Source organism: Oreochromis aureus, linkage group 15, assembly GCF_013358895.1.
Source record: "Oreochromis aureus strain Israel breed Guangdong linkage group 15, ZZ_aureus, whole genome shotgun sequence".
Lineage (NCBI taxonomy): Eukaryota > Metazoa > Chordata > Actinopteri > Cichliformes > Cichlidae > Oreochromis > Oreochromis aureus.
In genome coordinates this window covers 17,290,478-17,575,998 of record NC_052956.1, presented here as the reverse complement: position 1 = coordinate 17,575,998, position 285,521 = coordinate 17,290,478, and the positions used below count along the sequence as shown (strand labels likewise).

Sequence of the window (285,521 nt, the reverse complement as noted above, 5' to 3'; positions counted from 1 at the left end):
TAATTTCTCCCCATGCAGTGCGTGAGGTGAGCAGAGCAGAGGAGGCGAGAAGCAGGTGGTCGCTAAAAGGACAGTCCAGGAGAAACAGACCAGTATATAGTCTTGTCCAGCCTGGTCGAAATTCACTCTAGATTGCATGTATCTGCCTTAACAGCGATTTAAACAAATGTAATAGATAATAAAATACATCCACACCCTGTCAAGTGCATATATCATAATTATTATCGCCCCAGGGTGACACCCTCAAACTTACCCCACCCACTCACACACACAGAGCCGCAGGACATTTGGGCTACTTTAAGGACACTACAGTTCTTCGGAAAATCCAAACGCAGAAATAACGTGAGTTCTTCTGCCTACCTGTCATATAGCGATGTAAGCACGGTTTGTGTTGCCAGTTTGCGTGTTTAATTATTGTACTTTGTGACCGTAATTACTCCTGAAGTCAAATTAGAAGTTCAATTCAGGTCAGACACGTGTCAGCTGCTGCGAAAAACTAAAGAAAAGGCCAATCTGCTGCCAACGGACAGTCACTCACCAACATATTGGATAAATATAATCCTCAGACTTTTCTATTGCAATAATAATTAGAAGGGATAACGGGCCGTTTTGTCTGCTGTGGCTAAAATCGAAAAGTGTCGATTTTTCTTTTGATTTGTGGATTCTTTTATGACTTTTTGTTTTTCAAAGTGACACACACACACGCACACACACACACGCACACACACACACAAGCAACTTAACTTGCAAGCGGTTAATGTTGGTCTGTTAAAGCGTCGGTTGAAGGATTCTTTTTTTCCGGCCATCAATTAATGGTCTTATACGGTGAATGATTAACTGTATTTTTAATAAACGATCTCAGCTATCACCCGTGTATAACCGAAGCTGTAAAATTGATCTCTCAAACTTAACTTCACCAGCTGTTGGATTAGTAAGCTTGGTGTATACGTGTATGTGTGTGTGTGTGTTTCTGTGTGTGTTTCAGTGCGCGTCGATCGATGTTCATTAACTTCTCTTTTCAAGAGTTTTCTGAAGTGCTCCTGAAGATCACACGAAAGCTAAAAGTCTTTTCCCATCCATTTTTTTTTTTTGTAATTCACGGATGGGAGGAAGGAGCAAAATGTACTTTCAGATTTTCATCATCTCTTCTTCCTCCTGTTCCTCTGTTTTTTCTTTTCTTTTAAGATCCTGCAGCGCTTGAGATGCAACAGGCAAAGAAAAAAAAATCAGACTTTTATGACTTTAAATTAGTAAATGAATCAATTTGTTTTGATAGATGATGCATCTCAATTGTGTCTGCTGGGTTTCAGATTTACTCAACTACACGCCAGTGTTAAAAAGTAGAATAATGGTAATAAGCATGTGCGGTTATTACTTTAGATATGGCTCGAGGCTCCAACAGAAGCTTTCTTCTGCATGGTGAGTTCAATGCCAAGAGTCAAGTGGGTCTTTGACCTTTTAACTTTATTTTCACTGCAATCATTTTCAGTTGATGTCAAACTGAACAACCATCAGCTGCTACAGCTTGTTGAATTTGGCAGTGGATGCAGTTTCTTGCTTGTTGTGGATCCAAAGTGTTGTTTCAAAAATGATTTGAGGAAAATCATCAGCTGGCAGATGAGATAAAAATGCCACATAAATGCACCAAACACAGATCATAGGTCTGCCTTTTTATTCCTATAGCTTGCATGCAGATGTAGGTTTTCAGCCCTTTTGATTATTGTATTTAATGTTGAGATTTCTGCAGTTGTTTTCCTTTATGCTACCTACTGAATTCATATCATATCAAGAAATTCCTTTTGTCGTTTTCTAAGGCATAAATGATTGACCTTTCTGTCCATTCAGCACTTAAAACAATGGGATGTTTACACCTGGTTAAATGTACTGGTTCTGAATAGATTAACCAAATCCTCATTTCTTTGTTTTATTTGTTAATTTTTAAGCCTGAAGAACAAAAATCACCATAATTAACATATTTTCCTGTTACTGCAATTACCCTAACCCCTATTATCCTTAACCAAAGTAGTATGGTGTGCATTTACTTTTTAAAATATATATCTATACTGCCTTGCCTGCTTCTGTTCTAGTATTGTTCAATCTTTAGTTATTTCCAATACTTTATTTCTCAGTCCCCATAACCTTTAAACTCAATGTGCTTTTCCGACTCACAAGAACTGACTGTAAGCCAAGATCCTGTTCCTGTTGGCAGATCTTACCAGAAACCGTGCTGAAAACAGCCCATCATTGGTGCTTTTGGGGCAGTTGGGCAACAAAATATTCACTGAGAGTGAATCAGCTGACCAGAATTTGTTTACAGCCAGTCTGTGCCATGCATTTTAACAATAATCCCAGGCGTGATGTCAAAGCACGCGTTTTCACAAAGTGTTTTTGTTTTTGTTATTGTGCAACAAGAAGCATGGACGTGTTTCCCTTTTGGCTGTTCATGTCCCAGCCAGCAGAGTGCGCTGCTTTGGCAGTGCAGCCTGAGGGGAGATTAACCTGCAGGACTCTGAGAAAAGAGAGGGCACACACACTCGCTCGCTCTTACACACTGATTCATACCCTCACTCATTTTCAAAGCTACTATAAGTGTACACATGCAAGGAGGGGGGCGATGCAGGTTCAATTACTTTGATCGTGTAATTCCTGTGTAATCTCTGTAATCTTTTTAAAGCAGAGCTGTTTGAATATATGCTGTGTGTGTGTGTGTGTGTGTGTTTGTGTGAATGTGTGAGAGACGACATGCTCAATGTACATTGAATTAACAGGATGAAGTGGAGGCCGTGGCTACTTCTAAAAGAAAATCTTTAAGAATCAAATGATCTGGCCACTCACCCTTTCAGTTTTTCCAATCCAGTGCAGTTTGACAGACAAATACAGGGTGGAGATATATATTTAGTTTTATTCTGTATGTGAATCTGTGAGAAATGAGCAACAGGACAGCTATTTCATGAGCAGATACATGAAATCTGAAGAACTCCACTCGAGGTATTTAAAAGTTCACGGTCAACTGGAGGACAGTGTTTACTGTAAAGTACTGTAAAGGTTTTTGAGCAGCATACTTTGATTGTTGATGTGTTGTATTGTTTATTATTTGACTCATGTTTCACAGCTGGTCACTGTTCCTTGTAATTACTGCAAATTAAAACCAATATATTCTGTATAGGATACACCCAAATAAAGTCTAATCATAAGAACTTCCGCTCTTATTTCATGTGTTGTCTTTCTCTTTGTTTTGGGGGAATTTGCATACATCGGGAGCTCAAGCAAGCCCGAACCTGTTGATTCAGGTTGTTATTTCCAGTAAGAAGTAAAGGTAATGCTATAGGTAAACCTCTAAGATCTGAACCCTTTTCCAGACCAAGAAGTGGCAGCTACAACTTATTTAGGTGTAAACAAGGTAATGATTGCATAGATTTTTGTGTATGTGACACTTGTTGTTGTTGGGAGATTTGGTCCTGTATGAGACATGGTTGCATCAGATTTGATTACAAAAACACTAATTAAAATCTGACTCCTTTGCCTCCTTTTAAGTGTAAAGTAAAAGCAAGAGGAACACAAGGGCAAAGGGAAAGGGGCTCTTGATTTATTTGGTCACTTTTTACGACTTGTGATTGTAACAATGGGATACAAGACTCCAGCAAAGTTGGACTGCAGATAATTCAGAGGGTTTTTTTGTTCATGTTTATTTCAACAAACTCCATCACAGGAGAAAAAACCGAAAAGGTGGTTAGTCACGCAAGAAAATGGGCAGAGAAAAGCAATAAGGATGCAATCGAATCTTCACAAACTAACACATGAACAAAAATAATAATAGAAAAAAATAACGTTAAATAAATATATTTGGGAACTGAGAAGTTTTAAGTTGACATTTTGATAATTAGACAAAAAATAGATTTTAGTTAAAGATGACAAAATACAACTGTCACTGTATTTTGTCAAATTCAAACCATAAACTATATTCATATGTATTACATATACAATTTAAAGACATATTTTCTTTGTTTGACAGTTAACGATGATATTTCGAAGCAACAGGGAAAAAAAGGTGGACATAAGAACAATTACAATAAATGTCCTAAAGCAAGAAATCTATCATAACTATGGTTATATAGCAGGGCTACCAAAGTGTCCATGAACTGTACATTTTAGAGAAATAGCTCAGCGTTTTTTGGTTGTGTTTGTTATTTTCTTCCCAGAAAGATGGATTAGAGTGGAAAAAAGTAAATTTTCAAGTCTGTACAGCAAATAAGAACCTTTTTTCTTTGACTATAAGAAAATCCAGCTTCAAGCAACCAAATGTCACCATTGCAAAAATAAATAAATAAATAAAATAACAGTGTAAACTGTCATTTTGTTGCTTGTGGAATATCTGCTGGACTATATTTGGTAGTGGGCAGCAGTCTTTACAGTCACAGGATGGAAAATTATTGTAAGCATTAACATTCTCAGTTATCTACTGCTCCACTGTAAGAAATAGTCCTGCACATACCTCTCTTTTAAAATGCAGATGAACATTTTTACAGTTCAGCCTTGATTCAGATTAAAAACGTGTCATTTATACCAGTTTTCACCAAAATCTGTGCATATACATTGTTTTCAGTGGGACGTTTTGTTTGTTTGTTTGTTTGTTAAGCCACTTAAGACTGGCCTATGAAGCAATCAAGCATAAAAGACATCAAACTCAAATGATGAACTGGTGTTTTCTGCACATAACCTACAACTTAGCAAAGAATCAATCTTAAATTGTATCATTACAAACAGCCTGTCACAAAACATGGAATTTTCTTGCATTTCTTTAGTTGAATATTTTAAAAATGGCAAATGCAACACAGTTTAACGGGCATAAAATAGTATTTCACACCAACAAAGTGATTCCCAAACAGCTACACACCCTTGGCATACTTTATCAAGGTATGCACTGTATCCTTAAAAAATGATGAAACTGGACAACCTGCAGACCTGAAAACTATCTGCAGCAGATTAGCAGTATCTGAAAGTCATGTCCTTAATAAGTAAGAAAAAACATCAAGAAAAGACGCCACACAGGACCTGAGAAATGCACCTAGCCCTTTGGGCGAAAGCCTTATTAGAAATGGTGAAATATTTGTTTTAATTCATCATCAATATGTACAGAGAAGGTTACAACAACGAGTGTTTACAGCTCTGTCATGATTTGTGGCTGCATTTCAGTCAGTGGTGTCTGGGATCTTGTCAACATTAATGGAATTATAAATGCAGAAAAAATAGATTGAAAGTGTCTGATTGGAACTGCCTTCCCTTTCAGCCTAAGAATGATCCCAAACATGCTGCTAATGCACTAAATAAATACCTGGATAGAAAAACACACAGTGGAGCACTCTCAGTCATGGATTGTCTTCCCCAGAGCCCAGACTTCAACATTATTGAAGAGATGTGGGATCATCCTGACAGAGAACATAACACAAGACAGTCAACATCCAATGAAGAACTTTGAATACCCTCCAAGAAGTCTGCAGAACTTTTCCTGGAGAATACTTAAATAAATTACCAGAAAGTTGACTAAGAGAGTTCAGGCTAAAGGTAGTTGTACCAAATATTGACTTTCAAGCTTGTTAGAATTGTACAAACATTCATTTTGCTTTATATACTGTAATTACATGAATGTTTCCACATATTTCAATAAATCACTGTAATGTAGTGCTGTGAAAAAACAATGTATATACTTACTGATTTCTTATTCTTTGCACATTTACATTTTTAAGATTATCAAACACATATTTAATAGATAACAAAGATAATCTGAGTAAATAGAAAATTCAGGTTTTAAATGATTTCATTTATTAAAGGAAAAAAGCAATCCGAACCTACCTGGCCCTATGTGAAAAAGTAATTGCCACCTAAACCTACTAACTGGTTGTATCACCTTGGGCACCGCAGAATCTTATTTTTTATTAGCCATTCAGAGGTGGACTTGCTGGTGTGTTTTGGGTCATTGCCCTGTTGCATGACCTTGAGCTTCATGGTACAAACTGATGGATGGAAATTCTCCTTCAAGAGTTTTTGCTATAAAGCAGTATTCATGCTTCCATCCATTACGGCAAGGCATCTTGGTCCTAAAGCAGCAAATCAGCCCCAGATAATGACACTACCATGTTATGCAAAGCTATGTTAGTTTTACACCAGATGTAACAGCATTCAAACCTTCCAAAAAGTTCAACTTTTGTCTCATCGGTCCACAAAATATTTTCCCAACAGTCTTCGGTATTTTTAAGATGTTTTTTGTCAAAGTCTTTGTGTGGTTTTTGGTCATCAGTGGTTTTCACCTTGGAACTCTCCAAAGAGACTTTTTGCCCACTTTCTTTCGTATTGTTGAATCATGAACCCCGACCTTAACTGAGGCAAATGGGGCCTGCACTTCTTTAGATATTATTCTGGGTTCTTGTTATGACCTCCTGGAAGAGTCATCAGTGCAGTCTGGGTAGGCTGGTGACTTCTGGGAAGGTTTAACACTGTTCTAAGTTTGCTCCATTTATGAATAATAACTCTCACTGTGGTTCACTGGAGTCCCAAAGCCTGGTTTGGTAACCCATTCAATACTGACAATTATTGTAGGGTTACTACAAAAGCCCTATTGTTGTGATTTGGTGCTGTGTAAATAAAATTGAACTGATACATTTCAGTGACTCTGCTGTTTCTTCATATTATGGCATAATCTGCTTTTGAGATCTTTCAGCCTACTTCACTTAGTCAAACAGGTGCTATTTGAGTGATTTCTTGATTCAACAGGTGTAATAGTAATCAGGCTGGCTGTAGTTGGTGAAAGTGAACTCAGCTTTCCAAAAAATGTATAAAAATGAGACTGAGATTACCTTAAACAGATCATTCATGCTCAAAACAAATAAAACCCTCAAACGTGGCAAATTAAATTTAGATGCAATTCCCGTTTCACATAGGGCCAGGAAGGTTTGGATAGCTTTTTCCCCCAAATAAATGAAACCATCACTTAAAAACTATATTTCTTGCATACAAAAAATAAGGAAGAGGACAAATACTTTTTCATAGCAGGTTTTTACCATTTTCCAAACAAAATACAGTACGCTAGCCTTTTCCAGTAGCAATAATTTCCATATGTAAGTGGGTTTTTTTGTCCAGTGCAAAGTGAGTTGCATGTAGGCTCTCATCTCCAGTTATTGTTGTTGCTATTATTATTATTACTGTTTTTTTTTTTTTTATCCAGGTGTAAAGTTTCATTTGGTTTTGAGATTTAAATCTTATTTCAAATCTCATTTCCATGAGACACCTGGCCAGCTTATATGTAGAGGTGAGTATATATAACTCTGTGTTAAGCGTTTCCAACTTTCCTTCATGGTGACCAAATCTGAAAAAAAAAACAAACAAACAAAAAAATTATAATTTCTAGTTTTCACACTTTCACTGCAGTCACATCCTACACATCCTAGTGTAAAAAACAAACAAACTTTACACGAAATAGTAAAGCAACAAGATTAGTCAATTTTGTGACAAAAATAAACACAATTTAGAGTTTTATGTCTAATAAGAACCTCCTTTCTTGCAACATGACCAACCGCCTTTAGTGATATTGATTCCTTCCCCCCAGTGTCAAATTCAGCTGCTTCTCAGTGTTGTCTTTTTTGGCCTGTGATGTTTTTGTTTATCCTTAAATGTAACAGAAGCCGATTTGGAACAAAAAACAAAACAAAAAAATGGAATAGACAAAACAGTACCAGAAGTAAGCAGAGAGGACTGAGAGAGATGATGCAAAACTTGAAAGCAGAGGTGGTCAATTATAAGACTCTGCCGGCTTTGAGCCTTTGGTCGGCCATAAGCTTTTACGCTGTTTTCTTAAGTCGTCGGCTGCCAGGGAAATCCTGTTTACTGTGTAACAACCAGCGTGGATGTCAACCGCAGCATATACAAATGCACCTGAGATCACAGACAAACACCCACATTACACACTCACATGGCACAATACACAAGAAACACACCACAACAACTCGGATAGGAGCCTATAAGGGGGAACGAATGTGTGTGCATTTTACTTGACTGCTTCTGTATAATTATCAGGGAAGTCTCCTGATGTGGAACCTTTGCTGTTCTCACAATGAACCCATTTACTGCTGCAAACCATCAAACACCTGCCACACACACACACACACACACACACACACACACACACAGGCTGATGGTTTACATATACCAGCACACATACACATACACAAAGAGCTAGAGAAACTTATATATACACACACACACAAACCATTTCAAACGAATGCAGGGAAATAAACAGAGACGAGAGCACACAACCCCTTCACCCCTCTGGGAATTTTACTATTCCGCACTTCTCTGTTTCTCTCATCCCTCTCTCTCTTTCTCTCACACACCATCTCTCTCTCTCTCTATTTCTCTCTCTCTCTCTCTCTCTCTCTTCGTCTCTTCCTCTGCTCCTTTGTCTCCCTGATTATGCAGTCGATCCCAGGGTGCTCTACTCACTGAGATCATCCACCTGTCAATCTGGAGCACACACACTTTTGCACACACCATTCCACCAGTGATATTGATACAGAGGAAATATTAATGACTTCACTCACCTGCAATACACTGTTGTATCTTGCACTTCCAACACCGGGCCATGCAATTCATCAAGACGTAGTTCTGGAAACTTCCACTCAAAAAAAAGGAAGACTCAGAGAGAGAGAGAGAGAGATGTGGTGAAATAACACTGAATGCTTTGTCCCCGAACACACACACACACACACACACACACACACACACACACACACACACACACACACACACACACACACACACACACACACACACACACACACACACACACACACACAAACGTACGTACTCATGTCAAAAAGTGTCACATCAAGTGGTAAAAAATGCAAGATGGCGTGTAATTTTAGCATATCTTTAACACATGTCATACTGATTTTGAGCACTTTGACAAATATATATATTTTTATTCGATTTTAGGATGGTGAAATCTCAAATGTGCTGTATGCTTGTGCTCAGGAGGAGGAATTACAGTAAAGTCTACACATGCAATGAAATACAAAGGTGAAGTGTAGCTGAATGGGGATGTGGTTAAACATAATGTATAAATATGCAATGGAAATGTGTTTTTAGTCACTGCAATGGATGATCCCATGCATATTTAAACACATTGTTTATTGTAGCATGTCTGCACTTAACATGTTGCTTCCTGCCCCACATATAAATTCCTGTGCAATGTCAGTACAAGAGGTATCAGTAATACACTGAGTCCTTACTGAATAAAATGTGTAAAAAATGGTGACAGTAGAACAGTATGTTTTTTGTTTCATCCATATTTAAACAATGTTTAAAATTAAATATTTTTAAAATACTGAGTTTAGTAGATTAATGGTGTAACGATGCAACTGCCAGCAATTCCCATCATGGCTCTTATGTGTGTTTGTTCCTACTAAAGGTGAATAAACAGGTGCTTAATGTTTAACGCTTTTTATGGATAAATCTTTTATTTTAAGGGGACCTGTGACGTTTTTTTTGTTTTATTTTATACACATACTGTTACAATGGTGGATGTGCATACACAGTATGGCTAAAATGTCAAATATGTAGGTCAGTTTATATGAATGAGCCAAAAGCTCAGCCTTACCATTGCTCTAAACTCTCAGTTCACACAGTTTTTTCTGTTCTTGGGTCTTTATGATGTCAGCAAAAACAACCATATTTAAAATACTCACAACTCTGGCTCTTAGAACAGAAACTATACTAAACCGCTCTTTGAATATTTTACTTCCAAAGGGCAGTCAGTGAGAAGAAAGTTGGCTTTGAAGCAGCATGGACTCAAAAAAAAAGAGGAGCTGAAAAGGTTTGTTTTAGGTAGATGGGCACACCTGGACCTTAAGATGGCTAAGAGTGATCTTAAATTTTGAATAATCTAAATCTACTTAAGTAAAATCCAAGAATAAGAAAGGAGATCTGGAAATGAGTGTAATATGTCTCCTTTAAGGCCCACTCTGTGTCTCAGTACAGATCCTTGTATTTCAGTGCAGCAGACTGTGTACATTGTGTATTGGCCCAGTGTGCAAATTTCAACGGGGCAGTTAAAGCAAGATGTGGCCTTGATAGAATCGATGACCGCAAAAATTTATGCTAGCTGTAACAATTTGCAAACATTACAACTTGTCAAGCTTCTGACGACTCATCCATAATAAATCCTTTACTCAAGATTAAAAACAAACAAAAAACATTAACACCAGCTAGCAACAATATTCAATTCAATTTAGTTTTATTTATATTGCACCAAATCACAACAACAGTTGCCTCAAGGCAGTTTTTACTGTAAGGTAAATATGCTACTATAATAGAGAGAAAACCCCAACAATCATATGACCCCCTAGCAGCAAGCAGTTGGTGACAGTGGGAAGGAAAAACTCCCTTTTAACAGAAATAAACCTTCGGCACAAACAGGCTCACAGAAGAGCAACCATCCACCACAGTGTGTTGGGGGGAGGGGCTAAAAAAGAATAAATAAAACGTATAAGTCCTGCAATGATAGCTGTGGGGAAAAAAATGAAGTTGTTATTGTAATGCAGTAAGTCTTTACTAAATAAACTGTTTAACCTTGAGAACAAAATGTCAAATTAAGGAGGACAGAGTAAAAATACTCAGGGGGCAGATGTGACTAAGTCTAAAACATCTTCTATTTTCATGTGTGATGACAGTTTACCACGTATTCTTCAGTTTCAGCCCCAACATGATTCTGTATTATGTACACTTTCTGCTGTGGCCCTAAAACAACCAGTATTTCAGCAAATATTGCTCAAACAGGAGTAAATTCTCCACTTTCAAAGTTTTGGGCCAACAGCAGAAACACATGACACTAAAAAAAGAAGCTCTGTGAACTGGGGACATGGAACCTACAGATCTGAAGGATATCACATCCTTCAGATCTGTAGATATTTACTATTATATGCTTTATTTTGCTCAAGAGGTAACCTCATGCCCTCCAGAGTTAAAAAAAAATGAAGCCAAAAAAATTGTAGGTCCTCAAAAAGCCACTTGAGACTGGTTCCAAAAGTAAGTCAGTCCCAACAGGCTTCTAGTTAAAATGCCCAACTTTAAAGCAGAAAGAAATGCGTTTAAGGCCCTGAACCAAATATATATATATATCTTGGTCTCTGTGGCCAATTTCTCCCTGAATGGCAACTGAACAGACGATTAACATTTTAAACCCATCCATTTAAGTTTTATTAAGCCTTAAAATGAGCCATAAGGGCCATTAGGGGTTTGGTTGTTGTGAATGACATGTGAATACCAACTAGGCTGGTAGCTATCAGTTAGGTTTCACCTCAGCTAATCTGAGTTACCAATTCAGTCTATAGATACCATCTGCCAGAAAGGCATAATTGTCCATTCCACTCCCCTTCTCATTCAAATATGGTCACTTCTGTCTCCAGAAAGATGGCTAAGATGCCACGCTGCTAAAAATTGATCAAAAAGCTAGTCCATAACTAAAGAGGTAACGTCAAAGTCCATGATTTGGACACAGTCTATGGTTTTAACATGACCTCAAACGCCAGCATCAACATATATAGATCGCCAGAGTACCGATGATCTCCAATGAATGTCAGAGAAATGAAGCTGTTGGCAGCTTCGTAATGCAGCCTGGGGTGGGAAGCAGTGAAGGCTCTTTCTTCACCCTCACGCTGGGCTGTTTTCTTTTTGGTAAGGTCAAAAAGAAACCTTCATTAAAGGCAAAGGGCTGCATTGACTGCCTGAAAAAGGCGAATGATGTTTGTGTATACATGATAAAACAGGTATGGATCCTTCCTCATCCTCTCCACGTACAGTCTGTCTCTATTTTAGAGCAACACAGTACACCATGAGAGAGACAGACAGATGCACAGACAGACACATAGCTCATTTCATTTCTCAGTCTCACTCCATCACTCTCTCTGAGATCCCAGGCCTTAGCCTCCTGTGTTCTGATGGTAGAGGTTACCATGGCAACGGAGTGGTCTTGTGGCCCTGGATGTACACACACACGCTCATTTCACACACAGGCAGACGTTCGCTCTTTCTCCCGCCATCCCTTCATGCATACATATTTGGAGCTACAGGTGCCCCCAAAGTATCACCCTTCCTGATTTTGATTGACACGCTCGAGGGGCGGTGGATCACAATTAGTGATGCGGCTAATTTCCCACAATGCCCTGCAGCCACTGGGCACCCACTGCGCCCGCAGTCAGGCCATCAATATTCATGAGCCATCTGATGAATATGTAAATAGTAAAAGCGACAGTGTCCAGGTGAACAACCAGAGCTCACCAGTCGGAGATGCGTGCACTCGATGTCCAGGGGTGGCAGACTGGCATCTCATGGCATCAAAGGGAACTCGTCATGATTATGAATGCAATTAATGCGTACAATCATAAAAACTGACATCTAGATGAAGACTAATCTTTACATCACAATTTACACCACTTCCTTGGCTTGACCTTAAAGATTTAAACTATCTGGCAAATCTCATATCAGCATTCTTCATATTTAAGTCGGCTATTTAGTTTAGTTAATCTAATCCCATCAACAGGTGAAAAACAGACATCAAACCATGGATTATAAATAAAAGTTTGACATTAAAACTTCCTACAGGCTTATAAAACTACATTTAAACTTAATAACAGACTGGTGATGAATCATACAATTATGATTACAATAACAATTATAACAACAAACAAACAATGTGCTTTTTTCTTAATCTGGATTCTTAATCTGCACTTCTCTTGGAGCACAGCCTTAACTTTGCTGCGTGTGCTGCTGTGTAATGGGATCCTGTTTTTTACCTTTGACTAAGACAACCAATGCATAAAGTGAAAGCTTGAAAACATGCATGTATTTTAACAAATCTACCTTCAAAACACTGCTATCCTTTATTTACAGATTTTGAACTTTGTTTCAAGACATTAAAGTTTAGATGGCCACCTGTCAGTCAGTAAGAGGCTTGGCCTGTTTAAAGATAGATCAGCACTGGTTTAGATTCCACCGTTTGGGTGTCTGATTGATGAAAAGCTATATTACACTGCAGCACGATAACAATCCCAACATCCGCTGTTAAAGAGTCTTACAGTATTTAGAAGCATGAAGAACAAGGTGTCCTCCATCAGACACTACGGCCCTCACAAAGCCCTGATCTCAAACTCACCGAGTCCATGTGGGATTATATTAAGAGACAGAAGACACTTTGCATTCATTTGAAGTTAAACAATAAGTAAAAAGGTATTTGTGGCATTATTTTGTTAAGAATTCTCATTTAAATATTAAAACATTTGAACACTAAAGCGTTTCCCTTGGTAAGTAACCTAAAAATCTCCCCCAAAAACCTCTGTGAAGCATTAGCGACACTTTAAACATGGCTTTCAAATACTGGGCCTTCAGTTTGACTGTTAGCAAATTGGACCTTGCTAAGAAGACTATTTGCAACCAGGATTATAAAATAATTTTTGATCAAAAAAATTGTTATTCATGGCACAGTGAACTACATTTGATGGTCTGTGTTCTAGGGTTTCCACTCTTAGACAATAAACTATGAAACTAACAGAGATTTTAAGTCCTAAGGGGTTGTTTACAGAGTGAAGAAATCAAACTGACTCTAATGAACTGCAGTGACAAAGATGACAGCTGTGGGCATAATATTTATACAGCATTAACTTCAGCCTCTTGTTGGTTTTAACCCTCCTTACATTAATGGAGGATGCGTTAACAGATATTTATGAGTAGATGTCTAACCCTGCAATATCGCGCCTTGCTATTACACTATGATATAAAAGTGTTTTTAGTGTTTTGAATAGTTCAAACACATAATCACACACACACAGAGCCACACTGGGAGATGCTCATGCTGCAGATGTGGGAGAAAAACCAAAGCGGGCAGATCAGAGCGATGATATAATGAATCCTGAGTTCTGAGGAAAAAGCATTCCACGCCTTCCTTCCGTCCTTCCTTTACCTCCTCTCATCTCCATACTATCTTTTACCACCACTGTGCTCTCTTCCATCCTCTGTGTGGAGCTTCACACAGCGGCTGGTGAGGCTGGCACAAACAGACCCGGTTCAAGGTTTGAATAGACAAGCCGGCAGCGGGTGGTGCTCGGGACCCACAGCACAAACTTGGAGATGGGGCTCACGTTGAGGCAGCGCTCCAGTGCAGAGTTCAGCTAAACCAGAAGGTTTATTGCTACGTGAGTGAGTGCGTGCGTGTGTGTGTGTGTGTGTGTGTGTGTGTGTGTGTGTGTGTGTGTGTGTGTGTGTGTGTGTGTGTGTGTGTGTGGAGGTGTTATTGAGAAGCATGGCTTTCCCTTGAGAGATCCTCCATTAATTGTGAAGTGAAGGAGCCTGAGGGCGACACCAGGGACCTCCATTAAACACAGACAGGCAACTGACAACCTCTCTCTTTCTCCCTCTCTCTCCCCACTTTCTTTTTCTCTCACCCCTCATCCCCTCCCTCATTTATCCTCTAAAATTCAAATTCACATTCAAATTTAAACAAGGTTCATTGCCATGAAAGGAGCAACCTAATGTCGGCAAAGCAATAACAACACACAAAAGAAAATAGTTTTGTTGATTCTGGGAAGTTGCAAACAAGGAATGCATCACCTAAATGTAGCTTGCATGCATAAAATATTTGATTTTTGCAAATTTCAAGCAGCAATTACCCTTGTTAAACAGCTTTTGTTGTGGAGGAATCTTTCTCTGTTTTTGTCTGATTCCATCAGTTGAGGTCGACTCAGGTTTTGAATTTCCTCTGCCATGCACGCCTCAGACACTTATAATTCCAAATGACCCAATTATACTTTTAAAACATCTCGCTATTCTTTAACTGACTTTTTATTTCTCATATTTGACTCATTCCAGACTCCAACGCTGCAGTCAGAGGAGATAAACTTCGTCTCCTCAGAAGTGAGTTGAAACTTGCTAATGGGGTTGGTTCTGTCCTTGGAGCCTCCCCTTACTATGGGTGCCTTTTGTAGCTGGGCTGCAAGTCCCTTATGAACTTATTTCCAGGGCAGGGTAATTATGGAAGGTACAGCGCCTCAGGACGAGGACCTGATTCCCAACAGGATCTGTCTGGACTCCTGAATAAGCCCATCCCGAGATCTTCTCCAAACTGGCAGTCAGTGGCTATATCTCCTTTAGTTATCATCGTCACTACTCCGTCTAAGTATGTGTTTGTGTGTGTTTTAAACTGTCACCAATTACCCATCACTATTTTCATTTTTGTCCTCTTTTAGCTCTTTTTTTGCCTTTGTGTGTCAGTTCCCTTGTATGTGTATTTTGTGTGTGTGTGTGAGCAGTAAGGGTCACAGTCCACTAGAGGGAGCAGCAGTAGTGTGGAAAACACTCACACATGTCAGTCCTCACTCACTCACTCCTTGACTTTGTCCATTTCACCCACAGCCGCATGCATAGTGTACAGTATATGTGCATACAGCTGTAGGAAAACAACACTGAACTTAATGGAGTCCACCTTAACTCTGATTATCAATGAATTTGCCAAGTGAAATACTGATGTGCATTTTATGTGCACAAACACACATATGCACAGACAGACATACACACACACATACACATACGCTATAGCAGATGTTAAGGATTAGTGTGTGTGTATGGGTGTGTGCGTGGATAGCCTCAGGCACTGTTCAACAATGCATTATTCCTGAGTGCACCAGTTAAGAGGGGCACTCCGTCTCCATGGTAACCACCCCGGCTCTCATGTAAACATGGGGGTAGTTGAATGCCAGCCCCAATAAAGTGGAAGATTTGGCCCCCAGATAACAGACAACAAAAAATAAAAATAACACGTGGAAGTGTAAAAATGTCACAGTGTCTTTTTGAGAAGTGTGAGAATCCTTCATGTGGCAGTTTGGGTAAAATGCAGGTCAAGTGGGTGTTTTTGTTGTTGTTTCGAGACATTTCTGTATTGATCCAATCACAAGTGAATATGTCTCCTCATTTTCATTCTAACACAAAGCTCTCTGGACACAGATGCCTCAAAATAAATGTGAGGACAATTTTGGATAAAATTTCAGGCCAAATAAACTTCTGCTGAACGATAAACAGAAAAAAAAAATATTCCCTCTGTTTTCAATTTGAACTTGGTTAATTGGGGAGTTTGCAAATATCATCCTGTCAGTCCTAATCTTTAATCTCAGATGCAAAAACCCCAACAAAGCCACTTACTTCCTGGTTAACATCTGAGGGAAACCCTGCTTTGTTATACTATATAGAAGCCTGCCAACTTTCAGCAGCCTGTGGAGAGAATGATGGATTTCTGGAGAGATTAGTATAATTACTGAGGTCCCAGTGGGGCTAAATATAGGTCGACCAGAAGCAGAAAATTTAAGCTAAAAGAGCAGTAGAGCCTGGTGGCAGGAACAACATTAGTGCCCACCTTGCAAATGTGCAAATGTGAATAATATGTTGCTTTTCATAATACAGTAGTTCTCTTCGTTAGCCACCACTGCTCAACACTAACCATATTTGTCCAATATTGTTGCTGGGGAAAGCTGTTAGTACACTTAGCTTATTGCAGTGGTTTACTGCTCTTTGAACAAAACAAATAAGAAATTTTCTCTTCTGGAGAAATAAGGTGAAAAACTATATATGAAAACATGTGAAAGGTGAAAACATATGTAGCATATGCTACATTGCAATCTATTCCTATTTGATTACTATGAATGGGCAGCTACCTATAGAATGGTTTTCTAGGCACTCCACCTGCACATAGTTTTCTTGCACAATGATAACACACACACAAAATATGTGTGTATATATATATATATATATATGCATACATATGTACATATATATGTATATATATATATATATATATATATATATATATATATATATATATATATATATATATATATATATATATATATATATATATATATATATATATATATATATATATATATATATATATATATATATATATATATATATATATATGAGCCTGGGAACAGCTACTCTTTTTTCACATTACCTTTATGATTGTATCACATCTCATTGCACTGCATTCTATCATCATACAGTATCAAAGCCAGAGCCGGGTAGTAGTTAACTGCTGAACTCTGTGAAAGGTAATTGCTTTATTAATTAACATAATCAAAATCCTAAAAATAATAAAAAACAAATAGATAAGACTAATTTCTCCACCATTCATCATATTGCAACATAATGACATTGCACAGAAATACCTTGCATTTACTTTGATTATCAGTTGATGTTCAGTGATGACTTGTCCCACATTAAACACAGTACGACAGGAATTCATAACAGGTTACGATGAGATCATTTAAAAAAAAAAAAAAAAACTTGGTCAGTGGTTCCCAAGGAAACAAACAGAAGAATGTAGAATGAAACCAACCAAACCCAGGAAGTCATGTCCACCACCTCATCCAGGCAGACCCATTATTGTCGGAAAGCCACACAAGCAGAAAAGTAGGGTTGACGGGGGTTATAATGCTCATGAGTGTGTTTATAAGTGTATGTGGATCTTAAACTCTGTCTCCATTGGAATGGGTTCTAGTGTGTACATGTGTATTTCCGTGTGTGTGTGTGCGTATGTATGTGTGTATCTGACAGCTCAGATGAGGACTGGCTGCAGGCAGCTGCTTTGCTCGAGGCCACATTCATTTCCGTCGCGCTGCATTAGTCCCCAACCAACCTGTCACCCCTAGCAAGAGAGTGATAGCACGCAGCACACACACATACGCCTAAACACATCTACACACATTCATCAGCAGTTTCCCATGTGTTTGTAGGTGCAGAGTGGTACATAACACACTGACACATGCAAAGCAAATGCATTGCAAAGCTCTTGGCTACTTTATTTTGCACTCAATGTACACAGTAGTATAGTCTGCTCTCTGCACACAGATCTGTTTATCAGTTAGGAGACAAGTGTTAATCAGAGCAACTATAGCTGAAATGCTGTGTGTGTGTGTGTATTTATATGTGTGTGCAGTCCGTCAGTGCTGATATGCTAGTGAGGGGGACTAACCGGAGTTGAGTGGAGTCTTTTGTAGCGCAGGCGAGGCCCTCAGGCACAGCCCCAGACCTAGACCCCCCCACCACCACCACCGTTCACCCACATCTCACACACACACACACACACCACATGCATATGCCCACGGCCGTCGTGCTGTAGATCTGATGTGACAACTACAGTGGGGCAGACTTTCCCACCAACACCCTGCATTTCGACGGGATGTGACCGCGAATGCTTGTGCGTTATGAGAGTGAGTGTGCGTGTCAGTGTGTCTCTGTGTGTGTCTGCACAGAAACGCTGGGGTGGGGTTAGTTGAGGGGTGTCATAATGAGGCTTGGTTTGGTGGGACAGATGTTGGGACTCGGAGGGCATCGGCTGAGACATGGAAGTGATGGTTCATTAGAAAGAGAATCTCTCCCTCTCTCCCTCTCTCTTTCAGCCTGTCTGCTTCATTGTGTTTTTCTATCTCTATCACTGCCTTTCTCTCTCTCTTTCTCTTTCTCTGGTATGATTTCCTGTGCCTGGAGCCACTGACAGAGGCAATTCTTCCCCACTCTGCAATGGTGCATCTCTGATTAACTTTTAATGACTTCACTACAGCAGCCAGACACACATGGAGGCCAACACTGGCTGGAGATGTAGGCTAGTGATGACACGAATCAACCAAGAAGTTTGCGCTTTGGTTCAGCTGGGCTAATAGCCTGTAATGGAAGAGATACACTGGAGCAATCAGACAGGATGGAGAGTTACAGCCTGGTGAACTGCCCTCAGTTGAGTGGAGGGTTGTTTGGCAACAGTGCTCTCTGAGTTGCCTCAATATAAATGCTGCATTCATAAATAGACATTCGTAAATGTCTAATCTCTAAAAGACTGTTAAGCCTCAATTTATTGTCCATTTCTTGTATTATAGACCAAAATGTTACAATTTAGCAGAGCAAAAGACTTCAAACACAAGACACTGACTCAAATAAGAAAGGAGTGCATTGTTGTTGATATGTTAAAGTACTGCTCCCCATGCTGTGCAAGAAAGCAAATTATTTGTTATCTTTTGTGAATGCAGCTTTATAAAGCCAGAAAAAGGCCATTTCATCGGCATGAAGTGTCTGGGATGCAGTTTAGAGGTAGCACACCTTCAACAAAAATCCAAACTGGCAGTATAGAGAGTTTGACAGAGCTGGATGTTTAAAACAGACTGTATATAGAAGATCACCACTGTGTTGTCACCCATTACTTTGTTAACTATGAAGTCTGAAACCTCCAGTTTAGGTTAGATGGATTCAGCATTTTGATTGCGAGATGAAAGGATGAAATACTAAGATGTCAGGTAATATTAACAAGCCCGGTTAGCAAGCTGTATCCAGAAACTGTACATAACATATAGCAGCAATAGAAAATACATAGAATTAAAATGCAAACAAAACAGGCCACTAGAATTTCAACAAAATTAGAGCACAAAACTCTTGGTACTCTCGTGGTACTCTCTATAGCACACAGCAAGCTATATTGCTACCCATATAGTTCAGTTAAAATACTCCAAAAAGGCAGCAGGTACAGTCAAATAAAGGAATTACGAAAAACCTTCTAAATTACAATCTGTGTTTTTTCTCTTTGTTGTTGATCGTTTCCTTTTTTTATTTTAAAATTCCTGCTCTGATCTCAGAGTTTCTTTATTTCACCTGCTCTCGTCTACTCTTTCTGTCTAATATTCAGAAAGACATCTGTAAAAAACAAATTAATATGTAAAATTTATCTTAAAACAATACAGCGTTCCGTATTTTTATGGAACATCTACACAGTCTTACTGCTGCCTTTGTTTCATTGTAATTACATGATTAGTTTTCAAGTCTTTGCTTTTTGTGTTTAATTTGGTCTGATCTACCAGTATTTAAGTCCCTTTTGTTAGTTGGTTAGTTGTATTTGAGCAGTTACTTCTGTATTGACTTGCCTATCTGTTTGAGTTTTGTTCTGTTCTCTTTTAAGGACCCAGAACTATATATTTTTTTAATTTTGTAAAATAAGACTCATTTGGCTGGAAAACTGATTCCCAACCAGCTCGGTCCTTCACACCTGACAGACAAATGACTCAGACTTGAATTAGTCTTGCAGTCATCACGTTAAATTTTGCTGCAGCTTGTTTTTGACCGAATATTTCTGACATGGGCTCAGACTTGAATGTGTTTTGAATGACAGGAAACTGGACTTGGACTTGCCCCAGAAGACTTGGAACCAGCTCTAAGCAAATTTGTAAATTCCTTTGCCAAGTGATCACAGTGCACAAATTATGATAACAGTAACTTTGATTACTCCTAACATCCTATAACGGAACGTTTAAAAGAAATACCTTTAAGAAAGGCCATAATATACAAAACAACAGCTGAATGAATTGAAGGGAAGAAATTTCCCTTCCACAAAGTGGAAAAAAGACATCTGTCTATCAAAATCTCACTGCTGAATTCCACACGTTTCATTCAAAATGTTAATCAACAGACAGCTTTGTCTAAAATATAAATACTTAATCGTCTCAAAGAATAAAACACTGAAAATTTTGCTCATCCATGGTAATTATATGAGCTTGCTTTGTATCTGCTCTGGTCTGTTAGTACTTTCTCGGGCTTTCACATGTAGAGAATTCACATCTGTGAAAAGCTTTTTCATTTGTTGTGTTTTCTCCTTAGGGCAGAACATAAAAATATCGTAATCATAAATCCCACATAAAAGAATAAAACAATGCAAATAAAACAAATACAACAATATTGCATGGACTGCCATTAAAACAGATGTCTTTATGAAGTTTGGCATTTCTGCCTCCTTTCCCTGAGTATACCTGCTGAATAGGCAGGCGAGTGTTGTCAGTGTATTGATGAGTTCAGCCATTTTGTTTTTTCTCCAGGCAAAACTCTCTCTTTCATGTTTCTGATCAGAAAGAAGGAAAACATTTATGAATTAAACATGCAGGCATAATACCTCTGCCAGATCCATACCTTACTGCAAGAATCTGCGGGTGTGTACACTGATCGTTTCCAACAATGCTTTTTGAAGTCAGAGTTTTTATGATTCTCCCATCCGCCTCATTTGGATACTCTTTAGACCGCTCTGTCTGCCTCAATAACTTCCCTCTTCTTTTCTACAATTCATCAACCGCTACGACTAACAGGTTGTATAAATATATTAGGCTTGTTTCATGTAACAGGTTGTTTTTTAATCCAGCTCTGCTGTGGGACCTGCCTTTTGAAAACATAGCTGGACTCAGGTTATTTGCATTTTTTGGCCATGAATAACAATTTCAGAAACACTGTTTGAAACATCAAGACCCCTGAAAAGTTTCATAATCAAGTAGTTTGATGAAGTTTTCTATGTTTGGCCAAATCCTACTTGCTTGATTATTAACCCTGTTTTCTTTGCAGTGATGTGATTTGTCGTGGTCTGTAGTTTTAAACTAAAACATTTCATCAGGATGATAGGAAGAATGAGGCATGACTACTAAAAGATGATGTAGGAATGGGGAGAAGAAAGAGGAAAAGGGGATTGTAGCAGCTGTGGCATTGTGCTACTCATCATCCACTGTTTCCTTCTTGAATGATGTCTGGGATTAGCAGATTAACATTTTCTTTAAAAAAAAAGTTATACTATGTTTGACTGTAAAGAAAAGCACCCTATAGGAAAATATCTGAATCTTTTGTGCATGGTTCTTTATCTACATACATGGACGGCCAAGAGTCATCGATGCATCTGGGGATTAAAGGCTGACGTGAGTGGTCCAATCCAATAGATGAGGTACTCTAGTTCGAAATTGCCGAAAATGCTGGTTCTGATAGAACGGTTTCAGAATATACAGCGCATCGCATTTTGTTGTGTATGGGGCTGAACAGCCACAGACCAGTCAGGGTGCCCATGCTGTGCACTGCAGAAAGGGGGTGTTCATAATATCATGCCAGATCAGTTCAAGTCAAGCCATAAACAAGGCAGATTATTTATCTTTTCACAAGTGGATATGTAATGGTGATTTGGCATTATTAGCAAGAGAGACAAAGACACACCAAGCAGGGAAATGCATGTAAGACAGTATGACATGCAAGCTGACAACTATTTTCTTTATTTTTGCACTAAGTCTGGTCTTCTGTTGCTGTAACCCATCTGCATCAAAGTTCAGTGAGTTTTGCATGCACAGATGCTCTTCTGCAAATCTTGGCTGTAAACAGTAGTTAACTGACTTATTGTTGCCTTCTTATCACCTCGAAGCAGTCTACCCATTCCCCTCTGGTATCGACAGGACATTTTCATTCAGAGGACTGCCACTCACTGAATATTTTCTCTTTTTCCAGACAGTTTTCTTTAAACCCTAGAAATGGTTGTGTGAGAAAATCCCAGCAAACCAGCAGATTCTGAAATGTTCAGACCAGCAACCTTGGCACTTTCAAAGTCACTTAAATTACAGTTTTTTCCCCATTCTGATGCTTGGTTTGAACTTCATCAGATCATCTTGAGCATGCCTAAATGCATCGTGTTGCTGCCATGTGATTGGCTGATTAGATACTGGATTATTGGCATGATGAGATGACCTATGCTGGGAAATGGTGCTTTAAAAATAAGTAAAGGAACATACATAGGCAGTGAGCTGCATAGCACTAGAGAATCCTCAGTTTTTTGTTCTTTTTTTGGATTATGTGTTGTTTTAGTAATTTTCATTCAAGTTAGTGGATCCCATCACTGAATTCTGTATCCAGTGAGTCTGTATCCAGTGCAGCTGTGGCTGAAGTGACACAGAAACTTTACTGAGTAAGACTGCCCCCTTGACTTTTAGGAAAAAGTGACTGACATGTTCAATTAGGATCAGACTAATGGAAAGGAGTGCATGCAAATTTTATTTTGTGCATTTTCCAAACTTATTAAAACTGACGATTTCTGAAACATATTCACATCTTGTCAGAGCATGTTTCTACATTCTTAACACATGCTGTGGATCTTCATTATTATAAAAGGACATTATATTCAATAGGTCTCTAGTGTAAAGTGTCGTACTGCATATATTGCTTTTCCTTGTCAGATAAGTCAATCCGTCATTATTCTGTTTTTTGCCGTCACCGCTTTACTAATAAGGATCTCACTTACACACACTCGCCATCTTCCAAGGCCATATTGGGTTAAGAGTGTGTTTTTCAGTGTGAGAAGCTACAAATGAAATTGAAGGATACTAAAACCCAACAGAGATACAAGCCTAGCCCTGCTGAGAAAGTGCATGCTTTCAGTGAAGATGTTTATTGTTAAATGATGTCTTGACAGCTGCTTCACAATATATTTTCCTTATTCTTTATGGGGGGAAAGAATTAGAGTTTGACACAAAATTCTGCAAATTTATTAAAGACACATTAAAGATTTGACTTCATTCTTTTCATAAAGCCAACCTCAGCATATAGAAGTATGTTTATGACACCTAAAGCACAGATTACCAGTGTTGGCACTTAATAATTCAACATTACATGATAGCACAATGGAAACAATGTTGAAGTAAATTCGTCCAAGTTGAAATTTTTTAAGTAGGTCTGTTGGTAATGGTGATGCCTCAAGTTGAAGACAAAATTCAAAGTTTGAATCTGCTGCTGGAATATTATTTTTAGATGATTTTTGTAGCGGTTGGTTAGGTTTGGCCCCCAAAAGTATTTTGTTGGGTAAGTAAAGTTGATAAGTGCTTGTAAAATATCAGACCTGAGGTTACCGTAAGAAATTATGTGCTTTAACCACAGAAGGCAGTGCTGAGAAGTTATGGTCATTTCACAGATTCCTTCTTGTGAGACCAGGCCAGATTAAACAGAGAAATGAAAAAGCTTTTATAATGTTGAAAAAGCTTCATCAAGTCCTTCATTTCTTTGCATGTGTTTTGTCCGTACTTCAGTGTTGTGTCCAAGTGTTTTTTTGTGTGTGTGTTTGAGTGCTATGCTGTGTTGCATCTCCCCGTGGTGGAGATGGGAGGCGACATGGCGGGCTGCTCTCTGTCAAAGGAAGGCGAGTGTTAATATTTAACCGAGGGAGGCTCTATTTAGAGCCCGCCGCCTCTCCTTCTCCCTGGTGGACAGCACAACGCAGATGACGACCGGTGCCGTTATGGAGGAAAGCTGTAGGAAGCAGCCGCACGTCACTAAGTCTCCCTGACAGAATCAGTTTGCAGATGAGCTTTAAAACGCGTTGCGCTGTTTTCCATGCCTACATGTTTGTGTGTGCCAGTGTGTGTCTCAACAATCTCTAATTTAAGAGTTTCTCCTGAGAGAGACTAGCATAGCATCCCAGCATGCTTTGCACCTGAACTCACAGGCCCATTGAAGGGCATTCAGGTGCAGCAGTGCCCCCCAAAAGTGAAAAACACCACAGGTTCTGTTTTTTTATTCCTCCCCACATTTGATGTTTCATTCTCACTTACTGGGAATGTATGCTTCAGCAGGAAGTCTACGCAATGTCTGCCTTTAACCACAAACCCCTACAAAACCCGATGTAGTCTATGGCATAAACTGGCGTACACCTTCCTGGAATTGTAACTACATGTGGCATCGACATACCCTGCAAGTGCTGTGATTGGCCTGTTTAGCACCACTGATTACACTTGTACCTTTGCAGATACTTTTTCACTGTAGCTTGTATCTTACATTTTTATCTTACAATAATAATGAACTATAAATATTACTAAAACCTGATTAAGATTACCCAAATAGGGAATTTGGTTAATCTTATCCATATCTATAACAATTTAAATAAAAATGATTATCAAAATATACATCCTACAAAACATGGGTAAAGTATGAGAAAAGTAACGACTACCTCTAGTCTCCTATAGCTGTGGTGTTTAAATGACGCACAATTAGTACTAAGGCACCCAAGATGCTCCAAAAAATATCCCCAAGGCATTACAGCACCACCAGTGGTGGTGTATAAATGTGACTGAATAAATAACAACATTTTAACTTTATAATGACACCCAGTTTGTGCAATGATGTTCCAGTCCTAATCTGTCATGTCAGATCGACAATGTTTATGTATTAACCCATAATATAAAAAGGGGGTTAGCATAATTAACCATTTTATAGAAATGACATGAAATAAAATGTAACCACAGAACAAAAAGCTACAATATCCACGGGCGACCGTGGTTCAGGGGGGTTGGGAAGCTCATCCTGTAACCGGAAGGTTGCCGGTTCGATCCCCAGCACTGTCTGTCTTGGTCGTTGTGTCCTTCCGCCTACTGGTGATGGCCAGAGGGATCGATGGTGCAATATGGCAGCCTCGCTTCTGTCAGTCTGCCACAGGGCAGCTGTGGTTACAACTGTAGCTTGCCTCCACCAGTGTGTGAATGAATTGTAAAGCGCTTTGAGGGTCTCGAAACCCGTTTTATAAATGCAATCAGTTATTATTATTATTATTATTATAAACACAAATCTTGAACTGCCTCATGTATATTTGTTATTATGCAAACGTGTAACTCATGTGCATCCAAAGTCTCAATGAAGGAAAACAGACTTGGCTGCTTGTATTTGTTATTTTAGTATTTTGGCATTCATGTAGCTTGTGCAATCTGAAATTGATTGCCTTAACTTGGTATTTTTTGCAGCTAAGGTTTATTTCACTGGGTGACAGTTTTGCAGCAAAGCCCATCCTTATTGTTAGTCCGGTGGTTGTTGTGCTCCTGATTATTGTTAACTAGAACTGTCAGGCAGAATAGCCAGCTGTGCCTGATTTTAAAACTGTAGGGTGTAAAGTAGCACATGCTAGCATGCCCTTAAAGCTACACTCTAAAAACTCTCTTTCTAAAGTACATTGTTCTGAACTTTTAATGTGCATAGAAGAGGCATAGACAACAAATGTATTAATTGATTAACATATATCTACACACTGAATAAATATGAGTTGCTATTTTGTATATTTTTGTTTTATAACACAACCAGGCAAATTGGATCCATTACAATTTATATAATTAAACATTTTGGGTATTTTAAGTATTTTTGCACACATTATTTAAAGTTTTTGTTTGTTTATTTCATCGTTCCCATTATAAGTCTGTAAGTATTATATCAAGTTGCTATTAGTAGTAGTAGTAGTGGCCTTGGCTCAGATGTTTAGGCTCATATGGTTCGTAAATCAGAGAACAAAGGCCAGTTTTAAATTGTTTAGTCACAGAAGGGATGAGATAAAACTCTTCACTATCAAATCAAGTGTGACAAGCCATGCTGTCACACTTGATTTGGTAGTGTGAGTTTTGTAATGTTTTGGGCAGTTTCCATTCTTTCATTGACCAAAATTCCTTTAACTATACAAAGAACATTTTTATTCACATTAACCCAGGTACTGCACATCTTTCATACTTGGGTGTAATGGCTGGAATTGTCTGTGGTAAAACTCCTCTACATTTAGTAATCACATTACAATTACTAATCAAGTTCTTCCGTTGTCTGAATGACGGCCAGAAAGGAAAAAAAGACCCAATGTGCCTTTTGATGTGCAAGTGAGCAAGTTTATGGTGTTTTTTTAATTATAAAATGTTATACATTCATCTGAAGTTTGTTGGAAACACTTTTTCTTTAAACCCAGAAACCTTCTAAGCATATAAGTCTTCAGCTAAAGTTCCATAATGAAAATCACCAGGTTTGGTAATCAGAAGGTTCTCAACAGATCAGCATGTTTTGATATTTTCTCCTTCACATTAATTAATGTCAGGGACTTTTTTTTAATTTATTTATTTTACTTTAAGCAATTTTTATTCGCAGAAAAATGAAATTACAGTTTTACTACGTGTTAATGGAAATAGACGTGGGGAGGATGAATCTTTTATTGCTTGAACTGATCTTCCTGGAGGAATGTCTACAAATCTGTGAAAAAACAAGGAAGTTGGAGGCGGGTTGGACATGGCACCCCTTAACCTTTGACCTGAAATTGAGTCTTTTCAAGTGCTCAATAAAGTGAGACCCTTTGTTAAAAGCACTTGTGTATGCATGAATGCATGGCTCTAAGATGTCAGCATATGTGCACTTTTTAAACATTTAATTTAAAGTTTCTTTGAGAAAATATCTTTAGACTCCATAACTGCCCAGTTTTTACAGATGACTTGTGTAAAGGGTCAAATATATCTCAGATAATAGACAGTAATAGCCCACATGTCTGAACAAAGCAGCCTGTGAAAATTAGAGTGGATTTAAAAAAAATCCTCAGCAGGTAACATGTATTTTTAAATTTTCATTTCATAATAACTCCTTGAAGGATTTTTTTGGAATCAATAGTTATTAAACAGAGTTTAATAACTATTGATTAGTTTTTAGAAAGGGTTCTTGAAACAAAAACCTTAATCAAAGTAAGTATTTACTCATAATTCAAGTCAATTCCAATTTATGGTTCTGAATTTGTTGTTTCGTTATTGTGTTTTATTCAGCCCGTTGTACCACTACATCCTATTTGCATCCAGATTGTCTAAAGCCTCAAAGCACAGCCCAAAGAATGAGCAGGATTTCCTCTTCAACGCGCGTCACGCGCGATGGATTTTTCTTGGACACGCGTTGAGGTGCGAATGTGCACACGTCAAATTAGGGGCGTTTGGGGCATTTTCGCTCACGTCTATCGCGTTCGGTGTGAACACACCGTTAGACCACTTGAATTTCAATAAATTTTATTGGGCACTCAGAGTCTTTTGGAGGATGCGATGCAACTTTTGTTTTTAACTTTTGCACTTTTTCATTGTTATAATACAATTCAGTTTCCCTTACATGGTTACTTACCTTGTAAATAGTTAAAGGTTTAGCTCTAGATCTGTAGCCATGAACTGCATTAACTTGTATGTTACATACAAGTAAGAGCAAGAAAATGATTAGCAATCTATCTGGTCTTTAAGTCTGGCTGTTTCTGTTTAATGAAAGATCAGTGTGGCTGCTCTACCAGGTGTAACAATTAAGTTTAACATTCAGGCATCCATGAAAACAGAGTTTGAAGTTAGCAGGGAGTTACCTCGCTAATTACCATCTAAAGATGATATACCACGCTCTGACTGAGGGATTTCTTGAAAATTAAAACGTACAGCTCTGCTATCACTTCCGACATAAACGAAGACAGAAAACTAAACAGTAGTGACGTTTGAAGTTGGACTAGCTGGTGTATAATGATGTGCTGCTATGTGGTGGCTAGCGACACAGCTATGGTTAGCATAACATAAACACAGTGAAGCTGGAGGATGAACGCTAACTTTTTTCCATTCTATAAAAGTTCACATGAGGGTTCCCGATGGTTAGGGACAAATGCAATTGCATGGCAGGATGCTGTAAACCAGGGGTGCCCAATCCCAGTCCTCAAGAGCTACTGTCCTGCAGCTTTTAGATGCATCCCTACTCCAACACAGCCGAATCAAATGGTTTGATTACCTCTTCCAAGTTTGGCAAAGGCCTGATAACAAGCCATTCATTTGATTCAGGTGTGTCTGACCAAGGATGCATCTAAAAGCTGTAGGACAGTAGCTCTCGAGGATTGGGATTGGGCAGCCCTGCTGTAAACGGACCAAGCTTCAGTCAGGAGAGCAACTGATATAATCCAGCTACAATACGAGGTTAGTCATTAATATACTGCTGCATGGGCTGGGCCATAGTTACAGCGTAAGGGTTTAAAAACTGACCTTTAAAACGTGCTGCCGATGAATAGCGGTAATAAAAACCGAGAGAGGTTGACAGTGATCACGGACTTTTTTAGTAGCTTGTTCAGATTAAATAGAACAAGATATAAAGCATTAAAACACGCTTAAAACACAACAGCCTTAATTAACACAGTAGTTTGGACCCGAAAGCAGAGTTCATACGTCATCACTTAACAACCGGATACAGGCATACAGTAAAATAGAAACATTACCTTAAAACCTTACTTTCATGGAGTGTTTATAAAATCAGCATTTTAAAACACGGAGCCTGTGATGATTTTAGCCAGCCTCAAGTGGCCAATAGGTGAACTGCAGACACTGGTTCTGCATGGCTTTGTTTTTTTGCCCCTGAGATTGGGTTTTCTTTATTTTATGTATTTTATTTGCTTGTTTGTTTTGGCTGATGCTTGTTAATGATGCTATTAACAAGCATCAGCTGATGCTATGTTAATAAAACAGATAAAAGGGCCTCGCAACTACAAATATGTACATTTTGAAGTTATAAAAAAAACATTAATATTCTCTATACTGAAAGTAACTTCTACATTATGTTTGTGCCAATGTTTACTCTGGTGTGACATTAGGTTGACCTATAAGTTCTCCTGTAGTCTTGTGGATGCTGAGGAAAACCTGCCAGATATTGGAAAAAGCAAATTAAGAATAAACCTTGCTGAACTTCTGTAATATTCAAGGCTAGCTCTGGCAAATTTAATTAGCAGATACAAATAAAGCATTTCAAGTGTGTGTGTCTGTGTCTGTGTGTGTGCGCGCAAGCGAGTGCGTGCGTGATCTGATGGGATCAATAGTCGTTTGGGAGGCCCAGTTGGCAGCTGCTGAGAGCAGGAAACAGGTGCAGACATGGCTGCTTGATGTACAAGGTGACTGAAATGAGATGAAACCATTTGACCCCCAGAAGAACCAATTAATTACACAAAATCTCCCACAACAGTGAAACTAACAGCTCGACTGTGGCAAATCAGCAAGGAATGCCTGGATCCAGCACAACCCCGCCCCCCCCCCCCGAAAGTGTTTCCATGTATCTGATTGAATAAAGAGAAAGATGATAAAGTTCACTGAGAAGCACCAGAAGAGTTGAAATGTTTGCTGCCTGGCAATTAGGCGCATTTTCCAACGACGCATGAAATGTTGCACAAGCACGCAGAGCAAATGAGAGCGAGGAGAAGAGAGGTAGTGGGAGAATGTGTGTGAGACAGAGAGAGTGGGATTGACAGTTACTGGGAGGATTTTCAACAGGGCTCTTCCTGAGAGTATTGTGGAGCAGCAGCTGAGATGTTAGGCATGCTAATGCTATTGCTAATTATGCAACTGTGAAACCAGCCAGCAACACACAAACACACACAGCGGCACCTCAGAGACAACAGACTGGCCAAAGCAAACACAACAGACCATTTCTGCATCATTACCATCTCAAACTCATGTTGGTATATCTTCAGTCGTTTTCTGATACAACACCATGAAAGGTACAGTATTCGTCTGCATGGAGATACCATTTTCTGTTGTATGGTAAGCAGTGCTTTGCAGTGTTTTAAATTATTCTCACTCAGCTTTTTGCTTTTAGTTTTCTAAATTGCAACCTGCTCTCTTAACTTGCTATTTTTGTTTCACTTTAAAGCCTGAACTGGGAAATAATTGCCAGAAAATTCGAATTTTTTGAAAATGGAGTGTTTATCAAACCTTCTGATAAATTAAAAACAATAATAATGCACAATAATAATAATTAAATGTCACACTGATGATAATGGTAATACAGAAAACCCTTTTCCAAGCACAAATCGCAGTATAGGCAAGCAAAACATATTTTACGTATATCTTACACTGCACTGGAAGCATGCAGCCTTTTCATATATGATTTTAAGGCTTTTAGAAGTAGCTGTGGCTCACATGATAGAGACGGTTGTCTATTAAACCAAGTGTTGGCAGTGTCCTCAGGCAAGACACTGAACCCCTACCCTCTGACAGTGTGCAAGTGTGTGTGTGAATGAAAAAGCCACAAAAAGTTAAAAAGCAGATAAAAAAAAGATGGACATTGTCACTGTATGGTTTGTATAGTCCCGTTTAAAGCAGCAAGTTTAGGATTTTGTCCAAAACTGGGTAGTTGCATTTTTTAATTTCAAACATTTTGTGTATTTTATTTTACTTAGATTTTGCTTAGTTTTCAATAATGCTGCTTTTAGTAGTAATTTCACAGGGTTTTTTTTTGTTTGTTTTTTTGTTCCCTTCACCATAGAAAAAACTGATCAGCCATGATGGCTCCTCTTTAATTACATCATTTTAAATGTTTTCATAGCCTGAATTGATTTCTTTTAATTTTACGTGACTTGATCGTCTTACTTTATGGGAAAATAAACCATATACTTTCAAAACTGACCCGTGACTCCTCACTCCTTTCCAGCTTGGTTCCAAATAGTGAATTTTTGTTGTTTTTTCAATAGAAGTGGATTATAAGGTAAGCATGTTGCCCTTTATATTATGAGTGTAAATTTGTATGTCATCTTAATATTGGGTCTCCTGTTGGTTCCATCCTACTGCGTGGCTCCCATGGAAAAATACTGAAGGCTGCTGTGTCATAGTGTCAGCTGTATGATATAAATTCATAAAAAAAAAATATTTCAATACGCTAGTGTATAGATAAATAAATTACATGTCTTACAAGTAAAAATCCCTTCTTTTTCTTGTTTGATCCTTTAATTTCAGCTTTACATCAACGTAAAGCTGAAATTAAGATGGAAAAGCGGTTTGCATACATGAGATGCAGTGTTTGATTTAGCATAAGGTTTAGGTGAGACAGTGATCAGTGCTGAAATGTTCCTGGCTGTCAAACATGTTACAGTGTGATCACGAGCAACATTTCCTTCCAGAACAATTACATGCAAAGTCTTATGAAGTCAAAAGAGACAAATGTGGGGTCAAAATTAAAATATTGCAACTTAATATTGCAAAAAATGTGCTTTTTGCTGTGGTTGGAAATATATAGAGTCACTATAGATTCTCCAGACACCATCAGAAATGGTTAACGAGCTAATAATGAGTGACTTGAGTTCATCATTTGAGCAGTGATGAAACGCTGCTTTTATATAGAGAAAGAATAAAAGGAGAGGCCTAGGAAAAGTATTCCACTCTCACTTTATTACAAATTTGATTACACTTTGGAGGGAAGTAGTTCTCAGAGTTGACTGTTAGATGGAAATTTGGGGAAAATAGTCCAAATTCATGAATTTGGACTATTTGAATATATTCTTATGGATGATATTTGGTCTGAACCTCTGAACCTAAACCTCTTCAAATTTATACTCTTCCCTTTTACGTAGCTTTCACATTAGCCCTTTTCATTAGTCCAGTTGACCTTATATCCCATTTAATCATATGCAAAGCCATCCGTGCTGGTGGATAATTATACTGGATGTAGAAAATCTGTGTGTTTTATTTTTTCTATACATTTTATTCTGTGCAGTCACACAACTGAGTGGATTGGTGATATACTGGACTCATGTGACTGATTGTTTAAAGTGTTTCCCTTTATTTTTTTTTTCTCCAGTCAAACATGTATAATATTTTAGGTGCTTTCTGGAATGTAGTTATTGATGACCCTGATGAATGCCACAGGCCGAAACACAATCAAGTAAGAAAGCTGTTCTTTATATTCCAAGTGTTGCCGGAGCTTTGACCTCGAAGCTACAGCTTGTTAGCCAACAGACCTGTGAGAATGTATTAATTCACTGAGTCTTTTTTTTTTTTTTTTTTTTTTTTTTTTTTTTTTTTTTTAGAAAAAAAGACTTTCTTTTGTGACCTGGGCTTTAACCAACACCTTTTTTTTTTTTTCAGTTAGTACATAATGTTACACATTGCTATTACACCATATTTGATTTCATTAAATAAACACTGATATAGACCACTTTCTGGTATTGCATTGCAACTCTTTTTTTGTCAAAAATGTAATCATCAGTCGTGATCAAACCTTAATATTTATACATATTTTTTTAAACGATCTTTAAGCAAATAACTTTGTCCATGTATTTGAACAAAATGCTTTGCCATTTAGATATATAAAGACAGAGTCTATCCAAAGACTCTGTTTTGAATTTGATTCAGGTAACAGTGTTGAATAAAATGTAAGCACCTCTTTTGTGCTTCCAAATAGTTCAAACACTCCAGCGTCAATCAGCAGTAGGTGCATTTGCTGGGGTTAAGGGGGTGTAGGAGGATGTTTGAGGTGTATAGGTATCAGGTGGCCTTCTCTTCTGAAGCACAGGGCTAAAATTTTGAATGCTGCCCTAATTGAGTGCCCCTCCCTTGGCCAGCATGGTCCTGGTGTCCCCCTCTCGGGGCCCAAGGGGGCTGGTGTGGCAGTCTGGGGGGGCCTGACCCCAAAACCCTGCCTGAGGCACTGACTGCCACCAGCCTGAACCCTCCCTAACCCCCAACTATCTCACTCCTCTCTCTAGCTTTCTGTCTCTGATGCTCTGCTCCTCTCTGTCCAATTGGCTCTGAGCTACAGACTTCTTTTGTCTGTCCTCATTAGAATACTGATACTACACACACACACACACACACACACACACACACACACACACACACACACACACACACACACACTAATTGCATCGTTAGTTCATCTTTTGGGAGACAGATGTTAAAAAATGAATCTCAACATTAAACTGAAAAAGTGTGAATAATTTCACATGTGCTTTTGTTTTTTTTAAAGGGTTCTGTAATTTTGTGTTACTGCACACTTTGTCAGGTTTTTGCCTTCTGTTTGGCAATTCAGTAGTTATTTGTGCTCATTTTACAGTGATTTAAATGCTCCTTTTAAAGCAGACACAGCCTATTCAGTCTGTCGTGCAAGCAAACCCTTTCATGTTTCATGTGTAATGGGTTTTGGTGTTTGGTGAGTTTTGGCAAACAGGAAGAAATTCATTTTGCTGGGCCAGCTTCTCCAGAATAAATAAAAGAAAAACAAGAACACAGAGAGCACTGATGATTACCATGAAAGAACATGTTGTTGTACTGGAAGTGTTTTGCAAACAAAGACAATATAAAACTAATAATTTTGGATATTAGGTTTTTTATTGTATCTTTTTTCAGTTTGTCATGATCAGATATTCTGTATCTGAAGCCTCTTTTAATGCCGTTTACCACCTTTATGTGTGTCTAAGTGTGGTCAGCAGAGAATTATAAACACATTTATTCTTTAACGTTCTGTCTAGCTGCTCTCCAGTCCACCTCCTGATTATCATAATCTCACTCAGTACCTGGTCAAAACTCATCATCTTCTCCCAAACACTGTATATAAAAGATGAGTGATTCCTCTTAGTATTAAAAGTGAATCCAATGTACTCCAAGTGCTTTAAACTTATTTTTAATGACCAGTAGGGGCCAATCATCAGTCTTCAAAAAAGTCAGTGTCTGAAAGATTATCAGCAAGCACATGTTTGGCTTTGGCCTCAGTAAACACTTTCATGTTGATTTTATGACCTCAGTCGCTAGTTTCAAGTCTAATTTTAATACAATGGAGATTATTTGGGAAATTATGGTGCCAATATAGTCAAAATGGTCAATAAAGCTAGATGTGTTTATAAAGTTGCTAGTACAGGGTGGGCCATTTTTATGGATACACCGTAATAAAATGGGAATGGTTGGTGATATTAAAGTCCAGTTTGTGGCACATTAGTATATGTGAGGGGGCAAACTCCTCAAGATGGGTGGCGACCATGGTGGCCATTTAGAAGTCGGCCATCTTGGATACAACTTTTGTTTTTTCAATAGGAAGAGGGCCATGTGACACATCAAACTTATTGTTAATGTCACAAGAAAAACAATGGTGTGCTTGGTTTCAACGTAACTTTATTCTTTCGTGAGTTATTTACAAGTTTCTGACCACTTATAAAATGTGTTCAATGTGCTGCTCATTGTGTTGGATTGTCAGATAGCTATTCAAAGGCTGTTTTCTTGTATTTGTGCCAGTGTTGATGGTATACTTGGTGCACATAAACCACTACACTCACTGGTCGTTTAATGTTACTATAGATGTATGACTTGTTTCATTGTAATTATTGTTATTTAACCCTGTCGTGCATTCATTATGACAACCTCAATCGGGATTTTTATCTTAAGTATTTTCATTCATCTTTTCATGCCTAAAGAAGAATAGAAGTACCTACGACAACTGAGGTTGTCATAATTCATGCATGAAAGGGTTAAACTGATTGACTCCTCACACATCACACAACCAGTTTGTGATTTCGCACACAAACGGTATAACATCAGTGTCATGCCACAACAACATCAAGATCATCAGCACTGCCTGAGGCACTTCTAGAACTTTTGAAATACTGGTAAAACAACTAGGTAAACAGTTTCCATCTTAGGCTAATTGCTATTTCTTAATTGCATGTAAGTGTAGGTCTTTGTGTTAGACCCGTGATGAACCTTTCCTCTGGCACAATGTCAAAGTGGATAGGCTCTTGCCTAACCTTAACCTTGATTTGATAAGAAGTTAAGAAAAAGATTCATCGATCTATCTAGAAGAGAATAACTTTACTAGAAGAGCAATTAGTGAATGGGGGTCATGAAAAAGTACGTGGCATAAGCTTTATGAACAGGCAGACAATGATGGGTGGTTTACTGAACATATTTAATATGATTAAAACATGTTTATGTATTTTTAAGTATTTTGATGATGAAAAACACAATAATGATGCAATCATGGTTTATCATGACACCTGTTAAATATGTGATTGCAGAAGTCATGGTTTCAGAGATCATTGTCTCTTTCAGACAAAAACTCAGAGACAACACTGTGCAATCGAGCCGGTCCTTTCAAACCTCTCTCCTCCATCAACTAACAGCTGTCCATCATTTTGACTGGCAGCTCAGAGGAGGGCTCTGACGGGCAGATGAGAGCAAGAAGCCGATCTCTGCCTCAGAGGCAACAGCGGCAGTCCTGTGTTCTCCTGCCCACCTCCCACCACCTCCTCCTGCTCTCCTGCCCGCCTCCCACTGCCGTCTGCAGGCCCTCCTCACTCTTCTGCCTGCAGCCAATAGAACATGGACATCATCTTATAGAGGAACAGTGTTGTTCACAGGCCCCAGAATGCTCTGTCTCTGTCTGTGCATTGTTAACAGAAGAAGGGAAGAAAGTGCAACATATACTTGTGATAGGAGCAAAAGATGTATTTCAAAATGACATAAATCTGTGTAACTAAAAAACTGCAGACTTCATGACACCTCCAACCCGACTCTTACTTTCCTCCCATCTGCCCGTCAGCTCTTGTTTTCCACTTGCATCATGCTCTCCAGGACTGACCTCCATCTCCAGGACCACCTTCATCATCCTTTTATGGTTCCTCACATCTCTCCTCAGGCTCACTGTGCTCTCCAGGACCACCTTCGGTCTCCTTTTATGGACCTGTACCCGTCTCCACAGTATACCATGCACTGCTCCCCAGGCTCACCTTGTTCTCCAAGCCCACCTTGTTCTCCAGGCCTGCCTCATCCTCTAGACCCAGGCACGTTCTCCTGGCTCCCTGTGGCCACTTGGCTTTCCAGCTGCCTCTGCAGGCCCAAGTTAGTCTCCAGGCTCCTCATGCCCACAGCTAGAGTCTCTTTGATGTTGCCCTCCTGGCTGACAACATAGGGGTTGGTGGACGGATTGTTGTGCGAATGTGTATACGTGTAAGTGTAGAGTGCACTCTTGTGCACACGCCAACACCAAAAAGAAAAAGAAAATTTCACGTGCACAGCAGCTTTAAGAACATGCCTCATTGGTGTGTGTGTGCGTGAGTGTGCCTGAGTGAGTGTCAGAATACACTTTTTTCTTGTACCCACACAAACACAGAAAAAAGGGAAACATGAAAAGGACTGAGTGATGAGCAGCTGACAGCAGCTCATCTGGCTCTTCTTGGTCTGGCCAAGGTGGGCGGAGCTTTGAGTGAAGAATGACACATGTCAAAACCAGTAAGAGTCCAGCACCATAGCTGTCAAACCGCACCCGACTGGTAACCTCTGGGAACATCACAATGACAAAATTTTAAAGAGAGTCAAACGGTTTCAAGTGGATTATGCACAAAGCAATCGGACAGACTCTAGTGCAAATATTTGAAAATCTCCCTGAAAAAAAAAGAAAGTTGATTTCGGTCAAATCCAAAGTCTGTTTCTGAAACATGATTCCATCAACTAGATCAGTAAATAAAAATTTGGGGCCATCCAGGGTATAAAAATTGTACATTTGAGCCCAAAAACTTTAAAATACAAAACCAGAGTTCCTGTGTTGTCTTCATGTTTTATTTTCTAGCTTTATTTAGTCAGATTTAGGCAACAGCGCGCTTTGGTAACGTTTAGAAAAGCTGATTTTATACAGACATTAAAACAGCTAATGCCAATAGGATCGAGACCACCTCTTGCCAATGTGTGTACACTGAGCATCTTGTTTCCTGTGAGTAAGTCACGCTACGTTGCTATAGGTGTCTGTAACAGTTTTATGGCAATTAATAAATACATTATGATAATAAAATTAATGCACGACTGCAGCGCTGAATTAAAATACATTGAAATCTGACCTCCAGCTACAATGTGACAAAAGAACAAACACAGCAGGGAAATCTTTTCAGGAAACTTTGTAATCCCTGATTGCTAAATTAAAGAAGTTTTAGCCTTTCAAAGAAATTTTCAAATGATCTACCTTCTGCATCAACAACACTACCCATTAGAAAAGGGTAACGAAGGTTATCACAGTAAATAAAATGAAGATGTAACAAATGAAATGAACAAATCACCAGTCCCATAGACGATAATATGTTTTTTCAGCTTTTTTTCCCCATAGATTTAGAAATGTGAATCTCTTCAATTAACTTCCTTTCAAGGTATAATGGTGGTTTTCTTAGAATTTCATTAACCTCTGCAAATATTTCTGGAGCACAGAGTGAGGTCAAACAGTAATTTTATCGCTCACCTGAACTACCCAAGTGGATTAGGCTGATAGTGTAAGAACCCGCTGAAACTTTGTAGAACAGTCCTCCTGTGGTGAGATTTCTCTGAGCTAATCTTCTGTACTTCACTGAGAAAATTAGCATTGCAAATGATATTCTGTCCATTATCAGTGGGAAAACTATGGTGGCGGTAAGGTTGCTGGCCATATTTCCTCCCTCTGGTTTTCTCTGTGGTCTCAGCCACCGAATTCGATGATGACTCTCGATGTGATCTCTATATAAATTACAGCCAAAGTCAGAGCAATTATGCGCCGGTATTCCTCCAGTGTCTTGTGAGACACACATCAGCTCTTAAAAGGAACATTTTGCTCCAGTTATTGCTTTTCAAGTGGATTACGCTTTTTGTTGAGCTATAGGAATCCACTTACTTCTCCCTCTAGGGGTACTACTTAAATGTCATTTTTGTCAAGCAGATTATGACAAACTTTAGACTTCTTATTAAATACCACATGTCACAGCCCATCAACTTTGATGCTGAGAGTAACATTAGATGCTCTATAATGATCAAATGTGGTTTTGATTTGAAATGAGACAACAATGAGGCGCCGTCTGAGGAGGATTCACATGCTTTAGCTTGCGGTTGTAGCTGGATGTACGGCCTATGGCTGGCAGGCTGCTGCTAGCGCTCCGCCAGGCAGATGAGAGCCGGGTTAATGTTGGGATTTGTTCCCTAAAGCTCTGACACAGAGGAAATACTGATCAGCTCTGCCGTCAGCCTCAAGACCTGCTAATCGCTAATCAGCACTTACACAGCCTCTGTCTGACTCACATACAGTCTCATAGACATGTACGTAAAGAACTGAATAGTGGCACAATTCACATAATGATATGTGAATTGTGCTCATGACTGAGTACACTGGGATGATTTAAAATTAAATCAAATAAATAGCTTCAATAACTGGTAAAGTGATCTTAAGTAAAACTTAAATTCTTTTGGACCCAACAGCCGGAAACAAAATAAATCCAAATCTAAAGTTCCACCTGCTGATGCCGAAACTTCAAATTATATAAGTGGAATATATATGTCCAATATAGATGGCGTAATCATTTTCTCTCACTGTTCAATGTTTATCTCCATGGTGCCAAATCATAACAGCACTCTTCTAAAGGCATGTTATATGGTAAGATAAAAAGGCTCAGGGAGGTTGTTTCATGTACATTTCTGTGTATTTGCAAAGTTTTGTTTTCTTTTACAGATGTTTCTTCTTTTAAATTAATTATTAATAAGCAGAATTGTCTTATCAAGTTGTGTTGATATGAAGTGCTTTACTTCAGCTGATTAGATGAAAACATCACCATTGTCTTAAAATAACTATATTTCATCTGTCCAGCTTTTTTTGCAAAGGTGCAATAAATGTTTTTTTTTTCTTTTAAATTGTCCCAATTCTGATATTTGTCAAATGAACCTGTGTAATTTTACACTTTTTGTAAACTTGTTGAGTAATTTTTTTTTACAGCAACATTATTTTATAAATAATTTTCAGCATTTTTTTTTTACATATTTACTCATAACAACAGATAAAGAACCCAATAATTAAAATAAATAAATACAAAAAACAACAGAAAATGTTCAGATATCCATGTTTTCATTATTCAAACAAATTATTTAGTGTTTAAGAAAAAGCATTACCTCAAAAATTTAAAAAAAGCTGCCACAGAAACCACCTTCTTACAAAAGACAGTATGTGTCAAAGATATATATTTAAGCATGCATAGGTGGAATTTGATTTAAGCTTTAATTCAGACTGACGTCTTTCCATTGACAACCAGCCAAAAGTAGTATTCATCAGCTGAACAGCTCATATAATGATAATCCAAACTGCATGATATCCATTACCATAGAGACCGGACCACATCCAGCCTCAGTATCAGTCTGTCCATCTGGCAGTTCTCTGTGATTAATTCAACATCTCCATCACATCCAATATCCACAGCTGGTTTCACTTTCCAGCACTCCTCTCCAAATCATTATGATCAAAATCCCACCTCAGCCATCTTAACCTCCTCGACCACGTGCAGGCACTTCCTGTGTCTGTCCCACCAACACCACCACCACCCCCTCCGCTTAGATTGGACCAGTCATATGGAGGGGTAATATGGGTATTGTTCTGGGCTGGGCCGGCCTCTCCACAGGAACATTGGATTCTGTTTGAAGTCGTGATCCGGCACAGCCGACTCACCTGCAAGATCAATACGCTGGGTTCAAAGCTGCCGGCTTCACAGAGAACACACTCTTATTAATTTATAGAAACTTCTAGAAACTTTGTCTGAAGGGAAAAACCTCCAACTCTGTGTGGTGGATAGACAGGGGGAATTATTAATATACCTGGAGAGAGAAACAGGGAGAAAGGGAGAGCTGGAGAGACCGACCAACCGTCTTCTAACACCTTATATGAATATTTAAATGAGGGACTGTTTGATGTGGATTGATCATACTAAAAGTGTGTGTGTGAGTGTGTTTTGTGTGTCGGGAAGAGACAGATGGATAAGGAAGATGGTTAAAAGACTCATTAGATCAAGAACACGTGTGTGTGTGTGTGTGTGTGTGTGTGTAGGCGTGTGTGTGTGCATGTGTGTTTAACTCATTAAGGCAGTCTATTTGAGTTTTCCTTTGTTGTCAGATTTGATGATTTGGGGGAAATTTCCAGCCTTGGATTCAAAGCATTCCTGTTCGACGCTCCGAGCCCGCGGCGTCAGGAATGAAACACTCTGCATTTATATTTAATGATATCAATTTATCAACAGGAACAATCTCAGGATGTTGGCTCAGATTTGATTCCATGTTCCCCTGTTTTTACCTGAGGGACACATGCACACATTTTCTCATCGCTGTGCCATTACCATACTCCTCTCTCTTTTTTCTCACATCTCTGCACTGATAATAACCAACAAGTTCCTGACGGTGCAGTTCAATTTTTGCCAAACGAACTCATTGCACAAACAGAGAGACTGCAGAAAACACAGCAAGTCGAGTGGAGATTTCACAAACTGCAGTCAAGCCATGATAAAACCGAAAACACACGACACCTTAAGACAAAAAAAGCCTGTTTAAACAAAAAGATGCAAATATGAAGCTTATTACAGGAGAACTCATGTTGATATCAAGTAAGACAAAAGGGAGAAAATAAAGTTGCATTCAAAGAAATGTACAAAATACACCTAAGAACAGAAACGAAGGAGTAATTTAAAAGAAAAAAAAGGCTTAAAGAAGCAGAGCAGAGATCATTAACCAATGAGTAATTTGTGATGAAACATGAAGTTAAAACTGCCAAAGATATCAGATTCCTCAATTTATATTACATTTGCAGACTGTCTCAAGTGGCTGGAGCAGGAAACATGAAAGCTTTCTTTTATCTTCGTCCGTAAAGGGCATTAGGGACAGACAGCTGATATGTTTTGTGATCTGATTTTAGTTGTCTTCCAAACTCACTGTACGTACTCTTCTACGTCGGCTTTAAAAGCATCTTTGCAGAAACGTGAAAGAAGTTTGCCGTGAATGGCCTTATGAGTAAAAATTAAATGAGGTGAAAGAGGGTGCCATGTAGATGTTGTGTTTGCTGGTTGTTGTTTTTTTTAACCACACAGTGATATACATAAAATAATAAAGTGCAGAAATATCAGAATTAAACTCTTTCATGCTAGAAAAATCTGAAATTCATTGCAGGTCAAACAGTGGCAGATATATAGCTATATAGTGAGATATAGTCAGTTGTTACTGAGTTGAAATCATTCTAAATGATCTGGTCATTAAGAGTTTGCTGATTTTGCAGCTGATTCCAAACTGAGAGACCATCAAACTTCAGCCTTTTTCCTGAATCAGAACAGGCTGCAGGGAGCGAGAGTGTGAAGACAGTAGCTACGCACACTTGGTCTGAATGGTGCTGAGCTGTAAGTAGAAAGAAAAAAGGTGAAAAGGAACAAATATTTCTTATTTTGTCAGCTGTCTGGATGCAGGAGCTTCTAATTTGCATATTAGCTTTATATTTCATTTCAATATTGTTATTATTATGAGAATATAAAGTATAAACTTGATTTACTTGTACATCACATTTAAAGTAAGTCTCTAGAAGACGTAGCTGCGAGGTTATTGGGTGTTTTTGGACTGAACCAGGACACACAAGTCCAGCATTCAAGTTCAGAGTGTTTATATGACACTCGCTTTACTGTGAACTCCTAAACATAAAGAAACATTTTGACTGTACTTCTCATCTAAAAAGAGAAAAACGTGGAGTCAAAGTGATGCTCTATTAATCACTGAGAGTCTGAGATCTCCTCTTCATCCTCCTCCTTCTGCCGCCTTAATGTGCTGGTCTGTGTCGGCCGAGAACTTCTAGAAGTTTTGTGTGCGTGTGTGTCTAAGCTGCATATAAAGGCTCCTCCATCCTTGCAACCAACTGAACTCACAGAAGCTCAAAGTAACAAAGTTCAAGAGTGCATGGTTCAACTAAAAAGCTGAAAGTGTGTGAGAGAGACGCTTAAGAGGTAGATATTACATGACTGTGTGTGTGTGTGTGTGTGTGTGTGTGTGTGTGTGTGTGTGTGTGTGTGTGTGTGTGTGTGTGTGTGTGTGTGTGTGTGTGTGTGTGTGTGTGTGTGTGTAAAGTCCAGTCTACAGGCCACTGCAGTGAACTCTGGGGAAGGCAGAGTGAATCCTAAGTCAGTCTGCAGAGAGGGAGAGGGTTTTCCCTTTCAACTAGAGCTCCCCTGGACACGGCACACCAAAACACACTTAGACACACAGGCAAGTACATAGATTCAAGCACAAATTGGCTGTACACGAAAAACTACACACAGTCGACAAAAAAATCATTGATGGTTGTATTTATACAAAAGCATGAGCACATATGGGATATTGCTAAACTCATGCATGTGCACACACACACGCACACCCACGCACACACACACTTTCTGTCTTTTTGTGTCTCTCAGTAGTTCCTCAGTGTTTCATCTGACAGCTTATTCCCAGTGAGGTTCCACTCTGTATTCACCCCAGATCCCCTCAGCACAGACACCCTGTGAACGCACACTCCCAGGGTGAGGCGAGGGGAAGGTGACCTCAGCGCACACACACACACACACACACACACACACACACACACACACTGACTTTTCAATCCAAACAAAAACTCACTCACCAAAATCAAATCGCAAAATTCACCACCATGGGGGAGAAAAAAAAGCTGAATTTATGGTACTGTTTTGTAATTTGCATATACTTAAAATGTTTGACATGTCTACAGTGACGGCGTGATGTCTCCGGCGTGTTCAGGATATCTGCAGCTGAAACTCGGTTTCTACTGTAAGATGAGGAATCGGAATGGCTGACTTTGCATGTCAGCGAAACGAACGGTAGAAAACCTGACCTGCAGTCAGTACTGAGAAGGTGAATCAGTGACTCTGCTATATTCTCCCTCTAGTTTATAAGCTATACTAAGTTATAGCTTCATAATAATTGATAATGTATAACATGAAAAAAAAACTTGTTACTTGAAAAGAAATTCCACCTCCTTTTTGCTCTACATGGAGATAGATTAAGTATTAAGTGGATTGTCTGTGGATCTGTGAATAGTACATTGCTTCAGTTTATTGAAGTTTGTTTATGCACAGCTCTTATGAAGTCACACCACAGCATTTTAAATGGTTTGAGGTCTGGAATCTTGCTGGGTCTTTGCATCAACTTCTTTTCTTTTTCAGTAGATTTTCTGGTGTGCGTGGGATCATTGTCACTGTTGCACGCCCCATTTTTGATCAAGCTTTATCTGTCAGATAGACGGCCTCATGTTCGACTACAATACTTTGGTATAGAGAGGAGTTTATAGTTGACTCAGTGACTGCAAGGTGCCCCGGTTGTGTGACTGCAAAACAAGTCCAAATCATCACAGTTCCACCGCCATGCTTGACAGCTGGTCTGAGGTGTTTCGCCAAACGTCGTGCTATGCATTACGACCAAATACAAAGGATACAAATAATAATACAAAGGATATTTGTTCAGATGCAGCTTTGCAAACTTAAGCCAAACCAACTCTCCTGGCAACCCTTCCAAACGGGCCATACTTGTTCAGTCTTTTTATAATTGTGCTGTAATTAACTTTAATGTTGAACATACTAACTGAGGCATGTAGAGGCTGAGATGATTTCTTCTGCAGTTTTTCTGAGCATTGCACGGTTTGACCCTCGGGTGAACTTGACTATTTGACTGCTTTCACCTGTTGTTGATCACATTTACGTGCACTTTGTTCCCTTCCTGTATCTTGCAGTATCGTCATAATAAGAGGTATATAGCTGCAAAACTTTTTTGAGTTTACTGTTTGCTTTTCCTTTTGTTTCTTTTTTCTTTTCCTATAGGTCTTTGGCTCCTTGTGTTCATACTTTAGACTTTGCACTTCTAAAAAAACAGCTATTAAAGCTTGTTTGCAATGCAGTACATTTGTGTACTGCATTTGACATATAGTTAACCTGTAAAATGCCACAACTCAACTAGAACCTTTAATTCATATGTCAAAAGGAAGTTTTTGTGTCAAGGAATCAGTCTACTGCCAAATCGACAACTACAGCCAGTTTAAAATCACCAAATAATCTAACCCCATGTACTCTTTTGGGTAGAAAACAGAGTACCTGGAAAAAATCTCTGCAGAAATGGGGAGAATACGCAAAGCTCCACGCAAAGACTCCCAAGTCTGGATTTGAGTTCAGGACCTTCTTGCTATGTGGCAACAATAACTACTGCACCACCATACCATCCTAAACCAGAGTGAAGTTATAAATTAAAAAAGCAACTTCTAGTTGACTGTGTTACTTAACTCATTAAACCCAGCGTGCATTCTAAGTTACTTCTTTTGTCAAGAATCTTACTAAGGATTTACAGTTCAGTGGGAAATCTATGCCGTAGCCATGTCATGACAGCAAACCCCTCTGAAATTGTATGCTGTAACCTGCTTCCCTACACGCCAGCTCAGCGCAACAACTACTGCGACTGGCCCAACAACCATCCTCACCTTCACACCTTTGCTCCCCACTACACCACAATATATTCACACTGGACCTTCATGTCACACTTCAGGAAAAGAACTAACATCTCTACTTTTACCAGAACTGTTAACATTTATACTTTATATTGTGGAGATGATCAAATCTCGACCAAACCACCAAACCATTCCTCTCTCTCTCTCTCTCTCTCCCTCTCTCTCTCCCTCCTTAGGTTTCCCCTGCAGCACTTTGGGAAGAAACCCAACGTCAGGCAAACCACCTTCGTCCCCCGAGAGTGGGTGACATTCACAACCTCTGTGTGTGTGTGTGTGTGTGTGTGTGTGTGTGTGTGTGTGTGTGTGTGTGTGTGTGTGTGTGTGTGTGTGTGTGTGTGTGTGCGCGCGCATGTTTGAGGAGTATATCTATATAGAGAGAGAGGGAGAGAGCTGTGGCTAGCCCTAAACCATCAGCCTAGCGGCACTACAGTAATAACCATAGGACTCAGTCACCACCACAGGCTATATGTGTGTGTGTGTTTGAAAGTGTGTTCACGAGTGTATTGATCATAGTGAATATGCAAATCCCTGCTTCCTGTGTGTCATATAGTTTCCATTAAAAAAATGCACATTTTTACCGCGCACACACAGAAGTGCATGCATACTATGGATAGAGAGATAGAGAGATAGATAGATGTGCATGTATGTACAGAATGTATCCAGATTTGTGTGTGTGCGAGTGTACAGTATCTCATTTAGAGACCTGTAGTCCAATCACGACTCAATGTTTTTAGCCTTGTCTGTCAATCCAACCTTGACACCGATTGGTCGAAAAGCCCAAAGCCACAGGACAAGGATGGATGGATGGAAAGACAGACAGACAGACAGACAGACAGGCAGGCAGACAGGCAGGCAGGTGACAGGCAGACAGATAGAGTACAAATATGCAGTTCTTCACACATTTGTATACAAAATTATTTGCCACTAAATATATGCAGAGAATTTGAATTATATCATTTTGAAAACAGAGGAATGCTTAAACGAACCTGCCTCTTTTGCCTGTCTTTCTCCCTCTCTGCTTCTTTCTCTTTCTCCCTCTTTCTCTCTCTCTCTCTATCATGATCTCCCTCTCTCTCTTTCTCTCTCTGGTTGCTGCAGGGTTGATTGGAGGTTTTGTCACGCCTGCTTTGACAGGCCGGGCAGAGCTCAGGTCCCAACGGTTTGGCAATTATCCTCTAACCCAGCAGCCTACTACTGCACAAATGCACTCACACACTCTCTCTCCCTCGTTCTCTCACTCTCTCACACACACAGACACACACACACACATACATACATGGCCTGCATGTCAATACGTCAGAGATGGGGAGACAGGCTGTCTGTGTTTTCCATCTCGTTCTCTTTCGCCCCCCTCACATCTCTCTCCCTCTCTCATTAGCTGGGTGCGTTTTAGAGGGGAGGAAGGTGTGAAACTCCGGAGACTCTTAACATTCCACTCTAATATACAGTCCATCTTAAGCCATCCAGGGCCTGAACTCACACACCCTTGCACATGTACACACACCCACACACACAAACACACACACACGAGTGGATCGTAATCCTGGGAGATCAGAAGGGCTCCTCTTCCTCTACTCTAAGTAGCGTTGGACCCATCCATAGACTCACTGACAGTCTCTCCAGCTTAGCAAATGTACAGCAGCTTGTCAAGCACAGGAAGTAGCTTAGACTCTGGAATTAACTTAAACATGGAGTTTAGAAGCATGCTGGAATCTGTAGTGTCCAGCCTCAACACAGTTTGCAACCTTGTAGATCAAAAGAATGGACCATATTTTATATTTTATTCTACTTTGTTCCCAGTTAAATATACAGTAACACAGTAAAACTATAGAATAAACATATTTTTCTGACATCTGATTATTATTATTATCATTATTATTAATAATAAAATTATTATTTATTAATTTAAAAAACCTCTTAGGCTTAATTAATAATGAAGATATCCAATGTAAACCTAATAAGGACACAACAGTGGTGCTCAGCTTGTCTGATATTGCATGTTTACGTACACCCCCATTAGGACCTACATAGCAAAAGTAAATAAAGATCCATAATGCACAAACATAAACAAATGTATATAAAATAGCAACAGATGCAACTCTTTGGACCAGACTGAATCTGTGCTCTAACATGAATATCAGTATTAAACATAAAAAATGCACTAAATCCCTAACACGCCAAAGGATGCTTGTTGATAACGATGACCAATCCTGTTCCCGATGTGGTTATCTAGGTAAGGCTAGCAGCTGTAAAGTCCCAATAAAGGTACGACAACAGAGGAAAGCTGCGACAAATGACACAAAGGGCTGAGCAGCACGGCAGAGCTACTGTAGCTTCAGGTCACATGCCAGATGCTTGCCAGGTTGCTGGATTTTCCTCGTAGCAAGCTTTTGGTGCTAGTTTATCCCACAGAGTTCATCAGACAGTCCATCAAAATGAGTGACAGCTATAGTGGCGGTGACTGAGGGGATGGATTTACAGCTGGGACAGCAGGCAAATGTTATTAGTTGGCTGATAGGACAGAGCAGTAGCAGAAGTGTCAAACCGAGAGGCCAGGACTGATTTACAGAAAAATACAGAGTATGGCTGAATTCTTGCTTAGTTCCATCCTCTATTTTAAAATGTTATGTGTATGTCATGTGTAGCTATATATTGGTTTTTGGTTGTTTCTTATACTGTGTAGCTTGTCTTAGTTTGGTTTAATGGCATTTAGGTATTAAGTACACTACTTTAAAAAGCTATAGATATAAATTATAACTGATAGAAGAGGTTACACAGTTATTTACAGTCATAAGAGGATTTGCATTTTTAAATTGTTCTTTGGGGAATACTTTTTCTCACCTTTTGTGTTCATGTCAAGTTTTAACCTATGCGAACTTGAAACATTTCAAATACAAATTCTTATTTATAGGGAGAGGACTTCAAAAGAGTCATAAAACAACAAAGAAATCAGTGCTTATCAATTAACCCATTTAACTACTGAACAGTAAACACAAACTAAAGTTTCCAGCCATTTCAACTTCCCTCAAGTGTATGGATATTATAATGAATGCCACACAGCTGTGCTAGGGAACAGAAAATCCCTTTGAAGAAGTCCCACAACAGCCCATGTCATATTAAGTGAGTACAGAGCTGGGGATGTGTTTTTCAAATTCCCGATATATTATTTGTCATATAGAGCTGGGGAACATAAGACTCTAGAAACATTCACATACACTATATGGATAAAAATACTGGGCTACCTCCACATAACACTTAGAGGATGGAAACATATGCCAGGAAGCTCCCTGAGCACATTTTTATTTTACCTGGTCTGAGACTTCCTGGTTGAGTTGTTCCTAAACGCTTCCAGTTTGATGGTTGATAAACATGGTTGAGTATCTAGGGGAGAAGACATTTCACAAAGAGATATGCTGCAGCTGTGTCATGCTATTACAGATTTAGTGAGCTGTTTAGAATAACCCCGTCTTTCACAAATCATGGTAAAGGCAGACTTTTTAGATCTGTGGCAATGGGAATGAAAACAACTGAATTCAAAGAATAAGAGGTGTTGACCAAAAACAACACATAATATGTACAATAAGCTGAACGTATTCCTTTTTTAAATCAAGATGTTTGGCTTGTAAGCTTTAAGTGACCTTTAACCCTTTTAAAACTGTGTTCCGGTTACTGTCATCTCTTCAAGTGGAGAATTCAACTCAGCAGGTGAAGATTTCCTTGATAGGACACTCCACACCTTTTAGCTTCTTTAATCAGGTTATTCATGTTCCTCTCCCTTTCCTGGTTTACAGCATGACACTATCGGTGTTTCTTGCTCAGCGCCTTGGGCGGCATGATCGTCAAATCCATCAACACACTCAGCTCACATCAGATCAGCACGGCGCTCTTTGAAGGAGATGGACGTTGTAGCTTTATCAAACAGACAAAGCAGTGATCTTCCCTTCCGGCGTAAAACAACTACATACACCTTACAGCAACAAACGCCTGCGTGTGTGCGTGTGTGGTTATGGAAGCAGAACAAGTAGATGGGTGTAATTTCATAGGTGTGTGTGCTTTTGTACGTGTGTGTGTGTGTAGGCGGACCTTGCCTCAAGCTAAAGTCATTGAACAGTTAAGGAGTTCCTGCTACACTCCAGGCTAAAGCTGAAATGCAACCGTCTGACCACGCGTGAAATTACCGCCCTTTCATGAGTGCAAAGAGCACACACACTCAGGCATAAACAAAATTGTACCTGGACATTTCCACATCCACAGTTGTACTGTCCTCTGCAGTATACACACACCTGTGGTAGACAAGAAAACACGCGTGCACACACACTTGATAAAAGCATGTGCAGAAAGCATGTCATGGCTGTTAGCAGCAACATGGCATGGTGACAAGGAAGTGCCTTAGAAGTGCTAATAGCCCTGCCAGTGACTTTCTCTGTGTGTGTGTGTGTGTGTGTGTGTGTGTGTGTGTGTGTGTGTGTGTGTGTGTGTGTGTGTGTGTGTGTGTGTGTGTGTGTGTGTGTGTGTGTGTGTGTGTGTAGTCACTTCAGCTGTATTAACCACTGGAATATCTTTATTGACAGTGTGGAAAATTGTTCAAAAGGAACATGAACAAGCTGCTTCTTAGCGGGCACCAAAAAAAAAGAGAAAAATTTAAAGTAGATGATAAAAGAACATGAAAACAGTTTCAAAGAATCCAAAATTATCAGACGATAACGTAAAAGATTCCCATAAGAATTATCACCCGGATGAAATGAAAGAATTAAAGATCGGCGATTTTCACAGCAGCAGCCTACAAAACTGTAACTGTACCAATGCTCACAGGGAAACTGGCAGTATGGTGCTGCATCAAACATATTATCAGTAAAAACAAGACAGAATACATGTGTGTGAATGAGAGACGGAGATGGGTGGAGAGGTGAAGATGCAAAGATAGAGATAAATGAGTTTAAATAGCTGCGGTCAACCACCTGAAGCAACAGTGCACAAGAGACATGAACAAGAGAGAGCAGCCAGGGTGGAGTGGGCGGAGACGAGCTTCAGGGGTGATGTGTGACAGAAGGACAGCAGCAAGAGAGAGAGGGAAGGTTTAAAAGGTGGTAGTCAGACCTGCTATGATATGTGTTTTGTTTTTTTTGATAAAAGATTTTCATTGACCAGGATGCTGAATATGGAGGCGGCAGGCAGGAGGAAAACAGGTAGACAACAGGGGAGCTTCATGGATGAATTGAAGGACATTCAGAGGGTTGGAGTAACAGAAGAGAATGCTAAGACTGCTGACCGGTTGGGGGTGATGGGAGGAAGACAGGACAAAAAGCACACTGTGGAAGAGAACCAGCAATTAGTAATAACTAATTATTAAATGTGGTGTATAAGCACATAGTGGGTAAAAAAAAAGTCAGTGAAGAAGAAACACTCATCATGGAAAGCCCCCAGCAGCCTTTGACCTATTGCAGCATATCTAAGGGATTCAGGCTCACGTGATTCAGCCCCAACTATATCTAAAAGGAAAAAGAAGAAATACTATTTTTTGATAAACTTGAGTAAAACTCATTAGAGATTTTCTCCCTAAGTTCACTATTTACTGTTTGTTATTGGCTGAGATCATAGAGATCTTTTTTGATTTAACTTGTGCACACTGAATATAATCAAAATCACTGCATTACCCCAACTGTACAAATCTCCAGCCAGTAAGCTGGGGCTCTGTCTGACTATAGGTTTTCCATTAGTTGAGCTGCTAACTGATTTTGAACGTTCAATAACACTCATGCTGTCAATTGACACTAAAAACTGCTCAGCTTACTTAGACTGAAAACTCGATACAGAAGCCACTCACGGTTTCTGTCCACAACCTGTTTATCTGTCAACCAATCTATCAATCTGTGTTAGGCCTTAAACACACACACACACACATGCAGTACACAGCCCTGGGTGCTGGAGAGTAATACTGTCTCAAGTCTTCCACTAGGCAGCGTGTCACAGTGCATTATCCCAATTTCAGATCACAGCCAGCGTCATTTAGACACACACATACAGTTTGTACACTAACACGCACACACTCACACACATATACGCACACACTGAGCCATCACAGCAGTCGTCAGTTAGATTTGGTTCTTTTGAAGCGAAGCAGAAGTGCGGTAATGTCACAGCCTTGGGCGACAGATTGCTAGCACCCTGACACCCATATTACTCCCCCCTCCTCCTCCTCCACTCTACCAGTTCACTCCACCCTCCCCTCGCCAGCCCGCCCGCCCACTACCGCCATCCTCTTTCTCTTGGTGAACACACTGAAACACACTAGTGCAGTCTGTCACAGCATATCTAGCTCCAAACTCCTACTCAGACTCAGTGTTTTTAATATCTCCATCTGAAATAATGTGTGCTGTTTCTAGAAGAGCCCGTCCTCTCCCGGCCTGAGAGAGAGAAGAGAGAAAGGAAGATAGATTGGGGAGACTCAGATACAGTTTCCATCTACAAAAAAGTAAAATATCCACAATAAATACAGTTTGGAGCTATTATCCCCATATTATATTTGACCTGATGCATCAGTTTTAATATCTTCATCGTGCCGTATTACATTACTCAAAATAACAAGTTTATTGCACAGTATAAACCCCTGTGTTTATTTACATGTGCATATGATGATAAAATGTCAATGTGAAGCCAGTAAAGTTATAGGCAAACTGTGGATTTATAAAGTTTCCCTGGCTCAACTTTGTCCAAAAACATAAGGTAGAATCACAAATTCCTATCACTCTACTCTTAATGACCTTTTTTTTTTTAAATGGTTTAAATTTGATTGATCACTTGTTACGTTTTTCTTTTTTTTTCTTTAATTAACTTTTTAAAGTTAAGTTTGCCACAGACAGTCTGACCCAGAAGAATGAAGTTACGGTGCACCGACTTCGCGCTTCGGCACTTCCGACTCTTCGACTACAAACTGGAATTTGATCTCTGGGTCGCATTTGGAGACACAGCTCTCATCTAAACTTCTTCTCTTCCATATTAAAGTTAGGTCAGTTTGATGCAGAGGTTTATGTTTGAGAAATGACTTTAATAAGGAAAGTGGCCAAATTTAAATTAAGTCTGTTTTTTCTTCTTTTTTTTTGATGTGTAACTTTATGTAACTTATTTTATATTTTCTGTACAGTTACCCAGTTTTACTGAGCATTAATGGGTCACTACAGATATTTAAGGTATCCTCACATTTAACTCCCTGTTTGTAATCAGTCTAAACTGATGGCTTGTTTATGGTTTGTCCGACCGTATGACGTTCATGTTTCTTTCCAAGTTGAAACTTGCTGTTGCAATGTTGCAGTCCTAAATCTTAGACGATAGTTGATCAATTTAAGACACTCAAAGTCATTGGCCCCATTACATGGTTAAGTCACAGCAATCAAGTTTTTGAAGAAGAATACGATAATTCTTTCTTCCGCAAGCACTTCACAATAAATAAATAATATAATAAATAAAATAAACTATCCTTTATAGGAGGAAAAACCAGAAGCAGACTCGCGGTGGGTGGCTGTCTGCCTAGACCGGTTGGGGTGAGAGAAGAGCAGAGAGAGAAAAGATTAATGCTGAGAAGCAACAAACAATGAACTCTGGGCAGCCCGGTGAAGCCAGTAACTGCAGATCAGAAGGTAGCAAAAGATACCTGCAGAAATGTACACAGAGAGAGAATAAAGCACAAGCTACAGGAGAGAAGGCACAAAGTTAATCAGATCCAACAGAGGCATTTAAATGCATATAGTGATAGAAAGAAGTGTATCATGGGAGGTCTCCCAGCAGTTAGTCCCCAGTGGAAGACTCGTTTCATGTTCTCTAGGGTTCCTGATGATAAAAGTCTTGAAATTTAACAATGAATAAACTTTGTTTGGTTTTTTTGGTTGTTGTTTTTCTCCTTTTAGCGTTGTGTCTCAGAGCTTTTGTATTGAAAGTTGGCTCAATATGTGGTTATTATATAATGTTAGCATATTATAGTGAGAGGTGCACGTTAACAGAAATGCAATGAAGCTTAAGTGAGCTCAACATAAGCCAAGTATGGAACGCTAAGCTGCTTTTCACTCGTCTGTTTTCACCTCTACCTCCACAAACGAGGCAATTTGGGAAATGTGATTTTAGCTCTCCGAGAGCCGTCAGAGCAGCAGGAACTGTTGTTGCTCCAAATCTGTGGATGTGACATATCGACTGAGAGATTTATTCACTTCAAACAACCTTGGTGTTTCCAGTGGATTCTCCTCAGGTCTCTGCTCTGTCTAGTCATCGGTCACACTCCAGCTCAAGGACGATGTGTGAAAACATTTGGGAGGAAAAGAAGAAAATAGTTTTTGAAAAATGTGTGTTCCTGTGTGTAAGCGGTTGTTTTTATTTTATGTTTTTTTGTGGGCTAGCGCATCTGCGGTTGTGTTTTGTGGGACTTGGTATGCGTGTGCAGGTGTAAAGACAAACAAGAGGATCAGGAGTTCCTATGGAAGGCTGCTTGGTAAGATTTTTGTGTTCATGTGTGTAACATGGGATAGTATATATACTCGTTGGCTAACAAGTGCAGCTATGTGTGTGCATGTGTGCGAATGTGTGAGATAGACCATGGCCTGGGGTCATATCTGCGTCAGACGGCTGCTAGAGCTCAGTGCCAGAGCATGATCCCCTACGCCTTTAATTAGACACATTAACATACACACACACATAGAGTACGCACCAAATGAAACACACACACACTTCTTCACTATCTCGCTTCAGCCTCTCTCCCTCTCCCTCTCTCTGCCTCCCACAATAGGCCTGTTGCATGACCCGAGGCTATACCGACCACACCACATTAAAACCTGGACTAATCAACCTCATACTCTCATGGACACTTACCCACACACACACACACACACACACACACACACACTCTCACACAAGCCCACCCGCATGTGAGTTGCACTTTAGCTCTCGCACACGCTCTCAGCTTGTTAATTCTCCAAACAGCACATGAACCCAGAGTCACGGCGGTTACAGTCTGATTAAATGTGGTGACTGCGGTGAAGAGCAAATTAAACCTTGAATTCGACCAAATAAACAACAGGACCGACTCGATTTGGGAATAAAGAGGAATGCAGAGATGATTTTTATGTGTCCCCTTAAGCTTTTCAGCTGTGCATCATGCATTTGTCAAGAAAAATAATCTATGGCAGTCACCCACTGCTCTTGATCAAATAGTTAAAATGATCAATAGTTAAAATACTACAGGATGTCAGGCAAGAAACCACTTGTATGTATGCAAATCTTGGAAGGAAGTTAAGTTTAAAGAGGTATTAAAGATCTATTGAAGTTGTAAGTGTTGTAAAGATTTTTCTACATACAAACCACACAAAGAGTTGTGGTAACATCAAGTAATTAAGTAAGTTCATGGTTCAAGTCATTGATTTGGTAGAAATGTGTATTTGAGGGTAGAAAAATGTGAAGTTAGTATTTTCTCCCCATGTCCAGATGGGTTTACTTCAGGTAGTCCGACTTCCTCCCACAGACCAAATACGTTTGTGATTCTAAACCGACTGTAGGTGTGAATGGTCATCTGTCTCTCTGTGTTATCCCTGGTGACCTGTCCTGGTGTTCTGTCTTGCACATGGTCCCTCACCCTGTGACAGCTGCGTCTGCCCCGCCACAACCCTGAACTGTAAAGGATGAAAATCTGCAATGCAGCTGCACAAACCTGACAGTTACTCTGACTATTTAATTTCAGCGTGCTCAAACGAACTATTTTACTATTCTTTCCATGTCTATTTGAATTAAAATAAATGACTTAACAACATCAGCAGCTAGCTTCAGATATGTGACTGCAGACAACCAGTAGCCAATTATTATGTGGGTGATGGAGTACAGTGTGACCTCTGAAATTCACCTCAGAAACACACAAATGAAAAAACAATCAGTAACCCAAAGAAACCTTATTTCAAATCAGCAGAGTTGCCTCAGTTCGTTGAAAATCAGTAGATTTCCACCAGAAAGTTGCTTGAGGTGTGGACGTAACAGTAGCCTCGGGGTGCATAGCCAGAAATCCTTGAAGCTGCCATAAGGAAGCATTGTGAGTAATAGAGGCATATACTGGCAACTAACGTGCAGCTAAATACACTGGGAGGTGCACACACACACACACACACACACACACACTGTATGGTGTTATAGGATCTTTGATCCATAAACGCAGGCATCCGCAGACTCCTGGCAAATCTAGAAATCGACTAAACAATTAAAGAATATCACACTGCACATCACATGCATCTATGATATTTCTTAGAAATAAGTAAAAGTAAGAATACAAACACCTGCTCCACATATATCATCTGTCTTTCACTGTCAGATTATTGACCTTGAACTCTTTTCTCAAACTCTTAGAAAGTAATGCTTTATTTCCTCCCCATGTCGCTCTGCAACACTGACACTCTTTTTCATAGCAGCAAAATCGCTGCTTAAACTGTTTAAAAATCCTGTAGGGGCTTTAATCCTTGTTGAACCTATTCTAAGCATACATAAAGACACTCAACAGCTAAAAGAAAGATTCATATTTTATTTTTTCCTAAAGGGGCAACCACGCAGGAAGTGACTAGCAGTGACACAGTGACCAGAGACCATAGAAAGTCAATTACATTCAGCATCTTCATGTGATGACAGAAGAAATAGCCACCGGTGAGGTGAAGAGGGCAGGTCCCAAGTTAAATTAAAAGCAAAAAGTTAAAAGTGATTAAAGCAACTGGCAACAAGGGTGAAAGACGCCGCTGACTGAGAAATGGCAGGGTGGTAAATTCATTGGAGGGTTACCTTGGAAACTGAAATATCTGCACAACAAGCCAAAGGCTCTTTGCCACTTGAGAGTATCTTTATACAATACCTGTGTGATAATTTTATCCTGGTGATGGCATGCAGTTTTTTATGCAATGGTTCAGCAAAAAAACAGGGAACACCCAAATTTGCTACAATTAAATAAAAATTCAAATGACACTAATGCAACATATACAGGAATTAACATTGTTGATGTCGTAAAAAGAGAATACCTGTTGTTAAAATGGTCACTGAGATGTGAAATAAAATAAAACGTCAAGTTTAAATTACATGATTTTCCCCTTAGAGGCAGTGACTTCAAAAGAAGCTATTATTTTTTGAGAGGACTTAAGAAAACCTGCCGCTGCCACTTGTGCGTTTGAGATGTGTCTTTAAACTTCTTCAACATCATGACTTGACAGTTTTAGGTATGACCTGATTAATGTTGGCTGAATCACTGCATTGTAATTTAAAAAATTGGCAGCAGTAAGCGAGATGGCATGCAGTCGATGCACCTGTCTCTAATTCAGGTGCGCCAGATTTTGTTTCTAGAAGTAAGGTCACGGGGCGCCATGCCTCATGAGTAGGGCGGGTTGTGCCGGCACACAACGGCATGGTGACAAGAACCACTGATTGGGAATTCTTGCCATCAGAGGCCTCAAACATTACAGTAGATCTAAGTGCTGACAGTCTCATCATGAGGTTGAATTTACAGTCCAACAACAGGAAGGAGAAAAAAACTGTAAAAGCTGCAAAGAAAAAAAACACAAGCTGGCTCCGCAACTGAAAATTTCCTTTTGATCTCAGAGTAGAAGCAGAAGACCAGGGTGGAAATTTTCATCATAAATGTTGGGTCAGTTTGACACTGAAGTTGATGTTTGCTCTCTCAAGTAAGTTTGAGGTCCATAGTCAAATTATAGAGAGCAATGCAGAGAACACGCGTAAGAGATCAGAAGAGGACTTCCTTTTGCAGGCGAGAAAAATCAGAACGCATAAACCAATCAGGGTCAATTTGAACGAGTTTAACAGGGGCCAAGCTGATGGAGGCAATGTGTTGCTTTGGGCAATGTTCTGCTGGGAAACCATTCATGCCTTCATTGCAGATATTACTTTGACACGTACTGCCTACCTGAGTATTATTGCAGACCACATACACCCTTTCATGGAAACAGTATTCCCTGATGGCTGTGGCTTCTTTTCAGCAGGATAATGTGCACCTGCCACAAAAATGGTTCAGGAATGGTTTGAGGAGCACAACAACAAGTGTGAGTTTGTGTTGCCTTGGCTTCCAAATTCTCCAGGTCTCAATCGAGCATCTGTGGGATATTATGGATAAACTAGTCCAATCCATGGAGGCCCCACCTCACAACTTACAGGACTTAAAGGATCTATTGCTAACATCTTGGCGCTAGATACCGCAGCACACCATGCCTCAACAGGTCAGGTCAGGCCTGATAGAAGCAAGGGCCATTCTATCAGTCTGTTTTGTATGGAAAAAAAAAATCAAAATCGAGCTATAAAATCTAATTTTACAGGAATGGTCACAAAGCCTGATGAAGAAAATCTGTGTTATACCCACAGAAGACAGTGATACCCACTATTGGAATACTCATAATCTCTGGTTAGTTTTAAAGTTATGTTAAAAAGGCAAATAAAAAATAAAGCATAGGAACATTAGACATGGCTAATATTTGACGTTGTTTTGCAACTCTGTCATTAAGATGATGTTATATATAGTTGTAAAGTCATCCACTGTTTTTCTCTGCTGTAACAATGTTGCACAGATAAAGAAAACAAAAAATATAAATAAATAAGGTGTTGCAAAGGACTTTCACAGGTACCTTATGTGTGTGTGTCCTACACATACACATACATGATGAAGCAGTAGGCAATCTGACATGAAGGCACGAAAAAGCTTGATGGTTCACGCTCTCTGGAGCACCTCTCACCTGGAAAACCAATGATTATCGACTTCCCTCCAGCAAGCGCTGGGGACGTTCGCCTCAGGCCCTTGACCAGCTCCCCCAGCCTCCCCGACAGACACACACACATAAGCTACAGAACTGCAGTTGACACCAGACACATGCAGCCTTAGAGGCACAAGTCATCAGCCATTTAGCATCATTCTAACAGAATCTACACACACACATACTGAGCATAGATGGACAGAGGTTGGCAAGGAGCGGGAGGGTCAGAGGATAGGTAGAGGGAGGTTTGTAGATGTGGGTGTTGTCTGCATCTTTTTCTCTCAAGCAGCAGCAGCAGCAGCTTTGCCTTGGGGACTTCAGCCCTGCCGCTCCCTGCTAGAGGAGAGAGGCTGTCACTATGAGTCTGTGTCACTCTGTGTGTCTCCCAGTGTGTTTATGTGAAAGTGCACTGCATGTGTGTACATATGTGTGTGTTTTCACTCTTCCATTCATGTGTGTTTGTGTGTTTGTGTCACTCCAGCTCTGTGTCAGCTGCTAAAAGCTGCCAAGCCACATTGTGTCCTCCCGCTCATTCTCTCCCTCTGCTAGTATGCTGTACCTCACTCGCAGTTCAGAAGCCATGTTATCATCTATGCTCTACAGTGATACACAGAAAAAGATCTGTGGAATTGTCCAAACCCCGCAATCATCTAGAAAACAGATCATTCTTACATGCGGTTAATGATGTAAAAGGGTTGTTTTTACCCTAAACTAACCGTAAGCACTAAAACTGCTTGGTTTCAACACTAACCAAGCAGGTTTAGTGCAGAAACCTCACTAAGCAACCAAAGAAAAATAAAATAAACAGTGAGCTAAAATAGAAGAAGTCTGATTCATACATCCTAATGTCAGATTATGTGTTCTTTTACGACACAACCCCTCTGCACATTATTTTTGTCCAGCAACGTATAAAAACATCATTAGATGAGTCAATCATAATGTCATTCGACAACTTCAAGTGACTACGGCGAAATAACCACTGGTGATCCAAAGTAGGCAGGCCTCAAGATCAACTCGTCTCTACTTCCAGGCAAGCAACTGAAGCAACTACCATTCAGAGTATAGAATTCCAGTGATATGACCTGGAATGCCAGTTTGTCAGTCATCAGCTTCAAAGCGATGGAGGCAACTAAACTAGTGATATTCAGAACAGGTGTCAATTTATGTCATCACTGAAGGATTAGAAAATCTGTTATGGACCATTTGCCCTGATGAAACTGCTCTTGATCAATGGTACCACTATCAGGAACCTGGTCAAGCAGATGTCTCAATGCAAGTGCATGTATAAAAAAAATTAGAAAAAACAGACTAAGCACACTCTTAAAAAAATCTTGTCAAATAATACTTCCAGTGGAAATATATGTGCTAACCATGGTTTCACCCCAACACATCAGCTGGCACTTCTTATTTATAAAGATTTGTGCTGCATCCCCACTGGGTTTAATGCACTGTGATGAGGAATACATTTATTTTTTAAACTGCATGAAAGTTGTACCTCTTTACCTTATTGACACGATTAAAAAGCTTTAGTAGATCTGTACAGTAATTGAGAGGAACAAATCTAAGCTATGTTTACACATATTGTCTGTCTGCCTCGAGCTACTGCTTTCTTCCCAAGGTCTACAAATGCAAACTTGGTTCATATATTTCAGAAAACTCAGATGCATGATATCAGCTTTTCCTCCCTTTTCCCTGTTGTGCTTGCTGTTTCCTGGTTCTACTGGTCAAGCAGGCATTCCACATCAGAAAGCACAACTGTGTCCTGTCTAGGAGGCCGATCCAGATTTTTGGACCTAATGAGTGTTCTGTGGTTGTCCTTGAAAGTTTCGCTGCCTTACGCTACTGTTTGATGATCTTTATTTAAAATGTTTTTGCAACTCCCCACATGAGGTGTCTTTTTCTGACAAAATAATTTAAAAATGGGTGTGGTCTGAGTATTTATTCTCATTTACCTTGTGTGATCCCACTGCTGGATGTCTCTAATGTTTATCTATTTTTTAAATAATTGCCTTTTTATAAACTCAGATCATCTTGGTGTAAACAGATTTTTTTTCCCTACAGTTCAAAAGACACTACAGAAAGTTTCAGATTTTACTTAAAAAACATGTGATAATACAACTAATATCAAACCATGTACAGCACTGCCATTTAAATATACCATAAATAATAAATGGCTCTTTGGGACACAATAAAATCGCAAATTCAGACTCTTTGGACTCATATGTGTTTATTTGGAGAATTTGTGACTGGAAAACATAAGAGAGCTGCTCCTCCGTTTGGACAGCTTGAATTAAAAATATCACCAGACTGACAGACAATGGCCTGTTTTTATTGTCAGTAAAAGTATCAGATGACTGATGTGAGGTTGCGGTTCTGTGTCTGCTGCCGTCTGTCTGGGATGTCTGGCTGGATTCAGCACGTCAAAGCAGCGCGAGGAGGTTTCCCACAACTGACAGATGTGTTAAAGCCGAAACGGCCCTCGAAACCCAGCCTTGTCACCTCCGACACGCCGCTGTCAGTTTCCCCCTGACAAGCTCTGGAAGTGAAATGTCTCCAAAGGAAGCTTCAGTGTCTTAAGCATTTTTAAATGTTTTTGTTGTTAAAGTAATTAAGAATTTTTGTACTGAAATTTCAAGAGCTCATTTGGTTTTCAGCCAGAAGAATAATATTGGATATGTTGTGTTATCAAAGTGCAAAATCATTTGAGTGATTTAACGATAATGTTAATTACCTCAGATACCCACGATATAATTTTAGATACTTGCAGATTTGACTTGAAGCCTTCATGGATACTTGCAAATACAAACAAGCAAACAAACAAACAAAAAAAACGTCTTCAAGCTTTAAACTCATACATATCACACATCAGGCTGTAAATCATATAGATTATTTAGCGCATACAGTCCAATAAATCAAATTTAATTTAAAAAAAAAAAATTTAAAAAAAAAATTAAAAAAAAATTAAAAAAATTAAAAAAAAAAAAAATTAAAAAAAATTTAATTTTAATGGACTATTACTTTAATGATAAAAGTGACAAGGGGGATACATCATACGTTTCAGACAGGAAAGGCGACTATGTGATGCTTTAAAGAATACTAATGTCTGTCAGTATTGTACGTCACCTCCTGTGCATTTATATTCATGTGCAAACTGTCTAAGTGTTTCCCAGATCTTCACTGCACATGCATGAATGTGAGACATATATATATATGACGATTTTATTCTTGCCTAAAAGATGTTAGATGTTGTACTGGATCGCTGTTACTCTAAATCACTCTTAAGTCTGTTCATCTTGCCACATATTTCTTTAGTGTTTACTTTGAAGTGTTGTGTATGTTTTTGAAGCAGTACAAGCATGTATGCTACACAACCTAAATTACACTCACCCTATGCAGCAGCTGTTCTTCAGGATGTACAGTGGGTTGTCTACTAATCAGAGGTCGATGGTTCGATCCCCAGCTTGTGAAAGTTTTCTTGGGGAATGCAAGTTGCATTTATTGGAATGTGAGTGTACTTGTACTAAAAACTGCTTTGAGTCCCTGATTTAGAGTACGTAAGTGTTTGATCATTTACATTTTGATTTAAATTCAAATGTTAATAATTAATCAAAATGCTGATACTGATATTTGTCATTGCAAATCTCCCAGGGATTTTATTTTCACCAAAATTACCAATTCCACAGGACAAGATCCACTCATGGAGGCAAGTGAAGTATTGAGCTTTTTTTATATTTAGTCACTAGCTGGAGACTTTTTCAGACTTGCTGCACTCGAGAAGCAGAGAAAAGTTCACACCCCGCACCATGCAATTTTTATCAATTATTAACTATAAAAAGGCATGCGTGGTGAATGTTAGTGAAGTAAAGGTCAGAATGAAGCTATCATCCTGACCTTTCTTACAGAACTCCTAGTAATTTAACTAAGGGTTACAATAATTTTCACCTGGTGCCCCCGGTGCTGTGATGCTATGACCCACCCCACAGTTTAAGACCCACTGGTTTAAGGAAAGATCGTGATTTTGATTTAACACAGAAACAGTCCACAGCAACCTGAATCATAAAACACATTTATCAAATGTAGCTACAGAAAAACCACAATCTGCCTCTAAACCTGGAAGCAGTCTCCCCTAAACCACCTCAGTGACTTCCAGGGCACAGGGTCAACGCGAAATCAAAATGTAAAATACATTTCCTGCTAAAATCTAGATGGCCTGCAAAAGATAATAATGGAAGACAAATATTTTACATCATCATATGTATTCTGCTCTTGACTTTGCATCCCCATTACCCTCATCACTGATTTAAAATCAAACCAATGAGCTTATAGCCTGAGAGAGGAAAGGGGGTAAGAATAAAGGGATGTGTGGAAAGACAGGGCAGACTTTTAACTCTTTTAATTCTGCTGGAGGAAGCTGGTTAACCCTAAAGTGTTTTGCCCTGAGGACATCAATGAAAACTTAATCATCCCCACCTGGGACAGGCAACTCCATAACAATGATGCTCATGTGTGTGTATGTGTGTGAAATGTGCATGCATGGAGAGGCTATGAACTGTGGTCAGTGAGGTATGCAGGTCTATGTCTTATTGATGAGCGGCTGGCAGCGGATGGGTGGAGTCTGTGGTTTGGTGGCAGCACCACAGACGGAGAAGAAGAAGAACAGAGCGGTATAGGAGATGAAGGCATCCTGAGGACCATATGCACTTGTTCAGATCGGTTAGCATGCCCAAAGGCATGAGAGCTTTCATCTGAATATGCCAACTTTGTACTTCATGCAAACCCCCACAGTAGCTGCAGGTCAGTGCGGTCTGTTCTGTCTGTGTGTGTTTGTGTGTGTGAGTCCTTAGACAATAATAATCTGAGTACCTGCAGAAATCGATAAATTCTGTGTCCGACGGTCTGCTGCTCATCAATAGCATTGATCACATGGTACCGTATCGATTCTGTATGGTAATGTATTGAAGCTAATTAAATTTTACACATACACACACACACCACACAACCCAGCTCATCCCACCTGAGAGGTAATTTCTTTCTCTTGCTGAGAGGCACCAGAACAAAACATTCATTTATTATTCAGAAATATATTATTCATCTATTCAATTAGCTACTATTCTCCTCATCGAACCTAAAGAATCAATGTGGGCAATGGATATGATATGCACAGTCCGTCGTCTGACACACACACGGGGAGAGGTCAGTTAGACTGTGATCAGAATTCATAATGGAAACTCCAGCCTGGAGAAAAGTAACAGGCAAGCAGCAACAACACAGATGTTCACGCACATACACATACACTCCAGACAAAATGCACACAAGACACACAGGGAGGGGAAAGGTCTGGCCAAAAACAGATAATACAATATAACAATAATCATATTTCAGGGACTTACAGAAGGTGCAATGGTGCCTTATATAGTCCTGCAATTCCAGCAGATTTACACATTGCTAATATTTAACAAATACGTGTAATTTATTTCCCTTTGGGCCTCTAACATGCATGTACACCCCTGAGTACATCACGTTTTCTGATAGAATACATATAGATATAGACGTGTTATTATAAAAAAAACATGGCAAATTCCTTAAGTCAAGTGTCTACTCCTAATCTTAGCCAGTTTGCGTGGTTTGAAATGACTTAAAAATAGGAGAAAAATAGGAAATGTTTAGACATACAAAATGTGACTGATGTGGTCTCCAATTTTGAACTATGTTATTACACATAAATAAGTGCATGACCATAATGTTGGAACGATGATGAGTTAGATTAGGTTTAGCAAACATATACATTTGTGTACATTTTTCTTAACTTTTTCTTAGCATGTTCTGGATTTGTGACATATGCTGAAATTTCTGTTTCAACCCATAAAAATTCCTTCTTGTTTTACTTCTTGGTCAGAAAATTCTTAAAACCACCCTTTCGGTGAAGTTATTTGTTAAGTTGCAGAGCACTGGCAAGGTTTGGGTCCACTTGTCCACTTAGAATCAGGTTGGGCAATTAATTTTCACACATGAGAAATTAGGACTTTTGTGGAGGGCTTCACAACAATCCCGGTTCTTCATATGACCCCTTTGGAAAATTAATTGCCCACCCTTGACTTAGAGGAATGGATCAGTGCAAACCAATTGATGCGAGGGGTCCCTTACAAGACAGCGATGACCCTGTCCATGGGCCAGGAGGTCATGGAGTCTTTTGATGAGGAAGAACAGGATTGAAATCACTTGCTATGATTTTTATAATCACCAGATTTCAACCCAACTAAACACCTGTGGGAATAAATTTCAGAAGAATGGAATTAAACCCTCATTGTGAAGTTTCACTGACTTGACATTGACATTGTTCTGGCACAATGTGTTGAACCAGCATCTAAGTAAGACATGATTTGGCCTTTACTTGTTCAGCTGTCTGTATGGCTGATCAATAAATTGCTCCAAAAAACGATCAAATATTAACTTATAACATTTTTGTATGTCAGAGAACAAACCTAACAACAGAGCAACCGTTTTAAAACTTGCTGCTTTCAATAAAATTCCAAAGTTTATTTTTTTAAATCTCACGTGGCTTTTTAACCAACAACTTTAGAGCAAAAACTGTTTATCAAAGACACGCACAACACTGTGACACTGACCTGTGTGTCAGTGTGTAACAGATGTCAGCCTCCACATCACTTTCGGGATGAAGTCTTGACAAAACAGAGCTGTTTCCAATAGGAATTAGCCAGAGGTTATATCCTCATTCGTCACATTCACAAAAAGTAAAAGACTCATCTATTTAATATTGTGCATTGCTTAGAGCCACCCATCATCAGACTCGATCATGTAGAGAAGATAAAGAAAAAGAGATAGAGAGTGACAGACAGAAAGAAAGCAAATAGAGCTGGTAAGGGAGTAAAGAGACAAAGTAGCGTGTGTGTGAATGCATGTTGGTACGAGAGCTTCAGATAGAGACATTGGGCCATTTTTTTGTCCCTCCTCGGAGGGGATAATTATCTTTTGCATATTCATATATGCAAACGCGACATGAATAATTTCCCTCTCCACCTTCCTCTCCCACTCTCCAAAGGTTAGCTCATTAATTACAGCCCAACAATTAGCAGGAAGTATTTTTATAATTAATTATTTGCTGTTTCTTTGGTGCCAGTGTTCGTGCATAACTTACAGCAGGGTCAGAGCCCAGTACAGCTGTTAGGAGTATTTTCAGCAAACGCCGTGCCGATGCTAATGCAACGCTATACGTTTGTGTTGTGCATGTCTGTGTGAGGATATGGAGTGAAAAGATTTCAAAATAAAAGGGCATCAGGATATGCACCTTCTAGGCAAAACCACACACGCTCACAGAAATACAAGCAAATCAAACGCACATGTCAGGACAAAAACATGCACACAGACTTAACACACTCTCTATCCATTACACACATGCGTGCGCACACACAGACATGCACGCAGTGGTCTCAGTGTTGGTTGTTGCCTGTGGGCCTGTGGTCTTTGAACTGCCTCTCAGACTCCAGTCTGTCCAAATTCACTATGAGAGATCCAGCTCTCTGCCTGCCTAAACTACTGCAACTCAAACACACACACATGCGCGCACAAAAAAGAAACACATGCACACACAGACGGACAGAAAACCACGTGGACGTGTAACACGCACACACAGACACTCAGATGGAAACACTTCAAATCACTGCATCTTAGCTTCTTAGTAGAAGTTCTTGGAAAGTAAGTCTCGGTTTCTACCTGGAGTCAAACTAAAACTTTGGACAGGAAATGATTATGTTGATCATTTATCAGGCAAAAATGTATTCAGGGTAAAAAAAGATTCCACTGTACATCTTGAGAAAGATTTATCTGCAGAATACAGAAATTCTTTTCTAAAACAAAAATAACGACGCCAGTACTAATTTGTTTAAAACCATCCAGCCCTAAACATACAGGCAGAGATATTAAAGCCATAATAATTCTAGCTTTGCATTGTACTCTGTACTTTGTTATTTTTGATACAAAGCGTCTATATTTACAGGATTAACCGCAGTATCTTTTTCCCTAAACAGTTTTGGACAGATGCAGGCAGCTTTTGATCTGTCAAACTGGATAGAAGCAGCACTTTCTTTTTGAAGTCTTTAAAACAAATTTAATCGGAAATTGTGTACGATCGCTTCATAACTTGCAGACCTGTGGGATACTTTGAGGTTGTGCAATGGCTACAACTGGCAGTAGCTACTTTTCTTTGTGGTAAAATAAGATGCTGAGAAGGAGAGAGTTTCAGAGCAGGGTTATATAAACCAGATGGTGCAACATAGTGAATATGTTTATTGCATCCATTTATTTTGTTTGGGGCTCTAATACTCAAGGTTAAAGCAACTTTATTAAGCGAATCTACTCCAGTTTCAATAAATTAGGATGATTTTTTTCTGAGCATTAACATCAAATTTGTACCGTTAAAATGTTTACAGAGATAAAGTCCCTTGATTTGACTTGTTCCTAGCGTCTGACATGAACTTGAACCTGATGTGAAACAGCACAAAGGAGCATTTAAAGGACAACAAGTCTCGTGCAGGAGGCAGACGGATGTTGTAAAGTCCATGCAAATATTTCTTGCATTATTCGTAATGCAGCCATTCACCAATCTTGTAATTTTGCTGGATGAATTTGGGCCATTTATTTTTGCGAATTACGGAGGTTTAAGTGACCGCTAGCAACCTCAGCCAGTAAGTCAGTGGTTGCTAGAGATTGCTTGCTGTTGGTAGGTGAAACTAGTTGCGATTGCTTTGGTTGTGGGCAGATTGCAACAGATGCCCGTTGTTTGTGACTGAGGCCTAAACATAAGTAGTTCCCAAAAAGTAGACAGTAAAGATTAATACAGGGAACATATTAGTCATTCAAAATTCTTTAAACCTCAATCCAACCATGCAAACTACATGCAGACATCTCACATCTTTACTGTAGGTGAGTCAACAGGCACTTAGGATTACAAAAAAACTGCTCCGAGCATGTAATGCAAAGTGAATGATACAAGAAGATTGAAACAGATTCCTTTGGTCAATATACCAAAGGCTTTACTGTCACTGCGTTGTGCTGTAGATAATTTCCCTCCTCTCGCATGAAGGCCTGGCATCTTCTCACTTTGATCCAGACTCTTCCCTCACGCTGTGAAATGAGAGGTGATGTGACTGCATCAGCGTACAGCGCGTGTGTAGTTTGTCTCTGAGCTTTAAAGAAGTGTTTCGGCGCATAGCAACCTGCCCCGTTCACTTTCTCCTGAAAGCTAATTTACCCATGCTGCCTCTCATGTCAGTGCCACTCTAACACCACAGCAAAGGAGCTGTTGACTTCGACGCAGACAGAAAGGTGTGCATATGCACTCATCAGTGAGCGTGTGTATTTGTGCGCGTGTGTTTGAGAGAGAGAGAAACGACGCGTGGGCGTTTGAAGAGTGAAAGGAAACATTCACCCGCTCTCTCCTCCCATTAAACATATTTGTACATTTCATCGCCAATAAAAACAGCAAATCAATCTCATCCAGCACTCTTCCAAGGGCTCTTTGAAGTCTTCTTAGTAAATGACCTCCCACTTTCCCTATCAACTGCAACCCCCCATGCCCTGTGAAAAAAAAAAAAAAGACTAGTGCAATATTTATCTCACTTCACAAAATTTTTAAGTTTTTCCTTTTTTTCTTTTTCCTTTTTTTTTTTTTGGAAAATCCTTGAAATTTTTATCAAAAGCATTCTAATCAGGCACTCCTCAGGTCAGCTAATGAGTTGGCAGGAGTGGAGCCCTCGCCGGGCGGTTCTCTTCAAAGGGCTAGCTCATTAGCGTTAGCGGTTCTGATTATGATACTTTCACATGCTACCCTCACACGCACACACACATCTTGCTTGCTCACTGACGCTGTCTCTCTTTTGCTTTCACACAGACACACGCACATTGAGCTGTCATTAGCCCAGTTAGCATCATTAGCATCATTAGTAGCCAAGGTCAGTGTTTGAAGCTAGAGAGACAGACAAGCGACCTCCATCTTCCTTCAACCAGCTTTTTAACATGTCTCTTGGCTACTTTAACAACTCCAAAGTTACAGCACCACAATTAGACCCGAGGAAAGAGAGACAAGAGCAAAGAAAGAATGAAAATGGATATGAAGGTGAAGACAAAAAAGAAAAGGGTAAAAAAAAAAAGGGCGGGGGGTATAAGAAAAGTGTAAACCAAAAAAAGCTCAGTGAAATTACAAAAAAAGAATAGACTTTGCCCTTTTTGCCCTTTAGCTTTCCAGGTTTTAAGAAGCCAGTATTTCCCACCATCTTTTTGGCTGATAAAGAGAGAAAAGAGTTCACATGTGATTTGCCACCACTCCGCTGAGAATTAATTAAAAAAGATGAAAAAAAAAGATGTCACCCCTTCATGGATTATTCAGCCTCCCATTCACCTCCTGATAACATCACGTCCTCGGTGACTCTTTGTGGGAGTTTTTCATGTTTGCTGACATTCACTGGACCATTATAGTTAAACCAGGGTTAATTATTATTATCATAGCATATTTATGAAATAATTTCTTTTTTTAACAATTAAACACATTCATAATATGGGGTAAATCATTAAAAGCCCCAAATTACCATGGCGTTCATCATGGGTATATGTAAACTTTTGGCCACATCTGTGCTGCTGAGTTGTGTATTAATTTCCATAAAAATAGCAAAACATCTTCAGTATGTTTTAGGCTCTCTATCAACCGTCAGTCTGTCAGCTGTCTCACATTACAGAAATCTCCAATTTAGACCATTTATTGGTAGAAGTTGACACTCTACTGTAGGTAGTAATCAGATTTGGACCAACAGAAGTGATACCTAAAATGTTTCCACACTAATAGGTGCTGCCAAAGGCTCAGTAAAGAAAAAAAGATAGTGGCAATAATGGGAAGCCTTGTAAAGTGGAAGCATCTTTGTAGCTATAATGGTTTAGTTACAGATGTTGGAGAGTTGTCTGATGTTTTCTGTCGGTGAAATAGAACTCCAGGTAGTTCAGAGGAATGAAGAACAAATCTATGCTATGCAATAGCTTTTCAGCCATAAGAGAAGCTATTATTTTAATTAGGGTTTATGGTTTTTATAGTGTTACATCAGAAGGACTCTTTTTTTTTTTTAAAACAGTTTTTTCTGTGTGCATCACAGACGCAAGGGCAGATTTAAATCTGAGTGATAATGCGTTGCCCTTAATTTTAATGACGGCGTTAAACAGTAACAGAAAATATCTTTATCAGATTTTGCAAATAATGTTATATTAGCAATTATGTACAAAGGAATGGTTCTATTTCTTTTCTACACATCAGCAATTCATTTATAGAAAAGAGATAATAAAAAGGGGGCTTTCTTATTAAACTTTGCTGGATAACAATCTTCTCTGGATAATCTATTGCTCTGAATGGTTCTGGGAGGGGAGAGTGGTTCCTCTGTGTGCTTTAACTGGGCATCTCCTTCCCTCCTTTTGTCAGTTCCTACTGTTTTTCCGGTCTTCGTTATTTTTTCAAAATGAGATTCAAGCATGCTATGTACTTATATAGTTTTGCAACAGAACCCATGAACATCAAATAAGCAGATTATCAGTGGTGTGTCTCGAACTGCAACTGAGTCCTAAACTTGTGTATGAGGTGAGGAGCGTGACCAGGAGCAACATTTTTTGTTTTGTTTTGATTTTTGTTACCCTCACACGGTTATGTAGTGAGAATCCTGCAAAAATGCATTCCTCTTCATCCTCTCCATCTTGCTACTCCAGCTGTAAAATTAATGTGTTGGTGGGGGCAGAGGTTATAATATGTTGAAGGCCTTGGTAAACTTGGTGTAACCACAGAAAGAATTAAATACTACGTTCATCCAACACACGTGTCTACATCAGTCGTGTACTTCCAGCATCGTAACACAAACATGGTCTTCATGAAGAACCAACATTTTCTCACTCGTGATATAAACTAACCTGCTGAAGCAGGCCCGAGTGTAGCACAGCAAGACCGTAACGCATCTAATTCCAATTTATTCCAATGTTGCTTAACAATGCCTAAAAGCACCTGACCAGTCATGTGACCTTCCATGTGTCTACATGGACACTATCCAGATAAGTCGTCTTTCAGCTGCTCCCTTTATGAGTTGACACAGTCTCTCATGTTCCTTCATTTCACCCTATCCCTAGCATGCTTCACGGTCACACCAACCTTCAGCATGTCCTCCTTCACTACATCCATGAGTCTTTTCTGTAATTTTCATCATTTACCTTTGACATATTCATTTCTAATCTTGGTCATCCTGGTCGCTCCCCTACGAAAATCTTAGCATCTTCTACTCTTCTTATTAAATCATTTCTGATTCATGCACGGAATCTGCTTTGGGTGCAATGCAAATTTTTGTAAAGGCAGACTGTATAGCTTGGTGTTTGATTTTATACACTTGTGTCCATATAGAGCAGGGGTGGATAATTCATTTTTTGAAGAGGCCACATAAGGAACTGGGACTGTTGTGGAGGGCCTCACCATTAATGTCCACAATAGTCCCAGTTTCCTATGTGACATCTTGGGAAAAATTAATTGCCCAACCAGATATAGAGGAATTAATTGTAGAATGCTCCACAGAAGCTTGAGAAAATTGGAGACATTAAGGACAGAGAACCTATTAAAGATATAAAAGATATTTTTAATGAAAAAAATACAATCCATATATTTACACAAGGTCTAGACAAAGAATATTCTGTGCATGTTCACATGGTGATGATGAGACTTGGAATGTAAACAATGTTTTAAATTGGAAATGGAGTACACTTCGATTTTCCAGGTGTTAGTTATCACTCAGAGTGCTTCATTAGCCACATCCAGCTGCAATTTTTAATTTTTCCCCACAGAACTTTCAATATCACTCAAACAAAGTACAGTTATTTGCATTTGTACTGTAAGCTGTGTGTACTTTTAGCCAAGCATGTTTGTACTACAGGAATACATTTTGTAATGTTGTTATTATGCTGCCAATATGTAAAAAGCAGAATTTAACCAATATGAATTCTTTTTTCACCTGAAAAAAGAAGAAAAAGAAGAACAGAAAGACAAAGTGACATCTGTCATTACTAACTTTCAAAAGCCCAAAGAGGGCGCCACAATTGCAGGTCAAAAACAGTGACGTGGGTAGTCATTTGCCCAGAGGGGGTAGGGCATCCCTCAAGGGAAACCCCTTGATTATTCTTTTCTGTTATCCTGTTTTTTTAAAAATTAATTGAAAAGCAGAAATATAGATGTATTTTTCCAGTGCACATCTCAAAATGAAATGAAACAGCACTTTAGAGTGCTTTTACTCACAGCATCAGCAGTGTTAAACCTATCTCAGCTGCACTAAAACACAGTATCCCCTGGCTTAGTAACATTAAAGATATCACAATGAGGTGATGGCTTGTGTCTAAATAACCTAAAACCAGGCTTTGAACCAAAATTACAGTGACTTGAGGCTTTTCTTTCTCTCCAGCAGCATCCCCGCTGACTAATGGCTGTGGGTGAGATGTCTGTGAGGTGGATCTGCCCCTCTAATTCACTGGCAGTGGACACAGTGGATTTAACCTAGACCGACTGTGACTTTGTTTGAAACGGCTGCTTGTGTGTAAATGTGTTTGAAAGCTGAAGAGAGAGAGAATCGGTGTCGCTGTGTGCACACATACGTGTGTGTGTGTGTGTGTGTGTGTTCCCAGAGAAAGCCCACTGAAAAGCCTCTCTACACTCTATCAGATTAGCTCCATTAGTGGATTAGCCGGATTAGCGGGTTAATTGCAGTCTGCTGCTGCGTTGGTGCGCAGAGGCTAATGACGGCTAACGCTGGTTAATCGCACACACAGCCGTGTTAGCCAGCTACTGCTACGTCTGGCAACATGGCACACACATCAGGGAAACCAGCGTGCACCAGCTTCCCATGAGGATTAGGGGCAAGACATGTTTGGACCACACATCTCTCCCAGCTAAGAACATGTTTCTTTCTATTTGTCATGCACTCTTGTCTTTTCCTGGAATAAGAAATTATTTAAAGCATTTTGGATTAAATCCTCATAACAATGTTTCCACATGTATGGTTATAAGGTGAGTTTAAGACCTTGAATCAGTGCCAACAGGTGAGTGTTTACATATTAAAGAAACGGCAGAACTGAATCCAGGGTGAGGATAATTTACTTCACAAATACACATAGGAAGCTTCTTCTTCTCTCCAGCAGCTATGATATATCTTTCTTTGTACCCAGAACACATACATTAAGAATCAAATCTTATAATAAGTTTATGTGACTCTTTCAGTTCTGTGTGTGTCGGCATAATCTAAGTCTTCATGTTCTCTTAATCCACTTTCACCGAAGCACACTCCAGTTCCATGGCCTAAACAGTAGGGACTGCATGAGTATACAGCAATATTTCAGGAGCATATGCTGAAGCATGCTATTATTATTAAAGCCACAGGCACATTTTTAAATTATTTCCTTAACAAGACAAACACAGGCCCCCATCATCCTGCTGCACACGACCACCTGCTCCTTGTTTATTTTATAATGGAAGACAAATCGAAAGCAAATATGAATGCATGCACAGTATGATGCTAGGGAAAGAGGGAAAATGTATTGAAACCTATTCTCATTCATTAGGAAATATTTTGTTACATTATTATCATTTTAATGTGCATGAAGAATGACAAAAAAATAAAGCTGCTTTCATTCACTGTTGACATGACCGACAATGTTTTCACCACAGATGGTCTTCCTCAGGTGTTCTTTAAAACATATTTCCATGAATACTGGCTAATCCAAGACTATGAGTAACATTTTAATCGTAATTCATTGGAAAAGTACTCCACATGTGCGCTACAGTGCAGCGCTGTGCCCTCGTGAATCAAGACCTGGGGCAGATGTGTAAACAAAACCCGAATCAACCCCAATCACCTCGGCTGCAGAAATGAAAAGAAAGAGACGAGCGGTCAAATTGGTGGTACGTGATGTGATGCCAGTAGGACGTGGTGTTGGGAGCTGAGTGAGTGCAGTGTTATTGATGCGGTAGCCAATGAGGTCTGACACATGGCTTCAGGACAGGAAATGCCAGGGGTTATGGGTAAAATGGGTGTTAGCGAGAGTGTGCAGAAAACTAGAAGCACACCCACACCTATGCGCATCGCTTGCATGCAAAGAAATAAGGAGAAGCAGGGATGCGAGCGGGCATGAATACACACATACTGTACACGCACACCTTCCATATATTCTGTGGGCACCTCGGCCTCATTAAGGGGAAGTGAAGGGCTCCCTGCTCATCTTTTAAAGATAAAACAAAGTGCTGTGATGTCATACCTCATCAGCCTTCGCCAAGGAGACGAGAAGCACTTTAGCAGAAAGAGCAGAGTGTGTGATCGCCTGAACGCACAGACCTCCCTCTGACACTCTCTTTCTCTTGCTTTCTTTCTCACACACACACACACACACACACAAACTCTCAATTGTGGCGGCAGTAGATGGTGGATGAGGGATGCATGTTGGTTTGGGGCTAAACATGATATCTCCCTTCCCCAGGGCCAGCCAATCAGAACAGCCTGCCAGGGAAAAATAGCAAAAGCACTCAAGACCGGCCAGAGGAAAACACACACACACACACATACACATAAACATAGACAAACACTAACAGGCACGTAGAGCTACAAAACACACACTCAGTGTACTTCTGCATGCATTAAAACTCCCTTCAAGCTAGCATCCACTCAGATAAAGAATTGCTTTGGCAGGAGCACACATGAGGAGCTGGTTGAATTCTACAATATAAAGTCACCATAATTATGACATTCATCAATAGCAAAAATATTAGCACCTATTAGCTGTGCAGACATTAGACCAGCTACAAGCAGTCACTACAAAGCCAAAACTCGTCTTTGCCACTGATCTTCTTAGAATTGCACCAGTGCCTGCAGGGGGTGGGACCTTAGGGTGGGAGCTACAGGGTATAGGGCACAGGAAGTAAGCACCTTGGGGGTAGCAGTCAGGGGAAATGCCTAGAGGTCCAGCGCAAAACACATTCACTGCTATCGGCTCCGTTAAAGGGTAAGAATCGGGGCTAAGTGTTTCCAGAGGAAGTGTAAGAGCAGAAGAAATGTTGTTAGGAGGATGAAACCATGGAAATTAGACAGTGAACACAAATCAGTGTAAGAATTACACATTTTTCAAGCCTTTTCTTGTCATCTTGATTCGATGTTTAGGGGCCTTTTTGTCGCCAGGTTAACTAAAACATATCAAATGTGACGTATGTCTGTTATGGAGTCATGGAGCCTTACAAGAGACGATGGTAAAAAGAAAAAATAGGTTAGCTAAATGTTTTATTTATTTTTTTTATTTCAAATTTAATGTTTTACCTTAAAGAAAATATGTGCTTCTTGTTTTAACTAGTTTAAGTTCATTTCCATTGGAAAGAACTTTAAGACAACTTTAAGACATCCACAGTCTAAAACCTAAACGTTCAATAGTTACAACAACAGAGCAGACCTCGATACTTCAGAGGTAAGGAGAACTGAACATTTTTTGTTTTTGCTTTAATAAATCACAATAATACATAATTCATCTATAAAGTTATCACCAAACACTCACTCATCTTATTAAGGTTTTTTTTGCAGGTTTTTTAAGAAAAGCTTAATTCTTTGTCAATAAATCTAATAATTAGTCATTTTCTGTCAGTCAACTGAACTGATTACAATGCTAATAATTTCCTCACTTCGGCATATTTCTGTAACCGTTCCACTCTCGTTATGCCAAAAGTACCAACTGTAGGTACTTGAGAAAAATGGCATGTCTTGCATCTTCATACTTCTTCAATTCGATGTAAATATTGCGCATGAAACGAATTGTTAAGCTGCACAACATTTTTTTAAATTGATTTCTGTGTGACATTTCGAGGCTTACAATGATTTTATGTCCATTGATGAAAACAATTCTGGTCTTCTGGTCAAACAGATATAAAGATACTTCAGCATCAGGTTAGTGATGTAATCAATGTATTGGCGTTGGCTCCTTGTTTGGTTACGAGAGAAAACTGCTACATATCATCTTGTAAGCTGCACTTATTTCGGTCCTACATGCTGATGATGTACATCCCCCCACCTGGTCAGTGTGATGTGATAAATTACTATTAATTCTTCCTCCATGAAAGCAAAGAGTAAAAGCAATAATCAGCATTAGAGCAGACTACGCTTTGCCCTGTTTTTGTTGTGTTGTTTGTTGTCCATGCTGGAACAGCATGAGAAATGGGAATATTTCATTTGACAATATGAGTTTTGTTGTTTTACATAATAAAGACACTAGGGGAAAAAATGATGCAGTAATAAAGTACGTGATCATAAAACACTAACCAGGGGGAATTCTGCTACATCGACACCACATTTACCTGATGCACATGTGTACACCATCTGTTTTCATACATTGCGCAACGCATAGCATCCACAAAAGAAGGCAAGTGATTACAATGGAAGCCCAGCATAAAAAGGTTTAAAGCATATAAAGTTTGATGGTAACAAGTCAAAGCACAAACTTCAGCTTTTTTTCGTGACTTTTATTTGAACCCTGCTGCCTACGTGTAAACTCAAAAACGCCCTCAAAACTGCCCTGTGATGAAACGCCGCCTGTCACACACAGCAGTGAGGAGACTCTTTCTTTCCTATACAGCCTAATTATGCAATGCCGGAGCCTAAACTACAGTATGGAGCTCAAGCTGCTTGCTGGGAAAATTATCAAATTGTAACCGCATCAGTCTGGGAAACTGCAGATTTGTGAATCTATGAGTGCTATCCGAGTCAAATCATCAAACTGCCGCTCAGGTGTATCTCACTGACAGAGGATTAGAGAGAAGAGACTCCCGGGCTTGTTTGAAAAGTCGACTCCATCGCTTTTCGATTTGCCTGTGGGTCTCACTTGGTTGTTGACCCCTTATAGATCCTGACAAGAGTTTTCTCTCACTTTCTATTACATCATGTCAGCGTGCGAAGACGCCAACAAGTAAATAAATAAATTGAAGTTTCAGAGCAGCTCAGAGAAAAAATGTTGGAAAGATTTTTCTGTCTCTCTATGATATATATATATATCTATATATCTATATATATAGATATATAGATATATATATTTATATTCTTTTTTTCCTGCATAGGATATTTTCATGACAATTAATGATAATTAGCTAACGCATCAAAAATAAAATTAATGAAATATGCAGTAACCCGGGAGAACACAGGGATGGGGTGAGGAATAGGGGAGGGAGGTGAGCCAGGGTATTTGGTGATAGCGGGGTCATTATAGGGTGTAGAATAGTGTGGAAGAGGAGGCGTCAGGCCGGTGGGAGGGGGGGACGGCGGGGGGGACGGTTGAGGGGATTTGCATGGGGTGAAGGCTGGGTGTGATGCAAGGGGGGAGGGGGAGGGGAGTGCAGCTTGGAGGCTGGTGTGCGGTGGGGTGGGGAGGGGGGGTATCAGTGGGGAATGGTGTCAGCTGCAGAGGCAGCAGGGAAAGCCGACATCTTAATAAAACAGCCTCAGGCTAAATCCCATTAAAGGCCTCAGAGCCTGTTACCACTGCTGGCCAGGTATCGTGCACACATGTAACACACATAACACACCCCAATCACACACACACACACATCATATATTTGTGCCTGCACACACGCACACACACACACACGAATATATTATATATGGATCCATGTGTCCGTCTCTCTGTCTGTTCCTGTCTGTCCATGTGTGGGGGCTTTTCTTTGTGTTCGTTTTTGTGTGTGGTTTTACCATCTGACCGTCGTGCACTCATACACTCTGAATTGCACAGAGCTCCACATACAAACCAACAAACACACCTTCTACCTCCTATTGTTGTGGAAGATGCACGGTTTGGCCCACAAAACAGACGAATGCCATCGTCGGCTTCGATTTAACCCATCAGTCCACCTCCATTTTTGGCCTCCAAATATCTCCTTTGATTAGAAAGAGCTAGGAAGAGGTGGAACTGTCAGCCCTGAACATTTCGAGTAATAGACATCCTTATCACGGCTGCAGTTAGCTGAGGTTTTCTAGGCTGCGTTCCTGTATAGGTGAAGTTGATATATGTGTTCTGAGAGAGACTGGAAAACAAGAAATGTGGAATTTAACATGACTGGCCTTGGATTTGAGGGACACAAGTTGATATGTTAACACTGTAACACAGTCAGATAGATCTGGTCCTAAGCAGCAGTAGTAGCAGCGGGTAAAGGACCTAGCAAGTATAACACCAGAAAACCTTTTCTTTGAAACTATAGGCTAAAATATAAATTGAATAAAGGCTTTTTTATTACCCCTAATTAACGTCTAAATGTACTTTGGCTGTGGACCATCAAGGGGTCATTCTCTTTTTGTCCTATTTTCCTGTCTCGAAAAGGCTGAGGTCTGTTTACCAGAGTGCTTCCGCTCATCTGTGCCCCGTTCTACAGCAGCCCCTAGTGGCTACAACCAGATCTGTCTGGATTTATGGGACACGGGCAACTTTCTGAAAAGTTTCACAGGGGAAGGCTGCAGATGACCTATCAGTGAAAGAAATAAACTTAGGAACTCTATCCTATAAAAAGTTGCTTCAAGGCATTTACATCACATTTTTTAATCTTTTCTTAATGGAAGATATTATTGGGTAAAATCAGTGAATTAAAAATGATTGTCAGAAGAAAGGAAAGAAAGAGGAGATTGGTTGTTTGTGGAGATAATGTGACTTTACTCTAGTCGAGGCACTTCCAACCTGAGGGCTGGTATCTGCCATGAGTTCACAAGATAAACCTGAAGGGCTGCAAGATGATTAACATGCAGGAATAAAGACAAACTTTTTCAAACTGCTGCACATTACTACAAACAAAGAATGCTATGAGGTGGTAAAAAAAATAAAATAAAACATCTTCAGTTTTATTATCTAAGCTTTTGGTCACAAAGGCCCTCATTAGAGCAAAAAAGAAGAGAGACAAAACATATTTGGTTTACAAAAGAAAATGCATTTGTTCCACACATTACTTTTACAGTGTTTATTTGCCCAACTATGTTTTTTTTTTCTTTGCTGTGAGATGTTGAATACTTTTGGATCACTAATCTCATATTTGACAAGAGGTTAAGAAGTTAGATAAGCTGAAAAGGGTTTGGGAACCACTGCTCTTTTCCACTCCCCTGCATACAGCTACACTACTGGGTATAATACAGGAATGGAAAGTCATATTTTTAAAAGTGAGACAGGAAATATTTGAGAAATCTTCGCCAGTGCAGTTGAGCTCTGGAGGAGATTTGTCAACGATGGCAATTCCTCCCCGGAGCACTACAGACGCTTGTATGATGAACAGTATCTAAACTGTCCTCTGAGTTTTTATCTACACATACACTCTCTGATTCTGGGCTGGGATCCAATGAGACTGGCCCAAATGGAACACACGTTCACAAACACACATACAAATACTCAAACACATGTGCGCACACCCAAAGTGGGGGGAGATCAATATGAAAGAGGAATCTATATGTCCCAAAGTTGAAGTTCAGCCTGTGTCTGACAGAACACACAAGTTCCTGTTGTAGTAAACTATTGTTTTGACAGGATGTCACTTCAGTTCTGCCGAGTGTGTGTGAGAGCGCCGAGCGCCGCGCCTCCTCTTTATCTCAGGCCTAAGGCTACTGTCACTGAGCCGGGGGGAGAGTGGGAGACCGAGGCAGACAGACAGAGGGAGAGAGAGAGAGAGAGAGGCAGCGAGGGAGAGAGAAAAAGGCAGGGAAATAGGGAGGAAAAAGGGAGGGATAATTCACTTGTCAGCTGCCTGATGAAATGCCATTTTAACTGAAGCTGCTAATAGGTAGCTTTACGGGGGTTCAGCAAGCCAGAGACAAGTTGCTGGTAGTGAAGTCTGTGCCAGTGTGTGTGTGTGTGTGTGTGTGTGTGTGTGTGTCTATGTAATGCCAATACGAGCATACGATTTTCTTGCCTTTATATAAGATCTCTTGCTGTGAAACAGCCAACAGATCCTATCTGCCTCCATGCTGACTGGGTCAATGTAGATTCTGGTTTTCCTCCTACACACAAACCTGCAGCATAAGTCAGTGTTATTAATCACTCCACAAGACCCTGACTAGTCTCAGTTTACGTGTAATGAAAGGACAAAGAAACTTTGTAATCCTCGTTAAACTACTAAATGTCGGCATTCAAAATATCGTTGGTAATATTTTACATTCTTAAAGTTTAAAGGCTGGTTTTTAAGCAGGATAACTTTTTTTAAAACTCTTAAAAGTACATTTAACTTCATAGTCATTGCAAACAGTCTAAATATTGCAACAAACCACAGGAAGAAAGGCCACATCAAAATAAGATATTGTACCTTATAGAATGTAAAAAAAAAATGTTTAAAAAATCTAAATAAAGTTGTACAAATGATGCGGAAAAATGATGAAAAAGCCAGCGAGAATCTGAACTGCATGCTGTCAAAATGAGCCAATTTGTAAAGACAAAGATAGAAGTCAATGAGGGTTTTTTTTCTGTATAAAAAAGTAAGTTAAAGATAATTTTATAAGTCACAAAGAGCAATTACAAGACCGTTAGAGTGTTTCCCAAACAGCTGCTTTGCACTAAAGACCGGCACAAATGGAATTGTCGTCAAACACAGCGCAGTGAATGAAGTCCAACAAACTAATTTCAAGTCGAGTGAAAGGAGGATTGATATAGGAAAATTTCACTGGCATTAAACGTAATCGTGAAAACCGAAATGCAGAACGCCGTTACAGGTGAATGTTTTCAAGAAGAGTTGCGGCAGATAATAGAATGTGTATCAGACAGCTGTTAAATACAACCAAACCTAAAAATAAAAAAAATAAAAAACACTCTGACATTTATCAGGAAAGCGTACGGGGATATTTAAAGAATGTTTATTTCATAAAGGTTTGCAGTAGTTCAGAGGAAAACAGTAACATGAGGATGAGACTTACACGCTGTCACCTAAAAAATATTCTTTATTTATCTATATATTTAACATCAGTGAGATTAAACTTTTTATTCTTAAAACTTTACAAAGTTTGCGTTTAGCTGTTAGACTTTATAAATCCAACTCCTTTTGACACTTAGTTCTGGATCCTTTGAGTTTGTAATTTGCTTCAGAAAAAGCGTCTGTCAAGCCGAGAAGAAAAGAGAAAAAAGTTGATGAGTTTAAGCTGAAAGCATCTTGGTGTACTTATAGTTATAGTTTAATGTAAAAAAATGTTTTAGCATAAGTACAAAATGAACATTTATTAACCTTTCTTCTGAGATGAGTTTTAATATTGTTTTACATTAGAAATATATTTCCTTTTCTTGGCTAAATACGTATGAACTGTCAAAACCTTTACAAAAATATTAGATCTTCAGTGTTTTCATGGTGCACCAAGTTTCCTCTGATCTTTTGCCTTAATAGTTTTAATGGTGCATTAGAATTTAATGCACATTCAGTAGATGCTCACATTCAGCATCATCACAGCAGAGAGTTAGACTGTCCACCGGCATTACTCTTTTCAAAGGGACATCTAAGTCACACCCGCACACCGCCACACAACCACACACTCACTCACACAGAGAAAGGGTTAAGAGAGCCCTGAGGCCAAGTGATTTACGCAAGAATGGGCTGAATAGTTTCTGTCTCTTTCTGCATGAGTGTGTGCAAATGCATGTATGTGTGTGTGTGTGCGTGTGAGTGAGTGTGTGTGTGGGCACTCCATTTAAATAGTATACTCCAATACGAAGCTGCAGTGTCCTCTCCCAGCCATAGACAATAACAGATGGATTGATGTCTTCTTGTCCTTTCTTCTTTTATTATTTTATTCTTTATGATACACAAATGACAAAAGCCGCACACATTAAAACCAAGTGAACACTGTCAGCGTCCTGCTTTAACCCATCCTTTGATGCTTATAAATAACAAATCCATTTTACTGTCTGCAATCTACCAGTGTGTTTAGGTGCTTTAAAGAAATTTACCGTTGTTAGTGTTTCTTTATCATATGTAGTGTGACTGCATGTGTGTATTTTTGTGTGGTTGTAATTCCTTTTTTTAATTTTCTGTTGCTGTTTTTTTATTTGCATTGTGTCATTTTTATTTTTTATTTTTCATTATTGACCTTTGTCTTCTTTTAAACTGTAATCCAATTTCCTTTCATTTCCATTGCTTGAAATTCTAGTTGATGATGCTGTGCACTTGATATTTGTAATGCTGTTTGTGACTGCAAGTTAAAATAGCTTTTGTGACTTCTTGCTTATATAGCAGGCACATTCTTTGCTCTGTGTTGTGTGATTGTAGGGCATTACAAACACAATCGTGCACAAAACCTCAAATATTCTTCACACTACTTATTTATTTTGTCCTAATTAGACCTTTCTTTCTGCAACCCACAGCTGAGTGTATCAGACCACGACTGCTGAACAATCAAAATTTACTGCCCGAGACTGAAACCTTAAGGTGGAACCGTCTGAGGTTTGTACACACTGAGGCCACAGCTACATCTGACAAATTTAACCCAGAATCCAAACGAGACAGACAAGCAGAGAAGCTGCTTCAGTCTGTGAAGAGCCTGAATGCCATCTAGTGGCTGAAGCTGGAGGCCATGCTGAAATACTGCTTCAGCAACAGAATCAGAGGTCACAAATGCAGCGACTTTCATGTCAACAGCACCCCCTGCAGGGGGAAAATAACTGTCCTTGTAACACAGAGATTGGATCAGAGCATTATTATCTTTAAAACTGTGTTGGCTTTATCTTTGCAGTGATGACTGACATTTAAACTCATGCACTCTTGTTTGAGGCATACGAGGCTCCACTCAGCTTTACCTCGGTTTAATTTATACTCTTTGTGCGTCAAATGCGAGAGGAGCTATACAACAGCTGAAATGACGCACTGAAGGTCATCAACTAAAATAAGTTCTCTTGCTTAACTAGTTTGATTTAAATATATTTGCTGTTCAACTTACAGCTATTTTAATACCACGTACATTAAAAGAGTTCAGGAAGCAGGTGACCTGCATTATTGCATAGATGTTAGGTAAACACAACTTTAAACACAGAACAAAAACACACCTATTTCTATATTCACACTGTGAATATAGAAATAAGATAAGAAAAGTCTCAAACATTCTGTTAGAAAAAGACTAGATTTTTAAAGGAAAATTGTACAGCAAAACGGCCGTGTGGTTTGCATTTTCTTCTTTCTTGTTTGCCTGATCAGCACTTGTTTACTGTATGTATGGAAAAATACGTGTGTCTACAATCCAGTAAAGAGGAGGGAAACCTCCATGGTTTAAAGGGCTTGGGAAAGATACAGCAAAGTGGCTACCTGTGTATTCTTGTTTGTGCCATTTGTTTGTCTCCACCTTTAATTCCTGACGTTTTTATGTTCCTGTCGCATGAGTTTGGGGATTTTTATTTGCCTGTTCACGCTCTCAAAGCGTTTGCTTCTGCAGACAGGAATCCATTTTTACCTGTTTGCATTCAGAAATAAACAGGAAGCATGAAAGCTGTGAACTAGTGTGTGAACATAGACATTTTTGCACATTTTCCCAAGAAAGGTGCAAATATTTGAATGCAATACCAAAATACAACAAGCCCAAATATATATTGCGATGTGTAGCTCAGCTCACTGTGCAATATAGTTTATTTATAGGTCATACATTGTGATTACAATGGTAGATCCCTTAAATATACAGTATAACAGAGTAATAGATAAAAAAAAATGGCACATAGTGCTGTGTATGCCATGTGCCGCATCTCCCACCATTTTAATGTCCCAGTGGCCATCAGCATTCAGCTGGTGAGAGGAAAACATGGACATTGGATAGGCCCGTGGAGACTGACGTGACAGGCACACTCACACAAAACATACACACAACTGCATGCACCTCGCAAAACTATGAGTTTGTGTGAATGTACGTTCACTCAAGGTGTGCTTGTCTGTCAGTGGGTGCACGCAGATGTGTGTGTATGTGTGTGTGGAGCTGTGGATCTCCTAATTTAGCCTCTAGAGAGCTGAGACGTCGGGGTGTCAATCTCACAGCGCCGCTTTTTTCCTCACTTAACTTTTTAACCGAGTTTCCTCCTCTTTGCAATCCTCTGTATTTATAGCTGCCAAGCCTGGAGCAGCCACGTATGTCTCAGTGTGCGTGAGTGCGTGCGTGCGTGCATGCGTGAATGCGTGTGTGTCTGCGGTATTTACCAACATTAAGCTCTTTGTGTTGCATGTGTGTGTAGATGCACAGCTGTTGATATTGTGGGGTTAGGGGTTTGGTATTTCAGTCAATTTCCACAGAGACAAAGATGAAGCACAACGCGTGAGAGACAGAGGAAGTGTGGAAATCGCTGGAGGAAATAGAGAGAGCATAGGAAGAAAGACAAGGAGGTGAAAGGGATGAGGAGGGAGGAGGGATGGTGGCGCAGGGTTTTAAAGGGGGTAGAGGGATGGATGGAGTGATGAGGCAGAGTTCTGGCCAGGCGAGCTGCTCTGAGACTAATTAAGGTGAGGGCACTGGCAGAGACGAGGTAATGATGAAGAAAAGGATTTACTCCCTCCATCCCTTCATATAAGACACACACCACCGCCTCTCTACTCAGCTCACCCTCACCTCCTCCTCTTCTCCACCTTCATCACTTGTCCATCCCTCGCTCATTCCTCCCGGTGTCTTCCAGTCCTCGTCATACTTCTCTAAACCAGTTGAACGCTCCTCGTCTGCACAGAAACAGAGTAGACATAATTGTGACAAAAGGAAACGTTGGTCAGTGGTTTGATGTAAAAAACTGCAATGTGGGAGTTATTGTCATTGTAGGATTGGCGCAAAAAGATCTGTGTGTGATTTTGAAAGTATTGAAAAATATAGAACATTTCAGTAGTTTCTACCTTTTGTTCAAATGGCTGGTTCCACTAAATATTTTAATTACCTTTTAGATTGTGAAAATAAGTAGTAAGGAGTATCTATTCTTTTTCTACATTATAAGATTACACAATCGTCTGGTCACCTGTAAGAATTAGGACGCATAGTGTGTACTGTAAGTACAAGATCCTGTAAATTAAATGCAGTAGAGCCAAAAAGTCGGAAAACAAATTTCATATCTTCCAAACACCAACATTCATTTTATAAAATAAGAAATCAGTAAATGTATTTGAACCTAATGGCTGGTGAGTTTTGCTAAACAAAGAACTATTTAAATGATGTCTTAGAAGTATTGAGCTTGAAGTGCTTCAAAATAATTTTTCAACGTTGGGGAAAAAGCTAATAAAAACGAATAAAAAGAGTGACAGACAACACCAATCAGTTTTTAGGGTTAATTTAAGGATTTAGTGGGAAAATACCTAAACGCCAAACAACACTAAAATGCATGAACACTAAAGCACTTGTGTTACATTTGTTTCCGTATTTTAGAAAAAGAAAAGAAGTCACCACCGCTGTAGGTTTTATTTACAATATGTCTTTCTTTTGCACCTTTAGGCCTTTCGAGAATTATAATAAAGAGACACCTTCTTGGCATTTACACGTCACAACAGGATTCTTAAGAGATCATTTCCACTATAGCACAGTCACTTTTCAAAGTTTCAATTTCTTTGCTTTGCACAGTTTCTCATTTTTGTCAAAAGTGAATGCAGCAGATAATTGGCGGGCACTCTGAGTGACCTTGCTTATCTGCACTTCTCTTTAAAACAGTGCAAGACTTTATTGAATCACATGTGCATACAGTACACTGAATAATACAAATGAGCAAAAAATTGCAGCTTGTTATTTTGTTATTATTTTTGTAGTGTCTTTACTTTATGATATAAAGTGCCTTGAGGTGAATGTCACTGTGATTACATGACCTCATAATAACATAGTTAATGTTTCATTACTTCATCATGTTATTGTTTAATAGAAATTGTTCCTGTTTAAAATATATCTTTTTATCAAATATGTTGGTTGTTTTTAAATAAAATATTATAAGCTCATGCCAAGTTTTAAATATCCCTATATAGTCACACCACAGCACTCCTTAAATCAATATTCAGACTTTCTGTGCATGTATGTATTAATTAGGATTCATTTACTTTTCAATTCCTTCTCCAACACTAATGTTCCTCTCTTGTTCTCTCTTCTATTCATTGTCAAGCACATGTGTCTGCTCGCTTGCTCCAGCTGTGACTCTTCCACCAGTTTTCTCCACCCTCCGTCTTCCCCCCTCTTGCTCCTCGGGCATCTTTCCGTGGGCCAACAGGAAGCAACAGCAGCTTGTCATCAGGCCTCCTGTTCCAGCCCCGCCAACTGCGTTCCTGTCAACCACCGGCGATACATCCCTTTTCCAAATGTTCACTTCCACCCACACGTATCCTACATCTGCTACTCACTGTGTTTTGGTGTCTTCTTGTTACAAATTTGCATACAGTTTACAGAAACAGACTCATATCCTCTCCTGTTGTCTACGCCTGTCACTGCTTGACTGGAATTATAACGCTGAGGTGAAATGTCTCCTCACTTTAGTTTGAGCAAATGTTTAGCAGAATGCCTCTCATCAGACATTCAAACACAACATTTGGCCCTATGTGTGCAATTTGTGCAATGAGCTGTATTTAAAATGACAAGAAGATAAAATCAAAGGAAGCCTCCTACCACTTTTACACTTTAAGGTCAATTTTTGTGTGATGATCAACAGGTGTTTAATGCCATCTGTGGCTCCTTTTGATATGCTCAAGTCATTTTCTCAACCCTAAATTTGGCTTTTATAATAGAAAAGTTTCATTGTTTACAGTAACTCAGAGTATATTTGGGGGTTTTGCCTTAGACCACCACACTGGATTTTAAATCCAGAAGTTCAAAATGCATTGGAAAATTAACTGACAAGGTCACATGACGTCTGTTCCTCTGTTATTTCATGAGAAATAACACAGACGTGATATCTGAAGTTGATTCAACTAAAGCTGATGATGACAGAATTATTTCCATGGATAAGAAAAACGACCTTTAAACACCTAAAAGAGTGAGGAACACTCTCGAGAAGGCAGGTGTATCATTTTTGCCTTAATGAAAGCAAATGTGGAGGGTTTAAAACAAGTTTAAAACCACTGGTTATACTTATGAACTAGAAGACCAGAAGAGGTGTTTCTACAAAAAATGCAAACAGATAAAATCAAGAGTAACTTGTTCCAGAATGATGGTAGGATAAAGAAATGGAAAAGAAGAGAAACAACTCATCATCTGAAGCACACGCATCTTCTTTCCCCATCACAAAACCAAAGGAAGAAAGACCCAAAAACAAGCAGCAACTGAAGGCAGCTGCAGTAAAGCCTTCGCAGAACATCTCAAGTGCACAAACAGCCTTTGGTGATGTGGCTTCGAGACTTCAGGTAGTCACGGACTGTAAAGTATTTTCACGCAAGTATCAAAAACAATCCTTATTTTCAAAATTATGTTAGTTTTTCCAGTCAGTTGTGAGCCTGTGAAAATCTGAGAATCACATTTGTGCACTGTGTGAGTAAGACATGTTTCTCACTACAGAAAACACTTTGTTTATCTAAGGCGAGAGTGTTTTCTGAGTAAGGCGGTCAGGAGTCAGGACACATGAAGCTCACTTTGCGCTATTTTTGACAAGGGACAGTTGGGCATTATATAGAACTTGTAGTGAAGAGCTGACAGGGTAAAGACTGTTTAAGGTCCAGTCAGGGAGTGTTGGACATTTTTATTCTCCCATAAAACTCCACTGGATAATGTAAAGAATAGTCCAGTGCTGCTGTGAACTGCAGGACCTAAAAAGTTATATTGACTAAGTATAAAAAAGCAGCTTGCAGATCTTGATTAAGGAAGAAGTGCAGAAAGTAAATAGTTGGGGCAAATATGGCAGTGCCAAGCATCATTATCAAACTTTCATACACTTTTCAATAACTTTTTAGTCTTAGGAGCTTAAGAAGAACTGAAGGACACCCGAGTGTGATTACTGTGTTCAAACCTGCATAAAAAAAAACCACACTAATGGGATACGCAGGTGCTGTGAGTCAGGTAATAAACCATCTTTGGTTTTTAAAAACTTTTCACCAACAAGGGGTGAATCTGACTGAGCAGCCATATCCTGGTTTATTATCGATTTCACTCTGAATGGTACCCTAATTTACAAAATGACCATTATGATTGGTAGTAAACTGAAAAAATAAAATGAAATTTTCTAAAGTAACATAATGATCCAGTCAGTCCTTGAGTAAAAACATATAAGACACGCTACTGTACATTTTTACAGTATAATACAATATTACCATGTTGCATGAGGTAATGAATCAAGTGATCTCTTGTGCAACCAGTGCAGTCACCCTAAATTTTAGGTTTGCAAATCATAAAGGAGATTATGACAGTTACATTTTTTTCTCCATTCACTTTTTCTGTTATGATACACCCAGGAAATTAATGACTGGCTTCATTTGCAGCCACAGCATTTTCACATCAGTTTGCAATACCTAAGGTATCTGACGCTCCTTCATTCCTTCAGATAGTCTTTGAATTTATGCCTTTATCTTTTCATTGATTTTCACTTGTAGACTCTTGTGACCGGCAAACATGGACAGACAGTGAAACTGTATCTCAGAGTGTGTATTCCTAAAAAAGGAAAGGAAAAACAAATGTTTCTCCCTTTGTATTTGGATCAGAATAAACAGACCTCTGCCTGAGGTCTTAGAGCAGGTCTTAATTATTACATTACAAATAAGTGTCTTTCTTTGCATGCATGTTTAGTGATGCTGTATTTCTATTTTTGGAAATTTGACTTTTATATCTGGTTCCTGTTTTTACCATTCGTTTCATTTAAGGTGTCACTTTTATTCATTTCTTATCAGCCTTTTCCTTTATGCATGATGACTTAAAGAGCACCAGAACAGGTGTCATGTTGGCTATCAGTGTAGCAGAACAAGAGCGAGGAGCAAGCTGTTGTGCAATAGCTTTAATTCCACCGTCAATTATTAAGATATGTTGTCACACTGTCATTATAACACTGTTAAGATCTCATATTTATATTAGAGCGTCTCTTAGAGTTAGTCACTGTGTAAATATCCTAACCTTAGAAAAAATCGGGAGTGGCAACTTCAGTTTTTAATGAAGCTACAAGGAGAACATATAGAGTAAAAACAGTACAGTCGAAAAACAGCTTACCCTTTATTTGCATTTGTGCCCTTATGCAAATTCTGAAAGATCAATTTTCAAATCTGACGTATCTTTCTGTAATATTACAGCTGAGTACATCTTAATAACATGCTAGAAAGTATAATGTGTTCCCCCACAAAATTGTAGAGCACTGTGTGGAATTCATGCATCACTAATAGTTAGCTTTTAATTCCTCTGGTTTCAATGGAAATACAAGTTCTCTGCTTTGCTGCACGTCATTGTACACTGGCAGCGCTTCTTTAGTTTTTCTTCCAAAGAAAGTCAGTGAAATAACTAGAGAGAGGAGAAATCCTTCTAGAAGTGCACCCTGTGTACTTTCACATGCAATGATGGGAGGAAGCAGCATGAAGATAGCATGTTTGATCACAGCACACATCAGAAAAAAGAAGAAAACCACTTTGCTGGTGGAACTTTGGTGTAGGGTTTTTTAACAGACTCCCTCTGTAAATGACTACACTGCACCACCAAAGCCAGTGTAAATACGTGAAAGAATGCAGAAAATAATTCAGTGTGCTTTGACATAAAAGAAGACAGTGATACTGGGAAACGGTGGCAAGGTTAAATTTCCAGTACTTGAGTGATAAAGAAAAACGGGATATAAAGCCCAACCATGTCTTACTTTAACATAAAGCCGTGCGCTGATGACACAAAAGCATTTAAAAAAATAAATATAGCAGTAATTCCCTTGTGGTGAATGTCGTACCCTTGTTTAGATCATATCAGATGTACAAATAATTAGAAACCATAAAAAGTAGTACTGTTCAATGTTTCAAAGAAGAAATTATTTACAGTAGGATTATTTTTCTTTTTCACTATTTTTCATTTTTTTAGCATCTGGACCAGCAGTAAAGGCCTTACAAAGCAATGTTCAGCCTCTTAGGGCTATGTTTAAAAGCCCATTTGATAGCCCAAGATCTAAAAGAGTTCAGATCTGGAAGGATAATATTAGATACTAATAATAATAATAACAATAATAATAATAATAATAATGATAATGATGATAATAATAATGAAATATTTCCATCTGCATCCTTAAAAACATTGTCTTTAGTCTAAATATCAATTTGTGTTAACAAAGAGTTGATACAGGCCCAAATAGAATATTATTGTAATATTAAAATATGTAATAATAAATAAATAATAATAATATAGGTTAAATATTGGATAAAATCTTTCTAGGTGGTGTGGGGAGATTCTTGTGAACTCTGTTTTCTCTTGTGAGTAACAAAAGTGGAACAAGTCCCTGTTAATGTGTGGCTGTACCAGCTTTTTTCACTTCCACTTGTATGCTGTGCTATGCATGGTGTATACAGGTTTATAGTTGGTTCTAACAGGCTTTATCATATTTAACCAAATTTCAACATGAGGTGGCATACATAGGTGGATGCCTGGTTTAATAGATTTTCATGGTGTAAATTAATAAGTTAATCTGTTAAAGACCTTAAACAGAACTGATTTAATTCATCTAAACTGATACTGACTAACAGTTGTTTTATATTAACTGACCTTACAAACTGCTTCTATATGCCTAGTTTTTAACAAAACCTAATCAAAATGGTCCAAAATGGGAATAAACTGAACCCAACTGGATTGAAAGACTGAACTGGAGAAAGACTAGAGCGTTGAGATCAAAGTTTTACATTCAGCATATATAGAGAGACAAATTACACAGTCAACGAAACCTCAAAGGGAAGTGCCGCTGAAGGGTTCAGCAAAGTGATTTGTAATTTTAACTTCTCACACATGGTACAGCCTAAAGTTCACGGTAATAGTTTGCATAGTAGTGACCAATGAGGTCTAACGCTAAGCCATAAACTGTACATAAAAGATGGAGGTAGATTCCAGTCTGGATTCACCCTAAACATGAGGTTTTTTCGGTGCCGGTTTAGCTCAGTGTGTTGAGTGGGTGACCACATGCCAAATGGCTGAGCTGCGGCCCTTTGCCCCATGTCTTCCCCCTTCTCTCTCTGCCCCCACTTTCCTGTCCTCTCTTCACTGTGTCTATCAAATAAGGGAGCGGTAGAGGATCCGCTCAAACCGGAGGCGGCGGACGAGGGGCGCGAGGGTCTGCGGCGGCCGGAGGAAAAGGAGCCGCGCGAGGGGCTGCTCGAGCCGGGAGTTGTGGCGTTGGCAGCGGTGACGGAGGAGGAGCGCAAGGGGCTGCTGGAGCCGGGAGCAGCGGCGGCCGCGGTGACGGAGGAGCCTCTCCCGCCAGCAGTGGAGGAGCTGCTCCAGCCGGGAGAGGTGGAGAAACTGGGAGGGGAGACGGCCAGGGGAGCCTGCTCGACCTGGGCCCAAGGTCGAGGATCGAGCTACCCCAGAGCGTCAAGTGCTGGCCCAGTTGCCCGGGGTGAGGGGCTCAGTACCGGGCCGGCGGGGTCGTGCTGGCTTGCCAGGTAGCCGGCCTTCGGACCAGTTTCACCGCTGCTGCAGGCGTGGCCGACCCCCGGACCAGCCTCGCCGCCACCGCCACTTGAGGCGTGGGCGGCCTCCGGAAGTGACTTTGCCCTGTTCCTAGGTTGGGAACCGGTGAGGTGGGGGAGTAGGTTCGGCCAGATGACTCCCCGGCCTCAATGGGGCGATGGGGGTGTGTGGTGGGGCGTGGTCTGCGGTGCCGTGCAGGCAGGGCGGACGCACCTGCACGGCATCCGTAATCACGCCCGCCGAGTTAAAACACGGGGACTCAGGTGTGTGGGGGTGGTTTTTGTGGTGAGAAGTGTAAATAAAATGGCTCTGAATGTTGATCCGTGGTCCTGCCGTGCCTTATTCTCACCACAGTATTATTGTAGGGTCTACCTTACCTTACCTTACCTTAAAGCGCCTTGAGGCGACTGTTATTGTGATTTGGCGCTGTGTAAATAAAATTGAATTAATTTGGAAAAGTAGAGACAGTGTTACAACCCAGAGGGTCTATGGGCTGAAGGATTAACATATTTTTTATTAGTGCTGTCAGCGTTAATCTCGTTAAAATGACGTTAATGCCAAAACCGCATTAACATGACAAATCTCCGTTAGCGAGTTAGCGCAGATCGCCCCGTGCGTGGGGCTGCAAGGCGTCAACACTTTAGCGTGGTTAGCTCATTAACGCGTTAGCGCCGTGCAGCCCCATGCACCGGGTGATTCGCGCTAACTCGCTAATGGAGATTTGCCGCGTTGATGCGGTTATGGCGTTAACGTCATTTTAACAAGATTAGCGCTGACAGCACTAGTATATATACTACGAAAAATAACCAGGGTCAAAGAATGAGTCAGAAGGTTAATGTAAACAACAACAAAAAAAACCTTTTTTTTTTTTTTTTTGGAAAAATCTTCAAACTAACTGGAACTCAGAACAACTCATAACAAGTAACAGTGGCACAACTACCACCAAGTCCGGTGCACATTTGTTTGTAAAACCACACTATCTGGGCACACGCCCCAATAGAGTCTCACAAGGATGAGTGGTCCTGCTCTTGCATCCATACACAATGCGCATAATCCTCCATTTTGGAACATGTTATGACCAAGATTTACAAAACAGATTTCATTTTTTATTAATATGACCAAAAACGAGTGACTAAGCCAATATATTTACCATGAAAGTATTAACATAGTTCAAGTTAGAAAATAATTTTCTGCATAGATTTCTATGACACATGACCTTTTTGCAACCATAGCTATCGCCATCTGGTGGCCTTCCTCAACAGGTACATTTTTCTGACCTGGAAGCTGATCATGTTTTACACTGTCTATACATGAATGTCTATTAAAAAAATTACACAAGTTCTCACTCACCTAACATTTTCTTAATAGTAGGAAGCCTTCATACTCAAGCTGCACCATGTCATACACACTTCACTCCTCTCATTATATGCAAAATACACCCTCTCAATGTAATGCTCTATTTAAGCTGTTGAATTTCCCCATCACTCTCATGTCAGCGCTGCTGCCAAACAGAATCGCTGCCTGCTGTTTCAATCCCTCCACCTCCCCAGAATCCACCTGTAACCTCCAGAGGGATGATTACTCACCACTTCTTAAATTTCTGTGTATCATATTTCATCGCAGTCTCATGCGAATTTATGCAGAAGTCACAGCCTTTAATCTACAGATTTACATTTGTGGACGCAACTTTTCAGCATTGTTGTCATGTCCCTGAAAATAACTTCGATCAGTCTTCTCTCATATGTACAGATTCTTCCATGTACACAAAATGAATATGTTCCACTTTAAAAGGCAATTAAAAGAAGGTTGGAGGGACCGGTGGTGGAGTGAATCATTTCACTTCTTACGGTGTGCGTCACAGACTTCTGACTTCATCTGTATATTTTTTAAATATGCTCTTAGTTAACTATATGTGGCTTGGTGAATTTAGGTTAGACATGAAAAACAACTGGGATGGGTTAACGGACTAAAATGGGCTTGAGTAGATTTTGAAAATGATCATGGTTTCACTTAAAGTACAACAGATGCCCACTTCCTCTGAACCGTAATAGATGAGTGCCCTTCAACATGATTGCTTTCATATTTTGCTACAAGACTGGCCTGCATATTTGTGGGGAGTTATATGGGCTTGAAGCCCAGATGCCAAACACCACCCATATTCTGTAATAAACCAATCATTTCCGACCTCAGCTGTGAGGTTAAACTGAGTTCATGTACTTAATTGCTAGATTCAAAGAGTAATTAGTGCAGTTATTATTATTATTGATGATACTGATAGAGTAATAATAGATAATAATGAATGGCACTCTTTAGGGTCTCACTGCCATATGCGTAAGTCGTGTCTGTCCAGTTGGATCGATTCCTTGCACATGATGGTGATGGCCAAACTCAAGGATTTAAAATTGTACTCCATAAACCAGTGGTGATGTCACTACGTCTATGGCTATCTTTTATCTACAGTCTATCTACCAGATTTCTGGTAACTTTTGGTAAATTGCATTATTTCTATCAGTTTGTGTTCTGGTACGGTAGTTTTGTATTACAGTTTGCACAAACTCAAAATGGGATTCTTCATAAAACTGCAAAAACTTTCTCAATTTTTAGAGAACTTTGATTAGTGCATGGTCAGCAATCTGTCACGTCAACACCTTCCCGCCACCATTTTCTGCAGTACTGACTGGAAATGAGTTTTTGAGCAATACAGAGATTTTATTAATTATATTTCGGTACGTTCAGTCTAGTTATAGTGTTTAAATTTCTGCCTAATCAAATTAGCCTAAACCACCAATCCCATTCATTCAAGATTTAAAGGAGGATGAGTAGTAATCTACACATCCCGTGATGACTGGAAACATCTTGAACAACACATTGCACTGATGGCATGAAAAAACTTAAACTGAACCTACAATGAGGTTCTTACAGGAGCTCCAAAAGGGCGCGAGTTAGAGTCCAAACCAAAATAGCTCAACTGGCAAAAAAAAGGATGACAAACTCAAAGAGGAAAATCAGCAGCGTCATCGCTATTTCTGTAATGTCAAAATTGATTTAGCGCAAGGTGAGGCAAAAACCAGCCCTTGACATCCATTACATATCAGTGTTTATTCAGTATTTGTTGTTGTTGTTGTTTTTTCATTTTTTTTTACATCACTTTCAATAAATCCCACAAACAAGCTAAACAGACTTAAAAGAAAAGTCCATGAGTGAGTCAACGGGTTGCGTGTAGTTCATTTATGTCTGTAGGACAAAGAGGAGTAGTCTGTGGAAGTTGTCAGACATCAAAAGAAAATCAGAAGAAAGCTTTGTCATGTTCTATCGACATGTGTGAAGCTACATTGGGATTTTCTAAGTAGCTGGGTTGTTGTGTTTGTAGATTCTTGTTGTAAGCTGTAGATTTTTGTTTCCAGATGAAGTAATCATTATTTATCCTTGTTAAAATGACTAGGATTAATTTTCTTATGATAACTTTTACAGTAGAGGGCAATATGTTGCAGACTATAGAACATAATCCCCAAGAACTCTTTTCATTTGATCATAAATATCTACAAAGATTTGTTTAAGAATAAACAAATAAATGAGAGATTGCACTGAGATGCAAGGTCACGACTTCAGCTCTCAGTTTTTGTCTGCAGAACGGTGGGGGTGATGGCCTTTGACCCCCTTTAGAGTTCAACACCTAAGAGGCGGGGCCCGCAGCACTGTGGGTGCGCTCATTGGGCAAGGTCATTGGACATCTGAGCGCTGCAGGGGGACGTGATTGGACCGTGAGCCCTGTGCAGAGCACAGGATGCAGGTAAAAACAAGAGACACCCACACAGCATGAACAGATATAGAGAGAGGAGCAGGCTGAGACGAGAGAGATGGATGGATGGAGAGAAGGAAGGAGAGATGGGGAGAAAGGTGTTCGCGTGCGTGTGTGTCTGTGTGTGTGCGCAACAGAAAAGCCCAGATAGCAGTGTGTCAAGAGCGCTGTCAGTCACTCATCCATCCAGCTGGCTAATTGGCTCCTTACCCTCTCTCTCCCTCTTGCTCTCACCCTCTCTTTCCCTCACTCTCTCCCTCTACCTGCCTCCCACCATCCTTCCCTCCTTCCCTCGGTTGCCCTCTCTCTCTCCCTCCATCAGGCGTTGCTCCTAACTGCGTGCCGGAGGCCAAAATGCAGATGAGCTCTGCCTCGCGTCAGGGGGAGCTTCTGCTCTGCTTAATTATCCGTGTGTGTGTGTGTTTGTGTGTGTGTGTGTGTGAGAGAGAGAGAGAGAGAGAGAGAGAGAGAGAGAGAGAGAGAGAGAGAGAGATAGCTTATCAGCTTACCGGCCCACACACACAATGTTCATGCTGCTGCTGCTGTTACTGCTATGCTAAACAGCAAGGCATCCTGGGAATTGCAGTGACAGCTCATTTTGGTTTTTTTCATGGTCTATGTATGAAAGCTGCTGAGAGACAGCCCTTCCCTCCCTCCTGCCTCCCAACTTTCCCTCCTCCCTTTACACAAACACATACACACACTCTCACAGTCATATACACACACATACACATTCGCACACAGACACACAAAACCTTCTCTCTTTCCCCGGTGCTCATGGGAACGGGTCCGGGGCCTGTCACTAACCCTCCCCCACTCCCTCTACCCCGTTTCTCCCCACCACCTCACCCTCCCCTCATCGCGGCGGTGACAGGGCTTGTTGACAAACGCCAGCAGTCATCAGGGCACCATGGGAAATCTTCTGCCACCATTTTGTCAGCAGAATGACAGAAGTTGTTAATGTCTTGCCTCTCGCCCTGACACGAGATGCTGGGGCTGACAGACTCCGACATGCACCCCACACACACACACACTCAGACACACACAAAATTCGGAAGCACACTGCAGCGCATAGCCATAGACTAACACAAATGTCATGCTCGCGATACAGACACACATGACCATGCACACTCACACAGGCTGACATGCTGCACACACACCATTCATGTCCACATTTTGTGCCCCCATCCATAACTCTTCCCCATCTCACTCAACAAAACCAGTCTGTGTGTGCGCGCGTGTGTGTGTGTGCTGTCTGACAACTAGATGTGTATGGATGTTTAGTGTGTGTGACTAGGGAGTGTTAATGAGGATATGTCTATGAGTGTGTACGGCTTCTAATGAGTTGTGTGTGTGTGTGTGTGTGTGTGTGTGTGTGAGTGAGAGAGAGAGAGAGAGAGAGAGAGAGAGCGAAAACAGTGTCTCAGCTCTCGTTATGGATGCGGCGTATGCGTCTGATCAATAACATTTACAATCCCGACAGGAGATCGAGCCTGGCGGACAACCCTAACTGACCGTTATGAGAACATGATGAACTCCAGACAGAGCACGCGCACACACACGCACACACAAACACAAACACATACAGATGCGTATGGGCAGCTTCTCTGGACAGCCAATTACCGTTCCTCATAATCCACTTGCTCCACACACAGCCTCTGCCATCCACCTGTGTACAGCTGGTGTGCAACTGACAGACGTCGAGATGTATTTGAGTGTGAGATTGTGTATATGAGGGTGTGGGTTGCTGAAGATGGCAAAGTTCCCACCAGAATCCGCAAAGATACAATGTTTTTAAGCACAACGGGCCCCCGATCAGATCAGCATCACTGGTTTACCTCAGTTCAGTGGGTCTGGCTGCACCTGTTAGGAACTGTACTCTGTTTAATGTCTCAGGGTGTTATTAAATCAAACACTGCAGAATCTGTTGAAGATGGAGAGAAAGGTGCCAGGCTTATATTTTCCATCAAAGTGAGAATTAGGATCCGCTTGGTTGGTGTGACTTGCAAGATTGTGATTTTGTGTCTTGGCAAGTGAACATGTCAGGAGGTTTTTGATCAATGTGGTGAATAAAATGAAGAATTGTAGAACTAAGGGTTGAATTCTCACACATTACTGCAAACAGTCATTGTCTCGTCCGTGTACAATAATGCTCAGCGCTTCATAATTCTTTGAAACAGCAAACTAGATTCCATATGGAGGAAATGCTACTCACTACACATAACACTACAACTTTGAATTACATTAATAAAGGCTACATGGTTATTGTGTAGTTATGCAGTGGGGTTAGCAATTTCAGAAACTGTTTCCAAAGATGGTTTTGTCCATTTATTATTGTGCTTGTCTGGCTTAATGATACAATTGTTCTCCTCCTGCATTCACAGATGCAACTAAATAGTGCAATATACAAACAAAGTCTTTCTTTTAAAGGTTTCATGACTGCAATACAGAGTCAACAATAATGAGTTTATGGACAGCTGCAAATCTTGTATTATTATCGTTATTATTATTATAATTATTATTATGACTTGTCTACAGGGTTTCTAACTAACAGACTAATCAACTGGGCTTCATTTCATCCACCCACCCAGAACATTTCTATCACTGGAGAGGATAATTTTCAGTTTTGTGTTGTAGTTTGATGTTTGGTCAGGTTTTTTGAAATAAAACTATTCAATTAGGTTTAGTAAAACATCATGCTTTAGGTTAAAATACAATGTTTACCACTTGCTTGAATGGGTGAAACGTCCCTCCAGAGTCACTCTGAATTCTGTGATTAAATATTTTCTGTGTCCATGTACACAAATAAAGAGCTTGTATTTCTTTCATGCTTCGTGATTTGCCATGAGACTTGGCTCTACTGTAATTTTAAACCATGACTTCACGCTAAAACTCATGCATTACTGATCAAGATGTTGCTGATCATAATTGCTGATCAACATACTATGAGCACACACACACACACACACACACACACACACAGATGCAGTTTAATCATTAGTCATAAAAGAAACTAATTTTTGTTCTTGTCTTCAAATATATTGTGCATTAGGAAATATATTCTGGCTAGTAGTGAATTAGAGGCAAGAGATCACTGAAGAGATTATAAAATAATGTACATCTTATGAAAGGTCAGATATTATTACACCCAAAATCTTGGAGAGGTGAAGGAGAGGTAGATCCTGATTTAATGGCGCTCACAGCCAGACAGGGACCCTGGAGCATGTTTACACTCTCAGAGTTGTTGTTAAGATGTAGCCAGGAGGCCCGAAGTTTTCTGCCCCGCACTGTGTTTAAGTCATTCTGACATTACACAATGTAATCATTACAAATATCACCTTAACTATATTATGTGCAGTGGTTAGCACTGTTGCCTCACAGAGAGAAGATCTGAGGTTCAAGTCACCTTCAGGTTGGGGACTCTCTGTGGGCTTTTTCTGGGTACACCGGTTTCCTCCCACAGTCCAAAGACACACATGGGCTCGGATTATCTGATGATTTTAAACTTGCCAAAGATATGAATGGGAAAATTGTCATTATCAAAATCAGCTCACATTACTAAAATAATTGACAGATCTTTTAACACGTCAGGCAAAAAAAAACTAGAAACAGTAGCTGACCAAAAAAAATAAATAAATAAAATAAAATAATGGTAATAATAATTTGAAGCTATGGTTTTATGCTTAAAACTTCCAGTCAAATAATTTTCTTATGCTCACTGTACATTTGGAACACTCCATGACTATTTTAACTTCTCATCAGATGATTGTGAAAGAGGAGAGATAAATCTGAAGAGGTCAACTTTGAGTTGTTATGCTTACTATTTACCAGCAGTTGGTGTCCTACTTTCATCATGAATAAGCTTGTTTTTTTTAGCTCAGCTGCTAGCTGAGCTAAAAAAAAATTACACTGGTGGTTTCAGTCTAATTAGTGGATAATACATGTTTTTAATAATAGTTGTTTATTACTCATGGACCAATTGTTTCATATTTAATTGTTTTATGCTTGATGTGTATCTTATGACACATTTGTACAAAAAAAACAAAAACAAAAAACAAATCCACACTTTAATTTATGAGGTTTAGAGGCATTGATTTGAAATGCTCTGTTAAATCTGTCTTTGGACATGTTACTTAATGCAAATGATTTCACATTAGTTGTATAAGAGTGGTAATAATTTTTTCATATAAATCTTGACATTAAAATTTAATGTTTTTTAATTGGCAGTGCGTGCGGGATTGTGATACCCTGCTGTTTTGCTTGTTTAGGTTTGTGGGGGGATGTCAAGGCTTCTCTGCTGTGAGTGGTTATAACACTGTTAGCCATGTCTTATTTCACACTTTCCCAAACACGAGCCCACTGTAGCTGCAAATGACCATCAATTACATTGTAGTTGTTCACTTTCTCATGTGAAGAAGGCCACAAATAACTACCAGTGCAGATGACCCAACAACTAAAGAAAGAAAGAAAAGAAAGCTGTTAGTAGAACCTGTCACAGAGCTGCCTGCCTTATGGCTTCAGATGGACCACAAATGTCAACAGTGCTCATTTAACTGTATGATCTGTTAGAAGTTGGCTATTCTAACAAAGTACCAAACAAACTAAAGAAGCACCTATAAATGAGATATCCTTTTTGAAAGAAACCCGACCTATCAATGGTGGATCTGAACCACTTGTAGTAAGACAGCTTGTTGGAATGACTTCTTATAAAATGGTGGAGTCAAACTATATGCTAGTGAACCATAATGCAAATAAATACACACTTAGATAAATAAGTAAAAAATAATAATATAGGCATGTTTTGAAATCTTGGCTTTTCTTTAAGATTTGTCTTGGAAACAAAATGTCTGATATGACCAGATGTCTTTTTGCATCCAGAGGAGTCGCCCCCTGCTGCCCATTACAATCAGTGCAGGTTTAAAGCACCTCCCACTGGCGAAGCTGCTTTTAACGTTTATATACAGGATATGTTTAAGTACGCACTTTCACCAATATTTAATACTTCTTTAAGATACTGGCTGACAGGCACCAATATTTTTTTATTTCCAAAAAGAAAAGAAAAAAATGTTTTAAAAAAGGGCTACATACTGAACTTTGAAGCTGGAAACAAAGTATCGATCTTATTGCGTTAGTATTGATGAATTTGCGATAAGATCGATATTTGGATCAATCCGTCTATCTGTAGTAGGTAGTGTCATAACAACAGTGGCTGCGGTGACTAGTTTTGCTTTTTTTTTAATGTAAAACTTTAAATTCAACCATGTATTTTAAAATTAACCGCAAGCTTCTATGCCCATGACTTACGAAAAAAGCATTATATATTTAGCATTAAACACAAATACATATTAATTTTTAGTGGCTTTGGTCGTCTCCTGTGGCACAATCACTGCTTCCTTCCCCGGTGCCGTGCTACAGTACAGCGCACTGACACTTGTTTCACAACACACGCGTGCACGCGCACACACTGAGCGCACTGGAGCAGGTGAGTCAAGCGCAGCTTTCAGCAGGTGCCGCCCCGCGTGTGAGCCGGCTAGGACGAGATGAAAGACACCGCTGCAACTCCCAATCTCTCCCCGGTTCCCTCCCCTCCCTGCACCGCGCGAACACGCCGACCCCCCCCTCCCTTCCTCCCCGCACCCTCCATCCATCCATCCACCCATCCCCACACACACCCTCCCCGCTTCCCCGCGCGCTCCGTGAGGTAGATTTGTAGTGACAGCAGCGGGTGCATTCGCCAGTCATTCTCCATAAAAGGTTCCGTCTGATCAAAGCCCCGCTGTGGCAGGGAGGCGGCCCGCTATATCGGTGAGTGTCTGCGTGTCTCCGGTGTCTCGCAGGGTTGAGGCGGTTTTGAAGCTCTATAAACACAAAACCCCTCTCTGTCTGTCTCCCTGCTATTTACATTTGAGCTCCGTTTTGCCTTGGCAATAAAACATTGGTTTTATTCCCTCTGCCTGTAGCCCGTGTGACAGGCTCGGCTGCATTAATCAGCTCCTCCTGCTCAGAGTCAAGGATTCCTTAAACTGGAAGAATTAAATCTTTAAATACATTTTAAACGGAAATGTCTGACTGAAGTTATGTTAACAAGCCCCCAACCTGAGAGGTGTGTGTATTGAGCAGAGTCCCCGGTGAGCGCTGAGGTGATCGCACACACACACACACACACACACAAACAAAAGGCAGAAACGAGGCAATGTGTTGTTATACATTTACCCATCCCGCTGTCAATTAGACAAACACTTAAAGTTCAGCTTTTCCCCACAATTTGAACACCCGAATATCAGGATGATACCACTGCAACCTGAACTTTTTAAGTCACCTGCCAGTCATATTCCCAATTTTCCATATTCATGTTGTTTTAAATCACCAGGAAGCCTGAGCAATCCCTCTTTAGCTCCTCATTAACATCAGTCGTCTCGTCAGAAGCAGACAGCATTATTCACCATCAATTAAGTGCAGCGGCATCCGAAGACAGTCTACTGCTGACACATCTTGGAACAAGGCCGGGATGCAAATGCAAATAAAAAAAAAAGAAAAAGAAAGAAATTTGGCAATGCAAATTTAGGAAGCTGTTAAGACTTTAAGAGTAGACTCTGCACCCCCTCTACCCAAATTCTGTTATCTGCAGCACAAAGCTTTCTATACATTGATCTTTTTTCCCTCCTCACAACAGTTTCACTCCCTGCTGAATAAAACATAGATCATCAACACATTGCTTGAAGTTGTTGTCCGTGCAACGAGGCCTTCTATCAGCAGAAAAAATGCAAATCTCACCAAGAAGGGAGCAAAATCTTAGGAACAAAGACCAATGTTGTTAATATATGAAATTCTACATGATTACTAGATAGACCGTTTCATTTTCTGTTTGCATCTGTACCTATATTGCAAAGTCCAACCCAACTGCTTCTGCAAAATTCTCTGATTTGTCACAAAATATTAAATACTTATATAATGAAAAAGACATTTTTCAGTCACTTTCCCATCCCGAGCATTGAGCTCCCAACCTTAATGCTCAGAACACATAAGCTATATTTGTGTTTAAACAAAAATGCACTTATGGCATCATCTTTTCTCACCACACACATTATAAAAATGCCAGTATCTCTGGACAATCAACCTCTCTGACCTTAAATGGACTTCCTGTTTGATTAAATTCAACCTGAAACTATGAAAGTTGTCAGCATTCTACCAACCAGAGCAGTCGCCCCCTGCTGGCCATTAGAAATTGATCAGATCCACAGTTTTCTATTCTATTACTAGTTACAACTTGTTTCTTACTGCAAGCTAAAATCAGATGTCTTTAGTACAAAAGTTAAGCAGGAACAACTGAAACAGAAATGAGTCCCAGTGTAATTAACGCACCATTTAATTCCAACAGTCAGTAAGAAAAAAAAATTATTACAGCGTATTACAAACATTACATCAGGATCACTGTTGCTCTTCTTAGAGCTAAAACTTTGCTATGTTATGTTGGACTCGCTGATAATGCTCTCGAGACACTGCTCGAGTCCACAAAACAAAGCAAACATTCCTCATTGACAATCTGCTTAAATTCAAAAGCCCCTAAGCAAAGTTACATTTACAAGAGATCCTTCAGAGACACTCATACTGTATCTGACTGTTCTCCCATCGAGGCTAGGTGGTGGCCATATGTACACTCTGTTTTATCAATGTTAGTGTGTGTGTGTGAGAATGTATGTGTTTTTGTCTGTCTCAATGGTTTTTAACTGTGTTACTGGGGGTAAGCCTCAATCACCATGGCATGACCCTGGAAAATAGACAAGAGAAGAAGAAATTATACTACAAAATAGCAACTATGTTAGTCTTAATACAATATATTACTCTGAAGTCTATACATTTTAATCTCTCAGTCACAACAAATCTTATCACCTTGGGAATTCTGAATTTAAAAATGTAAAATCAGAGTGTGTTACCTGTCCTCCAGCAGCACAGGCTGCTATGAGTCCATACTGTCCTCCCTCCTTCCTCAGTCTGTTTGCTACTGTGGTTGCCAGTCTGCAGCCAGTGGCACCGAATGGGTGACCCAAAGACAGAGAACCGCCCCACAGATTGAACTTCTCCATGGCAGGAGTCCCAACCTGCACACACAGCGAGCATCAGGTCATGAGTGGCGTAAACACCAGTGAAAACTCAACAGAGACATCAGCTCAGGTGGATGGATTTCAGCTGAGGATGTCCACTTGATCTCTACAAACTGTTATATGTGAATCTAAAGGCAAGAGTCAAGATTCTAGGTACCGAAAACCTTCTGGTGTGTTGTGTATAGTTTGACTAGCACTGGCCAATCATATGCGAGCGGGCTTTGGTAGTGTGCAGGTAGGCAGTTCATGTTGAGATCGAAACAGGAATACAACTGCTGTAACACAAACTATGAAACACTGGTCTATTATCTGACAACAGTTAAGTAGTTAAGTTGTTCATTACATAAAAAATTGTTGATGCTGTTAACAAAAAATGAAGGCCCAGATATTATCCACATATCCACCAATCAGCAGTCTTTGGGGCTATAAAATAAAGCAAGGGCCACAGTGCCAAAAACTCCAGCTCCTTGAGTGGTTGTTTGAGCTCTGCTTTTAAAATGTTTAAAGGCTGTATTAAGATTGCTATCTTTGGATGCAGTGTGCTAACCAAGCTAGGTAACAGTAGCCCATGACTTAATAATCAGTCTATGACAGCTTGATCAGAAGCCTTGTAACACTGGCAGTTTCCCAAGAAGCTAAATCATCAGGCAGCCCCCTGAACTTTTATATGACCCCAGTGCAGTTAAAGTGAGAAAGGCATTACAATACTTGATGCGATTGTGTAAAAATAATTGTTATCTAAGCATATTGAATTCTTTGTGGCTGTTCATGTTTTGTAGTATGCTGCAAGCATCAAGGTGAGCTGCATGGATCTAGTTTTTGAGAAGAAGCAAACAGATGACCAACAGCCATCTTTACCTTCGATTTCCTGCCCATGTACGTCTGGGCAAACCAATCCGAGTCCATAGCCTTCAGATTTGCCATGATCTGACCCTGAAAAACACACACAAATATATATCCACCGAGTTACCATGGAAACCAGCCTGGAAATTGATCTGTATTGATCCAACTGTGTTGAGTATGAAGCAGACACATCAAATTTTACTCCAGCATGTGGACAACATTTATACTGTACATGACAACATGCTGAAACTCGATTAGAGGCAAACATAGAAATGTTGGTGGAGACGGACAGAATATTGATGGATCACATAGACTCACATACTTTTTTCCCCCCTGAAATATATTGTAATAACTTACTGCGAATGCCTCATGAAACTCAAAGACGTCAATATCACTCATGGACAAGCCGGCACGTTCCAGGACTTTGGGTGTAGCGTACGTTGGCCTGAAAGAATCAAACAGAGAAAGCGTGAAGGTACAATAAGTGTTCTTTTCTTTTTAATAGTCCTCAAGACAATTAAGAAAAAGACCATCTAATCAAATCTACTAAGTAAGAAGTAGTGACTCACCCTAAAAGCAGCTGATCTTTGGGGTCCTGAGACACATAGACAAAGTCTCTGCCAGGATAAAATGTTTAGATAAGCATATTGTGCAAACTAGCATTAATATAGAAGTTATTGTTAATCTACCAAGAAGACAGGGTTTAGATACCTGAGATAGGCTTTAGGCTTGTAACCCATAGCCAAAGCTTTCTCTTCAGACATGATGAGCACAGCAGAGGCACCATCGGTCTGAGGACACACAAACAAGAAGCTCAAGTTCAATATCCGAGGACAGTTTGGGCCACCTAAGTCAAGTATAGGAAACTTTAAAAATCAATTTTGTTCCCCATTTTTTATCAGACAAAATGACAGAGTTGGACAATCCCTTCGCTTTTATTTTGAAGTTTGATCCCTGTTAAGCAATGAGAGCTGCGCCTGCTCATCATCATCATCTGTGCAGTTAGGTCTTTTGTGGCAGTCTCCAGAGTTTCTCCACCATGATGGACTGCAGCTGGTGATGTTAGTCCCCTTTCTGATCTGAGGGTCCAATGTGAGGTGGCGGACCACTCTTATCAGAACTTGCACCAAGTGGAGAACTGGTTCAGGTGTTTGCTAACTGAGATGACAGTCTGCAGAGCATAAGGACTACCATCGCCAGCTGCAGTTTCCGATGGTGGAATTGGTGTTCAACCACAGGATGAGGAACTTGCAGAAGAAGCTGCTTTATGCACACAAAGTATATGTAATGATTTTTTTTTTTATGAATTTCCTGAATAAAGTGTGGGTGCACCTGATTAAAGATTTTTAAGTTATTTCCTAATAAAGAATAAAATATAGTCAAAACCAAACATATCTTTAAACCAGATACACAAAAGAAACCATTAGTGCCTTTTCTGTGTCTTTACCAGGAAAGAAGAGTTTGCAGCAGTGACTGTTCCATGAGGTTTAACGAAGGCGGGCTTTAGTTTGGCCATTTGCTCCATGGATGAAGGCCGTATGCCGTTGTCCTTTGACACAATATCACGACCTGAGGAGACAAGAATGCCACTGTATTGTAAACATTTTTTTTAAAAGAGGAAAGCCTAAAGTCTAGTCCATTCCTGTTAGATTTTGTTAGATAATAACTAATATTTTCAATTTGAACCCTAACTCTACTTTCCAAATTGACTGAAAGCGAATTTTTCAAAAGTGATAGATGTCCAAGCGCAGCCAGATTATTTTAGCTGCTAATTATTAATTATATTTATTTCAGACAGAATTAGTACATATCATGCAAAACGCCACACAAATCACTGGTAGTCAAAAAACATTAAAAAAATCAAAATGTATAATTCAAAATTTCTCAAAGCCAATATGAAGTCTTTATATATTCTAAATGAGTCAATGAGTCAAAATAACATAATCTACAGTAAAGCTGGGTTTACCTGGCACTTTAAAGGAGATGACATCCTGCAGCAGCCCTTCGTCCTGGGCTTTTTTTGCCAGTGTGTGTGATCGCAGTGCAAACTCATCCTGCTCCACTCTGGAGACCCCAAATGCAGCAGCCAGACGATCAGCACTGTGGCCCATTGTTTCTGCTGTGGAGAACTCAGCCACAGCAGGAAGCTAGTATGGCACAATGGACAATTTAAAGGTTAAATACTATATGGTGTGAACAGAAGTAAGCAAATCTGAAATCAAACTAAAACTGAAAGTTGTTAAATTATATATACCTCCGGGGAGAGGTGTGCAAGCCGGATGCTGCCAATCAGACTGAGCCTCTGGCCGAGTGTCTTTGCCTTGTTTAGGGACAACATGGTTTTCCTCATCTTACGGCTGTGACGAATGGGAACGTCTGACATGAATTCCACTCCGCCTGCTACAACAGCATCACACTGACCGGCAGCAATCAGACCAACACCTGGAGAGATGGATAAAGAAGATGAAGATTAAACATTAAAACAACCATTAAAAACCAAAAGTAAAATCTAAGAATTGCATGAAAATAGGTCAAGATCCATAGGCTTTACCTATTTTTCCTAATATAATGAATGTGATTTGGTTTAACACAAGAGGACACATCTGATCAGTATCCCACTCCCCTGTCATTTTTACAGATTTTAATGACTTCACCTCCAACCTGCCAAATATTTAAGCATTATTTTGATGCTTAAATATTAAGACCGGATGCCTTTTTTCATTTAGGATTAAATTTTATTCATTCTGCTCCTTGCCCATAGGAGCTGTAAACAACTAAAAAGTGCATATAGCAGTTTATCACTGTTGAAATGTACACCACGGTTTTGCAACTGCAATGCAGGACTACACTGAATATCAATAATAATAATAATATTTAGAACAAATTATACAGAGTCTCAGTGAAGAGGCTTCTTTTCCAGACATACTTGAGGTCATTGCCTGGTTGGAGGAGATGCAGGCCATGGTGACGGTGTGAGCTGGGATTTTGTCAGAGAAGCCTGCACCCAGTGCTGCCTGAAATCAAAGTAAACATAGAGCCGCATTACACACAAATGTAATTGTATTATGCATTTACAGATAATAAATCCACCACAATTATATTTCAGTACGCAATAACAAAGTTAAAGTTAACATTTACAATATGTGATATGTGTGCATACCTCTCTTGCTACGTTGCTGGTTTTAACCTCTTGAATGACTGTTCCATATATGATGTAGTCTACAGCATCTTTTGGTATACCTGTCCGGTTTAGCAGGCCCCTATATAAAAGCAAAAAAGAAAAAAAGAAAAAAAAAGAAGAAGATATAAACACACACACAGAATAAGTAATTTTATTTATTTATTTATTTTGCTCGACGAGGGACAAAAATAAATATTTGTTCATAAAGACCGTGTACAATGATCTGTCAGATCATTGTTCCGGCCTTCCTCCATCTCTTTCTTGTGTAAACTGATATACTTCATTCATCTCCACTGCACTTTGCCCTCATATTACTTTTAAAGCTTACAATGTTTACTGCTTCATAATGACTAGAAGAGTCTAAGAGATATTTTAACAGATCAGCAGCAGTGCAGAGTGACACAGTACAACATATAAATGAAAAGTTGTTTTTAAAAATCATTCATTTAAATGCCTTGTCTAAAAAGTGTCCAAATATACAATTATTTTTGCAGGGTTTTTTGTGGGGGGTTTTTATAGCACAAGCATTTACCCATTTAAACCTTGCATTCAGTTAGAACAAGTTCAAAACTAGATCTGCAAACTATTATTTAATTTGCAGATAAACATTTGACATTGACTTTGCTGGTCTCAACAGACAGTCAGAAAAACAATGCAACCATAGACTTACTGCAGAGCTGCTCTGGCCAGGTCATGTGGCATTAGGTCAGCATACCTGTAGAGACCAACCAAAACGTTGTTTTTTTTTTATTTTGTTTAGGCCACAAAAATCATTTTCCACCACAAAAATTTCTTGACTGTTTTTTAAGTGTTCAGTACTCTGTATAGCACAATACCATAAACATAAAGTGAGAACACAAAGAAAAGAGCCGAGACATACGTGGTTCCAGACAACAGGAAAGGGGTTCGAACTCCTTCCACCAGCACTATGTTCTTTACACCAGGTCGAGCCAGCGTCTTCTTGCTCTTTGTCTGAACTGAAAGAAAATAATTAAATATAAGATTTACAGCAAGGGCATCTCAGCATCTACTAGGGGAAGTAGGTTTATACACATTATGTCCAGGAAAATAAATCAGTAATTAAAGGCTTTGGTTACCATTCTACTTTTAAAAAAATCTATAATACACATAGCCATAATATGGATAAAAATTATCATTACAGTAAAAACTTACCTTGAGCCTGAAGCTGAGCTGTTGTACTGAGAGATCGTGCACCTTTGACAAAGAAAAATAAAGAAATTATCATTATAAACCTAAAAGTACCAGATTTTAAATGCCAATACTGAACTGGAAGCAGCTGTGTTGCATCTTTAATTTCTGACTCTTAGTCATCTAGTTACTTAATTACTTACGGATATTTGAAATATATTAAACTGTTATGGGAACAAATAACAACTTACCAAATCGCACTGCCCAGGAAGAGCTGACTGAGCAGCTCCGGATTGGGTTCATCAACATGGAAGCCATTCTGTTCTATGTGGCAAGAAATGTTCAATGTTACTGCAAAGTTTATGGAAATGTTTAACATTTCAGATTCAAAACATTTTAAATTAACTTGGATATTTTAGGACTTCTTCATGTTTTTCTTAGAATTTCTTACTTTCTTTGTATGAATTCACAACAATTTAAAAAAAAAAAAAATTCCTGAAACCACACAATCCATGGAGGATATATTTATTACTATTATATTGTAGCCTTATTGCGTGGGCAGGAGTGCTACACAACCACAACCTCTCAGATCATACTCAGCTCTACTTTCATGTCTGAGTCCTGGTTGTGTTTGATTAAAATCACTTTGACATATATCTTAAACAACACCTCTTTAGCATTTGCTCCTATCAATTCTTATTTTTATCTTTTTTAGTATATAGGGATTTTTATATTTTATTATGTGGTTCAATGACAAAACTGAAAAATTACTGAATCACCAAGCATCACCAAAACAGTTTCAATGTGCCTTGACATTGAGTCTGCTAATCTGTGGAAGGTTATAGGAAAGAATGCACACATTCTTCCAAAATATATTTGGCAGAGAGCATTGCTGATCATTTTCACAATTATGAAAACATTCAGTTACCCCCGGAAACTCTATGGATAGGGGCACTGTCATCCTGAAAAGGTAGGTGAATAAAGGTGATCAGTCAGAACTCATGAACTCTTGATATCTGTCACTGTTCCCTCTCAGAGCATAAGTCGATCCAAACTATGCCAAAAAAACAAAACAAAAAAAAAACAAACCAACTAATAAATGCCCCTTATAGCACATAAGAACCACCACTTCCACTAATTTTAGAGTTCAGGAGTTTACTACTTTCCTTTAATTTGTCATACAACAACGGTCACCCTGCCCAACCCCCTCTTCCCCCCGCTTTGACCCTTCACCTAGATTCCTCTCCTGGAGAATGACAGAGCCCTATGTGCAGAATCACAAGACTAATACTGACTGCGCATCGACAAATTATATAAGTCCAAATAAACCAACAAAATATAACCTTATAGTATCGACGAAATCTAAAATAAAAACAGCGATTTAGCTGGAAGCTGCATGCAAGACTAGCTCAACTAGCTAGCTACTTGTGAGCTAAAATTTAATCAGCAAAAATTCTTGCCGCTGTGTTTGAGATGAAAAAACCCGTTTGCAGAACCCCTATAGCAGCTTTTAACTTTCTAACCTCACCAGATACATTTAAGCTCACCTGTTTTATGGTTTATATCCCAGCACACTGCTTCCCTGTCTAATGACCGGCCAGACCCAGCAGGACTACAAAAACTGATTTAAAGGACCCAACCAGTGACTAAGCTGGCCAACGGTGTGCCTGAAGCAAAACAATAAAGCACACATTAATATTACTAAATTAGACTGCTGTTCACGTTCATTATAACCTGCATCACAACTAGGTCCTTCTCTAAAACAAAAAATAATGACTTGAAATATTAATCTTTTAAACTAAGACACTTTTCAAGCCCCACTGGCGGCCTATATTAAACGGTACTCTTGCGCCCTCACCGGTCAGTCATCGTAATAGATTTTGTTGATTGCACTTGTATGTATGTTGCTGTTGACGCTTTATTAAAGCTTCAGGTGGAAATGGCAGTCACTCGTGCAGCAGGTGTTTTCTCCAAGTTTGCAACAGGCAAATACCCTTTATTGTCAGGTATATTTAAAATCACTCATCTTTTGTTGTTTTTGTTGAAGGAAATTTATTTAATTTTTTTGTCGTTTTAATTTACTGTTTGTCGAATTTGTACTCGATGGTAGCATTTGACTTCAAGCTGTTAGCGGATAACTGAAAATATAATAACTCAGAATTTGCTTTTTTTTCTTGAAAAATTACTCAAGTTCTTAACCATCATAAAAACGTTGTAAAGGGAGATCTTTTTCACATGGAACTGTGGGTAAAACATTTTTAATTACATTAATTATTAAAAGCTGGCATATAATTAGATGATCTGCACTGACGTTAGTAACGCCTGTGTTTACTGTCTGTTGCAGTAAAAGGTTTAATGTTAGAGTTTTGAGTTTTTTGGTGATAACAGCATACAGGGCTGCAATACTAAGTTACTGTCTTAATGTCTGTGTTTCTGCTCAGTCACGACTAACTTTAGCAGGGTTGTATTAACTTGTTCTTTTCCTTATGTTAGGGGAAACTGGTTCTAGAGGGAAGTCAAGGGCCTCTCCTTTTTATTCAGGGGCACTCAAAATCTTATTGCCTCTTTCTGCTCGTAGGTCATGCCACACGGGTCCTCTCTGTATCATCACATTTGGCAGGTAAAGGGGGGTTTGATGATGATTGGTGCACCAAATACCCAAGAGTACACTCACATCACAAATTGATGGTTTACTAAAGAACCATCAGTTCTTTAGTAAAGGTTCAGCTGTATTAATTTAGTGTGGTCTGTGTCCCCCCAACATCCAGGTGCTATCGTAAACAAAAGTAATATTCATGTAGTGTTGACTCATTTAGATGAACTGTTTGCATACTTTAGTTCTTGTTAAAGATTAGCAAAACAGGTTTTTGCACAGCTGTTCTGCATACATTTATCTTTAAAATCTGCAATGTTCTTTCTTTCCTATCTTGTTATAGCTTGACTTGTTACTGCTTGTTATAGTTTAAGAGAATAATGTGAAACCATTGGTAACAATGTTGCTCCATTATGTTTCATTAGCATGTGCATGCACAGTACAGGCAAAACAAGGCTGGAGTGTTAAACCAAAGTCTTTCTACAAGCAAGTCCCATTCCTCAGAGGTCATATCAAAGTGGCTCTCAGTAATTATTTGGGCAGTTAATTTAGATAATACTTCAAAATAAATTTTAAATTCAGTGCTTAAGAACATGAAACTGTATTCATGGAATTGCCTAAATCTAATAAAACTGATTAAAAAGTTTAATGACTTGCCTGGAAGTAAAGTTTTATAAAAATGAAACTTAAGCGTTACAAAATTCTCACTTTTTTTGAGTAAAATATCGGCTTAAACAAGAAAATATTACTGTAATCGATCTCATTCTTTAATTGCTGTTTTCTCTATTTTAGCTTATAAACACATCAGCTTCGAGTACAAGGAAGATGTGGCTGTTATACGATTCAATGATCAGACATCAAAGGTGTGTGCGTCTGTTTGTGGATGTGAAACAGTGCACGTCTTAGAGAGAGATTAAGTTTGTAACAGTCCTGGCTACATGTTTCACTGTCGGAATGACATAATTTTGTTGTTTTGTGTGTGCAGGTGAACAAACAGTCTCTGCAGTTGCATGAGTTGGCTGACGTGTTGGGAGACATCTGGCTTTATAGATCTTCAAAAAGTGTCGTCCTCATTTCAGGCAAACCCGGCTGTTTCCTTGCTGGAGCAGATAACAAGTAGGCTTTTGAGGGCTTTCACAATCTCTGATGTGTGTGGTATATTCTGTGTTGCTTTTTGTTTTGTTTGTTTGTTTTGTAAGTGTAAAAGTACAAGTAAACCAGGACGTATTTTACGAAAAAAAGTCAATAAATGGATGAAATATAATATGTACTCTGCTTAATTGAAAAGTGAGTAATTTATCTTGATTTTCTTTCTCTGCTCTCAGTATGCTCCAGTCCTGTACAACAAGTGAGGAGGTCACCAGTCTCTGTGAGGAAGCTCAGAAGTTGTTTAGGAGAATCGAGCAGTCTCGTGTCCCCATTGTCGCCGCTATCCATGGCTCATGCCTGAGTCGAGGCCTTGAGGTACAACAGTTTGTGTCAAAATGCCAATTTGGCTTAAAATATGGGCAGTAACTCTCAGTTTTGTAACTTTTCTGTAGCTTGCAACAGCCTGCCACTACAGAATTGCCACGAAGAGTAAAGAAACAGTCCTGGGGACTCCAGAGGTCATGTTGGGACTGCTGCCTGGAGCAGGTGGCACTCAGAGACTACCTAAAATGGTATAAATGCACACACTCATATTAATCATTTCCTCAGTGAAAGTCTTGAAAGCAGTGCTGCAGTCTTGTGCTAGTGGCTACTGCAGTACACAGGAGTATAATAAGGTCAAGACTCTCACTTGGGCCAATACCAGCTCAGTGTCTTCAATTCTGCTTGTTGCACATGTTTAGGTGGGTCTCCTGGGAGCTTTTGACATGCTGCTGTCAGGCAAGAACATCACAGCAGACGAAGCCAAGAAGATGGGTCTAGTGGACCAGCTTGTGGACCCTCTGGGTATGTTATACGTGTGGCATTTCTTCAATGAATGTACTGTTTTTCTGTTGTAATCTTAAGGGAGAGGGTGGTGGGGAATTAAACTTTTTAGCAGCTCAAGATTGAGCATTCAATTAGTGACATGTTTCGTTTTTCTCTGTGCTTCTTTTATATTTATATTTCAGGTCCTGGTCTGAAGTCTCCAGAGGAACGAACGATGGAATACCTTGAGGAGGTTGCAGTGGGTGTTGCCAATGACTTGGCCAGCAAAAAGATTCCCCTTACTAGGGAAAAAAGCTTTAGACTGAGTGAGTGAACTCTTGTTCAGCCCAGTTGTCTTTATACCGCCAAGGATTTGTTCCATGAAATCGTTTCCAACTGGCTTGTTTTTTTCAGCCCCAGAGGTTGGGGCCAACAACTGCAGTTTCTTGAATGGCCACTTGAGGCCGACTCCAAAAGCAAGTCAATTCCCAAAGACTAAATTTCACAATGTTCGGCCATACAGCAGGAAAAAATGCCCACAGGTAGTATAAAAAATGTCTTTGGTCTCTTCAAAAAAAAAAATTACTAACACATTTCAAACCGGTGATTAACTCTTTCCCTCTTCAGAGGTTTCTGTCATATTTCAGGCCTGAACAAAATGAATGGGTGTGCATCAGAAGGTAGTCATAACCTCCCATGTACCCGTAATGACGAGTACGCTGCCTTACTAGCTCCCTTAGAAAAACCCGGAACCCATTTTAGTGGTTGTCAAACCACTTCTTTATTGATTTTACATTGAGGTGTCAAAAAATGCCATTGAGACTACAGAGGAGGTTGTCAAATTTCAGTTTTTATCATTTAACATTTTAACTGATAAACTGTCTGTTGTATCTTCTAATTGGCAAGTACCAGCTGTACACATTTCCACAACAAACAATGAAACCCTGTCACTGTAAACGTGTGTGTGGCTATGTGTGCAGAGCTGTGGGACGCAGTCATGGGCCTGGGTCCAGTGAGGAAGATGATCTACAGCACTATCACTAAAAGAGTCCAGAAACAAACTAAAAACCTCTACCCTGCTCCGTTCCAGATTATTGAGGTAAAGAGTTCACTTAAGGGTGAAGAACACATTAGCGCATGATGTTGCTGTTGAGTGTCTCATGCTGTCTTATTTTAATATGCAGTGTGTTAAAACTGGCATAGAGCAGGGCAGTGACGCAGGTTATCTGGCAGAAGCGCAGGTGAGTTGGACTAACAGAATTATTTTTTTCTCAGTCAGATGGATTTAAAAAAATCCTCGTGGCCTTTTGGTAGATGTCATACATGTGCTGCATTGTGACCATTGTGACCTTTGTGTTTTGCTGGGTTTTTTTTCTCTGTTTTGTTTTGTTTTTTCACTTTGTAGTTAGTGTTGGGAAAAGAGCAGAGTTTGGGTTTCAACAGGAACCTTCCTCATTCATTAAATGATGAATGTGGAGTGACAGACCCCTCTTACTAATGCCATTAGCATGTGCATAAAGCCCCATCACCAATGGACACCTTAGGCCTAAACAAGTCATGCCAAGAGCTTTGACAAAATGGCATTAATTGATGTCCCGGGAATGAGAATGGCCAGCTTAACAGTTTAAGCTTCTGGGTTTCATTGATGACTCTATAATCAAGTTTTTGGATTTGTTGTTGTTGTTGTTGTTGTTGTTGTTGTTGTTGTTTTTTTGTTGTTTTTTAAAGAGACTAATTGTATTTGTTAAATTCTTGTTTCTTTTAACCTTTACAGAGCTTTGGTAAGCTGGTGATGACTTCTGAATCCAAAGCTCTGATTGGACTTCACAATGGTCGTTTGTTGTGTAAGAAGAACCGATTTGGTCCCCCAGAAAAGGAAGTAAAGTAAGAACTGTAAATGGGTGATTTATGTTGCCATGCACATTTGCTGTGTGTATACATTTGCCTCAGCGATAACAGTAAGACACCTGTACAAAATGTTTGCAACAGAAAGCTGGCCATTCTGGGTGCAGGGCTAATGGGAGCAGGTATAGCACAGGTATCAGTAGATAAAGGCTTCACCACCATCCTAAAGGACACCACAGAGGATGCCATCAGCAAAGGATATGAAAAGGTTTATAAAAGGTAATATACACGCATTCTATTTTATTTATTTATTTTTTGAAAAATAAAAGTGGCTTTACAGTTCGAAGTATTTTTGTTTGTTTGTTTTTTCTCCTCAAAATGTTCTTGCTCTTCAGTTTCGACACCAAGGTGAAGAAGAAAGCCATGATATCATTTGAGCGTGACGCCATTATGTCCAATCTGTCGATTCAGACGGATTACTCTGGTTTTGAGTCTGCTGACATGGTGATAGAGGCTGTGTTTGAAGACCTCAACATTAAACATAAAGTCCTCAAGGAGGTGGAGGCAGTAAGTGCAGTTTTGCTGGAACTACTCTGTCTTTAACTGTTTTAGTTAGAGTTGGTTAAATTGACATTGATGTATTACAACAAATGGGCATCTAAGAACTTCTAAATTACTTTGGGCAAGAACGGGGGCGTTTTAGGATGAAGAACTATCGTGTTTGGAGAAATCTTGCCTTAATTTAGGTTTTAACTTGAGAAAATGCTCAGGCCAACCCAAAGTAACTGTTAAAAAACTTAGTGGGATTGATGTAGATGAAGCTTTCCTGTTCTTGTTTGGAGTTTCAATCACTTTTGAGAAGCTTTTGGTTGCACGCAGGTAGTAGTAGGTTATTATTATGGTAGCATAGCTATATTAGCTGTTTAACAGTTATTTTCTGTCTAAGACTTATTTGCATTAATAAGTAATCAGTGGCATGTGGAACGTGAATTCACTGGCTGACTATGGCTACCTTGGCTGCTACTGCCAACAAAAGTCAAGTCAGCAGGCTGCTTGGTGGTTTCCAGAATAATGTCCAGATAGCTAAAGTTATAAGGAAATGTACTCTTTTGTTTTTTTCCCCCAGGTTACCCCACCACACTTCATATTTGCAACCAACACCTCAGCTCTGCCCATCAGAGACATCGCTGCTGTCAGCAAACGCCCTGAAAAAGTCAGAAATGCTCCAACTTTTACTTTCAATACATCTTCAGTGTGTTACAACAGAACTGAGCACAATATAAATGATCCTGTTTGCTCAGTAATTAAAAAAAAAAATTTAATGTTGATTCATGCTTGCACAGTTGAGTTCTACCTTAATTTTCACTCAACTTTCTTGGTGATTATTATCCTGGCTTTAAAATAATGGCTTCTCAACATATTATTGAGAATCTTTATTTCCTGTGTGACGTTGTTTGACCCATTTGTATATGTGCCTGTCCAGGTGATTGGCATACACTATTTCTCCCCAGTGGACAAGATGCAACTGGTGGAGATTATCACCACAGATAAAACATCTAAGGACACGCTGGCTGCTGCTGTCAGTGTGGCCCTGAAACAGGGAAAGATTGTCATCACTGTCAAGGTGATGGCAACTCTGAAAGTGTTCTTCAACCAGTATTTCAGCCTATGTGAATCTTATTTTCATCTTAGTCATTTTGCTCATTATTCTGTTATATTTTGGTGCTTGTCTCCATCTTGTGCTGCTCTCTTTCTGCCTCGCAACCCACCAAACTACAGGATGGTCCGGGCTTTTACACCACGCGCTGCATGGGTTCCTTGTTTATGGAGTCTCTGAGACTTCTTCAGGTAATCAAAGACTTAAAAAAATAATAGTATTGCCAATTTTTCCCTGCTAAAGAAATGGTTGAGCATCAGGTCCCAGTAATTATTTAAAGCATTTATTTTTATCTTTTTACATTTGCTTTAAAATAACCCACATTTTGTTCCACAGGAAGGTGTGACGGCAACAAAGAGCGATTTCCTGGCAACAAGCTTTGGTTTTAATGTCGGACCTTTCGCAGTCACTGATGAAGTCGGTGTTGACATAGGATTTCATATTTCAGAGGTAATCTTTCGCTTACTGTGTAAGTATGCTTACTGGCAAAGAAACTATTTGGCTAACTCTTGGGGCATTTGCACTTTTTAACACAGCCCATGTTGATTTAGATTTTTGGGACAGATGGGATTTTGTATTCTGTGTTTATTGTTGGATTTAGATGCTGTGCAAAGCGTTCGGTTCCCGTTATGAGGGAGGAAGCCTGGAGATTGTCAAGACCATGGTGGAAAAAGGCCTCAAAGGTTAAAACCTTTTACTGTGAAATAGGGGCCTTATCAGTTGCTACTAATTTGTCATGCACTCATGCCTAGGGATTAGAATTGATGAGAATTTATCGATTCCGATTGCATTAGCGATATTACTTATTTTTACTAATTTGATTCTTTTATGGATTTTCATTCTGTTCTCTATGAGTCCGCTTTGAGAGTCATCACCACCTCAAAGCAGGATATCAAAGACATTAAATTTGTGCAAATGAACTGCATTTTGAGTGGTCAAATGTAAAATCTGTATCTCTCTCTTTATATATTTGTATAGCTTTCTCTCTATATATGCATCTCTATATGTCTCTTCTGGAAACAACCATCATCATCTGTATAATTTCTTTAACGAGATGGATGCTGGAGTGTGTTCCAATGAACAATGACTTCTTGGGCTGGAGCCTATCCCAGCTGTCTTAAGGCAAACTTATTCTTAACCCTTGATATTTTTTTAAAAAAAGGTGAATTTTTCTATAACAGGAATTTGCCTAAAATGGTGACTTAAAATAATCAAAAATGGATTTTTCTTGCTACCTGATTTCTAAAATCTAACCCTGAAAGGGCACAGGTTTCTAAGAGTCTGAGGAACACGTTTGAGGATCAGCTAACCATTCACACTTCCACAATTCCAATGCTTTATTTTTAAATTATAGGTTGTAAATCTGGAAAAGGATTCTTTCTCTATGGAAAGACGAAGAGTGTGAATCCTGAAGTAGAAGAAATTCTCAAGAACCATCAAGTGACTGCTCCCTCTGCAATGTAAGAAAACGGCCTCTCCTCAAATCTACTAATTGCCCTGTTCTGATCTGTCTCTCTGAAGTTATGTGTTTGTTGCAGTTCTTCAGAATACGACATGCAGTACCGGCTGCTGTCTCGCTGCATAAACGAGTCGTTAATGTGTCTCCAGGAGGGAATAATAGCAAGCCCTCTAGAAGGAGACATTGGAGCAGTGTTTGGATATGGGTTTCCTCCCATGCACGGTGGTATGTCTCCGACATTTGTATACTTTTGAACTAGATGTTTATATTAGTTAACTGATGGTTATCTATTGTGTTGGTGCTAATCGACCTTTTGTTATTCCTACATTTATCAGGTCCGTTCAGATTTGTTGACACATTTGGTGCAGATCGCCTTGTGAGCCTCATGAAACGTTTTGAGGATGTTTATGGAAACCAGTTTACACCCTGCCAGCTTCTACTAGACCACGCCAAAGACCCCAGCAAAAAGTTTTACGAATCATCCCCCTCCCTGCTTCAATACTAAAAACAACTTTGGACTAGTAGTCCCCCTTTGGTGTGTCTGAACTGTTAGGGCAGCAAATATGCCAGTTTGTCTGTTCTAAGTTCAAATAAGTGAACGTTAAGGGATTGCACTGATATGTCTTCTAATATCAAACTAAAGTAATCAACCTAAAATAATCCAAGGAAAGCGTTCAGAATAAGGATGCTAACAGAATGCTGTTAAAAAATAATTGTATAACTACTAACAAGATTTCTAGGAGACCAAATGGTCTGTTATAACTATTTACCAGCATTACAGATTTCAGCTTATGTCATTTATATAATCAGAAAATGATACTTTAATGTATTATGTGTTATGGCTCAACTGGCTGTGACCACACAAACTGTGGCTTTTTCTTTTCATCTTTTTGGGGTGTTGTTTTTTTTTTTTTTTTTTTTTAATACAAATTGTGATAATGTGTCCAACCTCACCTGACCTATGCTACATTAGCCATAACCCATGTTAGGCCCGCAACATGACCAAATGAAGCCCAGATGTTCCGGCTATCTGGATTCTATCTGGCACCAGTGTTAACTCAAACTCCCAACAACCAAAAAAAGTGAAGGTTGCATTAAAACATCAGGTGTCATTCGGTTTATTTTTTGATCTCTCCTTTATTTCTTCAGTGGCTTTGTAGTTACAAGATTGCAGAGTAGATCAGTATTACATGAGTGTAGTAGATCAGAGTGAAACTCCTTTTGAAACTTGACTTCAGCTTTTGCCCTGGCTGAAACCCATCAAATCTGGGGATAATAGTAAAAAAATTACAGGTAGTGATTCACAACAACATAAATTGCATTGTCAGTCATCTGGATCATTTGGATGATCTTGCTTTGTGATTGCCCTCAGTGTAGCCAGTTATATTACAATGCTGTCATCAGGATACACCCCTAAAATAGAACATACAGGTAAGAGCAGAGATCTAGTTTGGGGCCGGGGGGCATCTGCCCCTCTCTCAGCAGATTTGTACATTAGCAGATTTCTTCAATGGCTCAGTAACACAAATATCTAATCAACCACATGACAGCAACTTAGTGTATTTATGCATGTAAACATGGCAAAGATGACCTCCTGAACTTCAAATTGAGCATCAGAATGTGGAGGGAAGGTGATTAAAGTGACTCTAAATGTGGCATGACTTTTAGTGCCAGATGGGCTGGTTTGGGTATTTCAGAAACTGCTGATCTATCGGGATTTTTGCCACACAACCATCTCTAGGATTTACAGAGTAGTATTTTTTTTTTTTAAAAAGGGGAAAATACCTACTAAGTAGCAGTTGCCTTGTTTGGTGCCAGAGGTCCAAGAACAACCAGAATGCTGACAGGAAACCAACAGTAACTCACGTAACAACTCATTACAACCAAAGTACGCAGAAGAAAACCCCTGAACGCACAACAAGTTGAACTTCTAAGCAGATAGGCTACAGCAGCTGAAAACCACACTAGGTGTCAGCTAAAATGAAACCGAGGCCACAGTTAATATGGGCTCACCAAAATTGGATAACCAAAGACTGAAAAAACTCTGCCTGAATCTCAGTTTCCGCTGTGACATTCAGATGGCAGGGTCAGAATTTGCATAAACATGAAAGCATGAATCTATCCTGGCTCATAACAACTTCTCAGGCTCCTGCTGGTGGTGTAATGGTGTAGGGGATAACCTTAATATCAACTAAGCATCACTTAAATGCCACAACCGCACAGTAACATTGCTGACCATGTCTATGCCTTTATGGGCACAGTGTATCAATCTGATGGCTAATTCCAACAGGATAGAAATTTCAAACTGTGGTTTTTGAACACACAGTTTGCTGTATTCAGATGGCATTTTTGGGATGTGGTGAGCCAGTGTTTCCAGCAATTTGTTGAATCTATGCTACAAAGAATTAATACTTCTGAATACCAAGGTGTAACTAAGGAAGCAGCCATCAAGTATATGAAAGCCAACCATCGTTAGGCCTCTTAGAAAACATCTCATTTTTAATGCTCTAAGAAGAGAAACTGAAGTGTTGTGTTTATTCTCATTTTTCTGACTCAGTGATTTTAGGTAGAATTTTTTTTGTTTCTTTATTATACATTTTTATGTGAATTTCTTTTTAATTCATTGAACAAGCTTCACAGCTGTTCCGTCCAACACTTAACTAACTTGTGCTTTTTTATGGTATGTAGAAAAGCAAAGAGTAGCTGTGTTAACTTATTAAAAAATTTGACTGCTTTCATTATCAGTGTCTAATGTCTGCTATCTGAAGATGAGGTTTGTGCTGATAACCTCAAGCTCGGCCAGGTGGAGAAAGTTCAATGAAGAATTGTCCCCTGTCTCTCTCTGTTGCTTTTCTGTCTTTATTTTAGGTCATCTGCAGATCTTACAAGAGATTATAATAGAAACAAAGCACTCACAGATGGATCGAAAACAGTGGGTGAAAAAGGCAGCAAAGGTAGTGGCAGAAATATAAGCATTTCAAGATAACTGAGTGGTGACAATTACTGATATTGTAGGACTTTGATCAATCTATGTGGATGAGAAATCTGAGGTACACTTACAACTCCATTTCTGAGTTTTACTATAACACTCATAGTTACCTTTAAAGGGACTTAATAAAAATATCATCCCTCCAGAAGCATAGACTGACCTGTACCCCAAAAAATCAGTACCAAAACCTCAGTAATTTTGTCAATGACTGCTCAGAGGTCTGATATTTTTTATATTTTCCTCATTCTTCTTTTGAAGGTAGTTTTAATTTACAGCTTTGTCTCATCTCCTAACAACCTCCCACTTTATCTGTGCCAATTACATTCCACTGAAACTCAGTGAAACATATCTTTGAAGGATGTTTAAATGACCTGTATAGGGTCAAAACGTTACAATTCCTTATATTACCTTGACCCTAACCCTTGAAATTAATTTAACACTTAGTGATGACTAAATAAAGTGTCTAAAAAGTGCTGAAATTCTGTTCATTCGTCAAATTTCATTTAAGATAAAATGATAGAAATTTCCCCTGCATATCAAATTCTAAGTAGAATGGTGTGAACGCCACACATTGTTTAAATCAGACTTTAAGTTCCAAAGAGGGCACTTTTATCCTGGAGCTCTCTGTTGTAGCCATTTGTTAGTAAACTAGTGCCAGACTGTGATTCAGACAGGAAACATGTCAGTCTGACTTTAAGCATTAGAGCCAGTCAAGTGTCAATTCTACAGTTTGACCACAGTGTGGCGTAGTTTCCTTCAGTTTCATTCATTGGGCTCAGCAGCCAGTTGGTCACAGTGGAAGGCACATTCAGGGAGGCTCAGCAGCCAACAGGCACATTCTCAGGACAGTGTGTATATTAGATTTTGGGCCTCCAGCCCTGTATGAATTGCGTGATCTTGGTCACATGGAGTCGGCTCAGGTGAAAGTCATGTGACAAGATATCTTCAGTCAGCTGCACCAGGAGGCTGCCATCGATTCGCTCCCTTTGGAACACGGACACCGCTGCCTCTGATAGGCCAATAAACCGCAGGCAAGCTGAGACTTCCTCCAATGACAGAGCAGACAGGTCAGCGGGAGGTCGCCAGGTAGGGTCAGGCGGCGGGGACAACCCCTCAGTGACGCCTGTTGATGTCCCACCACCCTCTGCGCCTCTGGAAGAATCTGTTGTGGAATTGGGAGCAGGCTCAGGCGAGGGGCAAGGGGACTGGCGGTTGAAGGGGTTCAACGCCCCAAAGGGAGCAAATCGACTCTGTGGGGGTGGCGGCCTGAGTCGAAGTCCAGAGGAAGTGAAGGAATCCACCCATGGTTCCGCCCAGGTGGCTTGTGCAGGCTGAGGATTTGCTGTGTTGTCTGTAGGGATGCCAGAGACAGGCTCAGGACTAGTAGGGTTAGGGGCAGAGCAGTCACCCCAAGAGCACGGGTAACAGTAGAGGGAGGCATCGGGAGAGGGGGAGCAACTGGGACAAGACAGAGAAAATGGAAATGTGTCATGTAAAAGATTTTGAAAATATTAGCTACATATCATATTTACAAAAGTATTTAAATGACCATATTTCAAGTTCCAGCAGCTACATGCTGAAAAATTCTCCTTAGCTTGCTGTCAATTCATAAAAAATGTATCATTCCTTATATCGTCTATTTATAGAACAAGCAAACAATCAATAGGGAGCTTCATATTGTAAAATGTCATTGCTTTCTGTGCTTCTGTCAGTTTAGATTAGATAACCTTCCCATACTTTCTTTCCATATACAGTATAATCTTCTTTAAAGGGCAAGAACGGGAAATCTGTAAGCAGTAACCTTTCAGAGCTGAAAAATGCAGCCAAAAAAAAAAAGACTTCCCTGCATGTTGGTGACTTATCAGACAAATATTATTGCTTGCTGTCAGGTTGGTTGCACTAAGGAAAAAAAAATCTAAACTTGAGACTTGAAAATAGAAGTCCACAAACTAATGGGTGTCTACATCCATATCTTTTGGACATTTTTCATTGTAATTTGCAATTTATTTGGAAACAGCCATTGCAGTAGCTCTGTTTGAAGCTACAGTATTTGGACTCTTGCAGTAGTTTGGAGCTGGAAGACTTCATTCTCTCCCTGTTCGTGTAATCAATCATGTCAAGCAGTGAAACCAGAAAAGGCTTTCAATCCTCTCAAAAATTATACCAGTATGTCAAAATAAGGATTTACGCATTACGGGTTTTATACTGTACCTGTCCTGTAGTCCAGAGGAGTAAAAGGAGATGTTTGGTCTCGGGGAGGTGGAAGTTTTGGGGAAGCGAGGTGGAACAGGAGGGCTGGGAGTTGGACTGGAGATGGAGCCTCCTTTGGAGCAACGAGGGGGAACTGGAGGGGCGATCAAATAGCGACACTCCTCTCTCACCTACAAGCACAAACCACACACACAGAAACATAAGCATAACAATAACACACACAACAGCCAAATAAAAAAAGGTTAACTCTTAAAAATAGACTTCTCAGGAGGCTTTGTGCAAGTGTGTGCGAGCGTGTGTGTGTGTGCGACACATAGTAAATGTCAAACTTTGTGACCTTTACAATTCAAACAAATTCCTTACACACAGTAGCAGCATCTAGACACACACACACACACACACACACACAGTGTCTTGGCAGGCTAAATATCAGGAGAACGCTATTTGTGACAGGGTATAATCCAGTTGCAGAGGAGACATCAACACCCACACAAACCTTTCTGTTCTGCTGCCCTCACTTTAAAAGGAAAAAAAAGTCCAAAACAAAAGCATGAAAATATGCCCCTTACAAACAACATACACGGTTACACATGGACACCATTGCCTGGGAAGACTCTTAGAAATGTGAAACAGCTCAGTTGGTAAAACAACATCGTTTTCAATATGACACCATTTCCTCTTTAAAAAGACAAGAAAAAAGAGATTATTTAATTTATGGAAGTGCTGGTCGACCCCCAGCTTTAAGGTCAACATTAGAGCTGTACAGAAAATACATTACGATATTAAAAATGAACCTTTTGCAGGGGTCCCCAATCCCAGTCCACGAGGGCCGGTGTCCCTGCAGGTTTTAGATGTGTCTGTGATCCATCACAGCTGATTTAAATGGATAAATTACCTCCTCAACATGTCTTGGAGTTTTCCAGAGGCCTGGTAATGAACTAATCATGTGATTCAGGTGTGTTGACCCAGGGTGAGATCTAAAACCTGCAGGGACACCGGCCCTCGTGGACTGGGATTGGGGACCCCTGCTTTATAGTATACATAAAGCCTGACTTGCACCAATTTGAGTGTTAAAATTCTAGTAAATGTAATTATACATCATGTAATGCACGTTATACATTTCATTATGCACTACAAAAGGAATATTTTAAGGAAAGTGCATTTTTGCTGTACAGCAGCATTTAGGGGAAAACTGGAGGTGATTAATTTGTAATCAGTAGAACAACAGTTAGTTGGTCTCAGCAAAAGCAAAAGTAAAAAATACCACAAATTCACAAAAATGTACAAAGAAAGCTAACATTATGTCACCTGCAATGCTTATTTGCTGAAAAATCTTCCGAGGTATGACCTTCTCAGAGTTTTCTGTAACTCAATGTCACGCCAAACCGTGGGAACTCTCCCATTAAAGTCTCATTGACTTTAATGGGAGATTTCCTGGCTCCAAATGGGAACTTGAAGGGGTGACTATGCATGGAAGTATGATCAGTCCATGTACAGTAAAAGTAATGAGTCTGTCTTACTGTATTAGTCACACATCTTTGAATTTCTCTGTTATTTAAAGACAGAAAATCAATGACACATGCTAGCTTAGGAAGGAGTTATTTTCAGACTTATGATTTTTTCCCATTTTTTTTCTTCTGGTCTCGTCAAGTTAATTCACATAATAATCCAAGTAGTCCTTATAATATTAAAAAACTGAAATGCTCCATATGTTTAAGAAATTATTCCTAGGAGGTGTAGTGCTGATTTATAGCAATCACATTAAAAAGCTCCAGCAGTCTTAATAGCTTTAGCTTTGGGTTCAATTCATTAGAAATAACCAGCCGCAACCTAAAAACCACTAATGAGGGAAGTGAACGACAGCACTGATTCTCTCTGGTTCTGCTTGGAAATCCTGGGTCCTTACATTGATGGAGATAAGTGGACACATACAACCAACCCAGGTCAATAACAGCTCCCATGGCAATGTGGAACTGATGATACTGGTTTCTCCTAAAAGAACAATCCTCCCCGAAACACTGCAAAAACTCCTCGAGAACATGGAAAAAATACAAAGACACTGACTGGTTATCCAGATATGACAGATCCCAATCTGAGCTGTGGAATGTGCCAGAACATTCCCAGAGGATCCACTACCTTTGTTCTAGGACACCTTAAGGGATCCCATGTCTATGGAGAAACAGGTTAGAGCCATTCTGGCAGCACAAATAGGCTTACACAAAACTGTGTATGTGGTTTTTATGTTGTGGCTGACAAGCTTATGTATCTCTATCTATCTATGTATGTCTCTATGTGCTATAAGAGTAAGGGTGGTGTATTGCAGCATTTCCAGTCAGTGTGCATTACAGTCAGTGTGTGCTTGTATTTGCGTTGAGTGTATCAGTGGGGTTTAAAAGCTGTTGTGTATGAATAATTCAAGGCAGCCATCCTGACTTTTAACAGCCGGATGCTACTGTGGACAGATAAGAAGGATGACAGACTGAAGAACGAAAGGATGGATGGGAGGCAAGGACTGCAACTCACAGCATCAGATTTTGGAGGTACAGGTGGCGGGGTAGATACTCTTGTCACCACGGTACCAAGAGAACCGTCCAGCGAGGAAGATGAATGGAAGGATATGAGGTTTGGTTCCTTTCCTAAGCCCTCTGCATTTTGATTGGTCCAGAGTTCCTCATAAGGGATTTCCTCATTGGTCCTCATTTCACCCTCAGTCCACTCAGGAGTCACATACTCCCTCTCCTCACCTGGCCCCTCCCCTAGCCGCTCTCCAAGGGAGTCCCTGCAGCGCTGAGATACGCTGTCTGAGACTCCACCAACATACCCGCACATTGAGAGACGCTGCAGTGCCGGTGCCAATGAGTCCTGGCCCGACACACACATGCGAGAGCGCCGTGGGCTCACACACTCCTCAGTCATACACTCCAATTCTGGCCGAGTTTCTCTAACAGCACGAGAGTAGGCATCTGGGTCAAACGCATGTCGCAGAAGAAGGCTCTCCAATGCTGCTTTGTGCACGGAGGCCTCGGCCACATTAAACCGGGGCATGCAACGCAGCAACAAAAAGTGGGAGGGGGACACTTCCTGATGGCGGAGAACCATGCAGAGCACCACCGTCTTGCTGACTATGTTGAGCAGCTTGTAGCGGTGGCCCTCTCGTACTGCGTGACGGTCGTAGGGGTTTCGTGGTGGCCTCGACGGCACAGACACATTGACGGGGAGGCGGACTCTCTCGATGATGCTGCGCACCGTGTGCTCCCCCCCCAGCATGCCTTGCTCCAGGGGGGAGCGTGTGCAGAAGCGTCCACGGCAGCCAAAGGGCAAACTGACACTTTGATTGGTGCGATGGTTCATGCAGACCAGGCAGGGCGTTTTACCTGAAGAGACAAAGAAGATATTTAGGAGTTTACGGGTGGATCAGTCCTAACAGAACAATAATACAATTTTAACTTTTTTAAAAATTTCTATGTTTGATCCACAAATCCACAGAAAAATCATAATCACATGCACTAATCAGCCACAGTATTCAATGTGAAGTGAATACCTTTGATCTTCTTGTTACAGCACAATGTTCTGCTGGGAAACTTTGGGTTCTGGCTTTCATGTCAATGTTATTTTCACATGCGCCACCAAATACCACCCCCTCCCACCCACCAATAGCAACAGGATATCTTCAACACAAGTGACCTCCACTAGCAGGACAATGTGCCCAGCCACACTGTAAAAAATGCTCGAGAATGGCTCTAGGACCACACAAAGAGTCCAATGTGTTCACTGCCGGGTCTGGACTCCAAAGATCCCAATCCGCAGGACTCATCGAGGCCCTACCTTGCAATCCACAGGACCCATAAGATCTTCTGCCAACGAACAGCCCCAGGGAACCTGTGTCCATGCTGCGACAGGTCAAAGCTGTCTTTTGCGGCATGAAGGACACCTAAACAATATTAGGCAGGAGGCTTAAATGTTGCGGCTGACTGGTATTCTTCAGAAAAAAGGAATGAACTTCAGTCACCTTCAGTTCTGCCAGTGCTTTTGTTTTCCTCGTTCTCGTGTGCATGTGCTATGACCGAAACGGGACTTTATAACTTTACAGCTCGATAGTTCAGCCTGACTTACTTCTGGGAGTCTTTCCTAGTCGTCTAAGGAGCGCGCTCAGTCCCGTCTTTTCCTTTGAGGGAGTGGCACAAAGAAGCTCTGCTTTCCCCATGAGCGACAGCTCATCTCCAGCCTGCAGAGTGAAACTGTAGGGCTCACTGTCTTCACTAAATTCCCCTGAAACAACCTGCAACACAGACATGCATGCATATGTGTATAAGATATTGCATGACTCAGGGATTAATTACTATAAAAATACCTGTTGTGGTTAGTTAACTACCTGTAGTTAAAAGCCACTCCCCATCCATGGACCTTTTTTTTGGACCAAATTCTTGTCAGCCAATCATGGCCTCGAAAAAAGAAGACTATATCTAAATTTGGTTAAACAAAAGTGAAAAGTCCTCTTTTGAGGCTATTGCGGAAAACTTCAATGCAACTAGATTTCACCCACCATTTCATGTTTCACACCTAGTTTTTGTTTCAGTAATACAAACATCCTTGCCTTTGTTTTTTCATTTGTTATAACATATTTGGTTATGAAATGACTGTGATCAGACAGCCACACTTCAAGCATCCACTTCGAGTGCACAGAGTCTGAGGAGGTTGCAGAAATGTTGAGAAGGAAGAGTGTCCTTTCACTTTTCAAACACCTTAAAAGAAGGCTTTTCACCTTTCAGTTTTAACCAAATCTTAATGTTGTTTAGATTTCATTAAAGCTGTCTTTATTGTTTATTCAGTGTCTGTTTGCTTTCTTTTAAACAAGTTTTTCCTGTGGTGGTAAATAGGGCAAAGCTGAACTGGAAATTCATTATAGGCGTGCCTTACTTTGACACTGAAAGTGATCGTCTCCATGACAAAAACTCGGTCTGGAAAGGCACCAGCAACCTCCTCCACACTGGAGAAATACTGGACTGGATCCCTGACGTCCCGGTCTTCATCCAGCAACTTGAATTTGCCTATAGAGAAGATCGGTGTGATACAGGAGGAAAGAAAGGGATGAACAGAGGCGAAGGAAGTGAGAGAGAGGACAGAAGAAGATGATGTTTAGAGATGGGAGAAGAGAAAAAGGGAAAAGAGGTAGGAAGAGAAGAGTGGAAGGGGAGAGCAAGTTAGGAAAAAGCCAGAGGCAGGGAAAAAGTGGGTGAAAAGTTCCTTTTCGGCTGCCTATAGTTTCCCTATAAAAGCACCCATACATCTGCAGCAGAGGAATATAAAGACACCTCGGTGACCTATGACCTGGCACCAGCTCTTTCCCAATCGACAGCCGACTGGGTTGCTATGGTAACCAATAAAGGACCCCCATTCTCACGCAGAGCAGAGACACATCACCATGGAGACACTTACACATACACTGTCACGCACACACACAAACTCATCCCTCTCTCTCTTTGACTCTTTCTGTCCCTCGCTCATCCCCTCGTCTGTAAATCTTTCACCCTCATGAACTCAAGTTTTGTGCTGTTGAAGCTGTAAATATTTTTTTTTTACCTTTTTGCCTCTTTTCAACATTGAAAAGAGTCATTTAACAGCCCGCAAACCAAACCAACATTGTTCAAAGGACATTTTAAATGCTTTACTCCTGTTTGCCAGTTTATCAGACTGCAATTGAACGACTACAGCCTTTCGAGGATCCTCCTTCTTTTCACAGAGTCAAAGAGTTTTTTAATGGACAAGAGAAGTTTTTTTGCTTTGGTTTTTTTTTTTTTTTTTGGTCTGGTAGACAGAGTAGAATACCAAACTCCACCATCACCTACGCCAGAAGCTCTCTCATTCTCTTTTTCTTCCACCCCCCACTTCTCAATTCAAAATGAGCCCCTAGGATAAGGAGCTTCCACCCACCTAACAATACCAGCAAAATCCCACTTTTCAACACAACCCACCACCCCCTCAAAGAGTAGGAGTTGGAAATGAAACAAGGTTTACCACCAACCTAAACAAAGCCCTGCTCAATTCTGGAAATTTATATTTAGTCAAAAGTGAGATTCCAAATGTCGCTGATAGGCAACAGAACAGAGATGTGACATCATATTAAAAAGCTGCTCTTGCTATATGAGAAAAGCGGGCTGGTACTTGTAAAGGCTTCCACATAAGGCTTTTGGCCACTGGGTCCACCTTACGAGGGTGGTTGTAGCCCCAGTTGCTTCCCTTAATCCCATTCATGATAAGTGATCATTCAGCTTTTCTGTCCTCTGTCATCCCAGCCTCTCAGCGATGGGTAGACGAGGATGCAGACAGGCAGGGAGGAGAAGAAGGAGGGAGGCATCCTGTTGTCCATCCCCAGGGGGAAACCTATATTGCACTCATCCTACGCTTATTTAGACTTCCTGTATGAAGTCATCACACAGACATTAGCTCATCACAGACGACGGCCTGTGATTCCAAAACAACTCATCTAACATATTTAAAGGGACACAAAAGTAGTGCTAAAAGGATGCGTTCATATAAATGTGTCTTTTTCGTATCTGTTGGAATGCATCATTAAGTAAAGAGGATGTCAGGCCGATGATTTGCTTCAGGATCACCTATTTGATTTCATCACATAAAAAACACTCTTTGATTACGAACACACTTTTTCACAATTGCAAACTGATTAGACACAAATAAGAAACAACTATATTTATTGCAAACAAACAAACAAAACAAGTAAAGTCAAAGATTACAGCCAGAAAAGGGCACTGAAAGAATTATGGAGCTGCAGCCTTCTATCTTTAAAGCTGGACAGATACTCCTTTTTAATTAAATCTTGGAAGCACACAGCATGTTTTAATCAGCTTTTCTCCATGGCCAGAACTTTTATGTTCGCACTGCACGGATGAGCTGACTGGCCACAACAAGGGCCCTAAACCCACTGAATGTAAGCATGGGACTATTGGTTGAGTTTGTCCATTGTTGCTGTGTTTAGTGTAGTGAAGAAGAGAGAGGGGCAACATTACTTTGTGCAATTCTGGCAAGAGGAAAAGAGAAAAATAGAGGGTCACAGACAGCTGGAAGAAGCAGACAATACAGTCTGTTTGTTGTCTGTTGATTTTTGTCAGAGGTCTGCCTAAGACTACAGTGTAAAGTCAAGTCATATAAAAGACTGTCTGCTGATTATTCAAGCAATTAATTGAGGGCTGTTACCCGCTGGGAGTGTGAACATAAAAGAACAACTCACTTTCCCAGATCCTGAAATACCACTTTTTGAGCTTACAAGAGGCTATACAGATCTTTCCTGTTTATACTGATAATACCCAAAAAGTTCTACATGAAAACAGATATAATCAGAAAAGTTGGAAAAAATAACCAATGCTAATGAACAATGCCATTAAGTTTAAAAAATCTGCATATCTCACACTCTTTTTAAAGGGGACCAATTATGCTAATTTTCATCTGCATAGATTTATTTATTTATATATCTAGGAGTCTACTAGAGCAGCTTTAAACAGTCAGTCCAAAATAATTCCTAATTATCCTTTAATGAGCCTTGCACCTCCTTAGTTATGACTATAGGAAGGATATCCCCTCTCCATGACATCATGCAGAGCCAAGAGTAAAAAGAAAAAGCCTGAGCTGAGTCTGAAGCCGGAGCTCTTTGGCTCACAGGACTTGTACATAAGCTGACCTTATTAATTGAATATTTCACCATCTTTAATAAGCATTCATGAATATAAGAATAAAGTGAAAGCTTTCCTTTATTGTGCTTATTATAATTTATAGCTTTCAATCTAATCTCAACACTAAACCAATAAAATAAGTTTAAAAAAACAGAAACTGAATAAATTAGTGAATCTTTGTTACCTTTATTGGGCATTCTTTATTTACTATTCTACTTGGTAGTATATATATTTGCTATTTTATTACTTCTTGTGTTTTTAATCTCTGGGAAATACTAGCTGTCACGTGTTTCAGATATGAAATGCTGAATGATCTCAACATACTCCCCCCTCCCAGCCAAATGTTCTCTCTCTCTTCCGAAAAGGAGCCTGAGAGGTGGTGGTAGCGTGAGGTGACATCAGCACTCCATCAGTGGAGGAAGCAATGGAGAGGAGGCATTAAGATCCAGTTACACCGAGAATAATGTGACTGGGTTGAGAGTCGGAACAATGGGATGGTGGGGATGAGCTCCGGTGAGGTCATCCTGGCTAGACTCATTCAGCAGGAAGACGCGAGTCAATGGACAACTGGAGTCAGACAAGGTCACATGGTACACGAGTGAATGTGTGAATGAAGGTGGTAGTAGAAGATGCGCTCATCTGCACATTAAGAGTTTAAAGTACGCAACTCCTCCGTAAAGGGATTCTATTATGCTTTTATTCATTTCCTGTCTGTTACAAGGCAGATGATCATATTAAAGATAGGACAAGTTTTATATTGCATAATGAGGGACAAAAGCTAAGGTTTAAGTAAACTCGTTTAGAGTTTTTCTACTTTTGGATCTGTATAATATCAGAGTGCGTGGATGTCCATAATATGGCCACCTCAGGATCAAGGCTCTGAATGTGAAAAGATGACCCCCGACTATCTCTCTTTTAAACATTCTGTTTGTGAGGGGCAACCAATCAGATAAAGAGTTGTCTTGAAAGGGGGAGGAGCTAAAATTCAGGGGAATGTTTGGTGTATTTCAGGTTGTTTTTATTTTTTTGAACAAGAGTGTGAACTGTCCTGAATGAACTGGAGCATCCGCAATTCTATTATTAATTATGTATTACCTCACATTAATAAGGAGTGGTTTTTACTGACATAACACACAAAGAAGGGAAGTCTCCAATCAACCCTGGAGGGAGGAGTTGGGGAGGGTCATTATTAATATAAATTCAATTAGTTTATGACAATTATGTGAAACTTTTTTATTTCTTGATAGATGTAGGAAAAAACTACTGAGCACTGTGCTTGAAGCTGTTCTTAAGTAGAAATACAGCTGCACAATTTATCCCTAGAGCATGCTGACAAACTGTGTTGTGTCAAACACAGGTTGCAGTCATAGTGAGTATTGTGCAAAAGTCTTGAGACACCTGTCTTTTTTTTTAAATACAGGTATGTTTTTACTTGATTGGCAATAATGTGTTTGTAATTACTATCATGCTGAAAAATGAAGCTGTTGCCAATCGGATGCTTTGCAGATGGTATTCGATGGTGGCTCAAAATCTGATTGTGCTTTCCTTCATTCATAATTCCGTCAATTTTGACAAGATGCTGAACAACACTGATTGAAATGCAGCCCAAAACCAGGACAGAGACATCATGTTTTACAGATGGTTGTAGACAATCTTTGTTGCATGCTCCTGACCTCCTCCACTCTCCACAAGTTTGGATTCATCACTCCATAAGATCTGTTGCCACTGATTTTCAGTCCAGTTCTTTTCTTAACCTTTTCTCCCTGTTTCCCTTCTAAGAATGGCTTCTTGACCGCCACCCTTCCACCGAGACCATTTCTGATGAGGCTTCAGCAAACAGTAGACTGTCCAGATGCACATCTCAGGTCCCAAGTCAGGTGTTTGCTAGATTTTTTTCCTATTTCTCATGGACATGACTTTCAGGAGTGGTTCATCTGCTATAATTTTTCCTGGTGTGTGCAGGCATACTGTACACACCATGCTATGATATGCCAAATTTTCAGCTAGCAGTACTTTGATAATAACCTTGTTAGTGCAAAATTGCTATTTTATATCTCTCAAAATCTGCTATCTGTAGAATTTTGCATAGATATAACTGAAGAAACTGTAACAAATAATGCATCTTGGTGACAGGCTTTGCTAAGTTGTCTGTTATGTGTAGACACAACACTGGTCCATTCGTGTTGAGGTGCCTTCTGATGTTTGAATGATTCATAGGTCAGTGATAAGTGGCTTAACAAACAAAAGAATTCTCAGGAAATAGCCAGCTACAAGGAAGAGACTGACAATGAGTGAAAAATAGCCAATTTCCAAAGAAAAGCTTTGAAAAATCTTCAGAAAGCCTGAAGAACTACTGCTCGAGACAACTTTAAAAGATGAGAACAAAGTTAAAATAGGACTTGAGACTCAAGACTTTTGCACAGTACTGTATATTGAACAGCTTAATATACAGTACTGTATATTAAGCTTAATTAAATCTTAACACTTTAATTAAATGGTATTATAAGATTTGAAGGAACAACACAAAGAAAATAACACATTGAACTTTCAGCTTATTGAGCCACAGCTATTTTGTTTGTAGATGCTTTCAGAGAAAAAGAATCATTCTGTAGAAATTCTTGACCTGTTTTTTACTCCTGCAGCAAATGAACATTTTAGGGAAAATCTATATATTTAGGACAAAGGTTTTCTCCCCGCTGATGCATAAAAGCAAAGTGTATGTGCAGATGCATGCTCACCCTGATACTGCAGAGGGATGTCAATTTTGGGACCAATTACATAGTGACCCTCCTCTAAGCTGTGGGCCGTCACTGTGGTCCACTGACGGCAGGAGTGTAAGAGCACCACATCGTCCTCTGACAGACCCTCCACACATTCACCTGCAGCAAACAAACACACACTCAGAAAGGAATAGGCAAATAGTGTGCAAGTCTCAGGTTTCTCAATTCTAAGGTCACACTTAGTAACTCAGCAGTGGAAAACATTAAAACACCCTCGTAAAAAGCACACATAATTACCACAATCAGTGATGGATCACCCCCCGCTAACCTACTCATCAGGACCCTGCTATGCAACTGGCAACCTACAATTACACAGCCCCCATACACATACACACAAACACACAAACAGGGCAATCCGGCTTTCACAAGAGCTGTGTAGCACAGTGGCATTGATTTCTGCTGATAGCACAGCAGTACAATTCAATCACGCAACACAATGTTACTCCCAAGCCTTTGAGTCAAACAATCATGTTGATAGATGGCTGACTATAAACACAGAAAAGGATACTAGGAAGAAATAAAGCACATTATCCACTGAAACAATGTTAGCTTTCTTCAGGAAGTTTTGCTCATTCCAATGCAATGCTTCTCTGTCTCATATCGCTCTTGCCTGAGGATGTAGCAATTCTCTGTTATCTTAACATTTCTCTCTGTTCAAAACCTCCATGTTTGGGCCACTGTTTTGTTTTAAACTTTGATTTTTGCACCTAGGTATTTCTTTAGTTGGGAGGGAGCTTTGAAAGGGTCTGTGATAAATGCCTTTTTGTAGTTTTCTGGAAAGATTTTTTAAACAAAAATTCACATCCTTTCAATTTAGGAGAAGTGTTATATCCATTTATTTTTTTTCTAGGTTCTGAGACAAACCCACAAACACTTCCACTACTAGCCACTCTGATATATTCTAAGGGGGTCAGACAGGTTGAAAATTTTCCTTGTGTAGCCTCAATGCAGTCAGTTGGGCGGCTATTTAATTTGCAGTCTGCAGCGTTCATATTGCAGCCCATCACACTCAATTACATCTTTACCCACTCTTGCCGGAGAACACGCACACACACATATACACACCATATGGATAAACACTGTAGTTGTTTGTTGACGCTGCCCTGAAAAGGAGCTGTCATCATGCCCTGCTGTAAATAACTAACTACCATCTGGGTTGGCTGGATATACAAACGTGGAGGCATCACGAGTGGGGTAACTACAGTGCAGTTAATAAACACCTACGAGAGGTCTCTCTATGCGATGTTCAGGCGCGCTGCCGGGAGTAAGGTGCGTAATTTTTCCGGGACTGTAACACGGCTTCGGGTGCGCGCTTTTGTGCAGCAGGGAAACTTGGAGGCTTTTTTTCTTCTCCAGAGTCACTTCTCGTTAGTATTCACTACATTCGCCGACAGATTACAGCATTTGCATATGAATAGAATTGAGCAGCACTTCAACAGCACAACAGATACTTTGTTGCTTTCCGGGCCTCGCTGGGACTGGAACAACTTTGGCCACGACACCCGTCGCCCGTTTCCAAATTAAAGACACCGAATCTGGTGAAGGTGAACGTGAAGGATCACGCTAGCAGCGAAAAACATGAGAAATTAATAGAAAACTTGACACTAACGTTTGAGCGCATCTTGCTCGGGTCAGTGAACTGGTGCGGCACGGGGACTTGAGGTGCAGCGAGTGTATCAAGGTGGCCAGTCTGAACCAAAATATTAACGGAAATACCATCAGATTGGTTTCAAAGTAAGAGCAAGAACCTGGCACTGGCGACTGGGGTCAACGATAAAACCTATTAACTCTTAATCCCGTATTACCATTGATGTGTGTACTTATTTATTTATTTTTGTGACAGGGACATGAGCTACGTAACAAAGATAGAATATACTGAACATATAAATGAAAGCGTATGTTGAACATGTAATGACAGAAAACATATCCTGTAATTTGTAGTGCCCTAAGTTTAGAGAAGTTTACTGTAATCGCATTTTAATATTATCAGAGCAGTAAAACACATTTTTATTTATCCGGTTTTTATTTAAAAGCCAATGTTTTTCTTTCAATTTCATTTATTTTAATCTGCTCTATTGCACGCATCTATACAAAACATCTGCCTAAATTAAAGAGTAATTCAATTCGTTCTGCTCATAGATTTGTTGGTTTTGCTCAAGTTAGCTGCTTACAGTTTTTTGCATTTCAAGTTTTCCCCCTTTTACTAAACGCGCTGACAAATGTGAACATTTATTTTGAAAGTTGAACCGGAAAAGGTAATTTTTCTGCCGACCTTGATGCCATTAAAGCTCTCCACACGTTCTCCATTAAATTTGGACACTTGTTTAAACCCCAGCGCCCGTTGTACTCTGAAGCTTCCCACAAACACATTTTATTTATATTTTCACCTTTTTCCTCATTTCCCGCTCATACAACCATACTCACCTCGCTAGTGTCACGGTTACGATAATTATAGTGATAAGGAGCGTCAGAGTTAACTAACAACAGTTGGCAAAAGAATTCAACAAGGTGGTAAAAAGTTTCTTATGGTCGTGTCGGAGATAAAATCACCCAGTGAAGCAGGTTTCTGTCTCTTACCGTGGGCCAGGCGGACCAGAGTGGGCAGACGGAACTTGCTGACCACCGCGTCCAGCGGCAGCGCCAACGGGCTCCAAGTGATCTCCGACAGGCTCGCCGACAACTTCTCCATCCTCGCGGGTCATCACGCTACCGGAGATAACGGTGATGATGGTGGCGAAGATGGTGATGGCGTTGGTGGTGATGACAGCGATGGACTGGAGAAAGGTGACGGTGACGGTGGTGGTATAATGGCAAAGAGTTTCGCCATGTTTGAATGTAGGAGAGAGGGAGCGGAGTCACAGTCGGTGCGCTCGAGAGGAGAGAGGGGGAGGGAGGGAGCCCTCTCTCGTTCACTCTCCCCCTCTATCAGCCACTGTTTGTCCACCACCACCCTCAGATATATACAAGTGAATCCGAAACCCAGTCAAACTAGTAGTAGGACTCAAAATGATCAGAAAGAAGGTGAAATGACGCACCGATGTCCCCTCTGACTGTCCTGGTTTGTAACTTGCTCGTGTTTTTCCACTTTATTTATTGCATCACTTTGTCCGCTGAGGTTAAACTGTGTAGGTGGTACATGATGTTAGAAGCAGGGACCTTTGGCATGCATTAGGTCTGGTTTTTGTCAGCTGCAGATTCATTTTCAATACCCAAAAGCCTTTGGCCACAGATAGACCTCATCCACAGCCTGTCATTTACTGTAATGATATACACTCCCTTGGCATCTCGTTGGGCACATCTGTCTTAAAATAATATAGTCTAATTCAGCAGCACTGCAGTAACTACCGCCATCATCAAGGCTGTGGGGTTCAGTATTGTTGTAATAGTCTCCTAGAGTTTGCTTGTATGTTAACTGCAGCACAAACCTCCAAAATGGTCATAGCGTTGAGTCAAAAAAATTTTTTTTAAACACCTGTACGCATTAATTTCATCACCAGCCAAATAGACGCCACACTTCCTCACACAGCACTTAATTTGTGGCTCGAGGCAGAACTCCAGTCAACTCATTCAGTTCACTGAACCAAACTGTATACACAAACCTATTTATTTCCTATTGATTTTTTGTCAACACATCAGTCATGATGCTGTGCAGCTGAATAGATGAGTGTGGACTTCACAAGAATTATGTAACCAATGCTGGATATACAATTCTAAGTTATTAGCTTTATCAAGTGACCTCAGCACATCAAAAACCAAGATTCCTGGTTTCCAAGAATGACTGACCACTCTTAACACCCACTCATCGCCAAATATGGTAGTGCTGCAACTTATTCCCAATTCAGTTAGTTAAAATGCAAACCCAAACTGTGATTCACTGGCTATAAATAGCTCACTTATTCCCAGCTTTTCCCCTCCGCCTAACAAAAGGAAACACTAAAGTGCAAAAGGATACAACTGTCCAAAACAGTACAGGCCTGACTAAGTAATGAAAACCCAAATTGGGATGTGACAGTTCATTTTGAATTTAGAGTCTAACCATAAAGCAATGCAAGCTCAATATAGTTGGTGGACTCGCAATATTTGTATTACAAAGCATCAACAACAATGTGAATAAACTAGTCCAGCTTGTATACTTTTAAGAATGTATTGACCCCAATGTAATCATCAAGAGGCATTTTTATTTAAAAGCAGTGCAGACACTTCAGTCTTCTCATGGTTTTGTTCAGAGAAGAGCTTAAGGATCATTTATATACCCTTGTCTTAAATGCGATCTTATTTTTTTAGGCATTGTGTGTCTACAGTCACCACAGGAAAAAGAAAATCTAGTGGCGTTGCTTTATGAAAAAAGAAGAGAGAGAGAGAGAGAAAAAGCCAACAAATTAACCAAAGTTGAGGAAAACAACTTTATTTGTTCCATATTAACAAAAATTCTAATATGAAGCTGAGCCTCTGGATTGGGGGGTATTATTTCACAACAGGTGGAGGGTTGGTCTGCATGGTGGAAAGCTCAATGGGCGGGCTCTGGGGGGAAAAAAATAAAGAGAGGAAAATGTTTAATCAGTAACAGTCAGTAAATCCTGTCCAACAATGCAAAGCTAGATTACAGTCAATATATTGCAGCAATAAATATCACCAAGAAATAACAAGATTGTCCAAGTAACCAGCCAGTGACATCTGGAGGTAAACACATGCAACAGCACACCATCTAACAGACTGACTTGACTTTTTCCGGAGTAGTACAGATCATGTTCATTGCTGTACCACTCAATCTCAGATCAAGTCAAAATCTTTCATTACATTTACACATCCACAAATATTCCCTCTATTCTAAATATGACAGTGGTCACCAACAGCAACTTTAAGTCATTTTCTTATATACAGCTCATTCTGAGTAGGTCTCTGAATCTGTGTTTTTGCACCACTTTATGGTACAGATGTTCTTGGTTACAGCTATAATTGTGTGCTTTTCACAAACTAACCAGATTAACTAATTTACAGCTTCATTTTAAATATATGTATGGTGGCCTGTAAATGGGAATATTCATTTTAATAACTCATCTTTGTCACAAAGATTTTTCATGATTGTCATGGTATATTTTATGTTGTATTATGTGTCTTAAGATGGAAATATCAAGCTAATCTGGCAATTAAATGGGCCAATACATTTAATATTCTTGTTAAGCATTACTGAATAAAAATAAATGCCACACAGTGCTTACAAAGCTCAGTGGCCATTTGGTATCGCTGTCACCACACTTAGAGTCACATTTCTTGAACTTGAATTATAGTATTGGTAAAATATGTTAGTACTTACTGTCCTTCACAGCCTTCTTCTTGCCTGAAATGACAGAAAACAAAAACGATTTGTTTAACAAATACAATGAAACAACCCATCTAGATTGTCAGTAATACTTTAATGATTTTTTACTAACAGTTTTTCAATAAAGGACCACAACATTAACATAGCAGTCTGTCTGTTTACTAAAAAAAATTACAATACAGGTTCAAAGGGTCATTTTAAGTTTGCATGTCACATTTTATCTGCACTTCTAGCAGATGAACGTCTAATATACTGTTATAAATAATAATAATGAAGTTTTGAACTCACCCCCATAGGAAACTTTGTAGTACAGGTATGTCATGATGCCAACACCGACCCACATCTCTTGGTATGCCTTAGTATAGTAAGGGCTCATCAGGGACCACCAGCTTGCAAACGCACGTCCAGCCATCTGAAGGAGGAAGCAGCAGCAAAGTATGAAATTACAGGTAACCTCCTCTGTTAAAATCCTCAAAAAACAAAACAAAACAAAAAAAATCCCTGCACAATCTGAACATCTAACCCGAAGCTGCATGAACACCAAACTAACATTCAGTCAGCACCAATTTCGACTATAGCTAACCCTTAGAAACCAGTTAATCAGAAATTCATTCACGCAGGATGACACCTTGACCCTCAACACGGAGATCTATCTGATGACTTTTGCCACAAAAGACACAATAATGAAAAGATGCGTTAAATACACAGTTCTCTAAACTTTATAATACTACCGATAAACTGACTTGTTAGGTTGACACTCGTTATTAATGATGCTTAGCTAAGGTTAATGTCCCTGCTGATACCAACCTGCCTGCTAGCAAACTTTTAGTTACCAGTTACGTGTAACAATGAATACAGACATGTCGCTAATACGAGAAAAAAGAGAAAGTTTACACGTAAATAAATAACAGCTTAGCGCGAGAAGCTAACTATTTCATTCAAAAAACGGCCCGTGATGGACAGATTAGCATCTTTTCTGTAGAACTACAAAGAACGCCAACTAGCCTTAGCAAGACGCTAGCTAGCAAGAAACACCTGGAAAGGCAGCATATATGTCCACAGTTAGAGTCGGCAGCTTTATTTTAAATACCTATCGTGATGCACTGAGTGTTGTTATGTTATCGTTAAAGTAACTTTGCTGAACAAAAATGAAATCCACCCTTACATTTTAGTTTGTCACGCTGCAGAAGGAAGGTCAAGACAGCGCTGCTGCTAAACGTCAAAGTCGTGGGGGAAAGCTTCTTCTACTTTCAACGGTGTAGTACTTCCGGTATGTTTTTGCTCCGTAGTGCCACCAAATGGAGGGACCAGTTTGAGACGAACTAAGCTTTGTGACATGGGCAAACTGTGATCATAAAGGGGTTGGACATGTTCAGCATCGATATTCAGGTAGATTGTGATGTGTAAAATATCTATAATATATATCTAGTAATACAGTATTATTTAACTTAATATTTAAAATAAGTGGTATGGACTGCAAAGTGTACTTTTTGCATTGCAATTGCAAACCTAGCCTCATATTGACTGTTTCTTGCATTCACTATTTCCTCTTCAGTCACCTTTCTAACTCACTATGTGTAATTAGACCTCTCTGCACTGAATCATACTTGTTATTAATCTCTAGCTTTCTTCCACAGCACACCTTTTATCCTGTCTTCCTTCTCTCACCCCAACTGGTCACAGCAGATGGCCGCCCCTCCCTGAGCCTGGTTCTGCCAGTGGGTTTCTTCCTGTTAAAAAGGAGTTTTTCCTTCCCACTGTCGCCAAAGTACTTGCTCATGGGGGAGCATATGATTGTTGGGTTTTTCTCTGTATGTATTATTGTAGGGTCTACCTTACAATATAAAGTGCCTTGAGGCTACTATTGTTGTGATGTATAAATAAAACGGAATGGAATTGAACTGAATTGAATTGAATATTCAAATAATCAGTTGTTTATTGCTAAGTAAGCCAGAAGTATGTTGTAAGATAAGATAAGATCAAATGCTAACAGTTGGCCTTGTTTCTTTGCGTTTGAGTTCTTGACAACCCATGCGTTTAAGTAGACAGTAACTTATCAGTGTTAAAAGTCAGCGTACTGAGCTGGAAGAGTAACTTCCTAACTTTAAATTTTAACTCTCAAAGTGTCCCTTGTCTGTGTTTAGCTAAAGAATAGCGGATAAACCTTAAAGCCTGCTCTGCTTTCAAACATTACCTTTTTCTGCCACAGCCATAACAGGTGGGAATTTGAGGTAAGGGTGCAGCTGCCGAGGCACAAAGACTTTCCACTGCTCACCATAGTGAAATAACAAATAAAACACTGGCACCTCTCTCAAGGGTAAAAATGGCATTGTGTATCATGTTCTCCCATTCAAAGCTCCTACCTTCTCTTTAGGTGAGACAAGTAAATAACATGCAATGAGACATTTTAGCTCACGATATGGTGATTATTCTTTTCAGGTCAGAAATTTTGTAACTGTGCTTCTCCCGGTCATCCATGTGTTTTACACTCAATATGAAACCTGATGAGAAAGATTATTCACTGCTCACTGTTGGAATGACACTACTTTCCTAGTGATTCCCAGCTGTCCTATAAAAAGATATTTAAGCAGAAGCACTTTTGATTACTGAAATAAAATGATTTGCTTCAATAACAAGAGCTGAACACTAAAGAAGCTCACTCTACGGTTTTACAGTGTTCGATTGTTTTGTAGCCAAAGGCTGCTGGGTTTGTCTGAGACTCTGTGTAAATGATTTGCTTATGCAGCCAGAGAGGGCGGGACTTTCCGCTCTTTGCTGTTCTCTCCCACCAACAAGCAGAGCACCTTGTTTCATTTATGAGCACTAAAGGCCATATCCTATTTGAAGACACTCAACACTGTTTTGCCATATTCAAAGGACACAGCCCAGGAGATTTATTGTACACTCTTAACTCTCATCTGGGTTCTTCACTGCCATGCCCTGCTGTAGCTGTCTGCAGTGACTACAGCCCTGCTTACAGGTATGTTAAAGATTTGTGACCAGGTCATCTATTTTTGTATGTCCACACTATGGCAATGTGTTGGTAGCTCATTATGGACGCCAGAGTTTTTACTTTTTTCAGCTCAGAGAGTGTGTGCCTGAGCCTGTCTGCCTGCAGAAATGCAAGGGTGTGGATAGGTGTGTTCCTAACATGACTAACCAGTGAGTAGAAAAATGAAAAATGTCTTCTCCCCGAGCAGATGATTTACTAATATTTTTCTCCTAGACTTTCCTGAAGTCAATTCTGGGCTCTACTGTGGAGACTGCATGGCTTCAGGTGAAGCAGAAGAAGGCGATGGAGGGATTCCACTGGACATCGACAACGTGCACATGCTCCTCCAAGGTCAGGCTATTTTTGCACTTAGATGTTGTGACATGTGATGTGCTGTGGCAGGGAGTCACTGTGGTGGTGAGCAACTCTCTGGGATCAGCTACTCATTAAAGACCAATAATTTTGGAGAAACATTACAAACTTGCATAGATAAAAAAATTCTGCTTCACTTTATTTTCCATCACAGTTACTTATGAAGTTAGCATTCCAGTTCTAAACTACAGAACTGGAAGTGTAATGAAAGTGAAAGTGTGAAAAGCAAAACTCCAGCTCGAAGACTGAATGGTGCTTAGAAAGTGTTTAATGTTGTGCTCACGTTTTTCTAGTGTGGGCGTATTTTTTTAAAGCTGTATAATAAAACACACACAGACCACAGCACTTTCACTAACCCAGTTCAGCAGATAATGTGCAGTTAAAAAGAGGGTTTGGCACTTTGTTGCGTCTTAGTCTTTTACTTTGAAGATTCATGACAAATAACCTTTCAATAAAAGCTATCTATCTGCTCGGCTTCATTTCATTCACACCATCAAATCTGCATTAAACTTCATCTTTTATCAAGAGAGCTCCAATTATTACTGACTCTGTTTTAATTTCCCAAATAAATTATGTGTATGTGACTTATGCCTGTTTTAAAAAAGAAGAAACACTATGCTTTTTTTTTAATCTGTTTTGTCTCCATTTATTTGCATCTAGGAATATTTGATATCAGCTATGTACCAAAACACGCATATAGGCAGTATGTGAGCATCATGGCAAATAGTAAATCATAGAGTCACACATCATTTATACTAAAAATATCACCAAAATCTTACACATCATTTACCAAAGGTTGCATGGCCTTGATAGCTGATCTCACAAGGGGCAGAACTGCAGAAAACAGTTCTGTTTTCAAGTAAAATGATAGTTAAAGTTATTCTATGAGTAGACTGGCAACAATTGAAAAACAAGACTCTTCATCAGGGTCTACATCAGGATTGCTTAGAGTTTTGTAATTGTGTCTCAGTTGAAGAAAAAACTAATATGACTCCATTCATTAAACCAATCCAAAGCCAACATCTATAAATAAGCAAGTATTGTTTTCAGATTAGAAGTTTAACTACTGGATACAAGATTTCTCCCATTTTCTATGTATGTGCAATGGAAACCTCAAGTTTCTACATGTGTAAACCGCATATTAGACCAGATTAGTTGTGACGTAATCAGTGCTGCTCGTATGCCCACGCCTTAAACTCAGACTCAGGGTGATTAAAAATATGAAAGCTGCTTTCTAGTATCAAACATACATCTTTCTGCAGAGTAAAGGTCAAACAACTAAGAAAAGTAATAACTGAAACAAATTTTAGTCATGCATTTTTTGTGATTACTTGTAAACATTTGCCTCAATCACTATGATTTGACCTGGAAAAGCATATTTAACTAATGCTCACTCAAAAATGAACTGAGAACAGGAAGTTTTGATTTGGTGAAAGTGAAAACCTCACCGTTGTCTTGTGATAAGAAAATTACATACAGGGGAATTACTGCATTTTAAAATTCTCCCAAGTTTCGCTTTCTGTAGAGTCCAAGGTGGTTCATTTAGGCCTTAGAGTTCCAGAGCTGTAAACAACTAAATTCAGGGATTTAAAAAAGGAAAAAAAATCCAATGAGGGCTTCAGGCGTTAATGTGGTGACGCCTTTATGCCGCGAATGCCAGGTGAGGTGGGTGGAGTTCAGTGTTTCAAATGTTCAGGAGTGGCCTGTTTTGGCAAGCTCTTAAACAAACAGAAGCATTAGTTGCTCAGATTCTTGGTCAAAATTGATACTAGGAAATGAGTCCAAAACAAGTGTCTGTGGGCTTTGCTGTTTCTGTCAGACAAAATATCAAGTTCTTATATATCTTAAAGACTACTGTCAACAGCTTGCTTTTGGGTCTTGTTGACCGTTATGTAACTTATTGTGGTTAGACTTATGATGGAAACCGGCAACTACTCCCTGATATTTTCATGCTTTCCATCATTTTCTGATGTTATGTACAGTAAAAAGTGCAAAGGTTTGGCAGTGGGAGTTTAGGATGTGTTCTTGTGCGCCTCAAGCATCATTTGATCCAAATTATCTCACTCTCTGTGTGCGTGCATGTGTCAGTCTGGGCATTTGTTGTTACCGTGAATGTGCCTGTGTGTTTATTTGCTCTGCGTGTGTGTGTGTGCGCATGCCCCAGTATCTATGACTGTGACTGTCTTGGAAGCTGTCCCATCTGTTAGGGAGATCCTAGCATTTAGCATGTCTTTAGCTTAAAGAAGAAGCCTTTGACACCAGGATTATCCGGTGGCCAAGGCAGAAGCTTTATGTTGTGGACACCTAAAAACATTTTTCATGGGTTTGTTAATTATTCATTATAAGAATGGAGGGTCAAAATTTGTTCTCTTTTTCTGATGTCGGTGAGTAGTTTATGACCTCCTCGTGATTATAACTCACAACAAAGGTCCCTTTGCAGTTATAAACTGCAGCTTTGTTATGGACATTACATCAGCACGATCCAGATATGGACAGTAAAGGAATAATAATAATGGTGCTTTGGGGAATACACTGCAATGTATTTGTTGATATTGTGCATTTAGTGCATTAGGAGTTAAAACTGATGGTTCACACAGACCTAGAGACAAGAACAGAACTAGACACTTTTGAGACTTTTGCTGCGTTTGAGTGAAGCCAGCTTGACTGTGTTTTCATTCCTCTATAGCATAACAGTATCTCTTTTTAGTGACTAATACTTAAGTACTGTTATCATCAAAGAAATCTATAGATTCTATCAACAATTTCTATCTATGTTTCCCTAACAGTGGAGCATGAACAGATTCAAAAAAGGACATTCACCAACTGGATAAATGCTCAGCTTGCTAAGGTATGTTAAGATGTTATATCTGTGTAAGCTGCACAATGAATTTAACTATATTTATTTGTTTGGCAAAGGGAATGGCAAACTGCAGGTAGACTATGCAGCTATAAATTCAAATTTTAGATGTTTCATGCTTGAGGTAGTGCCAAATAACTGACAAATCCTTGCTTTTAAAGTAATTCCTGGTGCTTTATTAACAATTTGGTTGGTAATATGGATGTTTAAAGACTATAGTAGTTGGGAAATTGGTGAAAATGGTATATATACTTCTAGGCATGCCATCTGCATAATATATGTACAAAGAAAACAGCAAATTGCTTTGCTTGTCGTCAATGCACTTTTTTTTGCGACATAAACAGTCAAAAAGTAAATGTTGCAGATGCTTCATCAGCAATACAGATTAACATGACGTCATGCTGTGGTTGAAAGGTTAGCTGCATGTTAGCTGGAGAGTGTAACATGCTGACTCACTGGTGAGAGCAGGGAAGCAGCTCATGGATCTCATGGGAAAGAGACCTTGAGCTGCTGACACCAGTCTGAGGTAAAAATAGTGCTCAGTAGAGCTGAACAACATGTAATATGAACCGAGGCAGCTCATGTCCATATGACTGTGCTCCAAGCCGAAATCAAAACTAACAAACCCGAGGTACTTCCTTTATACGTAGAGGTCAGTGTTTGCCACTGTGAGCAAGAAAATGCTTTTAAATAAACACTTTGCAGCTTCAAAACATTAAAATGTGGATCAGCTTGGCTCGTGCTGCATATTTTGTGTGTAGCATTTAAATGTTCAAGTTACTGTCCAATTAAAAGTGGCATACACACTTTGGACTTTGCCCAACTTCTATTAACCTTTGTGCTTCCTGTCACACTTGATGTCAGTTAAGGTCAGAAATTATATTTTCATCAGCTTCTTTGACACATGGAAGCACTAAAAAATTTCTGTTTTCTATAATTATCATTCAGTTTAACACCCAGTGTGACCAAGAGTTGTTTAGATCAAAGATTTTATTATAATTGCAAAAATATATAAAATAATATACGTAATACCACTTTATTTGTCACTGTCAGCTTAAACTCACTGCGTATTTCTGTGTTTCTAAAAACTGGAAATAGCTTTTACACAAACACACCTGCTTGTTTACTTTGCTATATTGTGGAGATAAAATCAGTAAAACTATATTTTGTGCATTGCTACAGGGAAGCCCGCCCTCATTTGTGTCAGACCTATTTTCTGATCTCAGAGATGGGTCAAAGCTGCTCGACCTGCTGGAGGTGATGAGTGGCCAGATGATGGTGAGTTTTAACATCAGTGAAATGAATAAATTCTAATTTTCTCCTTATGTGAAGACAACTATTGGGAAGATAAAATGTCATAACTGATACTGAGAACTGTCTGCCACTGTCTTTATAGAAAAGACAAAAAGGTCGTGGGGTTTTCCAGCAGAGGGCCAATATTGAGACTGCATTAAAATTTCTCAAGAAAAAAAATGTACGTTTGCACACTGAAAAACATTACCATATAATATATGTGTGTCTGTAGTTTGTTTAATGCTTTTGCCGCTGTTGTTCGGTGTACTTCAGGTCAAACTGGTGAACATTAACATCCCAGATATCATAGATGGGCGGCCATCCATCATCCTAGGCCTTGTATGGACCGTCATACTCCACTGTCATGTGAGTACAGTGGAATGAAGCATTACTCAGATACTAATGGCAGGACATTCTGACGTACTGTGTAAAAAAATTAACAATTATAAAAAAAAAGAAAAAAAACATGTTAAGATTTATCACAGTTGTTTAAAAATCCTTGCACTGATTCTAAGTTTAACTTTATGAAGGTATTGATCAGTTAATGCACAATATGTTTACCATCTCTGTTTGTTTTAGATTGAGGAGCTGGCCAGTGCGCTCTCCTTCAGCTCGCGTCATTCCTCCCTCGACTCTCTCTCCAGCCTGGACTCTTGGTCCAGCAGCCCTGTTCCAGCTAGTCCAGTCCCCGCAGGTCGGACATCGCCGCTCCACAGACGTTTCCGTGTATCTGCCAAGAAGGCCCTGCTCATGTGGGTCAGGGACCAATGCAAAAAGTGAGGTTTTTTTTTACATTGTATAAATTTTAATATTTACAATGTTTATGCTGTAACCATTTTTACACCGGTATCTTGAGTTTTCAATGATTAGTAATATTTTTTTTTGTCATTTTTTAATCTTCTCAGTGCGACCCATCTAAGTGATCAATGCGTTAGTCATCTAAAGGTTGTGGACCTTGTCTTCCTCTTTCTAGAGTTCATTGCTCTGTTAATGTGAAGGACTTTAAGTCAAGCTGGAGAAGTGGAGAGGTCTTCCTGGCCATCCTGTCTTCTCTCAGGCCTCAGTTGGTTGATCTCTCACTGGTCCAATCCAGAAGCAACCAGGAGAACCTGGAAGAAGCATTTCACCTTGCTGAGCAAGAGCTGCATATACCCCGCCTGCTGGAACCTCAGGGTGAGACTGATAAAATGTTAGGGGGCGTTTTACAGTGATATTTGTTGTAACTCTGGATAATAAGATGACCTTTTCCTAGGAATGACTCCAAAAGGTTTAGATTGATTTAAAAAAACACTCCCCCCCAAACTAAGCTTTGATTCTCTAATAGGCAAACCTGAAAACTTGAGTATTATACAAAAAGAAGAAAACAAAAGCAAACTAATGAGAGAATTTTAAATCAAATTTTTCTCATTGCCTTTCACCTCAGATGTTGATGTTAGCAGTCCTGATGAAAAGTCTATCATGACCTATGTTGCCCAGTTTCTGCAATACTCCAGTGACATGCCAGCACCTGATGACCACCTCCAGGTTAGCGATGAGATCACATTTCACATTTTTTCAGCACATCCTGCTGTCTTTTGGTCTTCTACAAGAACCTTCATGAATGTAAGGGTGGTCAACCATCTTTCTGTCCTCCTCCTTTCAATACGGTTTTTCATGGTTTGATCTGGTGGTGGTGCTATAGCTGTTTCCTTTGGCCCAGCCCTCCTTTTGCTCACCTGAGACTCTGCCTGCACACTTTACTCCAGCAATTGCTGTCTCACCAGTACACGAGGTACACAATGAATCCTTTATCACTCTGTCACTTTTGTTATGGAGGTCTTTCTTTTCTCTATTAATTAATGGTACTTATTAAGGTTCATAACTGTCTAACTCTCTTGTAATGGCATGAACTGCTTGATCGCGTGGCCCTAACACACTTTATCTAACACTGGAATGGTCGTTACTGACAGCTTTGGTTATGAAAATTTAGGTTTCTCCAAGTGAACGAGCACAGCAAGTGACACGCTGGCTGGAACAAGCCTATCAGGAACTGTCAGATTCATGGAAGGCTGCAGAGAACTCAAGTTATGCTGAAAAATATCAGGTAATGCAGTATTAAGGATTAAATTACATGTTCAGCGTGTGTAGGTTGTAAGGTTAAAGAGTTATCACGTTTGATTTATCAGGTGCTTCAGAGCCTCGCTGGCTCCTTCACTGAGCAACGGAGACCAGTGATGACCCTCCTGGCTGCCCTAAGACGCCGCCCTGAGCTGAGTCAGCAGCAGTGTTTTCTTAGGACAGCGTGGGATCAACTGGAGGAAGAGGTCAGGAAATGTATTTTTGCATAATAAGCAGCAAGGTCACGTTCAGGGTTTTAGTTATTAACCTTGGTATTTTTTTGTTACGCTGTTGGGGACATTTGTGGGGACATTATTTTAATTATTGTGGTGAGCTGAGGAATCTTTACAACACACCTCCACACAGAGGTTGAGCATGTTATTCTACCCCAAGCAGAAAGGGGCTTTTTATTGAACAGTTTTGCTGTACTACATTGTGCTTCACAGGGTCAATAACCCTGCACATGAACTCACTCATGGTATAACATCTCTTTCCATCAAACAACAACTGTCAGCGATTTTACACTGTAGTATTAACAGGAACAGTTAAGAGTCACGTAACAATAATGCCAATAATGCCACATTATTTTAATATTTATGGAAAGTATAGAAAACTGCTCATTTTAGTGAAGCAGATGGCTCATATCAAGTTGTTTGTATATGTGTGTCATTCTGCAGCTGCAGAGGTGTAAAGCAGACTTGGACCTGAGTCTTCCTCCTCCTCTGGACTCTGTTGTTGCATGGCTGCAGCGTGCAGAGGCAGGGCTTGCAGACGACGCAGGGAAAGTGAAAGACCATTCAGATGCCGCTAAAGAAGCAAGAGCTCAGCAGGATAGCCTAAAGGTTCATTTATTTTGAAGCTACATACAAAGAAAGAAAATGTGATCTTGTGACAAAACTTGATAACAGTGTCCTGAAACTCTGAAGAGCAACATTATTTAGATTAAAGATTAAGAATCTTGTTTGCTGTGTTTTTTCACTTTTCAGAATATAAATAAAGAAATGGGCCATTATGTCAATATTCTTGAGACTTATCAAAACATGGACGACTCAGGGAACATAGTGGTCCCCCTTGAAAAGTTTGATGAGATAAGAAAACGGTATGTGACCCAATTGTTAAAATCCTATAATTACTGAATGTATTATGATTTTTTTTTTTTTATCACTATATGCATTTTTAAAGGCACAAATCTCCAAGTCTTGTGTTTGGAAAAAAAAAAAGATAGCAGTTTGTTTGCACCTTAATTTTCAAACAGTTTAACCAGCATTCGGGTCTCAACCAAGTATCGAGGGATCAAGTTGGAATACCAAGAGTCCCGCCACAGCATCCTGGACCTCCTGAGCAAGATCGGTGCCAAGGTCCAGTCCTGGAAAGCACCCTACAGGTCTCAGGAGACCATATATGTTCTTCTGCAGGACTGGCATGTGAGTGTATATCTGAGAGAGTAATATGTAAAGGCTTGTATTACTAATTCCAATGATGACTAACAGTGGATGGCATATATTCTATTACATGTTACTTCAAGGTCAGGCCCTTACAATATAAATAAGCTACCAGTCCATCCAGTGAGTCATTTGGGATCAAATTCTTCCTGAAAGACAAAAAGAACAGGAAAAAACTGATTATTTTCTATGATTTGTTTTCTAGGAAACAATTGAGCATCAAGACCTGCTTTTCACTCTGACAAGCGCTCTGCACACCCTGAAGGAGAAGGCGAATGTTTATACCAGCAAAGCAGCGCTAAGTATGGAGTAAACATAAAATCATATTGTCATGAACTCAATAGAAATATAATCATGTAATTAGTTTTTTTAAGACAAGATTTGACTTTCACACACTTTTCACACTCCAGGTGAAAATTTCCAGCTTGTTACTCGTCAGGTGAAGGAAGCAGAGAGTGAAGTTGAAATGGTCAAACAGGCTGTGACTGCTACTAGGGGTACCATGGAGAGAGTTTTGTGTGCATGGGAGACGTACAACAAAAACCTTGCTTCTCTACAGGCGTGGCTGGAGCAGGAGAAACGAATTCAGTCCCCAGCTGCATCACAGGTAACTTTACCCTGTTTGTCCTGTAGTAACTGTTGTGTAACTTAAAAATCTCCTTTCTCCTTTCTCCTCCTATCATCATCATTTAAAAAATCATTTCAAAATATCCTCATTGTTGCTGGTTTTTCTTTGCTTTTTAAAATACTTGGATACTGTAGGATATTAGTGAGTGGACTTCACGTCAAGCTCACTTAAATGAGGCAGGGAACTATCTCATAGAAGTGACGGAAACGTCAATCAGTCTCAGTCTGGTCGAACAGTTGAGGAAAGTCAACATTCAGTGGGCTGAATACATGAAGAAGGCTATGTTTGTAAGTATTCATCTATTATCAATATTTTATGCAAGTTCAGTTTTTTTGTCTTTTATTTTGTATTTGACATAAAGAGACATTAAAAATAAAGGAGCATGCATCAGTAAAGATTTTGCCTTTTAGGAGGTATCATCAGAGCCCTGTACTGGTGCATCATGTCCTCAAATGGTGCATTCAGTGACCCAGGAGGCCAGCCTGCTCCTCAGACAGCCCCTTGAGGTGGCCTCAGTGCCACTAAAGGCTATCAGACAGAAATTACAGGTTAGTAAAATTTCAAAAGGCTGAATTGATCAGTAAATATTAAATAAACAAACAAATCTTTTTGTTATCTGAGCTACTGTCTCATACTTTTTAAAATTTCAGTTACTGAGTAAAAAGATGGCAGAAGTGAACGTGTCATCTCTTAGCTCTTCTCCCGACTTTCAAACAAGCTACATTGAAAAAATCCAGAAAACTCTCCCACAGGTAGGATGCTCACTGAGATGCAGGGAAATTCTCTTTGATATTCCTAGAATATTAAATCAGACTATTAAATCTGACTGTGTTTATTTGTACTGTAGATGGTTGTTGAAGCAGAGGGGGCCTGTGGGGAGCTGCAGCAGGCTGCATCCAGGCTGGAAGGTGGTCTGGCTGAGCTGGATCGTTGGAGCACTGATGCGATGGACTGTTACAATCACCTAAAGGAAAAAAGTCACAGAGGACACCCTACAATGGAGCCTACAGCAAAAGTCAGCAAACCAAAGCTTCATGTTGTTTCTAATTAGCCGTTTTATCAGAGAGGGAAAATATAAAGCATATATGAAGCTGTTAAATTCAATACAAGCTTTAACACTTCCAGGGGCTAATCTCTCGAGGCTTCCAGCTGGCAAACCAGGTTAAAACTGAGGAACAGGATCTTCAGGGCCTTGTTGCAATACTACAGAAAACCTCTCCTCTGCAGCACCTCAGCACCTCTAGCTTGAAGGACAGGGTCACAGAAGCAGTCTCCCACTGCCAGGTAAAGTAAAACAATAGATGTAATAACTTTGTTTCGGTCCCATAATAGTCCCTTTTATTCATTTGTATGCTTTGCATTTTTTAGGACATTCTGGGGATGTTTAGTTCTCTTGGGTATAAGCAGGAAGTTGGTGAATTTCCTAAGAATCAACCAGCCGTTGAAACAATCTTTCAGACAAAGAAACAGCCAGAGATTGGGTTATTAGTTGTGGCCAGAAGCAAACATGTAGAGAACATTGGGAACATCATGCTCCAATCTCAGCACTCAAATCAGCTTTCAGCTTCCACTCCTCAACAAAGGACAAGAGATCTCCAGGGAAAATTACATGATGAAAAAGATATTATTACACCCAAAATAGTCACCAGTTACCCACCTGTAACACATATTCAATCTCCTTTTCTTCAATCTGCAAAAGAAGCTGAATCTGAGCTTTTGATCCAGCCCCAGTCATTTTCTAAATCACATGCCCTAGCTTCAAGTTTCAGTGAAAATGATCAGCCACTACCTGCTACGACTCAAACTCCTATCAAGGGAAAGTGTTCAGAGGGTCCAGTTCCTGCTAAATATGGAGGAAGTTCACCTTTACAGTTTCAAACCAAGCACAAGAACACAGGACCTAGCTCTCTACAGAGCAGTAAACCTCCACAGCCACCAGTTATGGTCCACAGTGAAGTCCATTCAAGAGCCCAGTCAATGGCGAGGAGCAGGCTGGAGAAGGCCCGGTTTCGTCTGCAAGGACGCATCCAGCAAGCGATGAAGTTATTTGGTGGCAAAGAGATTTCGGAGTCGGAAGCCAAGAAGAAACAGGTACGGTACCAAACATCACAGAACAAATTAAGAAGGCCGTCACTATCCCTAACAGATGTTTTCAACTGTCACTTCATTTTGACTCAAATCAACAAATGTAATTGAATTACTAGTGATCACACAGCTGATTTGCTAATTATTTTCTGGAGTTCTTACTTTGACAACATTTCAGGGTGAGTTTAAAGGCAGACATCCACCCAGTTGTTACTTATTAAACATTTAAAACAGAGGCTTTAATATAATTTAGATGCTTTCATTGCTGAAACACCAAGGCCTTGAAACTTACCTGAATCTTCTTAATTCAAACACTTTCTTTCAAGGTCTCTGGTATTTTGATTTGTGTTGCTATCAGTATCGTTGTGCATCTGTGTACAGCTATATGTCTTTCTGTGCAGAAAGCTTTAAAAATTCTGCAGCCTGCCATGCTCGAAGAGTTCCTTTGTGCGGTGGAGGGTTTTGGGGCTTTCTGCTCTGGATCCCAGCTCCAGGACTTGATGCTCCTCTCTGACTCAGTGAGAAATCAGTGGGAGGTATGACAGGAACTGCACACATAGTCTGTAATTGACTGACTGATCCAGTCGTTTGACCTGGATACCCTGAACCAAATACCTAAATCATTCACAAGCACATGTAAATCTTTCTTACTTTGCATTATAACCAGTATCACTACCTAAAAGGGGATTATATTTATTCTATTGTTAAAAGAAACAGACCACATCTCAGTTATAATGAAGTCATTCTGTGATATTCTTTTGCTTTTTGGTCATAGGCATGAAACAGTGGATGTTTTTATATAGTGGAAAATAACACGTAATACTAGGTAAACTACGATCCAGTCATACAGGATTTGTTTTGGTCTTTTCAAGAATCTTTTTGTGTGTGAGCGTCTTCACAAATTAATCCGATAAACTTGAATGTTTTTTTTCCTAAAAACTTTGGTTAAAAATGTTGTCTGCTTGCTTTTGTCATGCGCAGGATGTACGCAGAGAAATGGCTGCCTTTATTCCGATCTTGTGGTCAAAGATCAGAGAAAGGAAGCAGTCATTTTCTGTCGTGCAGTGTGAAATGCATGCTAACACTGTCCATGAATCTACTGAGCAGACTGACGATGATTCCTTGCAGCAGCAGCAGGTACTTGTCTCTAACATAGTATTAACATGGGACTGTGCTGTGTTTGTATCTGCCTGGCAGATGGTCAAATTACTGTAGAAAGAAAGATTTGCTTTCAGCTTCTCAGGAGCTCATATTTCTCCCAGGCTGTCACTGAGGGAGCCGCATCTATTGAGGAACGTGTTGAATCCCTCAGAGAGCTGTGCGAAACACTGACGCCAAAGAAATCCTCCTGCCTCGCTACAGAGCAGCTGAGCGAATCAGATGAAGTAGAGGAAACACAACCCAGTGATGCTGCAGTCCCAGCTAACAGGTCTGAAAACGCTAACATTAGGAAAGAAACAGAAATCAGAAATCTGAAATGTTCTTCAATTTGACCTTTTGTTCAATTTTTCTTTCATGGAAACTGTTTTTATCATTGTTGTCAGACTTTTATGTCCTACATCTAGAAATAATTTTCAGTTGATTTTTCAGTTTGATGCTCTGTTTGATTTGAAAACTACAAAGGCGAGGCCCTATTGTGCAGTTTCAAAGAAAGTGGTGCCATCTCTCCAACAATGTTCATGCCTATCGGCTCAGTAGTTTTCATTGTAAGTTTGCTGAAAGTCAGACACGAGCAACACTGATGAAATTCCTCTGGATTTCAAAAAGAAAGCTCAGACTAAAAAGGAAGTTAAAATTGCAGGAAGAAGGTCTAATTTAGATTGTGAAAACTCTATTTGCCTAAATTAGACTGAACTTGATTAGAATCTTGTTGCGTTTGAACTTACCCTTAAATCATTTTTCAAGTTATAGAATTGTGACTTGAATTCAAAGTGATTTACTTGAAGAAGACCGTTTTTTATTTACAATTGTCACTCTGTAATCCTTCCGGTCTATTAATCTTAATCAGATGTCTGTTTGAATGAGCGGTTCGAACTGGCTGCCCCTGACATCCCCCCGATAAACATTTCTTATCTCAGCAGGGGACGGCAGCCTGGGGGAGACGCCCCACTGAGCGCGACTGACGTGTCGGCCAACACACAGCCGAGCAACAGTCTCCCACAGAAACAAAGCGATGACAGCCCACATGAAGACCTCTCGCCCGTTTCTCATGTTGTGTCAGTGCAGCCTCATGGTGATATCCTCAAACTGAAAGTTCAGGAAGTCCCAACAGAGAGTGAGGTCCACCTGACAAAAAACAGAGACGGCAGGTCAGAACAAAATCCAAAGCCTTCACTTCGAGCCAAAGAGCAGCTGCTGAAAGCCCGTCTACTGCACTACGCAGAGAGCAGTCAGCAAATCCAAACTCATACACAGGTATGCTCAGATTACATCACTGATCTTCTTCAGTTTTGTTTTTCTTCAGTTCCTCAATTCTATGTTTTGGTACTTTGCGAGCTCTGAGAATAATATGGAGTTATTGTTTTTTTTTATGCAATCAAGTCAAGATATTTAAATTCAAAAATGAAATCTAGGAACACAAAGATAAATGTTGAAATCAAAATTTGAATTGCAAATAAAATTAGATTTGTTATTAAAATATTTATCTAAAAGTTTTATTTGGAGCGCTAATCAGGCTGGAATCTGAACTGAAAGATGTGAGACATGGTGGCAGGTCTATGGATAAGACAGCAGCAATGAAAAATACTGCAAATCTATGTCCACTTTTTGTGTACAGATATCTTTTGTCATAGCAATAGCAAGACTGTATTTTAAATGATGACTATTTCCTTTTATTTGATCAGCCGCTAGCTTTAAATTGGGATTTTATAACTAATTCTAATATTCTACACGATTTACAACCACAAATCTCCCAAATCTGGGACTCTATTATACAAAGAATTAAAGAAAAAGCCATAGTATATGAACAGCAAGAGAAAAAGGATGGATGGGTATTTCAGTTATTCTGTGCTTTATGGTGATGTGGTGTCCAGTGTATTTGAATGTGAACAGTGCTAGCACTCTTCATCTTTTCTCCATGATTTGTCATAATTTCAAAACACCAAGAAAGAGAATCTTAATGCTATATTTCATAGTGACAAAATGTTTATGCAGCTAATAGTATTGTACTATAAAATCTATTGTATACCAATCCCAGCTCCAGGACTATAAACTTAGATTACATACTTATATTTTACAGTCACAAAATTGCTCTAAATTACAGTAGGCACTATAAATGAACGGTTTCATTCTGGAAGAGCTTGCAGACATTAATAGTGGAATATCTGACAGTGCATAAAAAATGCAGCAGACTACACAGGTAAAACGTTAATAACTCTATTAAATATCATTTACTTTGTTCATTTAAAGAAACCTTCCTAGTCAGAAACCAATTCAGCAGTTTTATTGGCTGTACAAGGAAAAGCACCGGCTGCAGAGTGCTAATCCTTGGTAATTGGATAGGCTCACTGCCCCATCTTTTCCTCTTTTCTTTACTGGACTGTTACTATGCAACTCTCTCACCTCGCAGGCAGTTGTTAGGAGCAACACAGTGGAGACCAAGCAGGAAGCACAGTGGACCATCATCCCAGAGCCAGCTGCTCCATCTCAAGAAGAACATCCCTCTGAACAGGAAGTGCAGGAGAGGTATGAGTCACTACCCCAGTTATACTTTATTTGACATTGCTGTTGTTTTTAGAACTGACAACTTGTAAAATACTAATATGCTAGTAAGATTTACTGGACGTCACTGATTTTGCATCATATTTGCTTCCCAGTCAGTCTCAGAAATTTTAATAATGAAACAATGTGTAAATCTCTCTCTAGTTATAGAAAGCTCTGCTCAGCATTTAAATCTCAGGTTCAGGAGAACAAGCTACTTTTGGAGTCATTTATCCCAGATCCAGTCTCTATCCTTGCCCTGCAGAATCAAAAGAAGCATCTACAGGCAAGTTTGAGCACTTACTTTCACCAGAATTCTCTTTTTCAAGTCCTACTCTTACATATGTGTTAATTATTATGTCTTAACTGTGGTCAACTGCATACTAGAATGTTTTTACAATTGTTAAGCATGAATTTGTTTGTAATCTCTAACTTTTGGCTTAAAATATTATTGCTGTGATTGTTTCGTAAACATGTTTCACCTCAACAGACCTTGAAACAAGAGACAGAAGCACTTTGGTTTGATGTTGAGCTCCAGTATGCCCGGTTTTCCCAGTTTTCCCAGCCGATGACCAGGGAGGAGGGTTGGAGTGAAGTGGAACGAGAGCAGGGACAGCTGACTCAGCAGTGGAGAGAACAACAAGTCTGCCTACAGACCAGGTGCAGCTACTCTCTTAAATAAAATAATTACCAATTTTAATGTGCGTTTCATACAGTTAGTGCTTTTCTTGCAAATATTAGACAATTTTAAATTAAAGTAGCTACTTCCTTGCCCATTTAAAGACTTACTTTAAGTTTATTTTACAGTAACAACACAGAGCATGTGTAGAAATAGGGTGTTTATGTTGAAGCTGAAGATATAAAGCGACTACTACATGAAAACAGATATTATATGCATGTGTTTATATGTGCATGCACTCTACTAGGCTGCATGAACTGACATATGGTCTGTGGGACATATGGTTTGTCTGTGAAAGTATGCAGTTAGTGATAAGTTGCTCAATTTAGTTTAGTTTGTTCAGTGTTTACAGCTTTCTTGTTAAAAGACTGTTAAATACTAGCAGATTTACAGTAGTATTAGCATGTTTGACACAACGTTCTTAAGGTGGACCTAATGGCAAGTTAGTACAAACACAGTGACTATACTACCTAGTACTACAACCACAACTATCACAAATTCATGGGACTATTTCACAAAGGGCAAAAATTTTCCGTTTTGCTTCTGCTTTGTGTTTGGGGCAGGATGGCATCTCTGGAGAACATTGCTGACCTGATGAAGTCTGCAGATGACCAGAAGACACTGATCACACAACAACTGAACCAGATCATTGGACAGCCTGTGGATATCTCTTCTCTGACTTTGGCTGATTCAACAATATTACATGATTTAAAGGTATAGGTTTAAAACCATGTGTTCAAGCAATTAGCACTTATGATATGCAAAGTACAATATTATTTTGAATCCCTGGTCTCTTGAATAGGAGATGGACAACAGGCTGCAGGCTGGAATGAGGATGCTAACAGAAAAAAGCACGAAAGAGGAAAGTCAGGGGCCAGAAGCCACATCCTCCTCATCCCTCTGCAGGGGCCTCCACAATAGCATCCATCATTTCAAGCAGCTCAGACAGCAACTGGAGAAAGTTCAGTCAGCTGTTTGTGCTCTGGATCGCTTCCTGACCACAGTGAGAGAAGTCAAGGCTGAGATCCAAACTGTGCTGGCAAACCAAGACCCGAGCAAGCAGAAACACGAGGCAGATTGGGAGCAGGAGAAACATTCTTTTGATGCAACAATGCAGAGGTTGCAGGCTGCTACTGAGCAATCTGATTCTGTGGACAGTAGTTTAAAGGCAGTGGGGATTAGTCTGACCATGGATGGTGCGCCTGCGACATGTCAGGATGTGGTGAAATGCATCACAGTAAATGTTGTGGAGATGGAAAAACGGGGAGCAAAAGATAGAATTCTCCTAGAAAAACGGAACATACAGGACGATGAGAAATCTAAAACTGTGGAGACATGTCAGACAAAGTCTGGCAATGCTTCCCTACAGCAACAGGACATGCAAGAAGATCCCACTTCAAGTGAGCCAGATGAGGAGTCAGGTTTGGACGCCAAAAGGCTTAAGCTGGAAGGAGACACTCAAGGAGAGGAAGAGCACAAGACTCAAGCATGGAGACCTCGAGAAGATCTCCTAGAAACTAAAGACCAGAGACAAATGGGAAGAACCACCCAGGTTAAGAAAGAGGGAGAAAAAATGGAGAATTTGGTTCAGAGGAGAGCAAACCTGTTAACAACACTGAGGGAGACAAAGATGGCAGCTGAGCAGCTGAGCTTGCAGGAGCCCACTCTGCCTGCTCTACAACACAGGTACAACACCGAGCTGGTACAACAACGTACTTTTATTTTCTATAATTGAACTGGAGTATCAAAAAGTATGAAACATAATCCATACTACCAGAAAAACATCTAAACACTCATCAAAACAAACGTATCATCCTTTAAATCTTGATGGGCTCCCAAAGGTTTCCAATAATCTTAAACTTATAATAATATCAGATTTAATGATACACTAATGGGCAGAATAATATTGACTAACTTTTATCCAAAGGTCAGCTTTTTGCTATTTCTATAAGGAGCTGAAGGCTCCATACATATCCTGTTTTGTTATCTGCAGGACACGTACCTTGACAGAGTTGGAAAGTCGCCTCGCTGACCTCCTCTCTGAAGTGCAATACGTACAAGGTGCATCATCACGGTGGGAAATCCCACAGGAGAGTCAGAACAGAGAGGTGGAGGATCTCTGGGAGGAGGCAACAAAAGCTGTAACTCAAAAGTAAAATCCAGCGTAGTGTTTGGTTATTAACGTTTGTAACTTTGATTGTTTCTGCAGCTCTTCCGTAGTTGTGTTACTCTGCTGAGCTTTGTGTGTTGTGTTATGGGTCACATACAGACTGGAGCAGTGTGGTGTCCTAACAGAGCTGCTGAAGAGGTTTCAGAGCATTCGTGGTAAGCTGAGCGCAACACTGCAGAGAGCAGAAAGCACTGTCAGTGAAAAAACCTCCTACATGGGGAAAGAAAAACTGCAGAGACTACACACTAAGGTAAGTCGCACTGTTAAGCTTGACTAATGAACACAAATGTATCACAACACTGACTTTTCTCTTTGTGCTGAAAACTTATCATTTAGGCATAATCCATATTTTTGTGTGTCTGTGGTTTTAAAGGTCCAGGAAACAAAAGCAGAGCTGAACAGCCTTGGAGATGGTATAGAGGAGGTCCGCAGTGTCTGCAGACAGCTTCACACTCACCTACGGCAGATACCAGAATGCACATGCATCCCATTTGAGAGCGAAGCTGATGCTCTCATGGATCACTGGCTGGATGTAAGCTCATCCACTTTACACTGTTAACTTTGTCTTTTTAAAAAAAACAGATTACGGTTTTACAGATTATTACATTGACATTAACCTTACTACACCCAATTTCCTATTATTTTCGAATGTTGCTGATCGCATATGTGATAGATAAAGATGCATATTATTGTAGGTCTAGGTTGTTAACATTGCTGATATTTAACGTATTTGCAGTTATCAGAAAGAACAGAGTCCTGCCTTGAAAACCTACATCTAGCCTTGACTCTGTGGGACGGGGTCCTTCAGCAGGGGACAGAAGTGGAGCGCTGGACCAGCGATAAAGTAGCAGTGTTTGCTCAGTGCCCGTCCTTTCAGTCTGAGGATGACATCAAGGCACTACAGGTAAAACGGAGCTCTTGTGTATCATTCAGTTATGTTATGATCTCAAAGTTAAACTATAATAATGTTTACCTCACTCGCACTGTTACCAGAATGAGATTGTGCTTCAAGAGGAAAGTATACAGCATTTCCACCGTAGAGCCACTGAGATTCAGACACTGCTTCAGTGCGCAGAGTCCCCTCCGGAGCTTCAGGTAGGCATTGTTCCTTTGGTTTTATTTTCTGTTTAGACAGAAATAAAGACACATACAGTAGTTTTGTTTTTTTGTTTCACTTCCAGAAATATTTGACTGTGTAAAATGTAGACAAAATGCAATAATTTCAATGATTTCAATGATTTTTTTCACACAAAGAAAACACATCAAATGTTTAAATAAGGAACACATCTAAAAAGAAGTTGTGATGGGGGAAAAGAAGGTTGGAAAAGGTAAAAGAAGAGGGGATCCTACACAATGGTGAACATGGCCCTGTCACAACTTTTTTTCAGACGTGGTTTGACGACCATTAGAATAGGACCTGATTTTTCCAAGCGTAGCCTTCGAATGTTGTATAGACAGAGGTAACCCTCACTAATCTCTGATGCACACCCAATCTCTTTGTTGTGGAGACAGGCCTGAAATATGACAGAAAAATTCTCAGTTTGAAAAAGAAAAACAAGGCCTACCCACCCAGTAGGCATCCAGGCAGGAAAGAGTTAAACATTTGATGTGCTTTCTATGTTTTCATATGATTTACTTTGAATAAAATATGAGTCTCAAGTTTTGTTTGAAATTATGAACGTATTTCCTTCTTGAATCTAGTTTAAATTTTCAGTTGTTTAGTCATTTTCACTATTACAAAGGAGTCTTTGCTTTTTGTGACATTAAAACTAATAATTCTTGGATATTTTGGTGCCTGATTCAGATACTTCAAAGCGCCAGATGCATCTCTGAACTGATTAAAAATGTTTTCCATGTCTGTCAGAGACAAACAGTATATTGAGCTTGTCAGTTCTTATGATTAATTTTGTTTTGTCAAGGTGGTAGGAACCCAGATGAGGAAGAAGATAGAGCAGTTGAAGGAGCTCGTTTCTGAAGCTGAGGATGTTTACAAGCAGATGGTGATTACTAAAGGGCAAATCACTGGGAGGATGGAAGAGTGTTTCAACTCCCTGCAGAAGATTCAAAACTCCCTCCTTACTCTTCGTGGTCCTGATGTTGCAGACGTGCTTGCAAAACTTAAGGTAAGGGTTTAAATAAGACATATGAAATAATGAAAACACATAAAACACATTAATAGATACAAGATAATATCAAATTAGCACTGTCTGTCAGACGAGGTAGATATTAATACGGGCTGAAGGGAAAACACAGACACAAATATGATGAAGATTTTTGTATTTCCTAGTCATCATGTATGCCTTCGTATTAATGATGAATCTGGTATTTGAACAGGCCAAATTAAACAAGAAATAGATCACTGGAGTTGTAAAATGGTAATCACACCCAGTCTTTATTTTATCTGTCTGCAGGAGTTGTGTCAGCAGCTCCAGTCCCAGGATGAGCAGGCAGAGAGCCTGTTGGAAGACGTGCATGTCTTGGCCTCTATTACATGTCCAGATAGCTTACAGAGTCTATCCGTGGAAGGGATCCAGCTACAGGAAAAAGTCAGAAACACCCATCAGCTCTTCTCTGAAGTAGAAGAACAGACTGAGAGGAATATTCGTGATCTGGACAGGTAATAGACATCACATACAGAATACATTTCTAGTGTTGCGGTGCATCTGTGTCATGTAATGTGTACAGATACATGCATCTACAATGAAAAGGAAATTTAAGCCACCACTCATTAATGTGGCATGTAAACAAACTTAAGAGAGCTGCTGGGCAGGAATTTTTGTCTAACATGTGCTTGGTGACTTGACAATTTGTCATCATGGGATTGGCATAAAGAAAACAGGAAATAAATTATATTAGGAAGTTTGTTTAAGAGTAATATTGTTGTGCCAAACATTCTGAAAACAGTGCATGCTTGTGCAGTGTTGTGCAATAATCTTGAGTCACTTATAATGTTTTTTGAAGTGTTCAGTTGTTCTCAAGACTTTGATAGTTTTACTTTAGACATTGGCTGCTTTTCAATCCTTGTGCCTGAAAATTTCCAGAGGAATTTTTTTATTGCTGTTGTTATGCCAACAATGACCTATGAGCACAATAAAGGCACCTAATTCAAAGAGTGAATCAGTCTTTTGTCTACATATAACAGACAGTTAAGCTAAGAACCAATTTTAAATTGCACCCTTAGGCACTTTGCAATGTATTGCTACATCTTGTTCTCACTTTCCTAGCAAAATGTAAAGAAAGAAAAGGCTCAGGAATTTTGCACAGTACTGTAAATATTAAAAGCATTTGGCTATAGATGGCAAAAAGGAGACATCTAATTGTCACAGTGTGTCTCACATTCCCCCGTCTGTTGCATTTCTTTTAATTGCAAAAATGTAAAAGTAAAAAAAAAAGGATGGGCTAATGTTCTGTAAGAGGTGGGCACTACAGCTTTTATCAAAGCTATTAACCAAACAGGAGGACTCACCATTATTGAGGACCACTTTGGAAGTTACTGCACATTTTACTGGGTACTGTACGTGGGGTTGAATGCAAATATACTTCAGGTACTATATTTGTTGTAATGAATAAGCATGGTCCTTGTAATGGGGGGAAAGAACAGAAGATGAAATGATCATCATTTGGCCTCGGTTTGTTTTCCTATTGTTACTAAGGTTCGATCTTTTGGGGGATTTAGTGACAAAACAATAAGGACTCATCAGAGTCATCCTTGAAACTTACCATCCAGTCAAATTTGCTCTTACTCTGTATGTAAAACAGCTGTAAGCAGAAAGTCTTACAGAGTCACAGTGCTTAAACCAAAGAGAAGAAAGACATCAAAACAGGTTTGTCTGGTTTCCTGAGTCAGTCATGAATTATGTGGCAGAACCATTTTTCACTGTAATGTCGTTTGAACCTATAGCATATAGCATATAGCATATTAATGTGTTTGTGGTATGGACATGTGATGTATTTATGCTGTTTGTGTGTTTCAGGCTGCAAATAGAGAGGGACCATCTGGAGCAGTGGCTTCATGCTGCTGAGGAAAAAACAGCAAAGGAAGAGGATCTAAGTCTTCTGGAAGAAGAAGCGCTTCAACAAAGGTAAACCTTTCTCCTGAAGATGGTGTGTCACTCTCCATGTAGATTTGCAACAACTTGGATGTGTTCATGGCCCGTGTACTGCCTGATAACATACAATATATGTATACTTTGCAGTATAATTGAAAATATGCTTTAAACATTTACCTGGCTGTTTTATTTTTTATTTACACCAATATATACAAGCAGTATTGATGTTATTGTTGAAGTATTCCAATGTATTTTAAATTCACATATATTTGAATATGTCAGGGGCAAGGTTATTAACGTTAACGAAAACTAACGAAATAACGAAAACTAGAAGTGAAAAAACATTTTCGTTAACGGAAATAAAAATAAAAACAAAAAAAGGAAAACTAACTAAAACTGTAATGAGTGTTCACAAAACTAACTAAAATTAACTGAATTTATAGCAAAAATGCGTTTAGTTTTCGTTGATGTGTGCGTGTCATACAATAGTCAAGGGTGAAAAAGAAGTTTAGTTTCCAGGTTTTTTTCTTGCTGTGTCTCATTATGCCAGCAGGTGGCAGTACGTTAGTCGAGTCGTCTGTGTTGCTGCTCCGTCCACGCGCAGAATCATGTCAGGAAAAGTCTGGAGAAAGCGCCAGAGTCCAGTTTGGGATTACTTTGAATATGACTGTGTTTTGGATAAAGCAAGTGTCTTGTAGTGGAAAGAGACAAATTATGAGGACATTTCTAAAGGGAAAAAAATCCCACAAACCTTAAAGTGCACTTGAAAAGCTCACACAAGAAGGCTAACCTAGCTTACCTTGAGAAGGTAAGGGAGCACACTCAACCCTCATCCCCAGAAACAGAAGCTAACACCAGGCAAGGCAGCGTGATGCATCCCGAGACAACAGGACTGGGATATCTACATAACTGTGTGAGTCAATTGCCTTAACACCCGGTGCTGCAAGAGTTAATAGTCTCATTGGGGCCAAGATATACATTTTATAGTTGCCTGGTATCAATGGTTGTTCATCTGCCCTAATTTATTTATTTATTTATTTAAAGAACCCATAGGTGGGAATGTGAGTTGTCTGTCTCTGCGTGTTAGCCCTGCGACAGACAGGCGACCTGTCCAGGGTGCAGGGTATGGTAGCTGGAATAGCAACATACCCAAGGATAAGCAGAAGAGAATGACTGATATGATGAAACTGGGATTTTGTTACACTTAATTATTGCAAACACAACTAAAACTATAACTGAAACTAATCAAAACTAAACTGAAACTAATGATTTTCAAAAAAATAAAAACTAAACTAAACTAGCAAACAATTGGTAAAAACTAATTAAAACTAATATAAAATTGAAAATCTGAAGTCAAAACGAAATAAAAATAAAAACTAATGAAAATTGCAAAACTATTAAAACCCTGGTCAGGGGTTCCTGATTACAAATAAAGATATGGAGGCTGATGTGTTTACTTTAGACTTTTGAAGGCTGGAAAGTGACAGTGCTGCCAGTGCTACATATCAGATAGAAATGTGAAAACGTGAGAATAGCAGAGTGACAATAAAGACAAACAAACCTGAAAAACATGCAGGTGTTCAGTGCTTTAATTTTGACTAATGCTCACCAAAGTGTCAGGAATCTTAGAAGCTGTGTATTGTTTTGTCAGGTGACTCATTCTTTACTCCATGTGTGTTTTAATTACGCAAAAGTCTGTTATATTGTCGATAAAAAGCACTTGTTTTATATATATTTTTAAATTAGAGCTGGAGTAAATATTTTAATTAAAAAAATCAATCATGTAATGCTGATTAACCAGTGTCACTTTCATTTTGAGACACACCCAGCTTAATATCACACACAGTAGTCCACACAGTAGTAGCTACCACTTCAGTGTGCTTTGACTCTACCATGGAAACATTAGATTTGACCCCATCATTAGCATTAACAGCTTTGATTTCTCTGCAGGGTGAGGACAGAGCTCCTCAGTCAGCTTGTGTCATCTTTACAAAGCAGCAACCTTCAGCAGCTGGCGGTGGTGGAGGACAGTAAAAAGCTGTTGGAACGATACAACAACTCATACATTAAAATACAAGGTGACTCTAAGGAGACGCATTCCTCTCTGAGGGAGGAAATCGGGGTGTTTCAGGCTTTATTCAAGTCCACACAATCATGGATCAGTGATCTGAGACAAGCTGTAGACTCTCCACTTGCTGAAAGCCCCCGGATTCAGACTCCGTTAGAGCAAAAACTTCACTGTGCTCAAGTAAGAAAATGTTGCCTGCACATACTATGTTACTCAGTTTCACTACATGTCATTTAAATCATAAATTTTATTTAGCGCATTTTATAAGAAAGTATGCTCCTTAAGTCTGTATCATACATACATGCGTGTGCTAAGTACCTGTGAGGAGAGGTGACAGAAAGGCTTGATTGCTTGTGGAATATTGAACAACAAATCTTCTTACTCTCATATAAGTGATTGTGACGTGGGTGTGCCTACAGTTGTGTGTAATGTCACATGAGGGTGTGGTGTAGGTGCTTTCTTTTTCTCTACATTTGTTCCAACTTGTTCAAAACTAAGGAGTGTACATTTGCTGTGCAGAGCTGATGTTAGATTCAGGGAACTTTCTGGAATCTATATGTGTGTCTCAAAGCTGACAGTATCTGTCATACAGGCAGAATCCTGGAGATTTTTTATAACCGCTTTTTTGTTTTACTAAGGTTATATACTGACTTGTAAACCCTACAAAATCCATTACAGGCAGTGTTGAGTGGCGAGTCAGAGGGGGAGGCTCGCCTGGAAGAGCTCAGAGTTACCGGAGATGGTCTGTGCCACAGGGTGTTGAATGAAGATGACCTGAAGAGGGAAGTTCAGGACACTGTTCAGAGAGCAGAGGAGCAGTGGCGGGAGACTTTGCAGTCAGTTGAACCGTATTACAGGTGAGTGAGGTAGAGCGGGTCATCTACTGATCGGAAGGTTGGTAGTTCGATCCCCCAATCTGCATGCCAAATATCCTTGGGAAAGATACTAACCCCAAGTTGCTCTCTGATGCATCTATTGGACTATGAATGTTAGCTATAATCACTAAAAGCATAGAAGAAAGTGCTTGTGTGAATGGGTCAATGTGGCATGTTGTATAAAGTGCTTTGAGTGCTGCAGGAGAGTAGAAAAGACTCAGTCCGTTTAAAACAGGTGGACTGTTCCTGAACTTAATAACTAATGAAACTAAGCAGTAAAATTATTACACATTACATAATAACAGCTATAAATCCTGGGATTTAATTAAATAATTTTCATGGTCCAGTTTAAGTCAGAAATGGTTCTAATCTCTTGTTATTATTGTTCTTAAGCGCTCTAAAGGCTGATCCAGAGGTCACTTGTTTTTACCTGGACCAAAGGAGGGAGGTTTGCCACAAAGTGGAAGCGCTGCAGCGCCAAAAAGATCAGCTTCCCACTTTATTTCCCTGTCCTGGCACAGCTGAGCGTAAACGAGGATGCTTTCTTGCCCTTCAGCTCCAGGAGGAAACTGAATCCTTGCAGTTAACGCTTAGCAGCCTGTCTAAGAGGAGAAATGAGCTGATTGAGCAAACCAGAGACAGCATCTGGAAAGATTCTTCCTGGGATGAGCTTTACACCCACTGGTCAGCACTGATGGCAGAACTAAAGGTAAAATTACACTTCTAATATCTAACTGATGTCTATTCAACAATGTCTCTGAGCTAACACTATTTGCACATTGTTAGGTGGTAACGATGTGGTAAGTTCAATAATTTGTTGTCACAGTGTTTGTAGTTTTGCCACTGCAGTGGATTTTAAATAAAAAAAATCAGACAAACAACCAATATAGTGCAGATTTTGAACTTTAAAACCAAAAGTTTAAGAAATAAATTACATTGTTTGGTAGTTGCAGCCATTTTTATATACAGTGCTCCACGGTTTAGAGGCTCAAGAGTAATTAGACAAACAAACAGAAGCGCCTGAAGTCTAGAACTCACCACCATCACCAAAGCTGTTTCCTCCAATAAAATGCTCTTCCTGTTTACTGCTGCCACTTTAAGCTCTTGCTTGTTTGTTTGTTTCTGCCTTCTGTCTTATCTTCAGTAACAGAAAATCTGCTCTACTGGTCTGAGATCAGGTGGCTGACTTGGCCATTGAAGAATATCCCATTCCTTTGCCTTGAGAAACTCTTTTGTTGCTTTTGCTGTATGCTTTGGATCATTGTCTATTTGCGCTGTGAAACTGTGTCTGATCAATTTTGCAGCATTTGTCTGAATCTGAGCAGAGAGTATAGTCCTGTACAGTTCACAATCCATCCTGCTGCTTCTATCAGCAGTCACATCATCAATAAACACTAGTGCCCTGGTTCCACTGCCAGCCCATGCTATAACGCCCCCTTCACCATCAGACCAGAGATAATGTGGTATGCTTCAGATCACGAGCTGTTTCTCTCCTCCATACTTTCCTCTTTGCGTCATTCTAGTACAACTTAATCTTGTGTTCATCTGTCCAAAAAAATTGTTTTCAGAACTGTTCTGTCTCTTTTAGATGATTTCTAGCAAAGTCTAATCTGGTCTTCCTGCTATTGATGTTCTTGAGTGTAATCACTCATTTGCCCTTTGCTGTAAACCCTCTGCATTTCCATTCATGCAGGCAGGTTTTACTGGTTGACAATGATATATCTTTCTACTTGATTGTTTTCTTGACTTGATTTGAAGATGTTGACAGTAATTCTGTCATCATGTACTTTAGTTTTCTTACGTGGTGTTTCAGGACCTTTGGCGTGGCTGAGCTGGTCAGTGCATTCATTCTTTTTAAGAATTTACCAGCTTGCTAATTTGTCCGCTCCTAAAGTTTTTGCTGTCTCTCTAATAGGTTTATTTTGGTTTTTCAGCGTAATAATGACCTCCTTAACTTGTGCTGACATCTCTTTGGAGATAAAAGAAAAGAAAGCTATAAAACTGAAAGTCAATACTTTGAATGTATTTCAGATATTACGTCTGCTGCTACAGCTGAAAGTCTGAATAAAATCTCGACTGTTTGATTAAAAATCCACTGTGGTTGTTCACAGAGGCAAACCTACAAGAACTGTCTTTGTGCAGCAAATTATGGACCTAACTTTATTTCTCAGAGTTCAGAGTTTTATTTGAAAAGAAATGTTTTCTTCTTTTTTCTTTTCTTTTTTTAATTCTATGCTCTCGTAGTATAATATGACATGATCTATGGATAAATTAAATGTACAGTAGCATCATTCATTCATTTCTTATTTTCCTTGTGTGCTAGACACAGTGTTACCAGGGGTTGCTCATTTCCTTTGGGCCAGGACTCTGGCATTAAAGTCACAATACATACAGCAGCAGGTTGTGTTTCATCCACTTTATCATAATGTGATATGAACACTTTTGGAGCATGAAGTGTGGTCAGTTAATGGGTTGTGTTTCAGTCTATTTGTGTGTAAGCCTTCTGAGTGTGGCTTGTTTTACCTGCATCATCCACAGGGAGTGTGTTCCCACCTTGAGGAAGATGCGAGTAACGAGGAACAATTTGGCCACTTGCTGCAGCACTGTTGCCACAAATTGATGTCCCTACAGGAAAGGATGTCAGCCTGTCAAGCCCAGAAAGAAAACTCAGCAGGAACAAACACTTATATAGCAGCTCTGGAGGTGAGATGCATTAAGTAAACTGACTTGATGAGCTGTGTACAAGCTCTTACATTAAAAAAGAACATTGTTTAACAATATTTAAAAAAAATTACATTGAAGAAATGTTGGGTATGCAAAAATGTAACCATCTATAGGGGGTTTCTCCTTATAGTCCCTGTTTTTTTTGTCACTTTTTTAGGTTTTGCTACAAGAAGTAACAGGCACTGAAAAAGATCTTTTTCAGCTTGTAACTCTCAAGGACTCCATTACAGTCAGTTTAACAGCTGAGGCCCGAATAAGTCTGACCCAACAAGTCAGCAACCTTCAAAACCACAAGAGGGCACTAGAGAGTAAAATCGGAGAGACTCTGGCACAGCTTAAAGTGAACAGTGATGAAAGCATTCAGCGAGTTAAAAAAGAAGCCTTGTATGTGCACACAGCTCTTAAAGACCTGGCTGAAGGTGTCGAGAATCTTTCCGATACCCATGAAGCTTTGCCTGATATCAGCCAGCTGAAACAACAGTGGTGTATGATACAGGTAACATGAACATATACTTTGAAATGTTGATATATATCTGAAAAATACAAATGGGAAAAAGACAGCTCACAATATTTACACAGAAGGACTTGTGTGTCTCTCAGAGCTGTGATAGCAGGCTGACAGAGCTGGCAGCAAGAGCTGAAGACCTGCAGAGGACCAGCGAGTCGACCAGCACACAGGAAGCCCTTCCTGCAGATATCATTTTGACCGTCAGTGCCATTTCTGAAGACCTTGGCAGGTGCTTTACCTCATTCTGAAATGGAACAATTAACCATTCCTGTATTTATACATCTTATCAAATGAATATGCAGTGCTAATTGTGAGAAATGGTTTGTTAACTTTGACTTTTAGAAATTTCTGGGGACTTTAAGACTACTCTTAAAGTAAAATGAAGATGAAAATATTAATTTAGTATCAAGAAAACAATTAAAGGGGCTTACCAAAAGATAACAAGAAAAGACTTGTGTGAAACTTGTATAATTTGCAGCAGAATGTAACTTGGGTTGATGGTGAACATGACTTCGTTCATCATCAGTATTGTTGCAGTGAGATATATGAGGGTTTACACATCCTCTGAATATGTGAGGGAATATGAGGGTTATTTTGAAAATGCACTTGTTCTAAATACTGTATGGCTCATTCACTGCTTGTGGTCTGGCTCCAGCCTCAGGTCTGTTTTTTTGCAAAAGAAGCAGGATTTTGCAGAAAACACTGCAAACAGAGTGAGAGAGCTCACCAACCAGATGCAAGAGTGGAGCCAAAGTGTACAAGCTGAACCATCAACGCATAGCCAGGTAAAGCTCAGCATGTTCAGTATGTCTTCTGATACATGGAATTAATTAATTTATGAATTAATAAACAAAAGTTTGAAAACAAATGTAAGCATTGGTTCATATGCACAGTTAAACTTTTTGTTGTCTGTCATTTGTTTTTTAAAATCTGCAAATGAATGCCTGAGTGAATTGCCAAAAGTATTCACTCACCCATCCAAATCATTGAATTCAGGTGTTCCAATCACTTCCATGGCTAAAGGTATATAAAATCATGCACCAAGGCATGCAGATTGCTTCTACAAACATTTGTAAAAGAATGGTTTGCTCTCAGGAGCTCAGTAAATTACACATCACACACAGGTGATGGTAAGCTACATTGTAGCCACAGCCACCCTGGGGCACACTGACAGAGGCGAGGCTGCCGGACACTGGCGCCACCAGGCCCTCTGACCACCACCAGTAGGCAACGGGTGAAGTGTCTTGCCCAAGGACACAACAACCGAGACTGTCCGAGCCGGGGCTCGAACCGGCAACCTTCCGATTATAAGACGAACTGCCAACTCTTGAGCCACGATCGCCCCATTATGCCCCAGGAACTCTTACTACTTCAGAATACCAAGATATTTTGGGCAATTTCATGCTCCCAACTTTGTGGGAACAGTTTGGGGATGGGCCCTTCCTGTTCCAACATGTCTACAAGGTCCATAAAGACATGGATGAGCAAGTTTGAAATGGAAGAACTGGCCTGTACAGAATCATGACTTCAACCCGATAGAACATGTTTGCGATGAATTAGAGCAGAGACGGCAGCCAGGGCTTCTCATCCAACATCAGTGTCTGCCCTTGGTCAAATATGTATATGTATAGAACCTATATGTGTTAACACGCCTTCTTTGCCACATATGTACCCTCTTGTATTTAGAGAGTCATGCATGGTGAAGAATGTGAAAAACACATGAATATTTCTGTATAAATGTTATGTTTGTCTAAACGAACAGTTTTCTGCACTCTCCATTTCAGCAAATCTCCCTGCAGCACAATACTGACACTTTATTACAGCTGTATTATAACAGGATATGGTCGGGCTGTTTGACCACTGTATTGAAGCTGCTGTATTCTCCCTGCTGTGTATTTACAGTGCACTTGTCATAATTGATATTTCATGTCATCTTTCATTTCTCTAGCATCAGTAAAGTGTCTCCTTAAATGATAGTGTATTATAACTGAACTGGATCAATACATATTCTGTCATATGGACTAGGGGATAAGCATACTGGTAAAGTAATTCAGGTGGAAAAAACACCTTGACTTGTCACTTGTTGTTGACACAGAAGCAAAATTTCAGTGAGTGAGATCTCCTGTGGTGAGGTTAAGCAGTCTTAAAAGGCACACTGTGACCTCAAACCGTGTGGTTGACCAAAAACAAAACAATCAGGATCAATAAGAGTTTACAGTTAGATAAGATACGAATCTTGATTAAACCAGATGTTTTTGCAGTGTATGGTTTCTGTTTACCCTGTAAAGTCTTTTTTTTAGCTTGTGTATCTGTCTGTGCTGTCACAGGGAGCTCTGGATGAAGGTTTGCAGCTTCAACGAGCACTTTATAACGTACTCTCAGAGCAAGGTTTTCTTCTTAATTTCCTGGGAACAAATGTGGCACAGGAATTGGAGAAAAATGCTTCAGGTGCACTCACTGAAAGCCAATCTGCACTTGAAACCCAATCTAAACACCTGGTGAGTGCCTCCCTTGTCATAGAAATGTACAGTTTAGTGAATTTATGGCCATAACATTATTGTTGTTTTTAATATTGTTTATTTCAAAGGTCATTCGTGTTCATGGCGATGTGCAACTGGAAAACAAAGATTTGCCAAGCAGAAGTGAACAAGACAGTCTAAGAAATGAAAGTGGAGCACCTCATTCGGCATCAAGTGATAAAACTACAGCAGTGGGTCTTACTGCTTCACCTTTCTCTTGTGCACCACACAGCCAGGAAAACTCTGAAACTAATCAGAATGACAACAAAATTCAAACCAAAGGCACCAAACTTCATACAGAAGCATCAGGAGGTTCAAATGTGGAAGCTGATGCCACAAAACAAGAACAAGCAGGCATGGTAAAAACCGAAGATGATGCCTTAGCTACATGTTCAGAAACTCCCAATGTTTTAAAGACTCAGCTAGAATCTCGCCATTTAACACCACAAGAATTACACTTGAAGTCTTATCTTGGGTCAAAAGATAATAGCGCACTCAGGGCACTTTCTGGAAATGACACAGGGCCATTAGTGCCAGACTCACATCCTACGCTCAACGAAAGCTTAATAGCTCAGGAAGAAAAAACACCATTGCAGAGTGACACCACCTTCACCTCTGTCTCAGAATTCTCAGCTGTAGGTACAGACAACATTAAAGCAATCGATTCAGCACGCTGTGTCACATCCTTGATAGAATTACCACCAACAAAGCCAGACAACCTCCCCATTACTGCCTCTGAACATACTGTGTCTAATCATCTAGAAGCACAATTAGAGACATTCAAGGCAAATACAAATGCTCAGTGGAAACACCGTAAGGACGCTGGTATCGCCACAAAGAAAGTGTTCACTGTTGTATTGGACATGGACCGACAGGACGTGCAGCAAAGGGAAAATTCTGGTTTATGCTCCCAAGAAGCCGGGTTCTCGGATGAAAAAAGCACAGAATACTCAGGGACAGGATTCCCAGAGATGAAAACTGAAGTCTTTATGACATCAAACAGTCAGGAATCAGACAAAGCGTTGCAACAGTGCACATTTGAAGCACAATCAGAGACTTGTAAGGCAGTCGCCGATGTGCAAGAAAAGGAGAATTTCTCTAAATGTGTCAAAAGTAGCCCGGCAAAGGTATTTACCATAGTGTTAGACATTGAGCCGCAGCCATTCGACATGCAGAAACGTGAAAAAGCCAACAGCCCTGATTTACTCGGATATTCACAGGAAACACAGTTTTCTAATGCTAGGCCTGCAGAGGTTTCCAGCAGAGCATTTCCTCAGAATAAGTCAGGGCTCTTTACCACATCAATTAGTGCTGGATCAGATGCGATTGCCTTCCCAAACTCTTGTGCAAGTCCTGAATCAAACCCCTCGGTGTTAGTGAATAGAGTTTTTGAAGAAGCAAACTGTTCAAGTGCCAAATTACCACGCAGAGAAAACCACAAAACCCATGGTTTAAAGCTTAACGAGGTGTCGAAATCCTCTAAATCATGTTGCCCTGTTGCTGAATGTCAGCACGCTGGTGCACAGGCAGCAGAAACAACATTTCCAGATGTCAAATCAGAGGAGACAACAGATTTCTGTGACTCTGGGGAGCAAACAGAGAGCACAGTGGATGATTCTGTGGAAAGTGGGGAGGCCTTAAATGGCACACATATATCTGCTTCTGGCAAGAAACAAGTGACTCCTGATAACACTGTATGTAACACAGAAGCAGCATGTGAGGAGGTGCCAAAAGGAGAAAACACAAAGGAAGCAAATGAATTTGAAAGCACAGAATGCAAAGGTTCAGAATTGCCAGTAAAACGAGGCATTGCTTCGCTGCCAAAAGACAAAAATGAGGGGAAGTTGCCTGCAGCAGTAGAGGACATGGGAGTAACACAGGAACAGGTAGGTGCCATTTGAAAATTTTACTGACTGGATTTTTCCTCACAGTTCTGCTCTTTCAGGACTTAATATGTCTAAGAAGCAATCAACAAAAAAAAAATTCTAACAGACAGGCATTAAAAGCCATTATGTTTTTCTACATTTTTTTCCATTTATCATCATCAGTGGTAATTTGGTTCGATGCTGTAATTCTGGCATAGCAGGTGGTAAACCAGCAGGTGGCAGGAAAGACCCCCTGTTTGTAGTTAAAAGGTGTCAATGACTGCAAATACCTGTAAATAAATTCAGAGCTGCTTAATGCTGTCATCTGTAAGCTGACAGTCTCTGGAACTTTCCATAAAAAGTGTTAATTTGCATTTGAACTTCCTGATGATGAATAACCCAGACTTTCTAGGTGACTCAACTGTACCTTCTTTCTAAAATTACATGAAGCTTGTTTGACATTTAAAAACCATTATTTCCCTATGTTACCTTAAAGCTAGAGAATATGTGTGTGGGAGAGAGAAGCTGTGTTTCTGACATTTTGCAACTGTGAAGTTATCAAAAATTTTGTCCTAAATTTAGTGGGAATTTGTGTTCTTTAAATACATTTTTTCTTTTCACACTTTCCCATTCAGATGCCACCATTTTGCTTAAATCCCTTCATACTTCTTATGGGAAATCCACAGTGAAAAGAATAAACGGACTCTCACACAAACTAATGCAATACAGCATGCAAAAGTACACACATTTGCAAGCCTCCACAAGATTTTGGGGATTTTCTTGTGATATCAGCTGCATGCCTGTGCCCTGCTTGCAGCAGCTCCAAAAGGAGATAAGACATTAGATACGAGAGACAAGAGGGTGAAAAAAGGTGTAAATGAAACTGACACCAGGCTTGGAATAATATTTTCAAGACATCTCGATGTTTTCATTATCTGCATAATTATAGCATTTTTAATAGAACAGTCAGTTACAAAGTTCCCAGATTATTACGCAAGCACACTGACCATCTGACCTTGCCATAACTTTCACAGGACTACAATTCTGTGAAAAACTAAGTACACGCGTAATGTTTTCATATGAATTAAAAGGACAAATAAAACATCCTAGGGCAAGACACTAAATCCAAGTTGTTCTCTGATGCATTCATTGGAGTTTGAATATTAGATAGAGACTTAAGCGTAGAAAAAAGTGCTTGTGTGAATGAGACATGTGCTCAGGTAGAATAGAAAAGCGCTAATTAAGAACCGGTCTATTTACCATGTTAGATTTTTGAAGTTCATCACATAACATTAGAAAAATGACTGAACAAGTATGGCTTGTTTGGAAATGATGCCAGGAGAAATGGCTTGCCTGAAGTTTATAAAGCTGCATCTGAACAAACCACAAGACCTCTGGAACAATGTCCTTTGGACTGATGAGACCAAGAGATGTTTGGCTATAATGCACAGCACCACATACCAGTAGTTATTTGTCAAATAACTCATATCATTTGTCAAGCACAACATTGGAGGGCTGATGATTTGGGTTTGTCTCACAGCCAAAGGACCTGGGCACCTTGCATTCTTTCAGTCAACCATGAAGTCTTTGGTAAATAAAGGTATTCTAGAGCCAAATATGAGGCCATCTGTCTAACAGCTAAAGCCTGGCCACAATTTCTCTATGCAACAGAACAATGATCGCAAGCACAGCAGCCAATCTACAACAAAAAGACCTAAAGAGAGCTGTGCATAAATGAATGACTGGAAACCTCAGGCAGTGCTGTAAAGGAGAGTGGAGTAGAATTCCTCTGAAATGATGCAAGAGACTGATAAAGTCATACAGAAAACATTTACAACCACTCATTGCTGGTTGTGCACCATTTGATTGAAGAACATTAATGTTAATATAAAAATTTGCCTTTCAGGCAAGCTTGTGTTTGAGTGTAAAAAATTCTCTTTTGTTCTAGAAACATAAAACTTGCAGCATGTTTTCATATCATCGTTCAGCTCCACCCTCCTGCCAGCATACACCTTAGTCATGCCCAAGATATTTTAAAAAAGCACCTCCCCGTTTGTAACCTAGCATCCCATGCCTTGTTTTAGTGTTTGTTTTCTTGTCTAGCCAAGCTATAACAAATCATTTATTTCCTAAAAGAAGTTAGAAGGAGAGCATAAAAGGAGCCCTTGTCCCCCAGGGCCGACTGCTTATTTCTCAGGCACATTCTTGTGTTAACTGTACTGACTCGCCGGGCTACCGTCAAACGTAATAATATTTAGCACTGGTGGAGCAGGGAGAGAACAGGAAGTTCTGTCATTATGTGCAGACAAACATGTGGGAAGAAAAAAGCTAAAATGTGACGCCACCCCTGTCTTCTGTGTCTTCAGCGTCAGATCCCAGAGAGCATGGAGCCTGAGAGGACGGCCCCGGGTTCACCAGCTGATCTGGGTTCTACAGAGACACCAGGTGGACCGGCAAACTCCGGCAAAGAAAAGCACACCATGCGGGATATTTTTTCTGATATCCAGAATGTGGTGGAAAGAAGTAACATAATAAATGTGAGTATCAACCAGTTTTAATTATAATAATATACTGCATTACTTGTAAAAGTCAGAACGAAGCATTAGGACTACGGGAATTAAAGTTAAGTGGCTACAACGTAGCTTGCCATCACCAGTGTGTGAATGTGTGTGTGAATGGGTGAATGACTGGATTTGTAAAGCGCTTTGGGGTCCTTAGGGACCATAAAGGCGCTATATAAATACAGGCCATTTACCATTTAAGTGAGCTTTACTGTTTATTGTTTATGTCATAAATCTCATAAATCTGCAGTAGCAAATAATACATAGCAAGATAGTAAAGAAATATAAAATGTATCTATATATTTTTTACTTTTTCTGTTTGATTTTCAGTACAGATGCATGTGTCTAAAAATAGCAAGTGCATGGGACAGTGAGCAGATAAGAAAGGCAGTTTTTTTAATTGATGCCTGTGGGTTCCCTTGATGCTACTGACAGGAAGTATCTATGAGATACAATGATTTCCTGTTTGTAGTTAGGAAGTCTAATTGCACACAATATACAGCTGTTGGATTTTTTTTTTTGGCTCTTCCATCGTCCTAGTTTGAGTGTTTGTTCATGGAAAGCTGAAATAGTTTATAAATTGACAATGATAATTCATCAAAGATCCCTGGTAAAAGTTATAAATGTTATAATAGAGTAAACTAACCAGACTTAACTAGAGCTCTAGGATAATTTATATTGAATGTTTGTATTTGCTGTCTTTACAATATATACACATAGTTAATTGGTTTTCTTGGTTTCACTGCCCTATTTGTTATTACAGCTATGTCCTTTCAGTACATGTTATTTAAACATAATTCTTCAGTCCATTTTTCCTAGCTGTATAATGTGGTAAACAATTCTGGATTACTTAAATGTAGCTATTTTATATTATTTTTTCACTTACATTACTTTCTGTAGCATAATGTTTATGTGATACGATGCTTTAGGACTTGATACTTCAGTAATAAATATTTTACATCAGTTTTTTTGTGTCTTTTAACTCTTGTATTGCTCTGTTTTTTAGAGAACACCACATATAGATTTAAATTGGTATCTGAAGTCTTCTCCTGGTGAACAACAGATTCAGTTGGTACGAACTGTTCAAAAGATTCTCGCATGTCGATATCAACCAGCCCAACTCAGTGTCATAGCTATGGCCAAACAGCTGGAGGAAGCAAAGGTATACACTCTAGTTGTATTTATGTCTTTCTTGCAAGAAGATGCAGATTTGTTAAAATTAAAAAATGCACAAATATCTATGAGTGTCTAATCTGTGTACTGCAGGAGTACCAGCACACTGTGCAGGAACAAGTTGCTACTTTAGAAAACTCAAGTACCTCTAAGGCTTGTGAACCAAGTGCCTTAAACAGTGCTGCAGGCCAATGGAGCGCAGCACTGCTTGATGCTTCTGCCACAGTGCAGGTCAAAGCAGCACAACTGGAGCAGGTCAAACAGTACCACAAACAGATGAAGCTCACCAGAGCTTTTCTGGAGGTTATAGCCGCCGAGAAGGAAAAAACAAGCTTGTGAGTAAACTTGTGAGCTGGATTTTGTGCACTTGACGTTTGATACTGTTAACTAATTGTTGTTTTTTTGTTTTGGATTTTCGTCAGACACTCTTTGGGAAGCAGTGCACTACAGGCTGAAAAGCTCCAGGTGCTCCTGCAAACAATGGAACAAAAGAAAGCTATGATGGAAGGTTTGCTACGCTTAAGTAGCCAGTTGTCAGTGCACTTGAGTGACGCTGAAAGTTCAGGTGCTCTTCTTGGTCAGCTTGGAAATGTTCAGGAAGAATGGCGGCTTCTAAAAGGAAGTATCAAAAGAGCTCTGAGGCATGCCTCCAACTCCACCTGTCAGTCCTCTCTTCTTTTGAAAGAAGCCGAACAGCTAAAAGCCAAACTTGAAGATCTCCAGAAATCCGACTGTCAAAACCTTGACAGCAAAAGTGACAAACAAGTGGAATTTGTTTGTCTGACCACAGACCTAAAACTGTATAACCAGCTTTACCTACATTTACAGTCCCAGTCAGATGCTCTCAACAATTTTTCTCTAGGTCAGAAGGAGAAAGATGAAATCGAGCATAGTCTTCAGGAATTGGCTTCCTTGCTCGGTGTCACCAAAAAGAAACTTGATTCTTTCACACTTAGCTGTGGTGACAGTTCTCAAACTAAGATCAACAAACAGCTACGAGACTTGATTGTATGGGCTAAGCAGGCAGAAAATCATATCTCTATTGGGAAAAAGTTAGCTCTTTTCCCAGAGGAGGCTGGTATTCAGATTGTCGAAATGAGGAAATTTCAGACTGATATTTTGTCTAGACAGTCCAAGTTGAGAGTACAAGTTGACGAGATGAAAGAGTTAGCCTCTAATATGGAAAATGAAGAAAGTGACCAAGTGTTGAGGACAGTAGAAGACCTTTATGAAGCTATTGCTGACAGTTTGGATCTTGTTCTTGACACCATGGGAAAAGATCTTAAACAGAGAGAGAAACTGTTATGCGAGCTTGCTAGCATGGATGCCTGGTTAGCAGAAACACATGCTAAAAGAAACCTCTGCACTCATGTTGAGAATATTTCAAAAGCGGACCTCAAAAAGCTAGAGAACGACCTGAAAAGTCATGAATTAGCCACAGTGGATATAGAGAGCCAGCTAGAACTGGTGGAAGTGATGTCAGAAAGTTGCAGGAAAATAGCCATAGGGTTGAGTCCAGCAGAGAGCCGCTATCTTGTCAACAGACTTTCAGGCCTTTGGACAGAATTAGATGGATTGCTAGCTCATGAGAAAGCCACCAGCTGGGAATTAAAGGAGCTGATTCATGAGCGCACTACTTCAGATGAAGAGTTATCTTCCATTCAGGCTAGTTTAAAGCAAATTTCTGCTGATCTAGAGCAGCTGAAGATTCCTTTGACCCAAGAAACCCTTTCAGTGATTGCGCAATGGAAACACATACTAATGGAGCATCAATGTCAAATCCAGGAGCTTCAGCATTGCCTGGAGGGCAAGCGAAGCTCCTTTCTGTGTTTTATTGGGGAACTGGAAGACCGGTTCAAAGCTCTTAGCATAAATGCCTTTGAACAAGAAAAATATCTGCACCTAAAGACACAAATGGAGGAATCTAAAGATATTGTCAAAGAGCAAATCCAGAATGCCAAAAACAAAGCACTCGGTGTGGATGAGAGGTTTAGACTATGCCAAACAGTCCTCGTTGAGATTCCTTTAGTCAAAACACAAAGTCAAGAAGCAGCGGATCAATTGGAGGTTATAGCTCAGGAGTTGCACCCATCTGTTCTTCATTCAGAGAGGGAAATGATTCATGATATAGTTGATACTTTGGAGTCTTGGGAGACTCTTGTCACAGATGATATCAAAAACCTAGAAGCTCAGCTCCTGCTAGGTTTACAGTTTGACTCAGAGCTTCCTGCTTATATAGAGCTCTTAGAAAGCACAAGAGTTGAGCTGGAAGGAGCCGAACCAGTCAGTCCAGAAGAAACAGCCATAGATATTGCACTACAACGATACTGGGTCATTTGGCGAAATATGGAGTCTGGGATGCGAGTTTTGGAAAATCTGGGACAGAAAGAAAAAACTGACCTGAGGAACTACAAGGAACTATATTCACTTCGAGATTCAGTCATGCAAGAATGTCACTCGCAGATGGTAAGCTTAAATTATTTATATATTTAATATGTATTTCATATTTTGGGTTCATGTTTGGGTGTTTTCAAAAACTCTTCTTTATTGTGTAACGTCTGTTCAACAGGTCATGCTATCACAAGCTAGAGAATCCTTGAAAGATTATCACTGGGCTGCTCAAGGAGCAATAGGCTTCCTACACAATGCTGAGGCAACATTCTTGTCAGCTCCTGGAGGGTTTTTGGATTGTGCTGAGGAGCAAAGACAGACCCAAGAGGCTTTAGAAGCTGTTGAAAAAGGGTTTCACTCTCATATTTGCCACCTTGTTGAACGGGTACCTCATGAACCCTGCCTTTCCTTCCCAAAGACTGAGCAGCTCCACATCAACATCCTCAGCCAGCTAATGGTTGGAAGAGCCATACTGGAGGCCCAGGCGCAGCTCAGGCTTGAGTCTTTGCAAAGGTACTTGGCTGTTCTCAATTTCTAAATGTACATCTCTATACCTTTGAGTCTTATGTATTTTCTTCACATTTCTTGTTCTCATAGGTGTGAACTGAGACAACAAAGTCACAAAAAGTGCCACGAAGACATTTGTCAACATCTTTCACGGTTTGAGGAAAAGCTTTCAGAATGTGCTACAGAACATGTGACATCATATGATAAATGTGTTGCCCAACAAAGAAGAGCTCAGGTAGGTTAGATTCAGCTTTATGTCATTATGTCTACGTATTGGATCTGTTTGAACCTGGCATTTTATCTCTTTGACAGCTTAGAATTGTTAACCGTTTAGCCATGCTTGCAAAAATGCTTTAAGAATGACAGTGCTAGTCTAGCTGACTTTGGCTGCTTAAAATATTTCATTATCTGTTTGACTTTCATGACATTTTAAATTTTAACTTTATGTCATTACATTTTAAAGCTTCTGATGGAAGATCTTCACGGTCTTGCTGGGAGGATAGACGACCTGAGAGCTGTTTGTCCAATGCAGGGTTGTGGGGTTGGAAAGGATAGTGAGGTTGGTGCCCTCTGGAGGCACTGGTTATCATTACGTCGTGATGTTGGCCTCCTGATGGCACGCACAGAACAGAGAGGAGAGGAGTGGAAAGACATTACTACAAGCGTGAGTTTAGATCTTAATAAACCCTTTCTTACATTTAAAAAGAAACAAATAAATGCCAAATGAAAATTGAATTAATATTTTTTACCTCTTTTGAAACTTTTGCTTTTCACTAACCAGAACTTAGTATGTCAAGTGACTTTTACTGTTTTCTGAGATTAAAAAGACAGAGAAAGGTGATCCATAGATATTGATGCTTCAATTCAATTTTCTTTAGATGGAGCAGTGCTGCAGCTTTTTAGCCAGACTTCAGGCAGAGGTTCGAGACCCCACCACTGTGAACTTCACTCGAGAGGATCCACAGGAGCTTCTCGCCCTGGCTGAGATCCATCAGACAGGTTTGGAGCAGGAGCAGCAGGACCTGGCCTCCCTGGAGCATCGACTGGAGCACGCCCTGAGCTTATCAAGTTCCCTGGATTCCATCACCCCAGGGCCTATTGGCAAAACGCTGGTGAAGATCCAAGATAATGTCAGGAGGTGGGATTTCTTTAATATACATTTAAAAAGTGATTATTTATTTATGTCGAGTATGCTGAGAAGATACTTTTTTCCCCACAGCTTAAAAGAACGAAACCTGCTGGTTGTAGCTGCAGCCCAGGCTGAGGAGAGAGAAAGACGACAAGTTCAAGGAGAGATGGGAGAGATTCAGAAACACGTGTTTCTCATTCTTCCGGCACTGGAAACATGTTTGAATCCAAGCGAAAGACAGGTGGGCTTCGTCTTTTAATGTCTTATAACCTTGGAAACTTGGTATTTGAGATTTTATAGAGAGTGATATTAAAAAACAACAATAATATGGCTTCTTATATGCATGTAATAACAAGTAATTACCTTTAAGTGTTTAACATGTCCAACTTTATTATTGCCATTATTCATAAATGATGAAATATTACTTTCTTATGAGTGTTTGATTTGAAGTTGCTCACATTATAGTGAGAAATACAAGCTATATAACAGTCAAGTTGCAAATCGCAGAATTTAAACTGGTTTTTCAAGTACTAATCTGTCCAGCTGGTCTCATTTGTAAAAAATCAGGGGTGCAGTAGAGGGAGTAGAGTATTAAATGTCTGACCCACACTCCCAGTCTCTGTCTGATTCCTGTATTTTTTGTCCTTTCCACACTGACAGGAGCTCAGAAAGGAGTTGTTCTCCCAGAAGACCAAGCTTAAGTGCATCACGGACAGTGTGCAGAGCCAATACACAGAGGTTCCTGTGGATATAGGCAAGCAAATACAGGATCTCCAGATGTCTCTGCAGAGAGCAGAAGAGAAGGTGACAAGAAAATTGATTTCAAACTGTTGAGATCTGTTGCTGACAGATAAATGATCCCAAGCTAAGGTCCGTTGGTGCAAATGTGTTTGTGTATGTGTCACACAGCTCATAGAGAACAGCCTCGTTAAGAAACTGGCTAGCAGAGTGCTGGAGTTGGGTTCTGGCATGGAGAAGGTGAAAGCATTACTGGAGCAGAGAAGTCCAACAGTCAGTGAAGCTCAGAATGTCCTGAAGGTGTGTGTATTCCTTGTTTTCTGTTTGCTTGTGTGTCCACGTATGAAAAATAAATAAACCCACTGTTTAATTATTTCTTGTTAAAAACTTTTTGTGTCCATCTGTCAGTGAGATTATGCAAAAGCTTCTCAGCTGAAATTATTCAAATTAGTGCAGAGGCAAAGAAAGAACAGAAAGTGATCTCGCTCACTTTCATTTATAGTGTTTTTGTAGGTTCACAGTCATCCAGGTCAGTAGTAGTAGTCTGAAACAAAGCCAACCATACTTTTTAAAATTTATAAAGATTCATCACCTCTCACTCACAAAAAGGTGGAGTGTGAAAAAAAAAAAAAAGTGGATCATTACCAATGTTCTCTCTAAGCTGCGCACGTGCGCAATTGCGCACTGCTGGCACGGTCTCTGCGCACAGAAAATCTGTGTTGCGCACAAAAAAAATTAACCTGAATTGAAATTAAAATTAATACTTTAACAATTCTGTTTTGCAGTGTTAGTCAGTGAGTGACTGGCTGCTCCCATATTGTATTAGAACGATGCCACCTTATCCCATAGTCCAGCCAATAATGCGATTCACATTCGTATATACGCAGCTAATCAACGTCGTTGACAGGCTATGACAGCGTCCTTATGTGCCGACACCGGTGTTTTAGCTAGCAAAGCGGCGTGGCTGATGTGGAGTGAAGCCACGTTAATGACAACGTGTACAACCATCGGAGATGTGAGCAGGACAGACGGGACAATTGACGGAAAAAGTGTGGACTTTATACCAGTTTTTAAATTGTGTTGATAGGCCACGTAAAACCAGAGTTGTGATAAAAAAAAATATGCAATGTTTGGTTTTCTTCCTGAATACTATCGTTGTTTATATTTACTGCGGGAATAAACGGTAAAAACGGCGTTTTATAAGAAAAAAGGCTCAAAAGCACTCTCCGCCTGTGAGCAAAAACAAACTCCACCCCCCTCTCCCTTTCCTATTCGTCCAAAAAAGTACCATGTCGACCAATCAAAAAAATGATATGGCAACGTGGCATCTAGTTGTTAAGAAACGGGGGGAAGTTTTAGGAGTGACGGCGGTGCTTTGATATGTGAGAGATTTGCGACGTTTAGCGCAAATCTTGTGTAGTTAGTGTGTAGTTAGTGTGTAGTGTAGTTTTGCTGTGTGTGTCAGAACAATGAGGCGAGTACTGAATGTTACAGGTGTTACAGGAGTGATACATCTCCTGTTGTCAGGCCTGCAGGTATCAGGCTGTTGTTCTCCTTTATCTCATAGGGGACAGAAATTAGTTTTTGGAGTGGCACAAATGATTTGTGTGGCATCAGATTTGATGCAGAACAGCTGATTGTTCTGTAAATAGTTTGAAATGTTTATTTTAAAATGCATTGGCTGCATTTAAAAAAAAAAAAAAGCTGCAAAAATCTTTGTTGTTTGCCAAACTGAGTTACTTTTTTGAAGAAGTAACTATATAATTAATTGCCCAGCATTGGTCATTATATACTGTATTTTGCAGACAGAGAGTTACAGGACTCTCTCCCAGACCACAGACTTATTATACAAGTCAGAGCTTTTTTTAAAAAGAAAGAAAGTTGTGTTTTCAAAATTGGAGTTCAAGTTATTTTTACTTCCAATAGTGTTAACATATTACACAGGTCAATGACTAGATTTTTTTTTACATTTTCATTGTAAGTGGGCTAAAGCAGTTAATTAAAAGTAGTCTAACATAAATGTAAATGCTGTAATTTGATTATTTTAATAAACCATGTAACTTGGATGGATTAGATGCCGGCGCGACCGCAGTGCACACCTCTGATGTCGCCCACAGTGGTCCAAGGGATCGCTCAGGGAGTTTGTGTGTTCGCTCAGACACGTGAAAAATTAGAGGGAACATTGATCATTACCACTGTGAGACCTTCCCCCACCCTTTTTTGTGACCTGTTGTGAGTGGGTGGGGAAGCATCTGGGAAGGGATCTAAGGATTGCATTGCATCTCTGTTCAGTGATAGTCGTTCCTTTACTCCTCTTTCAAACTATCTGTCTTTGGCATCCTCGAAACAGTGACCTTGACCCATTCAGTGCAGTTGTAGAGCTGGGTCTTCTCTTTTTGAAGTGCCTCTTCTGTGTTGTGCCATATATTTGTGCAGTAGCTGTTTTGGTTTCTCCTATATAAAGTTACAGGCGCTCCTCACTGTACTGCACAACATACACTATGTTGTTTAGCTTGCGTTTGGGAGTTTTGTTGTTGCGATGAACCTGATGAACCAGTCTTTTACTGTGAAATTCAACTTTTAATTCACAGCTCTCCAAGTTTCCTTTTAATTTGCCTTTTAAATAATCTTTTACAGAATTTCCCACTGCATTATTTATCTTTACTTATACAGTATGCTATAATTTGAATAACTATTTAACTTCAGATCTCATTTGAAAAGTTGCAAGTTGCATAGCTGACTAAGATAAAGTCAGATTTTCTTCAACTTCCAGCCACTTTGAGTGACCTCCACTAGCTGTTTGTCAATTTGCAGTATGTTTTATTCAAGCCAAATGAAACAGCTACAGATTCCTAAGAATTAATGCTAATCCACATTACTGTCTTGTTCTTCAGCATCTGTGGGATGAGCTGGATGCCTGGCACAGCAGCTTGATGCTCCTGGAGAGCGAGGTGCAGGATCTTGCAGAAGAGCAGCCGGATCAAGCCCAGCTTCTTATTGACCAGCTCACACAACCCCAGCAGCTCTACCAAGATGCAGCACAGATGGTTGAGCAGCGTACAACCTTTCTCAGCAAGGTTTAGTGCCACTACTATTACTGCTCACCAACATAAATATATTAAATATAAATAATTTGTAGGCTACATATGCTTAATTTATTTTAGCTTACCACTCCATTTGACTGAATGCTTCCTCTGTACATTTTCCATATATCGTCCTTTATGTTAGATCCCAAAGTGTCTTCAGGAGTTAGAAGATATTCTGCACAGCGCCACCCGCTGGTTAGGTGAGGCCCAGTCATGGCTCAGTGCTCCCTGCTCATTCACAACAGCAAAAAGCCTCCAGAACCATGCAAAGTCCCTGCAGGTCAGTGAAGAAGCATGCTAACTTCATTCTTTTGTTTATATCTGTTTTATGTAATCTTCATGTCTTTATAGTCTCATTTTTTCCTACTTATATCCACAGATTGTATTGACCTTTAATCTTTAAACTTGCCCTCCAGTAAACCTCTGTATTTAACACCTGTATTAAAATGTATCCCCATTCCATGGTCACAAACAATAATATAGTGTACTATGGTAAAATAATATAGTATATATTTCTTATATGTTATTTCTCAAAATTAACTTTACAAAATGCTTCACAATGGCAATGAAACAGCACATACAAGTCATAAAATATCAGCAGACCAAAATTTAAAAAAGTTAAATCTGTCCGGTGTATAAAATCCAACACAGTCACATAACATTAAAATCAAATAAAAGTAGAAACTTTACAGTCTACTGCCTTTATTAGGTTAAAGGTGTGGGAAACAACTTTAATTTGACTTTGACATTGGATAAACTGAAGTGCTGTACCAAGGTCAAGTTCAGGATAAATAAGGATCATGCAAAGCTACCCTAGTAGAGTCCAAGGATAAACATTTTGATCTAAAAAACAAAACACTACAAACACTAAATTAAAGTTCTGATCTACAGCTGGTCCTGGATGACTCTGAGATGATCAGGGGGAACCTGCAGGATTTCAGGTTGGTGCTGGCTGAAATCTCTGCGGTGTGTGACATCAGTGCTCAGGAGGAGAGGCTGGAGCAAAACGACCAACAAGTCCTCAAAATGCAAGGCAGCATCCTCGGGCCACTGGAGCAGCTCCTGCAGGCTGTTGTAGTAAGAATGTTAACACTTCAGACTTTTGGATTGTTAGTGATCTCAAATGCTCCAGTTTGGGGCACATTGAGCGGAATTTCTGTACTTGCATTGTAGCCAGATTTTTGAAGATTGCAAGCATTTACAGTACAGACAGCAGAAAGTGTCATAAACATTAGTTATACTGGTGGGCATATACAACCGTTTTCATACAAAGCTAAATGTCTAAGACAATTTTCATTTCAGGTGGTGGAGGACATGGAAGCTGAACTTAAGACTGTGGAGAAAAATGTGCTGAAAATCAGAACGATTTTATCCTCCATGGACGACTCCAATATATCCCTGACAGAACATCTGCACAACAGACAGGTACAGCAATGCAATTAGTTAGTGATTTATTTGTTTTTTAAATAGTTTAGTGTGGTAGTAGTAGTACCGGTATAATAATAGTAATATTACTGTTATTACTACAGTGAATGGCACTGAGAGCAATTTACAAGGGAGTAAATTTATTGAAATACAACATAAAAGATGACATCGGCGTAATTAAAACACTTGTATTTACATTGCTCAATGTTCCTGGATCAATTCATTTAAAGGGATGTGTGTCTAATTTAACCATCTTCTGAAAATTGGTTCATTTGTATGAAGCACAGTTAATAAAAGCAGTTTGTCCACTTTTTGCAGTACTCCCATGATTTTTGAAGACCAAATAGACCTACTGCAGTATCTGGTTATAAAAACATGTAGGACAACCAGGAGATTTCTCAATAAGAAGTTTAGAAACAAATACAATGCAGTGCATTTCTTTCAAACTTAACAAGAAACATATAAATATGTATACAGTGAAATATAAAGCAGTTTAAGCTACAAATGTTTGTAAATGTAAAGAAGTGGCAGTGGCATAGATGAATGCTTAAACCTATTCTGCTGTCTCTCTCTCTCTGTCTCTCTCATATATATATGGGGAAAATGTCAGACTAAGAGTTTACACGTGTTTCAGGTGATCCAAGCTAATTTGTGCTCAATGCGGAGGATGTTAGAAGATCTAGAAAAATGCAAAGGAGAGCTTCACATCCCACAAAGAGCAGAAGAAAGCCTTCAAGTCTACTCCAAAGCCAGGCTGCTCCTGCAGTCACTCGAGGAGCTGGAACATCTCACCGAGCAACAAGCCTCTCTGCTTGAGGTACAGCATGTCTGAATCCTAGCACACAGGCAAAGTAAAGATTTTGTTCTGTTATAAAAGAAAAAAATGGTGCGACAAAAGGTGCTTATGATGCTTACTTTGCTGATATACTTTCATGTTGCACTATGAAGCAACACTCATTCTTCTCTCCAACTGGATCCTTGTTCCAACACAGTGGATTTGTTTTTTATGAGCCTCTGTCGCCTCTGCCATTCTTTCTTAAATGTTCTCGTCTCTTTGACTAACCTAGAACAAGATAAGAGAAGAGGAAGAAACAAGTGCGATCCTTGCAATCACAACAGGCTCTCATACTCCTGAACAGATGCAACAGCTGGACACACATCTAGTCCAGGTAACATTTAGCCGACCAGCTAAATAACTAAACCAGCTAAACAAATCAAATAACACTTGTGTGGTCTTTGCTCTTTGCAGTCGTGATTGAAGTAAACCAATTACACACTTCTTCTAATCATTTTGTGCTTGCAGTTCTCAGCAGCTTTTGATCAAATTATTTTGGGAGAGGAAAATCAAATCACAACGTACAAGATTTCTTCTTGCTGCCAAATTTTAAAAGTGTTCTTTGAGCTCAGAAAGCCGGTAGAACTGGTGAATCATTCAAGTGCATTGACTATCCCCCATTCACTCCCTTCACTCTGTTATCTGGGATTAGATGAACCTTGCTGTTAGAGAAAAAAATAATTATACTGAGCTGTTCATCAGGCTCAAGGAAGTCCGAAAATCTTTGTTTTGGGGGGAATTTCACTATTGTACTACAGTATTAAAAAGCTGTATAACGGTGTTTTGAGATTCAATTAAAGAGGTCTAACCTCATCTAAAAAAAAAATTATATTTGAAAAGTTGCAGATAAAACTGGTGACTGCTGCTAATAAAAACTTTAAGTTCAATATTTACTGATATTGTTTTTAGATAAAGAAGAGTGATGAGAGTCGATAGAAAAGCAGGTTTTTCTTCCAGTTTTCCTTTAAATCACAAATTTGATCATATATCCACCCTTATCACCGAAAGCAGGGGGCTTTTGAGGTGTCTAACTCAGAGGAAGAGGAGGATGAGGATGACGAGAGTTGTCACTCGTCATCCTCTGACACACTAACAAGCAGTATTCCAGAGGTAAATCAGATGTAATTACATCACATGAGAGCATGTCTCTGGGTACCTCTGTCTTTTTGGTTTCATTCCACAATTTCACATTCATTATTTAAGCTCACTGACAGAATTTCAAGTAACACACCCACAGCAGTAGAACGTGTAAGACTTAGCAAATATTTTCTAAAAATGCACAGGATTTTATGTGCGTTGGAATGAAACTCTGAATGTCTTGGGCTTCATCTACTCTAATTATTCCTTCTTTATTTGTTCCTTGTGGTCAATCCATCACATCATATCATCAAATTAAAAACAAAAACAAAAAAAACCTGACCATCACAGATTATCCTGAAAAAAATTCCATAATCATTCTTAATTTTTTAATATAACATCCACATCCTTGCTGTACTTTTTTCTCGGAAAAGAAAGTATTTGAAGGGATAAAGGTAAGAAAACTACTTGAGCTAGGTTCAAAATTTTAAAAGATGCTATGGCTATATGAATATTGACCATGAAGGGTGTAGCTACTTACTCCCATATTCTTATGCCTGGTTTGAGGTCATCTTAATCACTTTTACATGCCCATATTCATTAAGTTTCTGCCATGTGAATATCTGATTAGATATTTGTGTTACTGAACTGTGAACAACAGCTCTTTATCTGTAAAAACATTGGCTTTGATTTGGACTCTTTTAAAGGATATTATATGTCTTGTATATTAAAGTGTGGTTTCCACAGGTCTCCACATCTGTTGTCAGAGATCATTCATCTAAATAGTGATTTCAGGCATCCATCCTTCTACATGTAAACCTGAGCTTCACTCCTGCGAGCCATACTGCCAGATTCTTTTAGCCTAAATAAATTGAAGGATGTAGCTCAAGTAGTTTTCTACATAATGGAATTTTAAGATGGACCCTCAGAGATGATGCTAAAAAACATCTAAAAACACTCCCACCATCTCTCTTTGAATTGCTTCATTTTGACAAAATAAATAATGACAGCAGGGACCTGAAATTTTGCAGAATTCCTATTAAAAAGTATATCTTTTCCCTGAAATTTGTTCAGGTGAATCTGAGATGATCAGGTGGTAGGTATTTGGTGAACTGACATGGAATGACCCCTCGATGTAATTCTATTCACAATTTCTAGCTCTAATACTTTTATCTTTTTCCTGTGCTGTGGAAGAAATCAGGAGATTTTTGCATGCTCTTAATGAGCTGTGTGAGGCAGGTCATTGTGTTTGCTGATAACCCCACTCTGTCGCTGTCAGAAGCAGCTGCTCCTCAGAAACCTTTCCTTTCATACACACTCAGGATGAGAATAGCATGCGTAATTTATATGTGTTTGTGCAAGGATTTGGTTCGCATTTGTATATTCATACAACCAATATGTTAGGACCCTGAGGACACGCTCAAGCTTTCAGAAGTGCAAAGGGAGGATATGGCAGAACATAAGCCACCATCACATATGAAGGTAAATAATCAGTTTCATTTTGGATATATATTTAAGAGTAATGCTTTTTCTTTCAATAATATGCTCTGTTTATAAACATTTTCATAAGAATTTTTTTTTAAACTAATCTTAATATACCTACCATAAGTTGTAGTTATTTCTAGTATCATCTTCCATTTGTCTTTCAGGACCTGCTTCATCAGTCTTCTTCTGAATGTGCAGAAAAGCCTGAGTTAGATATCAACTTTGAAGCCAAACAAGCTGAGGCTGGAATAATAACACCTGAGGCTAAAGCTGATTTTGATGAAGCACTTAGTCCTGAATCTGTGACCGCTCAGTCACTAAATACTGCAGCCGTCCCTGCAGCAGAAGGCCAGCTTAAAGCTGCTGCTGTGGACCAGCGTGATTTACCGAAACACGAAGCCTTTGATGCTGACCCTCGCACAAACACCCCTCAGGCAGCAGCTGGAGCGGAAGATACAAGGCTGATTCCTTCAAGACCGATAACTCCATTTGCTGCTGGAAGAGCATCAGATGAGCTGATAGAGGAGGAGAATCTGTCGCTGTCCACAGCTCCCAATTCAGATCTGGTAATTGTCTGAAAATTCAAAGAGATGTCAATCAAAGTTATTTAAGCCTTAGTAAATGGTTTCATGGACATTTAATTTTAATATATACATATAAATATATAAATATATATATATATATCTTAATTGGAGTAATAACTCAAAGTCAACTTTGACATTGGGCGCTAACTCATGTCCCCCAAGATCCATTGTTGTGAAGTTTCGAGACCTTCTATAAAAAATTGTGGATAATAAAAAGTTTTTACTTTTACATTTGGTGCGACTTTGACCAACACACAACATTTGAAAGGATCTCTTGCAAACTGTGGACACTAGACTGCTTACAAATAGACAGGCAAACAAACAAAGGGGGCCGATTACATACTTTCTCCCTTTTGGCAGGGAGGGGAGTGATAACCAAGTTTGCAGAATTAGTATTTAAAGTACCAGATGAATAACTTTTTTTGTTTGTTTGAACAGGATGTTTTTGATAGACTGAGGGAGCAAACTGAAGTCAGCGCCAGATGTTTGTTGGGAGGATCCCAGCAACCCCAGCAGTTTTCTGTTGAGCCAATCAGGTAAAAGTTCCAGTCGTAGTATTTTAGTTTTGGACCTCCTCTTTACACAGCATATCATAGGCTCATAAAATTTTTGTGGTCCCTAGTTTGCCTGGACATGAAAATGTTAACCCCAAGCGCCAAAGGTGGAGTCACCTTCATTCCCAGATTTCTGAAAAAATAACCACTTTAAAAAAAGTTAAGGAGGACCATCAGAGCCAGAACAGAGAAGATGCAGAGAACAGACAAAAGGTAAGAAAACAGGAAAATAATCATGCCGTGCTTGAATCTGTAGTATTCAGTCAGACTGCATGATGTACATGAGGTGTGAGGTGATAGAAGTAAAGTTATTTCTAAAATGTGGATGTCACCAACATAGCCATTACATCTGTTACCAGGGCAACCAGGTTACAAGGTTCGCCAATCCTTTCATCCTGTCCTCTGTGCCGAAGCTCATCTTGTTTTCGTATCTGTGAAGCTGCTTGTCTTCCACAATGAAAAAGGAACCACGACAAGCAAAAGAATATCATTATGAGTGTTCCCTCTCCTACTAAAATACCCGATTTTGTTTTGCTGGAAGCAAAATCATGGATCTGATATTAATGAATATGAAAGGATCAAGCAGGGGACCTAACTCCTGCCCCTGCTCAGTTACACCCTTGTAGCATTCTTTCTTTTTCCTTCACCCGCTGTTAAATCTTAAGTTCAGTTTTCTCTTTGTGTTTAGGTTCCAGATGAGGCGTCGAGGTCAATTGGATCTACTTGTGCAGCTCTTCAGCACACACAGGAGGCCATCACTATGCTAAGAAAAATAGTATGTATAATAGAAAGAGACCTTTTAAGTGCGTTCCTGCTGAAAGTATATTGATCTAGATACACAGGTAGTACACTCTCTCACAAATAACTGACTAACATGGATGACTGAGGCTCAATGAAATAATCAGATGTATTTCTGAAAAGTACTTCAAGCACATCAAGGCACAAAGATGGATTTTTTTTTTAATAGGGCTACAAAATAAGCGAGTACCAAAAGGCTTCACGGGCTATTTCCTTGCAGCTTTGTCTTTATAATCATAAAACACCATTTTTAAGGACAGTTCTTTTCATATAAATGTATTTAAAGTTTTTCATGTCATTCAAGTCAAAATCAAATCAGGTAACATGCTAGACTCAATTTGTCCAGTTTTTCATCTCAGTACGGAATATAAGATCTACTAACTCTGTTTATACATTAGTATCAACAGGTTGTGATGTAGGAATAACATAGTAGTAAACGGTAAACATCACCAAATTAAGAAGAATGAGCCAAAATATTCAGAGAATCTGACCTTTAAAAAACTGTGGTAAGTTAAATTGATGATTGTGCTTTACATTTCCCAGGTGAGCTCCACCGATGGTTCGCATCCAGGTGTGAAGGAGGAGTTTTACGAGGCTATACGGCAGGTCCTCCTCTGCCTCGACTCTTTGACTGACCTTCTGTTGACTTGTGGTGGCACGGGTGAAGATGAACCTCAGCTGAGGCTGCTGCAGCACGAGGTGACTGAGAATAATGTTTCTCATTGCCACTTTATTAGGTACACTTTCCTGGTTAGTTAGTTCCCTTTTGCCATCAGAGCTGCCTTTATTCTTCACATATCTGCTCACATAGCTGCTGCACACGTACTTCACATCCACAATGTATGAACCCACACGGATTCAGAGCTGATGACTGTGACATTTGAGGGTAGCGAACTCATAGTCATGTTCAAGAAACTAGTCTGAGATGATTTGAGCTTTGCGGCATGGCGCGTTATCCCGCTGGTATCTACCATCATAGATCGGTATATTGCAGTCATAAAGGGATGGACATGGTCAGCAGCAAAATCTGCATACCTTGGGTGTAACAAGTGGTTATGTGAGCTACTGTTGCTTTCCTATTCCTATCTATTAAAGCAGTCTAGCCATTCTCCTCTGATGTCTGGCATCAACAAGGTATTTTCATCCACAGAACTGCTGTTCACTGGATATTTTCTTTTTTCCTGAATGTTAAACCCTAAAGATGGTTGTGTGGGGAAAACCCAGTAGATTAGCAGTTTCTGAAATTTTTAAATCAGCCTGTCTGCCACCACAACCATGCCACATTCTTCCCAGTTCTGATTGCCTACATGGCTAAGTGCACTGAACCATTGTTATGTTATTGGCTGATCTGATAATTGCTTTCCTGAGCATTTGAATAGATGTACCAAGTGGCCAATGAATCTATCCATTATGATTATATCTTTTTTTGTCTCTCTGTAAAATTGAATGTCAGGGTTGAATTTTTCCTTTCAGTTTGTCCCCTTTTTGTGTTTTTGTGTGCAGTGTATATCAGCTGAGCTGGGGACCCTCTCTGAACTGATGAGTAAAGTAGCGTCAGAGACCAGGCCTCAAATTTCAAAGGAAGAACCAGATGCTTACAGCTGTTTGACCTGCCTTCAGGATTGTCTTCATACGGCCCAGCTGGTCTTGACCTCCTCCCACAATCAGCTTATTGAAGATCCAGGCCTTAAGGACCCTTGCAAGGTTTGAAATAAATTAGAGCTCATTGTCGACCCTTTCCCATCCTTTCCCAGGACTAGATCAAATATGCAATTTTTTCTTGCAGCGAAGCCCAAATTCTACAGTAACGCTCAGAAACAACAGACTCTGTGAATAGTACATGTTTTACATGTCTGTGGTTGTGCAGAAACTGTGTGTCACTAAAACTGCAGGGCTTTGACGTGTTTTAGTAAGCTCAACACTGTAACTGAATATTCAGAATATTTTCAAGTATTTTTAAATGTCAGTAAAATCACTCCTACTCTAAGTACTATAATCATCATACAGTTTTTGAGGTAGTTTCTATTTTGTGGTGCTTTATGCTTGTAATTTGATTAATTTCCACCATACAGGCTTAGATTTTACACACCAAGCATTCATTACTAACAGCAAGCTTTGAGCGTCAAGCTGTTTGCATGTAAAGTATGTGATGCAGTCATTTTGAGTTGGTGAACAACCTCAGTACTTCTTCCAGCACTTAAGCTAACATATTATTTGTGTCTTTCAATAGAAAATCTCCACCAATCAGCTGTGTCTTCTGGACCAGTTTGAACTTGGACAGAGTCAAGTCTTTCCAAATCTAAAGGATGGTCCCAGTTTGGAGGTAACCACTGCAGCACAGCTTTGCTTTGCATGATTAATAGCACTACTGTTACAATACTAGAGAAGGCCTAATTAAAATGCTATTAATATAACAGCAGTTATTCAGACATATTAATGCTTACTGGGTTTATATGGATGCCATAGTTAACTGATTACATTTCACTGCCTTAGTAGTTGCTACTGATGTAGGATCTGTATTTTAAAAGTTAATGGTATTCTCCTTAAATTCTGCTGCTCATCTGTATCTCTGCAGTGTGTGCTGGGCAGACATCTGAGGGAAAGTCCAGGGGAAAAGGCCAAGATGCAACACAGTTCTAGGTCCTTGCTTCAGGGGATAACTCGGCTCCTGGAACTGGGTGAAGAATGCATAAGAGAGAGAAAGATGAGCCAGGTTCACAGCTGCAGCAAACTTCAAGCTGTTCTCTGCAGACACAAGGTATCTCACTTTCAGGAAGTTCTTCAAAACACAGACAAAGAGCAGATTTAAGTTTGGTACAGTACTTCAAGAATATGAAGCAAACTCCTGGTTTTTAAAGAGTCTCATGTTGCAAGCACAACCTCCACTAATTAATCATTAGACACCCGAGTATTTAGACCTCAATCACATCCAGTTTGTTGCCACATTTATTTAATTGATCATCGCTTTGCTCGTCTCTTGGTGATATAGAATCTCCTGCAGGTCCTCAGGTCCCAGATGGCTTTTGTTCAGTATCTATCCCAACATGAGCCAGAAGCACTCAAGTGTCAAGAGGATGAACGGGTACACCTGGAAGCCAGGGCCAAATCACTGCAGCAACAGGCTCTGGAACAGGAAGTGGCTTCTCAAAGGAGACTTCAGGTATGTAGCCCATATTTGCTGAAGGCCATATGAATTTATACATTCACAAATGTGCACTTTTGTTTCATTTTTCCTGGAAAAACATGCATTCATAGATTCAATTTCAAAGTAGGTGTATGGGTTTATATTTGGCTCTGCTCTAGGAGTGGACCCGTTGGGAGGATAATTGTGGTCGATTGGGGAGAGTGCTGGATGAGTCTGAAGCCTTCATCAGCAGATGGGAGCCAGAGGGAGATGATGATGAGGAGGAGTTAGTGCAGCACAGACTAGATGCCTGCCAGGTACATCCTGTCACACTTCACATAATTTGTTCTCACTTCTCTAAGTCAGAGTTGTTTTGTTACTTTTTTCTTTCTCCTTAGCTTAATCTGTTAAACATCATTTAAACACAGGTCCTCTCAAGTGTGTCAGTAGGAGCTAGTTTTGTCATTTTAGTTTGACAGGTTTATTTTCATTATTCGTACAGAAATCAGTTCATATTAACATAAAAGGTTTCTTTTTTATAATGTTTTAAAGACAGAAAGAGAAGAAAGTGCTTCTTTTAATAAGAATCCTGGGCTCTAGTCTCCTGTATTTTCCAGAAAGCCCCTCAATAAACTACAAAGATGGTTAGCTGAACATTATGTCGAGTTATATTGTTTCATGATTAGGTAAGGCAGCAAGAGGACAGGACTCTCCAGTTTACACTCAGAATTAATTTAAACTAAAAGCTGACAGCAACCATCGATCTATTTAGGATTTTATATCTCAGTTAGTACTGCATATTTCACCACAGACTAATGACTAAAGTGATAGCTTTGTACCGTCAGCTGCCTCTGTGCATCATGACTCGAAATCACTGTGATTAAAATACATCCCCAAATAAATTAAACGTAAACAGAATAATGAGCTTCTTTAGGATTTGTGAGAGCTCTTTTCTTCGCCGCAGTCACATCGTAATGAGTAATGTGTGTATGTGACACAGAGTGAGGAGCCAAGGTACTTGAGTCAATCTGGGATAAAGGAAAGAATGGTGCTAAAATACTGGTGGAAAAATTGGAAAATAGAAGCTAACAGTGACAGTAATGAAGAGTGAACTGAGAAATAAAGAGAGCTGCAACCATAGTGAAGGCTTAGGCGGTATTTTGCTTTGTTGGCACTGAGAATGAGGGATGATCTTTTTTCCTGCATTCTTCTAAGTTTTTTCTTTCCCCCCTTTAGCTTTTTTTGCATCTGCTATTAACTTGTTGATTTTCTGTCCTCCACCTCTTTCACGTATCATTTTTGCACGTCAGACTTTTAAAGTGTCTCTTTGAGCATTAGATCGAGTTTCCAGATATTCTAAGCATAGGCACTGATAAGTCTCCTTGGCACTCAGCAAACATTGGTCCAGCTGGATGACAACAAAGCCACTTTAGGAGTGATTCTGGATCAGGGTAAGGTGCTGCAGGCAGAGGCCCTGCTTGCTGCCTCAACCCATCAGGCAGGCGGCGCTCTGGAGCTGCGATGGAGGAGTGCCTACAGGCGAACAGAGAAAGAGATTCAGCGCTGCAGAGACATCCAGGACACCCAAATCAGGTGATCCAGGCTCACTGCGATCTTTATTATCTACCGGCTAAAGTTTAAATTGTTGCCTGCACAGAATGAAAAATGTTACTGATTTTTTTTCTTCATTTGTTCATTGTTCAAATATCTGCCAAACGTCCTCTTTCTACCCAGCATGAGCTTTTTAAAAAGGTTGTTAAAAAGAACTTTTAGAAAGAACAAGATGTTCTTTCACAACCTTTCAGTCTTACTATGTGAAAAAGTGCCTCCCAACCAGCTGTCTTTAGTCTTCTATTGATTTGTGTGTAAGCTAAAGTACAATGAAGTTTATAGGACTGGTATAACCTGATGGCCTTGTGTAAAATGTTTAGATTAGAGGTATTGTGTGTGTTTCTTTGGCCTTTCCACAGTGAGTCACTGTTCCATCATTTGATTGTGAAGTTAACCACTAATTACTGTTAGTCAATTGTTTGTCAGTGGATTTACAAAAGTTGCCATGGCGATTTTTAATAAAAATATTAAAAGCACTTTAACTAGCAACCTGCCAAAAATGATCTGGAATATATAAACTTTGTAGTATGCTGTATGGGAGCATCCTGAAATCCATGCAGGGTGTGAAACTCTAAAAAGATGAATATCTGAGTGACTTATGTTCTTACCACAGACTGAATAGAACATTTTGTGGATTCATGTTGTTAGGTTTTTTTTTAAATTATGCCCAGAAATGTTGCCTGGGATCTTAGTCAGTAAAAAGTGAAGCACGGACCACACAAAACGTGCCAAATGAAAAACAGACATGTGGGAAGAATTACTACATGAATTCCTACGGCAACAATTCAATAATCTGTTGTACAGAAAGTTCCATAAGTGAAAGTTCCATATTCTCGTTGAATGTATTCTACAGTCCAGACATCAGAAAAAAAACACTCATCTACAAGCCCTATTTATCACTAGTGGACCCAAGCCCAAGTCCTTACCTCACTCTGTATGAAGGTACAGTCATGTTCTGCCCCGCTGGTTGAGCTATGTGCTTTTTCATCCTCCCCACAGATTCCACACCAACTTTGACTTGGTCAGGGAATGGCTGGCTGGTGCCAACAAACACCTGAAGACTTTGTCAGGTCTGGTAGATCTCTCTGACCTGAGTCAGGAGTGTGTTCAAAGCAATCTCATCAAGCTGCTGGTAAGGCTTTTCTGTGTTCTCATCAAATAGCCTTTGACTAAAAAAGAAACATAACAGCCCAGTCAAAGAATCGCTGCAGTCTACCCCTAACATCCTAACATCTATCTTTTTCTTACTAGTTTACTTTTAAATGAAATGATTCCTCATCGTTCTTGTGGTTTAAGTCTTTTTCAAGCACTTCGTAGCATGCATTTGTAAAATGTTACAGAACGCTACAATCTTTGCTATACAAGGTTGATATAAGCTGAAAGTGTACAGGATCCACCATCATTCATCAGATACCATCTTTATTGCATTCTGTGACATGATCATGAAGAAATTAATACAAATTTGCTTCCTTACATGACATAATATTTAAACCTGTCACCAGCTTTACTTAGAAAGGGCAATCACCACCTACAAAAAGTCCAAATAAATTAACACAAATTTGTAATGGATGGACATATGGGTCTAAACTGGCTGCAGGACAATATTGATCTGTTTTCTAATATTAGTTAACCTCAACATGTCCCCAGGACTTCTCCATGGAGGTGGAACGTATGTCTGTACTGAAGATGTCGGCATCCAAGGATGCTGCTCAGCTCCTCCAGCTGAGGGAGGCTGACTGCCCTGGACTGAGAACTCAGCTTAGCCAACTGGAGAACAGCTGGAACCAGCTGACCTCTGACATGTCAAAGACCCAAGACCAGCTGCAACAGGTGCAGAATGTTTTAAAATGACCCTAACTGTTAGATGAATAGCCCCTTTCTAGTGGTTTCTATAGTGGCCCAGTTTCCAATTTATTGTACTGGGTACTGCTGGTTTTCAAAAATAATTGGGCACTGAAAACTCCTCTCCAGTTAGGGGAGTGCAACCTTAAACCCTGTTGAAATCCAAATGAGGGTGAGCGAGGATAGGGAGGACCATGAATCTAGAAGACAGCCACGATTCATTTTCTCCTGAGCATTTATCACCAGAGAGTGGAACCAGATATTTGGCTTTATAATCATTCTGATGTTTAAAAATTTGGCAATCACAGAGAAGATAAAAAAAGATTTAATAATGCGGATGTGCACAAAGGTCAGATAGTAATGGAGCAGATGTTTAAAAATATAATTACATTGTTAGATAAATCATATGAAGTAATCTAAAAACTAACTAAAGTTAGGAATATATGTCATGTAAAGTTAACCTCCCTGCTTTCTTTATTATCTTTTCCCCTTTTAGTGTCTCCTGGCAGCACAGCCATCGATGGAGCTGCTCTCTGATCTGGAGGACTGGCTCAAACAGATGAAGAGCTGCATGAACCAGGAGAAAGAAAAAGTCCTCAAAGCCAGCAGTGCAGCTCAGGTCACTGAAATCCTGCAGAATTTCCAGGTACTTAAACCGCCTCTGTTTTCACTTTTTCCTCTGCATCTATTTCAATTGGTTATATTTGAAAGGTTATTTCAGTGCCAGTCTTTACTTTAAATTGAGGGCAACCCATCCATCAATTTGCTTGACACTCAACAAGCAAGCATCTGAAATTTATACGTTGCTTTTTCCTTGAAAGGGTGCATTTCACTGCTCTCTCCTCGATATGGCTCTTATTTTTTCTGCTGTTATGTCAGTGACATCTATGAATCACATCCTGCAGTAAAAGCACTATAATTTAAACCACTAAAACAGTACTGATTTAATTCTTCAAAGACTGAAAGATATTAAAAATGTAAGTAAAAAAAAAAGTGGCAGAACAGAGGCATCTACATCAAATCACATTTGTTGTATTCAAGCAGGGGAGAATCTAGCATGGTTTTCGGTTCGGTTTGCATAGTTTTATTCATTTTTTATGTTGTTTTTTAGGCATTCAAAGCTGCTGTGAGCAATGGGCAACTCCTCCTTCATTTCCTGTGTCAGCCCAGGCCTCAGATGGCAGACATCCAGGCAGTCCGCTCTGAACGTACAACGTTCGCAGAGGAACTCGGCGCTTCCAGGCTGCAGTGGCTGCACTTTCAGAGAGAGCTGGAGAGTCAGGTCTCTATCTCAGCAATTAATAAAATGGGCAGATTACTACTAATCTGATGCAACTGCAACCTCTGTGTTTATCCATCTATTATACTTTCATTGATGCAAACAGATTTTTTAAATGGACATTGATAAAAGGCTATTATGTAAAAAATATGTGTGAAAATGAAGTTCATAGTGTGCTGCATCAGTGATTTATATCGGCACTGGAACCCCAAAGAGGCCATAAATCTATTTTACTTTACAGCAACAGGAAAAGAAAATATATTTTTTAACACCAACTCGGCTATAAAGATATAACTTTTCATGACTTTTATGCATGTCATGATTCATCCACTGTTTGGCTTTCTCTCATCAGATTTGTGGCGCTGAGCAGATCCATCGCACTTGTGCAGAAAGGGAGAGGCGTTTGCAGTGTCTCCACGGCTGGATAGAGCAGCAGAAGAAGCAGCTGAATCAGTGGAAACAGCCCACCAGCCAAACTCTGGCTCATAAGGCTCTGCTGGAGTGGGAGGTAAAGTAACACGGAGCAAAGAGATGAGGGCCTTTTGTAGAGTATCATCCCCTCTACTCTGGTCTGATCTGAGAATGTGGTTTTTTTTCAGGCTCTTGAGGGTAGAGTGAAGGAGGTGGCTGCAGCTCTACAAGAGTTAAAAACCACACAAGTGTACGATAAAAGGGAACAGGAGCGCCCATGTGATGCTGCCTTTTCTAATGAGGCAGAGGGCGTCAGTCATGCTTGCAGGGATCTTAGTCAACAGGTAAAAGTCAGTCTTACTATAATCAGACTCATAGTTCAGTGCTAGATTACAGCATATTAAAACACAAGCTTTATAAGCTGTAAATCCTGTCCTGAGCAGATGATGAGTATTTCGACCAGAAACACCTTGGACAACATGTAAAGTTATTGTTTCATGCTTGAGTAGCACTTCCATACACAAAGGGGTCACTTATCGTGATAGACCCACAGAGACTCATCACTCAGTTTTGCATTTTCCCTCTGCAAAGTGTTTTCAAGTTTATTGTTTTGGCTTTAAGTCCGTTCACTCTTTCACTTGGTTTATTCTTTTTTCTGTCCCTTTTTCCAGATGTAGCAAACAAAGCTCTGATAAACTCACCCTGATCAGCACCATATGCCAAACATGGTGCTTAGTGTAGTCATATGTCTTAGAAGTTGCTCAAAAACTGCACAGAATGCATGGAGTACTCAAAAAAATCATCCCAAATGTCAGATGAACTGAGCTACAGTATAAATGATCTTTATAAATGGTCTTGTTTCTGGCGGCCTTTCTAGATGAAAGCTCTGAGACCTGCGCTTCAGCAGGTTGTGGAAAAGTGGAGCTGTTTCCACAGAGATCTGAGGGATGTGACTCTGCACACCACCAGGGTGCGCTGTGCCTTTCAGCATCAACAAGCTCCTCTCTTCTCGCTGAAGCAGGCAGAGGGATACGTGGACTTCCTCCAGGTAAGCTGCGTTGGTGACCTTTATATCCAACTGTGTGCATACAAAGACTTTAAAGCTACAAGAAAAATAATCACATGTTGTATTTCATTCTAAAATTTATCATATTAATTAGTTTGACATGTCAGTTTTGAAAGCCTTAAATATTTGCCAGTGTTAAAGCAAAAGTTTAGAAAAACAATGTTTTTGAACAACCAGCTGTAGCTGTATGAAGTTAAAAGCCCCTCATTCTAGTTGTGACAGATTTAGAAAAGACGTAGGCACTCACAGATGTCAAGCCGTCAGTACTTTTCAGTCTCTAAGCTTTAGTTTAGAGTAAGAAATGTGTTTTTCATCATCACACAGCAACTCCAGGAGGAGGCTGGAAAAGGAGAAGCACTTTGGGCAGCTGTGGACAAATCCTGTCAGAGTCTTGTAGGGTCTCTCCATCATGGAGCGGCACAGGCACTACGTGATGAAGTGGAAGGAGAACGAAAACGGTCAGAGGCCTGCGGTTGCAGTGCACGCAGCAATATTTAAATTAACAACAAAAGATGTTACAGTTGCACACATCGTCAACTAAATCAGGCAACTATGGTCTTACTTTGTGCATGTTAGCGCTATACAGCCACAAAGTAATCACACGTTTCATCCTTCTCAGGTGGCAGAACACGGTGCAGGAGATAAAGGATGAAAACATAAAGACAGAAGAGACGCTTTTAGTCTGGCAGGAATACACTCGTCTCTCTTGTAGCTGCTCTGCTCAGCAGAAACACCTGCAGCACGAGTGGGAGGAGCTATCAAGGTCATCACTTTCAGCTGGACACAACACTCAACCCATAGTTTGCTCATTAAAGGTGAGTTTAGGGCTGTTACTAGACTTTGTCTATACAGAACAGCTTGTTAGCAGAAATCAGCTGCCTCATACTCTTATGTAATGCTTCAGTATGCTTGTGTGAAGTTCTAGCAGTAAACCCACTGTGATAGCCACAATGTGATTTATGTGATAATAGAAAACTTCAAGTTATTGGATTTGTTTCATAAGGTTTGAAAGTAGCTTAAGACTGAGTAGATCAAATATCTGAAAGCATGAATACATTTAAGTGGTTGAATTGAAACTATTTCTGGGATTATTAAAGGTTGAGCATGCAAATAAGCTTATTAGGATTTAGTGGATCTTATTTTTCATATTTGCCATTCTCAGTATTTAGAGTCATCAAATTCCCTCTTTGACTCATCCTGTACCTGGCATTGGTTCAGAGAGTACATGTATTACATTCACAATTTAATTAAATGTTTTTCTCAATGACTGATCCTCTATTCTTGGAACTGAACAGGCAGCATGCATTTGCTGAAATATCCAAGGTGCCCTGTTCTGTTTTCATACATCTGATGTCCCCTCTTCGTGCGTAGTCCAGATGCAGTATTACGTGTTGTTTTGAAAATTCTTTCTTTTTCTTTTTCTTTTTTTTAACAAAAGGCGTTTGCGGTGCTATTAATATTGGGGGTTTTTCCTCTTCAAAATACACAGAAAAGTGTATTTTGTTAGAAAAAGAAGCTCTGATGTTCTGCTTTATTTAAAAAATGCCTCAAATAAATTAGATGAAAACAATTTTAAAGGTTAAAAGGTTTTTCTGTTAAAGCTGCTGCTTAAAATTAAACACACTACACGGATGTATATGAATATGAAAAATCTGAATTTTGTGTTTTGTTTTTTGTTTTTTTATCCAGATGTTGCAGGGTGCTGCTGAAGAGCTGCAAAGCATCATGGGAGTTGTCTTGGCATCATCTAAGAGTCTTATTGGCCGGCTAGAACCACTACCTGCAAATTTAATAGAATCAGAAACCAGACTGCTATCGCGTGGCATCCTGTTGCTGAACGAGGCAATCGCAGGGAAAAAGAGGAGTGTTGAGGTGAGGGAGGTTAGGTGAAATATTTTACCTGTGCAGTTTTCTTTCAGTCCAGCTTCCCACTAAATGACAATTTATTATCGTCACATTGAGTGCAGAGGGACTCTTTCTCAAACTCAAACTGGTGTATACTCAGTTACATTTCTTTGTGTGTGCAGGAGGATTTAGAACAACGTAAACTATTTCAAGCCCAACTGGAGGTGCTTGAGAAGCAGATGCAGGACTTTCAGCAGAAACTAAAGGCCGGCACAGATAACACGGACTCTGTAAATGTTCGTCGGACTCACTGTTGTCGACAGCTTCCCTATACACTTGTTTAACAGATGCTCTTAAACTAAAATTGTTTCAAATATTTCCTGGGTTTGCAGCAGGTACTCCAGGAGCTCTGTGGTCTGTTTCCATCATTGCTGGACATCAGAGACATGAGTGGCCACGTGAACCTTAACAGACTGGAGTCAGAGAGACTGCACATACTTATCAGGGAGTGGGTCGAAGTCATGACTCGTTCATCAGACAGGTGAGGAAGTTCAATTCACGAGAAAGCAAAGATAGTAATCCATGTGTAGCTGTCTGGACATTTAACAGTTTTTCAGGCAAATTCAGATATTTATGTATCACATAGCAGTGTACAAATGTCATAAATAGAAAGTATACCCTCTATTCTTAGGATTTACATATTATAACACAGTAAATATAATTAGGTTCTTACCAGTGTACAGGTTAGCTAAATAAAATCTCTTTTGTCTTTTATTAGTGTCTGTTGGGAAGCACTAATGGAGCAATTCATTACATTTTTGTTAAATGAGTAATATATGGTGTATGTCATATATGTTATATGTTATATATTAATTTGAGCTTATAGTTACTTAATTTTAATTTCTGCAGTGGACCAGATTATTTCTATTGTGTCCTGATACATAAAGCCTCATAACTGAAAGTGGGGGTGTTTTTTTTGTAGTGTTGTTGTCTATTCCCAAATTCTTCTGAGCAATAACTCTTTTGTGTCATTTTCTGGAGACAATGGATGCACTGAGTGTTCTTTTTCTGAGCTGTAGTAAAAGAAAGCTTTGCATGTTGATGTGTGTTGCATTTCTTTCCTAGAGAACTGCAGGATGACTGCCAGCGTTCCCTGAGCTTTCAGGAAAAGAGTGGAAGACTGACACAGATCAAGGAGAAACTGGAGCAGGGATCAGTGTGCAGAAAAAATCTGAGTTATCCAAGCCTTCAAGAGATGCTGATTGTCCATCAGGTAGAATATGTTTTAATCATTAACTGTTTAACTTTTAGTTGTAAAAACTATGTAAAAACTGCTCTATTAGCTCATTTTAATCAGCAAAGTTGATAATCATCTTTATACCTCCTATGAGTAACTATTTGAAAAATTTGATAATTCACTTTGAAGCCAAACTAATGACCTCATCGGCCCAGTAATTTAATTTATCGCTGAGACTCAGAGCATTGCAGCGCTGGAGCAAATGTCATGTTATTTTGAAGAAAAGCTGTAATGCTAAAAGAAATGTAATTACAGTTTTATTACACTTTTTATGTTTAATCATAAACAATGTTTATTTAAAAAAGATAAAGAGTGATGTAAGAATCGCATTGTGTCCTCTTTTCTGCTCCCACAGAGACTTCAGGCTGACATAATTGTTGGACATCAGCTTCTGCAGCATCTTCTCTGTGATGCAATCAAATCCATGGAAAAAGAAACAGGAGAGAAAAGGTAAATGATGGATAAGTCAAGAAAAGGCTTAGAAGTAAATACTTTGCATATAATTATTTTACATAAAATGCTTATTTGTTGTTGCTAGTGTAATACAATAACAACTGTATTAGTAGTATTTTCTTTATATATATGAGACATTTAATGGTCAAAGTATAATCATAAAAGAAAATATTTGTAGAGTGCATACCCTTTTGATTTGTGTGGAAAATAATACAGCTGCAAGGACCCATTGCAAAAGACAAATGGGGGTGGTGATTTGACTAATGAGAGGTGGTTGGTATGAGGTCTTAAACTGGCTGAAAATAAATTACTGTGTGTGTGTGCATGGCAGACAACTGCTCTATTTTTCCTCGATGTCCTTGAATCCATCTTTGAATTCTTTGAGAAGCTGGGAACGGTTTCAGAATTTTGAAAGAATCCAGAGGGAATTTTCCCTCGCTGCTGGAACCGCTGCTCACAGCTGGAAGACTTTTTTGAGATCCCACTTATTTTGCAGTTGGTAATTTATAGATTGCAGATGAATCAACTGTGACAGAGATGTCCTTACGCTGCATTAGTTGTAAAATTTTATGCTTTTTGTTTTTATGTGTGTATGTGGACACACTGTAACACCCATGCAGTCCACTCATAATCCTTTTTTTCACCTCCATTTTATTTTATTTGTTTATGTGGTTTTAGTTTTAGTTGATTGTTTTGCACCCAAAGACACAAAAATTGTAACTGTATTTTGTTGGTTTGTACAGATCTGAGCTCATGGCACAAGTGGTCAATTTGAAGAATGGCTGGTTCAGCTCTGTGGCTCTGGCTGGTCAAAGCCGGACCTTAACAAAGGAACAGCTGCACCAATGGAGAATCTACAAGGACGGTTTGAAACATCTGTGGAAGTTGTTGAGGGACGTTGACTCTTTGCTGCCCCCAACTGGACACTTTCTCTGTGCAGTGGATCAGCTGCAGAACTGTGTGGATGATTACCAGGTCAATATAAAAATGTATTTTACAATGCAGCGAACAAATATTTGTTTTTTCTGTATAAAGTTTGACCATAAAGTTTAAGTAATCCACCCATAAAAATGTGGGGGATTTGCTACATTCATGAAGATTTCACAGTTCTCAAACCCACAGACACTGCATCAGGGCAGGAGCGTTACCAGGAGCACGCTCATTGTTTGTTTCATTTTTCATGAGATTGTGCACTAGAAATCCCTCCTATGGCTCCGGGAGTACATCAGTAAAAGACATGTCTGAATGGTAATCCATACCAATGTGTGGCAGCATGCAAAAGTTGTTTGCCTAAACCAACACAATCTTTGCTGACGAACCAGCCGTACTCACCAGACTTAGCTCATTTGTCTATGTGTCCGAAACCAGAATCAGCAGAGACAATTCAATTCAGTTAACCTCAGTGTTATTTTATATAGCTGCCTCAAGGCGCTTTATATTGTAAAGTAAAGACCCTACAATGATACAGAGAAAACCCCAACAATCAAATGACCCCCTATGAGCAAACACTTTGGCAACAGTGGGAAGAAAAAATGATCTTTTAACAGGAAGAAACCTCCAGCAAAACTAGGCTCAGGGAGGGGCGGCCATCTGCTGTGACCAGTTGGGGGTGAGGGGAAGAAGACATCACAAAAGACATGCTGTGGAAGAGAGCCAGAGGTTAAAGAACGAAGGAAAAGGGGACAGAAAGGGACTTTAATCTAAAGCAGCTGAAGTCCCAGAGATGCATGAGAAGAGGGCTTTGAAAGGGAGATTAGTCATATTAACTTAAAGTTTTAGGTTTTTAACGTTTTACTAAACCTCGTAGTTGAGCAATACTGATCTTATATGCCAAATTTAAAGCTGTAATCACCTAAAAATGCTCACCCTAAAGACTATTTCTCCCCACATTTTTTCAAAGTGTATCACAGAGTCTCTGGATCAGCACTCCGCTGTGTACACCCAGACACTGAAGGCTGGAAAACATCTGTGTGAAACAATGAAGGACTCAGAGTGTCACAGTCGACTGCAGTCAGAGCTTCAGGCCATAGAAGAAGCCTGGAAACGAACCACATCACTACTGAGAGAAAGAAGAGACATGCTTTACACCACTGTTAAGGTAACATGCCTGTGTTTATTTTTTAACATTTTTACGCTATATATATCTGAATCATCTGATATTTAAAAGTGTACGAGTAAAATCCATATCCGAATCTCACTTTTTTGATTAATAGTCAAAAGTTTTTATACAGTTCAGTAAGACCCAAGAAACCCAAAGCTGAAAATTCAAAAAACATAATGGTCAATTTGCTATAAATTCCTGGGAATTCACTACAATCAGGGAACTGCAGGAGACAGATTCATGTGTCACTTTTAACCCCCACCCACCTGAAAGGTTTTTATCAGTCATTAACAATAAAGAATAAGTTGAACTTTGGTGAAATAAAGGTCAGCACAGCAAACTCCTTCCCATTGGTTTTCACTGCATGAATCATATTCATTCAGCTTAGTTTTACTCCATAGTTATCCATGCATTCTGCCTCACCAGGAGGGCCCGACCCACAGATTTATAACCGTTGACAGAGCAAGTCGTTCTCATTCACTGGGATCATTTCTTGCTGTTCTGTCAAAGACATTCGCCAAGCTGTTTTATGCACAAGGTGTCCTTTGGCGGCTGAGCTTGATATACTGGATTGTGGCACCCAACATATCATACCCAACATGTTAATACAGCGTGAACTGCTGTATTTGATTTAAACTAATCAAGCCTAAGGCAAAGGAGGAAATGAAAGTATCAGGAAGTAAAAGTAAAAAAAATAAATAACAAACAACAAAAATGAGCGTGTTTTATTACCACACTCCTAACATACACTTGTAGCTCCCTAAAATAGGACAAGTATTGCCTCAACTGTTGTATCGAGGCTCCAACACCAAAGGAAACATTTTGCATAACATGGAAAGATGTAGGTGAGAAAGAAAATCTACACATATAAAAGGCAAGATAACTATTAACCATCCACTCTCCAGCTTAATCCAGAGACAGTATATTAGGTTTTACCTTAAAACTGCATTTATATCACTGCCTGATATATTTTGAGTATTTAGAAAACTGCACCTTCAGGAAAATCAAGAAAAAGAGAGTGTCTGTGCACTAACAAAGGAGTAGGAGGTGTCTGCTTTGCATGACCCACATCTAGGACCTGATCCCGACCAACCCATACATACACACACACACACACACACACACACAAGCTGGTGTGTTGCTCTGGCACTGAGCTCCTGCCAAGAGGGATCAAAGAGCGACTCAAATCTCTCCATGATCCACATCCAGAGACAGCTGGTTACCAGTGTCTGCCCCTTTCATTCCTTCAGTGCTTTACTGTAAGACCTAGACAGACCAGACATCGAACAAAATACCACCCTAATCTTATATTACAAGTAATACCTTTAAAAATACCTTTAAAAATACACATACATGAGCACACCCTTTCATTATTTTTCATCAAGTCCTGCTAAGCGTGCTTGCTGTCTGACTATTAGAATATTCAGACCGTGACATTTGTGCTGGGTGAGCTGTGTTAATTATGACATCTGACTGGTTTCGTGACCAGAGAGAGGTCAGGCAAAGTTGTGTTAACCCCTTTAAGCTCAACAGGATCCAACCCGGACAAGGGAAATCCCTCTGAACAGCGTTTTAAAGGTCAGATCACACATAGATTAATAGAAAAACAGAACTGACTACTGTAGACATCATATAGTATAATATATTACATTTTTAAGGACCCAAACAGTTATGGTTTTGTACCATTTAAATGTTTTGTTTTCACTCAGGATTTATCACAGCATCTGAAGGCTTTACTGTTGGAAAACTAAGAACACTGATGACATTCAGAGTTTTTCCTTTTATGGGGTTCATTAAATTTGTTTTTGGAAGGCACATTTGGTGTCTGATAATTTAACATGTTAAAACTATCCCTGTCTTTGAGGCATTTCATTGATGTGTTTTCAAGCACACTCCAGAGATCTCTGATCGCTCTGTGTCACGCTGCTTGTCTAGATGTGGTCTCAGTGTCAGGAAGGAATCAGCAACATCGTGTCTGAAATGCACACGTTAAAGATGAAACAACAGACGTGTGAAAGACCGGAGGACTCCGCTCTTATCCAGGTGATTTAATATAATATTGTAAAGGCTGTGTTTTCATTTGTTTGTGAATGTATGAAAAGTAGAGGGATATAAGTTGTATAAAACAGCTGTGGGATATTACAGAGCACCACTTTTCTAACAGTGAGGTGAAAATACATTTCATAACATACTGTTTGTGATAATAAAATGAGCTCCAATGCTGTATGATTTCCAGACAGAACAGAACCTTTTGTACTCAGTTGTGCATATGAAATCTACCTCTATCCATCAAAGCAGTTAAAGAGCTTTTAAGCGTTATTATAGTTTTATTGCAGTCAGCCTGCACAAAGTTTCAACAGTAATGCAGCTCCATATATAATAAATGTGCATGTTTGCTACTTTTCTAAAGCATTAAATTATCTAGAAAGCACACAATCTGTCATTTACAAGTGTATTAAGATCAAATATGTAGAAATATGCCCTTTGGTTCTGTCAGTGCAGAGAAAATTAACTCTGTTTAGTTTCGATTTAGATTTTAATGCATGAAAATACATTTAAATTTGTGCTTTAACCCTGGAGAACCCATGGGGTCAGATCCGACCCCATTGGTTTTCTAGGGAAACCATGGGGTCAAATTTGACCCCATGGTTTCTCCAGGGTTAATATATAAATATGAGGAATGATTCATATCAAGGACTCTGCTTTCAGACACTTGCGTTCCTAATAATAGGGTTTTCACATTTTAGTACTGCGGCTTCCTTCGCCAAGAATAGTCATCTTCTCTGCTTCTCTGTCTTTAAAAAACTCGTTGTATTAACAGAGTAGGACCTGGTTCTCTGCAAATTAATTCTCAGAATCAGATCCACATGCTGCAGAAAAACAGGTACTCAGGGTTGCCAGCAGTGGACATTGTGTAATTTACTGAAATAATATACTTACTGAAAAGAAACAGAAGAACAGAAACGTTTTGTCATTGCTGAAACACTGAAAATGTGACATCTCTCTGTGTATGCCATTGGCACCTATATGACAGTAACCTATCATTTAAATCCCAATAAATCATTTGCAGTTTTCTGGACTGGTCTGAAAACTAGCCAGTTTCTGAACACTTCAACTCCATCAGTAGCTACCCCCATCCCACCAGAGAACCTCTGAGTTTACCCCCACCCCTCCTTTATTTAATATCCCCATGCTTTCACTCCCCTCCCCCTTTCTACCCCTCCTACCCTCCCCCTGTCCCGTCCACAGCCTTTTAATCTGGACGGTCAGAGCGAAAAGAGAGAACCGTGTTCACACACAACTTGTACATGGCTATCTGACCGGCTGCTCAAGTGTGCATGCATGTGTGTGTTATGCAGGAGACTGAGCTCTCTCTGCAGCGTTTGGCCATCGGATTGAAGGAACTGGCCAACATGAAGACGGACCTGTCCCAGTATGTCACGGCCAGTGACTCGGCTCTGCTGGAGAAGCAGCTGGAGCAACTCCACAGTCAGTGGGAAGAGCTGTGTATGAAGGTGAGAACTGACAGAAAAGTTTATATGTAAACAGAGAGGGGGGGGGACTGTGTATCTTAGGGACTGCAAATGGAACAGGTAAGAGAGAGAAGGAGAGGTTTGGGAGAGAAGGAGGGAAAAGTTGCTACCAGCGGTGTTTTGGCGGTGACCAGCAGCACAAAGCCCTGCACCACACAGAGACACGCACACAAACACACACAGCCACTTACACTCATTTGTGTGAGAAAAGAGCCAGCATGTGCAGGTTCATGGAGGGAAAACTGCATCTGTCTCCTTTTCAGCAATTTGCCTCCCTGCAAGCCAAATGACTTGTTTGTTAATATTTCCTCTGCAGTTTGGTGAATCTCACAGGTTGTTTTTAAACTGTATCCAGCAGAGCTTGTTCTGCTCGTATCAGCCAAGTACAGAGAAGTCTTTTTAAAGTGAGGGCTTGAAAAAGTCAGGCTACCACAGCAGTCACATGAAGCTGTCTAAAACAACAGGGGGTTAATTCTGTAACTACATTATTGCAGAAAGTAGCTCCGCTGTATACACACAGGCTCAAATTCCTGCAGCTAAGTCTTTCGGCTTAAGCACAAAATCACTCTTTTTTTTTTTTTTGAGAAACACACAGTTATGACAAGCTTTATACATTTTTGTCAGAGATTATGGTTTAATTTATGCTCATGCTAACAGAGTCCCCAATTATAGTCCACCTGCCCCTGTCTTGGCAGGAGTTACTGGGTTTCACGATTATAGCAACAGCAGCCAGGAATGCATTGTGTGTGCAGTACTCTTGTTTTCTGTATGCAAACTGAAGTAGTTAACCTTAACTTTGCACAATACCATCATGTAATTGCCTGAAAGCCATCTGATTTCTTCAAGTAAAGACCACTCACTCACAGTTAGGTCTGCATGGTTTTGTACTGAATCGTTTTTGTCAGTTTGATATAGAGAAGTCTAGATAGTAGTCTTAAAACTAATTTTTGTCACATGGTTAAAGATGTTGAGAAAAAAAAACTAATTTCAGCTGATAGATCACACCGAACATTTTTAATCCGTATTCATCCCTGACATGGCCGGGGGGCGTGGATCTGAGCCACTGCAGTTTCCTCTGCGTAGTTAACAGGTGGTAGGTGGGGGAAGCCACCGGAATGGGTCTGATGAGCAGATGGCTCGGCTGGGCTAAGGGGGATTCAAGGGACTGGATCTATTGTTCCAGGGAAGCACTAAGTCCTCACAGGGTGACCGCGGCTCACAATGCACCCTAAATTCTCCTCCATTCCGATGCCAGTTCATTAAAACCAAAGCGGGGCTCATTTAAAAATAAAAGTGTCACTGAGCAATAAACTATGGCTGATGTAACATGCCCCATGGGCATGCTAAGCCCTTTAGCTTCAAAACGATTATCACCCCCCGCAGCAATGAAATGGGGTGTTTTCATGGTATTAAGCTGTCATTAGGTAAATGGACCTTGTTAATTTTATCAAATATCAAGACTCTCCTGGGGATTTTTCTCAATTCAGCTGATTACTGATTCAGTTGGAGATGAAATGCTATTTAACTGTAGCAAGAGAACATTTCATATTTGGTCAGTTTTACCATGTTTTAATCTTTAATACCATGTAATCACACATTTTTTATGCTTTGGGGATTTTGAAGTGGCCTACAAATTTCATCAGTTATACACCCAGTTGCACCAAGTTCAACCACACAAATGCTTTTTTGTGCACTATATTTGGGTCAGACTGTTTCTTGGATGCATACCAGGGGGAGTCAAAACAATTAACCCTGTTTCAGACTGGACTGACAGTCATAAAGAGGTTCGTCACCACTCTTTTTGTTGTTTCCTGCAAGTCGACTGTAAATTTGCCAAAGAAAATACAAGTTTACAGTTATAGATGATTTTTCTCTCCATGATCTGCTTGTTAATTGTAACAAAACATTCTAAAAGATCTTGGAAAGTTTTAGTTAGAGAATCAGTAGATGTGCTCTGCACCATAGCACTTTGTAACTGCCAGCACTGAAGATTTATTAGAGTGAATTATTTTAGCGGGGCTTTATATTGTAGCAATATACCCAATGTGCAAACACAGCATGGTGATTATCTGAGAACAGGTAGTTCACACTTGTAATCTTCAACTTACAGCACTGCTTAAACACCACTTTTATTGCTTTGACTCTTCCCAGGTGTCATCGCGCAAGCAGGAAATCGCAGATCGTCTCAATGCATGGACCATCTTCAATGACAAAAACAAGGAGTTCTGTGATTGGCTGACTCAGATGGAGAACAAAGTGTGCCACCGGGGAGAGCTGAGCATCAAGGAAATGGTGGAGAAACTAAAGAAGGTACGAAGCGTTGCCCAACACTGGAGTTTCACAGACCATAATCACTCCAATCAACGAAGTCATTGTTTATGGGTATTTTGAGCACAGTTGTAGTTATTTTGACATTACTTTGGGGAAGTGTGTGTTCCAAAAACTAGTTCATGAACTAAGGCATTGAGAGCACTCATATAAGCTCTATTTTAAGTCCATATATGAACAACATGTGTATGTTTATAACAGACAGTGGCCTGGAATTGAAGATCTATAGGCCCTTTGTTTTTTCACAACAGTTGTCCTTCCTGTCTCAACATGAAGTATGATTTCGTTTTTTTTAGAGGTTGTTTTTTTCGCTTGTAGATGAGCGGAGAAAATTGAAGACCCTTGTCGGTACTTTTTATTATGATAGTAGCGAAAGAAAATACTTTCTGGTCAAAACCCAGTGCTTAAAGGAATGGAAATGGGCAGGCTGAATGAATATAACTCATCCATTTCATGCCTTTGCACTGAAAGTTGATAAGGTGTGAACTTTTCCCCCATAAAGAAAAAAAACAGACAGCATTTGGCTAATTGCCCTATATCGTTAATCATGGGTTTTGATGTGGGTTGACAACCACTGGAATAGTTTCCAGATTTTTCCAAGGTTACTTGCTGTTTTAAGGACTAAATGTTCACAAAGGATATAATGTTCATATATCAGCATCGTTTCATGTTTCCACAGGACTGTATGGAGGAAATTAACTTGTTTAGTGAGAATAAAAGCCACCTGAAACAGCTGGGAGAGCAGCTGCTCTTAGCCAGCGACGAGGCCAAGCAGGCACAGGTCCACGAGTCGCTGCAGGAAGTCAACCAGCGCTGGCACAACCTCTTCCACCAAATCGAAGCAAGGTGAGAGCAACCACAGCCGTCACAGAAGCTGCATAGTGTGACCTGCTAACAAAAGTGTTTATTTATGCCAGTTAAACACTTTGCAAAAGGCACTTAAGAAAGTGAATTGTGTATATACAGTGTGGCTCCCCATTCAGGAGGCACCTTTCAAAGACTAAAGGTAAAATTATGGTAAGAATAAAAGTGTGTATTTGTGCATGTGGCCAAAGGTTTATAGAAGATTCAGGTTTACTGTGTACAGCACCAGAAATTCACATCATTATCCCCCCACCGAGCACTTTTCACATCAAACCTGCTCAGCAGTAAAAGGCATAATTAAGGACCAAAAAGGCTGTAATTAAACAGCAGCTCTTCTGGGTATCCATCCACCTGCTGCTGCGTTAGCTATGCTCTGCAGCTGTCAGGAATACATGGCCTCCAATGTTCAGACTGCAGAGGTTAAGTCTCTGTGTTTGTAAACTGTTACTGCCCCCCCGACCCCTTAAAAACAGATGGACAGTCCTGTGGAAGAGCAGGAGATACAGACTCCTCTTTTTGCCCTGCACACGCTGTTTACCCCCTCCACCTCTACCATGAAAAAAATTGGCTGCGCCTAGCCTCAGACAGGAGCATATGTCCACTCTGAAAAAACCCCTCCCTCTCTGTAGCCTGTCACTGGGATAACTATTGAAGGTGGCTGGGTGGGAGGGAGGCATATGTCGGTATGTATTAATTGCTGATTTTCAAATTGAGGCCCTCTCAAAAGACCCAGTGAGCAGATTTAAGCTGGCTTGACCACATGTAGACAAGATGGGAACCAAGAATTCTTGATGGAGGAGAGTTTCTCTGCCATCCTGTAATGCTGCCAATAGATAAACTACACTGTTACTGTTTTTTTTTAACTGTCTGCCTCTGCTAGAAACATGGCATGCACTTTTTAAACCCAGAACAGTCAGCCAACGTTTGGTAGTGAGCTTAACTGAGCAAAGACCTGGAACCTAATTTAATTTAGATGCTTCTAATGGAAAAAAGTGTGAAACTATGAGGTTTCTTTATACACTTCTGTATGTAAATTGCAGAAGTGAAAATTCTGCACGAATGAGGAGCATTCATGCTCCTTATCTATGTTTTATGTTCAAGAACTAGGAGGCATGATTTAAATAGTCATGTTTGTATTGCAGTGTGTAGCTAAATTTTTAATTCAGTGAATAATTATGTGAAAAATATCATACTGGATTAAACAAGTACTGTAAGAACAGTAAATGCCTTTTGGAGGTCAGTGTCTGGCTAACTTTGAGCCCTCCTGTGGTCAGCTGTACTTTGCAGCCATGCATCCTCACTTATCCTCCGGCTCCTTTCTGCTTCATTTTCTCTATCCATTCTCTTCGTGTCCTTTTCCTGAGCGAGTGCCTCTGACTGGGTTTTGTTTCTTTGTTTGGCCTCGGCGTGAAGCTGCTGGCCTTTGTTAGCCTGTCAGAGGTGCAGGAGGAGTGAATGGGAGAAAGAGACTGGTTAGTGGACCGCGTTGGTTGCATCTGCAAAGTGGAAGAATGTTTTTCTGAACAGAATTTATACTGACTGTATTAAGCCACAGTAGTTTCTCATATAAACGATCAAACTATACATTAATATTTTGACTGAAGCTGGGAAAATGTTTGAGTTTGGGTTTTTTTGTTTTTTTTTTTTAATTTTCCATTTTAATCCATTTAGGAAGTGTGTCTATTTAATAATGTGCTTTCTTTTATAAAACAGTAAATTTGACATCACTAATTATATTTTAGCATTGAAAATATTATTTTGATTATAGGGCTTGCTCATACTGATTCATTAACCCTTAGATAAACTAGAGAAAATATAAAGTTATTTTATATTCGCCTTAAACGTTACGTTGGTTGGTCCAATAATATCCATGTGTTCCTCCTCCTCCTTCATTAATTGACCAAACAAACTTGGCACAGAAGTACTAATGAAGGTTCTCACCCATTTCCAATGACAACATCATATTACCTAGCAACCACCTACAATGGGATTCTATGACCCATTTGTAGGTCACTTTAATTTCTACTTTGATGTATTTCTAAATACTTTTTTAAAAAAAACCTGTTTTTCAAAAAAAAAAAGAGACACTTTGTAATGTAAATAAAAACAGAATGCTTTGATTTGGAAACCTAATAATTTGTGGATTGGTGAACCCCTGCTCTTTTTTTACCCAATCGTGTTACTGATCTGTCAGCAATTTAACTAATTAGTTACAAAATTTTCCTCCAGGTGTTTCTTTTTGGCTCCATTTACATTTCCAGCCTTTTGTTGGCCACTTCCCAACTTTTTTGAGGCCTGTTGCTGCCATAACATTCTCCCATCAAATGTTAAAATGTTTTATTGTAATATTTAGGATGTTTTCTATTGTGAATACAATTTGGGTTTGATACGGCATCCCAACTTTTTCTTAACTAGGTTTTCAAAATATCCGGCTCGTTTACAATCTGACTTCGCCATTATCTGTTGGGACCCTTTCATACATTCTTGAGGCAGACAATTACACTTGCAGCTGTTTTTTTAGTGCTTATTATTTTGGTGGAGAGCGTCTCCACTCTCACCCTTGACAGACTCTGCTGGACCTCGACAGCAGAGGAGGAAGGATCAAATGGGTAAATTAACTCAAACTCCCAAATGGGGCACACTTCAGGCTTTTAATGCTCTGAAGAGAGCTTTTATTGTTCCATACGTTGCTATGACACCAGTCACTGTGGCGCTCTATGTGTGAGTGTGTTCTTTCATATGGGTGTTAGTTGCCATGGTTACTTTAGAAGCTCTAGTAAGGATACCTGAGAAGGTTGAAGGCTAGTGAACTCTTTCTTTTTTTTCCTTCCTTCCTTCCTTCCTTCCTTCCTTCCTTCCTTCCTTCCTTCCTTCCTTCCTTCCTTCCTTCCTTCCTTCCTTCTATACACTGTTAATCCTTAACCCTTGAACATCTGCACCATGAAATAATTGCCAGAAAATTCAAATTTTTCAAAATGCGAATGTTGAACCTTCTAATGAAATTTTTAAATAAATAAATTCATAAATTTGCATATATGAATTTTAATTTGTATCATATTTGCAACATCAGGCATTTTTAATGTAATTTATTCCCTAAAATGTATTGTGCAATTTATTTAAGATTTTTGGGGAAAAATAGTCCTGATGATGTAGAAGTCTCAAAAACTCTTTACAACTAAGTGATGCACTTAGCTTTAAAGGGTTAGCAATCATCAGTTTAGTACTTTGACTACTTTATTTTTAACTTTTGTTATTTTTTAATTAGTTTGTTTACTGTGAAGTTTGTTGTATTACATATCATTTTTTCTCCCTCTTTCTCTCATTCACTAGTTTTCTTTACCCTTATTTTTTCGTTCATATCCTTTTTTCTTTCACTATTCTCTGTTCTCTTCTGTGCTTCACATTTTTTACTTTTTTGTATTCCCATCTTTTTATTCAATTTTATTTCTATTGATTTTTGTTTTTTAAACTCAGGTGATTGTTTAGCAGTTTCATCACTTAATTTTAAACCTTAATAAGGGTTTAAACCCCCAGTTTGTTATTTGTTAATATAAAATGAAGGAGTTCAAAGAGATTTTTTATCTTTTTTTTTTTTTACATTGATGTGGTTGTGTCCTTTCAGGGTGAAGAAGCTGAAGGAAACTCTGGTGACGATGCAGCAGTTGGATAAAAACATGAGTAACCTCCGCTCATGGCTTTCTCGCATCGAGGCCGAGCTGTCGAGACCCATCACCTACAGCGTCTGTCACGAACAGGAGATCCAAAGGAGGCTGGCAGAGCAGCAGGTGGACTTATGCACCTTCACAACACATTATGACATTATTATTATTATTATTATTATTATTATTATTAATGTCAAACAAGCAATTTTGCATCACATTATTATTATTGCAGCACATCATCTCCTTTTTAATTTTTTCCCTTTTTTTGTAAACCCTTGTTCTCCACCTTTTTCTCTCTTTTTTGTTTGTTTTAAAGGTTCTTTTTCACTCCTTGCAACTCTTTGTCTGTTTATGATTAATAATTCATATCTGTCCTTTGTTTAATTTGGGGAGAGGTGGTCACATGCAGTGCCTCGCTGTCCTCTGTCTGTGGACTGATGTTTAATAAATGAGGTTTGTAGCGCAGTATGGACCGATGTGATACCTGTCCTTATGTCTGTCCAGGAGCTGCAGAGGGACATTGAGAAGCACACGGAGGGCGTAGCATCCGTGCTCAGTCTGTGCGATGTGTTGCTGCGGGATGAAGATGCTACCGGTGGCACTGAGGCGGAGAGCGACTCCCTGCAGGAGACCAGCCGCAGCCTGGACCAGCGCTGGAGGACCATCTGTGCTATGGCTCTGAATCGAAAGCTCAGGTACTGTAGGAGCTAAAGAACATACTGATGTTTAAACTTCTATGTCTGTTACTATAATTTTCTGTACTGTCACAAATATAATAAATGATATATGACAAAATATTAAACAAACTGGACCCAAATGTCGCTTTGAAGCTCATGATTTTTATCACATGGTCTTCTTTATGTTTCTGTTCAGCTGATGTCATGACACAGTTTCTTTTCTAAATAATAATTCATGTTGATTAAAAGTTTTAGGTTAATGCTTTAGACGTACGCAGAGTCTGAACATTACAGAAACAAATATTCCATCATGATGTCTGCTCGCAGGATTGAGGAGACGTGGACACTCTGGTGTAAGTTTCTCAATGACTACTCCCGATTTGAGGATTGGCTCAAGATGGCTGAGCGAACTGCTGCCAACCCCAACTCAGCTGATGTCCTTTTTACTGTCGCCAAGGAGGAGCTCAAGAAGTTTGAGGTCAGTTGTTGTGAGGTTAGCGTGATGAAGATTTGTTTCTGTTTGATCATCAGTAATCTTTATCAGTTTGAAGTCGGAAGTTGCAACTCATGGGATGAACCAGTGTTGTGTCTATGCATAGTCAATTTTATATTGTATCTTTAGCCAAAAAGCTATTATTAAGGAAGGCAGACAAGGAGAAAAGGCTGAGGTATGCCAAGTTACACAAGAACTGGAGTGGAGAACAGTGGCAACGCATTTGACGGAGTGATGAAGCCAAATTTGAAATTTATAAGTTCAAATCGTCGTGAGTATGAGCGGAGGGAGTCAACACCTTACAGTCAAACCATGACACCAAACCTCTGACATCATGCTTACAGATATATTTCAACTAGTAGTATTGGGGATCTTCTCAAAATGCATGAAATTACAAACACAGAAAACAGCTGTCAGATTTGGCAGGATGGTGCCAGTTAGACACTCGGAAGCATCTGATTAGCAACAGCTTCCTTTTCAGCTTTACAATGATCCCAAACATACTGCCAATGCAGGAAAAGTAGACTTGGATAGAACAGATAATAGAACCTTATCAGTCATAGATTGTCCTTGAGACACTTCAGGAATAGTTCAGGCTGTATAAAACTAAAGGTTGTCATCCCAAATATTGAATTTCAAGGTCATTAGAAGAATATAAACTCTGTCTTTGCCCTATACATTGTATTTCCATTGATGTTTGCACGTGTTTCAATAGATCACTGAACCTATTTTTCATTTTCTTAGAAAAATATATAATAAAGAAATTGAGGATGTTTCAATTCTTCACACTAACAAAATAAAGACACTGGATTGCTCCTCTTCAGGGTTTCCAAAGGCAGGTTCATGAGCGACTGACCCAGCTGGAGCTGGTCAACAATCAGTATCGCCGGCTGGCCAGGGAAAACCGCACCGACCGAGCCAGCCAGCTCAAAGCAATGGTCCATGAAGGCAACCGGCGGTGGGACACACTGCACCGAAGAGTGGCCGCCATCCTCCGCAGGCTCAAGGTACAGAAACTTTTATTTTTGAAATCTCATTTTAGATTTGTTTTCAACTTATTTTAATTTCAGTCAGTTTTCAGAGTACATTTTCAGTTTTAGTTTAATTTTTGGTCGTAATATGGGGGTGGTATTTGTCAGATTCACATAAAGGCCACTGACTCATTGAGTGTATTTTTGTTTTATTCTAATTTAAAATTTTACAGCATGATGCACGCAAGCAATGTTTCTTTCTTTGTTTCACATTTACTTAATAGGCAAATTAGTTTGTGTGTTCTTACTGAAATTATAGTAACGCGACTGCTCAGTTGCAGCATTGTTCAGAACAGTTTGAAATAATAACTGTGTAATCGGTAAAGCTGTAAAAAGGCCCCCTGCTAATGTGTTGATCTATGAAACGGGCTGTTTCTCGTAATAAATGTCATAAATATATTTAATTCTGACACCATGTGATTTCTACTCATTTTAAAAGTCAAATGTTTCCAGTTGTTTTTATGAAATTGTCCTTTATTGCACATTTTATTGTAAATCTCCGGCTTATTATTTTAAATTGACAAGTTGGTATTAATGTCAAGCTTTCACTAGAGGATGTAATGAACTGCTTTGCTTTCTTTCTTACAGTATTTCACCAGTCAGAGGGAGGAATTTGAAGGGACCAGGGAAAGTTTGCTGTTGTGGCTGACCGACCTCGATCTGCAGCTCACCAACGTTGAGCACTTTTCAGAGAGCGATGTCCATCAGAAGATTCAGCAGCTCAATGTGAGGCACAGCTCATGTACTGTACACACACAAAACCATGTCTCCTAGTGATTATAAGAATTGCATGTTAAGATGCTTAAGGTCTCGGCTTTAGCTATGGCAACATTTTGGAAAGAATTATTTGTTGAATGCTTTTACAGATATTATTAGAAGCTGTGTTTTGTTCCTTTGGGTTTAAAGGCTCAGTCTCTGTTCACCCATTCAACCCTTCCTCTTCCCGCAGAGTTTCCAGAAGGAGATCACCCTGAACACTGAGCGCATTGATGGACTGATTGTGTTTGGAGAGAGCCTGATCCAGAAGAGCTCACCGCAGGATGCGGCGAAGCTAGAGGAGGAGCTGGAGGAACTGCACTCCTACTGCCAGGAAGTTTTCAGCAGACTGGTCCGCTTCCATCAGCGCCTCAGCCAACCTCTTGTAAGCCTAAGCGCACACATTTTTCAGATTCCAGCCTAATTCATGCAGATAAAACAAAATGTCTAACATATCATTTTATATATTTTCCTTTTTATGACTTTTCTACATGCATGCAGTTTTTTTTTCCATGTTTTTAAACCTGTTTTAAATATCCTGCACAATATTTTCCAGATATGTTTGTAGTTTCTGGCAGCGATCCATACAAACGTGTTTGATTCTATGCAATTTTTTCAAATTATGCATAACATGTGAGAGTCAGTTCTAAAACTAACAAGGACTTGATGTGTGTTATCAGTGTAAGGACAGGTATGCATCATTCACACTTGGCTGAGCACCAGTTTCTCTGCCCTAGATCACAGAAGAACCAGAGATCCCCTCTACCACCTTTTCCCTGGAATCGAGCTTGGAGCTGATTGGCCGACCGTGGCTTGGGCGTAGCTTTGGAAGCCTTCCAGCCACACCCACTCTCCTGCTGTCCTCGCCCCTGAAGCGTTCAGGGCGGGAGACACCAGATTCACTGCCTTTGGAGTGGGACCACACCGTAGACGTAGGAGGGTCATCATCACATGAGGATGATGAGGAAGAGGAAGAGAACGAGGAAGAGGGAGCTTACTTCAGTGCACTATCAGGTATATTTAAAGTCTACCTGCATTTTAAACCAAGGGTGTGAAACATAAGGCTCGGGGGGCAGAATTGGCCCACCACAGGCTCCAATATGGGCCACTGGGCAGCAGCTGCTCTGATCACTGATAAAGACAGATATAGACAACCATTTATACCAAAGCACCAAAATAAATAAGTAGTAGATAAATAACAGTGTTACAGTGTTATTTCTGCTAATTTAACCCCAAAGAGTTGTGCTGAAAGACTTCTTGGGTCAGCCCAGACCAGTAAAATAAGAGTTAAAAAGGGAGTTAATAAGAGGTACAAAACATACAATGACACGACTAACAAGTAACTCCTGCCATCATTCTGCATAATCACAAAGAGCCAAATCAACTTCTAGAGACTGAGAGCAACTCAGCATTTAACTTGCATCGTTTTTGTGATGAGTCACTGTGTGAAACTTGCTTGACTAACTGCCAGTGAAGACAAAGACGAAAGCCCAGCGCACATTTTTTAAAACAGGGAAAATCTGCAGATGTCCTGAATAAATTAGAGAGGATAAATATGTACTTTTCTGCCTTGACAGTTCAAACTCAGTAGTTTAGGCTGTAAGTTAAAAATCAATAATCAGTATTATTATAAAAATGTGAGGTTGCTGAGATGTAAAGTTTTCAAAAATCCTCTGTTTGGTTGTTTAGTTTTCACACCAGCTGAAAATGAATGTTATTCACAACCAAAAAACAACTGACTCATAAACCACAGCTCAGTCATAAGCACGGAGACAAACGATCCACAGCATCATCCACTGGAGCCCTAAAAAACAGACCAATGTTCAATGTTGCAAAAAAGGAGGCAAACAGACAAAGAAAGAAATCCAAAAGACTAAAAGACTTGGACAAGTTTGAGCCTTTTCCTTTCATTTTTCAGTTTTTAGTTTCTTGGATTCTGGAAGAAAGGATGTCTTATTTTAAAGAGATTTCATAATCCTCCTTACATCTCTAGTCTGACCCCTCTCTCCTCGCAGAGGTGGAGTTGACTGAGACCCAGGAGGAATTTATCGAAGCCTCAGAGGCCCCGCTCGCCTCGTCACTGGGTAGGCTCAAGAGCATCTTCAGCACTCACAGCTCTGCTCTTCATGATGAAATATTTCCGGAGAATAGCTTCCTGCTGCTCATGTATCACTTGGCATCTAATTGCTTGTTGTGCTGTCTCTTCCACTTGGATACTTTACTGGTTTAAGCAAAAAACACCTTCAGTTTCCTTTTCTCGTATATTTGTAATATAAATGCTCAAATTCTCTACACTTCAAAGTCCTGGTCTGCTTATGATTGATTTATTTGAGGTCTTAATATTTTTTTGCACTTTCAGTGGGTTTATTTTTTTCTTCAGGAGATTTTTTTTTATCTCTATCTGAATTTATGTCTTCCCTTTTACTCTTTTACATCTTACTTTCAGTGGTCCAAACTTTGTTGTGTTAATTTCAGCCTCTTTCATTTCACCCTTTCATCCTCTTCCAACATCCTATTTTATCTTTGTCTTTTTTTATATTGCAATTCTCCAACACACTCATATTTGCCCAGCTCACTGTCCTCCACTAATTTCTAGAACTTTACAGTGCATGTAACAATAGGAGGTAGGAAAATGTTGTGCTGTGTCATCCATAACATTAATGTTATTTATCCATTTCCTTTGAAACACCAGTCTAAGCAGGTGTTTTCCAGTTGTGGCCTTGCCTACTTGGCTCTTTGTGCTGTAATCCCTCTTTTTACTGCTGAAACATGTGAAATAAGCACTTAGTAAACACTACCATGCAGATCTTTGATTTGTTGTTTGCAGGGTCATTTGTGTTTGTTTTTGCTCGGGTTGAGTTCCAGATGTACTTAATTTAGTAGATCTGAATGCATCTGATTCACTGTAGTTGATCGTTGAATGTTTGCTTCATCACACCAGACACATTGGCTAAAGAGACAGTAGTAAATGCCAGATGCAGATCTTACAGTGAATCAATCCAAAAACTCCCACAAGGGATAGTTAAGACCAAATGATTTCTTAGCAGAAACCTGGTGTCTTGCAGTTAAAAGGAGACCTAATGCTTATTTCCAGCTCCAATTTTTTTATTCTGCAGTTCCATTAAAACAGCATGTTTCCGCTTTTTTTTATTCCAAAGAGAAGTCTGAAAAACACCTGAGCTTTTTTGCGTGTGCATATTTGCAAATGAGCATCTAAAACTGTGGGCTCATTTAAATATGAACATCCAACACTGACAGTTACAAATATGTCAAAATAGGGAAAAGCATAATGTGATAATATTTAGAATACAGTAAATCAAAATGTAGCATCACTGGAAAATATTCTTTTTGTGTCTCAGCGTCAAGCAGGTCTGTGACTGTGCAAGACTCTCCGAGATGGCGGGCACTGGAAGACAGAGAAACTGAGTTTGACACAGAGGGACACACTGAGGCCACACCCGCTCTGACCAGCACCCCTCTAAAGCCGGGATATGTACGCTTCAAAAACTTCTCTCTAGTATTTAAACTAACAATAGCTGACTCTTGGGAATGCATTTGAGACAACATATGCAGACCGTGTGCTCCTCCAGATGTCATAACTTAAAGTGTGTTTGTTTTGTTTCCAGCTGAGTCTCATGTCTGAGTGCAGCAGGAGCATAGAGAGCATCAACAGAGTGTCGCTGATCCTGGATGACGTGGAGCAGCCGGAGGAGTTCGGTCTCACGGGACTGAGTGCCTCAGACAAACAGTCAGGTGAGCCTCAAAAATGCTGAACGCTATGCAAAAATCACCAACATCAGGTAAACTATAAACTGTATTTAAATGATGGACATAGTAGGACATAGTAATCGTGACATCACACTGTTTTCAAAAGCAGGTTTGCGTTTTTGTTTGTTTTTTTAAACGGGAATAATATTATTAGAACTCTTTGATGGCTGAGGGCTGTGCTAACTACATGTTGTTGTGCCATCCTGGTATCACTTCATGTTACCGGTAGTGCAAAACTTGTGAAAAACAGTCAGAAAAGTTGAGGAAGGAAAAATGTCAGTGGCGTCCACCTGTAAAACCATTCCTGTTTCTGAAGATTGCCTCATTGTTGCCCCTTCAGTGCAACTGAGGGTAATTTCATTAACACCAAAGCAGCGGAAACTGATCAATATCCCAGAAGTTTAATTGATTTGATACTGTTCTCTTATTAAAAAGGGTTACTCTAATTTTTTTGAGCAGTGTCTCTACTACCATTTCTTAAGTGAGTCACCAGTATCTTGTGCTCTCATTTCTTGTCGCTTCAATACTTGCCGCGTATTTTTCTGCTTCTGGTCATCACTTCATTGTCAATTGCTTTCTGTGTAGACGCAGCATCATTAATCAATTGGACTAGAGCCACGCCCTTTATTGTATGCTGCTTCTTCTGCTATTTTATCCAGAGGTGTCCATAATTTATAAATAAGCTTTGTACTGTCTTCAGTAAGACCAAAATAGTGACATCATAAACCAAACACAGAAGCGTTAGCTCATAAATCAAGTGAGCAGAAGGTTCATTTTCTCATGGAATACTATTGCTTCATTTTGAAACTGGATAGGTTGCCCCCTACTGGCCATTAGAAATAGTACTTCTTTTGCACTTCCACATCAGCTTTCCTTTTCAGCTGCATCGATCTTTTTTATATAGTCTCTGACTTGAAGAAATGCCTGAAGGTAGTTTAAAAAGAGAGGAAGGGGTTGGACAAGAGTCACTGTGTGGTGTTTAGTGCTTTAATATCAGTGCATGAACATTAGCTTAGACTGCAGAGCTTGATGAATAAAGATTGTCAGGAAACAATTATAAACATTGCAGCAGTTTAGCCAGTGAAAGCATTTTAAACCCAGACGTGCATCCAGAAATGAGCAATGCAAGTTTGTGTCCTCTGGCCTCTGTTTCCTTTGTTAACTGGCCCCTTTGCTGCTGTTTATTTCTTTGAGCTTGAGCACCTTCAGCATATGTTTACATTCAAAGATGTTCTTGTACCCTTAGGTGTGATTGAACGCTGGGAGTTGCTCAAGGCTCGGTCCAGATGCAGTGAGCATGACGGCTCTGAGGAGCCTCAGCAGCTCAGGTGTGATCTCGACAACATTACTTCCTGGTTAGAAAATGTGATCCCGGAGCTGGACCGCCTTCAGGGGTCCGACCCAGCGGCCAGTATTGAGGAGATGGAGGCCAGAGCTAAAGAATTAAAGGTAAGATTTAATACTGAACATAAAAAACGGCATGACGAATTTGTTTAATCATTTAAAAAAAAGCAAAAAAAATTGGACGATTGCTCTCTTTTATTTGCAGGAGATGCAGAAAATGTTTACTCACTACAAGTCTATCATGCTGTCAGTCAACCTGCGGAGTGAGGAAGCTCCAGAAGCACAGGAGAAACTGACGAGTATGAACAGAGACTGGAGCAGAGCATGTACTGGCCTCCAGCAGTGGGACACCAGCCTGAGGAAGAAGCTCATGCAGTGCCAGGTGAGAGTAAATACCATAGCAGACTATTAAACAAACTCGAGACTTGTTTTAAGACTTGAAAAAAGAAAATTTCACATCTTAAAACCTTCATCAAGGTGCTGGAAACATTCCTCAGAGGTTTTGCTCCATATTGACATGATGGCTTCACACATTTGCTGTAGATTTGTCAGCTTCACATTCCAAAGGTGCTCCTAGATTGAAATCTGGTAACTATGGAGGTCTATTTTGTGCAGTAAACTCATTGACATGTTTACAAAACCAGACTGAGATAATCTGAGCTTTGTGGCATGGTGGGTTATTGTTGAAAGCATACATAAGTGAACATGGTCAGCAACAAAACTGAGGTTTCAAGACTCAAGAAACCAGCCTGTCTGGCACCAACAACCATGCAACATCACCATTCTTCCCCTTTCTGATGCTCTCTTTGAAATTTAGCAGGTCGTCTTGCTGTCATGTGATTGGCTCATTAGATTTTTGCGTTAACAATCAGTTGTACCTAATATAGTGGCTGGTGAAGTCTGAATGGACGTGTACGTAAACTGCAATTTGAGAAGTCGGTGCATGTAAAGCATACAGTGTGCAAAGTATTAAAGAGGAAAAATATTTTTGAAAAGCATTTGGCAAAATGTTTATTTTTTCCTACCATAATTTGGAGGGAAAAAAAATCTAGTTGATGTAAGTAGAAATGAAAATGTCAAAATTTACATGAGCTGAAGTTTCAGCTGAACTGCTCCACTGTAAGAAATGACCTTTAACTTTTTCCCATACAGGACTTTCATGAAAGCCTCCACTCTCTGCTGCTGTGGCTCGCTCACGCAGAGAGCAGACGCTACGCAGTGGACATCGGCCACCCAGACACGACTCTCACAGCACTGCAACAGCACAGCAACACACTCACTGTAAGCAGAGAGGCATGTTGGGTTAACCAACAAATTAAAAAAAGTACTGTCCTCACAGATCAGCAATATCTTTACATTGAGCATGTAAAGTCAAAAAGTTTAATCCAGTCATTTATTCGGCTTGCCGCACCGTTCAGTTCACTAGAAATAGTTACTATTTTTGTTGTTTGTGGTCTGCAGGCTCTGCAAAAGGAGCTGCAGGACAGGCAGGCTCATCAGGCGTCCCTTCAGACTCTGTGGTCTCAGCTCCAGCCTGAAGACGGCGCAGAGGAGAGCAACGAGGCACGGGAGAAACTCCACGTGACGGGGAGCAAGCTGAAGCTGCTCCTGAAGCAGGTGGACAGTGACCTCAGCGACCTGCGGCAACGTCTGGTAAAAGCTCAAAATATTTTCTTTCTGCACATCCAAGAGCTGTCCTGATTTTTTTTTTTTTTTACAGCATATTAATGTAGACATTTTATTTACCTCAGGACTGTGAGTCTGCAAATGCTGCCCAGTGTCAAAGTGTTTCTCAGGAGACTGCAAATTCAAAGAAAGGCTCCTCCACTCAAAGGTAAGTAGCAGCGCAGACAACGGTGTTTGCATTTCATGTCTTCTTGCACTAAACATGATGTGTTTTGCAGAGAGAAGCGGGAATCCTCTCCCCCTCGATCCTTCTTCTACCGGGCCCTGCGTGCTGCCTTCCCTCTTCAGCTCCTGCTGCTGCTCCTCCTTCTCCTGCCCTGCCTGATTCCAATGTCGGAAAGTGACTCCAGCTGCACCCTTACCAACAACTTCGCCCGGTCCTTCTACCCCATGTTGCATTACACCAACGGCCCACCGCCCACTTGATTGTAATATTCATGCGATAATAGAAACTTTCTAAAGGAAACAGATGAACGTATGTCACCATGCTGTCATGTTCAGTTTCCCAAAGTCTGAAAACTGTAAAGATTTGCCAGAAGCTCTTTTGTCTTTCCATCAAGAAAAAACTCACCATGCCAACCCCCCCCAGCTTTGTATCATTTAGTCTAGTAATATAAAGGTTTTAACATCATTGAGGAAATCAATCACTTTAGCCACTCGGAGACCACCTACACAAACTTTAGGAGTCATAGATGAGGTGTTGATAACCGATGATAATCCTCCAACACGAGGATTATCATCAGATGAGGGACGAGTCACCAAATCTATTTCTAGTGAGGTTCAGTACTTATCCTATTAATCAGATAAGAACACGTAAATCACAGCATTAAAAAAAAGAAAAGGTACGTATAATAAATAATGATTCATTTGACAGATGACGAAGCCACAGTGGATTTTCAAACTTGGTCTGAAAAGTGACGCCAGTGCACAAGTGCCTTAAACCTGAGTCCTTTCTAATGGTGGCAAAAAAAGTCAGGTTGTATAGAAGTGCACGACTGGTGATCTCAGTAAACACTTTTCTGAGGAGTTTCAATTGTTAATCTTTTTTAATAGAGCATGATGCTCATTTTGTACAGAAAGGCCCAACTAAAGTACAGATTAGGGCAGTGTCACTGACAAGTGGTTACCATGTGACGATTCATCATCCTCCACTTCAAAACGCCAAGAAAAAGTAAGCAATAGGGTGGCTACAGCCATCATTTACATACAGTTTGATTTTTCACTGACTAAACTGTTTTTTGGGTTTTTTTTTTTTAATCTAGCCAGACACTGAACTCTTGTGTTTTTGACATTTGCATGTTTATATTTCATTTACTTCATGAACTCTCCACATTTCATTTAATGTTTTCCTGCCTGCTCGACTGAACTCTGCAGAACAGCGCTGATTAAATTTGAATGTATTTGATAAAAAGCCAGCTGAAAGTCTTTTTTTTAAAGAAAAAACACATTCTTGTATACTGAGTTTTTCTTTTTAGATGTGATTTTGTCTTGACTAGATTGTGAGTGGACATTTCCACTCCTCCTCTTGCACTGTTGAAACAATGTAGATTCAGCATGATGTTTATGTACAGAATGCAATAATATAATGCTTATTTATAACTTGAAAAGTTGGATTTATAATCATTTTTTTGTTCTTGTAGTAAATGTTGACTGGTTTAAACAGACTGGCTTATCCTTTATTTTTATTTTTTATTTTTTTGAGGTATCCATGTTACCAAACAGGAGAAATGCCAAACCTTGGCTAGAAACACTACAGCAAAAATTACACTACAATTTTTATTTGCAAAAAAAAGTTGTTTTTTTTTTTTTTTATGAGAGCATCTTGTCTGTCAGCTTTTTGCGATCTAAATCAGGATCTGAATGCACTTTTGTGCCAAACATATTTGCTTTTCTAAAACAATCTCTATAGACTCTATAGGCTCCTCTTGGGGTTTTTTTCTTATTTATTCATTTCTATTATTCATGTGTACTATGGCAGTGCCAAAGCTGACAATAAGAGTACGGGAAAAGGAGAAAATGGAGAAAAAGATAAGAATAGAGTGGAAAGAGCACAAGTGGAAGAACACAACAGTGTCTTCAACTACCAAAGCTGTAAGAAAAACCAAATGAACGAACATGGATACACAAACCAACAATCTTGTAACGTTGTCTATCTGTGAGTTTATGTGTGTTTGTGTCACAAACACACATAAACTTTTGTATTGAGGGTGAGAAGCTGCAAACAGGGAGCCAGAGGCAGGCCATCAGAGGTCAAAGTTTTATTAGAATTCATTCAAACCGCCTGCACACTTGCAAATCCTATCTAAAACAAAACATACTTGGCAGAAGTAATACATGGCTCTTTTTCTTTTCTTTTTTTTTTTTTTAAAACACCAGCATCTTAGACGGCCACTTCGCTTATTTTTGTTCGATTTAATATTTTCATCATTGGGCGCATTTCTCTGTCAAGTTCTTACTTCCACATCCTACATCTGAGGCCTCTGCCGGTGTTCAAGCAGTGCTGATCAGATGCTGGATTTAAAGAAGGGTCCCTTCGGTAAAGCCAAGCCCACCGTATTCTGCTGCACTAACAAAAACCTCAGGGATAACATCATTCAATGTCTTAAGTTAATCGCAGTTAGAGATTAGGACTGGAAGTTCTGGAAAGACTACTCGGGGGACCTTTTTTAAAAGATTTTATTTGGTTCAGAGAACACTTGTTAATGTGCTACACATGTCCCGCTCCATCCGAGTGACACCGGCATCTGTTTTCTGTGACTTACACTACCCTTTGTATAGGATTCATTTTGTTCTTCCCAAAATCACCAATCATTTTTGGCTAAAGAAAATGAATTGGTGCTTTTCTTTCTCGAGTTTGTGAATTTTATATATACATTTTTTAAATTTCCAAATTAAAATTTACCTAGTTATAGTATGTGTTTTATAAAAAAAAAATAATTTTGTGGTATAGACTAAAGACAGTGTTCAAAATTAAATAGTCAGTCATTAACATTTACTTCCGCTGATCATTTGCAAGCTGGCCAAACACGGCGTTTGATAAATAACAAATAAGACAAAGACTCCTCTTTCGTATTGTTTTACTGGTTTACACACTCATCAAACATTTTCCCCAGAAATGAACAAAAAGTACCTGTGCACAGTGCTAAAACAGTTTGATGACAAAGGCTGATGAGAGTAAAAGCACAGGCTGTACAGAAGGACCAGAATCCAGAGGGTCCAGAGGCCTCCGTTGGATGAACCTTGCAGTGATCCTGATTGTTGAAGCTGCATCATGTCACAAAGAGCAACTGTAGCAAGTTCAAAAGTACAAAAATAGTAATTTTCTTGAAGTGCTACGTTGGCATAAGAGCAACAGTGGTCATGATGTTTTACAGAAAACAAGTAAGGCATCTTTGACAATAAAGCACAGACAGCTGAGAGCAAGTAAAAGGCACCAGCTCAACACAGCTGGATATTTTTCTTAACTGCATATAATAACAAAAAGCATAAAAAGCAGCATTTAGTTGAGGAATTGTTTTCATGTCTGTTTTCTAAGCTAAAGAAGAAAATCAGAGTGGCCCCATTCACTGCCAATTAGCTTAAGTTCTGCTAGAAATCACCTTCTTAGCTGGAGTTCTCTCGTTAACCTTAACCCAGATAAAACAACTCTGTGAGCAATTCAACAAATACATGAGATGCTAACAAAGTAACTGCTTTGTGCAAATGCTGCCTTTAATGACCATATCACTACTGAAAAAAATAAATGAGGGTAATGCTCAATAATCACAATATAAGTTTACCTGTCAAGTAAACTTCAGGGACATCAATCTGTTCAGTCAGGAAGCAGAAACCATCGTGAATCTATTTCACCTGCTTTGGTGTAAATGGCAACCCTGCAAGAAGGGAATGGTTTTGCAGGCGGTGGCACGAGCTTATCAAGATTCTGACAGTTTGGTCAGGAACATGCTCTCGAATAGTCCAGTGGAGGTCATTTTATAGGGCTCCTCCTGTTCCTCCTCACAATAATAAGCAGACGGTATCAGTTCAGCTGCTGCACTGATACCCTTTTTACTGTCCTGTCCATTTCTCTTTGTGTAATTGCCCATCTCCTAGTATTCATCATCCTCCGTATTCTTGAGACACGGCAAACCTTCCTGTAACAGTGAGTATGAATGTGCCATCCTGGAGGAGTTAGACTGCCTGTGCAGCAGACGCTGCTTTGTGTCACTAGCAGTGACACAAGTGAAAAAAGTGACACCAGCGAAAGATCAGTAAGGAGGCATAAGGAGAGAGAAGTGGTCTAAGGCCACCATGTGCCAAACCAGTCCATGTTGGGGGGTTGCATCATTGCACCAAAAGTGCAACTGGTTGCACCAAAGCAAGTGGATGATGTTCACAATGGCTTATGCTTCTTAACTGGACAGATTGATATCCCAGAAGTTTATCTATCGTGTGTCATAATTTCTTGAATAATAATAAAAAATGCAGTTTGTACCCATGTCTAGACAACCCATGCATGACATTGGTCTTTATTTTTTGGGTTCTGAAAACTATTTCAATAAGTTGATCTATATCTTCAAAATAAATATAAGAATAAAAATCAATGGATTTTTGAAATTCATCGACTAAATAAATTTTCATTTCCAACTGTTGGATGGACAAAACTTAGCAGATGAAGGCGTGACCCTGGTCTGTGGGGAAATCATAAGTGTTTTACTGCATAGACCCAACAATAAACTGATTAAGTAATCAGCAATAATCAGTAACGACAATCTTTTGTTGCAGCCTCGACATTAAAGTCCATGTGTATAGAAAAGCCACTTAAGCATTAAAACATCCACACACACAAGGTCGAAACACAAACTGAGATTTGTTGAAGAAAACACGCCAGTGAGCACTGTAAGTTTCACAGTATGAGATTTCTTTAACTCAGAGTTAAAGTGCGAGTTTTCTGCAGCTGCTTGTTTTTGGGAATCAGTTACACATAAGCTGCTTGTTCCAGCAAACTGTACAGGCTCTGATTAATCAGTTTAAAAAGACATACTGTCACTGGGAGGTGTGATCAAATCAGTTGTGATTTGTTTTTCTGCGTGGGTTTTCATTGGTTGACTGACTGATTTAATGGTCTGGTCACATATCTGAGTACAGCTGAGGGACCAGGTTTGACAGTTTGTTCCTGTTTCTCTTCAGTCTTTTGGCAATATAGTGGCAAAGCAAAGAATCCTGCAAGTGTGATCCGTGCTCCATGTGATTAACTTTGAAGATATTGAAAGTTCACCAGAAACCGTGCACAGCGTGTCAAAGATTCACCAGTGACAGATCAGAGAATCCAGCTCTCATTCCTGTAAAGATACTCATCGTTCCTGTGAACTAGTTTTGTGCAAAGCAGTGAAAATTCTTTCGCATCGGAATTCTGATCTGACTACTGGGATTCACCTCCGGCTCTAGCGCTACTGGGAGTCCAGGTATTTGAAGGTCCGCCTGCAGAGCTGTGCAGCGGAGCAGGAGCCTCACTCTGATCCTTGGAGTCCTGCTGAGGAGGCTGGTGAGGCAGACAAGAGCTGTGCATGATGTGGGCATCCAACATCTCCAGCAACAGGTCATAGAGAGGCACTATGTTCTTCATTTTCATGCAGTGGAGGTGGTCCATGCCTTTGTTACTGCACATTGAAAACAAAGTTGGGCGAGAAGTTAACGTAATGACTTTTGATGGGAAAAATTTGGTCAGACAAACGTGTTTCATAACACTGCAGGGCTTTGAATAAAAGCTGAGCTGTAAAATAAATTCATTTCAAGATCTGTCTCCCTTTTTAAAAAAATATCCAGGTTTTAATCGCATGATGTTGGGTCCTGTTACCTGACATGACGGATATGTGAAAGCAGCATGAGCAGGTGAGCCAGGCGAGTGTACTGCTGCCGGAAGGTGAGGCCGGTTTTGCCGATGGCCAACACCAGAGCGTCCGTCATAGCGTCCAGGAGGTGCAGCAGCTTGGACCGGCTCTGCAGGTCCTCGCTGCCGTCTGAGGAACTGAGGCACATGTCTGGCAAAGCAAATGGGAAGAAATACACTTTAAGTGCGTCTACACAGTAAAGACTATATTACACATATCAATATAGGAGTTTAATGTTGGAAGTTAAAGTAAATAAAACATTCTGAGATCTTTCTTAAAGAAGTAGTTGTAAAGTTGTGAAGAAAGAGTTTATTCATCACAAGTGCATTAACCTTTGTAAACTGTGTAAAAGCATAACTGGATTTTTCATGCAGACATCTTGATTCGGCCACAGCAGGAAAAGGACAGACGACCCAGAGAACCAGGGTGTGCAACACCACCAGTAACATCAGACTGAACCAGCTAAATGGAATTCATCCGCAATTTATTTACAGAGCACATGAATAAAATGCATACAAAGATTTAACACCCCCGAAAAGAACCACTGGCCTTCCCTCAAAGGAGAGTAACCAGGTGTTATAAATACAAATATTTTTCAAGTGGTTTTTTATTTACTTTGGCATAAAATACAAAGGACAGAAGCAAAAGACTTCTGGTAAGGTAACATCGACTCTTTGCTTCAACTATAAATGGATCAAAAGGTGCTTACGCATGTAGTCTGCCCCCAGAGGTGCATTATGAGCCAGGGGGAAAAAACCTGATTTTATTTTGCACCCCTTTTCCTACTGTGAAACTTTCTGGTAGCAGACATCTGAAAAATCCCCATGTTTTGTTCAACACTAAATAAACACTTGTTGTGCTTGCAAATGCAGTTTGAAAAGGGCTTCCACGCTCAAACATTGTAGAAACATCCTGCCAAAGCATCGAACGTACAGTTTGTTCAAATATTTGTAGAGTACAGAACAGTGTCTCACAGATAGTGCCATGTCTGTACACACTGGACTGCCCCACATGCCCTGTCTCCTTCTTTAAGGAGTAGTTTTAATTTTGAGGGTCATTAAATTCTCATCTGAACATTTGCTTGGTTAGAATCTCTCTACTTTGTATCTCTGGCAGTAGAACTTTAAATCTGTTTTTGGAACATTCTGATCTACTTTGGATTTAGTTTTTTCCAGTACTACAAAAAGATTATTTACAAAACATCACCATCGAGTTTTCCTCTTTGAGAGTTAGTAAGTGACACGGGCTCTGGTCCAGGGCTGGTATTGAATTAGCAGATGTCAGAGGGACTGGCTTTAAAATGACTAAAAAAAATTAGTATGATCTTCAACTCCATGTATTTGTTGATCATATCCTCTGTGTGTGTGTGTGTGTGTGTGTGTGTGTGTTCTGAGTGGGGTAGCTTGTACAGTGCAAAGATCTGGATGACACACCTCAGTTTTACTGCATACAAAAAATGCGACGATACCCACAGGTGTTTCTTAGTGGTGGGGTGGGTGGTTTTAGTTGGTTTAACTGGTTGCTCTCCCAAACCACTGACTAATCAAGTAAACTCCTTTTCTTTTCTTTTTAAACTATGCCAGACGTTGAACTTTTTAATAAAAACTTAACATAATGCCTTTACTCTAGTGTCCAAACACCTACTCATTCCTTTTACAAAACAAATGTTGAGCTGCAAAAGCAGCGTGCTCTTGTAGGGATGCACAACTGTCAAAAAAACAAACAAATAAAATGAATGAAAAATGAAACATGCAGCTTCCTTTCTTGTCATCCTGCCTAATCACATTTTATGCATAGTGCTGGTGAGTGGACACATACATAGCATGCCTTATAAGTTAATTTTAAAGGTCACAAATAGCTCTTTTTAAACTACATGTGAACACTAAACATTTAAATACATTTTTCATTATTTTTTTCTTATTATGTCTCCTCCTCCATTCTGCTGTCTCTCCTCAGTCATTTCCACCTAATCCTCTTCCTACTCACCACAAGCCTCATTCTCCTGAACTAAAGTCAGAGTGCTAAAACACAAAAACGTGCATAAACATGCTCTTTTATTCCCGATATTGTCACAATTACTTACAGTCAACAGATTAGACATGCAACCATCGTGACAACAAGCCAGCTAAACAACAGCAGCTGGTTAAAGGCTAACATTATGCCAGCTAACGTGAGGCTTGAGTGCCCTAAAAATCACACTTTCCCACTGATTACATTCTCATATTGCATGAGTGTGCTTTTTGCTTAGTGTCCAAGTCCAAGAATGTTAGATCTTAAGAGTACTTCTTAGACAAAAACACTCCATGCCTCACATTTAGTTTATTGGTATCTGATCATCTTAAATGCATTTAGGGTGACTAGATCCCAAAAGTAATCATGTGGTTTTCTTCTATGTGACAGTACATGCTGTTACTTGAATCTAAACCATATTCCGTAGTCTTGGCCATCTCTTGGACAACGCAGTGACAATATGAGTGAGACATCCTAACTGGCACTGTAGTCTAAAAACAACATTTTAGTCAGCTCTGACTCTCTCTGTAAAAAAAAAAAAGAAAGAAACTTATTATAACATTCGTTTTTGATTTTTTATATTCTAGGGCTGAAGGTGAAACGGCTCTGTAGTCGACAAAGTCAGACAAGAGTCTGACTTCGCTTGTGGAGGCAATTAAAAAGAAAACATTAATGATCTCACCAGAGAGGCCTTGACCGTGTTCATCTTCACTTATGTACCACCTGCTACTCTAGCTACTTTAGCAGAACCTCTGAGTCCTCATAGCACAGACTCAAACTACACAGTGTTCCCAACAGGGGTTTTCACTGCTAGTTATTGGGTTTATGGACATGCTTACCATGTGCAGGCTCACAAGATTACATGCTGAGATACCAATCTAACACCCCATTGTGGGTTCATGTTCTGGAGACAAACAAACAGTCTCAGTCGCACTTATGCACATGCAGCACACCACACTGAGAGAGGACCTCATGTCCGCCCACACAAACATGCTCACTCACTGGAGTTGAGGAGGATCATGGCCTTGAGGCAGACGTACTCCTCCCTCTGCAGCTTGAGCTCTCTCACCCTGGTTGTGGCAGCTATCAGCATGTCAAAGATCTCCACAAAGCCCTGGACGCAGCTTCCTTCTTCTCTAAAAAGACACAAATGTTATTTAATTGCATCGCACTCTTGATTTCTACCTACACAAATTAGCCAGACATAACACAGATGCAACTCCCACCAAGAAGTAAAAGATGATCTGCTCTTTTAACTCTGAAGAAGAGCAAGAAAGCACTTTACACCAGAGGAAGGAGAGTAGCATTAGTGATGTCTCTCAGCTGGCAGAAAAGATCACCAAAAAAACAGGTGTTTTAGGTTCTTAAATGCTAAAAACGGGTTGTTGTAGCCTATTGCTAGGTGGTTGCCAGGCAACATGATGCCATCGTAATATCCGATGTAGCTGTGAAACTTTAAGAGCCTGAGGAGCCAGATTTGGTTGCTGATGGTCTAGGAGGAGTTGACAGATACAGAAACAAACATGCAGACAGAGGTTTGGTGTATTATCATAAGATATTGTGTGTAAGTACACTGGGAACCACTAATAACTCTTTTTAGAACAAGCGCCTCTAATCATGCTAGTAAAACAAGGTTTAGGAGGTGGTACCTGCTCAGGCTGAGGTCAGGGCAGAAGATGAGTTTTCCTGGATGGTCCACTGACCTCCACATCAGTCCAATCATCAACACCTCCAGCCAGCAGCACTCCAACAGATGGACCTGGTCTACGAGACTAAGCTCCACAAACCCTGAGAAAAGGATGTAATCATAAAGTGCATAGCTGTGAGCAGATGAAGCATATCACAGAAACCTGAATTGTGGTCATGCAAAATATCATTCTTTAACAAGTCTAATGAGCAACTGAGCAGCAGTGTAACAGTAATGATAAAAAAATTGCTTTAATGATAACAGTATATCTGTTATCATTAAAGCAATTTTTACTGACGTTGTAGAAAGATTTTTGTATAACCTCAAACTAATTGTATTTCTCAACTCAAGCAAACATGGAAACTAAACTAGACATAATAACAGCTATTTCAGGACCATTCAGAGGTTTTGTCACTTTGAAATGCCCTTGTTTTATATAGAAACGTTTTCATCTAATACAAGATTCAACTAATCAAAATGTTGTAAATGAGAACTAAGGATTAATGATTTTTTGGTAACGGTGCTATATGCTCACCAGCTATTTTGTCAAGTACAAATATTGACTCTTATCAGCTTTCAAATGGTAGCAACTCAGTGCTTTTAAGAACGTATAGAAGTCTTGCTAGAGGTCAAACCAAAAATCAGAATGGGTAAAAAAAAGTTTATGTAAGTGATTGAACATGGTATGGTTGTTAGTGCCAGACTAGTCTAGTCTAAATAGTCTGAAAGAGAGAAAATACATCCAGTAGATGGCAAGATGGCAGCAGCAATTCAAATAACCACTCGTTACAATCAAGATATGCAAAAGAGGATCTCTGAATCCGCAATATGTCCCTGAAGCAGATGGACTACAGCAGCTCACCGTGTTCCACTCTTGTCAGCTAAAAACAGGAGGCCAAGATTAAAGTTCACACAAGGTAATGGACAAGAAAAGACTGGGAAAACTTTTCCTGGTCAAAACTTTAGATGGCAGAGTCAGAATTTAGTGTAAACATGAACGTACGGATCCATCCTGCCTTCTAGCAAAGGTTCAGGTTGGGGTAATGGTACAAGTTTGGGCCTCTTAGTACCAACTGAGCACTGTTTAAATGCCACCACCTACCCGAGTCTTGCAGCTGATCATTTATATTCCTTCATAACCAAAACTATAATGTACTAACTACAACATCATCTCATGGCTGCTTGCAGCAGGTGAACACACCACATCCCAAAGCTCAAATCATCTCAAACTGGATTCTTGATCATGACGATGACCTCACTGTACTCATATGGCCTCCTCAGTCACCAGATCTTAAACCAACAGAACATCTTTGGGATTAGGTTGAATAGGAGACTCACAATCAATCACACTGATGTCCCCTAAAAATTACAAAAAGAAGTGTATGTTTTCTTCATCAGTGTATACTATACTTGATTTATTCATGACATGAATTGCTCTGGTGGTGAAACACTTATTTGTGTCAGCACTCTGGCTCGTATTGCCACCTTGCTGTGTAACTTTGCACATGCACAGTCGGAAAAAATCTGCAGGTAAAGTGATATTTGAATCCTATTTTTGGACCCGTTTTGTTTTTTTAGATTTGAATGGGGACACTGCACATGCATTTTCCTCTGACTGACCAATGAAACTGGAAGTTCTGATTCTCCACATTCATTTAGATTTTTTATTGACCTGAATAACCTGAAGAAGATAACTATTTTTTTAAATTATATAAATTCATCTAATTTTATTTAAAAATATCACAAAAACAAACACCTGGAATCTTCTTGGCCCAGCTAATCATGTGAACCAGCTCCTTATCTGCCAGGTTGGTGAGTAACATCATGACGCTTGCTTCGGTCAGCGGCCTTTTCTCGTCCTTCATGAGGTAGATCTCTGGCGGCTCCGCCTCCAATATCCGCTCAATTAGCTGCTCTGGGGTCAGTGCAGGTTTTTCGGGCTTATTTAATGAACCCTCAGCTGGTCCAGTTATGCCCTTTGGTTCAGCTGTTTTGCCCTGTGAGGATAGACGGGTTAGCCGCCTTGCCTGCGAGTTCCTGTAGTTTCCACGCTCCTTTCGAATACCTGTGAGTAACAAGGCAAGCATTAAATTATGGCCAATTTTTACTCATGTTCCAGACTGTCCATATCTGTTCAATTTTGCTGTTGTTTTCTATATATGCTTGCAATTTTGGGGGGTTTTGTTGGTGTAGTTTTTATAAATAAGAGTAAAGCAAAAGGCAAAAATGGCAAGCAGCAAGTCCATCAGTTAGAGGCAAAAATCACTGGACAGGCTACAAGGATCTGGCACCATGTAGTTCCTACTTGGAAAAACAAAATGTCGGAATATACTGAAATCCAAATTTAGGTTACAGGAATCCTATCTACTTCAAACAGATGTTGAAAAGATTCGTTTTATGTGGAAATGATTAACAGAGCCACTCATGGCTTTTAGAGTCGGATCACATTTCTCATATATAGAAAAAAAAAAAAAAAGCGCTGGAACCATATTAAAGAACAACATTTGGATTAAACTTTATTTCTACCCAGATATCCCTGCATCATTACAGTGATACCCATAATTAAAACTTCAAGTTTCAACCAAAATACTACAAGAGCAGATCAAATGTGCATTAATAGGCAAACAAGTACTAAAATATTATGGAATACTAAAACATATTATTCTTGGTCTTGTCTATAATGAAACATAGTTCTATGGTCATGTTGTTGTATGATTCTACAGAAAAATAAAAAATAACATAACATTAGAAAATAAATACAAGCATATGTATAATAACAATACTGTATACTTAGTAATCACATCATTCAATATTGAGAACAGGGTCACACGCATGATTACTTACAGTGTATCATATAAGAATGTGTAAGAGGTCAGGTCACTCCATGAACAAACATATATATATACATATATATATATATATATATACGGTGATCTTATGAGCCTAAACAGCTATTTAGTCAAACCTACTAATCTACTCGACTTTTGAGTTTTACTTCATAGCCTTAAGTTCTTGTCATTGTTTTACTGAACAATTGAACAACAGATATAAAACAAATAATCAAAAATATGGAAGCTGCACAAAAAGAATGACTGAACAAATAGACGAACATTAACATTTTGTTTTTTTAAATTTCAGATAAAATAAATCAAACATTATCACATTACCAAGTTATTTAGGTAACAATCAGAACATCAAGTTACTGTTGGCTGGATCCAGAAAAAGAATGTTCAAAAACTTCACTCGGGAACTAGTAGAAATATGAAACAATGTATACATATAATCATACTAACCACATTTGGTCATGCCAACTTCATAGCATTTGCGAAGGCGACACGCCTGGCAGCTCTTACGGCGGTTCTTGTCTATAGTGCACTGATTGGTTGCCGGGCAGATATAGTCGTTGTGTCCTAAAACAAAAAGAGGGAGAAATTAAGACAAAAATAAAAAGTTGGATGAAAAGAAATTGAAAAATGAGTTATATGAAGAAAAAGACAACGCAAAGTTGCATCCCTGCACAACAGGCAGGCAGACTGAGAATTCCCAGCTTGTGCAACCTCCAGCAAAAATCATTGATGACAAGCAGTCCTTTGTGGTCAGTTCAAGCCCTCTCTCTGTACCCTGGCCATTTTGCTGACAAAGGCTTAATTTGCATAGGCAGACATAATGTTTGAACAGTGGTATTTTCAGAAAAATGTCAACTATGATGCAAAAATACCATCTAAATTCAGTTTAGCATGTTATACGCATACTGGTTTGCCTTAATGTATAGCAATGGTTAAATGGTTTAGTTTTGAATATATTTGCTCAAAAGCTCAAAGTGTTGTGTAATACAAGATAATGTCATAACAGCTGTAAAATTAAGCTTAAAAATGGCAACATACAAGTTTTTAGCTTCAACTTATCATTATGAAAAAATTTTGATTATAATGGGAAGTTAATGACTTGACACCACAGCATATGGATTTGTTCCAGGCAATCTGTCAGGCAGCGAGTACAAAAAGCCCTGGGAAACTGGACGTTTAAGTGCACAATCAAAGTTTTCCCTGATAAGCGTCAGTAGCATCCTCCAGGTGACAACCATAAAAGCTTCATACTGGAGTGATAATAGCTCCAGTGTGTCACTCCCAAGTAGAGGTGGGAGGACACAGCTTATACCATGTAGGATACAGCTAAGAGTCAAAGAAGGCTGTTTGGGAAAATGACGTTTTGGATGGGTAGACAAAACCATCACAGAACACATGAAAGTCAGGCTGTCCAGCTGTGTTGTGGCCTGTGTGAGAAGAGTCTGGATGTCACAAATTTGTACTTGAATGTGGAGTCAGTAAGGAATAAACATAACATTTGGATGTTATGTTGTTAGTAAGGAGTCATGTTGATATTAATATGAAACTATCGAAGAAAAGCGCAGAGTGCAAAAAAAGACACTTGGATAGAGTACAAAATAAAACAGAAGTGGTATGAAACACCAACCAACAAGAGCAAAGTTGTACATTTTGAACTTGAGAGAAGCAATCAGGACTTTGCAACAGTGACACAGTTTTAGGTAGTGCATGAACATCTGCTCTACCAATCAATCTGTGCAATAAATCTTGCTTCACATGGCACAGTGGGAGTCACCTGAAGTGTAAGGACAGTGTGGCATGTGGAAAAAGTCCAGTGGATTCTTTGACATGTTTTACTGGATGAAATATAATTTTAATCAAACAGCAGGTGAGATGTTTCAGTGTGGACCAAAGTGGTTTTCAACTTGACATAAAAAAGCAGTTCAATACAAGCGAATATATTGTATGCAGGGTTCATTCGCATTTTTCAGGGTCAAATTCAAGCACTTTTTAAGCACTTTCAAGGTCCATTTTCAAGCTTTTCCAGCACATTACAAGAATGCATGTTTCACTTAGCATCACCTTAGTAAGGCCATGTAAAAATTAAAACAAATCATTTTAGGTTGACTTAAATGTCCTTTGTTCCCTTTTTTGTTAAAACAGAGAAAAATGCACCACAGACAAATACTGAAAAAGGAAATGGTGCAATATGCATATAGTGTACAAACTCAAAAACCCCATTTTTCTTAAAAATTAAGATTTGCAAATGTGAAAAAAAATCTACTTCTTAGAGATATTCATCTCCACTTCTCTCACCAAACAGTACAATAATACACAGCAAGGCCAAATTAATCTTCTTCTCGTCAGATATTGACACTTCTTTCCTATGTGACACAAAAAATAGGAGACAGATGTTTGTTTTTTAACTAGTTAAGCACCCCCACCCACAAAAATGGGGGCAAAAGGGAGGAAATCACGTTTAATCGGTTATAACACAAGGTCAGAAATATAAGTGCCAACATGAGTAGTGTTCACAGAAACCTCTGAATGTCAGCTAAAATCTCATATAAACACCAAACAGTTAAAAGAGCAGCTACGTCACCATGAATCTGTGGACAGGTAATATCCATATTTTGATTTGTGATTTTCTGGAGTTAAATGTGAACCGAAGCATATTTTCAAAGGTGTTATATGCTACAAAATACTTTTAAAAATTAGGCGAGGGATATAAATAAAAATCAAATTTTTCTATGTTTGAGTCACAGCAACTTTGACATAGTAACATCTGCAGTAATATTTACACCTCTGATGACATCTCACAAGTGTTAGCTTTATTTTGATACCAAGAATGTAGTTGCAGAGAAATACTCCATTTACTTTGGTCATTTTCGAGCAGAAAGCTCAGAAATTCCCAATAAAACCAACTCCAAGTTGTTTAACTACATTGCTGTCTGTATTATTGTTAAAGTCCTAAATGATCACCTTTAAAGTGTTTGTGCTAATAACACCATGTACAGTAAGACAGGCATGGAGAACAGCACTGACTGGGAGAGGCTTTGAACAGATGACATACTCAGTTCAATTCAACATATAAGACTTTAAGAATGCACAAGCATCTACCTAAAATCTATTTATTTAGTCTATCACCTGTGATGTTATTAGGTACAATTATAATGTATTGTTCATCTCCCTTAAATAAACAGGCAACCTTAAAGTATGAAATACTCATATATTAAAACACTTAAATTTGTCTATGGTCTCAGTGGCTGATAGTGCCCCACAGGCCTCAATGTGAGCTTGAAGCCATTTATAATTTACAAAAATAAATATATTTTGAATGAAAGCCAGGGAACTTCAGTAGCACTAAAAAAGTGGCTACTCTTTGTGCCCATATGGATCAGTCCCTCTTATTACCATTATTTCCTTAAGCCTTAAGTTGGCTAGTTAAGTATCGGACTAACGTTTACAGCTTTTACTTAAGTAACCCACATTACTGCTACTGCTAAGTAATGTTAGCCAAATTCACACCATATTCCATAAATCACCATGCCATAACTAACTGCTATAATAGTGCTGCCGTACTGCATCACACTGAGTGCATTTCAATCATTTCTCCAGCAAGTTTGATAGCTAGCAAAATAATAATAGTTTTAAAACTGTGCACGTGTTATGTATACATTCTCGAAATTTATTTACTAGGACTCACCTATCATGTGACTCCGCCATTGTTGTTTCCATTAAACACTCATTAAAACGGCAATCTCCAGGCATGTTAGTGCCCTCATCCCCGACTGTCCGGAGGAGGGGTGCTAGGCAGCCCAGGCGGAGAAATTTTGCATTTAGACTTTGCGACTCATTTTATTTCTCTATCTGATAAGAAAACTATTCGGTCAAATAGTTATTTTTTGGTGAATGAAATACAGTTTCAAGCACTTTCAAGCACCACATCTGAAATTCAAGCATTTTTCAAACCTTGAAAAGACAATATTAAAATTCAAGAATTTTCAAGGATTTCAAGAACTTGTACGAACCCTGTGTAAGTTTTGTCTCACCTTGGATGCTCCTCTTGAAGAAAGCCTTACACCCCTCACACGACCAGACTCCATAGTGGTAGCCTGAAGCATAGTCATGACACACAGCACAGTAGTGGAGGTCTGCCTTCCCACCTGAAGACACCATGCTCTCCTCGCTCTCCTGGGAGCGCCTCCTCACACTCTTGCTAACAGACAGTTTTGAGTCATGATTTCTTCCCAAGACAAAAACATGCAGAATAAGTATGCAAAACAGCTGATTAAAAGTAATAAATCACTGAATCAGTAATGTGATTACAGATGATTATTTTTAGCTTGCTTTAGCTTTTGTAAAAAAAGAAAAAAAATTGGCAAAAAAAGGGAAAAAAAGGTTACTAAAAACAGCTGTTCAATAAATAACAGGTTAAGTACTAACTGAATAATCGTTAGCTGGCCAACTACTGATTAAAGAGGACAGCATAGTCAAGGCGTTGCGCCCAGTCCTACCTGGTTGTTATAACACTGTCCCACGGAGTCTGGGCTGACTGGCCCTGCTGGGATCGACCCTGGGGGCAGTGCAGCGTAATGGGCGTCCCCACGCGGCCGTGGCTGGGCCAAAATAAAGAGGCGCTCAGAGACTGATGGACAGAGGAGCATTCAGAAATGCTCGGACCACCATAGCTGAAGATAGTTGGACTGTAAAAAGGTATGGTGGTGAAGTCATGGCCGAGGTCGGTATACGGTGAGCGGATACAGATGGGCTGGCTTGTTTCATGGGACAGACCAGGAGAAGAGGAGCCGAGGATCGGGGAGAGAATGCGACTACCAGCTCGGCTGGAGTCGACCTCCTGGAGCTGCAGCAGCTTCTCAGGCGAGGAGGCAGCGGCCATCATGACACCAAACTCTTCTAATATCACTTGAATTACTACATTACCGACAACTGGAAAGTGTCGCCGAAAAACAACAGAGCTAGGAGAGCTACCTCAGAGCTCACATGGTCAAAGCTGAGAAATGGTTTTTACTTTGCTTTCTGCTCGGCGTAACTGAATATCCTCGTGAAACAGTCCAGAAGATGGAGGTTACGGGAGAGGAGTCTAAGACAGGGTAGGAGGGATGTTCACTACTCCTTCTCAGTCCTGCCATGGGTTTTTCATCATTAAAAAGCAGCAGAGCTTTCCACCTGGACAAGAAAGAAGAAGGGACAGGTTGATATACTGAAATACACGGCATGACCTGCGACGCTGTAAATACATTTCAATTACAATCTCTTCTTTTAAACTTTGGTAAAACTTCATACTTAGCTCCCCTGATAATATCTGAGTACAATCAACTTACAGAAAAAAGGAATAAAGTAGAATAAAAAAGAACTTAAAGAGTGGGAGCAGTAGCCTCAGCTAAGCCTACCACTCCCACTTCACAAAGAGAGAGAGATCTCTAGGAGTGAGCCCACACACTCTTCAGCGGAAGCTTACTTTTGCACAGTGTAGTGGTTTACACTTTTACCTAACAGTTGAAAGATCGCCATGTGTTCAATCAGGAGGGGACGTAAATTCTTTGGGTTGCATCAGGAAGGGAATCAAGTGTAAAAGCTTACAACTAACTGCTGCAGCGATCCTTCGTAAATAAAGGAGCAGCCAGAAGTAGCTTTATTTTTGATGCATTACTGGGGGTTTTGCATTTTTGAGTTCCTAAATTCCTTACAGCATCAGTAAAACCTTTAGAAAACAGATTATGCCTCCATATTTTGACAGAACTCTCTTTTTTGCACCCCATTGATGATATGTGCACATGCAACATGAGCCGCTACAAGTGAAACCGCACGTTGTCAGCTCTAACGATCAGTAGACGCTACAATTTCACTTGCTTCTTCAAAACACCTGCAATATCTACCAAAAATGGTGAGAGGAAAAAGAAATTGTGATTTATGACGCCCTGTTGACAGAAACACCTGGAAGATCAATAAATGCAGTGTGAGTGCACAGTAACGCACCACAGTACAGCGTAAGGACACGTTGGTTTACTCTTACGACATCTGATGAATCAAATCCAGCAGTTAATCATTCCTGAATGGCAGGAGTCTGTCTTCAGTCGCTGGTACACCGTGTCTCTACCTTTGTGGCATAAAGCCCACACCTGTAAGTCATTACTTATCCAGGAAAAACACCTCCATTAATCTCAGTAAATATCAGAGAAGAGTAACAAACTCGATAATCCGTAGGAGTAGCTAGAGGCTTCTGCTGCAAGTAAAATGAGCACTGCTAAAGAAATGTCAGTAAATGAACTCACAAAGCTTCAACTATCATAAGTGCCCATTAATTATTTGGGACAGTTTGAAAGAAACCAAGGTGAATTCTCCTTTTTATGACATGGAATTCAACCATGCCTGCAAATGCTGTTCTTACAGCTGTGAAAACATACTGAAAATGAAGGCAGGGAAAGACATAATAATATTTTCATCAGTGACCTCAAGGATTTATTACGAAGCATGAGAGTTATGACCTCTGCTGTGGAAGTTTTGCAAACAAATTTTTCCGATGATGCCCTAAAGACATGTAGACACATTATAGGCCACTGAAGGATGAACAGTTTACATGAACAACACCCAGCAGTTGAGAGATTCATCCAATTTTGGTTTGATTTGTTAAAATTATTTTCAAGATAATCTATTATTTTGATGACTATAAACAAGTGGGAAAATTGATCATAAGAACATCTAAAGATGGGTTATGTACCTAGTTATGTGGTACAAAAAACATAAAATCCTCACATTCATAAAGCTGAAACCTGGATTTCTGATTTTAAAAACTGACTAAAAGAAAGGATCGTAAAAACTGTTTCCAGTTTCTGTTGATTAATTGAATAATCATCAGCAGTATACATTTTTACTGTGGAAAAGTTCTGTTTCAGACAATATTACACAGAGCAGTGTGTTATTCTCTTGTGAAAAACATTTGTGCTCAAAATTTAAAGCTTTCAGCGTGCGATAAATTGGAGTCCTGCGGTGTGTGAGCTGTTGTTCACTCAGTTCCTCCTGCCTCATTTTTTTTTTTATGTGAATGTGCAACTATTTTTTCTCTTTTGACCTACATAGCAGGTAAAATTCACACAGTACATAACTTTACTGAGGTCAGTGGAGAATAATGACTGGAGACCATTCGTATACATAAAATTCTTTTATTTCAAAGTTATCCAAGGATGTTTTATGAGGTATGGAAGAAGCCTAATGGGGATGGCTCTGGTTTGCTCTGCTATGGTTTAGCACCCGTTTAATGGTTTATCTGAATTTTTGATTTTCTTGTTTGAAAAGCCAATAGTTGTTATAAATACAGGGGCCTTTTAGCCTTTTTTAAAAACAGTAAGATTACTTAATAGGACTAGATTTTGCAATCCCAAGTGATTCAGCTCATACTTGCTCCGGTATATTTGAGGCATCAGTTCAGTTGGCTCCAAACAAACAGATAAATTACAATATATGATGAATAGAGCAAAGACACAAAGTGAAACTAAACAACAAAAAATAGACAAAAAATAAAATCATGTTGCTCAAATAAATGCTAAACCTTTTCCTTCTGCAGAGAACGTGCAAATAAGCAACTGTTTAACAGAACATATCAGTATATTTGTTGTTCCCACAGCTTGTTTTCGCTGCCCTCGGGTGTCCAAAAAACAATGTGCCATGTGTACTTTGAGTATATTTGGAGAGGTTTACAATAACTGAGGCAAACACATGCTCCCAAATTAGCCTCGACACACAACAAACTAAATGATTTTTTATAAACATATCTGGTTTGATAAATGATCCACTCCTTAGCTTCTGACAGATAATGGATTCGTCTATGGGTTTATAATCTTTTCCTTTCCTGAATTACCGAAAATCAAAGCCTATGAGCCAATTTCTGAGGTTTAAATGCACTGGTTGCCAGCTCATCTGTTTCTCCTTAATACTTGGGGAATGATATATGATTAAAAGTAGACCAATGGATCACAAAAACCTATAAATCAATAACGAGTCGGCATCTGATTACCTGTAATGTGAGGAATCTGTGCTGGTGAAAGCATTAAAGAAGAACAGAGCAGGAGAAGGAGGACTAGTTGTCTTCTTCAACTAGTCTCACAGTGATTCTTGTGACCTTGGGTCCGTAGATGGTGAATGTTCCTCCCAAAACAGATGAGTCACATTAAAAGAGATTGCGGCAAGGTTTTTCTTCTTTAATTACCAATTCTGGCTAAAAGCAGATGTGGAAGAGTTTTTGTTTCCTTTGAAGCTTTGACCTTGCCTTCAGACTTCCTCACTGTTACACTGTCTAGAAGCTGGCAACTTATTGTGGGAGAAAACCTCCCTGCGCATCCTGCCGCCCCTACTATCAGCTCACACGGTTATAAGGCTTTAAATTTCAAGTCAAGCAGTTGGGAAATCTTACTAAAGGATTCTTATTACCATTTCTGCATCTCCAGCTAATTCTGTTACAAAGTGACAAAGACGCCGGGACAAAAAACCCGTTGCATCGTGAAAACAAAGGGTTTCAAATTTTAAAGTTCTTTGTCGAATGATGAAGCAGATTTATGGCCATCTCTAAAACCTCACTTTCATGCCTTTGTGGGTTTAAAAACCAATTTGATGGGGTGCTGTTTGCTTTAGTCCTCTAAATGGCAGAGAAAAAACGTACTCAAATGAAATGCACTTGTGTCCAACTAAAGCAAGTATTTATTAAGCAATGAATCTAAAGGTATCTTAACCAAATAATTCCTCACACTTGACTGTAGAATACTTTGGTATACTTAGGAGCCCAGGCCCCTTGCCTGTGAAGCAAGCCCAAATCACCACCCATCCATTACCATACTTGAGACTGGTACAAGGATTTTCTGCTTATATGCCGTGTTTCGTTTTCTCCAACCGTGGTGCAGTGAATTATAGCCAAACATCTCCACTTTCTCTACAAGTCTTTTCAAGTCTTGTGGTTTGTTCAGATGCAACTTAGCAAACCTAAGTTGTGCTGTTATTCAGAAAGGTAAGAGGCTATTTTCTGTCAATATTTACTGACAGGCCATACCTGTTCAATCTTTTCAGCGTGTTTAGTCATGAACTTTGACATTTAACATGCTATCTGACATCTATAGAGTAACCCTTTCCAGATTGATGGGCAGCAACCGTTGTTTCTTCAGGCTCATGGCTGTTGTCTTTCCTCTTTGGCGTTGTGCTAATGCACACCTGAATAATCCAGACAAGCAAACTGCCAAAAGTTTTGCTTTTATAGGAGGTGTTTAGGCTTGCCCTGCTTGTTGATCAGGTAATCCCGGGCATTTGAATCAAGTGCATCTGGCTGCTACTTACTACTTGTATTCTGGCTTAATTTTTGTATCATAAAAAAAAAGACACTGTGTAGTATGTCGTGTGTTGTTGTTCAGCTGAGACGGATTTACCCGTCTTTTGCTGAGGACGAGATTATTTTTATTATATTCTTGCACATAAAACTGTACAGTTACAGACAGAAGGTGTACTTTTTTCCCACATGACTCAAGATTACATAGTTATAAATCCTCATAGAAATACACGTGCATTAAAAAAGTCAAATCAATCTAAACTAGCAACATCACTAACTGTTCCCAGCTAGCCAGAATAGACAAAATCTCAAGGCCGTGTCATTCCCCTATCCTAAAACCTTACAGCCTCCCTAAAAATCAAGCAAAAATGGACTTTGCAAAAATAGTCCTGCCTTACTGCACACGGTAAAAAAGTGGGGATGTTGGTGTCGGATAGCGCCAGAGAAAGTGCACTGAACTGCACCTGGGAAGTGTTCTGTCTCAGACGATATGCAAATACCTTTCAGAAGAAAATTAAACACTTCAGTCGGCAAATATTAGAATGCATAATTTGAAGCTTCTTTGCACCGCTTGCTCAGTTAAACATTAATTAACTCAATTACTTAGTCTCCCTGTACACTTTAAATTAATCCAGAATGCAATACATTTGAATCTTCCAGGCTTATTCGCACAACATGATCAGCAATTATTCAACATGTATTTAATAGATAAAAAGGGAGACCTCTAAATTTAGTGTAATCCAAGACAAAAGCAGTACCAACTTTACCTTCCTGACAATTCCAGAAAGATCAACAACAAAAAAGTAGAAATATACCTGAAGATCTGTTCCAATAGAAGTAATAAGTGATACATTTCCTGAGTGGTTGTAGTTATTTCCTTCAACTAATTTGAAGGAACTGCACTGTAATAGTCAGTATTAGCTGTATTGTTATTTCCTATTGGCATTTTAGGGTCTGTAATGAAATGGAAATAGGAAATACTAATCTGTTCTAATCTAATCTGTAGGCATTAAGACATTTGTATGAGCAGATAATAGCATTACTGACTGAAATAAGCATTCCCACAAATAAGATGTCATCTACCTGTGTTAGTGGTCAGTACTTTTTTGCTCATGCTGATTTGTTTTCCTGGCACAAAGCTTTAATATTCAAGGGGAAAATAGGCAGAAAAAAAGGTATTGTTCTGCTTCAGTTATCTAGCAAAGTGTTGTTTTAAACATCAGTATTCCACCCAGAAATTCACAACCGATGCATCCTTAATTTTAACTAACGCTTCCCTCATGCTGTACAGCAAAAACAGAGTCACATTTATTTGTATAGCTCTATTCAGACATAAGGAACATAGAGTACTTCACAGAGACATTTAAATCATGGCTACAGGTCATATAGGATGCACAATCAATCATGATAGAAACAGAATAACAACTATTAGAGTCGAAGGACAAACAAGACTAGAGTTGTTTCCTGTGGTCACAAATCTCTACTTATATAAATCTGGCAAGTTAATCCCTGCTGTAGAAGTGATCATAACTGCAAATAAGGGTTGTTTCTCCTACAAAAAACTCTGATAAAGTGTGAGAGGAGAGCTCTGATCAACTTCTGTAACTCAAAAGGTCGATAATAAAACACCACTTCTCTCTAGGTCGAGTCAGTGCACACTGGCCTCATATTAATTTGCTTAATTGCTAATATTTAATAGTCTACATCTTTAGACAACTCAGGGCCACAACTAATGACTGCACTTATTATCATATTATCTGAAAATTGTGTGCTGAAATAAAAATTCCTCAATTTCCTCACCCAGGCTGGAGACAAAGTAAAGCTATTCAGCTGTGATAAAAGCTTGTTATATTTGCCAGATCAAAGCTAAAATAAATTAATTAAAAAAAAAAAAAAGCTTAAGGGCAGAAAAATGACACCAAATCATCTGTAAAAATAAGATCACACAATCTTAAGCTTCACTTCTTACCTGCTGTGCCATGGACCAGATAAGTATAACTGACCTATTAGCACCAGAGCTAACTGTTTAAATAAATGACCCTGGAAATAACTACATATCTTGCATGATATGCACAAAGGAAAGGAAATTCTTCCTGTGAGCTTGACCCTATCAGAGCAGACAGCTGGCCGATAGCAGCCGCATGTTTACACAGTGATAAGTGCTTTTTGAAGTGGCCTTGTGTTCACATTAGACTTCTTTAAATGGAAAACACTGATTCTCCACAAAAGTGTACGCAAAATACAGAAACGAGAGACCTTACAGCCCTAATGATCCAAGAATACACTGGAGGCTAAGGGACCTTAAACGATAAAGGAACTATTAAGATTGTTTGCGCATTAATAGCCTCTTCTCCTTGCAGTTAAATCATATCCATACGACCTTAAACTCTTAAAGAAGCTTTTCAAAGGTTGATTACATCCAGTTAAGATCTATAAATGGTTATTTTAAAATACACTAGTCAGCTAAAGTCCCGATTAAAACATTAAAAGCCTATGTAATGATTTTTTGCTGGAGTTTATTCTGACCACCTGTTATCTACGCTGTATTTCATGCGGTTTCTACTACACGCAGCTGCGGGCCTTGTGGCATTAATATTTGACCCCGCAACAATAAATCTGTGGGACAGCGGGGAGTCTGTGAGCAGTCCTGGACGTCCACTGCTTCAAAACGTATGTAAACACGTGAAAAATAGTATTACCTGTTCCTTTAGAAACACCAATGGCAGGGGAAAGTTTTCAGGCCGACCCCACCGAGTCCTCTCGCGGCGTCATGCGTGGGTAAAAAGTCAAGTGTTAAGTAGGGCTGTCACGAACCGCTTAAAGTCCAAGCTCCGAGTTCACAGACAGCCCTGTTCCGCTGATATGAACCGCGGCTTTCAGCTCAGAGGCTAACGACCAGCAGCGTTTAGGGAAATGACTGCAAGCGACAGCGAGTTAGGTGCGCAAGTTCCGGCTGGCGCCTTCAAAATAAAGGAGCTTATCACTATGAAGTAAAAACTGAAAAACAAACAGTGGAAAATTACTTGTTATATATTTGTAGTAGTTAATAACTGCTGGATGTGTTTTGATTTCTAGTTCTATAAGCTTCGGTTAGCCATAAATATGAAAAGAAATGTCAAGTTTGCTGTTTGTTTGGTTAGAATTGTTGTGCACTTGGTTACACTGCTTTATGTCTCTAGTTGCTTTATTCTTCCGTTGCATATAAGTCCAAACATTTGGTTTTGAATAGTGCCACTGCTATATGAATGGTTCTCAGGGTCCACCGTGAATGAGCAAAACAAAAAGAAAGAGTACTGAAATACTGAAAGTGACTTTATTTTCAGCCCTGACTCAATGTGCCATTTGGGTGACCGAGTAACAATTGAATAAAAGCTGAAGCAAAGAACACGTTTGTACTGGACAATGTGAGAGACACCTGGCTGAATGGTAGTTTCGAATTTGACTCTTTGTAACTTAATAGATACAGACACACTAATTATACAGGTTGAAGATTTGGAATCAATCATATAAAAAGAATAAATGTTAATTTACCCACATTTGCCTTCTTAACTTCAGTGAATTATATATTTATGTACATTTTTATTGGCTCTAGTATTTAACACTGCACGACTGACACGTTTACAGTTTTGTGCTGCTTAAACAGTGTTCAACAATAAAGCAGTAGCAAAAACTTAAAAAATACTTGCATGTTGCATGTCTCATATTTTATTGACGGAGAGCAAAAATCATAGAAAAGCAGCATATTGATCAATCTGGCCATTAGCTGCTACTTTTATTTTTTCCAGATCACCTTTATAAAGAATATTATTTTTAAACCGTTATGCTTTTATTATGAAGGAAATCCCATTTCCTTTAGTTTTTAATCTCATGGCGTAAACTTGGCACTGTCCAGGGAAACACACACAGACGTCAAAATAAACCACACCTTAAGTGGTTATTGTTTTTACCACCAACCAGTGAAAGTGAATGTAACTGGTTCTAAATATAGTCAGTTTTAACCATGCAGTAGAGCTTAAACCAAAATCTAAATCTACGTTGGGCAGCCTTACCTAGCCCTGACCTTTACTTCTTAAAAAATGTATATGTTTGTGAGTTTTTATCAGTAACAAATCAGTAACAAATCAGTAACAAAGCATAAAACCTATATAATATGTTAGCTCTGTATCGATACAGAGCTAACATATTATATAGGTTTTATGCTTTTATTTATATATATATATTTATACTGGGATCATATTGTAACTGATTGCAACATTAAACTCTTTCTGGATCTAATTAAATGTAATTATTCACAGATCACTCGTTAATTTCCAACACTTCTCTCATGTTATATTCAGTTCCTGAAAGCTTAAATTTGTTGCAGCTGAAAAAAAAGTCTTTATGTCTTTTAGCTGTGCTGCATTCTGATCTACTGAGACTATTCCTGCCAGAGGCTGTTATCTACTTTAGGTCAGCTCTGAGGAGAAACGGGAGACACGCTTTAATTCTTGATTCATTAAGTGCCTGTTTATGGTGTTGTTCCCCTGCAACATTGACTAGTGTCAGTGCGTGTGTTATCCATCAGGGCATATTTGGGCTCACACACTTCTGGGCTACTTCTGTGTTAGATGCCTGCACTCTCAGTGCAGTTAGTTCTGAGCTCATTAGAACACAGTTCAGAAAGGAAATTGCTTCTGAATCTGCAGCCAGGGGTGAAAGAAAGAAAACAAACAATGCTGCGCACAATTCATTGTTTCAAGAGAAATTATGCAATAGCAAAAGATTTAGTTAGCGTTAGTGGATAAGAGAATTGAAACATTCCCATAAAATGAAGTCAAATGAATGACAGAATATTAACTAAATCTGAAGTATAATATTTTAAATTGACAAATGTAATATTTGTTTATGTGTACTTAACTTGTTATAGGATATTTGTCTGGCTTTGTGTGGAATTTTTTTAACCTTCAGGTGTTTTTTTCATATATCTCTTGACCTCCTGAGCAATTTTATATAATTTTTTAATTATTATTTAGTAGTTGGGCTTTTTGTCAAATCTTGTGTATAAAGACTGGGAGTGTAAGAAATGTTTTTTCCTAATAAATGTTGGTATTTGTTTTCAAATGGCAGCTATCGTTGTGCTTGTAATAAAGAGGTTTTGCAGTAAAGTTTTCACAGGACAGCACAGAGTCAATGAAAACTTTTTTATCACCCGCTGATTTAATAGCTTTTATAACCAACATCAGCAGCAACAACTTGATGTAATTGCTTTCTGTATGACTTTATGATTCGCATCAGGAACCTTGAGGTATTTGGTATACAGAGGAATTCATGGTGGCTACGAAGCAAGCCCAAATCGTCACCCCTCCACTACTGTGTGTGACAGTTAGCATGAGGTGCTTTTTCCAAACAAGCCATTCTTGTTCAGTCTTCATCTAGTTGAACTATCCTGAACTTCAACATTTACCGTGGTAACTGAGGCCTGAATGGTTGAGACCAAAAAATTGCCCAAACCTTGGCTTTTGTAGAGGTGCTTGCACTTGCTGGTCAGTTAATCGAGAGCTTTTTATTAGCAGCACCTGGCTACAAATTAACCTCCTATTACATATGAAAGTGGTAAGGGTGTAGTTAGTTGGCGCAGGACCGTGAGAGTTTTCTTTTTCAGATGACTGTACATTAGTTGGCTCTATTGGTGTAAAGGTTATCAACGATCATTTGTTGTCAAAACTCCACACTTTACTTCCAATTATTCAGGATATCAATAACAGACAAACAGACAACTACAGTTTACTGCATCTACCATCCCACTTATTCTGTTAATGTAAGAGTAGCCTGCAAAGGCTGCAAAAGCACAAGTGGCTTTGAGAAAAGATCTTAGTTTATGTTTTACCAGCACAAGAGTGTGAGTTCCTCTCTGTACACTGACATGCAGATTTTTGAGGTATTTGGGAAATAGGCTGTTCCAGGATCTCATTGAACTTGCCAGTTCTTCTGTGGATTTATGTCTCAATTTCTTTTGCCTCTTCTTGCAGTGACAGGCGAACACAGAGATGTTAAGATCAGGGCTCATTGAAAGTCATATATAACGTAACCAGAACAAAAGGAAAATCAAATACCGGTGTGACACACAATTTTTGTTTATTAAGCTGTCAGAAATAACAAAAAGCAAATATAGTATTGTGCAAACTCTTGAGGCACCTGTCATTTCCTTATATTTTGTTGTATTTTTTTAAGTGGTCTTAAGTAACAGTTCTCCACTCTTTCTGAAGGACTGGAGAACTGAAGGACTATAAAAAAATTTTTTTTTATAGCAAAATATAAAGAAATTAGGGGTGGCTCAAGACTTTTGCACAGTACTGTATCTCAGTCAAATTATGCAACACAGACTCAGTCCATTTACTCTGCATTCCTCTCAAAAATCCATTCTGAACCAGAAAAATTGCAATTTCCTTCCATGACATTACAATGCCTGTATGGAGATAAAGCAAAGGTTGGATAGCAGTGTAAAGGTAAAACTCTTCACAGTATGGTTCCAGTAAGTTCATCAGTTCTACTGATCAGGCAATACAGAAAAAATGACGTAAGAGAAGCAAAAAGGCACTCTGCTACAATTATAAAAATGCAGTTCTTGTACCTGAAATACTTTTTTTCGTTTCTCCATCTGCACGTGCTCTTCCAAAAGTCTGAGGGGCAGAGTATGTGTTTCTAAAAGAGCATTATCACTCTTGCAATTTCCTCTGAAGGTTAAAAAAAAAATAAAACCTTTTGCCAGTCATCGACCACCACCACACCTGCCGGGATAATCATTCAGAATTATGATGCGCTCATTTCGCACCTCTCAAAATCCAATTTTGGTGATTACATTTTGTGGCTGTGCACTCTATCAGTGGTTCAGAAGCTCATTTGACATTACCAGGTAATGGACTACAGTCTTTACAGTCTGACCAAACCTACCTGAGTGCACCGTGGGTTACAAGGTGCAAATTGTGCAAGACGACGTAATTTGGGATCTGAAGGAGCAATTTGCCCTCAAAATTGAGCTTTTAACCCTCAGTTATCACTAAAGGCACATAACTAACGAGGGCTGGGATTTGGTTCTAGTCGAGTCATAACATCACCACTTCACATATGTCCTTCGTGAAAACCTGTTGCACAAAAGAAAAAAAAAGAAAAAGCTTTTGAACTTTTATGTTCCTGCTGTATTTTTTTCTGCATGGTCTGAGACTATTTCATCTGGAAATCAATTAGTTGGTAAACTGAATAGATTCTGGGAGCAGTGGCCAGTTTTTTCAGGATTTCCATTTTGGCTGTTTACACATGCTGAAAGTTTGCTCAAACATCATGGGTCAATACTACTTGGAGTACAATCTGACTGCAAATGTAAACCAGAAAGCTTCCAGTACCAAAACAGTTGTACATCAATCACAGATATCTCCATATACAGAGCTACCAACTCCTTATGTGTGCTAATCTGACATGGAGTATAAGAATTTTTTACGGCAAAGAACAAACTGTGGAGACATAATTTATATGAAAACTACATTTTATTTAAGAATACATATATTGTATGTGCAGTTTATCAGCAATCTATCCACTGATGGACATGTTCTGTGTAAGTAAACCATGAAATAAAGTCATACATGTCCAAACAAATCCAAATGAGAAGGAGTGAGAGAGAGAGACACACACAGATGTGCAACCCAAGTGATAAACATGAATCTGAATGAGCTACTTCACTGATCCAAGAAGTCTAGGGGTCATCAAGTGTCCTTTACCACTTGCAGCAAGTACCCTTTGTATCATAAGATATAACTCCCAGTACTTCCTTCCCTCCCTGTCTTGATGACCCAGCATCCTCAAATCCTGAGGAAGCACTTTTAAGAGAACATCAAAGCCAGAACTAAAGGATGAGCCATACCAGAATATACCATTAGTTCCCAAGCCAAGGGAGTGTCTTTTAAGAAAAAAACAAATGCTGAGAAAATCCACTTTGAAAGCATAAAGCTACTTAAAAAAATACAAAGCAAAACATAAAACATTTACATTCCAGAAAAAAAGTCCCTCAGCTCTTCTACAAGCCTTGCATTAACCAAAAACATTAAAACAACCCTAATATTTATGTATCATGACCATTTACATAGTAAACATCTGCAAATTTAATTTTACTTGGATTAAAAAGTTAAAAACAATATAGAGACATATATTTCCAAGTGTGCCAACAATCCAGAACAGCGCTGAGACCAAACCTTCAAATGAATTTTTAAAAAGAGGCAAAACTGTCATGAATGAGAGATTTTCTTTTAATCAAATAGGGTTAATTTACAGTAAAGAAGCAACAATATGAAAAATAAAAACAATGCCTTTTTTCTCAGCCTAAACTTGGAGTTCAAAGATTAACTGAACTGTGTGAATCTCTTTATTACACAAATATGCAGTCGACTATGCAAACTGTAGTTCAACCATCAGTCTTACTATCTCCCGACAAGTAACGAGGACTTTGGGTGATGTGATGTTTTTATGGAGCCTCAAAATCTGCAGAAGTAGGAGGTGAGAGTGGCTGGGTGGAACAAAAGAGACGTTTACTTGGTATTTACCGTTCATTCAACACTTGTTTTAACCACAGCTGCTGCCCAGCCTTGGGCCTATTGCTTAGTTATGCTATTGCTTGGGGTTGTTTAAATGAGATGACAGAGAAAATCAAATTACATCAATCTTTTAAACGGGAAAGTCAAAGAGGAGTTGTTCATATAACACTTGCATGCTTATTTGTATTATTCCTATATTAGATTCTGGCAGTTTTTTCTACTTTAAATGAGAAACTGATTCTTTTTTTAAATTCTCTCTTAATTAATAATATGGATATTTGTGTGTGAGTGCTAAGACTGTGCTATAAATAGCATGTTTATGTGTAAAATAATGGTGGGAGGACAGTTTTTTCTTTGTTTTTTAAGACTGCATTTTTGTCCGGAAACAGCTGGCACAGAGAAAGGAGAAGTCCACTGTGCCCTGGGAGAGATGGATGCATCAGTAAGAGGAACACAAAGGGTTATGCTGCCTTCAAAACTCACAACCCCAAAGATCTGCCCTCTAAATCACAGCTGGCCCCTGGGTCTGTTTATGGCCAAGATGTTACATAAACTTATAAAACTAGCTTGTACATGACACTGCAGCTTCCAAAGATGTGCTCGGGTCACATGCCCCTATATGTCATTCAAGACCTCTCTGTAAACTAAACATTAAAGGCCTGACAGCATCTCGATGTTGAGTTAAAAACAATAAATAAAATGCTTTGTAAATTAAAAAAAGTCCATCAACATATTCCCAGATGTTTAACACCAAAACAAGGAAAACTGCCTGACCTCCAGGCTGGCAGGGTCTTGTCAGGGTTAGAGGTTCATGTTGACCTCTGAAGCCATGGGACAGGGCATGCATCACATGCTGGCAGCTTTATAGAAGTGAGAGTGGGAAGTTGTTGCTCTTATTGTGGCAACCTGGCACATGAGGTGACACTGAGTGCACTGCTGGACATTTCTGGCAGCTGGCTTCACACACTGGGGATCAGCAAAAAAGAAAAAGGAAAGATTATGACCAAACGATGACAAAAAATAGCATTTTTTTACAACACTGAAGAAGGCACAGGCGGATATTGGTTGATTTATTTTATAATAATCTTCTAAAATAAAGGCCTGTTATTACTGGTTGAAACTTGAGCCGAGATCTCTCTCACTGTTCTTGTTACTGATAGACTTTTTACCTCAAATATTATCAGGGGAACTTCATCATCTTTATAAGTACATCTACACTTTTTCAAATCTATTTTGCTTAATTCCATTTATATTCTCTGTCTTGTTTGCTGTCTATTCAGCTGATTTAATCAAATAGCAGGACATTTTTTAACCATTGTTTTACATTGTTTTGATTAGAATTATTGTGCTTAATGACCAAGTAATATTTGTTGCATTACAATGTGTAATTTGGAGGCTGAGTTAATTGCAGTAAGATGTGCACAACACAATACATCAGATAGTTCGATGATGGTGATTGTGGAGACTGAAAGAAGGGACTGTCTGCATGAGTCATTATAGAAACTAAGGAGGGAAAGTCTGGATGATAAAACATACAGCCTGATGGTCTATTCTTTGAAATGCCAAAAGAACAACAACAACTCATTCCTTCAGTGAATTCATGAATAATCGATCCCTATACTGCCACTTTCCGTTGCTCCTTTGTTACAAGGGAATTCTGCATGTTGTTTGGGAGTTTTACACCAGGGGCCTTTCCTGTCACAACCCCAAAGGGAACTGAGTCTCCAGCTGAAATCGAGCGACCTTTCACTTGCCAAGCAACTGTGTGAACCTAAACAGTATAAAGCCACTAAATATACAAACCCCAAATCCCCCTCATTAAATTGTGACACTACGTGAAATGTAAAAACAGAATGCAATGATTTCCAGATCTCATAAATTGATATTTTACTTACAATGGTGCATTTAAAGGAGGAAAAGTGCTGCTTTGAAATCAGTGACATCTCAAAAAAGTTGGGATAGGGTCAGTGTGTTTACCAGTGTGTAGCAGCCTCTTTTCTTTGAACATAAACATTTGGAACTGAGAAAAACAGCTGTTGGGCTTTTGGGATTGGAATCTAGTCCCATTTTTATCCAATATAGGATTTGAGTTGCTCTTCTTTGTCATATATTTCATTTCATGAGGCACCAAAGTTTTTCAGCTGGTGAAAGGCCTGGACTGGAGGCAGATCAGTTCAGCACATGCAGTTGTAATACTGTAGCTGCAGTATGTGGTTTAGCATTGTCTTGCTGAAATACACTATATTGTCAAAATTATTCACTTGTTTGCCTTCAAACAGGAATGTGACCCATTCTTTCACAAATGTTTGTAGAAGCAGTCTGCATGCTTAGGCGCTTGATTCTTTTTCACATCCAGATAATGTGGCATTAATGTTTTCCAAAAAGAATTCAAAATTTAATTTGTCTCACCAGAAAAATTTTCCACTTTCTCCAGTCCCTTCTAAATAAGCTTTAGCTCAGAAGACAGGGATGTTTCTGGATCGTGTCCACATGTGGAAATTTACCAGAATAACATTATGTAAATCTAAAACTTTTACCATGTTAGAGCCATCCTGTGCAAACAAAAATAAGTGAGGCTACTGGTAAGTTTGAAAATCATTACCATTGGTGACGAAGAAGTTAATGACTGGCACTGGCAAAAGTTCAAGTACTTTTAATGAAGACTTTTGAATTCACCACAGGTAAGTAAACAATCCTGAAGCACCTGTATTTGTTTTCTTAGGGTTCAATTTTTACCACCAGGTTGATTGATTTTACCGGTTGCTGTGACAGGATGTTTTTCCGCATGTCCTAGTGATGGTGAGCACCTGGTAAATTCATAAAGTTGGACTCAGGTGAGAATGTCTGGGAAAGTGAGATCAAGACAGGCAGGCTTCTTTAGTAAGTGGGCAGGCAGGCACACCACGGTGGAATCTGCACAGTTTCAAACTAAGAGGCCTGAATAATTAAACTGCCACAGTGAGAGCTTAACAATTCATGTATGGGAGGAGATGCCAGGGTAAATACTGCCGGAGAGGAGAATCAGGTGGAGACTGGGGCAGCGACGCCTACTTCTGAGAGGAATAAACAGAGTTAGTGTTCATACACACACACACACACACACACACACACACACACACACACACACACACACACACACACACACACACACACACACACAGGACCTAAGAGGACAGCAGGGACAATAACAAAATTAACTTCAACAGTATGGACAAATTACTTTACAAAAACAGATCTTGGAAAGACATTTTTAATATGCACTCACTTTATATTTCTCAAACTGCTGATCTACACACAGTCATATCCAGGTTTTACCTAGTGTGGCACAAAAAAGCGAAACCAGCTAAGAAAATGCAACTGAAGCTACAAATCTCACTAAAACTGGACAATAGAAGATCGTAAAAACATTGCCTGGTCTAATGCATCTTGAGTTTTGCTGCAACGGTCAGATTGTAGGATCAGAATTTGACATGAACAACATTAAAGTATAAATCCATCTTGCCTCAAACTGGTTTTGTGAGCATGACAATGAGTTCACTGTGCTCAAATGGCTTCCACAGTCACAAGATTTCCAATTATGGGATGTGGTGAAACAGTAGATTCCCACTGTGTACAGGGAGTGCAGAATTATTAGGCAAATGAGTATTTTGTCCACATCATCCTCTTCATGCATGTTGTCTTACTCCAAGCTGTATAGGCTCGAAAGTCTACTACCAATTAAGCATATTAGGTGATGTGCATCTCTGTAATGAGAAGGGGTGTGGTCTAATGACATCAACACCCTATATCAGGTGTGCATAATTATTAGGCAACTTCCTTTCCTTTGGCAAAATGGGTCAAAAGAAGGACTTGACAGGCTCAGAAAAGTCAAAAATAGTGAGCTATCTTGCAGAGGGATGCAGCAGTCTTAAAATTGCAAAGCTTCTGAAGCGTGATCATCGAACAATCAAGTGTTTCATTCAAAATAGTCAACAGGGTCGCAAGAAGCGTGTGGAAAAACCAAGGCGCAAAATAACTGCCCATGAACTGAGAAAAGTCAAGCGTGCAGCTGCCAAGATGCCACTTGCCACCAGTTTGGCCATATTTCAGAGCTGCAACATCACTGGAGTGCCCAAAAGCACAAGGTGTGCAATACTCAGAGACATGGCCAAGGTAAGAAAGGCTGAAAGACGACCACCACTGAACAAGACACACAAGCTGAAACGTCAAGACTGGGCCAAGAAATATCTCAAGACTGATTTTTCTAAGGTTTTATGGACTGATGAAATGAGAGTGAGTCTTGATGGGCCAGATGGATGGGCCCGTGGCTGGATTGGTAAAGGGCAGAGAGCTCCAGTCCGACTCAGGCGCCAGCGAGGTGGAGGTGGAGTACTGGTTTGGGCTGGTATCATCAAAGATGAGCTTGTGGGGCCTTTTCGGGTTGAGGATGGAGTCAAGCTCAACTCCCAGTCCTACTGCCAGTTTCTGGAAGACACCTTCTTCAAGCAGTGGTACAGGAAGAAGTCTGCATCCTTCAAGAAAAACACGATTTTCATGCAGGACAATGCTCCATCACACGCGTCCAAGTACTCCACAGCGTGGCTGGCAAGAAAGGGTATAAAAGAAGAAAAACTAATGACATGGCCTCCTTGTTCACCTGATCTGAACCCCATTGAGAACCTGTGGTCCATCATCAAATGTGAGATTTACAAGGAGGGGAAAACAGTACACCTCTCTGAACAGTGTCTGGGAGGCTGTGGTTGCTGCTGCACGCAATGTTGATGGTGAACAGATCAAAACACTGACAGAATCCATGGATGGCAGGCTTTTGAGTGTCCTTGCAAAGAAAGGTGGCTATATTGGTCGCTGATTTGTTTTTGTTTTGTTTTGAATGTCAGAAATGTATATTTGTGAACGTGGAGATGTTATATTGGTTTCACTGGTAAAATAAATAATTGAAATGGGTATATATTTGTTTTTGTTAAGTTGCCTAATAATTATGCACAGTAATAGTCACCTGCACACACAGATATCCCCCTAAAATAGCTAAAACTAAAAACAAACTAAAAACTACTTCCAAAAACATTCAGCTTTGATATTAATGAGTTTTTTGGGTTCATTGAGAACATGGTTGTTGTTCAATAATAAAATTATTCCTCAAAAATACAACTTGCCTAATAATTATGCACTCCCTGTATGTGCAGCTGACAAATGCTGCAACAACAGTGGTAACAGGGACTACAGAGAGAGAGCATATTTCTAATTTTATATTTATATTCCTGTATGTTCCTCCTCACATACAAGGTTTTGTAAAATCAGGTCGCATGTTATAGAAGACCTAATAGTACCGTATCACCTTGTTAGAGCACTTCGAGCAAACTGCAGGCTTACTTGTGGTTCTTATTAAGAAGAGGGGCCTTCTTCTTAATCAGAAGGCCTTTCAGGCTCCTCTTCTGTGGAACCAGCTCCCAGCTTGGATTCAGGAGACATACACCCTCTTTACTTTTAGGATAAGGCTTTCCTTTTTGACAAAGCTTATATTTAGGGCTAGTTTAGGTGACCAGTTATGCATCAATAAACTTGGGCTGCTGGAGGCTTCCTGTGATGCACTGAGGGTTTCTCCTTCTCTCACCCCTTTTCACGCACCATGTGTTTATACACCACTCTGCATTTAATTATGAGCTGTTACTCATCTCTGGCTCTCTTCCATAGCATGTCTTTTGTGTTGTCTCCCTCCCCTCACCCCTAACAGATGGCTGCCCCTCCCTGAGCCTAAGTTGTCGGAGGTGTCTTCCTGTTAAAAAAGAGTTTTTCCATCCCACTGTCGCCAAAGTGCTTGCTCACAAGGAGTCGTCGGATTGCTGGTGTTTCTCTGTATTATTGTAGGGTCTTTACCTTACAATGTTAAGCGCCTTGAGGTAACTGTTGTTGTGATTTGGCGCTATATAAATAAAACTGAATTGAAATCTGTGTGATGCTATCATGTCGATATGGACCAAAATCTGTCAGGCTTGTTTCCAGCACCTTGTTGAGTTTATGCTATGACAAACTACTGTAGTTCTGAAGACAAAAAGAGCTCCAACCCAGTGTTACCAAGATCTGAAGTGTCCCCTCAGTGAATTTATTTAGTGATGTTATTAAAAAAATGCACTTCCTAATGATTTTAAACAGGTTCAGAATATAATTGATGCAACTTTAGTCAAGAATAACGTGCACACTCTGAACATATGTTTGAGTTTTCTTACTTTTTCTGACCAAACAGCGACTAAATGAAATAAAATAAGTAAAACCCACTAATAGGAAAAGCAGGTTATTAATTCTTCTCTGCACAAAAATCACCCCCTGCTTTTTCTCCTCAGTTTAATGAATGCATTACGATTATTTCCTGGCTATAGAAACTTCACATGTGTGTCAAAACCCTAATAGGACCTGCTTTGAGTTTTTTTCCCCTGCTGGCTGTTTTCGGATTTGTAATGAAATGGATTTTATATTAATAAATGTATTAAAGCACAACCACCAAATCAGCCAGTCACTCAATGGAAAAGGTCTGTCTGCAAATTAATTTTCTTTCCTTGAAAGTGCTCATTTTTTTTTTAACTTGAGTGCTGTCATGGACCACTACGCATTTATATAGCTGTCACAAATACATCCAAAAATCTTCCTCACATAACTGCATTTTCACCAAAGCTGCTGTTCACTGGTTTCTGTTAACAGATGCTATCGAGTTCCAGGCTGTGTGAGTGGACTCGGGAGGTAAAAGTTAGGTGGTGATAGAACATAAAAAAAATGACAAATGACAATGGAGAGTAATAACAGAGGAAGACTGGAAAAATGGGCAGAAAAGAAAAGGTTGCAGAGTGTGTGGGTGTGCGTACGGGTGTGTGTCAGCTTCATGTTCTTTTTTTTTTTTGCTGCTGGTTTCCTGTAACAGGCTGAAGAGGTTATTTATTGCTGGCGAGCTCCGTGCCTCGCATTCTCTTTCGGTACATGTTGTGATGTGGGAGTGAGGCTGTTCTTCAGAAAAGCAATTAAAACCATCCAGGTTTAAAAAAAATAAATAGCTAGCGAACCCACAGCCCACACAATTACTTAAAACCATGTTTTTAAGCTTTAATTCCCATAGGTTACATTTCGAGGAAAGTGGTGTTGTATTCAGAGAGTAAAGATTACGATAATTGTAGTTATTTTTGTGTTTTTATGACTGCAAGTTGTAATAATATGGCTACCTTCCATGTACACCAGCAAACACATTTGTCCATTTTCTTCACTGCATTTCTAATGAAAAAGACTCCAATACCAAAATCATCTTATTCAAAGCAACAATCTCTCCTTGCTTCAAATCAGATTGAGAGGAATCGTGTAGGTATTTTATGCAGTCCTAAGACTGCAGATTGGGTTTCCCTGTGAGCAAAGTTAAAAGCCATTTAATGATGTGATGAGTTTCACTTCGCATATGAATCATGCAATCCAGGATCAGATTGAGATTTTATGTGATCTTGTTTTGCTCCATGATTTGCTGCTGCTCCACAGATTAAGGGAGACCGGCAACTTTAGACGCAGACACAATAGCATATTGTGTTATATGGCATCATTTTACTAGTACGAAGTGTAAAATGATGCACTTTATACTAGGAAGGCTGAACATTGTGTGAGATACTTTTAGACTCTTGGCAAGACTAAAGACTGACCTTGAATTACCATGTCAGGATTTTGTCTGTACTCAAAGGCAAGAAATATTCACTATCCTCCCTAAACAATAAAAAGTAGATGCCAGTGATCTGGACTTGATTTCTGAGGATGAGAATTTAGATTTTTCAATTAACCTATCCCCACTAACTGCATGTCTTTGGACTGTGGGAGGAAGCTGGAGTACCCGGAGAGAACATGCAAACTCCACACAGAAAGACCCCGGCCTGATGGTGGAATTGAACTCAGGATCTTCTTGCTGTGCGGCAACAGTGCTAACCACCGTGCCACTGTGCTGCCCTATATATTTACAGTATATAAAATATCTCTATGTGAATATAATGAAAACACAAAAGGAACATACACTAACTACCTAAAGTTATAAAATGCACATTAGAAATTGAAAAATATGTAAAGGTTGTAAGAAAGTGATCCAAGGTCCCTGCTCTAGAATCAGATCTACCCATTTTCAGTTAAGAAAAAAAACAGACCGGTGCTGTCATCTGCACACCTCCCTAAACCACAAGAAATCCTGTGCTATTTTAGGTAAAAGTGAGGGCAGGAGCAATAAGCTTTTCAAAGCAGTATTTAACTTCAGCTACATAATTTTAGTTTCTCAAATTTAGTGAAAGGTGTTTAATTTCTCAAATGGCACCAAGCTAGAACTGACACAGGGACAGACCGTAAGTGTGCAGCTTCCAGATAGTTCATCAAGATGCAATGGAAACCAATGCAGAGCTATATCCACCAGGTTGCCAAAAGCATGTGGATAATAAAGTTACTCTAAGTATGCTGGGGGTGTAAAGAAGGAAACATTTACAAGGAAGTTGGCTGTAACAACATAATGTACTTTTAAATAAGGTAGAGATTCTTTATGTTGAGCAGTCCACCTGGAGGAATAGAAACTATTCTACCTCTTGACTGGATGCAGACCCCTACTTCCTGCTCGGTAAAGACCTGAGAATGAAAAACCTCAAAAGCACTTCAGCATGAAAAAAGAAATGTGCCAAGACAGACAAAACCAATGATTTTGCTCCATCCAGTGCACTCACCCACCACCAACTGGGACCTTTTACCACTTCTTAAAAGTGAAGTGTGCCCGAGTGAATTTACTTCTTGTCTGTCAAAGACTGCCAAGAAACCTGCCATGAATGTTGACTTTTTCTCAGCAAGTTAGCGTGTTTGTCCACTCAGAGCTGGCACCGACCTGATGCTGTGTCCTCTCAAAAAAAGCCCATTCTGAATATTGTGGAATCAGCTATTAGATTTCATTATATTCCTCAGTTTTCCTTGTAGTTCAATTCTACGGTTTGTTTGTTTAATCACATGCACATACAACTTTATATTGATCGCATGCAAATTTAGCTGCACCACATCCGACACACTTTACATTTACATTCACTCTCCTCCTCAGTGCACTGCTGCATCGCTGCTTACAGTTTCAACCCTTCCGCCAAGGCAGTTCATCTGCAGGCTCCAGGGAGATATTCAGACATAATACACAAATTTAACATGAAACATAAAATGAGGTTGGTAAAAGATAAATGGACTGGTTTGTATATAGCACTTTTCTACTCAACTCAAGCACTCATAGCCTTTTATACAACTTGCCTTATTAAAAGGTTCACACAAGACTTTTTCTATGCCTCGGTGTTTCTATCACGGTCCAATGAATGCATCCAAGAACAATAGGGTTTCCTAAAGGATACTTTGGCCTGAAGACTGCAGCAGCCAGTGATCAAACCACCAACCTTCCAATTAATAGATGACCTGCTCCACCTACTGAGCTTGGACGCGACATGCTAACTATATTTTTCCGCTATAATATAAATGGTAAATGGCCTGTATTTATATAGCGCCTTCTAGTCCCTAAGGACCCCAAAGCGCCTTACATATCCAGTCATTCACCCATTCACGCACACATTCACACACTGGTGATGGCAAGCTACGTTGTAGCCACAGCCACCCTGGGGCGCACTGACAGAGGCGAGGCTGCCGGACACTGGCGCCACCGGGCCCTCTGACCACCACCAGTAGGCAACGGGTGAAGTGTCTTGCCCAAGGACACAACGACCGAGACTGTCCAAGCCGGGGCTCGAACCGGCAACCTTCCGATTGCAAGGCGAACTCCCAACTCTTGAGCCACGATCGCCCCAAACAAAAACATTGTAAACATGAGTTGTCTCAACCACACACCTGTATGTTGTTTATTTTGTCTCCAAATAGGGTTATCTCTTGCTCTCTGTTGTCATTGAAAGACCCATTTGTTTTAGGTTTTCAACAAGAATCTGTTTCACTTCCTTTAAATTATGGGGTTAATTGCTTAGTCCGTAACATTTTGCCTCCTGCACTGTATTTGAACGACTTGAGAGAACCCTGGTTTTTAAGTAGGGTAACAGTGCACTCTAGTGGTCGGATTACCCACTTACACTGGACCACAGTTTAAATGATGAGGCAAGTGTTTTACAAGGCATTTCTTCAATTTCATGAGTTATTAAACAGCCACATTTGTTAACATTCACGGGGAACAGCTGATTAGGTATACAAACTTTTTTAAAGTTTGAAAAAAATTACTCAACCAGCTCTATGTGCTGATACGTGTGCTGCATTTAATCATTAGTTTTTATTCATCACTGGCTCGCTTCCACAGAGTGTCTTTTGTCTTGTTTTCCTTCCCTCACCCTCAACTGGTCACTGCAGGTTGCTGCCCCTGCCAGAGCCTGGTTCTGCCTGAGGTTAAAAGGGAGTTTTTCCTTCCCACTGTTGCCAGCTTGCTCACAGCAGGTCATCTGATTGTTGCAGCTACCATAGAGTGAGAGACAGAGTACACCCTTGGCAGGTCACCAGCCTGTCATGGGGCTAACACAGAAATAAACTATTCACACCTGTAGGCAATTTAGAATAAAAAATTAACCTAACTCCACGTCTTTAGATTCTAGGAGGAAGTCAAAGTACCCAAAGGAAACCTACACAGAAAGGCCCAGACCAAGTGAAGGATATGAACCTAGTACTTGCTGTGAGTACACAACGAGTAATTCACTTGGTCGACCCCCCAAAACACTGTCTAACTGTTTACTGTGAACACATGTTAATACTGTTTACTAAACACACAGAAAATAAATAAATACTGTTTAACAAAAGGATTCAAACAGAGGTCAGATCATTTAAAAGAGTGTTTAAAAATGAACAAATGTTTATTGACACCTGAGGAGGAATGCAGAAAAATACTGGTACCAATTTTCAAGAACAAGGGTGTTATGCAGAGGGACAAAGTTATGGAAGCAAGTATAGAATTGTTTGGACATGTCCAGAGGAGGGATAGTGGATACACCAGACAAAATACATTGAAGATGAAACAAAGAAGCAGGAAAAAGGAAAAGAGTAAGACCACACAATGGGTGTAGTGAAAGAAGAGGATGTTTGAGATGGGGACTGCGTAAGCGAGCAGTCAAATAATAATAATAATAATAATGATAATAATAATAATAATAATAATAATACATATACATATGAACTAGACATTGCTCTAAATAACAAGAACAAGAACAAAAACATACAGTATATATTTGCAATAGAAAGAGAATAAAACTGCTTTCTTCCAGTTTTGTTGTTGGTATTTCTCAAATATTAATAAACATATTGTTGAAAAAAACAGTGTGAAATGTAACAAAGCATGAAAGAGTAAACTCAATAGTTTCTTAATACACTGATAAAAGCTATTTTGGAGAGAGGTATATATAATCTATGCAAATCATGTAAGATTTACTCTATTATTGCACTCAGCCAAGGAATTATACAGTAATGGGTTAATTATATCCTTTTCTTAAGAGTAACAACATTACATTAAAAAATGCAGTAAAATATACCCCCAAACCGTGAGTCTTATGTTCCTAATTGCGCATGCGCCAGACCGCGCTTTTTGACTGAGCGGGACAGCAAGCAAATTCTGGGTCCTTTCTTCAGCTTCCATCAAACCCGATCGAACCACAGAAGTGAAGGTAAGCTATTTACATAGGGTGAATGATATATAATAGCGCATGCAAATTGTAATTTTGAAGTAATGAGCTATTACACTTTACTTGTATTGCTTAGGTCTGTGTAATGCACCATTACTTGAAATAAAACCTTGAATCTGTTGCTGTCTGTTAACCGTCTAGACAACTGTCGGTAAGTTGCAATGAAATGTGTTCGTGGTGCGCTTTTTATCAGTCAGCATGCATGACCAGTCCCGGACTGGTAATCGGAACAATGAGGTCGTGTCCAAATTCATGGGCTGAATCCTCCTGAGGCCCGGCCTTTGCGAGCTATGTGGCGGGTCCTCAGAAGGTCGGGTAGGCCGGATGTAAACTCACGTTTAACCTGAGTAGCGAAAGACAGCGGTGATCTGAAAATGATGTGCCGGGGTTGTGCCGTTCTCGGCGGCTCTAGTGACACTCGAGCTCTCGGCTAGCTATCGAGCTTGTGGGTAACAGGCGTCTCCGAAAATGTCGAAGCACTTGTGCAAATATGCGATATTTTGATAAACTGAGCAGATATTTGAAATTTACACACCCACATTCTCGCCTGAAAATATGTTAAAGTTTATTATGTGACCCAGAAAGAATAATAAGAGTAATTTTAAAACGTAGTAGCGGCCGCCATTGCGGAAACTGGAGTTTGGCTGGGCGCGCTATGAATTCTGGGATATGGTGGGCCACGAAGGACACACCCGACACATCTTTCAAATTCGGGGAAAATGAGGACGCATTGGTCAGATTTCGGCGCGTCGGTGTGACGTAATCGGTCTACAAATACGTTGGGAGGATGCAGCCCATGAATTTGGACACCCCCAATAATTACAATCGCGGTCTTTGCAAACTACTTTCCTTCCTTGATGGAAAAGAAAATGGACGTCAGACGATCTTTATTATTATTATTTTTTTGAGAAATGAGAGCGGCAGTCATTAAGTTGTGGTGGCTCTGCTTCTGGGTCAACACATAAAGCAGGTAAACAAACTTAAATCCTGTATGTCTTTGAAATTCTATGAACACTGGGCAGATCATTCCCAACAGCCGTGTTTTAAAACTCTTAAAAAACAGCTGTTGCATCCGTCTGCGTCTCCCCATTCATCTTCACTGTACCTCGTCATCCCGGAGAGCTCAATGAAAGCTTTCTCCCAGCTGTAACTGGCGGTTTTGTTTTAGCAGCACCAGAACTTTCTGAAAAAGCTCTGAAGCATGCTTGGTTGTATTTAAAAATGTGATAGATACCGCTTTGCTCCCGTATCTGCTTCATAATCCGCTCAGCTGTTCGCACTGCGGAGAAACACTGGGACACAGCAGCATCATGAACTCCAGCTATAGGGAGATTTTTCAGCAGCAAAACAAATAAAGCCAACGTGAAACGATCAGTAAAAAACAAAGACTGCTCTGAGAGTTTGAATTATTAACTGTATTTATTGATGTGTGGTTAAAGAGTATCTTACGTTCAGTAAGTAGGGGCAGGTCCCGCCTTCCTCACCTCTGATTGGATAGAAAGTCTCTCCTACTTACTGATGATTAAGATACTCGCTCACGGGGTGGGACAAGTATGTCTGAGAGAGGGAGGGCGTCTCATGAGACCATCAATGTTGCCAACGGTCTCTGACAGAAAGTAGCTGAAGTGCCCCAGGGTGTCACACCAAAATAAAAGCAGGGGGGGTAAAGCTCTCAGCCTGAAATGTTTTCCCAGTCCAGGCCTGTGCATGACTGTCTGACTGCTTGTTATAAGTTTAAAATTTGTCAATGCTAGCTTTTTCTAAAATATTGAAATGGCAGATGTTAAAAAATAAAACAAAGTACTACTGTATCCCACTAGTATGTGTGAAAATACCCACTGTTGCTGCACCTAAGATTTTTGGAATTGTGGGATCAAGTAAAATATTTTTGAATATATTTTATATTATATTGGGTAGTGTTAGAACGTCAGTGCTTAATAATTGTTTTCATAATCATATGTCCCCAATTATTCAGCGGGTCACATATAGAAACCTGGTTATTTTAAACACCTTGGGTCCAAATTAATTTTGAATATTATATGTCTGGGCTATAATTTGGAGAAATACGGCATGTTCTGTGAAGCATATTACATCTATGAATATGATCTATGAAGCTAATTCCATGACGCATGAATATTAATCTATGCAATTGCAATGCCTTCATTTTAGTGAGGTAATTACACAATCTGTAATTTCTGCATAACAGACCCGTGTTAAGTATAACATACAGACAGACTTCTCAGATAACAGGAGCAAAGAAAAACTGAAGAAGAATATTCCCCTTATGTTTAATTTCTACCTTCATTAAAGAGACTCGGGTTGATAAAAAACTTGTAACCAGGTACATGTCTGAAAATTTATTTTGTGTAATGTATTTTCTTATTTTTGTTGCATGAAAAATCTGTGTATGTGGACACTCACTATTTGCCCTCTTTTTCAGGTCCTCACGTGTGTCCTTTACAAGCAGAGGCTTGCTGATCGACGACACTGTTACCAGTTCTAGGGCTGACGCACCCACCCACGTCCCCACCCCCGGTGTATCCTTTACAGGTATGCAAGTTTCTAAATGAAATAAATCACATTGACCTTGAAAATGTGGTTAATCTTAACCAAAGTCCTCAGTTATGTGAAAATGAATTGGAAATGCAAGTTGTGCAACTTCACAACCACAAAAAGATTAGACCTGCTGAAACACATCAGGCTAATACATGGGCATTTTGGTCGAGTCCACTCCATACCCTGCCTTCATGCAGATTGCCCTTGCACTGTCAAGCCATGGGGTGCATTAAGGACACATTTGTCAAGGCATCATTCACAGTCATCCCAGCCAGGCAACATCCTTTCGTTCACATGCATTGTCTGTAATTCATGCTCTTTTGACAATGAGAGGCAGTTTTTTGAACATCTGTGCCATGTGTTTTTGAGGATTGTGATTATCTTTTGCAGCGTATGCGTGCCAAAGGAGGAGCTGCTGGTTCCAAGATGAGACCTTTGCTGGACACTTTGAAAGAGGTATGTTATTTGACTTTTTTCACAAATATGTAATTATGGAGGGCTGCAGTGGGTAGCAAGAAGGTCCTGGGTTCAAATCCTGGCCCAGGGTCTTTATGCATGGAGTTTGCATGTTCTCCCTGTGCATGTGTGGGTTCCCCCGGGTACTCAGGCTTCCTCCCACAGTCAGAAAACATGACTGTTAGGTCAATTGGTCTCTCTAAATTGTCCTTAGGTTTGAGTGTGTGCGTGCATGGTTGTTTATCCTGTCTGTCTCTGTTTCCTTGTGATTGACTGTCCAGGGTGTACCCAGGCTCTCACCTGTTGAAAGCAGAAGAGAGGCATCAGCCATGTTTTTTTTTTTTTTTAAAGTAATTCAGTCTTAATGTATGTAAATCACTCGACTTAGTCTTTTCACTAAATTGTATCTCCCTACAGACACAGAGCATTGAGAAGAAAAGGGATCTTCTTATCTGCTACCTCGGGGAAAGACAAGAAGATCTTTTTCATGACTGCCAGGTATGTCATATTGATAACAGATTACTTATTAACTCAAGGGATCCTAATGTTCTTCTCTCCTGTCCTCTCCTATCCCCTGTTCTCCCCTTCTCCATTCATCTTCTGTCCGCTCTCCTTTTTAGATAAACTGAAATATATTGAAAAAGCATCTTAAATAAAATAAAACATGTGTATGCTTTTTATTTCTTTCTTTTTAACACGTAGGAATGTGAGGATTACACAGACAATATGATGAAGGTGATCGTGATCCACAACATCATGGCTGAGGAGGATCCATCAGATGTGTTCATTGTGATTGAGGGAAAACAAGTGATGGAGGGATGTGGAAGCCGAACAAAGGCATGTGTACAACTGATGGGACTGATATATGCCCTCAACCTCGAATATCCGAAGGAGCTGAAGAACACATTTGACACTTTTCAAAAACTGTTTTGGAACTTGACTGGCGAAACCACTGAACAAGGTCCACGGCCTCAAAAATAAGCTTATGCAATGCACACATTTCCCTCTTGTTCCCAGAGGATCTTTTGTCCAGACATAGCTTGATGGAGCTGTAATTTTTCTTCTGACAGCAAGCACAGAAACTATTGAATGTTGGTGTTAGTGTTCTGTTCTATTTATACATATGTTTGATAACGTACATGCACAGAAACAACCTTGTAGAGTTTCTGTGCTTTTGGCTTTTAAAATGGACTAAGTGGCCTTTGAAAGTGTTGTCTGCATTAGCTGTTGTGTTGCACTTTATTCTGTGTTTTTATGGAATAAAAACATTGAGATGATGAACCATTTGAATATCTTTTTTGGGGGGGTACGTTTTACCTTATATGAATAGGTAATGTTTATCAACTGATAATAATTAAATTTTATTAGTAATTATCAGGTATTACCAACTAGCAAACAAGAGATAATTTTACCTAATTTCAATGAGTAAGTAGCTGTTGAATGTATACATAAATATGGGGTAAATTTTACCCAATTTAATTAAGTATTTCATAGCTTTTTATTGAAGCTATTTTATACACAATATATTGAACTAAACCAACCACAAAAAAGGCTATGCAAATTGTTACCTCAGATTTATTGGGTAAATTCTATAGATGAGTTTTTACAGTGTAATAACATGAATGATATTCAGCAGGCTTTAGTCACAGATGACTCACTAGTCTCCTATGAAATATGCCTTTTTTTATTCTGTCACTTATTCACCAAAAAGTTAATATTCAAATATCTCCTTACTAGAAGTTAATGACCAGGTGAAAAACCAAACAAAAAGAGCTGCTTTAAAGGATTATGTATATTATCTCGCAAGACACACACACTCACACTAGATGTTGATACAAAGGGAGAAGTTCAGTGAACTGTAAAAACTCTAATGGGATTCCTGACAATATAATTAACTAATGAGGCTGATGAAAATGACAGCTTTCTGTTAAACCCCACCAAATCTCCCCCCTCTGGTTCATCACATCCGCTGCTGCTCTCCTTCCATTTTTTCTCAACATTCGTCTCACACATATGACTCTGTGTATGAGTGTTAGTGTATTCATTTAGCTGTTCAGCACTTTGGTCAGCAGCTGTCGGTTTTAAACATGTTAGATAAAAAACGCCTGACGTGACTTGACTTCAGATATTCTGTCAGGATATTTTTTTCTATGAATCAGTAACACAAACAGTTTAATAACTTATTGTGGTGCTTACATATGATTAGAAATTTCTGCAGACTGCTGATTGTTTTTTATTCCATTATCTGTTTGACAAAGATGATTCTTGTAGTTTTGACCCTGTAAACCACCACAGATTATTTAAAACATAAAATCAACCTGTTTAGGAATTACAGACATATTTGTTTGAGGTCAAGTGACTGGCTTGGACGCTGAATTATATCCTATTTTTTAAACCCAAGAAACTCCTGGGTTGATTTTGTAGCATGCTTTGGGTCATTATCCATTTGTACCGTAAAACGCTGTCTGATCAGTTTGGCAGCTCATTAGCTATTTCTCTCTTTCTCCATATTTTTCTCTTCCCATCATTTCGGTACAAGTTAGTCTTGATTTCATCTGTCCAAAGAACTTTGTTTCCAGAATCATGTTGACTCTTTTAGATGTGTTTTCTGGTGAACTCAATGTGCCCTTCTGGTTCCTGGGTGTAACCACAGGTTTGCACGTCATTGTAAATCCTCTTTATTTACATTCATGAAGATGTTTCTTTGACAGTGATGCACCTCCCTCCCTCCTCAAGTGTTTTTTGGTTAGAAATAATTTGGACATCATGCAATTTAATTGCCTTCTGTGGTCTTTTTAGGCATTCTGGTGTTGTTGAATTGGCTAGCACATTCATTCTTATTGAGAGTGTCCCCGACTGCTTATTCCACAATTCCTTAAATATTACTGCTAACCTTCTGATCGTTTTAGTTTTGTTTTCTTAGTCTACTGAAGCCTCCTTCATTTGCATTGATATCTCTTCGGGCCTCATATTGTAAAAATTATAGTCAGCACTTTGATATTATCTGTCTCATTTGTCATGAAATAACAGAAAAAGGCCTAACCCAAGCATGAAACTGCTAATCCATCAAAAATGGATCTAATTCCTCAAAAGTAAAAAGAAATTATTTTGCAAAACTCATTGAATTAAAGCAGAAAGTCTGCTCTTCAGTCACACATTGACAAGAATTATGTCTCAGTCCAACATCCCAAAGTTTGAGTCTGTTCATCTGGACGTAGCGTTTTCAGTGATTTACTTACCTGGATGATTGAGCATGCATCAAGACGTCTCAGTCCAACACATTTTGCATCTATTAACTGTATGTCTGTATGAAATTTGTTCTTTTATGGAATGTACTGAATTGTCATTTTAGATTAATTCATTATTATTTTTTAATATCTCACTGAATAATCTATCAGACAAAAAATAAAATACTAGAAATTACTCAACACGGAGCATGTGAATTGTTGTATTCAATTTCCCCCCAACATCCCTTAAAAAAGACAAAAAAAGAAAAGCTGTAAATTTTCACAGCTGATAAACTCAAAGACAATGTGTCATTTTGGCTGGTGTATTATTCAAAATGAAAACTCAGTTATTAAATTAGCTGGCTTTTAAAAAACGATTCAGAGCTGCACAATCAAATAATTTATTCCACAGCTAATAATTTTACCCCTGCAGTGTGAACTTCAAAGACGCACATGATGACATCAAACTCTGAGCGTCCATAATCACGTATTTCAAATGTACTAACTTGTTTTCCCTCTGCTGAGCTGCCTCCTGTAGATTTTTCCCTTGACCAGCGAGCGCATAAATCCTCTGCTCTGATCCGTCCAATTTGCTGCTTTCACCACCTGCCTGTTCTGATTACAACCTGCACTCAGTGGGACGACTTGCTTGGAACAAAGATCAGCCTGCTGTGTGCGTCTCCGTGTGCCTGAGTCCACTTTACAGCCCTGTGAGGCTTAAACTGCAGGTGCACAACTTAATGGAAAGCTAATTAAATTTAGCTTCTCCCCAGTAAACAAGATGAAGATGAACATAATTCTGTTTTTGCAATAGTTTTGATGCGATTTATATAGACCAAGTGAAACAGAAAGCAAAAGAAAAATTTGTGTCATTTTTCTTTTTTAACTTGTGATGAAAAAGGGAAACACTTGAGGTAGCAGACACATTCCTAAATGAAGGGACCATTTTAAAACTATTGCTGATTGGCTCACAGTGCTTCTGGTTAACAGTTAACCTTCTTTCACACCTGATTTCATGGTTACTGCCAATTTCTCAGAACCAGTTTAAAGGAGGTGCTGGAATCACTAATGTGACCGTGGTCATTACAGGAATATAACGGTTACACTGTGTTAAAGTGTCACTAAATCACTGTGGCTACTGATTTATTAGTGAGCCACAAAAAGCCTTTTATTGTCTACCAGCGCAACAGCCAAGAATGGTGGACGCTCCATTAATTAGGCAGTTCATTGTGCTTTAGCAAAGGGGCAATATTAATGATTAAGCTAGTCTACAGTCATACAAACACTGGTTGTCGCTGACCTGGTAGATGTTAATTGGTTAAACCCTTCCCACATTTTTTTCTTATAGTCTGAACCCCCAAGAAAGAAGCTTCTATTCAGTCGTAATGAAGCTCTTTCTTTTGGATCACAATGCAAATGTGTAATTGTGAAAGTTGTAAAAGCTGGAGGCCAACAGTAGAGGTCAGCACAAGTAAGGATACTGGAAACAAACGCAAAGTGCGTGTACTACAGTTGAAAAATTTATACTGCTTAACTAATACCTACTTCACTCTCTCTGCACACTAAGCACACTTCAGCCAGCATATACACTTTGCCTGTAGCAACACCTTGAACAAATATTTACACTGTATTTAAGCAGTAGAGGCAAATTTTCCTACATGGTTTTACATCTGTGCTATGCTACAGTAAGAACCATGTGGTTAACACAGAAGCTACTCCACCTTTAAACCTTTAAACAGCATATACTGTACAAAAGTTTTGTGTCACCCCTCAAATGGGAAACAAGTGCAGCGGTCTATTGGAATGTGCAAAAACAAATGGAAATACAGTATATAAGAGAAAAACAGAGTTTGTACAATTGTAATGAGGTCGAAATTCAATATTTATTCTTCACTGCAGCCTGAAGTCTCTCAGGGAATCTTTTTTGTCAATTCTTTAAGGAATAGTTCTCCAGGCTTCTTTAGATGTCGACTGCCTTTTGTTCTGTTCCCTGTTAAAATGAACCCACACTGCTCCAATAATGTTGAAGGCTGGACTCTAGGGAGGTCAAACCTTGTCACTGTTTCGTTGTGTGATTTCACTGCACATAGTGCTGCGACATAGCTCTAATAGCTCTCACCTTGTTGGTGCAAAAATATTATTTCATGCCTTTTTTAGACTCATCTAAAGAAATCTGAACAAATCATATGTGTTTGTGACAGGCTGCTAGTAACAAAGTGTCTAATTGACTCTAAGTTGGTTCATCCCTTAATTTAGGTGCTTTTTTATGCTTAAATGATTCATAGATCGGTATTCAGAGGCTCAACAAACAAAAGAAAAACACATTCCTATTAAAAAATTAACTATTCCCAGAGAAAAACTTACTTACCTACTCACACACTTGATCAAGTGTATTACTGTACACAGTGTTGCCAGTTAAATAGGTTAACTAGGCTAAAAGTACTGCATACTGTCATACGCTGTGATTAATCCTTCTGTTTTTCAGCCTTCCCTCATTGATTTCCATTAAGTGACCATCATGTAGTGCTACAGCTGGTGTTTGTAGTTAACAGAAATGTTAACAGATGTAGATATTACATTAGCATGAACAGAAAAATAACCTTAATATGGGTTCACAAAGGATAAAGATGCTTAAACTCGCAGATGTGATTACATTCATTTCTTCATCACAATCAACAGCAAACTTGTAATATATTTTAAGAAGTTATAGCAGGGGACTGTTTTGAAATAAACCTGCTCCCTCTGGGAGATATCCCTTGCTTCTTGTTTTATCTTTACTTTCATTTCTCCTCTGTGTGAAGCAGAAATCCTTCCCTCCCTCCTTTGCCGGTAAACTTACTGACCCTCTTTGCTGCAGCAGTAGTGCTCATCTCTGCATTGACTCTCTCTGTGGAGAAAATCAATAAGCACAGGTCAAAACAACCACCGAAGGAGGAGTACTGGTAACACTGTAAAACCATCAGCACAGGATTTACGGAGGATGCAACCGCAGTCTAAGCACTAAGTAACATGCTCGGTGCAATTTTACTTGTGTTTATTTATATTTAACCAAGCTTTCTTCAGTGATTACTGTTAAATATTTATTAAAGTGCATTATTTAGAGAGACATTAGTGCAGCCAATCAATCTTACATTTTTAACAGAATGAATTTAATGACAAAATAGCTCACACAAGTTTGACACAAACCTCTGATAAGTCTATTGTGAAGATCAACAGTCTTTCCCCTTTCCACACATGCCTCTCACCTCTCAGCACTCTCAGCGCTCATCATGAATGTGCCGCCATGGAGTGTCTTTGGCTCCACGCCTGCCGGTGTCCATGCTGCACTCGAGCTCCTTATCAGGTGTCAGATGTGGCTCTGGTGTCACTGAAGTCCTGTCCATTTCCCTTCACACCCTTCTTATTGAGCTTCAATGCAATGACCAAGGACCATTAGAACAGCCAAGTAACAAAGTGAAAACAGCAGCTAAATACTCTTTATACATTTTTCTTTCATTCTACTTTTTTTTTTAAGGGAAAATCTAATATCTATGTCATCTTGAAGTCTTTATGCTAATACGTATACATATGTGAGCAAACAAAAAAGCTCCAATGAAAACCTCATAAAGAGAAAGCGAAATATGGTTTACTGATATTTGGATTATAGCAGAGGATTCAGGATACATTTAGAATCTGTCACACTCATGTTGCTTCATTTTGTTCCCACAGAAGTAGGTCTGATTTTTTTCTGTGGCCTGAGGGACTGGAGCCTTGTTCACTCTCACACTGTTATCATGGTCATTGCATGTCCACAATGGCCGACAAATTAATGTCATGTATGCAAAACCTCAGTAGTTCCTCCCTTCATAATAACTGCATGTATTATTGTGGGGTGTTATTGCGGAGTTTAATATAACCTCAAGATATTAGTTATTGTAATTTGGCAGTATATAAATTACACTGTATTGAACTGAATAACTCAACTAGCTGCCAGAGTTAGGGACATGGCTGCTAGTCCCCACCTCCGCTAAGTGGACTAGCTAAAAGTAGCATGTTGGTGTTTTGGGGTTTTTTTTGGAGGGGAGCATTTTTAATGTAATTATGGTCCATCCAATACATAATTATTCAGTTTTGGTAAGTGAAATTCTCATATTTTATTATTTTGGAATTTATGTCTACTGCACATGTACAGTTAATGAATACAGTTTGCTAATTAAACTTGCTAGCTAAGGCTAATAAGGTTAGCACCAGCAAAATATGATGACTTCCAGTTTCAAAAAAACAAAAAGAAAACATTGTTAATGCTTCAAAATGTTCATCTTCATGTGTCTTGTATGTGTAAGATGATCATAACTTGCAAAAAATAAGACTCGGTGGGTTTTTTTTGTTTGTTTGGGTTTTTTTAACCAAATTTTGCATCTTCATATTTAGAATCTTTTTATTAAATTGATGCTGCATTGGCTTCACTTTTCAGAAATGTCAATTTAAAAAAGTTATTAATAAATGTTATTAATTACTGGCAATAATTGGTTAGATTTACCACCACCTGACTGCTAATCTTCAATAAAATGACTATAAATAAAGAAAAACTCCTGCAAAACTCAGAAATCTGACGGGAGAAACATTAAATGTTACTGAACGCATCTACATTATCAAACATAGAAAATACAGAGACCAACAAATAATGCCTCAGAGATCAAAGAGAGCATTTACACAGTGTGCCCAGACCTACTACATCGCTTGAGTGTTTAACATGTATACCAGATGGTTAAGCAAAGCTATTCAAGCCTTAATCACTGATCTAAACAAACAATTATCAGGCATCCCAGTGCTTTGCTTGTGAAGCTGCTGATAGCGACGGGTAAATGAAAAAGTCCCATCCTGAATTCTGCAGTTTGGAAAGTCCCACCGTGGGAATATGGGACATCAAAGCCGGCAGCTCAACACCAGGATAAGTGAATGAAAAGTTCAGATGTAACATTTTCTCCTTGACATTATTGGTGGCAATTAGCTGCTGATAAGTAAGCAGGAAAGGCAGCAGACAGTGTGTGTAAATGCCATCAGAGGACTTAAACAGAGCTCCAACAACACAGTGCTCTGAGCAGAATGAGGATCAAGAGATAATGCTGTCATGCACACACGCATGCACGCAAATACACACTACAATACACTAAAAATGGAAGCTATTAAATGGTAAAGGCCTTCTTCTTCATCGACATATGAACAAAACTACAGGGAAACAAACATAATAATTCCATAGTCTAAGGAAAATGTACACAATCACTGGATTTCTAACTCTTTTCATTCGACATTTCAGTTTTTCCAGATCTGATTTCTTAAAACCACCTAAAACATGTTGTACATTTTATCTCCTTCTGTTTGCTGAATCAGTTATGATTTTTCTGCTTTTCCGGTCAATTAAAGATAAAGAGGGACTATTTCAAGGATAAACATAAATAAATAGATTAAATCTAAGGCTGTGATAACTCATTTTTAAGATAAATACAGACCTCAAATTGATTGTTAATTATCTAAAACACACTTTAAAAAAAAAACTATATTTATGGGACTTTTGAGAGAGAAATTTAAAAGAAGGAAGAAGGTCTTTGGTTTGAAAACTGTGCAGGAAGCTGCCTGTGGAGGGCAAAAAATGACCTCAGGTTTAAAGGTATCTTTCCACAACACACCTTTTTTCACTGAACCATTTTTTAACACCTTATGAGTAATCCTAAGTGTGTTTGGATGAATGACAACGTTCTGTCTTTTATCAGAAAGCTCTAACTCAGGGCTGAATGAATAACTTCTAATGGGGAAATACAAATGGAATGCACTCTTGCAAGACTGGATCTGTGAATAACCGAATCAAATCACTTACCCTGGGGTTAGAGTTTTTACCCAATGTCAGGGTTGGCTCATAGACATGGACGACATGGTTAAAGGCCAAATCCAGAAGGTAATTTTCTATGCTTATCGATAGTGCTCCCGGTTGCCCCCTCATACATTGAACTATTTTACATGTATTTTCTAAAGTCAGCTGACTAAATGGGGAAGGAACACCACACTGATATTTCTGAACAATGGCTAGTTTCAGCTGGTTTGGAAGTCAAATTTAACTTCAGGCTGTGTTTTAAAATACACTTCTGTCTGAACTCCAACTCCAGCATACACATGAACCTCTTTGGGGCTACAAATCTTGATCATCGGGAAGAATTTTCTCCCTCCCACTTTGATGTTTCTTCAAGGTTGACTATTTATACAGTCACCACTTGTTGTCTGGAAAGTGCAAGTCTGTGGTGCTAGATCCCCACTGTACACAAGCATATAAACAGTCCATGCTCACAACACTGCCCTCCTTATCGACAGGAACCCAAAGTTCCTCCAGCGGAAATGTCTTTGTTCCCCCACGGCTGCCACACAATGAACGCGACTCTCTGGAGTCTGCTGAAGGCACTGCAACCAAAGGCCTTCGCTCATTCCACACATAGTGTAGCACAACGAAGGCAGTGACCTTGGCAAGAAGCTATTAAAATTGTTCTCCACTGAACGAAATATGTACAGTCACCTTGGCACATAAAAACATTCCCTTTAGCACAACAAAACATGTTTAGGTAACAGCTTCTAGAATAAAACAAATGGAAAAATTTATCTCTACTTACCTGTCAATCTATCATTATATATCATACTGATCTGTATCACTTATCAACTAAATTCTGATATCTTTTCCATCTCATCTGCCCTTTTACAGCAGGTTCCATGGATCACACCTCTTTTTCTACCACATTCCACAGATTATCGTGTCTGATATCTGGGGAATTTGAAAGTCAGATCAACAACTTGAACTCTCTGTAAACCATTTTTCTACAGATTTTTGCAGGGTGGAAGAGCGCGTCCTGCTTGAAGAGGCGAACCCCATCAGGGAATGCATTTGCGGTGAGCAGCAAGGTAAAAGCAAAAGTAAAAAAGCAAGTGCAAACAAGACGAATCAGCAAGTGAAAACCAAGCAAAACAAAATGCAAAGCCTGTAAACACAATCGCTGGTGTGTTGGCCAACAACCTCCTCCACTAACCTCTTAATGTCAACCTTTATCTCGTGATGAGGCCCTAACTTCAAAGGGCACCTTATTCACCTGGGGATGAGAATTCACACGCACAACAGAACTAAACCAGGATGAAACCTTCTCCTATTGTTCAGTTCTGACATTCACATTAGGCTCTTTCAATAGTGGACAGGGGTCAGCATGGCTCTCCTTTTACAGACCCTTCTGGCACTTTTCACACCCAACATTAAGACTTTCAGTCATGTGTACACCAAGTTCAGAGCTATCCTGTTTTTGTTACTAAGATGACTTCTTCCTGGGTTACAATACCAGGGCAACATGTGCTGCAAACCCAAGTAAGTAACGTGTATTTATAGATCACTTTTCACACACGTAAAGTCACAAAATGCTGTACAACAAAATAATTGAAAACACAATAAAATATAACCACGATATAATCTGGATAGTGACCGAAAGAACACGATTTTGGATATAAGAGGTGGAAATTAGCTTTAGCTGGCTTCTCCTTTAGAGATAGGGTGAGGAACTCAGGGACGGGCTCAGAGTAGAGCTGCTACTCCTCCACATCATCAGCATCTGTTGCAGTGTATATTTCTGTACTCATATTGCTTGACCTCATTAACCTTGACCATAATATTTTATTTAACAGGCTTAAGGTTTTGGCTGTTATCTCTGGCTCAGCAATAGGCTGGTGTTGCACCTATTTTCCTGGAAGGACTTTTTCTGTCAAATTCTCCCCTAACACTTTTTCTCTAACCTGCCAGGCTCAATTGTAGGCCATCACTATTATTTTCCATTAACATCCTTTCTTTATCCAGCATTATTGATCTTTTCTGCCATATTTTATCATTTCTATGCTGATGACATTCAGCTGTATATGTCTTTTAAACCTCATCAGCTGGATAGACTCTCCATCAGAGTTGACAGTTCATCCCAGATAAGTGAGTGGAGCTCCAAGTGGCTCTCCTTGTTTCAAACTCCACCAAGACCGACGCCGTGATTAAAGCTCCTCCTGAAATACGTTCAAGAATGACGTGATTGTTTCCTTTTGCAAAGTCCACTGTTCACTGGGATAATATTTGATCCTTCTCTGGCCTTCACATGTAAAATCTATCTCATATTCTTGTTTCATTCACTTAAGGAACATTTCAAGAGTGTGTTTTATTTTCCATTACTGAACTGGAAAAACATATGCATGCATAGATATCATTGCACTCCTGTTATTGTAATGCCCTATTCACCAGCTTAGATAAATCATGTCTTTCACGCCTCCAAGCAATACAAAATGCTGGACCCAGACTCCTTACATGTTCAAGCAAGCAACCTCACATCACCCCTATCTTTCACTCCTTTCATTCCATACTTATATAGAGAGCTCTAAACAACTACTTTCACACTATTTATTAACTTCTTCTTATATACTGCTTGCATTCTTTGTTTGCAGGCTCAAAATGTATTAGTGGTTCCTTTTGCAAGATTGTAGGAAGACTAGGGGAGAAAGAGCCTTTCAGTCTGTGGCACTTATATGTTGTAACATTTGAATCTTATATGCTGTGCTGCACACAGAGGCCCTAAGGATATTTAAGGAATGGTAATGCTTTTTCTAGAGAATTAAGCAGGCGATGATTTCATATCTGTTTCTGTCAAATGAAACAATTCCTGCTCTTGGGTAGAGTTATGTGAAAATGGTAATGGTAAATGGATTTATTCTTAAATAACGATTTTCTACTCCCCCAGAGCACTCAAAGCGCTCTGGGAGTGCAAAATAAGGTGTTTGTCCGCTTACTGACTTCTTAGTTTTCTTGTACATTTGTCACGCTTAGATGTTATAGATTACCAAACAAATTTTAATGTTAGGCAAAATTTCACCAAGGGCTAGGTACATTTGATTAGGTAATTTTCCTTGATAAATTAAATCATTTAAAAACTGCATTTTCTCTTTACTTGGGTTATCTTTGTCTAATATTAAAATTAAAAATCTCTGAGAAACAAAACAGTCAAAACAGAAATATAAGGAACACAAAGGAGTACAGTGGATGTTTCTCTTTAGATGCCACTGATGTTTTCCTATGGGTGTTTGTATACTGTATATTATGCTGTTGATTTTGTACTTTTTTATTTGTAAAACCTTTGAGATGATTTGAGTCTGTATGGCTGGTGCCTTGGGCAGGTCTCCCTTGTAAAAGAGATTTGATCTTAATGAGACTTTCTGGTTAAATAAAGGTAACAATAGACTTGAATTTTGTTTCTTATATTTATTTTTTAATTGACTGTTAAACACCACCAAAGCTGGAGAATCAAAACTAAAACTGTCTTTGAAAGATCGGTTTAATTGAAGAACACTCATAATCCATCTGTGTCTCCTGTATCTTAATGAAATTATTGCGACTTGATAAATCTGTTAATTTGCTTTTCTTCCTGCCTTTAAATAGGCTAAACTTTACTAATGTAGTATCACTTTTCCAAACTTCCTGACCAAAATCCACCCATTCATTCATCTCTTGAGTGTGAGTTCCTTTTCACACCATTGAATTGTTGTATAACTGTATTTTTAAGTTTTAAGTTTGTATTATATATGTAGCCTCTTCATACTTTTTCAATAATATTGTTTTATCATCCTTTGAAAAATCAGTTGCTCTACTACCAGCTGACTTATCCATGTTTGTGACTGGTCAGAATCTGCTAACACTACCTCTAGATAAGGAAACCCTGAGTTAACTTGGTGAGCTGATAACCAGCTTAGTGTGACCGCCTGATTGCCGGTGTTAGGATAAATGAATTCAGATACCCTGGGTACACTGAAGATGTTTAGAGTTGTACAGGGCTCTGAACACCACTGGCATCAATGAACCTTGGGCACCCAAGATCCTGCTATTTCAGAGAAACTCTGACCCAGTCATTATCTATCAAGATTACTAGATTCGTCTTTGTCAAACTTGCTCAGAACCTCATGGTTGCGACTGCCTGTTCACTTGGTAAGTAACAACAATAACAGGATAATCAATGTTACTCACTTCACTTGTCACTAGCTTTAATGTTGGGGCTCACTGGTGTGCATCAACTGAATTGTATTTGCCCTTTGTCCACCTATAAGCCTTAGGATCTGCTTTTTGCTGAATCTGTTTCCTCGTAGCACTAGTTCTGGCATGCAGCAAATGTGCATGTGCAACAAATCGACCAATTGAGGCCCCAAATAAAGTATAACCACCTACATACAGTATCAGCAAAGATGCACAAACACACACACACATGCACACAAGCAGATTTTTCCTAATGACTTGCCTCACGGCAGCAGTCAGTTGAAGGTCCACAGAGGATGAAATCCTGTTACAGCTGGCTTTTCATGACGCCTTTAACCGCATTATACTCTCCTCTCAAGTCTAGATCCAATTTCCCTATCAAACAAGGTAGCACACGCACAGCAAAGCTGTAACAAGGCTGGTGCCTTTAATGTCACATAAAAACAAGCGTTTTTCCCTTCTGCAGTGTCTGGACTTTCTGAGTAGATGGGAACAGGAAGTTGGTCAGACAGATGGGAGAGGATGGGGGGAACAGTGGGTGACTGGATAATTCACTTAACTTTGCTGTGGTAATCATAATTATAGAAAGGTCGCCTGATCACTTAGCTTGCTTAGGATTTCAGAACTTTGTGTTACAATAAACTGGATTGAGGGTGAGGTTTATAATTCACCATTGTATGAGAAAAAACCCTCAAATAATGTTTTCGAAACACTGATGTTGATTTATCTCACATTACCTTAAGCCTACTTAGCTGACATTTCCACCTGAAATGATTATTTGAATGAATGAATGAATGAATGAATGAAGCCTTTATTTGTCACTTGCAGTTTCCTGCAGTGAGTAATACAATCATTTTAGACATTTAACAGCATCACAGTGGAAATTTCTTATATGATTACTGCCTTTAAAAAAATGTAACTGATTAACTGAAAAGCTGGAAGATTAAGTGATTGCAAAAATAGTAACTGGTTGAGCTCTCCAAAAAGTGGACATGGAAAGTTCAAATGAGTTATCAGAACTTGAAAATATCTGGGTTGAATTTGCCTGAACTGTTGTAATACCACCATCTCTGAATAACAAATGTGCATCAAAACTAGTTTGATGTGTTTTACTCTAACAACAAGCGAAAATGATGTGAAATCAGCTAGAGAAATTAGTGTATAAAGAAGCAGTTGCAGCATCTGCACATGTTCCTCTGCAGGATAAAAGGCCTTCCTTATTAAGTCAGCTGTCAC

At 39.5% G+C, this 285,521-nt stretch overlaps 6 protein-coding genes across 11 annotated transcripts; 2 read left to right on the top strand and 4 right to left on the bottom strand.

Annotated features, from left to right (window-relative positions):
* Positions 1-101,226: 101,226 nt before the first annotated feature.
* hadhb (hydroxyacyl-CoA dehydrogenase trifunctional multienzyme complex subunit beta) lies at positions 101,227-108,806 on the bottom strand. Its single transcript, XM_031728522.2, has 16 exons — positions 108,701-108,806; positions 107,405-107,477; positions 107,178-107,219; positions 106,885-106,981; positions 106,675-106,719; positions 105,984-106,083; positions 105,750-105,837; positions 105,078-105,265; positions 104,790-104,970; positions 104,271-104,392; positions 103,535-103,614; positions 103,393-103,440; positions 103,181-103,268; positions 102,839-102,913; positions 101,813-101,977; positions 101,227-101,646 (listed from the first exon to the last, which is right to left on the bottom strand). Exons 2-16 carry the CDS (start codon positions 107,469-107,471, stop codon positions 101,611-101,613), a joined length of 1,422 nt encoding a protein of 473 aa, XP_031584382.1. The 5' UTR covers positions 107,472-107,477; positions 108,701-108,806; the 3' UTR covers positions 101,227-101,610.
* Positions 108,807-109,034: 228 nt separating this feature from the next.
* Positions 109,035-119,337, top strand: hadhaa (hydroxyacyl-CoA dehydrogenase trifunctional multienzyme complex subunit alpha a). 2 transcript variants are annotated; one of them, XM_031728220.2, is made up of 21 exons: positions 109,035-109,159; positions 109,732-109,773; positions 110,539-110,609; positions 110,732-110,862; positions 111,072-111,210; positions 111,288-111,407; positions 111,579-111,681; positions 111,846-111,968; positions 112,623-112,741; positions 112,827-112,883; positions 113,417-113,526; positions 113,632-113,766; positions 113,883-114,054; positions 114,614-114,700; positions 114,971-115,111; positions 115,267-115,335; positions 115,481-115,594; positions 115,746-115,827; positions 116,499-116,604; positions 116,683-116,828; positions 116,939-119,337. In XM_031728220.2, exons 1-21 carry the CDS (start codon positions 109,051-109,053, stop codon positions 117,106-117,108), a joined length of 2,346 nt encoding a protein of 781 aa, XP_031584080.2. In that variant the 5' UTR covers positions 109,035-109,050; the 3' UTR covers positions 117,109-119,337. The 2 variants fall into 2 exon arrangements, 1 of the variants encoding a protein (XP_031584080.2); XR_005608509.1 differs by lacking the exons at positions 115,746-115,827; positions 116,939-119,337 and having other exon boundaries at positions 116,683-116,824.
* gareml (GRB2 associated, regulator of MAPK1-like) lies at positions 117,505-135,141 on the bottom strand. Of its 3 annotated transcripts, none has more exons than XM_039599472.1 (7): positions 134,846-135,141; positions 132,227-132,367; positions 126,721-126,851; positions 125,917-126,082; positions 124,327-125,177; positions 121,804-121,973; positions 117,505-121,050 (listed from the first exon to the last, which is right to left on the bottom strand). In XM_039599472.1, exons 1-7 carry the CDS (start codon positions 134,955-134,957, stop codon positions 120,450-120,452), a joined length of 2,172 nt encoding a protein of 723 aa, XP_039455406.1. In that variant the 5' UTR covers positions 134,958-135,141; the 3' UTR covers positions 117,505-120,449. The 3 variants fall into 3 exon arrangements, with proteins under 3 accessions (XP_039455406.1, XP_039455407.1, XP_039455408.1); XM_039599473.1 differs by lacking the exon at positions 134,846-135,141 and adding an exon at positions 133,878-133,977; XM_039599474.1 differs by lacking the exon at positions 134,846-135,141 and adding an exon at positions 133,334-133,442.
* Positions 135,142-136,652: 1,511 nt separating this feature from the next.
* On the bottom strand, positions 136,653-138,906 carry atp5mj (ATP synthase membrane subunit j). The gene is made up of 4 exons (XM_031728199.2): positions 138,754-138,906; positions 137,877-138,000; positions 137,583-137,606; positions 136,653-136,789 (listed from the first exon to the last, which is right to left on the bottom strand). The coding sequence occupies exons 2-4, from the start codon at positions 137,998-138,000 to the stop codon at positions 136,776-136,778; spliced, it is 162 nt and encodes a 53-aa protein (XP_031584059.1). The 5' UTR covers positions 138,754-138,906; the 3' UTR covers positions 136,653-136,775.
* A 1,508-nt stretch (positions 138,907-140,414) lies between these two features.
* Positions 140,415-227,688, top strand: LOC116311661 (nesprin-2-like). The gene is made up of 116 exons (XM_039598719.1): positions 140,415-140,568; positions 140,671-140,726; positions 140,815-140,931; positions 143,739-143,800; positions 144,992-145,087; positions 145,206-145,283; positions 145,376-145,468; positions 145,682-145,878; positions 146,076-146,275; positions 146,526-146,626; positions 146,784-146,873; positions 147,072-147,185; positions 147,268-147,405; positions 147,877-148,041; positions 148,186-148,298; positions 148,455-148,623; positions 148,847-148,943; positions 149,052-149,248; positions 149,404-149,556; positions 149,680-149,817; positions 149,920-150,021; positions 150,117-150,284; positions 150,395-150,553; positions 150,638-151,360; positions 151,756-151,890; positions 152,336-152,491; positions 152,617-152,783; positions 153,433-153,769; positions 154,923-155,038; positions 155,219-155,339; positions 155,544-155,713; positions 156,296-156,446; positions 156,535-157,418; positions 157,726-157,884; positions 158,002-158,152; positions 158,276-158,434; positions 158,639-158,806; positions 158,896-158,997; positions 159,822-160,025; positions 160,314-160,519; positions 161,877-161,984; positions 163,902-164,199; positions 164,698-164,876; positions 165,288-165,603; positions 167,433-167,597; positions 167,776-168,114; positions 168,219-168,355; positions 168,782-168,911; positions 170,454-170,624; positions 170,714-172,531; positions 174,877-175,047; positions 176,078-176,233; positions 176,338-176,579; positions 176,667-178,710; positions 178,814-179,148; positions 179,233-179,377; positions 179,606-179,806; positions 180,021-180,280; positions 180,362-180,512; positions 180,932-181,075; positions 181,181-181,309; positions 183,904-184,086; positions 184,238-184,375; positions 184,987-185,172; positions 185,398-185,520; positions 186,155-186,337; positions 186,588-186,689; positions 187,364-187,465; positions 188,837-188,914; positions 189,082-189,483; positions 189,940-190,037; positions 190,124-190,268; positions 190,744-190,830; positions 191,397-191,552; positions 192,357-192,557; positions 193,084-193,176; positions 193,429-193,611; positions 193,843-194,013; positions 194,157-194,294; positions 195,371-195,570; positions 196,588-196,720; positions 197,236-197,418; positions 197,927-198,076; positions 198,542-198,712; positions 199,062-199,217; positions 199,309-199,464; positions 199,998-200,168; positions 200,511-200,644; positions 200,806-201,001; positions 201,876-202,058; positions 202,214-202,321; positions 202,424-202,572; positions 203,157-203,304; positions 203,684-203,778; positions 204,525-204,756; positions 205,682-205,879; positions 207,818-207,925; positions 209,242-209,397; positions 211,567-211,725; positions 212,423-212,589; positions 216,230-216,392; positions 216,774-216,964; positions 217,274-217,424; positions 218,264-218,446; positions 219,059-219,196; positions 219,420-219,611; positions 219,964-220,240; positions 221,242-221,310; positions 222,586-222,719; positions 222,853-222,979; positions 224,241-224,443; positions 224,544-224,720; positions 225,491-225,619; positions 225,800-225,991; positions 226,090-226,172; positions 226,243-227,688. Exons 3-116 carry the CDS (start codon positions 140,856-140,858, stop codon positions 226,448-226,450), a joined length of 23,193 nt encoding a protein of 7,730 aa, XP_039454653.1. The 5' UTR covers positions 140,415-140,568; positions 140,671-140,726; positions 140,815-140,855; the 3' UTR covers positions 226,451-227,688.
* A 1,396-nt stretch (positions 227,689-229,084) lies between these two features.
* Positions 229,085-250,637, bottom strand: esr2a (estrogen receptor 2a). Of its 3 annotated transcripts, none has more exons than XM_031728495.2 (9): positions 250,447-250,637; positions 242,934-243,606; positions 242,469-242,662; positions 238,885-239,001; positions 237,348-237,656; positions 235,554-235,692; positions 234,907-235,040; positions 231,861-232,044; positions 229,085-231,663 (listed from the first exon to the last, which is right to left on the bottom strand). In XM_031728495.2, the coding sequence occupies exons 2-9, from the start codon at positions 243,317-243,319 to the stop codon at positions 231,426-231,428; spliced, it is 1,701 nt and encodes a 566-aa protein (XP_031584355.1). In that variant the 5' UTR covers positions 243,320-243,606; positions 250,447-250,637; the 3' UTR covers positions 229,085-231,425. The 3 variants fall into 3 exon arrangements, with proteins under 3 accessions (XP_031584355.1, XP_031584363.1, XP_031584370.1); XM_031728503.2 differs by having other exon boundaries at positions 242,469-242,635; XM_031728510.2 differs by lacking the exon at positions 250,447-250,637 and having other exon boundaries at positions 242,469-242,631; positions 242,934-243,227.
* Positions 250,638-285,521: the final 34,884 nt, after the last annotated feature.

Bases quoted from the DNA above. Each gene is read 5' to 3' on its own strand.
- hadhb (XM_031728522.2), bottom strand. From the start codon at position 107,471: ATGGCTTCCATGTTGATGAACCCAATCCGGAGCTGCTCAGTCAGCTCT. The intron at 106,982-107,177 runs GTAAGTTTTTAC...ATTTTCTTTCAG, and splicing joins AGCTCAGCTTCAGGCTCAAG to TTCAGACAAAGAGCAAGAAG. The intron at 104,971-105,077 runs GTATATATAATT...GTGCCATACTAG, and splicing joins TTGCACACCTCTCCCCGGAG to CTTCCTGCTGTGGCTGAGTT.
- hadhaa (XM_031728220.2), top strand. From the start codon at position 109,051: ATGTATGTTGCTGTTGACGCTTTATTAAAGCTTCAGGTGGAAATGGCA. The intron at 109,774-110,538 runs GTAAAGGGGGGT...TCTCTATTTTAG, and splicing joins TGTATCATCACATTTGGCAG to CTTATAAACACATCAGCTTC. The intron at 115,828-116,498 runs GTTAAAACCTTT...TTTAAATTATAG, and splicing joins GGTGGAAAAAGGCCTCAAAG to GTTGTAAATCTGGAAAAGGA.
- gareml (XM_039599472.1), bottom strand. From the start codon at position 134,957: ATGGAGAAGTTGTCGGCGAGCCTGTCGGAGATCACTTGGAGCCCGTTG. The intron at 121,974-124,326 runs GTGAGTTGCAGT...TTGTGCTTGTAG, and splicing joins TACCTCCAAAATCTGATGCT to GTGAGAGAGGAGTGTCGCTA. The intron at 121,051-121,803 runs GTACAGTATAAA...GTCTTGTCCCAG, and splicing joins TCCTCTGGACTACAGGACAG to TTGCTCCCCCTCTCCCGATG.
- atp5mj (XM_031728199.2), bottom strand. From the start codon at position 138,000: ATGGCTGGACGTGCGTTTGCAAGCTGGTGGTCCCTGATGAGCCCTTAC. The intron at 137,607-137,876 runs GTGAGTTCAAAA...CTGTCATTTCAG, and splicing joins CTACAAAGTTTCCTATGGGG to GCAAGAAGAAGGCTGTGAAG.
- LOC116311661 (XM_039598719.1), top strand. From the start codon at position 140,856: ATGGCTTCAGGTGAAGCAGAAGAAGGCGATGGAGGGATTCCACTGGAC. The intron at 186,338-186,587 runs GTACAGCATGTC...TGACTAACCTAG, and splicing joins AACAAGCCTCTCTGCTTGAG to AACAAGATAAGAGAAGAGGA. The intron at 199,465-199,997 runs GTAAAAGTCAGT...CGGCCTTTCTAG, and splicing joins GCAGGGATCTTAGTCAACAG to ATGAAAGCTCTGAGACCTGC.
- esr2a (XM_031728495.2), bottom strand. From the start codon at position 243,319: ATGATGGCCGCTGCCTCCTCGCCTGAGAAGCTGCTGCAGCTCCAGGAG. The intron at 235,693-237,347 runs GTGTTTGTTTTT...TCCTTTTCTCAG, and splicing joins CTGGGCCAAGAAGATTCCAG to GGTTTGTGGAGCTTAGTCTC. The intron at 231,664-231,860 runs GTAACAGGACCC...TTCAATGTGCAG, and splicing joins TCACATATCCGTCATGTCAG to TAACAAAGGCATGGACCACC.